The sequence below is a fragment of the Amblyomma mixtum genome, chromosome 7, assembly GCF_055824585.1.
Source record: "Amblyomma mixtum isolate Tamu chromosome 7, ASM5582458v1, whole genome shotgun sequence".
Lineage (NCBI taxonomy): Eukaryota > Metazoa > Arthropoda > Arachnida > Ixodida > Ixodidae > Amblyomma > Amblyomma mixtum.
In genome coordinates this window covers 129,064,195-129,347,106 of record NC_143018.1, presented here as the reverse complement: position 1 = coordinate 129,347,106, position 282,912 = coordinate 129,064,195, and the positions used below count along the sequence as shown (strand labels likewise).

Here is a 282,912-nt window from a genome sequence, read left to right as displayed (position 1 = left end):
GCTAAGAACCTGCGGTGAGGTGTTGTCCAATCGGCTGTGAGCAGCAGTTTTGAAAATTATTTGTAAATTATGGGGCCTACAGAGCTCTTAAGTTTGACTTAAATACTCACATAGAGCACCTATGCAGATCTGTTGTATTAGAATCTATCCATTAAAATCATTTTAGGGTCCCTTTGAGGAAGAAGAACAGCGGTTAAATACCTGCCTGTGGGAAAGTTATAACCTGTAGTGACGTCCTCGGGAAGAAGAAACGGATCTGTTGATCGCTGCTGCCACTGTCATGGCAAGAATGGTTTAGATGTGCATAGAGGACCTTGCAAAAAGCAGATCTCGGTTCTCTCTCGGAAAAGCAGATGATTGACTACCGAAACTAGAAAAGTGAATGCATTGAGTAAATTCCTTTATCTCTTCAAATAGTACCATCTGTTCAAGAATGCTTGCATTGAGGTATGGTATTTGACGTTTATTTTATGCTTTTGCAAGCATGAAAATCACTGAAGATCTAGAGAAATGCTTTTTCTCCAAAGAGCGTCCAGTTTCTGCTACCAAATTTCAGAAGAAAAAGGTGCCCTACCTAATATATACACGCACACACACACACTTTAATGAAGCTTAATGTTTGTCTTCTAGTTTGCACCCTTCTTTACCTGCTGTTATATTTATTATGATTATCATCATTATTAGCCTTATTTTTTTTCTGCTCACTACGCTGGCCAAGTGATTTTGCACAGGTTTGCTGGGTGCGTCTGTACAGTTGTCGAAAGATCGTTATCACACATGCCCACTGTGCGTCATTCGAGACTGCGTTTGATAGTTTAATTTGAAATGCTGCGAGTTCGCTCCTGAGTGTGAGACCGGGAACCGAGCTGTCTGATACCGATGACTTTCAGATGTGAGTGTCAATATTGTCGCCATCTTTTGTTGGCACAATAAACAGTTTGTTGCTTAATTTTTTGTTGGCCTGTTCACTCCGTTACCCTTAAGGACCAGCGGTTATTTCGCCTTTGCATCACATACCCGGCCCAAGCCCAGAAAGTTAGGTGGGCGGATGGGATTAAGAAGTTTGCGGGGATACAGTGGCTGCAGCTGGCAAAGGACGGGGTTAGTTGGAGAGACATGGAGAGGCCTTTGCCCTGCAGTCTGCGTAGGCAGGCTGATGATGATGATTCAGTCACATTCTTACTGATGATTGCCTGCCTGCATCTCCACTGCATAACACTGATGGAGGTGCAAGGTATGCAAAGGACTCCTCCTGCAAGCTGCCACAAGAGGACCACCTATTAGGAAAGCGTTGAAACTAAAAAGCTAATGTCGCAAGAAAAGGATGTACAAGACCTCTTTCAGTTTACAAACAATTTGACATAGAGGAGGTGCCTGGTGGGCAAAAATAACCATTCAGCCTCCTCGAATGTCTTCTCATGTTTCCCCATTGTTCCTTGTGGGATAACAGCTGTCTCTGCATTTGTTACGCCACACTGTTGGCAGCCAAGCATTTTGCTCACTAGATTAACCATACTTGTACCGGTGACACAGACCATGACAGGTGTGCTGACATTAGAGATCTCTGACGCCTGAAAGTACATTGTTTTTTGAAGCTAGGGCTGACTGTTGAAAGATAAAATGCTACAGGCGAAAATTCGACAGTAGTTGTTGATACAAGGCAACCATGAATTGCGTGGTGTTGTGCATTTTTGGATGTCCAGCCATCACTACCACAGGTAGCACTGAAACATTATAGTGCTAGTATTTTTACCAGTAAATTAAGCACTCTCACATTGTGCTTATTTTCCCTAACCATTGCATACCCATGCAATATTAATCTTGCTACCCGTTACTGGGCAACCACAAAACATTTAGGTGTTTGTAGCTGCAGCAGTGTTACAATGGGTGCAAGCTTTCCGCTGGTCTGGTGCTCGGCTCATCTAGGGTGAATAACTTGGGAAATGGGTCGTTGACCCCACCGTGAGTACAAAAAAGTACCTTGTGTTGGACTCCTTTGCGCCATAAAAATACATCATTTAATTATTTATGGAACTTTTGATAGAATGGGGAAGTACCATGCAGGTCCAGAACCCCAAAGTATATGAGCATAAGCATCAATAAACATGCTGCAAAAAGAAGGCAAGCTAACAAACACCCTCTAATTGGTACTATGAGTTAATACACCGTCTAATTGGTACTATGAGTTAGTGTTTTTATGTACACCTAAGAAGGGTTTCCTATGTCAGTAGTCATTTAGTGACAAACAGCTTTCTCGTGTAATTTTGGCATTCTATGTGCAATCTGTTGCAGGTACAATTCAAAAAAGTTTCGGTATTGTGCCACTTGAAACATACTTGGTATTTTGCAATTAGGATATGAACATTATATTGACAATGAGAACATGGCTTTAAATTTCCTGGTATTGTACAGATGTGGAGGGGCTCGGAAAGGTCCGTTGTAGCAACCACAGAATGGTAAGGTCCTCGCATTAGCTTAGATTTGAAGAGGGGACGGAGGAAGCTAGTGATGCGGAAGCCCCAATAAAGAGTTAGCATTAAGAGGGAAAGTACAGAAATTCAGGATTTCGCTGCAGATCAGACATTCATCTTTAACTGAGGAAGACTATCTTAATGTTCCAACAGTGGACGATATCTCTGCCATCATTTCGGAGTGCACATTACAAAACAGGAGGAAAAACCTCGTTAAAGAGAAGGGGAGTTGGGCGAGCTTATGGGTGGGGTCCTCATTCCAGGGCCCCACTGGCTGAGCTGCCCTGCAGACTGTTGTATGAGGGCCTGTTGGTCCTCCAGGTTACCGTTGGTCAGCAGCACCTCCCACCACTTAAAAAGGCCTGTTTTCCCTTTGTAGACTGTTTGGTTTGGAACCATGAAGTGTGGAAGAGAAGTAGGTGGTAGGATGGCTCGACAGGATACTGGCAGGCTATCTCGGGAGACAAAAGATCTGATTAAGAAACGTCAAAGCATGAAAGCATCAAACCCTACAGGCAGAACTAGCAGAGCTATCAAAGTTGATGCACAAGCGGAAGGTAGCTGGCAAAGAAGTTTAATATTGAGAGAATCGAGCATGCTCTAAAGAATGGAGGTAGCCTGAAAGCTGTGAAGAGGAATATAGGCATAGATGAAAACGAGGTGCATGCGTTGGGAGATAATAAGGGCAGCATCGTGAGCAATATGCAGAAGATAGCTAAAGCAGCCAAGGTGTTCTACACAAAATCTATAAAACAGTCAATGTAATCAGAACAATAATGAGAGAGGCAGTAGTGGACAGCAATGGGACATCCCACCAGCAATGAAAGAGAAAGTAAAGAAAGCCTTAGGAACAATGCAAAGGGGGAAAGCAGCTGGTGAGGATCGGGTAAAAGCAGATTTGTTGAAGGATGCAGGAGAGATTGTGCTAAAAAAACTAGCCACCCTCTAAATGCAATGCCTTATAACCTTGAGCGTACCAGAAGCTTGGAAGAATGCTAACATTATCTTAGTTCATGAGAAGGGAGACGTCAAGAACTTGAAAAATTACAGACCAATCAGCTTACTGTTCGTTGCCTACAAGGTATTTACCAAGGTAATCGCTAATGGAGTCAGGAGAACCTTAGACTTCAATCAACCAAATGATCAGGCAGGCTTTCCTTAAGGATGCGTCGCCGCCCAAGTAATTCTCATGAGGAAAACTAAATGTCGCAGTTCCTGAGGCAACAACTGCGTCCTTGTCGAACTACCAAAGACAGCTGTCCCCTGCGAACCTTTTTGACGTTTCGGTCGAGGGAATTTCTGTCATGGCCCTTGTAGACACTGGCGCCACAATTTCAGTAATAGACGCAAACCTTTGTCGCCGCTTGAAGAAAGTTAAGACGCCAATTGCCGGTCTCTCGCTGCGCACGGCCAGCGCTCAGCACATCAAGCCGTCGGCAGCTTGCACCGCTCGAGTTTTAATTCAGGCTGTCCTCTACACGATCGAGTTCGTCGTACTGCCGTGTTGTTCTTACTCTGTTATTTTGGGCTGGGATTTCCTTTCTCGTCATGCCGCTGTCATCGATTGCGCTCGCGCTGAAGTCGGGTTCTGTGCTCTGCCCCAATCCCTGCCGGACGCTCCTCCTTCACCGCCATGTATTAAAGCCCTCGTCACCGAAGACATCGACCTGCCTCCATGCTCTTCCGTCCTTGTGATGACACTTCTCGTGATGACACTGTTCTTTTCACGCCAGCCCATACTTTTCTCCGGCGCAAGTGCCTTCCTCTGCCTTACGCCGTATTGACTATTTCTGCTGGCCTTTCCGTACTGTGGGTCTGTAACCCGTTTCCCTACCCTAGTGCTCTGCGCCGTGGCGAATGTGTCGGCAGTGTCCAACCTTTCGCGTCTATTTTAACCCATGAGGAGATTGCCGGTTCATCGCACATCAGTCTCGCTGCACTCAGCCCACCATCTTCTACACCCACTCCTTCATTTACCGAACTATTTCTCCGCTCCATCGACGCGGATCTTCCACCGCCGCAGCGCACGCAGCTTCTCGACTTGCTCAACCAGTTCCGCGCCTCCTTCGACTGTGATCACAGCTCATGGAGGAGGCGGCCGGGTTTGAGGGTTTGTGGGTAGCCCCAGAGTGTGTGAGGGGCACTAAAGTCACCACCAAAGAGGAGATGGGAGGTAGAAGGAAGAGAGTGAAGGAATTTGCCCAGAGCAGAGAATAAAGAGGAAGTGACAGGGGGGTTGTAAAAAAAGACAAAAGGACGAGTGAGATGCGGGAAGAAGGGTGGTAATAAACCACACCAACTAAATATTTAAGGAGGGTGGAGGGGATGTCAATTTGCTCTACGAGCACGTCACTGCGTACATAAATAGACGCAAGTGGTGTGGCCGTAGTGGCATGGTAGGCGCGGTAGCCTGGGACATTGCGGGCCGTCCGGGTCTCCTGGAGAAGGAGAAAATGAGGTAGGGAGGGGCGGGTGAGTAGATACTGGTGGAGGGGGGTCTTATTGTGGCAAAGATTTCGGCAGTTCCACTGCACAATCTCGAGGTCCTCGCCAAACGCCATTATGATAGTGGAGGGGAACGTGATGGTACGCGTTCCTTCTTTTTTGCCGGGGGCAGTGACTCATGGACGGATTGGAGCATAGATGCGAAGGATTCCAATTGCTTTGATTGTGCTTGGAGGGTGGTAAGGATCTGGAGAACCGAAGTCTCCAGCCGAACCAAGCGAGTGTGATGTGCCTGTGTGGTGGTTTCTACAAGGTCAGCCAAAGGGGCGACCTGGGCGCTGGAGGAAGGAGTGGTGACGTGGCAAGGTGCTCATTTAGCTTGCTAAGCTGGGAGGTAAGAGAGGAGGTGGTTGTCAGGAGGGTTTGAGTCAAGGCATGTATCTGCTGTTGTAGATCGTGGGAAATGCGCTGCTGCTCTCGCTGCTGGCGTTCCAGCATTGCGAGCCGGAGGTCGAAGGAGCGGCTCTCGTCTATCAAGGATGGAGAGGGTGGTGTAGTGGAAGAGAGGGACGCTGGCACCGAGGATCCTTTAACTAGATTCATGATTAGAGGAGGAGGAGGGGGTGGTGGGTTGAGTGGCCCGGCACAAAGCTAGGCGTCGGAGGTATGCAGCTTTAGCACACTCACGTTGTTTAGCAAGGAGGAAGGGGCAAGTGGGGTCAAGGGAGGGGTGGATTACATATAGCTTACACATTATTTCATTGCAGAAATTGTTTGTGAAAATGATGAGTGGACCTTATCTTCATGTATCACTTGCATTATTTATTTCCTTGCAGCTATTGTTTGTGGAACACTTGTTTTTCTATGCAGCCCCTGTGCTGTAGGGGTGTGCTGCTGGAATACTGAGTTTTAGTAAAAATAAAAAGCACCATGTGTATTCAGCAGCTTGTTTTGCAAGCTCCAGTAATTTAGACTAGGGGTACGGTGGCCGTTACTGATTGCAACTCTGATTCGGTGTTCTTGGTGCTTTGGTAGGCATGTGAGGGCTATATTACTCAGTGCATTCTAGGTGAACCTTCAGGGCTCAATTCCAGGAGTGCTACATCTATGGGAAGATTGTAATATGTGGTTTAGCCGTGATTGGCATGTCGCATGCAGTATTCAGTTTCAGTAATGATCTTCCTCTCCAAAATTGCTTCAACAGGTAACTAAGGGTTACTGGATAAGTAGGTATTGTGCTTAGTCGAATGTGACAGTGTGAGGGGACGTAGGTAATGTCAGCTTTCTTCACCCCTACTTCTGGCTTTGCAGAAACACCCACAGTTATGTTCTATTTGCTTTCAACTTTGCAGTGTGGTGTATTGTCTTTCATTCGCACCCTTGTCTTTCATTCGCATGAATTGGTTTTAAAACGACACCTGTTATGTAAGGAAAGCTTAAGTTACTAGCCTTTAAAAAGGTAGGGCCATTGTCTTGATAATATTCCTTAGTTTCAGCAAGACATGTATAGTTCCATAGATGTCCGATAGCAAGTGCAAGCAAGCACAGTTGCTCTGCCTCCCTGATTCTCCCTCTGGTTTTTCTTCTGTTTTTGAATGGGTTGCATGTGTGGTTTCATGCTTTGAGGTGACTAATTTTACAAGATCCCAGGAAACAGACATTTGTAGGCTGCTTGGAGTCCACCTAATCAGGGTATAGGGAAATTGCCGCGAAGATTTGTAATGTTTGTTATTAAATTCACCATTGTTAAGCTCAAGGATTAACAGAAGTAAAGTAGCAAAGGTTACGCCATGTAGACATTTGTTGGCGCATGAAACCTGATGCTTTGTCTGTGTAGTGAGAAGAGAGCCGTAAGGGATGTAAAGGCTAGCGATGTCGCATAACATGTGGTTGCCGCGCGAGTACTTTTTACTGACATAACGAAATGAGTGCGTAAAGCCTTGTTTAGTGACACTACCTGCTGCTGCTACATGACAACCAAACACGGCAAAACACGTATGCCTATCTGCAGGCGTAGCACTGGTCAGACCGCAAATTTTTATTATCTGTAGAGGTAATTTGCTGATATACTGAAAGCCAAATTTCTTTCCTGATTAGTGCTAGCTATGTATCGCCGCCACCACAAAATAGTGCAGGAAGCCAGGAAAGAAGCGGCATCTCAGGAAATCCCTAAATTGCAACAATTTTAGGATATTTCAATGAATTATGAGATGAACAAAATGGAAAATTGGATCCGCATATATCATGATACATTGGTAAACTTGTGTTGAGGAAAAATAAATGGTAGCAATGTGCTGCACACCCGATTTTTTCAGGAACGTTTTTTCGCGGTGACCTGTTTTGCACCATGATGCAAATTTTAAGAGGTACCAAACCAGTGAAAATATTACTACCCTAACAGCAGTTTCATGCACATTGTATATCAAACAGTGGGATTTTTGTTTTCAAACTAATGATGGTGTTCGAGCACCACACCTGGAAAGGGACTTGCATGAAGACTTCTGTGAGGAGTTCAGATAAATAAGTTTATTGTGACATGTAAAGATGTAAGAGTTCAAGGTTAATGTATTTTTGCATCTTATTGTGTGTCAGCAGTGAATGTAAAATCTATCTGTAATCAAACATACTGATAGGTCTGCGCTGTGTGGTGCATCATCCGCTATGCCCTCATTAAGCATTTTTATTTTTGATTTGTGAGTGTGTCATTTTTGTATTTCCTTGGAAAAAATAAGCATGCAATTCAATTGAATTCAATTTCAAAATATGTTGTCATGCTGCTTGTGAAAATGTTGGCTTTTCTTTTTCAGGATGTTGCTTTGGATCCGATACTTGCAAGCTTCCCACTCTACATTGCATGAAAAACTGGACTCTTGCTAATTTGAACTTGTTCGGCTCAGACTTGTGGCTTACTTGAAGAGAAGCTTAGGTCGTGTCTAAATTGAGTGCATTTTGTGACACAAATGCCCCGTAATTCGATTACTTGAGTGTGTTAACTCAGACAGTCCGCGTAGCTGGTTTAACTTCATGTGGGAAACAAAACAGCACAGCAGTACGTCTCCCTCGAGCAGCAAGCTGTTGTTTTTCATTGGCAACTGATCACTTGACTGCCCTGGGTGCATGGGTTTTCTTTTAAGCATGAAATGCTTTTAGCTCTCGTTGTCGGCAGTGGGGTGACGTCACGCCGAGACCGAGAGCCAACATCCGGGCACTGAATTCCACTCATCCGGGCACTGAAACGAGAACATCCGGGCAACGTACGAGATTTAACGAGACACTCTAAGCCCTCCTACAGGACCGGCATGCAAGCGCCGGTAGCTTCGCGCCGAACGGGTGGTGGCGTTCCTCCCTTCCTGTACGGTGCGGTTCGGGTGTCCACCGAGATGACAGAGAATTACTGCGTCGTTTCCTTTCCTCAAAAAGCGTCGCGTTCGATAGGCATCACGCCGAACGGGTGGTGGCGTTCCGTGGACTGCCTGGCAGCGCTACAACATGCTGTCGCATTCCACTCCTAAAGGCGAAGCTTAAGCGTCATTAATTAGCAGTTAATTAGTATTTTGTCATTACTCAGAAATTAGTCACCAATTAGTAATTTGTCAATACTTCGTCATCAATTATGTGTGACGTAATCCAGTGGTGACGTCACCAGTGTCACATAGGCAAAGTGGTGCGGAAAATGCTTTCCCCTCTATGCACTTTAGACAGTTTCGAACGCGCTGCATATACATTCTTGTCAGGCCTGCGTCTCGTCGTGTCCGCGTGCGCTTCTGCATCGTTCTGCATTTCATGCTTACCCTACTCTCGGTTACGGGGGAGGCACAGGTTTTTTTATTTTTCCGTTTCTTTCTTTTATTGCTCTTTGTTGTGTACAGGATTTACGCAAACACTGCTGAGACCCAAGCCAGTGGCTAGTAATGATCCCCAATGGAACATGAATTCTAGGCAACCATTTGTCAAAATTAGAGATGTCAGTACGCAGAAATTTGCAGGAGACATGAAAAAGTTTATTATCACTCTAAACACTTGTAAGAGTACCAATAAACAGACGTCAGTGATAACACAAACTAAGAACTTACAAACAAAATGAGTGCTACAGCCTATACAAGGATTAGAGCAGTGTAAATTGAATGTATAATAATGCTACGTTTCGGATGTTGCAATATTAGCGAGAGGCACAGGTATCGAAACCCCGCACCTCCACCAAACTGTAACATCCGAAACGTTGCAATTAGAGACACAGGCACACAGACACAGGCAGCTGCTACAGGCACAGGCAGAAAAAGACACTAGCTGACCAAAACCAATGTGCGCTTCTATGACCTTGTCTTCATCCCAGCTCCTGGAGTCGTCGTCGTCACGTCTGTAACACTTTCACATCACACTGATCACAAAGAACGCATGTGACATTGCAACAAGATATCGCATCACCAATAAATACAGGTCTAGGTATGCGGTTACATGCTGATATCAGAGAAATGACGTAAAGCTGCTGTAATTAAGTGCAAGTGTGAAGTCAAAGTGTCATTCGTCTTAAGGTAGTAGTGATTTTTTATTGTGATGCAAAAGTTGTTTGCAAGTTTTAGGTCATCAGTACCCTGTAGCAGACTTTTGCGCCAGTAGACTCTAGCGTAAGCTTGTGATAAACATTTCTTCTTACGGGCAAGTCAAAATTGCCATTGCTGTATCTCTATGTTGCAAGCGTACAGATGTTAAATAACGACGCATCAAACGGGTATTGTGGTAATGCTGTAGTGTGCTCATCAGTGCTCCCCATAATGGCATCCTTTATGGCGTTCCCCCAGGGGATAGACGCAGAAGTCATGCAGCAGCCGACGTTAGCCAGCCAAGCTCTCTTGAAGTGCTGTTCCCTTTCATCTCTCTGCAGTCGTGCCGCGGCCAATAAAATAGCCCATGGGTCGTCGCGTAGGGCCAACTATCTCCAGTTTACTTCTATGATTAGGTTTCAAAACTCGTGTCGTGCTTTCTTCTGAGGAAGCCCTCTCGTTAGGATAGAGGAACCCTCCGTGTTAGGATGGAAAGCTGGGCAAGTTGGTAGACTTTCAAACTTTAATTTTTTTCTTCTCCTGTGCGCCTGTAGCTGCTGGTGACAGATTAAGTATCCATCGTCGCGATTGTTGCATATGCACAAAAAGGCTTAGCGTACCCCGATGTGTCTCCATGGCTATGCACTAACACTGTGCACAAGCTCCTCGTTGAAGGCATGAGCAGAAACATCGGTGGCTGTTACAGGGAGCTTGTCGAGGTGCGCAGTTATGCTTCCACAACACATTTCTGAGACTTTCTTGGTCCGAAAAAAAAATGGCTTTTCATGATTTTTTCGCTGAGGGGGGGGAGGTAGCTTCCATCCTTTAATTTGTTGCTGGTTGAAGGGCAGATACAAAAAAAATAGAGAGGGGCAACCATCTATAAATCTTTATGGGGAAAAACAACCTTGTTCGCGTTTTGTTTGTTGCTGAAGAAAATTAAAGGATTGTATTGTGCAGTAGGTTCACCCCTTGTTCCAACTAGTCCCATAAATCCATCCCTGTTGCTCGGCCGTGCACCTGCCAGTTGTTTTTCCACATAATGCAAACAAAATTTTTGAACCCTACGAGTTATAATGACTGACATCAGCTGTGCATTGATTTGGTTATCTGTACGAATGTTTGCTGTAGAGCACACATATTTTCATTTAAGTTTAGTTCAAATTTCAGCTTATCGATTTGGGTTCAACAATACGTGGCCTGATGTTCAGATCTAAACATCCGGTTAGCTGTGTGTAGCTGAGTGAAAACAATGTATGCATCTGCTCATACATACATATACATACACAGATACATGCATACAGTTGCATAGAAGAGGCTGATGACATATTCACACAGCTGAAACATGTGCAGTATCGTGCATACAAATTTTCATGGCCACATTTTGTTATCACACAAAAGGCCACACTCACGGGGGAATCGTAGGAAATGCTCACTGTACAGTCTTCGTCAAAAGTTTAGAGCCCAGGGGGTTTACTTAGCCTTGCAGTGGGACTTCTGAAGCATTCTGGGAAGTCCTACTCATTGAAGAAGGCAGAACCAGAAATATTCTTGCCCAGAGGAAATTTGGAGCGCTGGAGATGCATCACAAACCACACAATAAGGCTCAGAAGCAAATCCTCTGGGCTCCAAACTTTTGACAAAGGCTGTACATGTGTCCTACATGGTTCTGGGCTACCCACTTCCAGAGTGATTCACAAACCTTTGTCATGAATGTGCGTTGATGCGTGTTTAGCTTTTTCATGCGACTCCTAATTAGGTTCTGTGGTGTTTTCATTAACTGTGCATAAATTGTCAAGACTTTATTACCTTATGTGTCCATATATGCCTGAACAATTTGGGTTACTTTTGCATTACATTGTTCTTTTGAAATTAGCTTCTGTTCTGTAGTTCCCTTTTTGAAGACCGTAAAGCTGCATTGCTAGCTTTGTTTTTGAGTGCTTTTCTGAACTTTTTTGCGACATGTCTTAGACCTTTTGTTGAATTTGGTTCTGTGTGTCTTATTGGAATTTTGATCCTTTACATTTCGATCCTTTTCAAGCTGTATATGGCATGCTTGCTTGAGGAAGCGAGATAGAGGTGTTGCTGCACTCTTGTCTGTTATTACCATATGAAAGTGTAAGCCTTTTGCACATGTTTTTCAGCTCTTTGTAGATGTGCATCCAGTGTTGGAGAAATCTAACATTTCTGTCCTGATAATCACTTCTGTGTAATTATTGTTACATATACAAGTAGATTTTTTTCAAAATGAGCAGCAGCCAGTCAACAAATCAGTTAACCTTTTCAGGCGCTTTGTACACAATTGTGTATACAGCAAACTCACAGCTTTTTCTGAGAGGCTGCAGCACGTAGCAGTGATTTCGTTGTTTCAGTTGAATTGAGCACCCCTCTCATCACAAATAAGTTGATTTTTTGTGCCATGTAGCGAATGCAGTAAATAATATTTCACTCAACAGTGAGCTAGGTAGCACTTCATTCGCCATTTTTGTGCGGACGGATTTTGTTGCAAGCGAAACCATTGATTGTTTTTGCTCAATTTCTGGCGTAATGTGCATCTTTGAATCGCAAAATGATTCCACGATTACTAGGGTGCTTACCTGGCTCATGAGAACATTTCGATGTTACTGTTTCTAACAAATCTGACACTTTGTACGGGATTCTCCATAAACCTATCCACTGGTCTCTCACGCATAGAAACTAACAAACTCCCTTTCTTGAGGCCTGAACATACTGCTTAGGTGAAAAAAAAAATAACTGATTTCAGTAAAACAAAAAATGGCACCTGAAAGGGTTAAGAATCAAGCGTTGAGCCCTTGTTGGCAGGCAAGAACTTTGTTTTGGAAAACGCTTGCATAAACTACAATACTGGCAAGTTATTTTTTGCTTCTCGTGGCAGTTCTGCAGTTTTTACTACGAATATTGAAGACAAATGTGGAGGATCAGAGAAAGCATTCTAGTACTTTGGGAAACATATCTGGTGGCCTTCACTCTGTATTGATACTTCTTTTTTCTATTGCAATCGCAGAAGCAGTATGCTGGCCTGATGACCACTCGACAAGTTTGCCTTCAAGCTCAAGTGGGGTTGATGGCGAGCGTTGTGAAACACTGACAGGCACAGCCATTGAAAACGTCCATTCCTTGTCTCCCGGAAGAGAGGGCACCACTTACAAGCACTACTGCACTCGTGACCAGAAGCAACTATGCTGCATTCTCTGCCCATACACCACAAGTGTATCAACGAACATGAAAACACACTACTTGCGGAATCACGCTCGCAGCAAGCCATTCACGTGTCTTCAGTGCTCAGCAGCGTACGCAACAGCGTGGGACCTTCAGGTGCACATGCGCCGCCATGCTGGTGAACGACCGTACAAGTGCAACCTTTGTCCCTTCACTAGTTCCACAAAGTTTCATTTAATGCGTCACACGCGGAAGCACACAGGAGTGAAACGTTTTGCATGCAGCGAATGTTCGTTCATATGCTCGAGGAGTGACAACCTCAGAGCACACATGGCCTGCCACAGGCGTGACAGACCGTATAAATGTAGTGTTTGCAATTATTGCACGGCTGCCGAAAGAAATTTGGCAAGCCACAAGAAGAAGTACGCACATTGACAACCGATTGTGTGCAGCATTTTCTTGTCTATTTATGGAAAGGAGAAAAGGTGGCAAGGTAAACCAGTTTTTTAACTAGGTTTTGAATTCGGTAGTTTGTACTAGATGAAGGGAACAGGTCATGTAAAGGGGAAAGAGGGGAATAAAGGAAATGAAGGATGACGGAGTTAAGGAGGTACATGCAGCAAAGTCGTGACCCATTGCGGAAGCACGACACCCTCAAGGTTTAATTGCCGTGTCCACCGTGATAAGAAATCAGCTTTTGTTTTGAATGCAGAGATTTGCAGAAAACACATTTCTTCACCGAAGTTTGAAAATAAATTGAGTGTATTGATATCAAAGCATTTTGTGTCTTCAGATATTATAAACTCATGTATGATTCCACTGACCTTCCTTGTTTTACTTTTCACCCAATGTTGCCCATATAGCACAAGTGTGCATACTGGTGTTCACTGAAGTTATCCTCTGCACCTTCCTTAGCTGTAACTGGTGGTTGCTAGGTTTGCTACCAGCATTGCGCAGTGAAGGTGAGTGTGGCTTCAATGAAAAAAGAAAACCTTGGCCCCAAAGAGCCAACTTCCAACCGTTGAAAAATTTTTTTTTTGAGGAAAAAAAATTCGCTGTGGCTTAGCTTGGTTAAGCCCGGTAATTGCGAAAGCAATATCCGTACCTACGCCATGGTACAGCTGGTAGTGTAGCTGGTGGTGGTGCTTGTGGTTAGACTTGTGGTGATGCATCGGTTATGCAATCCAATCAAATCCAAACCAATCCACTCCAATGTAATCTAATCCAATCCAATGTGATCTAATGCAATCAAGGTCAATGGTGGTCACTGCCGCGGCACGGTAAAGGCGTGAAAGTGCAAGTAGTATTGCTTTCGCAAATGAAGGCCAATGGTGGTCGCCGGCGCGGCACGATGGTGGTCACCGCCGCGGCACGGCAAAGGCGTGAAAGCGCAAGTAGTATTGCTTTCGCAAATGAAGGTCAATGGTGGTCACCGCCGCGGCACGATGGTGGTCACCGCCGCGGCACGGCAAAGGCGTGAAAGTGCAAGTAGTATTGCTTTCGCAAATGAAGGTCAATGGTGGTCGCCGGCGCGGCACGATGGTGGTCACCGCCGCGGCACGGCAAAGGCGTGAAAGTGCTGTGGCTTAGCTTGGTTAAGCCCGGTAATTGCGAAAGCAATATCCGTACCTACACCATGGTACAGCTGGTAGTGTAGCTGGTGGTGGTTCTTGTGGTTAGACTTGTGGTGATGCATCTGTTATACAATCCATTCCAGACCAATCCCATCCAATCCATTCCACTCCAATCCAATGTAATATAATCCAATCTAATGCAATCAAGTTCAAATGAAGGTCAATGGTGGTCACCGCCGCGGCACGGCAAAGGCGTGAAAGTGCAAGTAGTATTGCTTTCGCAAATGAAGGTCAATGGTGGTCGCCGGCGCGGCACGTCACCGCCGCGGCACGGCAAAGGCGTGAAAGTGCTGTGGCTTAGCTTGGTTAAGCCCGGTAATTGCGAAAGCAATATCCGTACCTACACCATGGTACAGCTGGTAGCGTAGCTGGTGGTGGTTCTTGTGGTTAGACTTGTGGTGATGCATCTGTTATACAATCCATTCCAGACCAATCCCATCCAATCCATTCCACTCCAATCCAATGTAATATAATCCAATCTAATGCAATCAAGTTCAAATGAAGGTCAATGGTGGTCACCGCCGCGGCACGATGGTGGTCACCGCCGCGGCACGGCAAAGGCGTGAAAGTGCAAGTAGTATTGCTTTCGCAAATGAAGGTCAATGGTGGTCGCCGGCGCGGCACGATGGTGGTCACCGGCACGGCAAAGGTGTGAAAGTGCAAGTAGTATTGCTTTCGCAAATGAAGGTCAATGGTGGTCGCCGGCGCGGCACGATGGTGGTCACCGCCGCGGCACGGCAAAGGCGTGAAAGTGCAAGTAGTATTGCTTTCGCAAATGAAGGTCAATGGTGGTCGCCGGCGCGGCACGATGGTGGTCACCGCTGCGGCACGGCAAAGGCGTGAAAGTGCAAGTAGTATTGCTTTCGCATATGAAGGTCAATGGTGGTCGCCGGCGCGGCACGATGGTGGTCACCGCCGCGGCACGGCAAAGGCGTGAAAGTGCTGTTGCTTAGCTTGGTTAAGCCCGGTAATTGCGAAAGCAATATCCGTACCCATGGTACAGCTGGTAGTGTAGCTGGTGGTGGTTCTTGTGGTTAGACTTGTGGTGATGCATCTGTTATACAATCCATTCCAAACCAATCCCATCCATTCCACTCCAATCCATTGTAATCTAATCCAATCTAATGCAATCAAGTTCAAATGAAGGTCAATGGTGGTCACCGCCGCGGCACGATGGTGGTCACCGGCCGCAGCACAGTAACTGTCTCACATCTTGGTGGACACATGAATTGCCCCATGAGGGAAGGGATAAGAGAGGGAGTGGGAGTAGAAAGGAAGAAAGAGGTGCCGTAGTGGAGAGCTCTGGAATAATTTCAACCACTTGGGGGTCTTTAACGTGGACTGACATCGCATATAGTACACAGCGCCTTTTGGGTTTCGCCTCCATCGAAATGCGGCTGCCATGGCGTGGTTTGAACCCAGGACCTGGCATTAGCCATTGCCACTCCAGCATTCCTCAGCTTGAACAGTGTGCGTCGAGCTCGGCAACATGTGCGAATCTAGACTGGATGGAGGAATAAAATTGGCCGCGGTAGTATGTGCCACGTTTTTTTTTGTGTCACCTGAAAAAAAAAAATTCGCTGTGGCTTAGCTTGGTTAAGCCCGGTAATTGCGAAAGCAATATCCGTACCTACGCCATGGTTCAGCTGGTAGTGCAGCTGGTGGTTGTGCTTGTGGTTAGACTTGTGGCGATGCATCTGTTATACAATCCAATGCAATCCAATCCAATGTAATCTAATCTATTCTAATCCAATCCAGTCCAGTCAGGCCGCCGTTCATGTGCACCGCCGTCGCACACGGACGGCGCGAGATCGCGAAGCAATGTTAAGCCGCTGGTGGTTGGCACAGCTACTGCTATCTAGCGACGTGAGTCGAGCCTAATCTCTTCAGCGTAACGCCACAATCGCGCTCCTAGCGGAGAGCGCAGGAGTTAGGCGCCGGTGGTGGCACCGCCGCGGCTTGCGACGGCGCGAGTCGGTCGCCCTTCTCTTCGGCGTGATGTCGCACATGACGTCACACAGAGGTCAACTAAAGGTCAATGGTGGCACCGCCGCGCCATTGCAAAGGCTGAAAGTGCAAGTAGTAAAGCTTTCGCTTTAAAAAGCACGGGGTATGGAATGCCGTCGGTTTGGGTAACGTCATTTATGCGAGTTGCGCAACATGATCACTGCTGCCACAAGAAAGCGCTGCTGATGCTGCTGCTGAATTTTTGTGATGCAAGAGAGTGCCATGTCACAGTGCGTTCTTGTCCACTCAAGGAGGGGTCAAAGGCCCATTTCCCAAGCATTTCACCCGATAAAGCCGGGCACCAGGCCAGGGGAAAACTTGTACCCATTGTACCACCAGTGGTAACCTGGCGGCAACCCGCACCTCCCCCACGCGGGGCGGGTGCTGAAACCACTAGGCCACCGCTTTCGTAGCACACACATATATGAACTCGCTGTTGTGGCCGGATGTCATTATGCATGCTCTGTAATACAAATACCCCTTTGAGCAATCTGGTTCGATAAATGCGATAACGACGTCCGCCCATAGCTGTGCCCGAAGAAGTAAATTTTGTTGGCGCCGTCCAGTTCTTGTCTGCTGGGAACAAGAGTAGTGAATGGGAATAAAGTTGAACCCCCCGCCAATGCCTATTAAGGAGGACTGAGTGGCCCCTCTTGCAATTACTGTATAGGCTTCCTACGGAAGCCAGAAGTGCACATAGATTCGCCATATTGTTCTAACAAGCATTGAAGTCGTGAGGAAAAGCCGCAGCTTTTGCATGCAGGGGATATGCTTAGTGGAGCGGGTAGAGCAGGTGCCAGCTTGGATGACTGCTTGTTAGTAATGCGTCGGCTGCACTAAGATTTACAGCTATTAGTTATGAAAATGCTCTCGATGTGGATGGGTGAACTGTCTATATTGAAAACAATTAGAGAAAACTTCTTTTAAAATTGTGTTTTGGCACGAAATCAACTTTTTAATGAACATGTGCACTCGGACAGAATGAATTACCGGAAAGCAAGAGAAGAGTATATATATGTGGAGCAATGGACTTTCAGCAGCAGTCCGATGCTAAACAATGCAGAGATGTGTGCTTCTCTGTAATGCATGGATGCTTTTGAACCATGTGATCGTGGTTGGCCAATTGAGGTGGGGCAGTGCGGGGAAAACAAATGCGAAACTGCGGCTCCCGTAGGGAGCGTACACTAACTCTACCCCTCCCTTTATGCAGCGCTTATATTTGACTGCCAGCAACCCCCAGTTTGTGCTTTGAGTTTTGGTCCTCCCAATAAACCACCTGGCAATAATACGGCATATGGTGGGGTGCAGGGTTACCACGCAAATGTGTCCTGCCGTCCGCCAAATCAGAATAAAAATTACGGAGGGCATTTAAGACTCTTTACGTGCTTTGAATGCGAAAAGAAGCTCGCATCATGTTCTCATGGTAAGGAAACTCATGTATCCTACTAGGCAGCTCACCTTTATTCGCCAAGAAGCAACGCACTTTTGTAACCTATGTGTTCCATGCTTGTTTTGCAACCTTAGGGTCTTTGGTTCAGCTTCCCGAACCTTTGGAAGAAATTTTAATTTTCTTCCAAAACTTCCAAGTAGCTTGTGAGGATCAGGTAACAGAAGATCTCTTTAAGGATGGAGGGGAGATTGCACTAGAAAAACGAGCCACCCTGTATACGCAATTCCTTATGACCTCAAACGTACGAGATGCTTGGAGGAACGCTAACATTATCTTAACTTATAAAAAAGGAGATGTCAAGGATTTAAGAAATTACAGACCGATCAGCTTACTGTTTGCTGCGAACACGGTATTTACCAAGGTAATCGCAAATGGAATCAGGACAACTTTAGAGTTCAATCAGCCAAATGATCAGGCAGGCTTTCGGAAAGAATACTCCACAATAGACCATATTCACACTATCAGGTGATAGAGAAATACTATTAATATAGCCAACCCCTATATATAGCGTTCATTCATTACGAGAAAGCATTTGACGCAGTTGAAGCTACAACAGTCATGCAGGCGTTGTGGAATCGGGGTGTAGAAGAGTGTATGTACAAATATTGGAAGATATCTGTAACAACTGCACAATTACCATAGTCCTCCATAAAGTCAGCAATAAAATTTAGATAAGGAAGGGGGTTTGGTATGGAGACATGACCTCACCAATGCTATTCTCCGCCTGTTCACAGGAGGTATTCCAAGGCCTGGATTGGGAACAGTTCGGGATAATAGTTAATGGAGAGTACCTAAGTAATTTGCGACTCACTGATGACACTGCCTCGCTATGTCACTCAGGAGATGACTGCAAAGCATGATCAGTCAGTTAAAAAGGCGAAGCAGAACGGTGGGTCTTAAAATTAACGTGCAGGAGACGAAATTAATGTTCCACAGTCTTGCAAGAGAACAGTAGTTCACAATTGGTAGCGAGGTGCTGGAAGCAGTAAGGGAATGCGTATACTTAGGGCAGGTAGTGGCTGCTGATCCGGATCATGAGAGTGAAATAACTAGAATAAGACTGGGGTACGTGGAGCACATATGGCAGGCTATCTCAGATCATGAATGGCAGTTTGCCAATATCTCTCAAAGTATACAACAGCAGTACCTTACCGGTACTTACCTAGGGAGCAGAAACGTGGAAGCTAACGAGAAGAGCTCAGCTTAAGTTAGGAATAACGCAGCGAGCTATGGAAAGGAAAATGATAGGTGTAACATGAAGTGACCAAAACGGGCATAGTGGGTGAGGAAACAAACGCAGGTTGATCACATTCTAGTCGAAATCAAGAGGAAGAAATAGGCTTGGGCAGGGCATGTAGGGTGAAGCCAATTAAGATAATCGCGAGTCCTTGAGGGTAACGGAGTGGATTTCAATAGAAGGCAATTGCGTATAGGGGGCGGCAGAAAGTTAGGTGGGCGGATGAGATTAAGAAGTTTACAGGGATACGACGGCTCCAACTGGCAAAGGACATGGTTAATGGGAGAGGCATTTGCCCTGCAGTGGGCGTAATTAGGCTGATGATGATGATGATGAAGGCGCATGGCGTGGGCTCTCATCTTTCTGTCCAGCCTAGCACGTTGCTTTACAGCATTTCTTTTTGTGTGCAAATGTTATTAATACATGCTCGAATACATGGTCGAATGTTTTGTTAAGATATAGATGGAGAGGCGTTTTTTAATACGTGGCCAATCGCATCGTTTCGCTGCAACATCAGTACCTCCGCTTACGGCAGCTACTGTACTTGAGGTCGCCGTCAGCCTCCACCTTCGCCTTCCTGTTATAGTCTCCGATAGTCACTCCGACATCACCGCCCGCCGACAGTGAACACAAGTTCTTGAGTTCAAATAATGTCCAAGTTGTCAGGAAACTCTTTCCTTCTGCAAGTGGCAAGCAACCGCAGTCACTTTTCGATAGAACGGCAACAGCCTCGCGTTGGAACTCTCAAAGGTCGTCCCGAGCGGAAGTCTGAGTAACCCCTCGAATTCAAAGTTTGTTGCCTCTTCAAAGTACCCGTTGAATCAGTGACGGTCGACCAGCCTGCGCTACTTTGCGCAATGTAATGGAAAGGACGGTGTCAAATTGTCCACCGCTTTTGGAATTAAAAAAAATTCATAGCTGCTCAACGAGATGCGCCACTTCTGGTGTTCAATACAGCTAGCACAATCCTGCGCATATGTCAAACCGTACGTGACAGACACCAACACACGGCTGCAGCAGACGAACGTTTCGGCACTTTTGCACTCGTTTTGGCCACTGCATCAAAAGCACTAGTGTCAGCTCAAAATTTCCAAGCGCATGAGAATGAAACGAGGTCTGATAGAAAGGACACACACCACAAAGCGCTTGGAAATTTTGAGATGTGTAATCAACTAGCCCGCCAGTTCGTCCTGAGAAAATTCATTACTAGTGTCAGGCTACACTCGCGCCGCAGGAACTGGCGCTGGGTGCAGAAATTGCAGCCAAATCTAGGAGACCTACCGACTGGATTCGGCAGCGCGGGCTGCTTAGAGAGACGGCACGTTGTGGCGCTTGGTAAGCGAGACGGCCATAATAAGCTATATTATTAATATATTGAATCGACTAACGGGAAGGTTGTTAGATCGAGTTTTCTCGATAATAAATGCCTCTGTTGCTAGGTGACAGATGTCCACGTAGCTAGAAAAAGGAGCAGAAATTTTTGTAGCGAAAGCTGGCATTTGGCCACGAACTTGCGATTTCGCTGCGGCAGTGCTCCGAGGAGGCACAGAGACCGACCTTGAGTCGTTGCCTAGCAACCACCGCAGCTGGCGGTTCTGAGCTGGCGGGCGCCGCGCACACGCCCCGCCATCTGGCATGATGTCACATCGCGCGCCTCGCCGCGGAGCCGCCGCCGCCGTTTGGTATGACGTCACACCGCTTGCCTCGCTTTGCGCTGACCTCCGCTCGCTTCGCCAACTGTGCCGCATGCCTGCTTTCGCCACGTTTACCCTGGCATTGCCGAGCTAAGCCACTCCCAATTTTTCTGGGAACGAAATTCACAGCCGATCAATACGACTGAAGAGTAGAGGATGCGCTAGCGTGTGTGCTCAGATTTTGTGAGCGCTTTGCGCTAACGAGGTGAATTCATTCACAGCAAGGTGCGCACCATTCATTCCCGCCGTTCTATGTGACTAGCTCCATGTACATCAGATGGCGCTTGTGGTTCAAATTTCGGAGAGCAGCTGACAGAGTAGAATGAATTTGACGTACCAAACGGAAAGGAAATAGGGCCAATGTAAAATCCGTCAGATCGATTACGATAACTTCTGTTACATACAGGATAGCAATGCTGGCAGTGAAATTGAAAATACAGACCTGGATAGAAAGTAATAATTAAGATACTGGAAGAACTTCGAGTTCAGAAGCGGTAGGCGATTAGATGATAGCGTGTTCGTTTAGAAATTGTAGGGCAGGAAACATACTTCTGTATATAGCCTTCCGGGACATAAGCGGGGCGTACAACAACGTGACTAGGGAGCTCCTGTGGTGCATAATGAAAGAAGGTACAGGCCATAAGAATAGAATTGCAAAAGTGTATATAACGAGATAATAAGGTTGGAATTGCAGGAAAGAAAAGAAGTACGGCAACAGTCTAGGTATAATAAAGAACTATAAGGCAAGGTTATCACCGTCGCCCTTCATGATTTCTGTGAGAAACATGGAAAGAAGGTGACAACGTAATTTAGGTTTTAATCTCTCGCAAAAAATAGGCGGAGTGGTCGTATAGAAGAGGTTGCCGGTTTTAATGTATACGGACGATGTTGTACTATTTATTAGGTGTTAGCCAGGAAGATTTGCAAACTCTGGCTAATAATTGTGGAGAACGATTCTTAGCGCTAAGTCATGTTTTATGGCTGTCAACGATTGTACGGATAAGAAGCAATGAAGCACCTGAGATGTGCATAATACGCCACTAAGTGCCGTTTTTGACGAAAGTAACTGGACAATCGTGACCGCGGCGGGAAGGGGCTTGCGGCGGGCTAATGGTTTCTCCAAGAAATAAAATCAGGGTGAGCGGTTTAAAAAGTTTGATTTGTGGTGTTGACATGTCGCGTAGGGCTAGCAACACTTATTACGCACATGACAAAGATTGCAAACATTCTCCGTAGCGTGTAAAAAACAATTGGTTTCGCATAAAGGGGTACCTTCAGAAAAACAAAGGGTCGTGTGCAATATCCCACAGGGGAAGGGGCTGAGGGAGAGAGCGAAAAAACTTCATTTGTCAGTAAGAAGATGGGGATACTCGTGGGTTTCCTCAGCCGCCCCATGTGGCCGGCAGTTAAGTCTGTCGGCGGCCTCTTGCGCTCCAGGCTGGCGAGAACAGCTTCCCATTGTTCAAGCGAGGAAGACGTGACTGCATTTGCCGGAGGCGGATCCTCCGCATAGTCCCAGATTATGTGGTCTAACATGGGTGGGAAATCGCTGGACAGGGTTGTGATGCCGCGGTTACCAGCCTTCGACAGCTGCGAGTATAATTGCACGCAAGGTGAGCCTGTGCCAGCGCTATTCTCCGGATGGTGTAACTGAGAGCACGAGAAATGGTAAGGGCAGTTTTGGAGAAGATAACCTCACGACTGAGCAAAGTCTGAGGCGAGGGAGGAAGCCTGAATCCAGGTCTCGCTATCGATTACGACCCGCGAAACACCAAATGTCTTAAATACGTCCTGAAACTGCTCAAAGTGGCTTCACATATCGCGCTAAAGTAAAACATCTCATATACGTCGGCAGCAAGAAGTTTTGCAGAAACATCTCTTAGACGTTTGCCGTAAGACATTTCCTCACGAAGGTTTCTAAAACGTCTTACTTAAGCCCAGGTCAAGAAGACGCGCTTCCAGGTTCAGGCAATTGGCAGAAAGCTGCTGCCGTGGATTGGAGATGATTTATATCACAGCAAGCGTTTTCAACCTACACATGTTTTATTCCTGCCATTGATAAAACATATGCAAATAGAGGACATATACTATCAGATGGCTTTGCGTTACTGTGATGTTCGCACTGGATTTATTCAAAAGCAGGCGCACTATAGTAGGATACAACTTAAAATAACATCAGTTGCTAACACTGGGCCGCGGTCCGCGGCGTCTTGTATTACTCCGCTGGCCAACCGCAACTGTAAACGAAATCATCTTTTAAAGCTTGACTATATCAAACAAACCACGTCTCAAAATCCTAGAGCTTATAATTTTTTTCTTGTGATAAGCTTCTTGTTTACGTAACAAGAAACGTTTAAGCAGCGGACTACTTTTTTGTCGCGTAGGAATTCTGTGCGCGGAGGCTGAATGTGGGCGGAGCTCCACTGCAGACTTAAGTTGTATCCGACTATAGTGCGAAGACCGCGCTTTGAGCTCGAACTCTGAAAGCGCGTTTTGTCCACGCCGCCCGAAATAAATTAATCGTGTGCAGCTAACTCACCACTCTTCCGAGTGATTCTAGCAACATGCGGATCCTGAAAGCTGACGGTAGTTCCGCGAGTGATGAAATTTGTTTCACGTTTGCGAACCTCTTCGTTCCGATTTGGCTGGCCCATGGAGGAAAAAAAAACTGAGGAGGGAGCGGCCGGCGACAACCTTGAAGCCTAGTCTTAACAAGTAAAGATATAGGAATATATCTGTAAACGTTGCCCCCGTGATCACACCACGTGATAGCGTGCGGTAAAAGGTCTGTTCGATTCAGAACTGGTTCTCTGCACTAATTCTGAAAAAGTTCCGTTGGTGCCCGCGCGGTGCAATTCCAGTTTTTTGGTGCAGGTGCAGCGCGTCAGCAGCGGCACAAATCACTGGTGCGGAGATTTTCAATCGAGCGCGTGCACGCACAGACCTTGTCGTCTGCTATCCGGTTCTCGTGCAGGCGTGATCACGGCAGCGGTGCGTCGCGTCTGTTTTTCGTTCCTCGTGGAGTCATGGACGACGACATCACCGAATCCATTTTTATGGAATTTTCGGAGTCGTCCGACAGCGAAGATGAGGAAGCTGACGCGGTGCTTTCTTTTGCAGCAGCACAGTTAGCAACAGCAACAGAATCCCCAACCGGTATACGAAATACGAAACCGTGGTAGCTAGGTATTTCGGCTTGGAATTCAGGAGGCTGGTCAGGCTGTCGCGAGAAACGTCTGAAGAACTGCCGGCACGCTTCGAAGCATCAGTGTACTTTCCGACAGCTCGAGGAGGGCGCCCACAAATCCCCGCCGAGAAGACGTGCCTTATTGCCCTCAGCCACCTGGGCACGCAGACAGGATCGCCGACATATTCGATGTGTCCGAGTCTTCGGTTTCTCTATGTTTAAAAATAATTCTGGACTTCCTCTTTGACATCACTGGACATCGGATCCGTCGACCACGGGGAAAATTTCCTTTAGTTGTCCATTGATGTATACAAACATTTCGTCGGCTGCGCGCGTCGTCTGCTTACGCCGTCAAACACGTGCACCACTATCCTGCACCTCCGTCTCTGACGGTGCCGCGGTTCTTTGCACCGAAGCGGCACCACGACTCCACCAAAATCAATCGCGGACGGTGGTGCAGGGGTCGCTGTGAATCGAGCGCATTGGTGCAGCGCACCGTGAACCGGTTCCGGCGGTGCAGAGAACCACGGCTGAATCGAATGCAGCTATACGCGCGCACTAAAACCTACCAGAATCAAAACATACAGGACAGATTCGGAGAGCGAAAAACTGAGGGAGAAAACGGCTTCGTAAACACTCGGCTTGCGAACGCTGGCCGCGTGACGTCACGCTCCCTCCTTAGTTTTAGGAGGGAGCGGCCGGCGACAACCTTGAAGCCTAGTCTTAACAAGTAAAGATATAGTAAAAAAAAGAGAGTGTGTCCCCCCGTGATCACACCACGTGATAGCGTGCGGTAAAATCTAGCCCCGCTGCGCGCGCGCATGCGCAAATTAGCGCGGTAGATTGATTGTAGACCAACCTCCTTGCTGTAGACGCCCACGCCGCGGGTCGCACATACGCGCGCACTAAAACCTACCAGAATCAAAACATAAAGGATAGACTCAGAGAGCGAGAAACTGAGGGAGAAAACGGCTTCGTAAACACTCGGCTTGCGAACGCTGGCCGCGTGACGTCACGCTCCCTCCTTAGTTTTTTTTCCTCCATGGGCTAGACGCAGCGAATTCTACTGTCACCGCCTTCGCCCCGCAGCTTACTGCTTAGTCTCGCCCCACTTGGCGGCAGTGCAGTCCTTGTCAACATGGTTTCAACCGTTTCAAGCGGCAATAAATCTTTGCGTGTTCTGTAGGTGCTTATCATTTTTATATATAAGAATGAAATGCAATTTACTGATTGCTTTTACGGAGCAACTTTGTTTATTTTTAATTTAAAAAATTTGGTACCTCTTCTAGCCATGTGTTGCAGTTGCTATAGCAGGATGCAATTAAAAAAAAACAGCAGTTGCTAACACTGGACCACGGCCCACGGCGTACTGTATTACTCCGCAGGCAAATCACAATATTAAATGAAATGAACTTTTTATTGTTTGATTGTTTCAAACGGCCCAGGTATCAAAGTTCTTGAGCTTATAATTTTTTTCATTGTGATTGGCTTCTTGTTTAAATAACAAGACAAGTTTTAAGAACGGACTACTTTTTTGTACGAAGTTCTGTGCGGCTGTCCTGAATGTAGGCGGAGCTTCACTGCAGTCTCAAGTTGCATCGTACTGTAGCGGTTGCTTGCTACGCGCAAAAACTGAACGCGCTGGACGTTTCTGTGTGCCTCTTGTTTCTTGATCGTTGGCGCTTCTCGCTGCTATTCGCAGTTTTCCCACGATATTTCTTACTACCAGCGCTGCGCCGAATAGTGAACCTCGCTTTCCGCAGAAGTAAGGAGGAGATGGAAAGGCAGGGGCCTTTGAAGCTGATCTGTTCGCGCCGCAAAAGCAAGTCACCTTCCATTGCTCTTGTGTGGCGAAAGGATCAGCCTTAACGCGGCAAAGCGGCTAATGCGACTGATTGAACCTCCGGCTAGTGTGTCACTCCTTTGTCCCGTAAACGAAAAAGCAGTATCAGCCATTGGTCTACATGTTAAAGTCTAACGTTGGATGTATTAAAACAGAGCGTTTGCATGTGTTCGAGCTTTCGTTAAGGTTCAGGTAGGTCTCATATTTAGCGTCCTCTGTGACTTGCCTTTTTTTTAGAAGTGAACCCTAGCAGATCAAGTGTCATATTTTGCGCTAGCAACGTGACATAGCTTCAAACCGACCAGCTTTGTTTAAACAAAGGCACAAAACGCGCGAATTTTATCTACAGATTGTTTGAAGTCTGATCGATTGGATTTTGGCAAGATTTTATTCTTGCCCACCACTCTTTTCTGGCCACGTGAGTTTTCCAGTTCGCCTAGCTGTGATTCCTGTCAGTGACACTCGTGTTAAGAAGGGTTTGCTTACGCTTGTAGATGTTTGGTTTGGTTTATTGGGGTTTAACGTCCCAAAGCTACTCAGGTTATGAGGGACGCCTTAGTGAAGAGCTCTGGAAATTTCGACCACCTGGGGTTCTTTAACGTGCACTGACATCGCACAGTACACGGGCCTGTAGAATTTCGCCTCCAAAGAAATTCAGTTGCCACGGCCGCGGGATGGAACCCGGGTCTTTCGTGTCAGCAGCCGAGAGCCGTAACCACTGAGCCACCGCGGCGGGTTCTTGTAAATGTGGAATGAAATGTGCGGTATCCATTATCATGAAGTGATCATGAAACCCGTTGTGGTGGCTGTGTGACTTCGTGGCTTTGCGTTCGGCTGCCGATCCCAATGTGGCAGGTTATTCGATTGTCTGCCGCGGCGGCCGTGCAGAGTGAAAAACTAGGCTCCTATGTGGACCTGCATGAATGAATTGCTGCATGAGAACAGGTATGCACGCCAACAGATTACAAACATTGGAAACTTTACATCACATTGTTCGAGGTGGTGATGCATACCTGGCTTTGAGAACAGTAATAACTGGAAAACTCAAGGGGAAATAGCAATGCTTTTACAATGACTCAACAAAGGGAAGGCAAATGTGTAAGCCTTTCAGAAATCGAAGAGGTTTATAAAGGGAGAGAAACTGGACTAATCTCATCCAAGTTTCAAAACTGAAGTAAGATTTCCGTTATTTTATTCTTTCACTCTGCTTACAGCTGCATGCATAAGAATCATGAATGGAACATGACAAACAGTAATAAGTTGCGGGCTGTCTTGTGTATTTCGTATCTGTTTACGCGCACGCGGTCAGACACAAATACTGAGTGCTGAAAATTTATATTAATTTTTCTGTTCGCCCTGTGACCATGCTCGCTGTGGAGTGCGGCTGCAATGTGAGAGACACATATGGGCCTGGTGCCTACCATGTATAGTAGACGGCTGTCAGCTGTTGCTTCAAAGTTACGTTGTTCGTCATCTCGAGGTTATTTGTCATGTGTTTTGAATCAGGGTGTCGAACCGGAACCTAACCTGAACCCGGAACCGAACCCGTATTGTAGCCCGGAACCGGAAGAGAACCGAACCCATATTTTTTTTTCTGTCTTGGAAGTGAACCCGAACCGGAACGATTCAAAGGAGCCGTTCCGAACCGGTTCGGGACTCGGTTCAGCCCGATTTTTTTTTGCACCCCGGCATACTTTTCTTTCATTTTCTGGCAAAATGAGATGTGCCAGCGCGTCGATTTACCCACCGAAAGCTGTCAGTGCAAGCCAGTCCGAAAATGGCACCCAGTCTATGTGACCACAAAACTGAAGGAAATCTGTTGTCTAGGAAGAAAGTTAGTTGGCGCTTCTGTAATTTGCTTTCGGTAATTCTAAAGCATTGTACACGATCATCATCATCATCAGCCTTATAGACCAACTGCAGGGCAAACGGCTCTCCCATGTGTCTCCAATTAACCCGGTCCTTTGCCAATTGTATCCTAGACTGATGTGAAATCATGCGTTTATTACATCCTGCCCTTTCGCATGTTTGCGTACGCATTTGACGCAACAGCGTTAAGGAGCTCGCGTCGCACAAAATCCGGCGTCGGCGTCCTTCACCATTAGCGAAAAATCCACTTGAAATGCCCAGACAAGCAACCTCAGAGGCAGGTGGGTGGCTTAGGTCACGCCACCTTGTCGTGTCGTCGTAACCTGCCCGTGGAATTGTGAAAACTGCGCACCGTTGCAGCTGGCAATTAAATAATAACTGGTCGCTACAAGTTGCTCGGCAAGAGCAAGCTGGGTTGCACAAGCCCCACAGGTGGCAGCGCCCGTTATCGCAGGGCAGTCGTCGCGCATTACTTAACCGCGGCATCGCTGTGCCAAGAGGGATAAGAGGTCAACCAGGGATCTGTGAATGTGTATTAGAGAATAACGAGTTTTGCACATATGGACATTAACACGATATGCTATCGCATCATTCCCTTAAGGAGAGGCTTAATAGTAAAATTGGTAAATTGGTTTTTGAGGAAAGGAAATGGCGCAGTACCTGTCTCACATATCTCGGCGGACACCTGAACCGCCCCGTAAGGGAAGGGAGCAAGGTAGGAGTGAAAGAAGAAAGAGGTGCTGTAGTGAAGGTCTCCGGAATAATTTCGACCACCTGGGGATCTTTAACGTGCACTGACATCGCACAGCACACGGCCGCCTCTTGCGTTTCGCCTCCCTCGAAACGCGGCCGCTGCGGTCGGGTTCGAACCCGGGTACTCCGGCTCGGTAGACGGGCGCCTTACCACTGAGCCACCCGCGGCGGGTGCTTAAGAGACCCCTACAACTTTTTTACCGAATTGTTGGAACTGCTCTGACTCATAAAGCGCCGAGCCAGAATGGCTTCCCTTGCTTTGTGTCATGTATCTTAATTATGTGAAACAGGCGCAACGACCCAACCAGGCTGTGCGGGGCCGCCGCGGTGGCTCAGTGGTTATGGCACTCGGCTACCGACCCGAAAGACGCAGATCCCGGCCGCGGCGGTCGGATTTCGAAGGAGGCGAAATTCTAGAGGCCCGTGTACTGTGCTATGTCAGTGCATGTTAAAGAACCCCAGGTGGTCGAAATTTTCGGAGCCCTCTGCTACGGTGTCCCTCATAGCCTGAGTCGCTTTGAGGCGTTAAACCCCAATAGACCAAACCAACCATGCTGTGCAACATTTACCTTCGGAGGCACTCGTTGTCTCAGGCAGCAGATATGAAATACGACCCCTCACGATGGCTAAGTGGCTGTGGGGCTCGGCTGCTGATCCCAAGGTCACGCGTTCGATCCCGGCCGCGGGGGCAGCATTTCGATAGCGGCGAAATGCGAAAATGCGCGTGTGCTGTACTATGTGAGCGAACTTTGAGGAACCTCAGCTGGTCTACGTTAATCTGGAGTCCTCCATTATACAGCATTCTTGATAGCCCCCGTGTCGCTTCGACATGTTAAAAGTAAGACATTACTACTATTATTACGAAATAAAAGAAGTAAAATTGGTGCAGTTTATTTTTTCTTTCAGAATTCTGACATACTTTCTTGCGCGGGATGGAAATAATTAGGAAAAGGCGGGCTTGCAGCAGCGGCAGAGATAGTTAAGGCAAAAAAAAATAAATGGCGGTTACACAAAGGGGCAAAGCGGAAATGCATGCGCTCGCTTGCATGCGATAATGGCTCAGTTCAGTTCAGTTTATTTCCCACAACAAGTGTAGGGCATGTACGAGGTGTGGCGAGGGTGACGGGATAAAAGCTGCCTCAAGGGCAGCTTGACTGGCCCCGTCTTCCCGAACAACATGGCAGCAAGCACGACAGTTCGGAAGTACATAAAATATATATGATTGGAAGAGTAAGAAGGAACAATAATTTCATATTGGAAAAGAATATACGGAACAAATAAGTGCAAAACGGTGAATCAGTGCAATTAGTTAAAAAATACAATAAATCTTACAGTACGGGTTAGTTAATAATGTTGAATATTTTTTTCTTGGTTAGAACCCGCAGCTGTTCTTCCGTTAGCTTATATTTGTTTAGTGCACTAGGCAGCCTGTTTCGAAGCATCTGGAGACCGTAGTTAGTACGTGGTCGCAGGACGTGCCAATGTTCATGGTGGCGGGTGGAGCGAGATGACATGTTAATCTGCAAGTTTGCAACGGCTCGTAATGTTGTTGGCTTTTTATGTATTTCTGATTTCAAGGATGCCAGCAAATGGCTCTCTTAAAGCGTAGAAAGTTTAGTAATCTTGTATTTAAGGAATAGGTCGGAAGTGTGGGCATTATATGGAGAGTTTGAAATGGCTCGAACTGCATTTTTTTTTGTAATATAACCAATCTATTTAGTGATTTCTTGGTGCCATTACCCCAAACCAGATGACAATATAAGAGATGAGGTGCAAAAAGCTTGTTATAGAGCATCAGTTTTTGGGGGACGGGTAAAAAATGTACTTTTCTCAATATACCTAATGCTTTGCACAGTTTAGTTTGCATGTCTTCGGCGTGAAAACCCCATAGCACATTTTCATCAAAAACGACACCCAGTGATTTTGCTGATAAAGAAAATTCTATTTCAGTATTATCAAACTTCAGTGGATTATTGCGAACATTTGTTTCTTTAGCTTGAAAGAGAACTGCTTTTGATTTGGAACAGTTTATTTTTTGGTTATTAGCGCTTGACCATTTACATAGTTTGTCCAAGAATAGGTTGGCGGATTTGACAAGGTCATTTGCATTGCTTCCTGTAAAAAATGTACTGGTGTCGTCGGCGTATATAACATAATTTATGGTGTTATCTAGAGATGCAAGGTCATTGATGTAAGCATTGGAAAACAGTGGGCCGAGAATGCTCCCCTGAGGTACACCAGGCTTACTTTTTTTTTGTAATGAGAACATTTCATTTCTTATATATATTGCTTGATGTCGATTTGTCAAGTAGCTTTGAACCAAATTAAAAGAAATAGCACGAACACCGTAGCAAGACAGTTTCTCTAGTAGGATATTATGATTGATTCTGTCAAACGCCTTGGAGAAATCCACAAAGAGTCCTAGTGTTAGTTGCCTCTTTTCAATATTGCAACGGATAATATCCGTGAAGACGACGTAGAGGAAGTGCCCGGTGTGCGCGCTTGCCGCTCGGGGCTAGCTGTGATCTGTACCCTGTGCTCCGGTCGTCCTTGTGCCGGCATAGACTTCGGGCCACGTAACATCTTTGGTGGACGTGCCGGGTAAACGATCTCCACGCCACGCAGCTCCGAAGCGGTCGTCAGGCCGGGGCTACTACCATCATGGCTCCACCCGGCGAGTCACGAACCACTCCTGCTGCTCCCTTCGTGGTCATGGCTCCTCCCCGTGACCCCGGTACCTTTTCTGGGAACGACAGCACCGATGTCGACGACTGGCTCAACCTATATGAACGAGTGTGCACCTATAACCGGTGGGATCCCACCGTGATGCTCGCGAATGCCATCTTCTATCTTAGTGGCACGGCCCGGGTCTGGTACGAAACCCATGAAGAACTGACGAGCTGGGAAACTTTTAAAGAAAAGCTCCGTACTTTGTTTGACAGACCCGGTGACCGGAAGCTCTCCGCGAAGAAGCAGCTCGCGTCGCGCGCCCAGTCGTTAACCGAAAGCTATGTGGCATATATCCAAGATGTCTTGGCGCTTTGCCACAAGGTCGACGCCGCCATGGCCGAGTCCGACAAAGTGAGCCATATTCTGAAAGGGATTGCGGATGATGCTTTTAACTTACTGGTTTGCAAAGACTGCACCACCGTGGACGCGATCATAAAAGAGTGCCGCCATTTCGAACAGGTTAAAAGCCGCCGAATTCCACAGCAGTTCTCTCGGCTCCCTAATACTGCCGCCACTTCTTCCTGCGAGGAACAACGATTACCGCCCGCGCCTCTTCCGATGATGACCCCGTTGCCGGCACTGTGACCCGCATCGTTTGCCGCGAACTGGAAGCCCTTGCGCCTGTTCTGCCGCGTCCGACCGCACCTGATAACTCTCTACCCGCCGTGTCGCTGATTCAGGCCGTCGTGCGTCAGGAACTCGCGAACCTGAACCTTCCTCCGGCTGTGTGCACCATCAGAAGCCCGGACACCCCCCAGCCACCTCTCTCTGTTTATCGTCGCACCTATTATTCTCCGCAGCGTTATCGCAATCCCAATGAGTGGCGTACGGCAGACGACCGCCCCATCTGCTTCCGGTGTTCTCGCATTGGCCACATCGCCCGACATTGCCGCAGTCCATGGTCTTCACCAGCCCGCAACGTCTGCCCCTCCTTCTACAGTTCCACCTCGACCCGCACCTTCTCGCCCCGAGCCCCGTCCGAACCATCTGAAGCAGCCGTTCCCCCCTCCACGCCGATTCTCCCGCTCTCCGTCGCCGCAGGGCCGCCGCTCTCGCTCCCCACAGTCGCCTTCTACCAGCTGCTCCCATTTGGAAAACTAAATGATGCAGCTCCCGGAGGTGACGCTGCATCAACGACCCGGACCACAAATCCTCTCTCGACCTCTCGACCAAATCTCCTGGACGTCTTTATCGACCGTGTTCCTGTGCGCGCCCTGATTGACACCGGTGCTCAGATATCAGTGATGAGTGCTGCCCTCCGCCGTCGCCTCCGCAAAGTCCTCACGCCTGCAATGTCCCGTGTGCGTGTCGCGGATGGTGGCACGCCTGCTGTCGACGGTACGTATACCGCTCGCGTTACTATTGCCGGCCACAGTATACCGGTTCTATTCACCGTGCTGACCACCTGTGCCCATGACCTCATTCTTGGCTTGGATTTTCTGACTGACCATTCCGCCCTCATTGACTGCTCGGATGGCGTCCTACACCTCGAACTTCCACTGCTGGATTCAGAACCCGTCGATATATCCCTGCGACTGTACAGTACCGATTATGCTCGCCTGTCATCCCGAACCGCCTCTTTCGTTCCACTGACTCCATCTCGCCCAGTTCCTGATGGCGACTATCTCGTTACCTTGACCTCCTGCTGACCCGTAACGTTGCCCTACCTCATACCATCGCCACCATCCAAGCCAACGCCCTCTCTCTGTCTTTCCTCAACTTCGGCGTCTCTTCTCAAGTGCTCCCGTCCGGCATCTGCGTGGCTACACTATCTCCTCTCACTCCTTGCCACGTCGCTCAGTTGGCCAACACCCCTATTCAAGACACTGCCACCCCGCGCCGGCAGTATCCACAGTCTCCCGACGCCTTCACGACCATGATGGCCACCGACCTCAGTCCCGACAAAACTGCCCAGCTTCGTGCCCTTCTCGAATCTTTTTCGGATATTTTTGATGTCAACAACACGACGCTGGGCCAAACTCTCGTCGTCAGGCACCGCATTGAAACCGGCGCTGCCCCTCCCATCCGCCGCCGCCCCTATCGAGTCTCTCACGCCGAGCGTCAAGTTATCAATGCGGAAGTTACTAAAATGCTCGCGAAAAACATTATCGAACCCTCACATAGTCCCTGGGCCTCACCCGTCGTACTTGTGAAGAAAAAGGATGGCTCCTGGCGTTTCTGCATTGATTATCGGCACTTGAATAAGATCACTGAAAAGGACGTGTACCCCTTAACGCGTATCGATGACGCCCTTGACTGCCTTCATGGTGCCAAATTTTTCTCATCCATAGATCTTCGCTCCGGCTACTGGCAAATTGCTGTAGACGACCGGGACCGTGAAAAGACCGCCTTTGTGACACCTGATGGGCTTTACCAATTCAAAGTTATGCCTTTCGGATTATGCAACGCGCCAGCCACATTCGAGCGCATGATGGATGCCCTTTTGCACGGCTTTAAGTGGTCCACCTGCCTGTGCTACCTCGATGACGTCATTGTCTTTTCGACCACGTTTTCCACTCATATCACTGACCTTTCCCAGATTCTTTCCCTCTTTCGTCATGCCGGCTTGCAGCTCAACTCGTCTAAGTGCCGTTTCGCGCGCCGCCAGCTCACCATCTTGGGTCATGTCGTCGACAATACGGGGGTCCACCCTGACCCTGAGAAGATCCGAGCCGTCAAAGTCTTTCCCCAGCCACGTTCTTCTAACGACGTCCGAAGCTTCTTGGGGCTCTGCTCCTACTTTCGTCGATTCGTTCAAGGCTTCGCCGACATCGCCCGCCCCCTAACCAACCTTCTGAAGAAAGACACCGCCTTCATCTGGGGACCCGACCAGGCACAAGCGTTTTCCAACCTGATATCGAAGCTTACTACCGCGCCAGTTCTCGCCCACTTCGATGTGACCGCTCCCACTGAAGTTCGCACTGACGCCAGTGGCTACGGCATGGGCGCTATCCTCTCACAGAGACAATCCGGAGAGCACCGTGTGATCGCGTACGCCAGCCGTCTCCTCTCTGCCCCGGAGCGGAATTACTCAATTACCGAATGCGAGTGCTTAGCTCTTGTCTGGGCTGTTGGAAAATTCCGCCCATATTTATACGGCCGCCCCTTTACAGTTGTCACTGACCACCATGCGTTGTGCTGGCTCTCTTCCTATTAAAGACCCTACAGGACGGCTTGGTCGTTGGGCACTGAGCCTGCAGCAGTACCATTACTTTGTACTCTACAAGTCTGGCCGCTTGCACGCCGATGCCGACTGCCTTTCCCGTTACCCCGTTGGCCCGTGTGACAATCTTGGCACTGACAGCGTGGATGCTCTGTGCTCTCTCTCTGTCCTCGCTAACATGGCCGAAGAACAGCGCCGCGATGCCGAGCTGCGCTCAATTATCGACCGCCTCAACACCGCCCCATTCGACCCTCCGATGCACCGCTTTGTGCTCCGTGATGGAGTTTTATACTGCAGAAGCCTTAGCCAAGATGGCCCAGACCTCCTTCTCGTTGTCCCCGAGCACATTCGCACTGCCGTCCTCCAAGAGCTGCATGATCTTCCCACTGCTGGTCACTTGGGTGTCTCCCGTACTTACGACCGCGTGCGTCGTCGATTCTTTTGGCCGCGCCTCTACCGCTGTGTACGCCGCTATGTTGCTGCCTGCGACGAGTGCCAGCGCCGGACGCCCCACCACTCTGTCAGCCGGTCTGCTTCAGCCCATTGACGTCCCACCCGAACCTTTCCATCGCGCCGGCTTAGACCTTTTGGGACCATTTCCGGAATCTGCCTCGGGCAACAAATGGATAGCTGTTGCCACAGACTACGCTACCCGTTACGCGATCACACGGGCACTGCCCACCAGTACGGTTACTGATGTTGCCGACTTTCTTTTGACCGACCTTATCCTACATCATGGAGCTCCCCGTCAACTTCTTACCGACCGAGGCCGATGCTTTCTGTCCAAAGTTGTCGCTGACATTCTTCGGTCGTGTTCTACGATACATAAGCTCACCACCGCCTACCACCCGCAGACGAACGGCCTCACAGAACGCTTCAACCGCACTCTCACCGATATGCTGGCTATGTACGTTTCTCCGGAACATCGCGACTGGGATACCGCTCTCCCCTATGTGACCTTCGCCTACAACTCCTCCCGCCGTGACACTGCCGGTTACTCCCCTTTTTATCTTTTGTACGGCCGCGAGCCCCTGCTGCCTCTGGACACGCTGCTTCCCACTTCTACTGCTCCGCCGTCTGCATACGCCCACGACGCCATTACTCGCGCTGACCACGCTCGCCAACTCGCACGCTCCCGGCTCCTCGCTTCCCAGATCTCTCAGCAGGAATTCTACAACCGCCGTCACCGTATGGTCTCCTTCACCCCTGGCTCCCTCGTCTTGCTTTGGTCGCCATCTCGCCGCGTGGGGCTCTCCGGAAAACCTCTCTCCCGCTACATCGGCCCGTACCGTGTTCTGCGCCAAGTCACCGCAGTCACCTAAGAGATCGCTCCGGCCTTCCCCGGTGCCACGTCCTCTCACCATCAGACCGATGTTGTGCACGTTTCTCGCCTCAAACCCTAGGTCTTGCAGTCCCCCTCACTACCCTGATGAACACCGAGACGGTGCCTTTCCGACCGGGGGGCTATGCAACGGATAATCTCCGTGAAGACGACGTAGAGGAAGTGTCCGATGTGCGCGCTTGCCGCTCGGGGCTAGCTGTGATCTGTACCCTGTGCTCCGGTCGTCCTTGTGCCGACATAGACTTCGGGCCACGTAACAATATTATCTAAAATTAACTCTTTTTGATGAAGTAGAGCCAGTAGATCTACCTGTCCGGAAGCCATATTGCGATGATACAATAACAGAGTTAGCATCAAAGAAACCAGTGAGTCTTATAAAGATAATTTTCTCGAGTGGTTTTGAAAATATTGGTAATATTGATATTGGCCTATAATTTCCTAAGTTATATATTTCTCCACTTTTGTACACTACTGTCACTTTAGCAGTCTTTAGGTTCTCTGGAAATACACCGGTATACAAAACTAGGTTGTAAATATGGGTTAGGTATGGGGAAATAAGGTTAATGACAAAGCTAACCGGCTGCATTTTTATTCCATCTATATCCTCGCATTTGCTTCTCTTCAAAGCATGGAATAAATTCAGGACTTCATACTCGTCAGTAGGATTAAAAAAAACGGAATGTTCTAATGGGGCAGATAGATACCGCTGGGCGTCGGTGTTGTAAGGACTCTAGACTAATGAGAGAAAATAATCATTGAATTTTTCTGCAAGAGCTTTTCCCTCGTACTGTTGGCCATCTATTTTCAATTCCAAAGTTCTTGCCTGATGCCTGGAAGGTAGAATTGAAATCAGTTTCTTCCGTGCTTGTCTAGAATCCGTAATTCCGTCAAAGAGATGTGCATAATAGTCGCGTCTTGCATGCTTCAAACACTTCAAGTTCCAGAAAGATGCGTTCCCAGCCAACCACTTAACATCCACTGGACATTTATTAAATATCTGACATAAGATATTTGATGTCCACATGATGTCTATAAAAGTTAATATTATGTTGACATAAGATCCATACAATGTCAACTTTGTCCCGAGTGGACATCTATAGAAAACCCGCAGCATGTCCACATGCAATATTGATGCAATATTCAATGACATTCTGTAGACTTTTAGGCAACATTTTTTTTGGCACAGGGAGCTACATTATAGCACTACATAACCTTATAATAATGCAGTAATTACTCATTAATGTCCACCTAAGTGCAACCATATGAACTACAAAGGACAGCTAAACAGCTTTCATGGCAACTTTTTTTTCACCTATGATGCTGCTGTCAACTGGAATGTAGCCTCGATGCTGCACTTGGGTGGACATTAAGGAGAAACTGCTACCTTATTGCAAACATACCTAATTTTCGGGGATCTCCCCTAAACATATATATAGAATACTATATCAGTTTTATATGGCCGCAATACTTTGTAGCCGCCAAAAAAACCAACATTGTTTCTGTGTGTACTCAAATTTATTTACAAATTTACAAGTTTGAAAAGGTGTTAATGTGCCCAGGTAGCACCGAACATTAGAATAGTGTTATAAAAATGTTATGTAAGTTGGAGTAATGTTACATGTTGCATAATAACTTTACATTAACATTAAAAATTAACATATAACGTTATAAGTTACATAGGAAACGTTACTTTCACATCCTAAACAAACGTTGTTTTAATGTAATCTTCTAAATTTTATTATAATGTTAGAGTCGCAACTATAAAACAACATTGCAAATATACTTCGAGCACGGATTTCCAGACATTTTCTCACTGTTCTTAGAGTAAAGATGTTTTTTAACTAACAGTACCTTGTAACCACATCTTTTAGATAGTACTCGCCATAGATTACATGAAGAGCCCCATTATTTTGTCACAAAACTTTAATTATTACCCATTCCCCACTGTCACTCATGGGGCATCCCGCAGTAGCGAGTATATAAGCTCGGCGGCATGATATCCGTTTGGAGGTGAGTGAATACGAGTTGGTGTGCTGTAGTGTGTCGCTCTTGTTGTTGGTTCTTGCAAAGTGTTGTAAGTTGTGTGCCGTCACCACTGGCAGGCCTGAATGCTTGTGCGGGGCTGCTTCACCATTTTCGAGAATGTTGCATTTATGTTGTTTACGTGTTTCATGAATGTTTGGGGAAGGTTATTCGAACGTTCATATGTAACATTACAAAAACATTAGAAAAAAAGGACACTGAAATAACATTTGAGCGTAACAAAAATGTAACATTATCGCAATGTTTCAGTGCTACCTGGGTGGAGGCTTTGGCAACATGGTACATCATATTTAAGGGAAAACGGCGCAGAAGACTGGACAACAGATAACATGACAACACAACGCGCTGACTAGCAACTCGATTTTATTCCGCCAGAAGCGAAACATATACAGCTGGGAAAGGTATGGAAAACAACAAAACACAAAACATTTTATACAACCCAGATAGAGAAAGTGCAATTATTTTAGGTGCTTTGCACAGGTCGGAACAAGAAATAGCGTAATTCTTTTTCAAGCAGTTTTACAGATGGCTTGCTGACACGGCCATGGGTTCTGGTGATTGATAGCGCTTCAAATATTTCCATTGTTTTTTTTGCTTAGTATCTCTTGAATGACGCTCGTGCAATCCAGGAAAGGTACACAGTTGTCTGAGGGACAGTTCTTGCAGAGTATGATTATATTGCTGCCTATTTTATGCAATACAGCGTGCTCGCTTAGTGTGGTGTTCAGCGGCCCATTTGCCTGACGTACATTTCACCACACGATAGTGGCGTATCCTTCACCACACCACACTAACAGTCAGTATAACGTTCTTGATCGTTTGTGTCACATAGGGGGCATAATTGTTCGTCATTGTTGACATGTCAGCGCATAGCACTTAACTTGGCGCGCGGGTGTGTCAACAATGACGAACCATTAAGCACCATCAAGAACTGACTGTCGGTGAGGTGTGGTGTATGATATGGCAGTATCTTGTGGTGAATGTATGTGAGGCAAACAAGCCACTGTCTGAACACCACACTAAGCGAGCATGCCATGTTGCATAAAACAGGCAGCAATATAATCATACACTGCAAGAACTGCCCCTTAAAAAAACTGCGTACCTTTCCTGGACCACACAAGTCTCATTAATAAATACAAAACAAAGAAAGCAACGAAAATCTTTGAGGCGCTACCATTCAACCGAGAGGCCAGAGCTGCGTCAGCAAGCCATCCACAAAACCGCGAGAAAAAGAAATATGCTATTTCTCATTTCGACCTGCGCAAAGCACCTACAATAACTGCACTTTCTTTATCTAGGTTGTCTAAAATGCCTAGTGTTTTGTTGTTTTTCATACCTTTCCCAGCTGTATATGTTTCGCTTCTGGCGGAATAAAATCGAGTTGCTAGTCAGTCCGTTGTGTCGCCGTGCCCTTTCTCATCACATGTTCTATGGCGTTTTTCTGTCTGAAATTCTTGAAATGGTGGTTAGGCGTCATCCAGCGGGGCCTGTGCACTGGAGGCCTGTAAATACAGCAATGCATATACATATAGTGTCAAACAGTAGTGATGTCACAATTAACACGAATGTCACAAATATAGAAAATGTTAAAATGGGTGCCTATGAAGGAAACCATGTTCATCAATGTAATCACGGCTTCGAAAAAGTAACTCAGCAGCAGCAATGCAGGCAAGCACCTTGCAGTTGAAATAATGACTGTCGGTATAGCTCAAGATATTCATATCCAAACATGGCAACTTGTGAAAACTGATAGCTGGTGCATGCTACACGTGTGCACACACTGTGCTTAAAGTGGCCATCTTCCAAACAAAGTGGGCAGCACAATGCACAGGGATATAAGCTTTGGCAATACGAGATCAAATGCAAATGTGTGTCCTGTTAGTTTTTACAGTGTACATAAAACTTATCCTTGAAATATGCAGCTTACCTCCTCCTGCTTCTTGACACGCCTCTCCTCCTTAAGCTTCAAACGGCATGAAGCGTGCTGAAGCTACTTTTTAATGTTAGCTTCAATTTCGCACACTGTAGTTGTGAACAGCTTGTTGGACTTCACGGCATCTGTAATGAATGAACAGTCGAAATATTGCAGCTCATCTGTTTCCTCTTGTTTCATCAACACTATTCAGAAGGGTAGCGGATCGGGCTAGTTGGTGCAGTTTTGACATTTTTCAAAGCGCTAAAACAACAAGGACGCAGAGGGAACAGACAGGGACGAGCGCTACTTCCAACTGTTTATTTCGTAAAACCGCAAGTGCTTCAAACAGTTCTCGAACGCTTTTATGACACGGCAGTAAACTGCATGTGTGAGATTACACAGTATAGCTGCCGAGACTAACAGGACCAAGAAGATAAGTGCACGATTACGTTGATACCCTGAGCAAGGCGAGTTCTTTTTTCGACAATGAAATAGACGGTGAGCTTACACAAGTGCTACCCAGTAAGCTCACCGTCTATTTCATTGTCAACAAAAGAACTCGCCTTGCTCAGGGTATTCATGGTTGGCTGGGTAAGAATGAAGCACGAAAAACAGTTTCATACCAGCTCTTTGTCTTGATGGAGCAAATGCAGCTAGTGAGTGACAACATACAGACAGCCTCTTTTCTGAACATGCTCTCCAAAATACCTGAAAAGGAACAGGAGAGAAGAATGGTCACACCCAGTTGCATTACAGGTTTACAATTTGCAACTCTCATTTTATATAATGTAACCCCGTAATGGGGCACACGAACAGTAGCAAGAATTTTCACAGCACTACTTGCATTGACACACTGCAATAACAAGAAATTTTCAGCAAAAGTTATAGAAACCACAAGCTGAAAGACAAAAATAGTCAAGAACCAAATATCATGAAGTGAGCAACAACTGAAATAGGAGAAAATTACAAGTAAGAAAGAACCCACAAAGGTTTTTTAAAAGCACACAGATGAAAAAGCAATGTCAGACCGCAAAAGGCAAATTTAAACAGAAGAGCTTGACTTAAAACAAAGCCCATTTAGTTTTGAAGAGAAGAGCAGCAACGAAAGGGGACCTGTTAGCAAATTTTACACCAACACAAGATCTGCCAAAACTGTCTTCTTGAGCCGCCGGAGACTGGAAACTGTCTACCTTTGTAGTGAGGGTCATAGCATGCCAGGCGGCCGCCACAGGCATTCCCGCGCCACTACTGTACCATGTCTCCACTTCGGGGACAAATCCAGTTAACTAAACGCCACGCATTTTTAAGCTATCTATGCACTCCACGAACCGATAAACCGGCTGGTGAAATCGCCAGCACGAAAACTGCACAATGGCACAAACGAACACTAACACTTGTTTGAAAGAAAAGTGTGCAAAAACTCACCATTATTGCCGTCCTTCACGTAGTCCCCAGTACACTGCACAATGCTGGCACAGGACGGTGTACGCCGCGCACAAGCTTGCCGCCACAACGAAGAAAATGTGAACACGCGAAAAAATAAAATGTGCAAAGGAACGCTGAAAGGAACCAAGAAAACATCGCTTCGCGGCCGCCGCGGCTAATGATGATGCCCATGGCCGTTGGGCTGCCTAATGTCAATAGAGTTCTAGTTACGGTTCTGGTTTGAAATTCGCGGCGTTTGTGGCTTTCAGTCTAACTTGAGAAGTTTCTTCAAATAATCGTACTGCACATGCATTTGCTTGCATAAAATAAAATCAAAGCATGTAATTGCTGACTGCTTAAATAATTCATTCCTGAAAACTTGAGATTGCGAAAGCAAGAAAAATTAAAATCTAAAGGCAACATAATTTTAATGTGTTTCCTGGTAAGCTGTTTGCACATTTCCAAATCTTCCACTGTGCTGAAAGAAAAACATGTATGAATGTCATCTGAATATCCACTAACTGATATCTGAATCCGATAGTCCTCTCAATATGCAGAGGATATCATACATAGACATTGGACGTTAGGACCATTAGTGGACATCCTCTGCATATTCATGGTTTGCTGGGTTACGTCCAGAAAGATGCCACTTCATTAACATGTAGCTGCGATGGAATAATTTTGTGTTATTTCGATGCTCTGAAATTGTTCAGCTTATAAAATGAAATGGATGTGAACCTCTAGCGAGCGGCTTGTGATATGCTGCTCTCAGACTGCTGGATCTTGAGTTCTCTGTCGGGCGGCTTATGCAGGGTGTCCACGCTAACTTTAGCCAATGGTTATAAAATAAAATATTTGATGTAGGCCAGGGAAACCACTTACATACGGGCTTGCGCATCATAGGCAATTTTTTGTTTTGCAATTAATTAATTAGCAATTAAGATAATTTTCCTAGACGCTTAAATATTGTCTTACGCAAATGTGAATAGCAATGTTGGAGAGCACCAGGTCCTTCAGAAACCCCCATTCCATTTTTTTGCGATAAAGAAAACCTCACGTGTATCTTTTTTCCGAGCTCCAAAGAAAGACCGTGCAATACAAAAGAAGTCACGTGAGTAGCGCACTCGCGCGCCACAATTGTGCTGCTCTCAACCGTGGCTTGAGTGAACGAAATCAGCTGCTGGCAAGGCACGACGACCTCAATGCGCCGGCAGGCTGATATGTCAACGGTGGTTGCGGTGCCCGCGTGAGCCAGTCTGCAAGTGTGAGTCAGTCTGCAAGAGTTTAAAAAATTATCTTAATTGCTAATTAATTGATTGGAAAACAAGAAATTGCCTCTGATGCGCAAGCTTTTTGGTAGGTGTATGTAGGTGGTTTCCCTGGCCTACCTTGAATATTTTATTTTTTAACGCTTGGCTAAAGTTAGCGTGGACACCCTGTATATATCAGCCTCTTGCTGTAGCACTTCAGGATGTTGGTTGTGGTTCGGTTCAGGGGTTAACGTCCCAGAGCAACTCGGGCTATGAGGGACGCCGTAGAGGCAGGCTGTGGATAATTTCGACCACATGGGGTTCTTTAACGTGCACTGACATGGCACTGTACACAAGCTTGTCGCCTCCATCGAAATGCGACGTCCACAGCCGCGATCGAACCCGCGTCTTTCGCGACAGCAGCCGAGCATCGTAACCATAGAGCCACCGCGGCGGCCTGGTTGTTGGTCTCTGAGGCGAGAGGCTTATGCTTTTTGGTGTTATTTAGTAGAACTTTTCCAAAGGCATACGTGGAGCATTCACAGCAGTCAGCCTCGGATATATCGGCTGCAGGAGGTGAGGGAAGGTGCAGGTGGGTGAAGATGAATTTTAACCAATCAGTGCCTGGGTGGGCGCCCACCGGAGTGTGTATCAACGGTGGAGGCTGCACACGCATGCACAGGCGCGCGCGCAAGCAATAGAGACCAAAACAAGCAGTACAGAACACAACAAAGACGTAGACGGTTTGTAGCCTATAGCCGCAGCCGACCACGCTTCGTTTGAAACTACAACACACTCTCGCGCTGTGCACTGCACATCGTCTTCTTCATGAGCTAATACTACTATGGAACTAATATCGTCGCCAGACGTGCCAACGACCCAGAAAAGCAAAACAATATTCTCACAGCCTTAGACACCGACAGAGCTTGGCCCAACTTTCGCATTAAAAAGAAGCGTAATAGTATCTTTTATTGTTGTCGCATGGAATATCAAGAATCTCCCTGACCCTCTGTCACAAAATTCGGCGCATTTTTGAAACAAAGAAAGAAAAACACCGCCGCGCGCACGGCGTCTCGCCGGCGCGAGCCGAGCGGGGGAGAACGAAAAACCCCGCTAAGCGCGTGGCTCCCTCTCCCCTCCACCACCGCTCACCGACGCGGCGTGCGCCGAGGGAATGAGTCACCCACGCCGATTTCTCTAGAACGTGCGAGTCGTTTCTACTGTTCACCGGGGGAAGAGGGGGAAGCCTTGCGTGCGCTAAGACATGTCCCCCTCCTCTGCACTCGGACGTCGGCGACGGCGCCACGCTAGAACACGCTGGAACCTTCGCGAAACGACTCCTGACTTTAACCAATGAGGACGCGCGGCCGGCGAGAGAAAGGAAGGGAGACTACACGGGAGATACTGCGTGTATGTGCGCGCCTACTTTGGCGCGTAGAACAAACAAACGTGGAAGGGAGCCTATAAAAGAAGGCTTTGACCGCTATCAGATTAGTCCGGACCGCCGTTTAAACTTCATCGAAGCGCGCCCGTTCGACTCCCGGGAAAACACCACTCGGCCAGCATCGGACCAACGAGGCAACGTGCGCCAGTCTGCGGGACGGCATCGTCGTGGAACTCTGGTCGTCGGACTGCCGCAGTGCCCGGTGAACAAATTGTGTTTTGTTTGTTTATCTCTCTCTCTTGTGTTAGTGCACTTTAGGTGCAATATTGCCTCTGTATTGTATTCTCTCTCGAATTTAACTTTGCACGAGTTGCATCGTTTGATAATCACTTTGTATATGTTTGTACTAGTGATTGTGAAATCCTCTGTATCGTCTCTTAGCTGTATAAACTTTGTTTTGTTTGTGAACCTTTGGCTCCGACCCATTCTCTGGCTTGCGACCAGCGAAAGCTAGGCACCGAACGCCCAAAAACCTCTTGTCACTCGGGAGCTGGTCTCCGCTGAGTATGCCACGCTGAGTCGAGGGCATCTCCTTCGAGTCCGAGACCGCTACCCCCACACGCTCTAAGGGTGTCTGGGAGCTTCCCACGTAAAAGTGCGCGAAATGTGGGTGACACCCTCCTCGGGCCTTTGTTGGTCGGGCCGAATTGAACGATTTCGGCATACGTCCTCACGCCGCCATCCCTCCCTTACTCCGCATGCACATGATAATTCCGGTGGGTGCACACGTCAAGAAAGGGCTACTAGTCAGGATGTTGAACTTGGGCAGCGTATACCTCCAGCACTAAAATGCTCTTTTCTCTGAACAATGACCTCGTTGAACACGAAGGTTGGCATCTTTATCCGTCATGCGGCTTTTCCACACACTAAGCAGTCCTATTAATACCAACAGTTCGCATGGAAATCCGGAGTTTTCATCACGAGCAGAATTCCTTAGCGGAAGGCGGGATCTCCATGCTCTTTTTTTAAGAGTATACGCTGAAATATGTCCCAAACGAACATGGCATCACAGCGCAACAAAAATAATTTCATTGTTTGTGAGTTTCTTGTTCCTCGCAAAGGCAGCAGTTTAATTACTGACCGCGGCACAAACGACCACATGGCGCGAAGGCACGTCCTAACGCGTACGGTCCATGTTTGACGTCTGAAAAAGGTTTTTGGGGCCTATTGCCGGTGTCAAGGAAGGATAGGTAAGGCTAGAGGAAGTAATGACTCAAGGCAACCTTTGTCATCTGCCTTCTGGAGAGGCCGTGCAGGTATTCCAAGGAAAAGTGAAGAGTCATGAATCCGAATCTGTGAGCACAAAATTTTCTTGCGACCATTTCCAAAAAAGACAGATGATGGTAGCCCCCTAATCAGCAGAGCTGCCAGGGAGGAATTGTTTGTGGTTTGAAAAATAAAAACGGTGAAACAAGTTGGTCGCAAAACTTACGCTACAAGGAAGCAAATAATTAGGTCGACGTATAGGTTCCCTTTGACAGCGCCCCAGAAAAGTAAAAAAAAAAAATTAAGTTGAGCACTTGCATCACAAAAGCGATGTAAATGCGTTGTGCAAAAGTGCCACTATGCAACGTCACAACGACGATATTGGAAATTACTGTCGCTGATGATACGAAGGGCACCGAACCTCCCCAAGCACGCTTTTTTATCATACTCTTTTTTGTAGACCAAATAAATGGTGACGACATCAGCATAGACAAAAGTGTCAGTTTTACTTTGTACCAGCGAGAAGCCCCTATTTGCTGCGCTTTTGAAGATACTGAGCTGCGGGGGAGGAATGCGGGGGAGTTAGAGATATATAACGCCAGTTACGAAGGCGATTTGAACAGGTGACTTAAATAAAAATGGACAGAGAAGTACGACAGTCCGTAATGCGAAATTTGAGTGCAACTCTTTACACGTCGCCTGCCGCCGCTGTCAGGTGGCATGTTGCGGAGCTAGCCACACTCAGGTATATTCCCATGGCGGCCACTTTCCAGGTGGCGCTGCGCTCTTCTATTAGGACAACAGGCGACTACGTTGAAGACAACGACGTAGAACGCAGGAAGGGTGCCTAAGAGCAGGGCTCTGAAATGTTTCGTAAGTTCTTGGTTGTTAGGAAGAGATACGTTCCCACAAGGTTACCGTGTATTGAGGGGGTCATGTAGATGGGAGAGGAAGGTGACTGGCGAATAATTCGGTTTTGGGGCGACATGGAAGTGTCTTATATGTATACACATTTCGATACAGGACAGATTCCTCTCTCAATAGTGCGCGGTAACGTGGAGGGCGCATGCAGTGGTCCTGACGGTGCCCGCGTAAGTGCTCTGCTTAGGAGAAATTGCCGCCTCATACGAGATTCAGGGGCGGCCTATTACTCGCGCGATGGAGTCTACGAAACTGCTGAAGCTGGAGGGTATTGGAGATGAAAAATTCACCAGCTTTCGTGCTTTGCAGGGCCACTCAAATGTTCCAAGGCCACAGGGTCTTCTTTAGGGCGCTTTAGTCAGGCAGTTACGACACCTCTGAAGCCAAAATTCTCTATTGAGAATAGCAGAAGTACCATTGTCACCTCTGAGAACCCTGATGTCTTTGTTGCTACCATAGGTGGCAGGATATGCTGCTGAACAGCAGACCCTGTGGCCTGGCTAACCCTGTACCTCATCAGATAGATTTTAACGAACACACAGCTGATTTACACTAATTTTGAGTTCATTTCATTTTGCGCCTCTAACCAGAAATTGCTTTCTTTTTTTCTGCAGGACAGTAAAGTGGTTGAAGTCAAAACATTTGGCATTGAGCAATTTTTGCATTCCGTATGTTATCTACAGATGTCACTCAGTAAAGCAAACAGCATCCTATCTACGTTCCGAATTTTTTTCGTCTGTATCCTTATGAACCAATTTGAACCGCCTGAACCGGTTCGGTGCGGTCTGAACCAGTTCGAACCGGAACGGACGAAATGTTGCTCCGGAGCCGAACTCGGAACTGAGCCAGAAAGGCGGAACTCGAACCGAACCCTCCAAAATTCCGGTTCCATGCCCTGGTTTTGGTTAACGTTAAACTTTTTTCAATCTTAATTAGCAGGAATGTTTTATTGAGGAAATAAAATGATTAATTTTTTAATTGAAGCCATTTCTTGCTTTTATTTTGCACTGAGAACAGTGCCTGCATTGAGAACCAACCACATTGATTATTTTTACTTCTTTAGTGCAATCTTTACTTGAATTTCGACTTTTATTGCATTTAATTAACTCAGTTTGCCTTCCTAATGCTTTCTTCTCACAGCAGGAGCTGTAGGAATATGTCGTATCTGCACAATTCACTTATAGTTACGCAGCAGGCAAAGTGAAAGGCATTTTGCGAAGAATTCATCGTTATGTCTTTCAGTTTGGAGAAAATACAGATGTCTTGCACGCTTTGGAGACAGAATGTGTGTACTGAGGGTGTGGTAGTAAACTTGTTGCTATGCTATCTCTCGGCCGTTTTGTCTGACATATGACTTGTCTACAAATTATAGGTGCGTTTGCGCTTCGCAGAGGTCTAGGTACCAGGCATTAGTTCCATGAGATAACACAGCAGTTTCTTCTGCACTTTTGATGTGCACAATTTTGTTGCAAAAGAAACTGCTGTGTTATCTCTTGCACCAATTACTTGGTACCTAGACCTCTGCTGAGAGCATTTCATTTCATTTCATTTATTGATCCCTTAAAGGCCCGAAGACATTACATAAGGGGGGGGGGCATATTGGTTTACAACGGCGATGATGGGAACATGCATAACAATAAAAAGAACAAACATACAAACAAACATAAAAGGGGTTGCAGTCATATCAGGGTTTCCCAGCAGGTGATACATCATTTAATAAAGATATGTCAAGCAATACTCGCTACGAAGAGCGCAGAAGTGATCAAGATTTATGTGAGGTGAATTTTTATTTTCTCGCGGAATGTTTTGTGATCAGTGCATGCAGCGATGTCGTTAGGCAGTGAATTCCATAGGGCTATTGCGTTGGGGAAAAATGAGTTGTTGTAAGCTGACGTGTGGCCACTGATGCGTGCTATCGGGTTACCGTGACTAAGCCGGGAGGACGTTCGTAGTGGGGCGGTTAATAGAGCGTGCCGTGATCTTGTGTTATGATAAAATGTATGAAGTAAACATAGGCGGGAAACGACGCGGCGTGATTCCAGTGTTGAGAGACGGAGGGACTGCTTGAGGGTGGTGACACTGGCTTCTCTTGAGTAACATGAAGTGATGAACCGAGCTGCACGATTTTGGATTGATTCCAATTCGATGGTGAGATACGATTGCCATGGGTGCCAGATGGATGATGCATACTCTAATTTTGGCCGCACAAATGTTTCATACGCGAGTTGTTTTATGTTAGGGGATGCAGATTTCAGATTCCTTCTCAGGTAGCCAAGTGTGCGTGAAGTGTCGGAGCAAATGGTTCTAATGTGGGTGACCCAAGAAAGTGTTGATGTGAGATGTACACCTAGATATTTGTAAGATTTTGCAACGGTTATAGGGACTGATGAAATGCTGTAAGTGTGATTCGTCAAGGTGTGTTTGTGAGTGAAGGACAACGATTTGCACTTAGTAAGATTTAAAGGCATCTGCCACTTTTCACACCATGATGCAATAACGTCAAGGTCCTGTTGCAAAGTGAGGTTATCGGTTGGGCTACTTATTGCATTATAGATGACACAATCGTCCGCAAAGAGCCGCAATTTGCATTGAATATTAGAGGGCAGGTCGTTGATGTATATTAAGAAGAGTAATGGTGATAACCCGGCCCCTTGAGGGACACCAGATGTTACATCTGTTAAGGGTGACTGGATGTTATTGGCGGATGTGAACTGCGAGCGTCCTTTTAGAAAATGTTCGAGCCAGCATATCAGATTAGCAGGAATTCCCAGGAACGAAAGTTTCGCAAGCAGATGGTTGTGAGGTACGCGATCAAATGCCTCCGAGAAGTCTAAGAAGATTGCATCTATTTGGAGGTTATCGTCTATGGCCTTAAGGATGTCTTGGGTGAACTCTGCCAGCTGGGTTTCGCATGAAAATGATTTCCTGAAGCCATGTTGATGAGAATAAAAGAAATTAATTGAATTAAGGTGGGACATTAAGCGTGATGATATAATGTGCTCTAGAAGTTTAGAAGATATGCTAGTAAGGGATATTGGACGATAGTTAGCTGGGCATGCGCGATCACCTGTTTTGAAAATGGGAACAATTTGGGCTATCTTCCAATCGTCAGGAATGATTCCGGTGTCTAAAGATTGGGTAAATATTAGGTGTAGTATCTGGCTTGATAATGATAGAGTGTTTTTAAGTAGTTTACTGTTTATTTGGTCACATCCTGCAGATGATGAGAGCTTGAGTGAACTGATTAATTTGGAGATTCCTTCGGGGCTAATTTGAATTTCCGGCATTTCTTTTTGACTATTGGTTTGCAAAACTGTGGGTGTAGAATTGCTGACAGGCGAAAACACAGATGAGAAGTAGTCATTTAAAAGTTTTGCGCATTGATTAGTATCAGCTGGTTCGCCATCAGGTCCTACAAGATCGAACCGATTAGATTTATGTTTAGGGGAGAGGATACGCCAGAATTTGGTGGGATTTGTTCTGAGAATGGATAGCAAGTCAACAGAGAAAAATTTATCTTTCGCAGCACTCAATTCATTTAAATATTCACTCGCACAGGCGTGGTATCTTTCCCATGCTTCTTGTTTTTGGCTTAGTTTAGCGGAACGATAAAGCCGTTTTTTCCTACTAAGAAGGTGCTTCAAGTTTTTGTTAAACCAAATATTGTTGGAATCCGATTTGACGACAATGGTTGGGATGTACTTATTTTTTAGTCGCAGCATTGTTGACTTGTAACTTTCCCAGTTTTCGTGAACTGTGTTGGTTAGATAAGAACCTAGGAAGTCGGTGAAAAAGAATGAAAGTTCCTTATTTATGGAATCGAAGTTACCTCGCTTATAGTCAGTGATTAATTTTTTCGTAGGTGATCGCCTGTTGGAATGTAATGACGTGCAATTGTGCAGAAACATGTGATCGCTGAGACCCGGAAGCAGAGTTACACTGTGAATGTTGTCTGGGCAAGATGTCAGTAACAGGTCAAGAGTGTGAGTACCTCTTGTGGGGTGTGTGATGGCTTGATGCAGGTTGAAGTCCAGTGTTAAGTCAAGAAATTGTTTCGATTCTTTGGAAGGTGAATGACTAGATACAGAGAGGGAAGCCCAGTTTATATGTGGATAGTTAAAATCACCGAACAGAAAGATGTTCGAATTCAAATATGTGTTTTTAATCACCGTTAATGCGTCATGAAGGGAGTCACAGAAGGATGAATCGCTGTCTGGTGGTCTGTAGCAAATGCCCAATATTTCTTTCAATCCGAAGTTGTGCACGCATACCCAGGTTAGTTCTAGTTTGGTGTCGTGACAGATGAGTGATGATGATAGGGTGTTTCGGATGGCGATAAGCACTCCTCCGCCCCTCCGTCCGGGCCGATCACGACGATAAAGAACGTAGTTCCCGTTTGAAGGGAGGATTTCAGTATCTTTCACGCCTTCGTGTAGCCACGTTTCTGTTAGTAGGACAATGTCAGCACCAGTGTCGTCGATAAGGCTATGCAGTTTATCTCGTTTTGGTAAAATGCTCCGTATGTTAGTGAAGACGATATTGAGATGCTTGGAACGTGAAGGGTGGGGGCGATTTAGTGGCGTAGCATGTTTTGCGGGGTGTCAATCGGTGCTTTGTGATGGTTTGTCGGAGAGCTGCTCGGATTGAGCACGACCAGCTGGCTGTTTTGCAGACTCAATTACGCTATCAGACACAGGGTCGTACACATAGCATTTATGCCCTACATGAAGCTTGTCAACGTTTAGCTTGAATGCGCATTTTTTAGGCCGAATAAACTGTATCAATTTAGAGCGAGCGAGACGTGTGGCAAAAGCAAAATCTTCTCTGATGGCGTAACTTGTATCTTTCAGTTTGGGACCGCAGGCTAGGATGGTGTCTTTGGTTTTAAAGTGTGCTAATTTAACAATGATAGGACGTTTTTTCTCAGCATTAAATTTACCTAAACGGTGGGCACGCTCGATGCTGGTGGGGTCTATCTCGATGTCAAGTTCATTCGAACAGAATTACAAGACTTTTTTTTCAGATTCTGCCCAGGATTCATTTTCAGTGTCTTCAAGGCCTAGGAAGAGCAAATTGTTTCGTCGCATTCGATTACTGGTATCAATACTTGCGGCCTTTAAGACTGCTATTTCATGTTTAAGTTCGCCTGTTTCGTTCAGGTTCGTGTGTGTGCTCAAGTTCTGTTGGGATGTTTCCAGCGCAAGCACGCGGTTTGTTAGTGAGGATATTAACTTTTAATGGGTTATTTGGGTACTACGTAGCTGTTTTAGCTCAGTACTGAAGGCTGCGTGTTGTTCCTCAAGGCGCTGCAGAGCGTCCAGGATAGCTTTATCATCCTTCTTGGGAGGGCCTGGGTTAAGTTCCACATCGCCTGACAGCAAGAGCAATAATCGCGACAACATTCCAAGCGCCAGCATATCACAACTAAGACGCATAACACCACGCCAGTCGACAAAATTCGGGCACGACACCGCGACAAGGCAGCGGTTGCTACTTCGGTATTCTTTACAAGGTAAGTAACCAACCTGGAACAGGAGGATGGCCGTAAACATGGTGCGGCGAACGGTGTCGGGCACCAAGTGGCTGGCGCAGCTGCTTTGCTTAAGTAGTGCCCGATCCGGTCTTGTGACTGGTGACGTTGGCGATGCGGTACGTTGCCAGGCGAAGTGCTGTATTCGGGCTGGATTCGAGTTCGCGGCGACTGGAGGGGGTTCTAGCCAAGGCGGGTTCCACTTTTTAGCTCCACTCAGGGTGAAGGCGGTAGTTGAAGGCTGGTAATCCGAGGATGGACACGCACTGGAAGGCAGCCAGCACGTCAGCATCTGGAACAGGAGGATGGCCGTAAACATGGTGCGGCGAACGGTGTCGGGCACACCTATATGGCTTTAATCTGCAGGCAACAGGCCGAACGTCAGACGGGAGGAGCAAGAGACAGCACAGGAGCAGTTTTTATCACACACCCTCAATAAACACATTCTGTTTCCCAGGCATGCAAGACATGTGTATTTTCACACTTAATGCTTGTGAGGCATCAAGTATTGTCTCTTCGTAAAACGCCTTTCATTGCAAAATGGCTGAAACACATCTATGCAGATATGTAAGACGTACCCACCTCAGCCAACTACTAGCATTAGATACCACAGCTACAAAAGAGCTTATAAACGCTTCTTACAGCTAATCAGGGTATCACCTGGACGTCTTCAAGATGCCAGGATAAAGTCTTATAGTTGACGGATTGCTTTGCATTAGGCTAGGGTACAAGAGGTCTTCGTCACTTCGGACGGCTATATAAAATCTCATCTATACTTCTTTAAGACGTCAAAACCTCTCGGTTTAAATCACTTAGAGATTTCTAGAAGCACTTTTTGTGTTTCGTGGGTAACGGCAAACTACACAGCTCCCGTCTGTCTTCAGCTTCTCTTATCTGAGTGCGAAGATGGAAATCATGGTCATTGTAGGCAAAAAAAATAATGCAAGCAACAGAAAATTTTTATCGCAGTGTCGTGTTCGGCGAAGTCTCTTAGCGTTCAGGTGTGAGATATAAAGGAGAGCAAATGCGTTATGAAATATTGGCTGTTATTTGAATAGAGTCGCCAGTTTGCGGCGCAGCAGCGCACTTTCTTTAATGTGGACGCCCGCTCGCGTCGTCTGCTAGCCAGCAGTGTTTGCGTACGCGCGTACGGCACACATTCCTCGCGACTGTGTGCCTCCCAGTTTCAGAACACTCGGATTTACTTGTCTACCTCTTACGAAATAAATGTGAACAGGCTATCACTATACAATGCAATGAAGACAATCACTGCTGATATCGGGTACGTCATGCTGGATCATGACATCCTCCGTGAGTCTTCGGCACTTAAGGTTCTTTGTAGCGCGGCGTCTTTAACCCAGCGTCGATTGCGCTAGGTGCAGTGTCAAAGTAAACCAAACAGGTCGCTGCCGTCCATACAACTGAATGCAGCCGCCCAGCGATTGAATATTCCCGTCAGTTTTGTTCAGGTTCCGGCTTGTACTGGCTCACTATAGTTGGCTTAAAGTCTGCTGCCGAGCAGTAAACAGTTTGTAAGGGCCATGTATTGCTTCCTAACTGCATGATAAAGTTGTTTGAGTACTTTCTTCTCGCTGTATTATTCGGTTTCGAAAGGCACATGTAAAGCGTTTATTGATTCTTTATTGTTCAGTCAAATTCAGCTCACTCTATTGCCTTAAAGTTCCCCGTGGGGGCATTACATAAGGGTTAGGTTTTATACAAAGAAAAACATCTCGAGACACGTAACAATTTAACAAAATGGTCATTTAAAGGCTGTAGAAACGAAGATGGGCACGTGGTAGCAGCGATGTTTGTGGGAAGGCCGTTCCAGTCTGTGGCGGTTCGAAAGAAAAAGGAAGCAGTGAATTTAGCGGTTCGAGATCGTGGACACGCAACTTGAAACTGATGGCTGGTGCGGTGGGATGTGCGGGACGCTGCTGTGATGTATGATGCTTGATTAAGGGAAGAAAAAGAGGACTTGTGAGGCAAGGACAGGCTGGCCAAGCGGCGTCGACTGGAGAGCGTTGACAAGCCGGATACTGATTTTAAAGATGAAACGCTGACGTCGTAAGAGTATAGGGAGTGAGCTTAGCTTACCTAGGCGACGAAAATTCGTGTAAAATACCGGCGTGATCTTACTACGGGTAAATAGATAGGATAATGGCTGGCGTGGTCTGGCGTTGCAGGATATGTTCGCTCATCACCTGTGGGCACACCTGTCGGACAGTACGCTACCACCGCTGCATTTAATCCGCTTAATTCTTGAACCAAAGAAGCTAACGAACTAAACCGTGTCTCCGCTTTTCAGGCAGTTCAGCGCAGAAAATACGAGTGCCTCTGCGTGTGCTTAGGAAATGCTGGCGCAGTACCTGATGTAACCTGCCGCAGCGCATTGCATCTCTGACGAAAGAAGTTACTTTTGTGGAGGGCAGGCACAGCGGCCTCGCTTTAGAAGAATAGGGGAGCGATAGCGCATGCGTGGCACGTTGATGGAAAAAGTACATTACGAATAACACCTTTATTCCCATTCTGGCAGCGTGTCGACACAGTGACACTGTTACTTCTACGACGACAGGCAGTGGCGTGCACACCTGTGAGAATTCCACGAAAGAACAAAACTGTCGTTGGGAAGTGTGGCGCAATAAACATATCAGGCCCGTGAGCGCGGTACGAGGAAAACGCATGCTAAACCACCTGAGCAGATCACAAAACAGGGGTTACGTGATTGCATGATCGTCTCCTGGTTTCGTACTGTCCGCGCTTCTTTCACCAAGCGTTTGCCGATTGTACGCTCTTTTGCACAATATTTTAACATTTCAGTCAGTCGATAACTCATACATTGCAGAGGGCATGTTTTATTCAGCAGAAAACCCCCCGTAACAATGGAAGCGAACCGCCGCCTCGTATACGTTTCAGCGGGCGCTGCCAGCTGGTGATCCGACGGTACCACCACCTGCACGTCGACCGCGCGGCGAATGATGTCATAACTAGGATAAGACTTTTCGGTTTTTATTTTTGAAAACTTGGCCTACATATTTTGGTGCTTACTTCAGAATGCAACTTGGAAGGTGATTTTTTCACGTTCTTTTTTGACATTTTGTTTGCACGAGCAAACAAAATGAACTGGTGTGAAGCTTTGTAACATTTTTTCATGCTGAGAGACTCCGGTACGCGCGTTTTATGACTTTGTTTGTGATGATAGACGCGACCAGACTTATCTGGAATATTGTAGCCCTGAGGAACTACTTCTATGTTGTTTAAGGTTTTCGTACAGTCACGGGCAAAAGTTTGCGGTATGCAGATTCGCGGGAAAAGTTTTTTGCGGCATGGTTAGTTACAGCAGGTCAGTGAAATTCATGGACGCGTGAGGAGAGATGCGTCCTCTATCCGCGGAAAAATACCATCGGACTAGATAGTGAGGCACCGGAGAAATATTTTTTCCGCTAATCCGCATCCCCAAAACTTTCGTCAATGACTAGATGTTCTTTCAACACCTTATCTCGAAAGTTTTTCGTCAGCTTTAAACTGAGTGCGGCGGAGTGCGGCCGTGACTCTGTTTGACGACTGCCGAGTGGGCTTTTTGCTACCGCCACCGCCGAGTTGTCTATTTCTTTGTGGGCGCAAGACAGTCGAATAAATTGTTTGAATTGCACACCCTCAGCTCGACCATCGTCCACCGCGTTGTCACCACCTCGTGACATTTGGTAGAAATTCTGGATAGCAGTTCATGTACCGGACACCCACTGCAAGTAGTGATGGAAACCCTCTTCTTTTCTCCCAGAAGGACCTGTCATCAGCTCACCGAGCTAGCTGCCGTATGCAAGGGCTGCTACCTGACTTCGGGACGCTACCAGGGCGCACCCTATAGCAAAAAGATGCTTCAACGTCTACCGTGACCCTGCCACTGACGTCGGCTCCGATCATCCAGTAGCAGCCACGGGTGCCGCCAAATTTCAAAGGCTCCCCAGTCGAGGACCGAGAAGAATGCCCCAATTCTACAGCGCGAAAGAATGTGGGACCAGTTTGAGCGCGTGGCATCATTCAACATTTCGGATGACCCGAAAAAAATCAGACAAGTCTTCTTCGTATACCATTGCGCTCCACAAACATACAGAAAACGTAATGAAAACATAAAAAAACATCAATTGTAACCTTTGTGACAAAAGTTACTAACGTCCAAAAGTTACTTTATAGGTTACTGTGTTTAGAGTGTACAGGAAGGGTCAGCACGCGCATGGTATAAAAACCATGACTTTTCCCTAACGACGAGGGATGCATTCAAGACGGAGCTATTCAAGGCGCTCACGGGGGCCGTGACAGACGAAAGAGCCGAACTACTCCTCCAGTCTAGGATCAGCTCCCGAAAGAGTCCGTAAAATTGGTTTTTGAGGAAAGGAAATGGCGCAGTATCTGTCTCGCATATCTCGGCGGACACCTGAACCGCGCCGCAAGGGACGAGAGGGAGGTAGGAGCGAATGAAGAAAGCGATAAAGAGGTGCTGTAGTGGAGGTCTCCGGAATAATTTCGACCACCTGGGGATCTTTAACGCGCACTGACGTCGTACAGCACACGGGCGCCTCTTGCGTCCGTCCCCTTTTGCCTCTTTCGCAGTGTAGACCCTAGCATAACCGAGGTAAACAAACTGAAATTTTTAGTGCGTGGTGTCAAGGACCAACTCTTTGCTGGCCTCGTACGTTAGCCACTCAAAGCCGTCGTGGAATCCACCAAAGAAGCGTTCACGATTGAGAAGACCATCTATGGCCGGACTGAACATTACAATAACCAGGCACAAATCTGCCGAATTCATCCTGACACGACGGATGGATGGATGGATGAATGGATAGGAGCGCCCCCTTTGAAACGGGGTGGTGGCAATTGCCACCATGCTCAGCTTTTCTTTATTATTTTTTTTGTTTACTGTGTTGGAACTTCTCATTAAGAATCGCCATCATCTTTACCTACGGTTTCCTACAATTCTAACCTTATGCCACATCTCTGCTTTTCAGCCATCAATCCTCCAATCGCTTTTTGCTAACTTCCACTGCAGATTTATTTACATGACCATTGTTATCTTTAAACCCTAGGGCCTAGGGAAGAGTGACTGCGCCTGCATCGACATCCGGATGGATACCATCACATTTGATTATGAGGTGTTCAATTGTTTCCACAGATCTGCCACACACTGCACATGTGTCATCTTCTTCGTTAAATTTCTTTTTGTAGCTGCGCGTTCTAAGACACCCTGACCTAGCTTCAAAAAGTAGGGCACTGCCTCTTGAGTTATCATAGAAAATTTCTTTCCTGATCTGCCTTTTCCAGTATCGATATAGTTCTACACTATGTTTCTTTTTCATTGAATTCATCCAATTTTTAACTTCCACGTTTTTAACCTGTCGTTTAATGCTCTTTCTTTCTCCGTCCTCATGACCGGCATACTTACTGGTTAGTTTTCTAGTTCTTTTCCGCCACTTTGAGTCAACGCTCTTTCTGTATAAATATTTAAATACCTTAGCTGCCCACCTGTTATCGTCCAATTTCCTCAGGCGTTCTTCATATAGTATTTTACTCTTAGCTTCCCGTGCTTCGAACGATGCCCAGCCCATATCCCCTTGTACTGCCTCGTTTGTGGTTTTGCCGTGGGCACCAAGTGCTAATCTTCCAACAGCTCTCTGATTTACGTCTGATCTCGACTGAACTTCTGCCCTTAAGCACAGAACCGCATTGCCGAAAGTAAGTCCCGGCATCATTATTCCTTTTCAAATACCTCTTAGGACTTCATATTGGTTGTACCCCCATAATGCCCTATGTTTCATTATTCCGGCGTCTCTTCGTCCCTTTGCCCTAAGAGCCTGTTCGTGCTTTTCCGTGTATATCTGCCCTTCGTTCAGCCATATCCCGAGGTATTTGTATTCGGTCACTTTGGGTATTTCATGGCCTTGTATTATAAGGACCTGATCAGTTGTATCGTTAAAAATCATCACACCTGATTTAGTTGCGCTAAAACTGAATCCTAGAGCGTCTCCTTCTTCTCCACAGCAATTAACCAAAGTTTGTAAATCTTCCTGGCTATCTGCTAACAGTACAATATCGTCCGCATACATTAAACCCGGGTGTCGCTGCTCAACTACATTTCCGCCTAATCTGTACGACAGATTATAACCTAGATTCCTTTCTTCTAGCCTTCTTTCCATATTTATCACGTAAAGCATGAACAGCAGCGGTTATAGAGGACAACCTTGCCTTAATACTTTGTGCATCCCCACAGCTGTGGTACTTTTTTTTCCTTACCCATGTAATTTCAACTTCATTATCTCGGTAGATTTCCTGTAGAAAATCAATTACCTCATGACCGATACCTAAATATTTCAATATGCTCCACAGCAGTTCCCTGTTCACGTTATCGTATGCACCGCTTATGTCCAGAAAGGCTAAAAACAGAGGTCTGTTTTCCGCCTTAGCTATTTCTATGCATTGGGTAAGCACGAACAGGCTATCATCTAAACGCCTACCCATTCTGAACCCATTCTGAAGCTCTCCGAGTATCCGATTACCTTCTACCCATGCCTGCATTTTTAATTTCACCGCCTGCATTGCCAGCCTATACATAACAGACGTTATCGTAATCGCACGGTAGGATTTGATGTTCATCTTATCTCCTTTCCCTTTATAAATCAAATTCATTTTACTCTGGCTCAAGCTGTGCTGAATTTGCTGATTTGTTATGACTGTCTCCAATGCTTTTATCAGCGCTTCCTTGCTTCTTGGGCCAAGTTGGTTGGTTGGTTACTGGGGTTTAACGTCCCAAAGCGACTGAGGCTATGAGAGACGCCGTAGTGAAGGGATCCGGAAATTTCGACCACCTGGGGTTCTTTAACGTGCACTGACATCGCACAGTACACGGGCCTCTAGAATTTCTCCTCCAAAGAAATTCCAGCCGCCGCGGCCGGTATCGAACCCGCGTCTTTCGGGTCAGCAGCCGAGCACCATAACCGCTGAGCCACCGCGGCGGCTCTTGGGCCAAGTTCATTAATCAGCTTAATTGGAATTTCGTCTATCCCTACGGATGTGGTTTTAGGAATATTCGCTTCGGCCTTTTCTCATTTAAGACTAGTCAGTTCTAAACTGTTCTCTATTGTGCTGTCCTGTGTTTCCATCTCACTTGGGGAGATTACCCCATTGTCGTTGCTAAAAGACGCAGCTATAAATGATGTAATGTAGTTCACAGCATCGTCTCCCTCTAAACATTTTCCCTCAGCATCTATAATCTGTTCCTGTGTTCTTTTATTTGTTTTTCCCAACCAGCTTATATGGTTCCAGAATTTTCTTGGCCCCCCTTTATTTGCCTCGCAAACTTCAGCCAGCCATTTATCAGAGGAATGCTTCATTTTAGCCTGGACTAGGACCTGAACTTGCTGTTTCTTTTGTCGATAAGATTCCCATTTTTCGCCTATTTCCTCTTCAGATAACTGCGCCTTTTTTGCTTCTCTGTGTTCCCTTGAAGCCACCCGTCGTTGTTCGATGGCCTCCTTAATTTCCATATTCCACCAGCTTCGTGGCTTCCTTTTTCCTCTCCCGCGGTTTACTCCTTTCACTTGTTTCATTTTTGTAGCGATGAGCAGTTCTAACTGATTATAATCCCACTTTTCCATGGGGCGTTTCTCGATTACTTCTTCTATTTCGGCTGATATTAGCGCTATTTGTTCATCGTTTAATTTTGCGTTGTCTTTTTGACTTCGCTGCATTTCTCTTTTGACTAGGGCTCCCAACTGACTAATACGTTTATGATCACTTCCTAGGCTGTACTTCCACTCTTCGTCTATTTCCATTAGTGCGAGCTTGCTATAGATGCCCTGCGTCATTAGACAGTAGTCAATGGGTGTTTGCCTGTTGCGGGATTCCCACGGGATTTGTCCCCCACATTTAGTTTCTCTGTTGACAATAACTAGGTTGTGCCGCTCACACAAGTCTAGCATTAACTTCCCGTTACAATCTGTGTATCCATCCAGATCCTCCATGTGGCCGTTCATGTCTCGAAGCAAAGTAATATCGACACCGTCTCCAATCTGCTTTATATCATCATTGAGGCACTTAACTAGATCCTTGTTGTCTTGCCTGCATTTGTCTCCGGTCCCTAAATAAACTACCCCTAGCCATGTCCTTTTGCTAGCAATAGACCCTTTAGAAAATTCAGTTTGGCAACTCGGCAGGCATCATCATCAGCAACTTCCGTCGGCGCCGTGCGCCATATTTTGGGCACCTTTGGCTGGAAGACAGCCTTTGCTCTAGTTTCCACCTTGTAGCATGTCTGGTTGCGTTTTGTGAAAGCGATGGCGGAAAATTTGCAGTGGTCGAGGGACCTGACTGTCATCCCGGGCGGATTTTCCGAAATGCTTTTGGACTCCTATTGTCCGGCCGCACCTCTCAGCGAAGCTACAAGCCGGTATTACTGCGATCCGTCGACAGTGGGCGTTGCCGTGTCACCCTGCAGGTCGAATCTATTGTCGATAAAGGAGGGCTAACAACACTTGGACCGGACGCGACTACGAGCAGGCGCACTGCAGGGCGAAATGCGTGTGGATCCGGATATGGGCGCAGTGCCGGTGCGCTAGCCGTCTAGGCCATCTAGGCCTAGCGACGACTAGGGCAGTCGGTGACCAGCGAGCAGTTCGTCGCCCGGCGTTGCCGCAGGCGGTGTCGTTTCCGAAAGCTCCACTCTAGCACAAGCATGCTGTCGTTAATAGAATCTAGGAAGCATCCTTTCTGGTAGCATGGCTGTTTTGTATTTTCTTTTGCGAACGTGAAGTAAGCCGAGCCTGCCGGCCGGCCAGCCTGGATCCCGTCTGCCGGCGTCATAAAAACGAGCTAATGAGTGTTCTCGACGTAAATAATAAACCCTGGAATAGGGAAATGAGAAAATATATCATTTTTCTGGGTCATTCGTCAATACCGAGTTGCTGGTAAAAGTGACAACTGTGGTACGAGCGAATTTGTTGCGAGAACCGCCTCGCAGCTGCCGCTGGCCCGACGCTGGGGTCCGGTTCGACTGGCGCCCGCTAGCTCCGCTGCTGAAGGCGCCGTAGAAATTGACCATACTTTTATTTTATTGTGAGATGATGCTGTCGACAGCAAAGCGGAGTGAAGAATAGGCCTTCAATTATAGCGCAGGCGACTTCCGAAGCGCCGGCCCCTACCGCTTCGATGCGAAGCAGGCTATAGGCCTAGCGACGACCACGGCAGACAGGCAGCCGCAGAGCTCGTCGCCCGGAGCGCCCGCGAGCGGAGCTGTTGCCGAAAGCTCGCAACATCAGCAGGCATGCTTTGTCGCCGCTCGAGTATAGCTGGCAGTCTTTCTGTTAACAAGGCGATGCCGTGTTTTCTTGCAATATTTGTACACCAAACCAAGCAGCGCTCAGGCACTGCTGCGATGCGGCGAAGTGCGACACCGGTTGTGGGCGGAGCTTGGGTAGAGCGGCGCTGCAGTGCTTGCCGATGGCTTGCCGCTCCGTGTGTCCCTGCTTGCTGTGGTGTGGCAGTTCGGAAGCGGTGACCGGAGCGGCGCGCCGGACGTGTTGCCGGACATGTGTCTCCTGCTTTAGCCAGAGTGCTCAGGCACTGACCGAACGAAAACACACAGCTGCTGCTGCTGCACTCCGCCTATGTCGCCGTCGTTTGCTGCATGTTCGCAACGGAGAGAACGACGGCGCTCCTGGCCGCGCCGCATCGTCGTGCTCTTTTTCGCGCACACGGAACTCTCTATGAATGGACGTGGATGCTTGAAAATCCAAAACAAGCGCGTTTGAGCTACGTTTTGATTTTGTGACGCGCCGAAATAGTCGCCAGCATCGGAATGCATGTCCTCGAGTGCGCGGAAGGTGGCACCTTTATTTTTGTGCTCACTATACAGCGGAGCGGCTACACGGTAGAAGGAACTTTCCGCTGCTCTTTCAATACTTCTATCATTTATTTTAATGTGAAAACAAACAGGTCACGGACGAGAAGAAAGAAGCATGCAGCTACTCCATGCGCTCCGTGCTCTGGAAACAGCTTGTTTCCGTGCGCGTCTCATCGCCGCGCTGGCTGCAGAAAGGCACACAGCAGCATGCCGGCATCGCGACTATAGCTTGGAGCAGAGAGCCAATGTCAAGGAACATGGCTAGGACACAGAAACAAGAAAATTGCGCTTGTTATGGCTTCGCCGGGCGCCGTACTTTTCAATCTGGCTGGAGCGCATACCGGCAGGCGTATGCCCAAGTAATGGCGGAAGCACGACGGTTTGCGCACCACACACCAGATGGCGCTGAATTTTCTAAAGGGTCTATTGTACCTGATACCCAGACATGTTCTTTGCAAGTTGATTTTATTCTTTGCCAATTTGTTCCTTGATGTATCAGCATACCTACTCCTCCTCCCTTCTTCTCCGTTGTTGTTCTGTTGCACCCTTCCCAGATATAGCCATCGATTAAAGGTGGATCTTCTAGATCCCTCAGATGTGTCTCGCATAGAGCGTACACACCTACTGCTTCGTCCTTTAACTGCTGTTCTATTTCTAGTCATTTCGCTCTCTTTCTACCCCCTTGCATGTTTATGTAACTGATCCTGGCGTTAAATTTCTTTTTCGTAGTTTTCTTTCTGGGCCTCCTAGTGACCATTTTGTTGGGCTCAGCCGCCATTGTTACATTTACTACATCGCTTCTACCTACCCCTACGCCCTGAGCCACCGTGGACCCCCTAAAAAAGCTACCGCACGGCCTCCCAGGCGCCCGCCTATCTCTTCTCCTACCCTTCCACTGAAATGGATGCCATCTCGTCCAAAGTCTCTGCCCGAACCTGCTCTGTGCACTTCCTTGTTTATGTCTACCACCTCAAAGCCTTTCTCGAGGCCTAACTGCCTTATCTCTCGATTAAGATTCACAACGTCTTTAGCAACCTCTACATTCCTTCCTTGTACCTCCAGCACTGTACACACCACGATCTGCGCTTGCTGTGCTATCGCCCTTATACCGTCAACTTCATCAGCTAATCTTTTCCCTACTTGTGCGGCGTTACCATTCAGGACATCATTTAGCCCCGCCGCTACCACTACCAAGTTACGCCTTGCAGCCTGCTCGGAAAGTTCACTTTTAGTCGCTCTCAGAACATCGTCCATTGTCCTTCCTGGAAACACCCCGACTGCTACCCGCCTATCACCCTTCACTCGGTCCAGAATAGCTCTTTTGCAGGGCCCCATGTTTGAGTCACCAGCGATAAGCACTAGCGTATACTCTGCCCCTCCCTCCTAACTTCCGGATCTTGTTGCCTCTTATCAGCGACTGTGACCTCATTTCCTGGAATTAGCTACCCCTTCTCAGTATCGCCTCTCGACTTCCCAGCTGCCACCTGTGCGTAGCTGTTCCTGCCTGAACATGTCTGACCTACTGGCTTCTCGCTGTCCATGCCAGTGCAAGCCCCATCCACGTGGCTGGCGCTGGAATGCGCGCCATTGTGGCTTCCAATGGCGGTGTCAGCCGTTTTTGACTCCAACTGACAAAGCTGTTCTTGAAGCTTACGCTTCTCTGCCCTCTCTATCTGTAACTCTGTTTCTAGAGCATCCATCCTTAGCACTAGTTCGCTGTTCGCCTGTTCAGCCCTGTCCAGGCGTGCACCTAATACGCAGAATTTGCACATAAAATTTGCGCCTCCTGCCTTCTCCACCGAATCGAACCGCGTTTCTTTTAAATTCACCGACGCCTCACACTCCTTACAACTAACCTTGAGTAGCTTAACCATTTTAGCAACGCTCGATTATTGCTTCCACCAAATGCTAAGATAACTACAGGCTCAAGACAAACACACTTGAAAACACGTGCACAAATAAAATAAAATTCTGCCTACCGCAAATGCCGATCGATCACTTAGAAAAAATAGGTATCTCTCTAAAGGATTATGCACAAAAAAAACACTGAAAAAAAAAACTGCCGGCCAAATAGTCCCTGCCGAATATAGCCTAAAAGAACTAAACACACTTTTGAAACTATTAAAGGAAGTACTCATTTATTTATTTATTTATTTATTTACAGGATACTGCCGGCCTCAGTTTGAGGCCTTAGGCAGGAGTGGGCATATCGATAATACATCAAGAAAACGAACATAACAAACATCGCAAGAATTTAAGTGAGAAGAAGAGACGAAATCCAGCAGTAATAATAGTAACGAAAAGTAAAGCGCGACAAAAACAACAAGGCGTGTACACAGCAGCATGACACAACCACGCATGCTCAGTCACTTGAGCAAGAAACGAAAAGTACAAACAATGAAAACAATCATGCATATGAAGCACTCAAGGCATTTTTACGCAGTCGCTCTAGCAGTCGGTCCGGTCCCAGTCTCCACGCGTGATCCGAAGAGCACCTAAACCTACGTCCGCACAGCACGGCTGTCAATTACAGTACCCACTACAGTACCCACAGTGCAGTACCCGGTACCAACTACAGTACCCACGAACAGCGCGGCACACTCTGCTTCAACTGCGGTCAGCGGAACCACAACTCCGGCTCTACCTTCATAGAAGAATAGGCCACCACCACGAGCGACAACTTGCGGGAAATTATACGCCAATATCACCCGCGAGGAAATGCGGCAACTTCTGCAATCTTCTTCGCAGCCTAAAGCAGCGACTATCATGGATCTTCTACGGGGAGAAGTGCAGCATGCACATTGCACCTCGACACCGATGTCCACAGAACACCAGGCCACGGCCCACTGTTGTGCAAGGACTCCCGGAGACGCTGCGTTTTGTGATCGCACTACTAGGGACGCGGGCCACAGCACGCGGGAGCAGTGAACTGTCAACAAAGCCGTCATCCTCGCGACGAATAGGCGCCTGCTACCTACAAGCCGCGGAGAACAGTGGCGGAGCCTGTCCTTTGTTTCAGGAAAGAAAGATCCGTCCCCTCTTCGCCCGCAAGCCACTTCGACACGGCGCCCACAGTAGCGCAAAAAAAGAGTCAGCCGGAGATACGGACGGCTGCGGGGGAAGCAAAGACCCCAGTCCTCCCTGTACTGAGAACAGCGGTGGCAGGGAGAAGAAATTGTCTTTTACGACGATCGCTACGGATCGAAGTTGATGACCTCCTCAGAAATGGTGACCGTTCTTGGAACGAGGCTTCAGGTTGACGCTTGTCGCCGCCTTGTTCCCGCGGGGCCGGCGTTATCCTTTGGTGAATCACCGTCTTTGTAGGAGGTGATGCGTCACAGCGACATCATCGCCATTCGAGTGCGGGCCCTCGCCACTGGATCCACTGCGAGGGGGAAACGGCACCGCCTCCTGTGCGGCTCCCCAAGTCGGCTTGAAGGACCTTTGGTTTGACATTCATCAAGTGCCGAGATTCCCCAACTAGAGTGCTATGGACATGAGAGGGTATAAAACCCGCAGCATAGCCATGCAATTAGATACCTTCAGAGTCCTGTAAATATATAAAATAAATTTGTACAGTCTTATTCAGTGCTGCCTGGCTCTCTCTAGCAAATCACCGGCCGCCTCGTTCCTGGCTCAGCCACGATACCTGAATCTCAACACCAGGCAAAAGTGCCCTACCAGCCCGCGCTAGGAGAATTATGCACCGCTCCAAAGACCCCACTAGCCCGCCCGCCTGCTGACTTCTTTGCTTATGTTTCAAAAGGCTTTCCCAAGGAAAGCAGACCTCTACAGTACCCACGAACAGCGCGGCCCACTCTGCTTCAACTGCGGTGAGCGTGACCACAACTCCGGCTCTACCTTCATAGAAGAATAGGCCTCCGGTGTTTCTCATCAGACGCATCACGACTACAACCAGGCCACCGATCACGCGAGGTACAAGAGTGCGTACGTCACGACGACTACACGCAGAGCAGCCCCTCGAAGTTTTCGTCGCCATCATCTGCGAGGTTTGCCTCGCCACGACGCAACACACACCCGCCGGGCGAGGAAGGTCGCAAAGCCAGCGTAGGGGAAACTAAAGACTGCAGCCTCTGGAGGCGGGTTGCTTTGCAGTGAAACGCCGAAGCGTCCACCGAAGATGATGCGTTAGGACGTCGGATCAACTACGATAACACGAAGATAAGCCAACAGCGATGAGACGCAAGTATAAGGTGACGACGCCATGAGGAAAAGCATGCCCGAAGTCTGATTCCTGAACCCGCAGTAGCCATAACCCAACTCTGAGGCCAACTTGGAATTCGAAAGTAAGAACTGCCGACATTTAAATGTCATTCGGTGGCCTTAACGTCACCGCCTTGGTTGACACGGAACAGAGTACTCCGTCGTCAGCAGACCCTTCGTCGCCAGATGAGGAAAGTCATGACGACTTGAGTTGGACCGGAAATCAGCACCACTGAAGGTCACCTTGTTACGCCATCGGTACGATGAACCGCCCGAAAGTAAAAAGGACTCACCTACCAATCGACTTGGCAGCAGCGGACAGCTAAGAGCACGCTCACTACAGGCCTTTACGGTCGCCACAGAAAAGGCTCGAGCTCAGAAAAACTGCATCAATGCACGGATCCACGTGGCTTCACTAGACATCGTGACGACAGCCTTCAAAGACATCGCGCCGCAGCAGCGACTTCAGGAGCTCAGGCTAAAATACCGGACGCTTTCGCTGACTAAGCCAATTTGTAGCAGCCGACAGCGAAGACGACGTATGGCAATGCCCCTTCCTATCGCCAGCAGTTGGATATTCAGTTTATTTGCCCACGTTTGATCGATTATATTGCTATTGGTCATATTGCTGTATTGCTGCTGCTATTATCGAGTATTCTGTTTGCGTGTGACCGACAATGAGTACTCGCCTGTATGATTTCAAACAGGACTTATGAAAGAAATGGTTGTTTGGTTTACGGGGTTTAACGTCCCAAAGCAACTCAGGCTATAAGGGACGCCGTAGTGAAGGGTTACAGAAATTTCGTCCATCTGGGGTTCTTTAACGTGCACTGACATCGCACAGCACACGGGCCTTTAGAATTTCGCCTTCATCGAAATTCGGCAGCCGCGGCCGGGATCGAACCCGCGTCTTTCGGGTCAGCCGAATCAACACCGCCGCATCAATCGCCGCATCAACAATAGCAGTGATCAGGAATTATTACAGGATGACCTAAGCCGAATTCAGAAGTGGTGTTCCGACTGGCTAATGCAGCTCGCCGTTTCGAAATGTAAGTTCATGCACATCTCACGTAAACGTTCGATTCTTCATTTTTCGTACTCCCTGAACTCCATAGCGCTGTCCCAAACTAATTCATACTGGTACCTCGGCATCGAGATAACAACCAACCTACCTTGGGCTAATCACATCACGAAAGTATGTGCTAGTGCTTCCAGATCACTCGGATTCATCAGGAGATCACTTTCCATGTCCACCGCAGCCACCAGACAACTAGCATACGAAACGTACATTCGGACTAAACTAGAATACGCCTCAACAATATTGAACCCTCACCAGATCTACTTGATATATTCACTCGAAGCCATCCACAATCGGGCAGCACGCTTCATCACCTCACAATATAAATCTCTGCTCAGCATCACAGCATTGAAATCATCTCTCGGCATCAAGTCATTAGCTTTTCGCAGGAAAATTTCAATTCTTTGTCTTTTTCACAAACTGTACTTTAACTTTCCAGCACTCCGAGAAAACCTTCTACGAGCTCCGGTACGATCATCTCATCGTTTATTTAACTCTTTAAGCATACAGCGTTTGCACGGCTCCACCAATTATTTCAATAAATCTTTCCTTCCCAGTGCGATAGAAAGCTGGAATAACCTCCCCGAACACATTGTCATTGAGACTAATCCTTCCAGATTGAGACAGCTCCTAATCGACCACCTCAACGACAAATAATTTTTCCTGCACCCTATGTCAGCTTCCAAGCCCTACAAACTGACCAGCCTGTTCTACTTCCAAAGTTGAATATGTTTTTGGTTATATTTCTGCCACACTCTGTCATGACTTGATTATTTGAATTTGTTACTTCTGTCTTTTTTTCGTCTTGTTCTACTTTTTTTTCTATTCTATATTTTATATTTTCTATATTTTTCTGTATTTCTATATTACTTCTATATTTATATTCATGTATGACTGCTGAACACCCCTGTGCCACCTCCCCCCCTTATGTAATGTCCCTAACGGGACCTCTAAGGGTTAATAAATGATGATGATGAGCAGCCGAGCGCCGTAACCACTGAGCCACCGCGGCGGGTATATTCATGAATGCATCCAAAGTATACTTCAATTCTAACAAACGGGCAGTGCTTTTAAACGTATAAGCAGCACACTTCTAGCTGCCATAAAACAGTCTATTGCTCGAAATCGCGTTTAGGGAAATGGCATTTGCGTGTTGGCAATGTATTAAAAGTGTACTTTCACAAATACGCAATTCTTCCGTTCAAAGTACACTTAAATTCTAACAAATGGGCAGTCCGCGTAAACGTATTTGTACAACACTTCAAGCTTCCGAGGAACTATCTAGGGCTCGAAATGACGTTTCGTTTATGGTAACTTCTAGCAGGAAGGAAATCAGCACTTATTTACACTACGTGCGGAGAACGTGATAGCATTATACCTGCAGAAGCGCCTTCGGTATTTCCGGGCTCGAACATACCAGCGAAAAGGACCCCGACTGGCAAGACCGACCGGCTCCCTTAGACGCCCGTGTATTTGTTGGTTGGGAGTTCGACTCCTAACCTATGCCTGACGCAAGTTACGACTAGAAACTCGGTTCCAGATCGCCCCGGGATTCGAAAGCGACCAGGACGGCACGTCTGCGCCAATTTGGGGCCACACAGTTTTTGCGCAAACAGCCATTACTTAAGTCCTGCAGCTTTTCCTTGAAGCTCGACCTTTTATCATGAATTGAGCGACTCTGAAATGTTATGATGTTGCTTCGAATGTGGGAAAAAGGTGTAAGCTTATGGTTTATCCGGTCATAGTTGCCTTTATCGTTGAGCTTTATTGTTTTCTTGTGTGTCCTATTTGGTGTTAGTGCAAAAGAGCTGGTAGCGTGAATGACATTGCGGTCACTGATTCTACGAAGCTGTGTAATTGATGTCAGAGTATCACGGTTACTATACAGGATTAGATACAAAAGGTTCGCCAAGTCCGCTTTGATGCGCGTTGGTTCTGAGGTTAACTAAGTTAAATTAATATTCAAGCAGATGTCAATCAAATTCCCTGGTCTCTGCTGGGCCTGCTAATGAAGAAGACGACAAGTTACACCAGTCTATGACGGGAAAGTTGAAATCCCCGAAAAGAAGAATAGCAGCATTTGGGTGAGTTGTTGTAAGGTGTATTAGATTATTAAGCTATTCACAGTATTCTGCGCTTGCATGCGGGGGCCTGTAACAGACGCCTAGTAGCACTGTTGTTGGTGATGCACGACATAATACCCAGAAAGTTTCGAGCTTGGATTTAATGTTCACAAAAGAACACGAAATCTGTCGATTAACTGCTATAACAACACCTCCCCCTATTGAGTCTTTACAATGATTTTGGTGAACGCGCCAATTGGATAAATCTGCTAGAGCTTCGGCATCAGAAACGTCACAGTTTAGCCACGTTTCCTCATAATAAAGGGCTGGCTGTTGATGATATGATGTTAGATTTGAGATAGCGCTTTGGAAGAAATTGAAGATGTTAAACATGAAGGCTACTGCGCATCTGTCAAATCACAGCAGTCAGCAAATTTTGCCTCAGAGAACTGCGAACTCGTTTGACGTTTGAAATTATGCCTATAGGAGGCAAATGTAACCGCAAATACTACCGGTTGAAACTAGATAAAGGTACGCTATTGTCAGCCTCGTAACGTTGCTATTCGTCTAAGTGCAGTGTTTTCCCGTGTGAGCTCGTCGTTTGTAATAAGCAAAAATTTAGAGAAGATTGCGAGTATCATATGTGCTATGTCAGTCTTTCGAGAGGAACATAATGTCACTGAATATCATACGAGCTTAACTATCTCGCTTCCCTCTCTCCGTGGTGGTGTTTACTTGGCGAGGATATCTTAATAGTCGTACGAATACAAAGACAATCCATTACTTTCAGAACAGCTAACTGACACGGAAGATTTTATTTCCGGTACCTGTTTTGCAAATATCTGCCAAATTATGTTTTGCATAATACTGGGTCTATCAGATAATTACAGCGCTAAAGAAATATTCATTCCCTAGAACACCTTGCACACGCCTAGCCCCACTCGCGCGCAGTGATTTGCAGTGTCTTCGCAGCGATTGATTCGTAGCTTGTACTTCAACGTAATAAAAAAAATCCTAGTTTTGGTGAGTGTGCAATACTCCTCATTCCACACGGCTAAAGTACTCTTCACACTGTAGACCTGATCAGTCACCTTTCCCGTGCGACGAAAATTCGTGTAAAATACCGGTGTGATGTTAGTACGGGTGAATAGTTCGGAGAAGCGCTGGCATTGCATGCCCTGACCAGATATGTGTGCTTATCACCCGTGGGGTGCACACCTGCCGGGCAGTACGCTGCCAGCGCTGCATTTATTCCGCTTAATCCTTGCACCAAGAAAGCTAGCGAACCAAACCGTGTCTCCGTGTTTGAGGCAGTTCAACGCGGAAAATACGAGCGCCTCTGTCTGGGCGTAGAAGATGCTAGCGCAGTCCGTGATGCAACCTGCCGCAGCTCGTCGCGTCTCTAACAAAAGAAGTTGTGGAATTCAGGCGCAGCGGCTTCGCCTTAGAAGAATAGAGGAGCGAAAGCGCATGAGTAGCACGTTGCTGGAAAAACTACAGTACGAATGGCACCTTTATTCACATTGTAGCTGCGTGTCGCCGCAGTGACACTTAATGAGGCGAAATGCGCCAGCTGGAAGTGACACTGTCACTTCTACGACGACAGGCAGTGGCGTGCACACCTGTGAGAATTCCAGGAAAGAACAAAACTGCCGTTGGGGAGTGTGGCACAATAAACATATCAGGCCCGTGAGCGAGGTACGAGGGAAACGCATCCAAAACCATCTGAGCAAATCACAAAACAGGGGTTATGTGATTGCATTATCGTCTCCTGGTTTCGTACTGTCCGCGCTTGTTCCACCTAGCTTTTGCCAATTGTACGCTTTTATGCGCAATATCTGAACATTTTAATCAGTAAATCACTCATACATCGCAGAGGGCATGTTTTCTTCGGCAGAAAACCCTCCGTAAAAATGGAAGCGAACCGCCGCATCGTATACGTTTCAGCGGGCGTCGCCAGCTGCCGATCCGACGGTACCACCACCCTCAGGTCGACCTCGCGGCGAATGATGTCATAAGCAGGATAAGACTTTTCGGTTTTTATTTTTGAAAACTCGGCTTACATATTCTGGTGCTTACTTTAGAATGCAACTTGCAACGTTATTTTTTGCAAATATTGTTGCTACCAAGAAAACTGTAGTCTTTTTTCAGTCACTTTCTTTTTTGACTTTTGTTTGCACGAGCAAACAAAATGAACTGGTGTGAAGCTTTGTAACATTTTTTCATGCTGAGACACTCCACTACATGCGGCTTTACAACTTTGTTTGTGATGGTAGATGCGACCAGACCTATCTGGAATATTACAGCCCCGAGGAACTACTTCTGCGTTGTTTAAGGTTTCCGTAGAGTCACGGGCAAAAGCTTGCGGGATGCAGATTCGCGGGAAACATTTATTGCGGCACGGTTACAGCAGGTCAGTGAAATTCATGTACGCGTGAGGAGAAATTCGTCCTCTATCCGCGGAAGATTACCGTCTGACTAGATAGTGAGGTATCGATAAATATTTTTTTTCCGCAGATCTGCATCCGAAAAACCTTTGTCCATGACTAGATGTTCTTTCAACACCTCATCTCGAAAGTTTTCGTCAGCTTTAAACTGAGTGCGGCGGAGAGCGGCCGTGGCTCTGTTCGACGACTGCCGAGTGGTCTTTTTCCTACCGCCACCGCCGAGTTGTCTATTTCTTTGTGGGCGCAAGACAGTCCAATAAATTGTTCGAATTGCACACCCTCAGCTCGACCATCGTCCACGGCGTTGTCACCACCTCGTAACATTTCGTAGAAATGCTGGATAGCAGTTCATGTACCGGACACCCACTGCAAGCAGTAATGGCAACCCTCTTCTTTCCTCCCAGGAGGACCAGTCATCAGCTCACCGAGCTAGCTGCCACATTTAGTAAGGCTGAGATCTGGGCGAGTTCGTATGCATTCATACTGGTGAACAGCGCAAAAAAGGCGGGACAACAACAAGACAAGCGCTGACTATCAGTTGATAGTCAGCGCTTGTCTTGTTGTTGTCCCGCCTTTTTTGCGCTGTTCACCAGTATGAGCTAGCTGCCGTATGCAAGGGCTGCTACCTGACTTCGGGACACTACCAGGGCGCACCCTGTAGCGAAAAGATGCTTCAACGTCTACCGTGACCCTGCCACTGACGTCGGCTCCGATCATCCAGTAGCAGCCACGGGTGCCGCCAACTTCTAAAGGCGGGGACCCAGAAAAATGCCACAATTCTACAGCGCGAAAGAACGGCGGGACCAGTTTGAGCGCATGGCATCATTAAACATTTCGGATGATGCGACAAAAATCAGACATGTCTTCTTCGTACAGGAAGGGCCAGCACGCGCATGGTGTAAAGACCACGACTCTTCCCTAACGACGAGGGATACATTCAAGAAGGAGCTATTGAAGGCCCTCACGGGCGTCGTGACGGACGAAAGGGCCGAACTGCTCCTCCAGTCTAGGATCAGCGCCCGAAAGAGTCCGTCCCCTTTTGCCTCTTTCGCAGTGTAGACCCTGGTATAACCGAGGAAAACAAACTGAAATTTTTAGTGCATGGTGTCAAGGACGAACTCTTTGCCGGCCTCGTACGGTATGCCACTCAGAACCGTCGTGGAATTCACCCAAGGAGAGTTCACGATCGAGAAGACCATCTACGTATGCCCGGCCTGGGCAGTGCAATCACCAGGCACAAATCTGTCCAATTCACCTTGACACGATGACCACCAGCACAAGCGACAACTTGCGGGAAATTATACGCCAATATTACCCGCGAGGAAATGCGGCAACTTCTGCAATCTTCTTCACAGCCTAAAGCAGCGACTATCATGGATCTTCTACGGGGAGAAGTGCAGCATGCACATTGCACCTCGACACCCATGCATGGCCACAGAACACCAGGCCACGGCTCACTGTTGTGCAAAGACTCCCGGAGACGCTGCGTTTTGTGATCGCACTACTAGGAACGCGGGCCAAAGCACGCGGGAGCAGTGAACTGTCAACAAAGCCGTCATCCTCGCGACGAATAGGCGCCTGCTACATACAAGCCGCGGAGAACAGTGGCGGAGCCTGTCCTTTGTTTCAGGAAAGAAAGATCCGTCCCCTCTTCGCCCGCAAGCCACTTCGACACGGCGCCCAGAGTAGCGCAAAAAAGAGTCAGCCGGAGATACGGATGGCGGCAGGGGAAGCAAGGACCCCAGTCCTCCCTGTACTGAGAACAGCGGTGGCAGGGAGAAGAAATTGTCTTTTACGACGATCGCTACGGATCGAAGTTGATGACCTCCTCAGAAATGGTCACCGTTCTTGGAATGAGGCTTCAAGTTGACGCTTGTCAGAGCCTTGTTCCGACGGGGCCGGGTTATCCTCTGGTGAATCGCCGTCACTGTAGGAGATGCTGCGTCACGGTGAAATCGTCGCCATTGGAGTGCCGGCCCTCGCCACTGGATCCGCTGTCTTCTGAGGTGGGCGGTTCCCCAGGTCGGCTTGAGGGACCATTGATTTGACATTCATCAAGTGCTGAGATTCCCAACTAGAGTGCTATGGACATGAGAGGGTATAAAACCCGCAGCATGGCTATGCTATGAGATACTTTCAGAGTTCTGTAAATATGTAAAATAAATTTGTGCAGTCTTATTCAGTGCTGTCCGGCTCTCTCTAGCCCGTCAGCGGCCGCCTCGTTCCTGGCCATACCTAGATACCTGAATCTCATCATCAGCCAAAAGTGTTCTACCAGCCCGCACTAGGAGAACTATGCACCGCCCCAAAGACGCTAGTAGCCCGCCCGCCCGCCCGCCCGCCCGCCCGCCCGCCTGCTAACTTCTTTGCTTATGTTTCTGAACGCTCACCCAAGGAAAGCAGACCTCTACAGTAGCCACGAACAGCGCGGCTCACCCTGCTTCAACTGCGGTGAGCGTGACCACAACTCCGGTTCTACCTTCATAGAAGAATAGGCCTCCGGTGTTTCTCATCAGACACATCACGTCTACAACCCGGCCACCGATCACGCGAGGTACACTTGCGTTACGAGGACTACACGCAGAGCAGCTCCTCGAAGTTTCCGCTGCCATCATCTGCGCGGTTTGCATCGCCACGACGCAACACCCACCCGCTGTGCGAAGTAGGTCGCAAAGCCAGCGTAGGGGAAACTAAAGACTGCCTATGGAGGCGGGTTGCTATGCAGCCAAACGCCGAAGCGCCCACCGAAGACGACACATTAGGACGCCGGATCAACCACGGTAACACGAAGATAAGCCAACAGCGATGAGATGCAAGTATAAGGTGACGATGCCAACCTGAAAAGCAGGCCTGAGGTGTGATTCCTGTACCCGCAGTAGCCATAACCCAATTCTGAGGCCAACTTGGAATTCGAAAGTAAGAACGGCCGACATTGAAGTGGAATTTGATGGCCACACCGTCACCGCCTTGGTCGACACGGAACAGATTACTCCGTCGTCAGTAGACCTTTAGTCGCCGAGATGAAGAAAGTTGTGACGGCTTGAGTTGGACCGGAAATCAGCACCACTGAAGGTCAGCTTGTTACGCCATCGGGACGATGAACCACCCGAGTGAGAGTCAAAGGACACACCTACCAGTCGACTTCGCAGCAGCGGACAGCTAAGAGCACGCCTCACTACAGGCCTCTATGGTTGCCACAGATAAGGCTGGAGCTCAGCAAAACTGCACCGGCGCACAAATCCACGTGGCTTCATCGGACACCGTGACGTCAACCCTTAAAAACGTCGCGCCACAGCAACGACTTCAGGAGCTCAGGGTAAAATACCGGACACTTTCGCGGACCAAGCCAATTGGTAGCAGCCGACAGCGAAGACCACGTATGACAACGCCCCTTCCTGTCGCCAGCAGTTGGATATTCAGTTTATTTGCCAACGTTTTATCGATTATATTGCTATCGGTCATATTGCTTTCTTGCTGTTGCTATTACCGAGTATTCTATCTGCGTGTGACTTGAATAGCAAATTAGTACCAGGTCGGGTGCATTCTGAGAATAACTATTTTCTCTTGTAGGTATAGAAACGAGCTGCGCCAAGCCAAATGTGAAACATTAGTTTTCCAAGTCACCTTTGATGGTTTTGTTGTTGCCATTAGTGTTCAGAGACGACCGTGTAATTGCAGGTAATTTAAAACGACCAGAAATGTGAATAGAAGCCGGGCGGTAACGAGTGAAGCATATAGTAAAAGTGATCACGAAAAGAAAAGTCTACGTCTGGCTGCTGACAGCAAAATCCTATGATATTAAGAGGGCAAGTGATGTCGCATATTACTATCGGGATTTCTTTTAGCGCAACTGATAATAATGATTGTGCTCTGAATGATTTCCTTAGTAGATATTAGTACACTCCGGCAGTGGCTACATAAGCGATTGGGCGGGAAGACACACAAATCAGGAAGAAATTAAAGATCCTCTGAGACATGTGTAATTCAGATTAATGACGCTTCGGTTAGAACAAGAAGCTGGCTTTTAGTTAACCATTGAGGCTGCAATGTGTATCATGTTTCGGTAGCATACTTCAGATGTTGGTGTGCAGAATAAAAGCCGAATTTAGAATTCATGAGGGTGATTCATGAGAATGATAGGTTCTAGCTACCGTTTACGGATGACTGCCTGCTGCAAAGCACGATTACATAAGTATTTGTCGATGAAAAGTTTTGTCATGACAGAGTTTAAATGTTTTCGTTGTGACCTGTCGAACTCAACTGGTTGTTTCTGTGGAGTACGGGCATTGAGTTAGTAGTTCTGAGCTATGCGGTAAACATTATTTCTTATTATATTGGCGTGACAGCGTGGCGGTTGTTTAACCTCGTAATGGGTGAAACAAGGCGTATCAGGTTATTTTCTTTTTGAAAAAAAAAAAACAACCTACATGGACAGGCAAGTTAGTGTACTTCGAAGTTTGCAGAGTAGAGTTTTAATAGGGGGAGAAATGCGTTCTCCCTAATTAACCGCAGTTGACACAATGTAAAACCGCCCGAACCGCACCCCGTGATCGCGCATGCTACAAAGCGCACGTTGACCACAGCGGGCCTTTTGCTCTCCCAAGCGCGCAGCAGTAAGGCCGTCCGTGGCTGTCGTGTCGCTGCGACGTAGGTGCCCTCTTTTGTTACTTAAAGGGACACTGAGGAGAGCACTATTAATATTTTTTTTATAGTAAAATCCGATAGTTCGGCATGTCATGGCTTTGTTGCCACTTGGCCGGCAGCGAAAGATGCATTTATTTCTAAGAAATTTGGATTCGAAGTTGAAAAAGTTTTTCCCGCCGCTCTGATTCAAACTTGGGATTCGTCTATGACGACAGAGGACTAAGAGACGTGAAACATGACGTGCACATGACGTAACGCAGACTCCGTGATTTCTGGCCGCCAGCAGTGCGGCCTAGCAGCAGCCGAAAAGAAAGCTACCGCCGGCCGCACGTTGAAGGCATCTATCGGCTATTGCGGCCGTCGCTACAGTCGCTTCGATTACGTTTGCACTGGCGTTTTGCCAGCGTTACGATGGATCTCGTTCTCGAAGTCGTCAACGAAGTTCTCGCAAATAGACACCTTTAGCATATCGTGTACCTTGTTACCGCTAGCGGAATACCGGGAGCCCGCCTACCGCCGGAAAACAGGCGCTGATTTGTCCCGATGCTTCAGGAGCGCGCGTAGCAGCCGGGCACGTGGCGCCATCTGGCGACGTCAAGGAGATTTGCGCATGCATTGGCTGCGCCTCAGTGATGCATGGTTTCTCGGTTCCTGGTGTTGCTAGAACCATTTGTTCTAGCAACACTGTTTTGTTCTATGATCTCATCACGCTTGTACTTGCGAGTTTGGCCTGTGGCGGCGATACCTGTATTTTGGTTCTTGCTCTTTTCTATGTTACAAGAGCTTTGTTGTCAGTATGAGTGGCGTTTTTGCAATCAGGAGCTGGTATTCTGTCGATACAAGCCAACTTCAATTTCTCCTCAGTGTCCCTTTAAGGTAACTAAGTAGGGAGGGTGCATCGCGGGAAAGCAAACTAAAGGGGAAGAGTAAGGCATGTCCCCACAACAGTGCAGGAACAAACCTTACAAAGAATTGTTAATGCGGTCCGTTTGGGCCGTGCACAGCTTCTAAGGATGATAGCTTAGCGGGATAAAAAATCTCGGTCTCGCGTGATCAACGTAACGTATGGCAATTTTGAGACCGTAATTTACTGTTTCGAGCTCAGTAATGCTCGTAAGCATGCATAATTGATTACATTGCGTCCCAGTGCGCCTACAGCCTAGATAGTGGACGGTTGACGCAGAGTGCTAGACGAGCCCTCATAAGCTACAGAAACGTCCGAGTAAACTAAGTGAACCGACCGCCGTCGGTCACAGACAGCACCCTGAAGTGGGCATCTCTCTTGTATGAGTTCAAGTGCGTAGCACCAAAGCCAGGCAACACCAAGCACTAGGTCTGATCCGTTAAGGTATGGAGGCACAGCACTCTGAGTGTCTTTCCATGGCAGTGCGGTTCCGCTTCGAGTCCCTATACGTAAATTCGCGGGGAGCTGAAATGCTCCCAAGGAACTTGTGTCTGTGTCCCGAGTGAGTGCGAGGCGCTGCGTCAAGAGGAGGACACGAAGATAGAAATTGTGGCACACAGCGGACGAAACAGGCGTAGCCACTGGGAAGGAGAGAAGCAGACGATGCAAAGTGCATGCGTCTGAGCGGAAGTAGTAATGGTTTACACGGAGACCGAAGAAAACCAGAGGGCGTGGACGCGCAGCTCCGGGGAGCGCAAATGCGTGTGAATGCACGGCCGCGAAGATACATGGGCGCAACGCACCCGCGGGTCGAGGTGGTCGGTATGCCACGGCGTCCTCTTCCGTGCGGTCACCCCCAACGGAGACAAGGGGACTCGAGTTTTGACGCCTGTGAAGGAAACACGCTCTGAGGCTGCCTTTCCAGGCCGACGCATCCCGGAAACGATCCGGACCATCGAGACGCTCCTACGGCTACGCACCGCAGGCCCCGGCGAGGTCTCCTCTAGCGACATTCCTCATCCACCTTAAGTACCGATTGGCCTGTTTTCATTATCATTCATTCGATTGCTACATGTACTCAAAAGACTCTAATTAGAACTCTTTGACGTTATTCTTAACACCACTTGCGTGTGGGAGCTCTGCCTGATTTTTGCATGCTTATCTATGTGATGTAAATACCTTTCTTTTAGTTTTGCAGTTGTTGATGGTTGCACTAAGCCTTATTTTGGGAGACGTATACCTCTCTGGTTTTTGACTCGCGTCCTAGACCGATGGCAACAATCTGAGACAGTAACTTTTCAAAAAATTCAGGGGGGCACTTTGTTGACCTAAAGCGCGGAGAGGCGGAAGCCTTAAGCGCGGTGTTGCTGCATGTGTCACTCATCTGTGGTTAAGATGTTAAGCTTCGCCTCTGAGTGGAGCGCGACAGCGTCTTGCAACGCTGCCAGGGAGTCCACAGAACGCCATTGTCCGTTCGTCTCTACGTGTTGCTCGTCGGTAAATTTCTTTTTGAGGAAAGGAAATTTACCTGTCTCGCATATCTCGGTGGACACCTGAACCTCGCCGTAAGGGTAGGGAGGAAGATGGGAGTAAACGAAGACAACATATTCACTACACGCGCCTTTGTTCACTCCAAACCACCGAGCTGGCATGGCGGAGTGGTTGCGTGCTCGTCTCGCACTCCGGCGACCCTGGTTCGATTCCCCAGCTCGACCAATTTCCTACTCTTGTTTTATTCAATTATCTGGTCTGTCTTGAAAGGTTTATTGGATTAATTAGTTAATGAACTATTAACTTACTTATGTGGAGCATCGCTATACCATCCTTTTAATTAGTTGCATGGTTACTAGCCAAAGTGCAATTGGCCCGTTGAAATTCGCGCACTGTGACGTCACGAACATTCCGACCAATTGAAAAGCGTGACATTTCTGTCGACAACTCCTGCTTACAACGATGAGGCATTAAAGGCTTCCGCCTTAATAGTTACCAACATTTTTGTTCAGAGCCGCCCTCATCACATGCCTCTGAAAGCCAGCTCAAGGACCTAGCCAGAATCGCGCACGAACGCACGCACGCACGCGCACGCGCACGCGCACACGCACACACGCACGCACGCACGCACGCACGCGCGCGCACACGCACACGCACACACACACACACACACACACACGCACGCACGCACACACACACACACACACACACACACACACACACACACACACACACACACACACACACACACACACACACACACACACACACACACACACGCACGCACGCACGCACGCACGCACACTGCAACGCCCTTGAACGCCTGCCATGTAGGGCCGAATGACGGAAAAAATTCCGACGATTACGTTACTTCGTAATGGGAAATTTGAGCGCAGCTCATCAGCTGTTAGGAGAGCAGAACCTTTGCTTTGCTTTGCTTTGTACTCGTTTTTTCTGCGCAATTTTTTTAGTAGTCATCAGCTGTTACACCTTTTCTATTGATTGAGGCAAAGAATTCGAGCAAGGCATATTTGTACAATTGCAGCCAACTTGTTATTTTTAAACACATATGCCTTCTTCAAGAAATACTCCGCTAACAGTTCTTGATTGTCACGAAGGAAGTTTTGTGGACGGAGAAATAGATGGATGTATGCTCGACTTGGTGCACCAATGCTGGTTCTCAAAGAAGAGGTCTATGCAAGTTTTTCGCGAGGTTGTCACAGCCGTGGGACGCGTTACGAGCGAGAGGAACGGGTTGTTCTCCCGCATAAGTGTTAAGAAATTGCGGCTTGTCAATATATCAGGGGGCACAGCACCACGACTGCAATGGAGCGCTCACCGATGTTGCTCTTTCAGGTGGCCCTTTTTCTCGGCGCGTATCTGGAGGCACAGTCCCCAAAATCCTGCGCGAGCTCTACCGGGCCTGATGGACGCGAAAATTGGAAGCGGTCGCCACTTCTGGACAGCTGTCACCGCCTCTGCTGGCAACCGGGATGGACCACACGTGTCGACGCTATCACCACAGGATGCACAGTATATCAACCGCCATTTCACCGCGCCCCGCTGGGGCACAGCACCACGACTGCAATGGAGCGCTCACCGATGTTGCTCTTTCAGGTCAGTTACCTTGACTGCTCCTACTGCCGCGTAAAGAGCGACAATCGTTTTCTTATTGTGGTGTTGTGCCCCAGTGAGTGGTCTGTTGGTTTCATGAACTGTGACAATTTTGTAAAAGACCGCCTTTGTAGAATTTTATTGCTTCTGTCAGGGGATGTTGAATCGAATCCTGGCCCGGGAACGGAAGAAGTTCTAGCAACTGTTTTGGAAACTGTGCAAAGAATTGAATTAGGCCAGGATGATATCCGCAACGACCTTCGCGCTTTAAAGAATTGGCAGGCGTCCGTTGATGTCGAGTTGAGACAGCTGTCAGCTCGAATTCGGGTGCTAGAGGTGGACACTGCTGCTCTAAAAAACAGTAGTGCTTCACCAGTTCAGGCGCCTGAGGTTGCTCTCGAAATCTCGGACAAGTTAAAGTCTATCGAATCGCGCTGCGATGATGCCGAAAACCGTCTACGCCGTTCCAATCTCCTTTTCTTCGGCCTACCTGACACCTCTGACGAAACATGATCATCCGCTGAGACAAAAGTTATAAACTTATGCTCGGAAACCCTCGGTATAACAGTCGAGCCGTCTCAAATAGAGCGCGCACATCGCCTCGGGAAGTACCAGGAAGGCAAATGCAGACCTGTCATTGTTAAATTTGCACTTTTCAAAGACAAACAGCTCGTTCTGGAAAAGGGGCCCAAATTCAAGAATACAAATTATGCTGTACGAGAAGATTTTTCGTTAAAAACACGAATATCAAGGAAACACCTACTTGATTTTGCGAAGTCACAAAACGCCACGTATAAGCTTAGCGTAGACAGACTGCACATCGGTGACGCCACCTTCGTATTTGATGCTGCGTCTGGGAGCGTCATTCGATCTACAAGATAGCTCACACGGGCAAAGATAGCTGGTGCAATCGATCATTCAAACTCTACTTCTCGTAATCACACGCCATCACGTTTACACTTATCATGCACTAATATGCGTAGTTTGCTACCCAAACGTGTTGAACTATGTTCTTACCTGGAGAACAGTGAGTGTGACATTTTAGCATTAACTGAAACGTGGCTTAATCCTGATATTTCTGACACTGAGGTACTGCCCGATACCAACGAGTACATAATCTTCCGAAAAGATAGAGAAAACAAAAGAGGAGGAGGTGTCCTAATAGCCGTCAGGAAGCGTATAGCATCTCATCTTTTTAATTTACCCAGTCCCCTTGAGATTATATGGATCTGCATTACGTCATCATTCGTTAATTCAATAATAGGTGCATGTTACAGACCACCAGATAGCTCCGCAGCTTTCATATCTCACTTACGCGATAACCTCAGTGCCATAAGGACCAAGTTTCCTAAAGCAAATATTTTTCTGATGGGGGACTTCAATTTCCCGGACATTGACTGGTCTAACCTCACCTCTGACTCTCGCTGTTCTAAAGACTGCATCGACTTAACTTTAGATTTTTCTTTAACTCAGTTAGTAAACCAACCCACACGCGGAACGAATATTCTTGACCTTGTTTTGACTTCATGCCCCGACAATTCAAGCACCGTCTCTACTAGTGAGGGATTCAGTGACCATCTGATTCTTAATTTTGCAGTTAGCATCCCATCACATACGCGGCATCTCACGTCTAAGCTCATCTTCAACTATAAAAAAGCTGATTGCAATGCTCTTAACGTTGGTCTGCAAGAATTTTGCTCCTCGTACCTTTCCACTTTCTCTTCCCGTACCGTCAATGAAAACTGGACCTTATTTAAAGAAAAGTTGCTGTCATTAATGGTTGCTCACGTACCACAAATTTCATTTCGGGTCAACATTTCTAAGCCATGGTATCATAGGTCACTTCGCACAATTAAGAATAAAAAGAAGCGCTTATTTAAAGCAATGAAAAAATCTGGATCTCCCTCTCTGAAACTGCAACAGAAAGACTGCGAAAAACAATACTGCCGTGCCGTTCGTAAAGCGAGACATCAATTTTATTCTCATGATCTTCAATCCCTTATGCGCAACAACCCTAAAAAATTCTGGCGTACAATATCCCCAGCTAACACTCATGCCCAAATCGCTCTACAGGACAATACCGGAAATTTCATTACTGACGAAGAAAGTGCGACTATCTTTAACAATTATTTTACTTCAGTGTTCACCCATGAAGATCTTTCTAACATTCCTGCCACCGCCGAAGTCGACTACAGATATATGACCCCTATTGAATTAACTGTTGAAGGCATCGCGTCACTAATCAAAAACCTTAAAATGTCCACTAGCTCTGTTGCTGACGGAATCAACGCCAAAATTCTTAAACTCACTATAAACTCGAGCAGCTTAATCTTGTATCACATTTTTCAGCAGTCTTTATCTACAGGTGAACTTCCGTTTGATTGGAAAATAGGCAAAGTCATCCCCGTGTTCAAAACCGGAGACAGAAGTAACATCAGTAACTACCGACCTATATCTTTAACCAGTATTGCATGTAAGCTTCTAGAACATATCATTGCTTCTAATGTTGCGCAGCACCTTGAACAAAACCGCTTTTTTTACCCTCATCAGCACGGTTTCAGAAAAGGACTGTCGTGCGATACACAACTCATGGAATTTACGCACGAAATTCTCACTAACATGAATGATAACCAACAGACTGATTGCATTTTCATCGACTTTTCTAAGGCATTTGATCGGGTAGCACATTGTCGTTTAATTGCCAAATTCTCTGCTTTAAATATCGACTCATTAACGCTATCATGGATTAGAAATTTCCTCTCATTTCGCAAACAATTTACCAGTATAAATAATTGTTCATCCTCTCTCTCTGAAGTATCGTCCGGTGTTCCCCAGGGCAGTGTCCTGGGCCCGTTACTATTTTTAATATATATTAACGATCTGCCAACCGACATTACCTCTAACATCCGTTTGTTTGCTGACGACTGTATTATTTACCGCAGAATTTCTAATCCATCCGATCATATCGCTTTACAGAAAGATCTAGACCATATAACAAACTGGTGTTCCATGTGGCTAATGCCGGTCAACACTGATAAGTGTAAATTAATGACTTTCAGCCGTAAACTTTCAAACTCTTCTTTCACCTACTCGCTCAGCAGTAATCATGTGACAACAGCGTCCTCATATAAATATCTCGGCATTCACTTAAATCAAAACCTTTCCTGGTCGACACACATTAATAAAATTACAGCTAAGGCTTCACGAACCCTTGGATACTTAAAGCGTAATCTTCATGGTGCACCATCTGATACTCGAAAACTAGCCTACCAGACGTTTGTCCGCCCACAACTAGAATTTGCATCACCCATCTGGTCACCTCACCAAGCGTATCTAACACGTAATCTCGAATCTATACAGAACCGTGCTGCACGCTTCATCGCTCGCGATTATAACCGCCATTCCAGCGTCACTAACATCAAGTTATCGCTATCACTTGAGTCTTTAGAATCACGTCGTACCGTAGCTCTTCTTTGTTTATTTCATAAAATGATTTTCAGTCTTCACAGTCACACATTACCTTTGTCACGGCCATGTCGCACATCTCATCGCCTCCATAATCATAGCAGCTTTACGCGTATTTTTGGTCATACAAAAGCATTCAACATGTCTGCTCTCCCACGTGCCATAAACTATTGGAACAGCCTTCCTGACGATGCTACTAATACCAGAAATCCTGCTACATTTCGTGATAAAATAACCGCAATCCTCGCCTAGTGTCTCAGTTCTCTGTATTCTTGCGAAAAATGTTTTATTGCTGCTTAGTGTGAACTAACTTGTGCACTGTTTAGCCTCACTGTCAATTCATGTTCCATTTCCATGTTGCCACATTTTGAAACTTCTAATTATTGTGTGTTGTATTACTTTATTTGTATTCTACTGAGTGCCTCCTGCTAACTATTGTATAACGTTTTTCTTCTGTCGTTTTTTTGTTCTTTTGTGTTTTTTTTGCGCTGTTCTCTAACTTCTATGTACTGCCCCACTCACACAATGCTCCAATGTAAAGGAGCCTGTGAGTAACTTGAATAAATAAATAAATATCTACATTAATATCCCCACCCACCCTGCCACCCTGGCAGGTGGCAGCGTTTCTGACACAACGTTGTCAATGCCAAAGCATCCAGCGCACATCTGTCACTACCGCCACATAGCTTAAAAACAATTCAGGTGCCCACTGTTCCAAGAGGGCAGTTATGCGCCTTCCCTATGGTTCAGGTGTCCACCGAGATGTGTGAGACAGATACTGCGCATTTCCTTTCCTCAAAAGCCAATTTACAAATTTTACCCTCTCTTTTCTAAGCCCCCGCTCTATTGGTTTCGCAGCTGTGGGAAACATATACTGCGCACTTCCTTTCCTCAAAAAATACCAAAGACACTTTGGAAATTTTAAAGTGGGCTTGGCGAAAGCCTTGTGGTCAACCCACTGCCGCTTTCCCGAACCGCTTGGCGCGGAATCACTGGGCCGCTTCGGAGCCGTGCGTCTCACTAACTCGACTGCAACGAGAATTCTGGCGAAGGAGCGGCTGTGTAGCTGCCACCGCGGACGCGCGCGCGCTTCTACCCCTATTGTGTGACGTCACGGATGCTATGCACAGCTGAGCCCGCCACTGGCGCGCCGGTTGCTAAGGAGGGCAGGAGGTTGCGCTTTTACTTTCTCCTTCCCAAGCTCCCACTCCATTGCTTTCGCAGCTTAAGGAGTCTCCACTGTTGGTTACAACGGACAACGGCGACGGCGACTCCGCGAATCGCAGAAACGGGTGCCTAAGAGCTGCGCTCTAAAAGCCTAACTGCGAATAAGAAGACCACTGTCGCACTTTCACTGTAAGAGGTTGAAGGCGCATATCCACGGGCCCATTTGAAGCGAACGAGCGCAGCGCCTACGCGTACGAGCGTACGCCAGAGCCGGTCTGCCCATGCGGGAGGCGCAGACGCGAGCTGGAGCTGACGCTTGGCAAATATTTGTCCATGTCAGGTATTCGCGCCGCGCTCGCACCTGCGCCGGAAGTGGCTCTCTGGCCTTTCGCGCCGTTTTTTCGCTGAGCTGAGCGCGAGTCCCAGTGACAGGAGGCGACAGGCCATCGAGTTGCGTATGTTTTCCGGTTGGTTGGTAAACATTTATTAAAACAGTCAAGGGGCCGAAGGCCCTGATCTAGGGCTCGGCCAAGACTCCTTGGAATCTGGCAGCCTCTAGAGCGAGACCAATGTGCGCTCGTTGGTCGTCTAGGGTAGAGCTGCGTAGACGAGCCTCCCAGGTGTGCTGTGTGGGTGTTGGAATGTGTTGTCGTGGAAAAGGAATATGAAGGAGGTCTGCTGGGATATTGCAGTGTTTACACATCGGCATATACCGTTCAGGAAATATATTATGGAATCTTTTGGGATTGGGGAAAGTGTCCGTCTGGAGTTGGCGCCATATGACGCCTCTGTCTTTGTAAGTTCTTGGTCCGGACCTGGATAGAGTTGATGAGAAAGACGATAGTGCTTGAGCAGGTCGCGTGAAGTGATTATGGTGTCCTTCCTGACTAAGGCGGGCATGTTGGGGGATAAGCTTCTCGGAAAGTGAGCCCTCGAGCTAGCTCATGTGCTCCCTCATTACCCTTCAGAACCATGTGGGCTGGAGCCCATATCAGGCGGGGTCAGGTGTTTAGGAGGATTTGATATGAGTACGCGAAACGCTTCGACTGAAATACGGCCTTGATTAAAATTAAGAACGGCGCGCTGTGAGTCACTTATGACTGCTTTAGCTTGAGAAGTGCAGAGCTCGAGAGCAATAGCTACTTCCTCCACTGTAGTGATATGTGAAGTGCGTACGGAACAGGAGGCATGAAGAGTCATGTTCTCATCTGTGGCAACCGCTGTTGCAGCAGCCCGAGTAGGATGGTCTGCCGCGTCTGTGTAAAGCACGTCAAGTCGGCCAGCATATCGCTGCTGGAGTGATGCGGCCCGAGCTTCTCTGCGATCTTGATGATGTGTTGGATGCATGTTGCGGGAGAGAGGGAGAGTCTTGATGTTGGCCCTGATGGCAGGTGGGAGATTGACCACCAAGGATGGCGGACGAAGGGAGCGATGCGAAGTTGTTCGAGGATAGAGCGGCCTGCGGAAGTTAGTGAGAGGCGTTGGCGGCGCTTGTCGCATCCAGCTTTGTGATAATGATGACGTACTAAAGGCGATCAGCAAGGTATTGTAGTTATGCTAAATCATATGTCGGGTCATGCGTCGTTGCTTCAGAAACACCGCACGGCCGGCTAGATTCCAAAGAATGGCAGTAACGCCCACCCCATGCTACCATCACACATCGGCAAGTCTAGTTTCGAACGGACGTCGTTCCTGCTCCCATCTCCGCAAAATCCTGCACGTTCAGTGCAGGTAAGGTGATCTCCACAGAAAGGGCAGGTAGTTGGCTGGCTGACCTTCTACCCCATATTTTGGGCAATGCCATACAATTCTTTGAACCCCTCCCTGTTCTCTACGGATGATAACTTGAGCGAGTGAGTTAATCTACACTGCTAAAATCTTCGAAACATCTCGATCACTCGTCAGTTTGTGCTTCCAGTCACACGCTAATGGTGGGTTTTCCAGCCAAGCTGACTGCCTTGATTCAGAAGAGAGCGCCCCGTAGTGGAGAGAGCGCGGTATAAAGGCACTTTGCGGCCGGTTTATTTATGTCCATTTAGCTCAGTGCTCAGTCCCATTCTGTCGCTAGCCGGCTTCATCAGCAGCACGGAGCTGAACAATACGTGAGTTGCACGCAATCTTGTATCTACGCGTTGATATCCCGGAAGCCGCACACCTGCGAGTGCAGTGTCGGTATTTTCCTTTACAGCAGATGCTGTTTCTATATGGAAGCGCAGCCAGTTGCTTATTTCGCACAGAAAGCAGCGCTAAAACACGTCACGAAGTAAAGTAGGAAAACGGGACACTGAATTTGAACTTCCGTTCTAGTCCTATGAATATATATATCGGTTAAAGGGTCGCGACAATGTTCCACGTGCTCTTATGGGCGTATGACTAAGAAGGAGAGAAGAGATGGCGGTGGTAGTGAAGCGTCTGCGGAGTGTGCCGTTAGTGGTAGGCTGTGAACTTCTGACTGAAGGCATTCCGACAAGAGATTTGTAGTGTTGGTGAATGGTGAGGGCCTGGGCTTTTTCGGGCATATATCTGCGTGACGCTTGAATACGAAACGAATGCGCATTTCGCGTTGGACACGCAATTCCGGCCTTGAACCACACGGTTCCCGCCTGTCCCTGACCTGAAATCAGCAACGGGCAGCAACATCTGAGTTTACAGCTGAGCTAAGCTGAGAATACCATTAACTTTAACCGGATTAAGGCCGATGTCCGTCCATGCTCACGGTGTCCGTCCGCGCGACCGGCGTCCGTTCATGTTCGCGGTGTCCGTCCTTGCGCTGGTATCGTGCCAACTGTGGCCACTCCTCCGCGCAGCGTCGCAACCTCCTCCGTAATTTCCTTTCCTCAAATTCATTTTCTTCAATAAGGGCCCTTTTTCTGTTCCTCATTTCACTCCTACTTCCTCCCTTCCTCTGCAAAGGGATGTCGGGTGTCCACCGAGAAATGCCAGACAGTTATGGCGCAGTTTCCTTTCCTCAAATAGAATTTTCATTTTCTTCACTACGGTTCCTCTTTCTTCTTTCACTCCCACTGCCTCCCTTCCTGTACGGTGCGGTTCGGGTGTCCACCGCGACAGTTGCTAGGCAACGGCTCTTGCAGCCGCAACAACACAAAAGCGCGATCCAGGCGTCCACTGACCCAGGGAGCCAGTTATGAGCTCTTCCTTTCCTTAAAATGATCGGAGAGTAAAACGTCAACGCCAACCCCAATGAACACAATGAACGCCAAACAGAAGGAAAGGAAAACTTTATTTACACTAATGGTTTTTCCTGCGGTTTGGGGGCATCTTCAGAGATGTCTTGGTTCTGCCCCCAGGAGCCTTCTCTGTCGAAGTCGTCCGCCTCTAATCAGTGGTCGGTTGCCCTCAGTCGAGGGCTCCGCTGGCCACTGCCGCCCGTTGAGCTCGCTGTACCAGACCTTGTTGGTCTTCACAGCGGTCGCTGGACAGCAGAGTCTCCCACTGCTCCGCACTCGGGTTTTGTATTTTGGGGACCACGTGTATGTTTTGGCAGGCCCATGTGATGTGGTATAGAGTAGGTTTTTCGTCGCACCAGGGACATTTGTCCGCGTATATCGTAGGGTGCATTTTGTTTAGTATATGTAGGTTTGGGAAAGAGCCTGTTTGTAATTGTCTCCAAGTGAGACAATTACAAACAGGCTCCCTCCGGTGCACTCGTTTGGCTCTGGGTGCCTTCCTCCACTCCCGACCTCGCCACGAAACTGCTTTCCCGCTATCACGGCCCTTACCGCGTTCTACAACAAACTTCTCCCGTGAATTACATAGTTGACCCCGTTGACCCATCTCCGGATCATCGTCGCCGGGGGCGTGAAACTGTACACGTGGAGCGTCTTAAGCCCTACTATGACCCGACAACTCTTTCGTACCCGTAAGTCGCCAGGATGGCTCCTTTTCGCCGGGGAGGTAACTGTATTGGGAACGACCGGCATCCGTTCACGCGGTGCGACGAAGAGGTGAACGAAGTGCTGTGCTGGTCCCGGTGTGACTCCTGGGTGCGTGCCTGCCGTGACGTGCCTTCGAGCAACGGCCTCCGACCGGCGCTTCGAAGACGCACCTGTACAATTATTTATTTATTCAATACTGCAGGCCTTTACTGCCCAAGCAGGAGGGGCATACAAATGACATCAGTGTACAAAACGAAGATAGCAAATAATAATTTCAAAACACTTGTTCTTTGGGCAATAGAATATGAGCAAAACAAGGACTAAACGAAATGGAAACCGAGCTCTTCATTTGGGAAAGTCATAAACATAAACAAATAGAAGTAAGCCAATTAATAAAATATCCAAAAATGAAATGTCAAACATGCAGCAAGGAAAAAACACGATCAGTTTGGGCAACCAAAAATCATACAAGAAAAACATTTAAGAGCAATTCAAGGTTTCTGTAGAATCAATGTTGGTTAGAAGAGGCAGAGGTAAGTTGTTCCAATCTGTTATCGTGCGAGGAAAAAAAGAATATTTAAAAACATTAGTTCTAGTGCTGTATGGCGTTAGAGTCATCGTGTCGATGTCGTGGTCGGCGTGCCGTAAGTAATGTTATGTACAGGATTAGAAGTTAGAGATAGAAGCTTATTTTTAAGAAGGAAGATGAATTTTAAGCGCTGAATTTTTCTTCTCAGTTCCAGTGTCGGTATTCCATGTTGTTTCATTAGTGCTGTCGGGGACCCAGTTGTACAGTACTTAGAAAAAAATAAACCTTACTGCCTTACGCTGGATTCTTTCGAGAGCGTCAATGTTAATTTTGGTATAAGGGTCCCATGCTACGCATGCGTATTTAAGTTTTGGTCTTATTAATGATGTATAAGCTAAAAGTTTAGTTTCGGCGGGAGCGTGCTTCAATTTATGACGGAGAAGGCAAAGTTTCCGAAAGGCTGTGTCACATGCGTTAGTTATGTGAGTGTTCCAGTTTAGGCTATTTGTGAGTGTGATGGCAAGATATTTATACTCCCTCACTTCGGTTAATGGTTCTGTCCCAAGGGCGTAGGGAAAAGAAAGGTTATTAAGTTTCTTGGTTATTTTCATAAACACTGTTTTGTTAGCGTTCAATTGCATATCCCAACAGTGACACCAGGAAAGAGTATTTTGAAGATTATTATTAAGAGTTATCTGGTCATCCTCGCTTGACACTTCCCTGAACAGCACACAGTCGTCTGCAAACAATCGTATTTGGACGGGTTCGGTAATAACGCTCACAATGTCATTAATATATATTGCCACGCGCCTAACGCGCCGCGCGGCCTCCGCGCTGAGTCGAAGACGACGACGAAGCGGCGGTGGGCTCTCGTGGCGCGCTGTTCTGTTCTGTGTCGTGGAAGCTGGCTCCATAATTAAAAGAAGGCTCCCGGTCTTGGGTTCTTCCCGACGTCTACCTTCACGGCTTCTCTGGTCGTGACACTGGTGGAGGTGCGGGGTAGTTGAAGGCGCGTTGACAATAGGAAGGGCCTCGGGGGACAGGCCGCGGATCCTCCGGCTGGCACGATGGACAGGGGTGGTCACAAGAGGCGGACGCGTCGAGTCGTCCTCAGGAGTAGGGAGCATCGGCCGCTCCACTCATGGCGACGCCACTGCCCGCCCTGCCTACGACTGTCCCTGCAGCCAGCCCCACCTATCTCACCCTTCAGACTCCACGCACGCCTAAGCCCTTTCACGGCGACCTGTTTGAAGATGCCGAAGACTGGTTGGCTCAATACGAACGGGTCGCGACCTTTAACTGCTGGGACGACGCTACAAAGCTGCGTAACGTTTACTTCAGCTTTGAAGACTGCACGAACGTGGTTCGAAAACCATGAGACTACTTTCTCTACGTGGCCGGACTTCCGACGTCAGCTCCCGAGTACGTACGCCAACAGCGACCGCAGGGAGAGCGCAGAGCGTGCACTGTCCTCTCGAATTCAGCTTCCCAATGAGGGTGTTGCCATGTACGTCGAGGATGTGAAGCGTCTTTGCGATCGCGCCGATCCGGCCATGCCTGAAGAAAAAAAGCTGCGACACCTGATGCGCGGCGTAAAAGACCAGCTCTTTTCTGGCCTCGTGCGGAACCCGCCCAACACCGTCGCGGAGTTCCTGGCCGACGCCGTGCACATGGAGAAATTGCTGCGGCAAAGATCCCATCAGTACGACCGGGAACTGCGCCAAACGTCGACTCTATCAACGTTGGACCGGTTCGACCATGATCCCAGGACGAATCCGGACTCCCTTCGCGAACTCATCCGTTCCGTGGTCCGCGAGGAGCTGCAGCACCTTCAAGCCACCTTTGCCCCTCGCGTCGATTCCGTCGCCAGCGTCATCCGCGAGGAAGTCCGACAGGCACTCAGGGCACAAGACGCTGCAGCTGTGCCGGCGCCGCAACCGACCCCATACGATCCCGCGCCGTACGCGACTCCTGTCCAGCCAGTCACGTACGCGGACGTCGTGCGCCGCGCGGCCCCATCCCCTGGGCCTTCGCCTTACACCGCACCATTGGTCGCGGTGCACTCTGCCCAGCCGACTCCTTACTGGGCGGATCGGCGCCAGGCACCGCGGAAGACTGACCTCTGGCGCACTCCGGATCAACGCCCGCTCTGCTACCACTGTGGTGAGGCCGGCCATCTCTACCGGCGGTGCCCCTATCGCGAAATGGGACTACGCGGTTTTTCTGTCGACAGCCCCCGTCCACGCCCTGGAGAGCGCCCTCAAGACATCGCCGAGTATGTCACCCGCCAGCGTAGTTCACCATCTCCTCCGCGCCGCGAGTCGCGATCGCCCTCTCCACGCCGGTCTTCGCCCTCTGGGTCCCGTTTCGCCTCGGGACAACGTGGTTCCTCGAGCCCTCGTCGGGAAAACTAGCTCCGGCGGCCTTTGGAGGCGAGGCCGCCGAACGCCGTTCCGACGCAAAGCTTCAACCGCCGCAGCAACTGAATCGCCCCGACGTCGCACGCTGCATCGCTGCACAGTTTTCCCCGACGCGCCTTTCGTATCGCCGCGATGCCGCAACCCCAATCGCCGACCCGCTTCCGCCGCCGCACCGACCCAATCGCCCCGACGCCGAACGCCGCATCGCCGAAGAGTTTCCCCCAACGCGCCGCTTGAATCGCTCCGACAGCGCAACGCCAGTCGCCGACCAGGTTCCGCCGCCGCACCGACTGAATCCTCCACAACAGCCATCGACGGGCCGTGCTGAAGGCAGGGTCTCCTTGGATATCCCTGTTCTCGTCGACACAAAGGAGGTCAGCGCGTTGGTTGATACGGGCGCAGATTACTCTATCCTTAGCGGACGGCTTGCGACGGCCCTGAAAAAAGTGACGACACCCTGGGACGGTCCCGACATACGCACGGCAGGCGGACATCTTGTCGCACTACTCGGCATGTGTGCGGCCCGGGTTACGGTTCGAGGCTGCACATTCGTTGCCACTTTTCTCGTTCTCCGCGAATGTTCTCGCGATGTCATCCTTGGCATCGACTTTCTTCGCGAGCACGGTGCGATCATAGACCTCCCGAACCGCTTGGTGACGTTTTCTACCGCAATGGCCACAGAAGAGCCTGCGCACCAGGGTTCTCGGTCCGCCCTGCGAGTCGCCGACGATAACGTTACGGTGCCACCACGTGCCAGCATTCTCACGAGAGTTACCTGCGACGAGCCACATAGGGGACTCCGGGTTATCGAGCCTAATGTCTCCCTCGTACTCACTAAGGGGGTTGCGGTGGCACGGGGCCTTGGATCCTTTCATGACGGTTGTACAGAGGTCCTTGTCACCAACTTCTGCAACGAACATCGACATCTGTTCCGTGGCACAGCCGTCGCTTACGTCGACCATGTTCAGGAAGTGGCCGAATGCTTTGCTTGCGAGGAGGGCACACCTGGAGCTGACGCCGAAGCGGTCACCAGCGTAGACATAAATCCTGGCCTTCCACCCACTGAAAAGAGGCAACTCCAGGACCTCTTGCGGGAGTTTGGTGCGCGTTTCACGTCGTCGTCCAAAGTGCGCCAAACGTCGATAGTTAAACACCGCATTATCACGCATGAAGGAGCCCGACCAATCCATCAGCAGCGCTATCGTGTGTCCCCTCGTGAGCGAGATGCTATTCAAACACAGGTCGAAGAGATGCTCACAGACGGCGTCATCCAACCGTCAAGCAGTCCGTGGTCGTCTCCTGTCGTCCTCATGAAAAAGAAAGACGGGACACTACGGTTCTGCGTCGACTACAGGAAGCTGAACAGTGTGACCAAGAAAGACGTGTACCCGCTCCCGCGTATCGACGACTCCCTCGACCGACTTCGTCAAGCCAAGTACTTCTCTTCGGTCGACCTCAGAAGTGGTTATTGGCAGATAGAAGTTGATGAGAGGGACCGTGAGAAAACCGCCTTCATTACACCAGACGGGCTGTATGAATTTCGCGTCCTCCCATTCGGGCTCTGCTGTGCTCCTGCCACGTTCCAAAGAATGATGGACACCGTTCTCACCGGTTTGAAGTGGCAGACCTGTCTTGTTTATCTTGACGATGTCATCATTTTTTCCGCAACGTTCACGGAACATCTGCACCGCCTCAGGACTGTCCTCAAAGCCGTTCGATCCGCCAACCTCTCCCTCAAACCAGAAAAATGCCACTTTGGGTTCACCGAATTGAAGTTCCTCGGGCACGTCATTAGTGCTGACGGAATCCGCGCTGACCCAGAGAAGCTTGCTGCCGTTGCTGCCTTTCCGGTCCCCTCCCACAAAGAAGCAGTCCGTCGTTTTCTAGGCCTGTGCTCCTATTATCGCCGCTTCATTAGAAACTTCGCCCAGCTCGCCAGCCCTCTAACGCTCCTAACCCGTGATGACACGTCATTTTCCTGGGGCAACGAACAACAGACTGCCTTCGACGAGTTACGACGCCTACTCCAATCACCGCCCATCCTGGCACATTTCGATGAAGATGCCGATACGGAGGTGCACACGGATGCGAGCAACGTCGGTCTTGGCGCCGTTCTAGTTCAGCGGCAAAACGGTGTCGACAAAGTAATTGCCTACGCCAGCCGCGCACTGTCGCGTGCTGAGTTGAACTACTCTACCACGGAAAAAGAATGTGTAGCGGTAGTCTGGGCCGCCGCCAAGTTCCGCCCATACCTCTATGGCAGACCGTTTCGTATCGTCACCGACCACCACTCGCTCGGCTGGCTGAAAAATTTAAAGGACCCTTGCGGCCGCCTAGCACGTTGGGCATTACGCCTGCAGGAATTCGATTTCACCGTCACCTACAAGTCAGGCCGGAAACACACCGACGCTGATACCTTGTCACGCGCTCCCGTCGAACCTCCTCCGCAAGACACCACCGACGATGATAGCTTCCTTGGAGCGGTCAGCACATCTGAGCTCGTTTCCAGACAGCGTGCCGACGCCGAGCTCCGTCTGCTCATCGAACATCTCGAAGGTGGGTGCCCTGAAATACCACGAAACCTAGCTCGTGGACTATCGTCGTTCTGCCTGCGGAGAGGGGTGCTTTATAAAAAGAACTCTACTTCAAGTCCGACAACTTACCTGCTCGTCATACCGTCTGATCTGCGGGATGAAGTCCTCCTTGCCTGCCATGATGAACCGACTTCCGGCCACCTTGGAGTTACCCGCACCTTATCCCGAATCCGGCAGAACTACTACTGGCCCAACCTAACTTCAAGTGTCAAGCATTATGTCCGGACATGCCGGCAATGCCAGCGGCGGAAAAAACCCGCGCTCAAGCCTCCTGGACTGCTTCAGTGCATCGAGCCGCCACACATACCATTCGACAAAGTCGGCATGGACCTTCTGGGGCCATTTCCTCTCTCGTCGTCCGGCCACAAGTGGATCGTAGTCGCCACAGACTACTTGACCCGCTACGCTGAAACGAAGGCCCTTGCGCGAGGTACTCCCGCCGAAGTTGCCCACTTCTTTATGCATGACATCGTGCTTAGACACGGCGCCCCATCGGCCATCATTACTGACCGAGGCAATGCGTTTACAGCCCGACTCCTACGTGACATCTTAGCGCTTAGCCATACTGCTCATCGACCAACAACAGCGTATCATCCCCAAACCAATGGTCTAACGGAACGGCTCAACAAAACATTGGCGGACATGATCTCGATGTACGTTGACGTTGAACACAAAACCTGGGATGAGGTCTTGCCTTACGTCACCTTCGCATATAATACTGCGACGCAGGAAACCACCCAGTTCACCCCGTTCCGTCTCGTGTATGGCAGAGAGGTCCGTATGATGCTAGACGCCATGCTGCCGTACGGCGACGCAGAGCTCCCCCCTGAAGCAGGCCACTTCGTGGAACAAGCAGAGCAGACCCGTCAGCTGGCCCGCTTGCACATCAAGGACCAGCAATCCGCCGATGCCCGACACTATAACCTTCGGCACAGGGACGTGCACTACGAGCCGGGCGACCACGTGTGGGTGTGGACACCAGTGCGCCACAAGGGATTGTGCGAAAAGCTTTTAAATAGGTATTTTGGCCCGTACAGAGTCCTGCGCCGTCTGAACAGCGTCAACTACGAGGTTGTCCCCCATGGAACTGTGGTCGCCGGCCCTCAGCGTCAACGGCCTGAAATCGTGCATGTAGTGCGCTTAAAGCCGTAGTTTTCGCGTGACTGAGCGCTGTGTTCACGCTGTTTCGTACCTTTTCCCCTTACCCCACGTGTGAACTTGACTCTCCCTGCATGTCATCTAGCGCGCACTGTATAGTTCACCTCACCCCCAGTCTTTTTTTTTGTTCCTCCTCCCCTCACTGTACATACCCCATTCCACATCGAGACGATGTTTGCTTTCGTGGGGGGGAATAATGGCACGCGCCTAACGCGCCGCGCGGCCTCCGCGCTGAGTCGAAGACGACGACGAAGCGGCGGTGGGCTCTCGTGGCGCGCTGTTCTGTTCTGTGTCGTGGAAGCTGGCTCCATAATTAAAAGAAGGCTCCCGGTCTTGGGTTCTTCCCGACGTCTACCTTCACGGCTTCTCTGGTCGTGACAATATTAATGACATTGTGACATCATTAATGACATATATATTAATGACAACAACGGTCCTAGCACACTGACATAAGGGACGCCGGAAATAACTGGAAGTTCATGAGAATAGTAAGTATCAATATTAACAAACTGTCTACGATCAGTGACGTACACAGCAACCCAGTTAATAATTAAAGGAGGAAGGTCAATCATTTTAAGTTTTTCGATAAGCTTGGAGTGTGAAACAAGGTCAAAGGCTTTCCTGAAGTCTAAAAAAAGTAACGTCCACCTGGCCGGATTTGTCTAAAATGTTAGCAAGGGAATGGATTACAGTTGTTAATTGTGTCACCGTAGAATATCCTTTACGCAAACCATGCTGCGCAGGTGAAAGTATATTGTTATCCTCCAGAAAATCTCTGATGAAGTTGGCTATGACGTGTCAAGCATCTTACAACAAGGTGATGTTAGCGAAATTGGTCGGTAGTTAGTTATCATTGTGGGGTATCCCTTCTTAGGAACTGGCACTACACATGCCGTTCGCAGTCAGGGGGAAGGGCTGCAGTGGACAGTGCACAGAAAATTATTACCAGAAAGTGTGACAGCATTTCTGCGTATTGGCGCGGAAAAACATTCGGTATGTTATTGAAATTGAAATTGAAATTTTATTCCGCAACAGAAAAGGAATGTTGCGAGGAGGGCAGGTAAAAAGCTGACAAAACAGCTTGAGGAGCCCTGACCTCCCAGCATACACAGTAGCCCAGCAGCGTGCGGCGAAGGCATACACGTCAACATCAAAGCAAGGAAAGAGAAAAAAATAAACAGGTTATACAAACAAGGTACGCAATTTCTGTGAGGAAATCGCGGGGGCAGATTCCCGGTCCGGGGGCAGATTTTGTTTTTAGTTTAAGGAGCATGGAAAGCACACCTTGGGCGGATACAAATTCAAGAGATACATTTGATAAAGGTGAAAAGGGAAGTGCAAGTTCTTCTGATTTAATAAACACACTGTGGAAGAATGCATTAAAGTGCTCGGCGGTACTTTGCTTTTCAACAACGGGAATGCCATCTTCTGTTATTTGATCCACTGCCTTGTTCTTTTTACTAAGAAATTTTCAGAATTTTTCTGCAGCCGTACGAATAAAGTGCGGCAAAGTGTTATTAATATAATGTCGTTTGGCATGCCCAATTGACGAGCTCAGCGTAGCTTGTAAGTTCTGTACTGTAGTTCGTGAGGCATTCTGTCGTCTTAAGCGCATTATTTTTCTTTTGAAGTGAATGACTTCACGCGTTACTCAAGGGTTTTCATTTCCTGTTTTCTTTCTTTTCGTCGGAACAAAATTTTCGATGCAATAAGTAGAGGTGTTTTTGAACCTGCCCAAAGTTCTACTACATTGCTTCCGTGAAAGTTGCTTAGGTGTAAATCGAGGTAATGTAACAAGCTTTCGTCTCTGGCACGTGTGAAGTCCTTCACTTGTACAGTTTTTGTCTTCTTAGCGGTACATTTCTTTGAATGACACGAATAGTAGACCATTCTATGATCAGACATTCCATGTTCATTTGATACTGAAAGATGCTCGATTGTTTTGCTCACGAAGACAAGATCAAGCATTGATGATGAAGAACCATACATTTCCAAAGGTAAAAACTTGCGCAAACAGTAGAAGAAGAAGGAGACGGTACAACAGGACAGAGCGCAAACTTCCAACTGGTTTATTTAGGAAACTGTACCTACATATATAGACAGGTGAAATCATATCAGAGTGATCAAGCGTAAACACGTGTGCACACAACCAGCGAAGATCCACTACCAAGCAGGGCAAAACTAATAAAATCTTATCATGTTATCACTGAGGCCAAAAGATGCTAGCTGTAAGAAGGCTGAATGAAGTATGCAGGGTAATACCAGCAACGCAGACAGAGACACACACATACACATGCACGACTGCGCGCGCGCAAACAACTCATGCACATACACACACACACACACACAAATAGACAAGCACACGTAACCTTGTAACAACACATATCTTTGGCAAAGCCAAGTCAGACCTAAAAACAAAGTAAAACAGGCAGTCACAAACTAAAACCGATACAACAGCCAAAAGGCTAAACCTGAGTGAATAAAATCAATTTTCTAGGCAAAAGCCGCGTCACTCATAAAAAACCAACAAAAAAAAAATCAACAACAAATACAAGAAGTATAGATTTCTAAGCAAAAGCCGCGTCAGTTATAAAAATCAACAACAGACAAGAAGGTATGTAACAGCAAGTAGCCCAACAAATCACACATGTCCTAAAAAGGCTAGCTCCTTATCAAGGAGTGTTAAAGAGGTGGAACTAATACATTTTTCACCGTTTTTCGTTATTAAAAAGGCCTCAGTGATCTCTCTCTGCATTTTGGTTTTGCTACGTGCGAGAATTATAGTGCCTTCATACACAGGTTTGCATTTATGGCAGACAATATGGTCATACAGGTTGCCAGTTTTGTAACTTTCCACATTCCTCTTGTGTTCAATGATGCGGTCATTCACGCATCTACCCGTCTGTCCAATATATATGCACCCACAAGTGAGAGGCAGGCTGTACACAACATTGGTGGAACATTCGACGAACCTAGTGCCATGCTTCTTTTCACATCGCTGAGGTTTTTTGGCCAGAACGGTACATACGCTTGACAGCTTAGTAGGCGCGGAAAAAAGTACAGTCACATCATTCCTGTTTCCAATCTTCCTCAGGTTATGGGAAATTCTGTGCAAATAAGGGATGACTTGAATCTGCTGTCTTGGCCGAGGCACTGTCGAGCCTTCCTTACTGTCATTCCTTCGTGCTTTATGTAGTATACCTGCTGTTACACTGTGGATTGCGTTGGCGGGATACCCTGCTTTTTCAAGACGATTGATCTGGATGGTGACGCTGCTTTTCAGGTTGTGTGAACAGCTCCTGGCAAGTGCTGCTTGAAGAAGACCAGCTATTATTCCACGTTTGACGAGCTTCGAGTGGGCGCTTTCATAGGGCAATAAGCTTTTCTTGCTGCGTGGATTGTATTTGTAACAAGGGCCGCATCCGGAATCGTTGAAGGTTATTAGCAAATCAAGGAACTGAATCTCCTGACGATGTGGTAATTCCCAGGTGAACTTGAGGCCTTTTGCTTCGGCGGTGAACAACCCTACAATTCTGGGTTCTGGGTATTTTAATAACGAAAAACGGTGAAAAATGTATTAGTTCCACCTCTTTAACACTCCTTGATAAGGAGCTAGCCTTTTTAGGACATGTGTGATTTGTTGGGCTACTTGCTGTTACATACCTTCTTGTCTGTTGTTGATTTTTATAACTGACGCGGCTTTTGCTTAGAAATCTATACGTCTTGTATTTGTTGTTGATTTTTTTGTTGTTGGTTTTTTATGAGTGACGCGGCTTTTGCCTAGAAAATTGATTTTATTCACTCAGGTTTAGCCTTTTGGCTGTTGTATCGGTTTTAGTTTGTGACTGCCTGTTTTACTTTGTTTTTAGGTCTGACTTGGCTTTGCCAAAGATATGTGTTGTTACAAGGTTACGTGTGCTTGTCTATTTGTGTGTGTGTGTGTGTATGTGCATGAGTTGTTTGCGCGCGCGCAGTCGTGCATGTGTATGTGTGTGTCTCTGTCTGCGTTGCTGGTATTACCCTGCATACTTCATTCAGCCTTCTTACAGCTAGCATCTTTTGGCCTCAGTGATAACATGATAAGATTTTATTAGTTTTGCCCTGCTTGGTAGTGGATCTTCGCTGGTTGTGTGCACACGTGTTTACGCTTGATCACTCTGATATGATTTCACCTGTCTATATATGTAGGTACAGTTTCCTAAATAAACCAGTTGGAAGTTTGCGCTCTGTCCTGTTGTACCGTCTCCTTCTTCTTCTACTGTTTGCGCAAGTTTTTACCTTTGGAAATTATGAACCAACTCGACCAGAAGAAAGTACTTAAAGAACCATACACTCGCGTTAGTAAGTTGATAACTTGCTGCAGATCGTGGCATAAGATTATTTCACGCATATAATTAACATGAGTGCTAAATTCACCACTAGAAGAACAATGTTCCCAGTTAACTCCTGGAAGATTAAAGTCCCCCACTAAAAATTTCTTTTTATGTACGAATGAACTGACATGCTCACGCAAATCACAAAGGAATTGGGGTGGCGAGCCGGGCGCTCTATAAACGGCAAATAGCAAGAATGATTCTCCATAGTAAGAAATCTTTAGGCTAGTGGTTTCTATGCTATCAGCCTGACACAAGAGAGTTGCTGACAAGTTTTGCTTTACCAGCACAGCCACCCCGCCTCCCCTCGTTGATCTGTCACGACGGAATACACTGTAAGATGGCGGAAAAACGTATTCATCATCTATGCCGCTGTGTACCCAAGTTTCGGTCAAAACAACGATGTGTGAGTTGTAACCTAAAATAATAGCCTCTAACTGATCACTTTTATTAACAATGCTGCGTGCATTTATATTTAATATGCGCATATCTTTCGTATCAGGCCGGAGGAGTCAGTCTTGTTTAGCAATGTTATATTTACCAATTTTTTCCCTAGAGTTTTTAGAGTCATCCCAAATGTAAAGGTCGTTGTCGACTCGAAGTTTCTCGTTGATTAGTTGAACTTTTCTTTTGTGCTCACTTTCCTCTGAAGTACTGTCCCACAAAAATGTTCAAATGTTACTAAGAAATTATTTGTCTCAGCGATCTCAAATGGTGGAACTTGGACCTGTGCAAAGCAGAATTATAGACTTATATAGTGGTGTTCCCCAGGGATCCATCGTATCACCCCTCTTATTTAATCTCTATATTAATGACCTCCCCAGCATTATAACTTCATCACAGATTTAGGAATATGCAGATGACACCCTCCTCATCTCATCTAATACAGATTTTTCTTGCGCACTCCGTCAACTTCAACAGGACGCTACTAATCTATATGATTGGTTTCAATGTAACCTGATTGATATAAACCCCCAAAAACTCATCTAGTGTGCTTTAGAAATGCACACAAGCCAATCCCGAAAAACGCTGCGGTTTTTTTGCACAGCTCCAGTTGCACTGCATGTTCTTGCTACCCCATTACATGTATTCCGTCCGTGAAATACCTTGGCATTTACTTTGACAGTGATTTATCCTGGAACACGCACATGGCACACCTCAGTAAGAAGCTTAGAGGCGTCGCATGCTTGCTCTATGCTCTAAGGGCCTACCTGCCATTTGCCATAAGACGTTTAATTGCACAGTCTTTGGGATATTCTCTGCTGAGATATGGCATGTGCTGTTTCTTCAACTGTTCTGCAAGATGGAAAAATAGGATAAACCGTATTCTCAAGAATATGGCTAAGAGTGTCATCTATTCAATACCCCATAAACAGCAAAGTGTATTCCTTTCTTCAGGTCTGCCTTCCTTTGAAATTGTGTTCAAACAAATCACTGTACTCAGATATTTCCGGAACTCTGAATTTCGGTTCCACAACGTTAAACCAATCCCATTAAGAAAAGTTTCTCGATATATTGTCCCTGCAGTGGGAACTCATTTTGGTATGTCTATGACGTCATATTATATCCCATGTATATTCAATGAGATGCCTGATAATGTTTTCAACTTGAACACTCGTAGATAGTTACGGGATGCTATTGTCGAGCTTGAACAGCTCTAGTGCATATGTTTTAATCTACACAAAACAAAGAATTGATTTGGTAACAGAGGTTGTTGCTGCTGCCGGACGGCGCCCTACAAGCCCAATTGAGGCTTTGGCGCGTCCGCATCTTGTATTGTTTCTTTCGAGTAAATAAAGTATTTATTATTATTTATTTATTAAAAAAGTTTACGCTTCCTGAGCGTGTTTCATGAGTAATCGTTTTGAACAGAAGCATTAGAACCTTTAAGTTTGAAAGCATTTTGCATAATGTTTTTCTTTTCTTCGTAATCTTGAAAATATAAAATTTCTGGCCGCGTTTTGTCGCTCTTGCCGATCCGATGTATTCGGGCTACAGACTTGCACGTGATTTGTAACTTGGTAGAAAATATATCAGTTAGAACTTTACGACGCACTACAGCCTCTGTCTGTTCTGGTTCTCTGATACGCCAAAAACGAGTAAATTGGAGCGTCTACTTTTATCCCCCAAATCCGTAATTTTCGCTTCTAAGGCTTTAACCGTGCTTTCAAGTGCTTCCACGCGCGCCGCATGTTTCTCCATTTCTGCCAATCGAGCCTCCCAGCCCGCTAGACGTGTTTGCATGCTAGGTTGTTGTATACGAAGTGCTGCAACATCCTTAATTAATTTATTCTGTCCCAAAAGCAGTTTTTCAAGCAGTTCATGTGTGCTGGAACCCTCCGTGTCAGGTCCGGGATTCAACTCGATATCTTCGCTCAAGAGGAGTAAGCATACGCAGTACACGTCATACACCATTAATACAGCTTGCTGTGGGCGCGGCAAGACCAAGAGACAACGGTTGTCGCTTTTAACAGAGCTGTAGTAAGCACTAACCTGCACAAGGCAGAAGAATGGTCTGTTAGGCCACATGGTCGCTCTCGGTCCGCCGTGCCCACTGCCTATTTGCGTTTTGGTTGCGCACTGTACGACTGCAAACGTTCGGACCCTCTCCTGCACGGCGACGCAAACACACTCGTGCCCTTGACACCACTCGGAACGTGGTACAATGAACGGTTGCCTCATAATTTTGATCCAAAGTCTTGAAAGACATAAACTGAGGGTGCTTAAGTCGTTGCTTCGAATCGCTGTCGCATCTAGCCTGTCGCTTGATCAGCGGGTATGAGCTATATCCAACGAGAGATAATGTGAAACCACCTGGAATGCTTTACAATGATCGATTGCGTCACAATTCTGTGCGAATATTGTCGGGAACACTGGCGCCCCATGGAAGTCGGCCAGTTGCGGTATACATACAGACGAACGACGTGCATGGCATTGTCTGAAGCGGCGGTACTGGGGTTGCTGTGAGCGCCATACGGCTGCTTAATTACGTCACTCTATTTTTTTGTCATCTTTGTGATTTTCGGTACAATCTGCGAGCGAGCTCGCACACGCACACGCACACGCACACGCACACGCACACACACACACGCACGCACGCACGCACACACGCACACACGCACGCACGCACGCACGCACGCACACCGCCTGCTTTTCTCGCAGTGGGACAAGACTTTTGCATAAAAACTGCTCGGATGCCAGCATATGCCGTAAAGTCTACGCGCATCTGTGTACGCAGTGCGCGTACGACGGCGTTAAGAATATTGCATACAGGCCTCATGAGGTTGCAAAGTCTTCTGCTTTGTGAAGCTCGCAAATCACTCACGTGACCGTTATAGTATATAGTGTGCAGTGTGAAAAAATCCATCACCTGTGCTCCCTTTGCTGCTCCTATAAACGCTTTCCTGCCGCGTGGAATTCCGGCCAATTTTGCAATTCCCGTTTACAATCCTTGGACCCAGACCTGAAGCTCCGGCTACCATCAGGCCTACCACGACGAGAAGAAACTTTGCTGTGTCGCCTCTGGCTTGGTGTAGCGTTCACCAATCACTACTCATTCTTAATCGGTATGGCTGATAGTCCTGCATGTTCCATCTGCGGGCAAGACGAGACCATAACCCACATTCTTTGTGACTGCCCTGCCTACACCACCGAAAGGCAGTCTCTCAGCCGTGCGCTGGAGCGCCTAGATACACGCCCTTTCACGGAAATGAAGATTCTCGGCCCCTGGCCGCGGCGGTCGTCGGCGGAGAAGGCCTGCAAGGCACTGCTCCGCTTCTTGAGAACTTCTGGCCTGCACGATAGGCTGTGACTTTAACGAACAGTGACGTTTTATTGTGACTTCAATTTTCTGTTACTCTCCTTTCTCTTTCTTTTTTTTATCCCCTCACCCCCTTCCCCCCGTGTAGGGTAGCAAACCGATTATTATTTCGGTTAACCTCCCTGCCTTTCCTCTTCTATATCCTCCTCCTTGTCTGAAGCCGATCAGGCTAACAGACGGGTAAATTGGTTGGTCATGTTGAAATGTACGCGATACCAAAGATACAAAACACTAATGGGCAGGTTGCCCATTCCGGAAATCTAGCGTCGCATTGTAACCGTGACAAAGAAAGTTGCGAACCGCCGTTAAAAAAAACCGAGATAGTAAGCCTTAATTAATTCATCAAAGAGAGTTGGAGAAACATTTTTAAAGCATTTTTTACTGTAACAGCAGGCGAAGGAACTTGTGTAAGCGATCCATGAATCGCAGTCACTAAAAGCGAGATCGAAATGGTTCTTAAAATATCATCTTGTATTTTATCTAAAGATATGCACCTGACCTCAACCCCCTGATTCTCTCCACCTGATTATTTTACTCTAGCTTATCATTTTTGGAGAGTTAAGCCTTAAATGTCTGCTTTAGCTGCCCCGTAGAGTAATATGTAAAACCAAGTTTCTTTGTGATGCACTGCTCAGTCATTATTCTCTTATTTAATTTCAAATGTCTTCCAGCGTGCACTCGCGAAGCTTTTATTTCTTATTTGAGGTCTTCCCTTATTTTCACTAATTATCTCTTTAGCTCCTTTTACCCACCGCGGTGACTCAGTGGTTACGGCGCTCGGCTGCTGACCCGAAAGACGTGGGTTCGATCCCGGCCGCAGCGGCCGAATTTCGATGGAGGCGAAATTTTAGATGCCCGTGTGCTGTGCGATGTCAGTGCACGTTAAAGAACCCCAGGGGGTCGAAATTTCCGGAGTCCTCCACTGCGGCGTCCCTCATAGCTGAGTCGGTTTGGGAAGTTAAACCCTTATAAACTAAACTAAACTTTGGCTCCTTTTAAAGCTTCGCAGTGCCTTTTGCCAAGTCACGGACAACAGCCTGTTGCGCACAAAAACGTATGAAGCGCATAATTTGGCAGCAGCACGAACGGTACCAGAAGGACAAGCAAATTCCAACCAGTTTTCCCACTAACCTGCAGCGAAGCGCATACACTTTAAGTTGGTCTTAGTCGATCGTCGCTGCTGCCGAGTGGGACCTGTGGCGAGAACGTGTATCGCAGGGTGTCACTGGTAATGCTGCGGCTAGCAAAAACCGTTGACGAGAATGCGCCCCTTGTAGCCGATCAGTGCAAGCCGGTGGTCACCTAGGCACTGTACTCAGTTGGGCTGGTTATGGGCGCATATACAGACGGTGCAGGGGCAAGAGCAACCCTCAGCGACACGCAGACCCAATAAGTTGCTGCTCTCAGTCGATCGTCGCTGCTGCCAAGTTTTGTGTTTTTCTTGTTTGGTCTTTGTCTCCTTTTTCTGTCCTGAGTACATTCAACGCTAGAAACTTCATAGGGCGCCTAGGATGGCAAAGAAATAAACCGAAATTAACGATCGTTTCATGCGGCGTCCTCATCAGGTAAAAAAAGAGACAGACAAAAATAAACGACGCATGCAGCTGCGCATCGTCAGGCGTTAACCCTGCGAAGAGATTGCACGCCGAGTTCAACTGCCTAGGTGCAGAGATATTGGTCACACGTGTTTCCTGTGCGTCAGCAGCAAGCGTAAATTCTGTGAAAGCTGCCAGCACCAGCTGCTTGATGGCATACTTAAGTTATACCTTCACCCGCGCTTCTAAAACATGTGATAGTTTTCGGCTCGTTGTATTGCACGAACCAGAGCGCCGCGCATTTCGTATCTAGAGGTAAGCGCGAACATCTTCCTAAACAGCGCGTTCCCATTCGTGATGTTGATCGAGGCTTTCAGAGAATGCGCTCGTCATATAGCCAATGGGGTCGTTTTTATTACAGCCTCGGCAGGAAGGAAAGCGGATCATATCTTAATAGATTTAATTTTATATTCTCATTCCTGCAAACGTGAAAAAGGGTGGTTAAAGAAAAAAACCTAGGTGCCTGAAAAATAGCCTGTAAAAGGCGCACGAGAAGTCACATTTCGCGAATCAAGCTGTTTTATGGTGCGCAGAATCAAGAGGTAGGGCGGACCTTGTATGCACGTCTGGTGCGCAACGCCTGACACGTATGCCTGAACGACCACATTACCTGAAGGGCTCTGGTGCTCTCGTATTATCGAGAGCGGTATTGATATGTCCAACAGCGCACGTGCTCTACAGTGCTTGTTGTGCACACTGTTACCATGTCTTTTTACATGAAATGTACTGTTTTTCGTCAACTAACATAGACCGTCATACGGGCATCTGCGCGGATATCGTTTCACGCAGAGTTTGCTTTAAGCAGGAAGAGCAAGTCGCGCATGAGGCTGCAGCAGTTAAACAATCGAATTACATTCACGCTTACAGCACAGCCGGTTGCCAAGCCAGAATAACTTTAGATGTGAAACAGACTTTGCTTAGTGCCGCGCCGCTCAACGACCGTAAGGATGCAGACCACTGGACATTGACATTTTCAAGGCCAAACGCACTTCTCACGCCGTCCGCTCATCTAACGGTATGAATTAACCCGCTGTATTCGCGCTGCTTTGGTCGAGGGGGCGGAGAGACCGTGCACATAGCTCTGAAACAGGCAGGATTTTAATACGATACCCTTGAAGCTTTGGCGACAAAAACCGGGGATGTCCGGTGTCATGAAATTCGCTGATTGGTCGATGGAGGTAATGTTACCTTGTGACGGCATCACAACCTGCCCTGATGGCTTTTATGACTGATTGAGAAATGTCACGTGATCTTGCGACGTCATGACAACCTGCCGATTGGGTTCCGAGCAATCTAGTTTCTAGATAGCAGCCTAGACAAAGATTTGAAAGAAAAAACTAGTACAAATGCAATATATGCAAGCGTCGGTACCGTCAAAGCATAGCGGATACCGGCTACTAGCCAGCATATTCGGAATATGACATTTGATAGACCGAGAATTGCAAAGAAACATACGAAAACACACAGAAATTCTAACCGAAGCTGCGACGAATGTGAAATCTAACGTTAATCATAGTTTTTGTACTACCGCTGCCCGGTAATGTTTTATTCATTGCTGAATAAGACGGACTGTTATCGAACATTGAAGGAATATCGCTATTGGCAGCCACCAACTTTCTACATTCTAGCTTCATGAAGTTACCGACTTTTTTCTTTTTTCTCTCCCTTCGTTTTCTTTCAATCAGCTTGGAACGCGCCTGGTTCAGGAAGGGACTTAGATACCACCATAATTACTGCTCCGGATTACGGCACATTACGAAGACAGCGAACGCCAGGCTTGCGCGTTAGCAGTAATCTCCTGCTGTGAACGTGCGGACCGCAGGTGATGGACGCGCTCCAACCGGCCAAGTATGCGGCTTTCCTGCTCAAGTGCACTCCACTGGTGGTTCTGGTGCTGTTCGGAGCAGCGCAGACGGCTCCGAACAACTACCCGGCGGTGCCGAACGGTCCATGCTGGACGCTCCTCGACATCACCCAGATGGTGAGCCCACGCGCGTAGCAGTCTTTATAAGATCATGTGTATAGCTCCGGTAATCACGGCGAAGTTGTTGCTGAACGCTTAGTTAGAGCTGGGGCTCAAAGGAGATCAGACGCATGGAAAAGAACACAAGGAGAACGACACTACCGGCTTCTTGATTTGCGGGTTTGTGATGCACTTACAAAGATAAAAAAGGGACGCACAAGGGCAAGGAACGTACCTGTGAGTGAGGATCAACTACAGTTGAAGTTAGAGGACGCCCCTTGCTCTCAGCACCACGTACAGTCTTTGCCAAAAGTAACCGAGCAACAGGTTCTTGCTTCTCGAACGTATAACGGAGCATTTACAGGAGCCCTAAAGACCGAACGGTGCCCTAATGTAAGGACAAGGTCTCACCTTTCTTTACACAGAATCAGAGCTCAAGGGCTGCCATGAGTGCTTCGCTAAGCGGCTAAGAAACGAACCACCTGTGCCGGGTTACTTTTGGCAAACACTGTACGTACTAGAGGGGACCGTGTTTTGGGCACCTACTGTTCCAAAAATGTTGTCCGCTTTCAACTGCCGTGCTCACACATGAGGGAACGATGGTCGTTTTGGCCGTGTGTGCTCGACACTGTTGTGGCTCTGGTAGTGTGGTCGGACCGGAGAAGGGACAAGGAAGTCGCAAGCGTGGTCGGGATGAGGAGACGAGAAAACGTTACAGAAACTGCTGACACGGTGGTTTGATTACCAGTAATAATGGGAGGAGAGAGGTGAGGGAGGCAAGAAAGCCCCGAGAGGAACCGGTAAGCACACGAACGCCCCTGCGCCCTTAGATGGGGATAACATTTTATTCAAAAGCGTCCACAGCAGCCTGTAACACCTGTGCCCTCTCGCAGCAGTTCCAGTTGCTATGGGGCGCCATTTATGCAGCACTTCTTGCTGAAATTCACTATCATGTCAAGCAGCCTCGCTAGAATCGGGTGATGACATAAGTCAGTTTGGAGCAACCTTTCCAGGAATGTCAAGTGCCCCTGGGGAGGTCGTCGTGCTGTCTGCAACGACGCGTGGGAAAGGATCGCTTCCTCCCTCCTTTCCCAGCCGGTGCCAGTAGAGCGAAGATGAAGACCTTTGTCTTCCCCTAGCTTCGTCTGGCTGTAGCCGTCTCACACGATTGCCGAGCCCTGTCGAAGTGGGTAGCTGGCGAGAAGGAGTATGTACCCCTGCTTCCCTCAACAAAAGAGGAAACGCCGCCATGGTCAGCGTCCTCTGTCTGGAATTGGCTTTGCACCGTCGCATTGATGGACGGCATTGTTATAAGCTCTCGGGTCTCCCACTCTCTAGCCGGCGTTACTCGAAGGACGATCACAAAAGAGCAGTCTTTCCAGGAGCCCAGGCGCAGCAGCACATTGAAGATACACGACGAACATAGAGAACGGTTTTAAGCACGTTTACTGCTTGGTCATCTCCTGTCCTTGAATAGAGATTACGCGCTTAAGTAACATTCGAAGACGATTTTCGCAAATCGAGTACAAGGTTTACGGCCCGAGGCGGCACCGACAGCCCGCTGACAGTGTTCCTCCTTCCCTCGGAGTTGCCTCAGCTCGTATCATTACAGCGCCTACTCTGTCCAGTTATCTCGCACAACGCACACCTTGAAAGATAGGTGGCCGAGTCCGGCGTCGCATGTGCCTCCTGAATATCGGAAGCTCTCTCGCTGCCCCTCTTGGCCGCCGCCGCCGCTGACCCAACGGTTTAAATTACACGATGCCCAAGTGTATTGCGCGCGATTAGTCGTGGCCGCCACCTTTCCCTACCCTGTTATCATTTCGCCATCCCGATGAAGATTTATTACGCAGCGGGCTGAACATCGCCGACGCCGCAGGCGAAACCGCTTTGCGGCCACTGTGTACGCTCACATTCTATGAGGGCGCCACACAAACACTGCTTGTTAAGGCTTTCAATTGCCGTTGAGCGAGAGGGCGAGATGTCACCTCGGGGAGTATTCTTAAGGATCCATTACTCATTTTTCATTTCGGATCCATTTAGTCCTCTGCACCGGCAGTGTTTGAGACAGTCGGTTGCACATTATACGATCGTAAAAACGCCCAGAAGACGAAGGCACAGACAGACAGACACACAGTGCGCACCTCTGGTATTGATCACTGTTGTTCTCGGACGTAGCTGCGGCTTTAAAGCGTGCGTGGGAAGCGACCGAACCATTAGCTCATTGGTTACTGGACCTCGTCATTGGCTTCATATCACAGCCATACCGCAGGCGCCGGCGCTGAGGGGAGGGTGGGGGAGACGCTCCAGCTTGAAAAGAAGGATCGCCTGAATGTACGGAGAAAAAAAAAGGCGGAAAGCTAATAGTTGGGTGACGTGCAAGGCCCAAGACGACACCGCTGGGCAGTCGGTCCTTCGGCGCACCAGGCGCCCAAGCCAATCGGGAGAACAAGGACAACGAATGAACATGCGAATTAACATGTAATGTCCCGAAAGGGACCTTTGAGGAATAATAAATAAATAAATAAACAACTCCGCAGCCCTTCCATGCAACGTGCACGAAGACTCCGGTGCCAACGCTGGTGCATGTATGCTTGGGCGCCGCAGCCTCGCCACCATGTACTCGACAATGCGTAAATCCTGAATATACATATCAGCTTGGTTCCAACTGGACATAGCGGTGTGTCTTTGCCTTTATGCCCCGTGTGGACCCGCGGAGTACGTGGGGTCGTCACAGCGTCTAATACGGAATGCCCCGCCTCTAATCATGCCATATGCCTCATGTTTACTTAATAGTTCCTTTCCCGCTTTCCGCCACCCTTTCTTTGTGGTGTAACCTAGTCCAGTGTTGTCTCCGTCCTGAGAAAATAGCGGTTTTAGGTCCTTTAGTTTGGTGTATTGGGGTCTAACGTCCTAAAGCAACTCAGGCTATGAGAGACGCCTTAGTGGGGGGCTCCGGAAATTTTGACCACCTGGGGTTGTTTAACGTGCACTGACATCGCACAGTATACGGGCCTCTAGATCAAAAGTATCTTCTGGCGGGCTAGTTGGTCTGAATCGTTCATATTTAAAACTGCGCGAACAAAACAAGGACCGAGCAAGAACAGAGCTGCGCTTGTGTGTGTTACTGTGTTCTTGCTCGGTCCTTGTTTTTGTTCGCGCAGTTTTAAATATGAAGGGGCCTCTAGAATTTCTCCTCCATCGATATTCAGCCGCCGCGGCCGGGATCGAACCCGCATTTTTTGGGTCAGCAGCCGACCACCGTAACCACTGAGCCACCGCTGCGGGGTTTTTAGGTCCTTTCGTCAACATGCCTTAGGATTTCCTGGCCCAATTTACTTGCTGCTGCGCTCAGTGTTTACTAGTGTACCAGACAAAAATAAACCTAATACCACATTATTACACGCCAATTCCAAAGCAGCGGTTGAATTGGTGAATATTTGAGTCAACGTCGTCTTTGTTACGGGCGCGTGGTGGTATGGTGTTGATGACACTGGAGGCAAACATACCTACACACCTTCAGATTCGATTGTAAACGACCGTGGTGAAACACTTTTCTTCACGACTAACGAGGCATTCCCGTGATCTTATAAGTAAGCAGGAGAGATAGATATGTTCGGTTTCTTTGCCGTGTTTCTTTTGAAAAACTGTAGCCTTGCGCGTTGCATTCAAATCGTGTGTATTTAAAGAATTGTAACAAAAACAGCTTTAATACGTACACTTTGGAGCTAAGATGATAAGCAGCGAAAGCAGAAAATTTATCTTTAGAGGCAATAAGATTGGCTGGCTCAGGTATTTTTCTCCATATTCACGAGAAATGTGTGCACAGTGTTCGCAGTTGCATTTGCTGCATGACCCTGTTTGTGAGCCCCGCCGCGGTGGCTCAGTGGTTACGGCGCTCTGCTGCTGACCCGAAAGACGCGGGTTCGATCCCGGCCGCGGCGGCTGAATTTCTTGAAGGCGAAATTCTAGAGGCCCGTGTTCTGTGCAATGTCAGTGCACGTTAATGAACCCCAGGTGGTCGAAATTTCCGGAGCCCTTCACTACGGCGTCTCTCATAGCCTCAGTCGCTTTGGGACGTTAAACCCCAATAAACCAAACCTGTTTGTGAGCCGGTTCCTCGTAAATGTTTGTCCGATAAACACAACTAATGATGTCCTGTTCACGGTTATAGCAATGTCAGTACCCAAAAAAAGTGACCGCGACCAGACAGGAAATCACTTCCAGAAATTCTTAGTGCTTTAAATTGGTACTTGACAGCTTCGTAAAGATCAAAATAGGAAAATAGTGCAAAAGATTTCAGAGTTAAGGGGCCCTAGAGTTGATATTTATTTATTATTATGTTATTTACAGATAGTTAAATCCACAAGAGGGATTTTAGCAGGGTGGAAATATAACATATCAAAACATAAACGCAGGCAACAAAACAAAGCGAGAACAATGTACATTTAGCAGGCGCTTCTGTCGGGCTAATTGATAAAATTCTTCACTCGCCTTAATAAGAGTTTTTCAGCAAAAAAGACGACATATAGACAAGACAACAGCAAGAGCGCAGACTAACTGGTCTATTCAGTGGTTTACATCAACAAATGTCAGAGAAAATTGGTCGCATGCGCATAAGGCACTCCCATGGCATGACTGGTAAACATGCATCACCACACCTTACAAAAAAGATTTCAATAAAGCTGTCTCGCTCTTGTGCAAAGTTACAGGCGTGTCACTTACCCAATTATGCGAAGTCGTTATCAGAAGGCTGCCATCAATTGGCGCGCCTCAGCGTTGCTGCTCCGGCCAAAAATCTTTATCTCATCAAGTCGTGACCAGCATCGCATGTTCAGCAGTGTTTAGTCAAATCATGCTTTTGCCACTATCTCCTCCGGATAAAACTATCTCATATGAGGGTACACTAGGAGATAGTGATATCAAGTCGAATTTAACTGTGCATTGCCAAACATACGAATGAAGGCCACGACTTGATGAGATTAGGATTCTTGGCAGAGACAGCTGTGCTGAGGCGCGCGAATTATTGGAAGCCTTTCTGATAACGACTTCGCATAACTTTGTCAGTGACACGTCTGTGGCCTTGTACAATAGCGAGTCAGCTTTATTAAAATGTTTACTGCAGTTTGTGGTGGTTCACATTTGCCAGTCATGCCATGGGAGTGCCTGATGGGCATGCGGAGAATTTGTCGTATATTTGTAGGTGTAAAGCACTCAATAAACCAGTAGTTTGTTTACGCTTCTACTGTCGTCTTATCTATATCTCGTCTTTTGTGGCGCAGAAAACTTGTTATGGCGAATGAATAAAGTATATGCCTTAATGACAACACAATCAACGTCATTATTTTATAAAAACGTCGCATACAAGGAAAATGCATATTTGAGCTTGTAACAAATTTATGAGAGATTAGCAGCAAATGAAGACAAGGAAGGCTGAGTAAGTTCGAGGTTACTAATCGCTGTGCAAAATGTAGCCCTGAGTGAAGAACCATATTCGTATGAAAAAGGCTGGTCCTGCAAAACCTACCAATTCGCTTCTAAGTTATGGGCTTAAAATAAGCTCGTGCCCTCATGAACATCTTCATTATCGGGTTTCTGCCTACTATGTTATCCCCTACTACCATACCCTACCGATATGATGCACCATGACCCACTTTCAGGCTTGTATTCATTCATGTAGGCGTTCACTGACATGCCGCCGCTAATAATAGGATTGGCAACATGGCATAGTGATCGAGTTAGATGCGCTTTTCCTTCCTTGAGATGATTGGGCGCGTTTTAAGCAAAAAAAAAAAGCTTGCTTTTCTTTTCCCTCGGTACGTTTAAAGTTTTTTTTTCTCACTCGAGGTTGCAGGATGTGGCGCTAGGATTGTTGCGCAACGATTTCTTTAAATCATTTCACTAACCTGATTTGACATTTGCTCTACAGGTGTTGCTAGTTTCCTCTACTGCACTGGCAATAATCAAAGCCTGTTTGCTGCTCGGGAACATGGAAAGCTCCAATTACATCAGTACATCTTCACTCCGGGAAGGAGCATCTGACCTCGCCATGGCGCTCTCTCTGGTGAGTTATAATTTTTTGTTAAAGTGTTTGCAGTTCAATGATTGATCGGCAACCCCAGAGAAAACAGGCACATTGGTGATGTTGTTTCCAAGAGCACAACGTCAGCAATGCGCTGATGAGTATTTGCGTCATCCACGCTTGTAAGAACTGCTTTGAACCTTGAACTTACTGACAGACGTCCAAATGATGAGAGAATCCAAATGATTGTACTGTCATAATCTAAGGAGCCGTGTAGGTAGGCGCCGGGGAGAGCCAAAGACTGAGAGCCTTATTTTAATTATAGAGCATTGTCCCAGGTCACAGTACAGAGCCAGCGCGCCTCTAGAGCCAACCGCCGCTTCGTCGTCGTTTTCGACTTGGCGCAGAGGCCGCGCGGCGCGTTAGGCGCGTGGCAATACCGTGGTATATTTCGCCTTTATGTGAGATAAGTACTAAGATGCCGTATAATTTCTCGCGGTAACGTGGCCACGCCAATGTCGTGCTGAGACAAACCGCAGTTTTAGGGTCGTGGATACATGTTAGTGAACACTATATACAGAGGTTGTAGATATTAAAGCAGCACGCGCTCATTGTATTTTTCCTGAAAGCACGTTTAACCTATGCGTTGGGCGTATTTAAATTATAGTGCGCTTTGTATTTATTTACTGCACTGTACGTATCCGGTGGGCATTTACAGAACAGCGGCGCCGTACGGTTCTCGGTCATGCCTGAAGGTCGCTGTGGGAGACCAATATAAAGCGCATGAAAAGTGGTCATGTCCAAGATATCATCCTGGCTATGCCAACTTTTCTTTCACTGCGATAACACTACCATCGGTCCACGAAGAAAATGCAACCGTTCCCCCCTTCCACCCTTCAAAAACACCACCACCACCTGTTAGAAATGCAACGCACTTGCCCAGGAAGCTAGATATCCACCCCCTACTACTCTGAATCTCCTCCTCACCGCACCTCGGCTCATCATCATGCACCATCCACCACTTAAACATACCCTCCTGCTTTTGCCCTCGACAAGGCCCCACCCATTAGAAGCCACCCAGCAGCGTAACGGAAAAGCGCCGGCGAAATCGAATTTAGAGACGCAGTGGGAAGTCAGCTCGCCTCTAGAAGAATCTCCCATAAGCCTCTCAATAATTTCTTCAGACGTTTGGCACCCGATATGGCTGCGACGACGCTTACAGTTGTTGCACTCCTGTTCACCGCTTTCCATTAAGTTCATTCTTCCGTGTAGTTTTTTTTCTCGGGATTTCCGAAAAAATCTCTCACAGTGCAGTCTCTCACATGCTAGACGTTTTTAGCATACCGGATACGTATTAATGGTTACGATACCGGTACCGGGAGCCAGCTGCACACACGCAGTGGTCCCGCCTGGCCGCACCCATTCCACTGCGCGTGCGCAGGACGGGTCCTACAAACCTGTATCCGGTATGCTGAAAACATCTGCTTACAGTGTAACTGCGTATTTGTTTCGTTACAATGTGTTTAGGATCTCTAGTGCTCTCTTTCCAATTTTCCATTACATAAATCGCACGCAATTAATCATTATACGGGCTACGTGTCCTCGGTTGTATGAGCTTTATTTTCTTTTTCACCATGACGCAGGCCCTCCTAGGCATCCTACTGTGGCGCCGTTCACGGCGATGCCTTCCACCTTCGGCCTTTGCTGCTGCTCTTCTAGGCCTGTTGTGTACGGCCTGTGTATTCGACGCCTTCATGCTGTCGACGATGACTCTTCAGGTGGAGGTTAGCACACAATCTCTGTATTTGTATGATGCGCGAAGTTAGAACCCTGAGATGCAGTAATAAGAGAACAACTTTTTTTTTTCATTGCTATTGTTCATGAAGGTTTTACGAAAGTCTGATACAGCTTATTTCTGGCCCTGCAATGTTGATAGAGTAATTGCAGACTGTTTCTCAATATTGCAATTCGTTCTCGGAAAAAGAGAAAAAAAGCTTAAAGGGAGGATTGAGGCGACTCCGGAAGCACATTGTTACAATGGGGTTACGCAATCGTAACTGAAGAGATTTCTTCCAGCCCGGTTTGGCACTATTTGTCACTACTGCGACTGCTATGGGCTCATTGTCGCAGAGCACAAAGACTCCAATTACGTTTGAAGCTGCCTGGGCAATGCTAAAGGCCTCTGGATGAGAAAACTGTGCCTCTGATTTTCCGCCCTTTGCGCCCGTCGCACTATCTAAGGAAGCGGGAAAACGCCCGTCGAAAGGTGGACTCGCTACGCCGCTGCTCGGATGGTGTGACTGAAATTATGTAGCCGACCTGGCCGTAGAGGAAGCGTCTATACGCATACTTCTTGTGCGAGGAAAGAAAAAGCGAGGGGATAATTGAAAGGCAGGGAATATGACTAGGCAGTACCCACTTTGCCACCCCACACGTGGGCAGAAGAATCAAGGGAGCGAAAGAAAGTGATAAGAGGAATTCAGTATGAGAGCGCAGTATGGAATGCATCCGTGAGAACAGAGGGTGCATGCGGAGAGTCTAGTCTGGTGCTCAAGGCAGTGTCCAATAAGTATTTTAAGAGCGCTTTGACGGCTTTCTTTCCAAAAGAAAATTGGGGCCAAAGCCCATGGATTTTGACTTCTTGTAGGGGCGAGAATGCTATCGCCGCAGCGATGCAACCAGGGATACTGATAGTACGTAGTATGCGAACATCTTGCATAAACGTACGCGTCTCGGATCTGCAGCGGCCACTATATATGTAACGGTTTTCACCGTTTCGCGCACTTTTTTGCAAGGAAAAAGTTCGCCAGCATATGGTAGGCCGCCTCGAGGTATGGAAAGGTTTACCTCGAGAATAGAACGCCAGTGTAGTCGATGGTTTGGCGGCGCACCGTCTGGTCAGGAATCATGGCTGATGAAGTTCACTGGTCGCTGACCATGGTGAGATTGTCAGCAAGGGAGCCGTAGCACTTCCGCGGGTCACCTAGACGGGGTGATTCTTCCCCCGTGCTCCTATCATCAGCTGGCGGCATCAAAATTTTCTCACCGCTGAGCGCCATCGCCACCTCGAGACTTCGCTATAAAGGTCATCGACCGTGAGGACTGCGACTCATTGGCAGCAGCGGTAGCACAACTGGCACAATCGCTCACTGTTATCTATCTACGCAGGTTAGTCATACCCTCAACATTTTGGCTGTCTCGTGCATATCGCATTACCTGTTCTACCGCTGCTGCTAAGTGAATTGTCTCTTTCTTTCTGGGGGTACTAAAAGATTGAGGATTTAGAGGCACGACTCGGTGGAATGACTGAGCAGTTATCTAGTGCTGTTTTCGGCAAGTTCTTGCTCAGTATGCAGGCATCTGGAGTGGATGTGAAAGAACTGAAAATACAGGTTGATGGTTTGGTGTCCAGTGCTGAGCATATGAATTCTTTGGTCGAAGAACATAGAATCGAAAATAACGCATTGGTTGAAGAAAACAAGGTGCTGAAAGCTGAGAATCACTCATTCTCTCTGAAATTAGGAGAGCCTGAACAATACTCCCGTTTGAACCATGTAGAGGTCAAAGGTGTCCCATGCTCCCAACGGGAAAACTGTGTTTCCATCCTCGAAGTGATAGGAGAGAAAATAGGTAGTCCCATTTGTCCTACAGATTTTGAAATCGCGACTGCGTACCCACCCACACAAATGACCAGAAAAACGTAATCGCCCGCTTCTACTCTAGAGTGCAGAAAGCTGATTGTGTCAGCAAGGCTCGTAAAGCCAAACTATGTCTTAGAGATGTAGGAATATCAGGTACCGGTTCTGCTTCATCTCTTTTTGTTAACGTCCACCTGACACCAGCTAATAAGAGCCTGTTTTCCAAAGCACTAAAGATAAAGAACGAAAAAAAGACTGGAGGTTCGTATGGACAGATAACTGCCAGATCAAAGCCAGAAAGACATTTACCAGCAATGTTCTACGCATTTGCAGCGAATCTTGGCTAAAATGGAGTAATGCTCTCTTTGCACTTCGCTGACTTTCTCCTCAATAACAAAGCCATGGATTCTCTTTTTGACACAATCAGCTTAAACTCCTTTTTGAATGACCATCGTTCCGCTATTGATTTCAATGCTAGAAGCATCCGCAAGCATTTTGATGACATAGATAACTATCTTTCTGCACTTTCTAGCACATTTTCATTACTTGCTATCACCGAAACATGGTTATCTCCTGACGATAATAATCTGTTTTGTTTTTCTAACTACATACCGGAATATGCCATAGACAAACCAGTAGCCACGGTGGTGCAGCCATATATGTTTCTGCAGAACTAACTCACAGACGAAGGCAAGATCTCACCTTAGCTGTACCTAACTGTGAATCTGTTTGGATTGAATTAGATTACCACTTTCTTGGCATTGACAACAGAAACTTCATATTTGGCTGCATTTACCGCTCACCATCTACATCAGGAGATGATTTCTGCACAGCCTTTGATCATACCTTGCATGCCATCGCAATAGAAAACAAAAATGCCATTATTATGGGTGACATCAATATTAACTTACTGGATAAAACATGAACAATGTTTGTCAACTGCAGCAGTACTTTCCAGAGTTCCTGTTTTGAACACCTCATTGAAATTCGTACTCGTGTCGCCCATGACGCTCTAATTGATTATGCTCTCTCCAGTTTGCTATCTTCACCACTAGCTCGTGTTCTTGACATCGACATTACTGATCACCGACCTATACTTATCCGCTTTGATAACAACACGAAACCCAGCTCTGCCCCTCGCACTAGGATGGTTCTGCAAAAAGATAAATTTATTTATGCCATTAAACATACCGATTGGTCTGTAATTAAATCACTTACCAATCCGCAGGTAGCCTTTTCAAAATTTTTGTGACTAGTCTCAAATTACATAGGAACCTACTCGAAAGAGATGAAATGTAAATAGGCTCTAGCCTTTGCACGTAAACCTTGGCTGTCAGAGAACTCTTATCGGCGCTGCGAAAGCGTGAGAACTTATACAAAAAACAGCCTTTCAACAAGAAATTACACACCAGATACACCTTGAGATAGCTGAAGTCTTTAGCTGTTTCTTCTTCGCTAACGAGCCTCCACCGTCACCTCACCATATCAGAACGGCTAGCCGCATTTCATGCTCATTTTTCCTGTCTCCAATGTCACCCGGCGAAATTTTAACAGCCATAAATAATCAGAAAACAACAAGTCCAGGTACTGACAATATTCACCCCAACCACATAAAAATGGCTGCACCTCTAATCTCAGATGTATTTTCTTTTCTTGTTAATCTAATTTTAAAGACGGGCATTTTTCCAGACGAACTTAAGAAAGGCAAAATAGTTCCCGTCTACGAAAAGGGTGACCGCTTACTACCATCTAACTACCGACCCATGTGCGTACTACCCTTTTTCAGCAAAATTATCGAAAAATTAGCTGAAAAACGTTTCACTAACTACCTCAGTAAGTTTAACATCCTTTCCCCTCATCAGTACGGATTCCGAGAAGATTTTTCAACAGATCTTGCCCCCATTACACTTATTGACCAACTAAAGAATGCAATACGTCAAGGACTTCACGCTGCATCAGTTTTTATTGATTTAACAAAAGCTTTTGACACAATAATCCACAACATTCTCTTTGCTAAATTTGAATCAAGAGGTATAAGTGGACCACCGCTCATCCTGCTAAAAAGCTACTTACGAGATAGAAGCCAAACAGTTTGCATCTCGAGAATTTTTTTCCGAGCCTCAAATTACTAATATAGGTTTACCTCAAGGATCAATTCTAGGTCCACTTTTGGTTCTTATATATATAAATGACTTACCTAATTATCTGTCATACTCAAAATGTATTTTATATGCAGACGGTACTAAAATATCTAGCCCCGATAAAGACATCTCTCGTCACATTTCTAAACTAAACATTGACCTACAAAATATCATTCGGTGGTGTAACGATAATATGCTTCATATTAACACCTCTAAAACAAAATTAATGGTATTCAGCTCCCATCAAAGAAAGTTACCCTCTATTCCGTCTATCAATATCGCTAACCAAACTATATTTTCCTCTAACACTGCTACGTTCCATGCTGTACACCTGGATAACGTTCTGAAGTATCATGACCATATTATGTTAATAAAAAATGGCACCTCGGATACGAATTCTTATCAAAGCACGACCTTACTTTAGCTTTAACACATTGATCGCATTATATCACTCATATATACATAGTCACATCACTTATGGCTTAATATGCAGGGGTAATACTTACAGCTCTCACCTGGCATCAACTCAGGTAATCCAGAGCAAAGCTATAAGAATTATTACATCCAGCCCGTGTATTACTAATGCCAGATTATTACTCCATATGAACAATATCCTAACTGTTTCAGAGCTCATCAAATTTCATTTAGGTATATTGTTCTTCATGATCATCAATAACCAGTTACCAACAGTTGAGTTTCTATCTTACACACTCACCAGTTCCAGCACTACCCGGTTTGCTTCTAACAACAATTTCCTCCTATCAAAATTTCATACTAACTATGGCAAGCAGACTGTTAAGTATTCATCGATTTCACTATGAAACACCTTACCTCTGAATATTAAAAACTCGCCTTCCGTGTTTAATTTTAAACAGACCTTAAAACAATTCTTGACAGCAGACAGTTGACCATTAGTTTCTTTTTGTTTCTTTGTTTGTGTTTTTATTTTCTTCTTTTTCTTTGGAGTTTGTGTTCTTTGTCTACAAATTGTGTCTTGTGTACTGTGTTTCAATACGGTATCATCTTTCATTCTTCAAATGCTGCGCATAGTTTACTTAACTCAATGTTATTATGAACAGGAGGTCCCCTTTCAGTCATTCGACTATGGGACCTCCTTCTGCATGTCAATGTATATTGCTGAAATGATTGACTAATAAATTCTGATTCTGATTCTGAAATGCCATGTGTTTTTTGACCATGGTCCGTTACCATTGAACTTCGTCACAGAAAGCTAGTCTATAACGTAAGAAAATTTCGGCTTGGCATTGCACGGCCTTTGAATACGAATGATTGCAATAAATTTTAGCCACCTGATGTTCTGAATAGTGCAGAGTACGAGATGCTCGCAAGTACTTGAACAGTTGCTGGGAGCTTCTCTATTAATAACAGAAAAGTGTCCGATGGGGATATCGCGGCATGATCACGTTGGCGGTGATGCGCCCATTCAGAGGTGAAGGTGATACGCAGAGAGAAGTCAGGCCAAGCGCTGACTTCATTAAACCTTTATTTGCCAAAAAGCGCTATGCTTGCGTTTCTACACATGCTAAGGTGCCGATAGAAGAACGGATTGGAAATTATATCCTGTTTACAAAATTACTTAACTTGTCGCTCCGTGAAAGACGGGTGACATATCGCGATCAAATTATTTTCTTCGATTCATGACAGGACTGGTTTCGCGGAGCTCACCTGTAGTTTTATTGGGATATTTCAACAACAGTTTGCACTAAGGAAGTCTAGGCATATCAGCCTCTGCAGTTGCCTCGTAGACGTCCCTTATTTACGCCCTAACTTAAGCTGTGCACATTTACTCGCTTGTTAATACGGTAGCCGGTGCGCTTTACTTTGATCTTGCCGCATGCAAGCAGATTCTCCTAAAAAATTCAGAATCTTGGGTTTTATTTTTCTTTTGCGAACCCCGGCCCCTGTTTGTGTTCATGGTTTTTATGGTTGGTAGATTCACCCCCGTCAAAAAGGTCTCCAGTGCTAGCGCTCGCTCTGTTCTCTAAGTAGCTTTTTCTTCGCCTTCCATTCGTCAGTTATCGACCAGGAAGTTGAGAAATCGGCACTGAAGCTAAAATCCTCGTAGGGGCGCGAAGATGCTTCTGGCGATTCTGATCTTGCGTTGTAAGAAAGCGGGCAAGCTGGCGGCATCCTTCAGCATAGGTTGCTGCTTTAGAAAGGGTAAGAGATTCGGACACATCAGGGCGATACGGAAGCACGGTATGCATGGTACAGGTTAGCTCGCGGCCGTAAAGGAGAAAGAAGGGAGAGAGGTCAGTTGTGCTCTGTGTGGAAGTGTTGTAAGCATAGGTTACAAATGGGAGAATGCGGTCCTAATTTGACTGGTCAGAGGCAACATATATGGCGATCATATCCGTCAGTGTGCGATTGAAGCGTTCAGTAATGCCATTCGTTTGAGGATGGTAGGCCGTTGTAGAGCTGTGAACAATGCGTCATTGGCGAAGTGGGGTTCGACGGTGTCTGAGAGGAAGTCGGTCGCGGTCGCTCAGAAGTTCCTTAGGGGAACTATGGCGTAGAACGACATGATGCAGGATGAAAGAGGCAACGTCTTGCGCAGACCCGGATGGCAAGGATGTTTCGACGTAGCAGATGAGGTGATCGACTGCCACTATAGTCCAGCGGTGTATAGCCAGAGTGATGGGAAGGGGCCCGTAGAGATCGATGCCTACGCGGTCGAATGAGCGCGTGGGGCAAGGCACGGGCTGCATCGGAGCAATGAAACAGCGAGGAGGGGTTTTGTGGCATTGGCATTCCGGGCAAGAGCGAACGTACTGTCGGATGAAACGGTACATCCCCCGCCAGTAGAAGCGGAGTCGAAGGCGCGTGTAGGTCTTCACCACACCGGCGTGAGCACACTGGGGGTCGGCGTGGAAAGAGGCGCAGATGTCGGAACGGAGGTGCCGAGGAATGAGAAGGAGCCATTTGCGCCCGTCGGGAAGGTAGTTGCGGCGGTAAAGGAGGCCGTCTCATATTGCGAAGTGGCGGGCTTGACGACGCAGAGTGCGGATCGCAGGTCCCTGAGATGGTGAAGACAGGAGAGCGAGGAGGGAAGCGATCCAGGGGTCCTGATGTTGGTCAAGAGGCATGTCGACAATATCAAGGGAAGATGCATCAGTGGTGGTGAAAGACGGGAAGTTTAAGTCACAAGGTAGAGGGGACCGTGATAGTGCGTCGGCATCAGAATGCTTACGGCCAGATTGATAGATTACTTCAATGTCGCATTCTAGTAAACGCAACGCCCAACGAGCAAGACGGGCTGAGGGGTCTTCGAGGGACGACGGCCAGCAGAGGGCATGGCGACCGGTAACGGCAGAGAATGGGCGACTGTATAGGTAAGGTCGGAACTTTCCAATAGCCCATATTATTGTCAAGCATTCCTTTTCCGTTACGGAATAATTCCACTCGGCCTTTGTCAAAGTGCGGCTGGCATACGCAACAACATGGTCGGCGAAGCCGGGCTTCCGCGGTGCCAGAATGGCGCTGAGGCCCACGCCGCTGCCGTCAGTGTGAATTTCCGTGTGCAGGCTGGGGTGGAAATGGCGGAGGATCGGAGGGGTTGCAAGCAGGCGCCGAAGCGTGGTGAACGCCGCATCTCAGTCTGGTGTCCAAGACGGGAGGCTGGTGTCGCCGGCTAGCAGATGAGTCAGGGGAGACATGATGGAAGCGAAATTGCGCACGAAGCGGCGAAAATAATAGCACAGCCCGATGATGCTACGCAGCTCTTTCAGGGAAGTGGGTCAAAGGAACTCAGCGATTGCATGAAGTTTTGCATGATCGGGATGGACGCCTTGTTTGGAGACGACGTGGCCCAAGATGGTAAGCCGCCGGGCTGCGAAGCAGCACTTCTTCAAATTCAGTTGCAAGCCGGCGTCGGTCAAACACTTCAGGACACGCTCGAGGCGGACTTAGTGGGACGAAAAGTCTCGGGAAAAGACGATATCGTCCAGGTAGCAGAGACATGTGTGCAACTTGAGGCCGCTGAGAACTGTGTCCATCATGTGCTCGAATGTGGCCGGCGCATTGCACAAGCCGAACGGCATGCGTTAAATTCGTAGAGGCCGCCGGGCGTAACAAAAGCCGTTTTTGGTCGGTCAGCAGCAGCCATGGGCCCCTGCCAGTAGCTGGAGCGGAGGTCCAATGAGGAAAAGAATTCCGCGCCTTGCAGGCAGGTGAGGGCATCGTCAATACGGAGAAGTGGATACACATCCTTTCCCGTAATCTTGCAAACCACCGCAAAAGTGGATGGATCCATCCTTCTTCCGCACGAGAACAACCGGAGAGGCCCAGGGGCTTTGAGAAGGCTGGATGACACCGCGTTGAAGCATGTCGTTCACTTCTTTGGTTAATGACGGTGCGTTCAGGGCCCGGCACGCGATAAGGGCGCTGGCGGAAAGGGGCATGCGTGCCGGTGTCAGTGCTGTGTGACGACGGATCTGTGGCCAAGAGAGGTGTGCGGTAAGTCGAAGGACGGACGGAAACTTCGACGTAATGCGACGAGCTGAGCACGTTGGTGTGGCGAAAGGCTGGCATCGATAGATCGGGAAAAAACAGGAAAGGTGTCTTGGTTTGGTGCAACAGGAGCCGAACCAATGGCATCTATCTGGAGATGGGCAGGTTCTTCAGATACAGAGTACGAAAGAGCATGACAGACTGATTCGACATGTCCCAGGCATTCGCCGCGGAGAAGCGTTGATGGGCAAGAAAAAGGGTTCGTGACGTAGATTGCGCTGTGGCCATCGCAGATAGTCGGAAGAGCGAACAGAAGGAAAAAACAGTGGCGACGAGCGGCAGCATCAACTGGAGTAAAGAGTACAGTCGAATCAGGATCGCAGGCGCAAGAGAGCGGAACCAGGGCTGGAGAGAAGGCAGGGATGTGAGTATCTTCAGCGACCAGCATTTTACCGAGTCGGGGAGAGGTGTCGCACGGCAGAGTGGCACAGAGCGGAGACAGTTCAATGCTGGCACGGGCACAGTCGATGATCGCATGATGAAGGGTTAGAAGTCACTGCCCAGAATGACATCGTAAGAACAGCGGGACAGCACGAAAAACTTGGCGATGTACACAGCATACCGGATAACAAGGCGAGCTGTGCATGACGCTAGAGGTTGAATGCGGTGCGAGCTTGCAGTGCGGAGGCAAAAGTTCGAAACAGGCGTCGTCGCTTTACGGAGTCTGCGGCAAAGGGCTGCGCTAATAACGGATACAGCAGCACCCGTGTCTACAAGGGCGATAACGGCGACGCCATCAACAAATACTTCGATAACATTGGCTGGTGAAGACGGAGGACTTGGGCAGTTCGATAGAATCGCAGTTCTTGCCTCCGGAACTGCGGCTGTTAGTTTTCCTCCGGACATGAAGGTGAGCGCCGGCGCATGGGGGAGATAGATCGGCGACGGGGAGAAGGCGACCGGCGTGAAGAGCATGAATAGCGGTCAAGATAGAAGGAGTCCGCAGGGGTGCCGGACGAAACTGGTAGCGAAGGAGGCGCAGGGTCGTATTAGAATGGGCCTGCGCCGTCCCGGAAACTCGGCGTGTGTTGGCGTCAAAGCCATGCGACGTGGCTCGGCAAGCCACAGGCGTGACATATGGGGCGGTTGCCGTGGGTGCGCCATGAGTTCATGACAGCGCAGGCGGCAGACGACGACGAATAGGTGCCGGCGGAGGTGGTAGCGGCTCGACAGATGGGTGGGAAACATAGGCGTCGTGGCGTCGGGGTCTGGTGGGAACCTCAGCGTATGTGAGAGGGGCAGTCATAGGCGGAAGCCGAGGGCTGGAGGGCAAAACTTCGGCGACCTGCTCTTAGATGATGCGTCGAAGTATGGGATCGAGGGATGGCGCAGGGTCGCCAGATACAGGCAGGAGGGACAGTTGGCGGGTCACCTCTTCCCGTATGAAGGCCTTGATCTGAGGAAGCAGTGAGGCCGAGTCAGAGACCAGACTGGAGACCGCCTGCGCAGGAAGGGACTCGTCGAGCACGCCGGAACGGCGAGTAGAAGTCATCTGCTTTCTGAGGACGTCATAGCTTTGGCAAAGCTGGATAGCATCCATCACTGTTTATAGATTCCTGGCTAGCAACCTCTGGAACGCGTCATCGGAGATACCCTTCAAGGTGTTATTAATTTTATCCGCCTCCGGGATGGATGGGTTGGTGCGCTTCCACAGGTCGAGAACATCTTCTATATAACTCGTGAAAGCTTCAGTGGCGTGCTGAACGCGAGCTTGGAGGCGTTGTTCGGCGAGCAGTTTGCGCACAGCTGGGCGGCCGAATACCTCTGAGGAACTAGTCTCGAAAGACGAACAGGTAGGCAAGTCGGCCTCATGATTTCGGAACCACAAGTTTTCCACGTCGCTAAGATAGAAGAGGACGTTACCGAGCTTGGTGGCATGGTCCCACTTGTTGTGGGCGCTGACACGCTCGCAAGACAATCAGTCGTCGACATCGTGGTCGTCGGCACCGCTTTAGACGCTGGGATCGCGCTGCCGTAGCCCGCCAGAACAGAGGATGGTAGGCGAAGGGATGGGGGCTGTCTGGCTGGTGACTTCGGGCATAACGGACGGCAAAGGTAAGGTGCGCCAACAGAGCTCCAGGATGAGGACGAGGTTGGGAACTTACTGCAGCCTCCACCAAATGTAGGAGGGGGTTGGGGCTCAGCAGAACGTAGTTCGCTGTGCAACGTTCAGCGAAGGTTCAGGCCAAGCGTTGTGGCTGCGAGGGAGTTTCACGCATAATTATCGTCGTCATCTTTCCCCTCCACAGTTCGCCACAGTGATCGAGCGCGGCAGCTCACTACATTATTATTATTATTATTATTATTATTATTATTATTATTATTATTACTACAAAGCCTCAATGCTGGCTGTAATATCCCACGCGCGGCAGGCTAGGAGATGCTGGTGGCCGGGCAAGGGATGGGAGAGCTAGTGGTCCCGCGAGGCTCTTGAGGAGTGGCGGATGGGTGGTTGCGGGGCCTTCGCACATTCACACACCACGTGGTACAGAGTTGGTGTGACTGCGCAGTCGCTCTTGTTGGAGGAGTGTCGGTGCGGTGATAGGCATGTCGGTTGTCAGGGGAAGGGACGGTGTCTCTGTGTTGCAGTCGACATAGGACAGCTTCCTGAGAGTGTGCGGTGGTATGGGCGGTACATGCGGAACTCCTCGCGGCAACGCATAATTTTTTTTTTGCATTCGAAGACTTGCCATAAGGCGTAATTTGGGCGTACGGTACATGAAAGAAAGTCGTATAGCCTATTTTCAGGCAGGAACCTAAGTAGGCTCCTGATTTTATACTCTGCACATGAGAAATATCCATTACAAACCTGCCTTGCAATCTGTGCTAAGTCGCGAACCGCTAAGTCTCCCTCAGGCCACCTGGTTCCTTTGTTCACACGCGTGCGCCTGTGCGGGCTAATTCCCTAGGATAGGCGACTACCCCGGCACTCAGACGATGCGCTAGCAGAAAAGGGAAACGGCGAGTGTACAATTCGTTACTCGTGCAGCGGTGTGGATGATCCAACCTTGTTTAAAGTGTCTTCACATCAGGGTTACGACTTACCAGTTTGTGCTATTCGCCCGTGTGCAATGTGCTGAATTGTCTATAGCTGTTGCTATGGCGCGCTTCTGGATGCCCGGGAAAGTGCTAGAAGTAAGTTCAGTAGCGACCAGTACCGGAGAACCGTCTTCTGAGTACTGCAATGATTACAACCCCGTATCATGGCAGCGGTGATATGACTGTGCATTACACGTACTCAGGCAGGCCTCCTCGGCTGCATCGCTTCTGAGTCCAGCTTGCTCGAAGTTGCCTTCTGGCAAACGTAATTAGACACCTTTTTATTTATTTATTTATTTATTTATTTATTTATTTATTTATTTATTGAACCTCACAGGCTCGGGCGGGCATTGTGTGAGGGGGGTTACAGTATCAAAAAAGATTTCAGCAACAAGAGGCAAACACTGGGTATATAAGTATCAAAACAGAACATAATTCACAAGAACTAACAAAACTAAATCGTACCTACACAGCGCAATACTTACAGGTGCCTACATACATATACACAGAAAAATAAGGCTAACATGGTAACACATGTACGTTGTACAAAATAACACATGTACTTAGCACTAGCAGTATAAGTTAAACACATGTTCACGGAATGACGCAGGGTTATGTAACGATGCAACTGCATCAGGAAGATCATTCCAGAGTGAAATGGCACGAGGAAGTGCAGATGAATTGAACGCTTTTGTACGGCCGAAAATGCGAGAAAAACTAAGATGATTATGCAAGCGTCGAGACGTGCGCAGTGGATTGATGAGTGGCAGAGGTGATGGTCTATCTGTGTACACGTACTTGTGTATCAAGCATAGAAGCGCGACTTGGCGGCGTTTTTCTAAGGGCGGGAGATCGTTTTCTTTTTTCATTTCAGACACACTTGATTGGCGGGTATAATTGTTAGAAATAAATCTGGCAGCTCTGTTTTGTATCAATTCTAATTTTAAGTTCAGATAGTTTTGATGCGGGGACCATATCGGAGATGCATATTCAAGCGGGGGGCGAACGTAAGTCACGTAAGCTAACTTGCGAACATGCGCAGGCGCATTTTTTAGGTTGCGGCGGAGATAACCAAGGGAGCGAGATGCTTTAGCACAGAGATGCTTTAGCACAGATGCTCTAGTATACCGTGTACCGTGTTTCTGTTACCGTTACCGAAGTCCCGTGAACCCGCGCGCAGCCAATGCGCATGCACAAATCGCCTCGAGAGCGCCAGATGGCGCCACGTACCGGGCAGCTACGCGCGCGCCTGCAGCATCGGCACCAATCAGCGCATGCTCACCGGCGGTAGACGGGCTCCCTGTACTTCGGTAACGTTAACGGAAACACGGTAGACGGTATGCAAAAGGTGTCTATTATTTGAGCAAGAAATGCATCTTCTCCTGCCTAACAAAACATTAGCATTGGCAGAAAGAGCCATCGATTCAATGTTTGCAGAGAACAAAAATCGGCTGGAGTTGTGCTGAGCGTTTCTTTAAATACTGCTGCCTAACACACCCTGTCCACTTGACAGCCTTTTATCATCTCGGTACGTGTTCGACGCCGTTCTTCGCGCGGACACACATAAGAGGAATGGAGCTGAGATTGCACCTGATGCCGAATTGGCGGGGCTGTGAACGTTGTAGCTGCTGACGGAGAACTTGCTTGCTTAATACTTTTTTTTCCTGGCAAATTTCATGTGACGTCGCTTGCTAAACTCAATGCCAAGGCCGTCAAATGAAAGAGAAGCATTTTTGAGCACATGCTTCCAACACATGCGATGTCTCAAAATGATGATACTCGCTGAAGTATCTACTGAAAACAATAAAAATAAAAACCACTGGTCGGTTTCAAGTTCTCTAACTGGAATGTTCGTCCCTAAGTGGTGCAAAAAAGATGGTGATTGGAAAAACTGAGTTTAGTTTGAAAGGAGGTTTGAGGGGTGAGTAAAAGGGAGACGGCAATGAGGGAAGTGGGGAGTGTTTATGCGTTCCATGTCATTGAATAAATTTCTCTATGCCGACTCTTTCTAAGACTTTACGGCAACGTGGCTACCACAGACTTAAGCAGGGGCTCCGGTATATTTGCTTCTATCTTTGTCGAGGTGCTGTGACCAGCTTGCTTACGATTTGGTTTCTTTCACAAAAGCTTAGCGAGCCGCATTTACGAAGGATGAGCTTGGAAGCTTCAAGAAAGGAAGGGGTCAATCTTCTTTGGCTCATGCCGCCGCGGTGGCTCAGCGGTTATGGTGCTCGACTGCTGACCCAAAAGACGCGGGTTCGATCCCGACCACGGCGGCTAGAATTTCTTTGGAGGAGAAATTCTAGAGGCCCGTGTACTGTGCGATGTCAGTGCACGTTAAAGAACCCCAGGTGGTCGAAATTTCCGGAGCCCTCCACTACGGCGTCTCTCATAGCCTTAGTCGCTTTGGGACGTTAAGCCCCATTAAACCTAAACCTAAACCTTCTTTGGCTCACGGCGAGAAATCAGGGTAACATGTATTAGCAGTTCGGTCTGTGAAATGGGACGCTACGGTTATTGCAGCATAATAGAAGAATCAGAGGTAGCTGCAAGCATCAGAAGCGCCACGTTTGTTCAGCATCGGACCTTATTATTGTCTACTTTCCAGTGACTTGTGCCAGAAGAAGCGCGAGGCATTCGCTGTATTTCTAGATACTCCTGATTCCATGCTTCTTTCGAATGATCTTAGCGACATTGTCGTATCTATCCGCAACCATCAAATATTCCATGATCCGTTGCGCCAGTATTATCTCAGCTGGTGTCATGACCACTTAAATTTCGTTCTTTTGTCTCATAATGTGTTGTTTTTTTTTTTCCGTTTCTACTGCGTTATTAGTTGGGTTGTTTGTGCGTCTTACAATTATTGACATTTCTACTATGAGAACTGCTTCTTCATTAGTTTCATTTCCTAATTTTTTTTTCGCATTAATGCTACTTCAACCGGTCTAACTATAGGTACCTTGCACTTGTGTTTTTACCTTTGAATTCTGCCTTGTATAACATTTCCTCTTGTTCTTTCGTGCTGTATATTACGCTTTATATCTTACTTTTTGATTCTGTTGTACTTACCGTTTTCTGCCACCTACACGGCCCTTCCGGACCATGTAGTCTATTTTAATGAGAAAAAAAAAATGTGGATGTTTGTTTTGTATAAAAAATAATGTGGAACTCGATAGCAAAGCTCTATATTTGTTTGGATGTTAGATTAATAGCCTATTAAATAGTGTCTGCATAGAATTGCAGGCTCTGCCTGGGAGTCAGAAGCTTTGGAACACACTCGTTCAGTGACTAAACTTATGAATCTGTTGGCTTGCTAACCAACGTCGGTGGCCAATCCGATGAAATGCAGTAAAAAAGCGCAAAAGAGAAATTGTACATGGAATGATGAAGGATGGAACGTGTAATGTTCAGGGACGCGATCGTAACGTCACAGAACGTCCTTGCAGAAACCAACTATGAGTAGGGATTACGAGCTTATTAGATAAAGCGTTAAGGTGGCATGGAAATTATACTCCAGAAGTTGTACAACAGCGTTGATGGCACTGTGTTGGTCGTTAGGTTAGTAAAATGGGAAGTCAGTAAGATTCCCCCCCCACTTTTTTTTTGCATAGAAGCAATAGTATTTTCCTATTCTTCTCGGAAGAAAATTCAACGCAACAATGTGGAAACACGGGTCACAAAAGATGAAAATACTGCCGTGTCTTTTATATGCATAGATTTTGTTTGAACTTCGTTTCCGCCAGATCTAGGCGTAAGCGGCAAACAGTGAAAGCATTTTAAGGTATACTCTGGAGGCAACCACGCCTGGCGTGACCGTAAGCTCGAAACAGTTGCTGTGTTCTGAGGCGCAAACACGTGTTGAATCAATGCCTATACGTACGAGCGACTTAAAAGGGAGACAGCAGTGTGATCATCTTGCACACCAAGGGAGCTCGTTTCATTTATACGCTGCCCGCTATGCAAGTTTTAGGTTTCTCATGCTCCACTAGGTTTGTACGAAGGAATATGATTTGGGCTTTTTTAATTTTAATGAGTGAAAAAAAAAATTCTATATCAAGATTGAACTTCACAGAGATCTTGCAGTTTTGCATTTTGTAAATCAAGTTTTGTTTGCACACCGTCCTTTCGCGGGCAAGCTAAGCGAGTGAGATTTTTCATACCAGTTAAACTTCGTTGTCTTGCGATGCACAGTGCTCAGGGCTTTGAATTCCAGAACTGAATCCAGTTATTCAGTTTCCTATTTAGCAGTTAACAACTGCATCAAAGGTTCGAAGTATCCGTGGCAATGTGTGTGTCTGTATAGGGTGCAGCCGGCATCCACCATGCGGGAAGTAAACGGGTCACAGTGGCAGGGAGAGGAGTTTTCTACACTGAAAATAAAAGTCGACGGAAGGCACTGTCATACATTTACGATGAGAGCTGTGATGTTTGCAGAGGAAAAGGTGCAATTTATTACTCTGCAGGCTGCCCCAACAAACTTGAGTGAAGAATTTGAAAAATCGACTAGAGGAGGAAAAAGCAACGTTGTGAGACACCTATTGAGAAAGTGGGTTATTGCTGTTTTAGTTGTTCGAACGCTGTACTAAAATTTACTGCTTAATATTTTATATTTGGTTCACTGCAAAAGGGTAGAAGTGAAACATATTGTGAAACATAAAAGTGAAACATAAAAGTGAAACATAAAAGAACACCCGCGCAGAGACGAAAAACCTGCGGCGGTCCCCTAGTGGTTCGAGCGCGCGCGAGAGAGCCAACTAACTTCTTCCTCTTCTAGCGCATGCGCTACTTCTGTCTCTTCTTCGAATGCATGTATCACTGCCCCCCTCTTCTGCAGCATCGACACGATGCGGCTGGGAGTGAAAAGTCAGCGAAAGGGTAGAACACAGCTGCAGTGGACCGCAGTTCAGTCAGGTAGCCGGTCGTGGTAAGGCTTCATGCGAACAACGTGTACGACTTCAGTTCGGTGCGACCGGCGCGATGAACAAGCTGTCGGGGCGGGAGAAACTGCATAAGTCACATCACTGATGCGGCGCACTACTTCGTAAGGGCCGAAGTATCGGCGCAGCAGCTTTTCAGAGAGCCCGCGGCGACGAACAGGTATCCAAATCCACACAAGGTCGCCGGGAGCATAACTGACGAAACGGCGTCCACAGTTGTACTTAGTGGCGTCAGCCTCCTGTTGACGGTGGATGCGCAGGCGGGCCAGTTGACGCGCTTCCTCAGCACGCTGAACGAAGGTATCTACGTCGATGTCAGCGTCAGAGTCGCAGTAAGGGTCGACGGGCAACATAGCATCCAACGGAGTGGTCACCTGGCGACCGAAGACAAGCTGAAAGGGGGTCAGTCGGGTTGTTTCCTGCAGGGCGGTGTTGTACGCAAACGTTACGTACGGCAGAATGGCGTCCCAAGTTCGATGCTCGACGTCAACGTACATTGATAGCATGTCGGCTAGTGTGCGGTTGAGTCGCTCTACCAACCCGTTTGTCTGCGGGTGATACGCCGTAGCACGTCGGTGGCTCGTGTGCGTCAGAGTCATCACGGACTGGGTTAAGCGGGCCGTGAAAGCAGTTCCCCGGTCAGTAATAACAACGGCGGGTGCTCCATGACGCAAGACAATGTTGTGGACGAAGAACTGCGCCACTTCAGCAGCAGTGCCCTTGGCAAGAGACGTGGTCTCAGCGTACCGTGTGAGGTAGTCAGTCGCAACGACTATCCAACGCTTTCCAGACGAAGACTTCGGAAATGGGCCAAGGAGGTCCATGCCCACTTGATGGAAAGGGGTCTTCGGTGGATCGACGGGTGAAGAAATCCGGCCGGTTTCAATGGAGGAGTCTTCCGACGTTGGCATTCACGGCATGTTTTGACGTAGGCCCGCACCGATGGGAGTAACCTGGGCCAATAATACTTTTGTCTAATCCGCGCGAGTGTACGGCTGACTCCAAGGTGGCCGGCGGATGGTGCATCATGACAGGCACTCAAGATCTCAGACCGCAGCTGTGATGGTACGACGAGTAGGAACACTTCTTCGCTGTTGGCAAAGTTGCGTTTGTAGAGAACACCAGACCGTAAAGTGAAGGTGTGAAGCCCTCGAAGACAAACACGCGGAATGGGAGCTTCACTGCCTTCGAGGTAATCGATGAGCGGCGCCAACTCCGTGTCCGCCCTCTGAAGCTGCGCCATTTGGGTGGTACTAACAGAGCCCAGGAAAGGAAAATCATCGGTGGTTTCTTCGGTATTGATTGGGATAGGCGCGCGCGACAGACAATCCGCATCCTGATGCTTGCGGCCAGACTTGTAAACTACTGTTAAGTCGTGTTCTTGCAAGCGTAAGCTCCATCTAGCCAAGCGTCCTGAGGGGTCTTTGAGGCTCGCCAGCCAGCATAAGGAGTGGTGGTCGCTTACCACACGGAAGGGTCGTCCGTAGAGGTACGGTCGGAACTTGCAGATGGCCCATATCACTGCAAGACATTCTTTCTCCGTCGTTGAATAATTGGTCTCGGAGCGCGTAAGTGTCCGACTAGCATAACTGATGACCCGTTCTGCACCGTCTTGCCACTGGATCAGTACTGCACCAAGGCCAACATTGCTGGCGTCAGTGTGGATGTCCGTGGCAGCATGCTCGTCGAAATGGCCGAGTATCGGAGTGCTTTGCAGACGGCTGCGAAGCTCGACAAATGCAGCCTCTTCGTCGGTCCCCCAGAGGAAGGGCGTGTCGTCACGGGTCAGTGCGTGCAGCGGTTCCGCGATTTTCGAGAAATCTTGAATAAAGCGCCTATAATAGGAGCACAGGCCTAAAAACCGGCGAACGGCCTTCTTGTCAGTTGGGCGTGGAAAACCTGAGACGGCAGCAGTCTTGTCAGGGTCCGGGCGAACACCTTGTGCGCTGACAACGTGACCAAGAAAGCGAAGTTCCTCAAAGCCAAAATGGCATTTCTCGGCTTTGATGGTGAGTTGCGCGGATTTGAGCGCTTGTAGCACAATGCGCAACCGCTCCAAGTGTTGGTCAAAGGTGGGCGAAAATATAACGACATCGTCCAGGTACACCAGGCAGGACTGCCATTTCAAGCCGGAGAGGACAGTGTCCATCATGCGTTGGAAAGTAGCCGGTGCTGAGCACAGACCAAATGGGAGCACTTTAAACTCATAGAGGCCGTCAGGCGTCACGAAAGCCGTCTTCTCCCGGTCTCTCTCGTCCACTTCGATTTGCCAGTACCCGCTTTTAAGATCCAATGACGAGAAGTATCTGGCGTTCCGCAATCGGTCGAGCGCGTCATCTATCCTGGGCAGCGGGTAAACGTCCTTTTTGGTCACGCTGTTAAGTTTCCTGTAGTCCACGCAGAAACGCAGAGTATTGTCCTTCTTTTCGACAAGAACCACAGGCGATGCCCACGGACTGGTGGACGGCTGAATGACATCGTCTGCAAGCATCTCGGCAACCTGATTCTGAATGGCTTCTCTCTCCACCGGGGAAACACAATATGGGCGCTGGCAGACGGGTCGCGTAGTCTCGTCAGTGATGATACGATGCTTGGCGAGTGGAGTTCGGCCGACCTTCGAGCACGTAGCGAAACAGTCCGCAAATTCTGCCAAGAGGGCCGACAGAAGATCCCTCTGAACCGACGGCAAGGCAGGATTTATTCTGACTGACTGAAGAACGTGATGTGGGCCAGCATACTCCGGAGAGGGTCCTCCCACGGTGCACAAACCTGGAACCTCAGCAACGTCGTGGAGGAAGGCAATAGCCATGCCTTTGGCCAGGTGCTGATATTCGTTGGCAAAGTTAGTCAGGAGGACGTGGGTGCGGCCGTCACGTAGTTGGACGAGACCTCTTGCAACGGCAAGTCCCCGCTTAAGCAGCAGTGGACTATGGCTGTCCGCTAGGCCCTCGTAGTCATGAAAGAGGTCGTTCCGCACGAGCACCAGAACACTGCACCGCGGCGGCACCGTGACGTCGTTCTCGACAATGCGCAGAGCGTTGCTGCAGGGATCGCGGGAGTCAAAGCGCGCCACGGCCTGTTTGGTCGAGAACGTGACACGTGCCTCCTGAAAGTCAATCACAGCGCCGTTCGACTGCAGGAAGTCGATCCCCAGAATCAAGTCTCTGGAACACTCGGGGAGTACGACAAATTCACCAACGTACGTAAAACCACTAATCCTAACTCTAGCCGTGCACTTGCCCACAGGGAAATTAGGTGGCCACCAGCGGTGCGAATGGGGGTCCCCGTCCACGGTGTCAGAACCTTTTTAAGTTCTCCAGCGAAGGCACGGCTCATAACAGAGTAATCAGCACCGGTATCGAGCAGCGCGGTAATGTCAGTGCCATCAATTGTCACACGCAAATCGGATGCAGCGTATCTGATACTGTCGCTGCCTCTCTCTGTCCGGGTATCGTCGGCTCGAGGGTTCCGCGATGGAGGATCTTGACACGTCCCGACGTCAGCGGCCTTGCCTCCAGAGGTCGCTGGTGTTAGTTTTCCCGACGCGGACTCGGCGAGCGACGGCCAGCAGAGCTACTCTGGCGGCCAGGGCTGGAAGAGCGATAACGGAGAGGCGAAGGGGAACGGGACTCGCGCCTTCCAGAGTAGGCAGGGTTCTGGCGTGCCCAGAGATGCTGTGCAATCTCATGCGGTCGTTCGCCGTTCTGAGGGCAGGGTGCGTCGGGATGGAAACCGCGAAGGCCCACTTGGCGGTACGGACAGGCGCGGTAGAGGTGACCAGGCTCCCCACAGTGGTAGCAGAGAGGCCTGCGGTCCGGTGTACGCCACAAATCCGACTTGCGAGGGCGTGGCCCAGCTGTAGCAGATGCGGTTGCAGAATACGTGGCGATGTTACTCACGGAGGTCGACGGGGTCACACCGTAGCCAGGCACGCTTGCGTCACATGTGCCGATGTTGCTCACGCCAGGCGTTGGGGTAATGGGACCGTAGCCTGTCGTGCGACGTACAACAGATGCGTACGTGGGTCGGTCATCGAACCGGGATGGCGCTTCGGGGACAGGAGGTGCCTGCGCAGCCTGTCGCACCTCGTCCCTGACAACTTCGGACAGCGCTGCCAGCGGCGCAGGTGCAACCTGAGGCAGATGGATCCGTTGCAGTTCCTCCCGGACAACGGAGCGAATTAGTTCACGCAAGGTGTCTGCACTGCCGCGGAGACACGACGAAAAGCCTTCGGGCACCATGCAGTTGATGTCGCGGTTGTACTGGCGGGCCCGTTGTTGCAGCGTCGTCTCCATCGTGGTCGCCTCGGTTAGAAATTCCGCCACCGTGCGGGGTGGGCTGCGCACGAGGCCCGCGAACAGCTCCTGCTTAACCCCACGCATGAGATGGCGCAGCTTCTTCTCCTCTGTCATGTTGGGGTCGGCGCGCTTGAAAAGACGGGTCATGTCTTCGGTGTACATGCGCACGCTTTCGTTCGTGCGCTGATTTCGGGAGTGCAGCGCAGCTTCGGCCTTCTCCCGGCGGTCAGCGTTGGGGAACGTAGCCAGGAGACTCCGGCAAAACGTCTCCCAGGTGGGAAGTGTAGCCTCGTGGTTTTCAAACCACGTCCGAGCAGACTCTTCCAGGGCAAAGTAGACGTTATTCAGCTTGCGCTCGTCGCACCAGCCGTTGTAGCGTGCGACCCGCTCGAACGTCTCCAGCCAGTCCTCAGCGTCTTCGAACACGTCACCGTGAAAAGATGGCGGTGTTCGCGGTGGGTGGCAAAGGATCGGCGCCAGGGGCCTGGTGTCAGCGGCCATGGCAGTTGGACTCGACGGTAGAGGCTGGATCGGGGGCTGGGTCCTGGTGTCAGTGGCCATGTCAGTTGGACTCGGCGGTCGAGGCTGCGTCGTCCTTGTTGGCGGGGGAAGGGGCCCAAATTCAGGCGACTCTCCGCGGAGACGGCGGCTGGGTCGCTGGTGAACTGGTGTGAGGTCCGTAGTGACGCTCTACGGAGTTTGCAGGTCGGGAAGCGTACCCCGCACCTCCACCAAACTGTAGCGTGCAACGCCAAAAAAAGAACACCCGCGCAGAGACGAAAAACCTGCGGCGGTCCCCTAGTGGTTCGAGCGCGCGCGAGAGAGCCAACTAACTTCTTCCTCTTCTAGCGCATGCGCTACTTCTGTCTCTTCTTCGAATGCATGTATCAATATTTATGTCAGGAGAAAGGGATTATTTTTTCAGAAAAATAGCCTTCAAAGCCACAAAACCGTGGCTTTTTTCTCGCCTGCCTTATCACAGTTTGCCGTACAGCGTTTTTTTCTCGTATGTTTCTATAATGTAAAATTTTGGCTGTGGTAGAAATATAGAAACTCAAACTCAAATTGCAGGTGACATCTGAAGGGAATACCCTGAGGGTGTTGCTCGAACGTTTCTAAGGGAAGAATCATGCCATATAGGTTGAATAGGAAATTTTGCCACATCGTACCAGCGAGGACAGTGTCCATCATAGGCTGGTTGGTCGCTGGGGTTGAACAGAAGCCAAGCGTTACCACTTTAAAAAATTAAACGCCATCCTGGGTTACAAATACAGTCTTCTAGCAACCCCTGACATGCACTCTCTCTCCCAATATGCGCTTGCCAAAACTATGGTTGAAAAATACTTGGCTAGCCACAGTCGACCTCGGGAGCCGTCAGTTCTTGTCAGGGAGTACACGTGCTTTTTCGCACCAATGTACAACTTTCTGTGGTCAACAAAAAAAAAATGTAGTGTGCCGTTCTTGTTCTTGAGATAAAATAATGGTGAAGACCGCAGACTTTTGAAACGCTGAATAGCGCCATCATCTCTTTCTCTTGAGTTTGAATTGCCTCGTGTTCTTGAGCCAAAACACGGTATGGTTGTATAAAATGGCAGTTTGAGCGTGTTGGTTAAGCATCTTGTAATAAAACAGCGCAAGGACACAGGACGAGAACGGAGAGAAGCGATAAACGAAATATTAAGCAGCGCCGTGTGTGTCTTCTCTCCGTTCTCGTCCTGTGTCCTTGCGATGTTTTATTACAAGACGGTATGGTTGTTGCCATATCGGACGTGCATTGTCGTACGTGGCGATGCGATGTTCAGTGATGGGTGCCTGTCTCATTTTCGACAAAGAGGTGAAGGATTCCTTGCATTCAAGCAGCAATTCGGCAAGTCATTGCAGGTGGCGGGCCGGGAGCTCAGAACAGATGTTGATTCTGTCTTGAGGTGTCGCCGAATTCTCCGTCGTTAAAAAAAAAAAAACTGAAGGCGGTCATCTACCGACATACTGTGGAGGCTACGCTGGCGGTAACAGTTCTTCTGATGATGCATTTTTACGGCGTAATGGCATCTGCGGCCAAAGAGCGCCATGGCACCAGGTGCTCTCTCCTACTCAAGGCGGGGATAAACACCCATTTTCACCCATTTCACAGTAAATAAGCCGAGCACCAGACGAGGGGAAAGCTTGTACCCATTGTATCACCGGTTGGTGCCCAGCGGCACAGGGGATCGAACCCCGCACCTCCCGCATGCGAGGCGGATGGTCAGACCACTAGGCCACCACTGCGGTTAGGTGACTGTTCTTCTAAAAGGGAATGAACAGACGAGGCTGCAAGCCACACTTAGTTTGTTGCTGCCTCCGCCTGCAGCAGCTTTGTGTCACCATAGTGCACAAAACAGGGCGCAAAGGCGAAGACACCGACATATTCTCGCGTGCGCCTGTCAACTTTTACACCAACGGCACTGATGGCAGCGGTTTGCTTAGATCCATCAGCTCCACCGGCCTAGCTGCTGAACATTGAGCCGACGCAGATATTACCCATTTTTATTATTTGGAGGGTTGAACCGCATCCATTCCTCGCGGCTTCTTTCGATGCCTGTCCTATTTATGTCTGAGCAGTGGCGCCTTTTGTAAGAACAGCTCAGCTCAAGCTCTAGAGGAAAACCTTGCCTTTTCGTGGTACGAGCGGATTTTCAATAGTAAATGCTCTATTTGTGCCACGACAAACATTCATCGGGCACTTGTGCTATTCGCGAACGCGTGCCAGAATAAGACAAATGTTCTACTAGCCACGACATGCCATTATTGTGGAATAATACTCTAAGTGTTGTCGCCAGTGTCAACGCCTTGTGGCCTCGGTATTGAAGCCTACGGGATTCCTCCAGTCTACTGAATCAGCTAATTCGGCATGGTTCTCCTGGGATCTTTTCTTTATCCTTGGATGGTAACCGGTGGATACTCGCTGCCACTGATTATCGAACTCGCTAAGCCGCGGCGGCCGAGGCCAAAGTGTTAACTCGTGGCATCGCGTCCGAATGCGCCCTATCCTTCATGCAACAGAGCATCCTTTGACTTCCAGCTACATTCTGTAGCATTAATGGTGGAGGGACTGCTCTCACGTGCAGCAGATTTGCTCTCACTCGCAGCAGACTCGAATCAGGGAGCAGTTAACCAGAGTTAACCAGCAGGTACCTCAGGGTTGCCCGTCGCCGCTAGGCCGTTGCACGACGGAAGCATGTGGTTCGCAAGACTTGAATGACTTCTTGACTTCTTCCTGGGCCTACGTTTCGAATTTTCGCTCGACATAGATCTCGTACAACCATAAGTTTTCAACGCGGCGGAGCCGCCGTGGTGGCTCAGTGGTTATGGTGCTCGGCTGCTCACCCGAAAGACGAGGGTTCGATTCCGGCTGCGGTGGTTGAATTTCGATGGAGGCAAAATTCTAGAGGCCCATGTACTTTGCGTTGTCTGCGCACGTTAAGGAACCCCAGGTGGTCGAAATTTCCGGAGCCCTTCACTACGGCGTCCCTCATAACCTGAGTCGCTTTGGGAAGCTAAACGCCTCCCTGCTACAAAACCGCCTTCAGAAAAACACACCGCGGCTAAATGCGGAGAATGGCCACTATAAGGGCCAGCGCACTGGAAATCCCCGGAGAAGCGATCAAGGTGGTCCACATGTCATGTCACCTCGTGGCTTCGTCACAGCCTGCCCAGCAGGTTTTGAGCGAATTGGACACCGTCGCTGGTGGCAGTTAAATTTATGACTGTTCGCGAGAGATTGCCCGAGATGAGCAACCTTTGTCGTACAATGCGCACCAATGGCAGCACCTAGCTTCGCATGGCAATAGCGCATCGCCTAAAAAATGCACCACTGCGCTAGGAAGGAAATGACGAATTCTAATGATATAGAATGTAAATTCGAGATTGAGCAATTCGGCAGCAATGAGCATTGCCTGTCAGTCCGTTGACGCTACGCGTCATACTCTTAACGGGGAGCTTTAGTGTCACCTCCAATTTTTTTATTAATGCTAAAATTTTCTTGTGCATGTGCATGAGCCAAAAGAGAGGGCGAGCATCGTGGCCTGAAATACGGGCATGGGAATGACTTTTCACTTTAGCAGAGTTGAATATGTTGAAACAACGAATAATTCCTTTGCACTGCTTATTTCCAGGAAATAACACTGTCGGTAACTCAGCTTCAAAGCAAGTTCCTGATTGTGACACTTATTCTCGCTGCGACTGTGGCTGGCAACTTCGCTGCGTCGGAAGTGCAAGACTTAGTGATTAAGAAGCCAACTTCGACAACGGTGAGTTGCGGCATCGGTTCAGTGGCGCTGTGCCGCACTGACTTGATATAACTTCCCTGTACGAGTAAGAACTCAGATGTGCTCAATGAATAAAGTAACTTTCATGTGTGTCGCAAGCACAAGTAAAGGTTGCTAGCGGACCCAAGTCAGAAATTGGCTACTGGGGAGTCTGTACGTAGGCCCAGTTCTCCTAGTAGCAGCTTTGTTTTGCTATTCTGATACCTTTAACCTCTAAAATTGAGCCTGAACTCTAAAACGCAGTACTATACATGGTTGCGCGGACGTCACAGCGGCCGCCAAGCTTGAGGCCTGATCCACGGCAGAAAGCAAAGCGCTTTTCTCCACCGTTTATCGACATCAGTACCAGCACTGTAGAAGGAATATCTTGGGCTGTATCTCCGCGTTTCTGACGTCTGACGTCGCGTGCCGCTGATGCACCGAGCAACAGCCTCAAGAAGACACTGCCAATTTTTTATAAGATATGTTGTCTGCGTAGTTGGTGAAGCATACTTAATACTAGAAAGGCACATCTTCGACCTGACAGTGAACTCGAATAAAAACACAGGCGCCTGTGTCTGTCCTATCTTTCAATGTCACGCTTTGTAGCGCCTTCCTTTTATTGTGCTTTTGATCTTGCTGAATACATGTTGTTCGCCATAGGCTTGAAAAACCTTGTAAAAGATTCTTAATATGAATGCAGTCAGAAGGGCGAGGCATCAATGGAGTGGAAGACACTCATATTAACTATTACGGTTGGGAAACCCACGTTCGCCTTGGAATAGTGCTATGTCAAATGCGTAGAGATAAGGCCGGTATTGGGCATTGCGCTAAATATGGCAGGTGGCCAAAATGCGCAGTTACTAAAGGCTGGTACCCAAGGACTACAAGCAAAGCGTAAGGTGGGGAGTTTACCCTTATTATGACTCATATTATGTATTGTGTTGGCGCAATGCGGTAAGCTGTTGACTTCAATGCAACAGGCTTTCTGTGGTTCCGAAAGCCAACGTAATAGCTGTTGAAATTTTTATCTGGCTAACCGGAATTCCTAGGTTTTGCGGGCGGCTTTGCGAGTTAAATTGCGACAGTACTGCTGAGTGCAAGTCTTCAGGTAAAGTTATTTGCCAGGCGCACGTGCTATTCTTTTAATTCACGCACATTTGCTAGCTGCGTGTCAAATGATGTGCTGCGAAGGTACCTGAGAATTTTCATAATAATAATTCTAATAAATTTGCCGTTTAGAAAATAAATGGCAGAGAATGTTTACTACATTTGGATGAGTTATAAAGAACGGATTTGTGCTGCATAGAGGGTGACGACGAGCTGGAAGTGCAGCGGGATGGAGCTCTGGCGCTTCTCAGGAATACAGTTGGCGAGAGACAATTTTTATGCTTTAAACCAATGGATTAGTGCAACTTAGGTGAAAACGATTCGCGGGCAGTGCCGCGGGACGGGTGCTCACGCTTCTCGGACCTACAATCGGCAAGAGGCGATTGTTCTCGGCTCGGAACCACAGGATTAGTGCCACCTAGAAGGAGCCGATTCGTGGGCAGTGCCGCGGGACAGAGTACTCGGGCTTGTCGGGCATACAATCGGCAAGAGGGGATTGTTATCGGGTCGGAACGACCGGATCAATGCCACGTAGAATGAGAAGATGAGCGGGTAGTTCCATGGGGTGGAGTGCTCGCGCTTCTATGACGCACAATCGACGAGAGACGATTTTCGAAGCTCTTAACATTCGTGTCAGTGCCACGCAGGAGACGATGAGCGGACAGTGCCGCGGAGCAGAGTGCTCGCGCTTCTTGGACGTATAGTAGACAAGAGGTGATTTTCTAGGCTCTTAAGCTCTGGATTAGTGTCGCGTTGGAAACGATTCGCGGGCAGTGTCGCGGGATGGAGTGCTCACGTTTCTGAGACATGCAATGGGGAAGAGACGATTTTCTAGGCTCTGAAACCCAGGGTTACTGCTTTCGCGCGTATAAAAACGGTCTATAGAAGACTATAGACTTTTAGCAGGCTTTTTGTTAACCTCCCTGCCTTTCCTCTTATTTCTCCTTCTCCTATTGCCTTCATATAGATATTTCATATTGTATTGACTGCCAATAGCTTTTGTATTGCCTATGGAGAGTTCTCTAGGTTTTGTCTATAGAGTCTATAGACTTTATAAACAGTAGTGTGTGGACAGTCTATAGACTGTGTAATAAATTTTTGCAGGGGCGCACACAGCAAATTCATTGCTTCGGGTCCATCAAAGATTAGATGTTTAAAATCTGAGGTTCTTCTTCCTTCTGTTTGTGCAAGTTACTGAATATATTTAACGATATGTAGCGGGCTTGGACTGCAACGACCATCTTTTCTTATTTCAGATGTTAGTCGACGAGGATACATCGTCATTGCTTTCCCGACAAGCCTGCACAGTTCTCTTCCCGTGGGTACAATGATTACATTTTTCACATTTGAGGAACTAAATGTTGCTTGTTAGAAACTAAGTTTTTACTCGTGCGAGCTACAGACACAGCCGCTCTTTCGGTTGTAATTGCGAGCATCGTTTTCAGCAAAATAATTTTGTTCTGTATTAGTGTACCTATTCGCCAGAATATAGCGGCAGGCAATGGAGTGACAAACGAAGCACGTATTTAGATTTTTTTGTTTGGTTACGTGCACTGGAAAGGTTGCTTTGCCTACGTGCATGTTGAAAGTGCATATATATTGACACGATGTAGCCAAAATTTTTTGGTCCACACCGCAGGGGATAATGGCGTTTTCGTAATCCTAAAAACTGATATGGCTATTGCTAACCGGCAGCTACACCTCTCTAATTGCATCCAGTTGCGTAATAGTGATAGTTAAGAGGGTATTTATTTGTTAGCCAGCTTAGTACCTATGACGATTCACCAATTTTTCCGGTGTCCGCCAACACTGAAAACACTATGCCGCAAAAGCCGTATTTTTACCTAAAAGCCTATTTTTGAAAATTACTTAGTCTTCCCTGAAACGCCTGGCATGTATTTTGGTTGAACGTGACATGGCGTGCTGCAAAAAGCGCGTAAAATTCTCCTCTCGCCGTCTAGGAAAACATCTTTATGATAAGCTACGTAGCCGATATTGGCCTTTAAGACATTGTTAGAAAGAAAGGGCAGTTTTGTGTGCGCAATCAATTGCCGCCTTTGTGATGCTCTAGACACTGTTGAGCAACCATCAATTCCCAAAATGCAATGGACATTTGAGATATCTTGCAACCGACATTGAAAAAAAAAAGACAGTATGACACTGCATTCTGTGTGGTTTCTCACTGCACTGCCATTTGACGGGGAACCTTTAGACGTGTTCGTTCTGACTGCACTACACAGCCTCTGGAAAACGCACATGATAGACCGACGTTGTTAACCTGTTGTTTCTACAAAAGACCACTTCAGCAGAATGAGTGTTACCTAAAGGTTTGTGTGGTTTATTTGGATTTAACCTCCTAAAGGAACTCAGGCTTTGAGGGACGCCCTAGTGAAGGGCTCCGGAAATTTCGACCACCTGGGGTTCTTTAATGTGCACTGACATCGAACAGTACACGGGCCTCTAGAATTTCGCCTCCATCGAAATTTAGCCACCGCGGCCGGGACTGAACCCGCGCCTTTCGGGCCAGCAGCCGAGTGCCGTAACCACTGAGCCACCGCGGCGGGGAATTGTCTGCCTTGCTTTAATTTGAAGCAGAGTACCATCCGCTCTTAGTGCTGTGCTCTTCATTGTTCCTTTTCTGGAGCATCGTTGCTTAGGCGTGTCGTGTTGTGATGTAGTAGTGATGTGCCCCGTGCTGCGTGTTTTCTCATGCTGGGTTGTTTAGGTGGGTCGCGTTAAGCATTGTGTTGATTTGAGATGGTTTCCATCACGGCTTGTGCATAGATCATGTACGTAAAACATTGCTTCAATGTAATAAATACCATGTTTAAAAAAATAGCTCAATGGTTCTGGGCAGTGGGCTCTGAAGCTTATCTGTTCGCGCCGCCGCGGGTTCGATTCCCAGTCGTGGATATTGATGTGATTTCTCATGGCTAGGCTCTGAACCTCCAAACACACATCAGCAAGAGACGATTTTGCTCGGCTGTAAACCTCCGGATTAGTGCTCGCACTAAAAGGCTCCGTGAGGGCGAAAGAAACTATGTGAACTTACTGGGGGCAGCCGCAGACTGCAGAAAAAAACTGTTCTCCTCGCTCATGCGTGTATCCATCGGAGACAACAACGCGACCTTGTTTCCTTCAGTGCGATGTGCGCTGTCGCGAAATGTACACGTAAGCTTCGACAGATGCTGAAAAGTATGCGAACAGCACCCGCGCTCTAATTTACCTAATTCATCGCCTCATCTGAATGAAAAATTGGCTTTGGCTTAGCTCTGGTTAAACCTGAAGGATTGCCAAAGCAACATCTGCGCGTAGCCATGTATTGTTGCGTGAGCTACCCTGCCCACAGTCTCGCCGTTTCGCGCGCTCTTGCACGACCATACTGCGCATGCGCGATGAGCAAGTGACCTCCCTACGCGCAGCTGGCGTGCTCGCGCTCGCCATCCTTTCCTTAAAATGATCGGAGTGTAAAACGTTGACAATGCCAATGAACACGATGAACGCTGATGGCTTATGGCTTCAGCGCCGCGTTTCCGGCACAACGTTGTCAATGCCTGAAGCTCACATATCTCTTTCATAACCCCACGTACCTATAAGGATGATTTGGCACCCACTGACCCAGGGAGCCATTATGCGCACTTCCTTTCCTTAAAATAATCGGAAAGTAAAACTTGGTTTACCCCAATGCCAATGAACACAACGAACGCCGATGGCCTATGGCTTCAGCGCCGCGTTTCTGGCACAACGTTGTCAATGGCAACACATGCAGCGCACACCTGTCACTACCGCCAGTTACTTAAAGCATGGTTGAGGTGTCCACTATTCCAAGAGGGCAGTTATGCACCTTCCTTCTGGTTCAGGTGTCCACCGAGATGTGATCACCTCGCCCTCACCTCACGCTACGCATATCTTTGTATAGCAGATCTAAGCCACCGCCAATTTTATATCCACCACAAACCACGCAGATGGCGATGCGCAATGGCTACTGCGCATCAGAGAGAGAGAGAGAGAGAGAGAGAGACTGTCGGCGAGGCGATGGAGAGCGAACGGCGGCGGCCCCAGCGCGCCAGCTGTGCGCCGTGTGACGGCAACCGCTCCTCTCGCTTGCGCCGCTTGGCCTGTCCAGAGCTCCGCGAAATGGCTCGGCCACTAGCGTAGTGTTGCTTTCACAACGACAATTGTACGCACATTGCTCTTCAAACGGCAGGCTGTGCATGTAGTCGATTATCGCGCGTTTGTTAACTACGCACTAAGTATGATCGGCAGGCTGTGACTATGCATGCAACCAACTCGCCTAAAAGCTCGATTTACTAAAGCGGATCAGTTGTATGAAAACCCATCATCGTCAACGCTTAACGGGGCTGCAAGAAAAAGGCCACGCATAGGACGCTGCCCGTCAGCAAGAGCGCAGATACTATGTAAGGCAAGACCGATAGGTTGCGTCGCGTGATGAGGAATACCTCTTACCGAAATTCTTACACAAGCCAAAAATTTGTGTAAAGGCGAACCGTATCTGGCGCTGCTACATGCACACCCATATAGCTGCGATTGGCGATGTGTTTATGCGCTTTCTCGAGTAACGCTCATCCGCCGTCAGCTGTCGATTATAGTCGAAATACGAGGAAAGCACTTAGGTTAGCCGAGATTGCGAGGAGTCTGATATATGAAACAGCCCAAAGCAGACTGTGAGTAAAACCATAGCCATAGCCATGAATAAGCCATAGACGACGAGGTAAGTTAGAAGACAATTTCGCTTTTCTACTGCGGACCAGGGCTAGCAAAAAGTGGCTGCAAACGGAATTTCAGCGCAGTGCAGCGTAGCTGTGCATTATTTAACGTGAATACGGGGCCACAAGTTACTGCGTTTTCGTTTGCTGCCTCTTTTTGCTACCCCTGGCCCGTAGGAGAAAACCGGAGTTGTCTTCTAACTTGCTTCATCTATGGCTTACTCATAGTTTTGCTGCTAAAGATCAGTTGCAAGCACTTAATCTTAAAGGGGCTCTGAAACACATTTCAAAGAGAGAACATCCACTCGCTCAATCACTGCATTGTGTTGTCATTAACACCTGAGCCAAATCATACACTTCTACACGCAGCAGAGAACCAATCACGTGGCAAAGTTGGCGAGCCCTTTGCGGTGACTTTCTCATGCTCGCACCCTCTTCCGTTGCACCGCTCCTGCGTATATCAGTTCAGTGATGGCTTTTGGTTAGGTTCTTTAAGATGTCAGGACGCTGCGTTGGTTGCTGCCGACAAACAGCGTAGCTCCGGCTGCTCAGGAAGCTTCGCCTCCGGCGGTGAGGCCGGTGGAGGAGCGCCGACCTTTCAGCGGGAAAAAAAGTGACGGGAGTAGAGGGAAAGGCGTAAAGACGCTCGAATCAGAATTTTGAATGCAGATTGCTCAGCTTCTACAAAACGCATACAAATTTTTGCTAGAGGATGTTCATGAAGAGGCATGTCAAAGAAGAAAACCAGCCAAAAAAGACGAACGCCTTTTTGGCTGGTTTTGCTTCTCTGACATGCCATACCAACAGGCCCACCATTCTGCTGTGCTTCATGAAGCGGCGTCCTTTAACAACACAGGCATACATCAATTTTATTAGGTCCCCTTACAAAGCCCCTTTACGTGAAAAGCCGTTCATCGTCCTATTACTTAGCGTTTGGCCGGCACTTGTTCACTGTTTTTTTTTTTGCCGCAGCTTGTGTCTCGGGCATGAGAGCGGCTCTTTAGCACTATTGTTCGTTTTGCTGGTATAAAAATTACTACTTTTTCTTTATTAGTTTGGTTCACAGTTGGTTGGATGAATATCCGGTAAGAATTATAATTTTAGTGTCTATCTATAACTATTATAAAGACCGTATGACGCTCAAGACACACGGTTACACATTGAAAACGGCATGTAAAACACAAGAAATCCGGTCTTCTGAGAAAACACGTGCTATCACGCTGGGAGATAACAAGAATGAGCGAAACGTTGCCGAAGCGCTTCGTAATGGATCCGAAGAAGATTTCTCTGTGAGCACGCGTCGCTAACCCTTTGGTTTGAAAGCAAGTGCAAGTGCAAAGCAAGTGGAAATTTGAATGGTAGTATCTGATTTCTTAATGCCGCTCTCTAAGTATTGTGTCATGTCTCCGAACAAGGAATCTGTTTCATGACAAGCGCATGCTTTATTTCAGAACTGTGCCTAGGTGGGTACATCTCTCTCGAAGAAACAATGCAAAGAAGACTATCACATCTGCGTTCACTAGTTATTAAGGCTTCGGTGGGACAAAAAAGGATTTCACCCTCGTTTCTGATATTGTTTCCAACTAGGAAATTTTGTACAAGGCAGCTTTCCATATACTTCGTTAGTGCATGGCCACCTAGATGAAAGATTCAGACAACAAACAGCTCTTACTTCTCTGGGATGTATACTTCTATTCTTTAAAGATCATCATGGGGCCGTTGCTCTGCAGAACTCATTCTCATGGCGTATTTAGTTGCGGTACTTCTGTAGAAACCAATTTATATTCTTGCCTACGACTATGTGTTCCCATTGACAGCGTTCTTTCTGTTGTTCTTAAACGCTGCTCAATCATTGTGCCAGCACTTTATTAACAAAAACAGTCAATATTGCGTAGTCTCCTATCTGGTTAAAGCCAGAAATGCTCTCCCGAAACAAAGGCGGCAACTGGATGTTGACGTGGCAGTTTGGGTACGCAGGTCAAATGTCCGTAATTATGTTTTGAAATGTCTAAACTATGAACTCCTTGGCATTATTGAATTTATTAGTCAGCACTTATTAATCGGCAGTGCGTTTCAGATTTATATAAACATCTAAATAATTACGATATGATACTGTGGGTTAATGCATGAATGCAGGTTGTTCAAAGAAACGTTGCGTAAAGGCGCATCAGCTGCGGCTCCACTACCAGTACTGCGTAGAGGAATGCATTGCAAGAAACTGGTCACAACTCTAACAGCTCGCCTTTCAGCTAGGTAAGTGCCACCCTCCGATGATTACCCTTGTTCCCAGTAAGCCGTGTCATTAACGTACGCTTTAAACCTGCTTGCCTGAATGGTTGAGCCGCCAGCGCAGTTTTTAATTTCATGAAATCGTGCATTGTGCAAGAGAAGCGCAGCTCGGTTTTTTTTTCCAGGAAAGCTTAAAACATCTCGAGGCCGCTCTACAAGAAGGCGGTCTACTGAGGTGCGATGCATCACAAAACCGTACTGCCCGGCACCTGAAGGCGCAAGTTTGGAGTCACTGTCATGAACGCCTTCACTCGTAAAATCAACCTCTAATTGATTAGCACTAAGCCTTAATCGTACTGACTAACAGGATTGGGCACTCAGCTGGGCCGCTTAGAATGTATCTTATAGCTCTAGCATTGATCACAAATGCGTGCAACCAGTCTCACACGAAACAACATTAGGTTTGAAAACGTACGAACCTCTCAACTTTGTAATCTTTGTGGGTGTTAGCGGCGCTAGTGGGAGCCGACCATCGCAAATTTTGAGCGCTACACAAGCTAAGCAGTCGTAAACTTGGGTGTAAAAGTTATTTTGCAGTGCGCATCGGCCAAATTGGTAGTGAAATGCCGCGCTTAAGGCAAGTGCGTGAGAAAAGACCTACTTGTAAGAAAAGTGGCGAACACAGATATTGCGCTTTGATCTTCTGTGTATCGCTGATTTATGCCATTTCGTTTGGAGAACAAGGAACTGCAAGTGTGGTGGTGTGCGCGGATAGAGAAACGATTGCACCCGATCGTTGCAGCGAGAGGCAACCCTTAAGTAAAGGGTTTACTCGGTATGCCTAATGCACTTCATGATGTTTAGTTTAAATATTACTACATTGAGGGCGATAAGAAGAACCTTTGCTATGCACACTTTATTGTTGTTACCACCTGAGCTTGCACCATGAGAGTCATCCCTTTTGCCAGGTTATGCCGATTCACTTTCTTTGAACTTGGCATTGCTAAAATTCCGGTTCTTCACTTTTTCTGTTCAGCTTGGTTGGGAAGAGAATCAACACAGATAAAAGAAGCCTTTATGTAAATTGATTTCCAGCTGTTAGCTTACTTCAGAACAAGAGACTGGACGCGGTAAACAAAGCGATTAGCATTTTCAACAGCGCAAAAAAATGAGGAATACGCAAGAAACACACACATCCCCATGAAGCGCTGACTATGAACGATATTTTTGTTAGAAAAGACTCATGCTTATAAAGTCTTTCAACTTAGCGCGCGTAGGCGCACAACGCATAAGAAACATACACACAGAAAAAAAATAAAACCACGCGCGTCCATTAACCTCATGAAGCTGCAATACTTTCGCCAAGATAATCCAGCTCGATCGGGTGTAACGCCACCGATGGTTTCGCAGCACACAGGGAGCGCAATGTGGTGATTAGATATGCTCCGGCTATTTCCCGATAAGCTGATTTTTGTTCCTATGGACAGAGTCGGTGGCCCCCTATTCCGGTGAACATACGTTATAATTTTCTTTGCCACAAACGCGGAAGATTGAAAGAAGCGGCCAAGGCCTCCAGCGAACGCTTGTGTTCTTTGAGACGAGCGTTCCCATCTGCCCATAATAAACTTTTTTTTGCACGAGAGCGGTACTTTGCACATAAGCCCTCCGTTGCAAGGAGCATATCTGTTGGCTTGTTTGACAGCGCCCCTTCCAGTATTGGGCTTGGATCCACTCGCCAACTTCTTCTGGCCGCGGCACATCTTCTGCCAACCTTGTCATCATCATTCTCATTAGCAGCACTATCACCAGCCTGACTACGCCCACTGCAGGGAAAAAGCCTCTCCAATGTTTCTCCAATTAACCCTGTCCTTTGCGAACTGCGGCCGCCGTATCACCGTAAACTTCATCCGCCCTCCTAACTTTCTGCCACTACCTGCTACGCTTGCCTTCTCTTGCAATCCGTTCCGTTAACCTTGCGCTGAGCAGTAAAAACCAGTTGTGAGCCGAACCTGGCCGCAACTTTGTTGAGACGATGGGAGACACTGCGTAGATATGGGATGGGTGCAATTTTTTAGCTTTTGTCACCACAACCTTCTCTGGCTTTTGGGCAACTTTGTTTCATCCTCACCAAGAGGCTCCGCTCCAAACTCGTGAGACTGACAAACACAGCCTCCTTAAACCTTGTAGCCTCTGCGCAGAACCTGCCGTCTCGTAGATGTGGGAAATACTTTTGGGTTGACGATCTAAAATATGACACGGCTATGGGTTCCTTAACAAGCCCCGAGTGCCCAAAATTGTGGCTGAAAAGTGATTTTTGCGGTATTGGTGCATATTTACAGCACACGTGATCTTTATTCAGGTACAAACTAACGCCCATAAACTGGATATGCCGATTCCCGGGTATCTAAGTACTGTACTTGAAGCCCTTTCTCTTTTCTTTGAAAAGTTTCAACAGGCCTGCTGAGGTTCTCATGTCTCTCCCTTTTCTAGTGAACAACAAGTGGTCGTAATATAGCGGAATACATTATTTGCCAGAAGCCCGATGTCGATCAGCAGAATGGAATGTTGGGCTTGTTGGAAGCTGTTCATGGCAAAAATGGGGGCTGAAACAAAACAGAGACATAGAAGACTACAGGACGAGAGCCCGATGTCGACTTCCAGTGCCTTGTTCACCATTTCAAGCAATATGTCAAGTGGTGTGTACTGCTGAGCACAAGGTCGGCCAAATATGTGCCGCGGTCAGGAAGAAGCTGGACGTGTCGAGGCCCTATGCGAGAAGGTGCGCTGTCAAGCACGCTAACAGATATGCTTCGAGCAACATAGGGGTCTATGTACAAAGTACGTCTCTCTTATGGAAAAGTTTGTTAAGTTTATTATGGAAAGACGGGCAAGTGCCTCATTGTTCGTCTCAGAGAACACGAGTGGTCGCTGGAGGCTTTGGCTGCTTCTTCTAATCTTGTCATCTGTTTACGCGACTGTGGCAAAGAAAATTCTACTTCTGTTAGAAAATTCTACTGTTGAGAAAATTCTACTTTGCCTCTAGGCAAAACAGCACAACACTAAGAGAAATTGCAAATCTGCATGAAAACGTTCCAGCGTACATCACTCGCTCTCTAGAAATCTATAATGTTCCTCTTTCTCGAACGAACTATGGACATCACATGCTGTGTATACACTTCCGAGGCTACTGAATTCATATCTCGCACAAGGCATAAACATCTGTAATCTCTCACTAACCGACTTTAAGAAACTTATTTAACTCTTGCGCTCAACATACATAATTTCATTGAATTATTATTTTTTTCCCTCCTGAGCAATTTCTGCAAAGGTTTCTGTATGTATGTGTTGTTTGTTACACATGTTTGTGGAACACCCACAAATCATATCTTCAGTTGTGTGTGCGATCAATTGCTGTTTAACTTTATCAAGTTTGTGTTACATTTAGCAGGTTGTTTAAATTAATAAGCTGACTCATTTTATCTGTAAATTGTTGTAAGAAACTGTGCATGTGTTTCCTCTGCTGCTGCCATTGCACTGGGACTGAAGACCTTTCAAGCTGCTTTATGCAGCTTTTGCCTCAGTTTCCACCATTCTCTTCAAAATGGAAAATAAATCAAACCAAATCAAATCATAATAATATCGTATGTTCATCGGAGTTGGGAGGCACCGACGTTGCACAGCTGTGCCGGGAAATAGCACAATAACACTCCGCGTGTGTCGCCAAACCTTGGGTGGCATTACACTCGATAGAGCTGCATTATCCCGCTGGAACTATTGCAACTTCAAGAGGTTAGTGCACGCGTATGGCTTGAGTTGTTTGTTTGCTTTCTCTGTGTGTTTTTCTATGCCTTGCTCGCCTGAGCGCGCTCGATTTCGATGCTTCCTAAGCCTTAGTCTTTCCTAAAAAATATTTATTTCATAGTCTGGGCTTCGTGTTTGTGCGTACGTGTTTCTTGCTTATTCCTCGTCTTTAGCTGTGTTCAAAATGCTATACATTCGCTAACTCGCCCAGTTTTCGGTTTTATTGAAGGATAGGGACACGGCACAATACAGAAATAACTGTAACCTGGACACCGGGTGAAACGACAAGATTCCCAGAGATCTTGGGGAAGTGCTTTTTATGACCACTGTTATGAATGGCGCGTGCATATGCGAACAGTCGGATTTCTTTCTGCGAAGGAAATTAAATTCTGGCCACTGATACAACACTTCCGCGTGGTTTTGATTGCCTTGCTCTGTTCTTGACAAATGATGCGTAGATTTTTAAGCTTTACTTCTTTATTTTTTATTCATTCAGCGAAAAGATACGAAAAAAGTGCGGTAAGAGTTTCCGCGTGGTTATGTTCATCGGATGCAATATCTTGTTTTCGAGTTAGTCACTCCTGCGAACTAATGTGGAGAACCCACTGCTCCCTTTTAAAGTATTACTGACTCAAGTGCAAAACTGGCTAATCAAGGCAGAGGCGTCCTTGCAGTTGATCATAATGTGTGTTTTGTCGATTTTCACTTTGTCCTTTTCAGGCGAAGTGCAGCAAGGAGCCGCGTGGTATTCACGCTTACCCTCTTCAAAGTGCTCTGGGTGGACCTGTTGCGAATAGTTTTATCTATGGTGGGATACTACACTTCCCTCTGCGCAAAGATACCAGCGCTCGAGTAAGTGGCATGTTTTATAACAATGGTCATTGTCACTGTGCAAAGCCTCAGTGTCGCCGAGTTTGAACGGTCTTTATCGCGACGCTTCAAATTTCTCATGGACGATTCATTAGAGGAAGAAGGCACCTGATGGCTCAGTATTACGCGCAAACGTTTGCCTGCCTCTTGTAAAAGATGACAACAACAGTTTAAGGGACGGAAGTCCTTCTCGCTAGAGTTGGCTTGCAGGCACTCACCGTGTGTGCACCTTCGCGAATAGAGAATAGCCAGTTCTTCACTAGCCGTTTTACGCGACAGCGTATAAAGCTCGTACGGTCGAAAAGCCGTCGGCGTAGCAGTAGACGGCACCGCATGTCGGAAATAATCGGGGGCTGCGCAAAAAAAATTGTATCGTAGTACTAACTACCCAAACTACCGGCGAAGAAAAGCTTGATTCTCGCCTGGACCCGACAACAACGCCTTCTGACATAGAGGAACTTTTGGTGGACACAGTAGGTGACAAAGTTGTTACTTGCACAAAACTGAAAACGAAAACGATACATATTGCTCCTGTCGCGTTTCTGTAGATGAGCATTTATTTGAACTTGTGAGCAAACCGGAAGTGTGGCCTGATGGTTGCGTATTTCGCCCTTTTTATGGAAAGCTGCGGTCCTCACGGCGCTTTGATGACCCTAATGGTGCTCTAACCACATCCGAAAATGGCACAGGAAATTAAGCTGTATTACCAAAACACGTGAGGGCTGCAAACTAAAAGGGAAGCTCTCTTCGCGAATGCATACGAATGTGAGTACGACATCATGTGCCTGACGGAAACGTGGCTAAACTCATCATATTCAAGTGCGTCTTATTTCTCTGATGAGTACACTGTTTTCAGGGCCGATAGGGTGTATTCTGGCAAGATTAAATACGGGGGCGAAGTTCTGATAGCCTGCCGATCTGTGCTAAATACATTTAGGAGACCAGACTTAGAGACATACGAAGAACGTGTGCGGTTGGAAATTCCAACGTGTGACAAATCGCACTATCTAGTCGGTTGTTACTATTTTACTCCAAATTCTGCTCCTAACGTTTTTACCGATCATTTTTGGATATTGGGGAAAAATTTTTTCGATATACAAGGTTCGCATCTACGGGGACTTTAATCTTCCTAAGGTCGATTGGCCCACTGGTTTGGTCACTAGTGACTGCACAGCAACTCGAGAAAAAGCCGAATGATTAATTGATTTTAGTAATTTTCATGGTTTATATCAATTTAATACAATGAAGAACTGTGCTGGAAACATTTTAGACCTAATTCTATCTAATGTGCCTCGTTTTGGCGTGCAAGCGGTGCGCGATCATCTTGCTCTGGTAGACAAATATCATTGCCCGTTTACCGGGAAATGAGAAAGTGAATGTTGGTACCAAAGGTATTCATTGTGCAGAAAAATTGTGAAAAAACTGATTGCACGTGATAAAGCCGAGTACCACAAACTTCTTGAACAGAACATTAAAAAGGAACCAAGCAGTTTTTGGGATTTTGTGCGCAAGCAAAGAAATGATAAGGTTAGTGCTGCTGTGATAAAAACGCGCGATGGCATCTGTATTAAACCTCAAGATGTGCGTAAAGCTTTTGCTGATCACTTCAGCTCTTGTTTTGTGCGCCATGATAACACAATTGCTATCATCACTCTTGAAGGCAGCGCTAACTGTTTAGCTTATGATATTGTCACCGAGCATGAGGTTCTTTAGGCGATTCAGAAACTTAAGCCAAAACTTTCAACAGGAATTGATAAAATTCCTAGCTTAATAATCAAAAGATGCGCTGGCATTTTTGGCCCTGTTTTGGCGCATTTGTTCAACTTAGCGTTGCGAACTGGTGTTTTCCTTGTCATTGGAAGGTGTCAGTAGTTGTTCCTGTATTCAAGTCTGGCGATGCTTGTGATGTAAACAATTTCGACCTGTGTCACTAATTTGTTCTTTTGCGAAAGGTTCTGAAATGATTATGTACGAACGCATGGGCTCATACTTCAAACGGAAGATCTCAATTATGCAGCACAGTTTTGTGAAAGGTCGACCTGTGGAAACGAATTTATGCAGCTTTCTTGACTATACTGGGCCACATGTATTTAATCGTGGTGAGGTGGTGGTGGTGTGACACTTTTTTTATTAACAGCCTCTATGTTAGGCGTTCAATAGGTCCTGGGCCAAGGTGACGAGGGCGCGTTGCAGGTTCAGGTCCCAGGAGGAAAGCCAGATGGGCCACGGTGGGGGTGGCGGGAAAGGATAGGACGGGGACTGTAATGCTACGTGGCATTGTGTAAGGCAGTGTTCTATGTCTGCATATATGTGTGGACAGTTTGGGCACTGAGGTGTGGAAGTGTGCCGGTACAGATAAAGTTTGGCTGGTGTACGTAGGAGTTAAAGTTAGACTTAGCTGATTTACCGCCACCGCATCCATCCTTATCGATTCGTGAAGCTCGCATTCTTCGCCGAATATAATACTGGTGAGGTAGATGCAATCTACTTTGACATGACTAAAGCTTTATATATGGTTTCCCATGAGGTACTTCTGATGAAGATGGAAAGATACGGACTTTGCCCCATGTACTGCAGGTGGCTCGAAAGCTACCTTGGCAGCCGCCGTAACATGGTCCGATTTTCCGGCTGTGTGTCCAACGAATTTCTATAATCTTGGGGAGTGCTTCAAGGCTCCAACTTAGGACCGCTGTTGTTTTTAGTGTTTGTTAATGATTTGCCGCTCCATGCCAAGAACTCGAGAGTTTTGCTCTTCGCAGATGATGTCAAATTATTCCGTAATATTGGAGATATTGAGGACTGCCGCCAATTGCAAGCTGACAGTAACAACGTTGAGAATTGGTGTTTGATGTATCGCTTAAAACTGAATATAGAGAAGACTTCCGTCCTGTCTGTAACTAGGAAACGCGAAACAGTTACGTTTGATTACACACTTTGGGCGTGTCAAATTTCTCGTGTGGCCCATGTACGAGACCTTGGTGTTATTGTTGATTCAAGGCTTGATTTTAGGCTGCATGTAAATTCAATTGTGTTACTCGCAGTAAAGTTCACAGGTTCTTCTCCTTCCTTGCACTAGAGGGTGCCCCGCCAGAGACGGTTTAACTCGAAGACTGAAGCTTGATCTTCGCACCAGGGGTGCCCCGTCAGAGACGGTCTCAAGATGAGTTGACACGCAGGGATAAAAAAGGGAATAACTGAAGATTTATATACAAATATTTACAGAATATACAAGTTAGATACAACGGCAAAAAGACAAACAAGCAAAAGGCGGAACCGGCTAATACTAGGGGAGGCCCCTACTCGGCGTAGCCGAAGATGCGTAGCATCTCACCTTAGCGCAGAACCCCGCTTCCGGCTCCGGGGCCCGGTTTTAAAGCCTTAAAGGCCCGGCCCACATTTGGTCGCTTCCAATCATGTTGCACTGCTCACATGATTGGTTTACCGAGAGCATGGCCAGCCCTGCAGCTTCCGTAGGGCACAACGCCCTTTCCACAAACAAGAACGCACGGTCGTGCCAGCACGTGCGGAGTCGGAACATTCTCTCCGCCACAAAATAAAATAAAAACAAACACAAATATACATTCGTGCCAGCACGTGCGCGAATCGGTACCGCGGGACGGTGGACATCCGTAGTTCCCGGCGCGTTCGCGAGCGGTCGCGTTCCAAGAAAGGAGACGCTCCGCTTTGAGCGCCCCTAGCCGCGTTCCAATGACCCCACGTACACTGCCGATCCCTTACACGCCCTTCCCAAGATTCTACAAAGGGCTCAAATGCCACTTTTAGAATTATAACGAGAAGGGATCGGTACGGGTCGCAAAACCACCCTGTGGGTGACATACCGCAGCTACACCAGCAATGGCACCAACAAAAGCAAAAGCAAAATGCACACAGGCACCAACAGAACATAAGCAAATGGCACAAATACACACGGTGGCATGTCTGCCGTGCGCCGTAACACGGCGTCCATGTAACCAGTTCACTTGCATGCACGCCCGCGTCCTACTCGCGAACGAACACACACACACACCGAAACTCGCAACTGGAGCGTTCAGTAGCACTCGCACGACGTCCGTAAGTGGCCACGTGAGCCTCCTTAGTCGCACCGAGCGTCCCTGTGTGCGTTTCGAGCCAACACGTGTCTCGATCGACACGATTAACGCCTAATGTCCGCTACGCTCATTAGACTGATGCCACAGCGGGGCAAGAACTCCACAGCTGGTGTCCTCCAGGATCAAACACGTCATGATCCTCTATAGGTCCAAATCTTTGACCATGCGACGCCCCTAAGGGCACCCTCTCGTCGGCGCGCCCGTACGGACCGCGTGCTGCGTAAGGAACATATCTCTTGCCTAGTTCAACTGTAACAGTGCGGCCGGCCTTGCTGAACATAATTTGGCGTACCGCAGCACGGAACGTACTGTTCCACGCGCCGACATTCACTGTGAAGGCTATGCGCCTGTCCCCTGGTACTTTGGAGCGTTTGGAGCTATTTGCACCGTTCCTGCACGGGCAAACATTTAAATCGCCGCTCCCTGCTTGATAGACGCTGGCCGGCTTCGTGGCATCGTCTGCTGCACGAGCTGACTCGCCGTCGCTTGACCCGAGCTTGCCTTGCGGCAAGTCGCCACTCATTTCCGGGTACTCAAATGGCCTGGCCGGACACACATCGGGTGCGTTCCACAACTGTGCGGCGCTCTGCCCGGTCGGCAAGCAGGCCCACCTCCGCTATCTGCCTCGGAAGAAGGGCTCTTGCCACCAGCAACGCTACGGGGCACTTCATGCCCTATGGCCGACACAGTGTGTGTTCGCAGCAACGCCAGATTTTCACCTGTTACTAGCTCCGTGTCAGAGGTCACAGTCTTATTCATAGAGCCTGCAGGAATTCCACCGCTGTCCTGCTTGTTATCGCACACCTTGGTCTCGATTGGCCCTAGATCATGAGAATTGGGCTGCTCCTGTTCTTTGCTAGCCGCCCGCGGTGGCGGAAAAGCTGTGATATTTCCGCGTCCTTCAGTAATCCTGTTTTCACTTCCTGAACCTTTTGCGGCGTTTCCTAACAAAGATGCGTTCCCGCATGCCGGCTGATTGCTTTCAGCGTCCTCACTGCTGTTTCCCTGACCTGTGCATGACAAGCATACACCTTTGTCTTCCAGCACAGGCGGCCTCACTTCTCTGGACTCGGAGCAGTTCTCCCTGGCTAGCTGACTAGCTCTCCTCGACTCTTTGAGCTCAGCCAGCTCGAGCTCTAGCTGCTGGCGCCTTGGTTCTAACGCCTGCAAATCCGGAGGTTTTTCCTCGCATAGCGGCGCCTTTCCTCCATTCACTTTTGCCAGCTCAGCCTGATAATAAGCTAAGCGCGCCTTCGCCAATTCTACTCGGTGCCTGACATCAAGTGAGGGCCGGCTTGGATAACTCTCCACACCTCCTTCCGTACCCGTCAACTGTCCTACCGGCTCTAACACATGAACAGGGACGTGAACAATACGACCAAGGAAACTCACGGTTTCGATGCGTCGATCCGCATTGCCAGCTTCCTGTTGTCGGCGTCCACCGCCACTTTCACCGCACGCTGCGATGAGCTGTCGCACGCCGCTGGTCCTGTGCCCGCTGTCGTCACTTGCTGCGACCCGCCGGTAACCGTCGAGGTCTCGACGCGCTGCTTTTCTTAACCGGATGCAGTCCCGCGTCGCTGGTCCGCTGCCGTGGCCCTTGCCGCTGTCTCTCCGCAGGTCCTTTCTCGAACGCTGCTGTTACCTGACCGTCGCCTTTCTCCTTGCGTTCAATCTTCTTCCTGCGCCGTCTTCCGATGGCCGCAGGATCCTGTCGACTGCGCCAGTAAAGTTCACAGGTTCTCCTTCCTTGCACCAGAAGTGCCCCGCCAGAGACGGTTTGTTTAACTCGAAGACTGAAGCTTGATCTTCGCACCAGGGGTGCCCCGTCAGAGACGGTCTCAAGATGAGTTGACACGCAGGGATAAAAAAGGGAATAACTGAAGATTTATATACAAATATTTACAGAATATACAAGTTAGATACAACGGCAAAAAGACAAACAACCAAAAGGCGGAACTGGCTAATACTAGGGGAGGCCCCTACTCGGCGTAGCCGAAGATGCGTAGCATCTCACTTTAGCGCAGAACCCCGCTTCCGGCTCCGGGGCCCGGTTTTAAAGCCTTAAAGGCCCGGCCCACATTTGGTCGCTTCCAATCATGTTGCACTGCTCACATGATTGGTTTACCGAGAGCATGGCCAGCCCTCCAGCTTCCGTAGGGCACAACGCCCTTTCCACAAACAAGAACGCACGGTCGTGCCAGCACGTGCGGAGTCGGAACATTCTCTCCGCCACAAAATAAAATAAAAACAAACACAAATATACATTCGTGCCAGCACGTGCGCGAATCGGTACCGCGGGACGGTGGACACCCGTAGTTCCCGGCGCGTTCGCGAGCGGTCGCGTTCCAAGAAAGGAGACGCTCCGCTTTGAGCGCCCCTAGCCGCGTTCCAATGACCCCACGTACACTGCCGATCCCTTACACTCGCATTGAGGCATATTGGTCTTATCTCTATACAAACAAAAAAATTTCGACGGCACGAATGTCTACGCACATTATACCGTGCCCTTGTGAGACCGCACCTTGAGTTCGCGTCAGTATCCTGGAACAGCGTATCTGTCGCCTATTGCACGAAAACTGAAAATGTCCAGCGTAAGGTCATACGCATCTATTATGATAGATATATTGGTCGCCGTCGTTCCTACGACTATGATTCTCTCTTGGCAGACCTCAATATGTGTACCCTTGGCGACAGGCGACGCATACGTGACATGCAGTGTTTGCAAAAACGCCGTGCGCGGTTTCATTAACTGTGGGACCTTACTGATGTCGCTGAATTTTCGTATGCCGCATGCAAATGCCGCAAAATGTTTCGACACATTTTATCCCGATTAGCACGCCATCTACCAATGACTCGTTCTCAAATCCTGTATAACAAAACGTTTATTGACATGGACATATTTGCCTAATTGTTGTTTTCATGCCCGGTTTTAAATGTTTTTAAGTGGTCATTCTGATGTATCTGGCCTAGTGTGCTGTCGTTTAGGCCACTTGGTTGTTGAGGCACAAACATATCTATCTATTCCGTCCGTCCGTCCGTCCGTCCATCCGTCCATCCATCCATCCGTCCATCCGTCCATCCATCCGTCCGTCCGTCCGTCCGTCCGTCCGTCCGTCCGTCCCTCCGTCCATCCATCCATCCATCCATCCATCCATCCATCCATCCATCCATCCATCCATCCATCCATCCATCCATCCATCCATCCATCCATCCATCCATCCATCCATCCATCCATCCATCCATCCATCCATCCATCCATCCATCCATCCATCCATCCATCCATCCATCCATCCATCCATCCATCCATCCATCCATCCATCCATCCATCCATCCATCCATCCATCCATCCATCCATCCATCCATCCATCCATCCATCCATCCATCCATCCATCCATCCATCCATCCATCCATCCATCCATCCATCCATCCATCCATCCATCCATCCATCCATCCATCCATCCATCCATCCATCCATCCATCCATCCATCCATCCATCCATCCATCCATCCATCCATCCATCCATCCATCCATCCATCCATCCATCCATCCATCCATCCATCCATCCATCCATCCATCCATCCATCCATCCATCCATCCATCCATCCATCCATCCATCCATCCATCCATCCATCCATCCATCCATCCATCCATCCATCCATCCATCCATCCATCCATCCATCCATCCATCCATCCATCCATCCATCCATCCATCCATCCATCCATCCATCCATCCATCCATCCATCCATCCATCCATCCATCCATCCATCCATCCATCCATCCATCCATCCATCCATCCATCCATCCATCCATCCATCCATCCATCCATCCATCCATCCATCCATCCATCCATCCATCCATCCATCCATCCATCCATCCATCCATCCATCCATCCATCCATCCATCCATCCATCCATCCATCCATCCATCCATCCATCCATCCATCCATCCATCCATCCATCCATCCATCCATCCATCCATCCATCCATCCATCCATCCATCCATCCATCCATCCATCCATCCATCCATCCATCCATCCATCCATCCATCCATCCATCCATCCATCCATCCATCCATCCATCCATCCATCCATCCATCCATCCATCCATCCGTCCGTCCGTCCGTCCGTCCGTCCGTCCGTCCGTCCGTCCGTAGTAATTTGCGGTTTAGCGATTGATGATTGATTAGTGTTTGACAGGCAATGACAAGTTAATGAAATCATTGTATTTAATTGATGAATTAAGGAATTGAAACATGAAAAAAGGAAGTGCAGAGCTGTCAAAATGCTCAGAATGAGAAGCAATTGCTTGACCATTGTAATTAAGGTAATTTAGTGTAATTAATCAGGTGATCAGTTAATTCATTGAAACAATTGAAAACGCGACAAATGCGTTCATTTATTTATTTAATCACACTCCACAACCACCTGCAACACGCTGTCGTGTTCCATACCTAAAGGTGAAGCTTAAGCGCCCCGCATTTTTTTCGTAACAGGTCATTGAGAAGATGAAGCAAACGAAAACTTCATTATAGAAGCTTATATATGAGATTTTAGGGCTGTACATTGATTCATCATCATCATCAGCCTGACCACGCCCACTGCAGGGCAAAGGCCTCTCCCACGTCTCTCCAATTAACTCTGTCCTTCGCCAGTTGTGGCTACCATATTCCCGCAAATTTCTTACTCTTCCGCCCACCTAACCTTCAGCCGCCTCCTGCTACGCTTGCCTTCTCTTGGAATCCACTCCGTCACCCTTAAGGACCAGCGGTTATTTTGCTTTCGCATTACATGCCCTGCCCAAGCCCACTTCTTCCTCTTGATTTCGACTAGGATGTCATTAACCCGCGCTTGCTCTCTCACTCACTCCGCCTGCTTCTGATCTCTTAGCGTTATATCTATCATTTTTCTTTTGCATAGCTCGCTGCGTTGTCCTTAGCTTAAGCTTAACCCTCTCTGTTAGCCTCCACGTTTCTGCCCCATAGGTGAGCACCCGTAGGATACATCTGTTGTATACTTTTCTCTAGAGGGATATTGGTAAACTGCCATTTATGATCTCAGAGCACCTGCCATATGTGCTCCACCCCATTCTTATTCTTCTAGTTATTTCCCTGTCACGATCCGGATAAGCTGTCACTACCTGCCTTAAATAGACATATTCTCTTACTACTTCCAGCACCTCGCCACCAATAGCGAACTGCTGTTCTCTTGCTAGACTGTTGAATATTACTTTGGTTTTCTGCATGTTAATTTTTAGCCCCACCGTTCTCCTCTGCCGGTCTAACTCATTGATCATGCCCTGCAGTTCATCTCCTGAATGACTTAGCTAGGCAATGTCATCAGCGAATCACAGATTACTTAGGTATTCTCCATTAACTCTTATCCCCAACTGTTCCCATTTCAGGCCTCGGAATACCTCCTGTTAGCAGGCGGTGAATAGCATAGGCGAGATCGTGTCTCCCTGGCTGACACGTTTTCTTATTGGAATTTTATTGATGACTTTATAGAGAACTATGGCAGCTGTTCAATCGTTATAAATATCTTCCAATATTTTCACATAACACTCTTCTACGCCCTGATTCCGCAATGGCTCCGTGACTGCATAGGTTTATACTGAGTCGAATGCATTCTCGTAATCAATGAACGCTATGTACAGGGGCTGGTTATATTCTGCGCATTTCTCTATCACCTAATTGATAGCGTAAATATGGTCTATTGTTGATTATCCTTTACGAATTTACTTTGATTTACTTTGACTGTTACTTTTGCGAAGGTTGCTGAACATGTAATAAATAATCGCCTGTATAATTATCTGGCACGACACAAAATTATTGCAAAAGAGCAATATGGTTTCCAAAAAAATAAAACAACAGAATCTGCTTTGCTTAATATTAAGGAACAGCTAATTGACAATATAGAGAGAAGACTAGTAACAATAGGAATTTTTCTTGATTTAAAGAAAGCTTTCGACTCGGTAAAACACGATATCCTTCTCCAAAAACTGGAACGGTACGGGGTAAGAGGTCTTGCTCTTGAGCTTCTCACCAGTTATTTAAAAAATCGTTTTCAAATAACCCAAATAAACGCAGTATCATCAACACCAGGGGAAATTGTAGTTGGTGTACCACAGGGTTCTATTTTAGGACCGATACTATTCCTTCTGTACATTAACGACATAGTGAACATACCTCAGACTAAGAATATTATTATTTACGCAGATGATACTAATGTGTTCTTTTCAGGAAATAATATGGCTATCTTAGAAAAAGAAGCAAACGTATGGCTACAAGAACTTTCTTCATGGCTGGAATCTAACCAATTGAAACTAAATGTTGAAAAGACTAAATATGTCGTATTTAGAGCCAAAAACAAGATGATTACTGATAGTTTTCAACTGAAATTTCAAAATTCAACTCTACTTCGTGAAAATTCAATAAAATTTTTAGGAGTAATTTTCGAGCAGCACTTACTGTGGAATGACCATTCAGATTATTTACGCAGTAAAGTATCGCGGTCAGTGGGCATAATAAACAGACTACGAATGCTTGTACCTGTCAGATGCAAACTACAGCTATACTACTCTTTAGTTCACTCCTATATACATTACGGCCTACTTGTGTGGGGTACAACAACACTTACTAATATAGCAAAATTATTTGCGCTGCAAAAAAGGGCTATCCGAGCTGTATTCAACCTTACACTCAGCCAAGACACAGGGGAGGTTTTTAGAAAACACAAGTTACTTAAAATACAAACAATGTATGACAAAAAACTGGCTATATACATAAAGAATCAAATAAAATACAGTAAAGAAACATTTCAGAACACATATCTGCACATGCCTGGACTATATAACTTCCGAACAGCTAGTTTCCATGTTTCAAAGTCCCGTACAAATTATGGCCACCAAATGTTGACATTTATGATACCGCGAGTTCTAAATGCTTACGCCCCGCTACTTTCTACGGCAATGGAAAAACGAAGTGACCAAAGCTATAACTGAGCCGTGCATGATATGCTACTTTCGTGACAGTGCTGTATAAGTAAACACCGTTGTATCTTTTTTGGTATCAAATCTGTATACTACTGCCAATTTAATTTTAACCTGCGTTTTTTTTTCTGTTCGAAGTCGGTTGCTGTCAAATGCTTTGACTGTTTGTTATAATTTGTTGTTTGTTTTTTGTATAGGAGGGCAGGCCTTAGTCAGTTGTTGTTTAACGCCTTTTGCCTGCTCGTCCTTGGTTTACGTATGCATTGTAAACCAAAAATAAACCAATAAAAAAAACTTTGATCAGTGGTTCCGTTCTAAGAAAAAAGCTTATCCTACAAGAGGATCTGTTTTTTAGAAATTGAAAATGAAGAAGGCCACCATTGTTTTTTATCATGGAGGAAGGAAAGCTTAGAAGAGGCCGCTGCTATCCCAGCTGCACGCCAAAAAGTACGGCGGAAGTGACATGCTTTCGCAATGACTTCTGGGAGTCTTTGGCCGGGGGCACAGCTAATAATAACGTCTGATGCAGCGGCGTCGTCTGGTGCATTGTCTGCTGCCAACTAGGAGCTGGGAAGCTCTCTCATCCAGCTTCAAAAAAATGTGACGTAACGGCCTCTCCTGCCTTCTTCCCTTCGTCCCTTACTACTAGAGACGTTTCAACGGGGGGTGCAGGGAGCGTGCGTAACAAGGAATTACAGTTTAATTGCTGCGATTTAGTATGCTACTTGTCGATTGAATTGTTAATACTTACAAGTGCAGGCGAGGAAATAATTTCTTGTCAGTAGTGAGCAAGTGCTCCCTCCCTTAGTCGTTGTAGTGGGCAGGTTGATGCTCGTACTTGGCGATAGTTTTGGAGGCCATTTTTTTGTTTTTTAAATCGCTACAATGCTGTTGTTGCAGCGCCATCTCTGGGTGAAAATAGTGTGCGAGGAAGACGGAGAGACACCACAAGCCGCGTGTCTTTTCACCTCTTTGTTTCCTCAATATTCATTCCTATGTTCTCAACATCTCTCAAAATTCGTTATGCGCTTTCCCCGATTACTCAGTTTTTATTTATGAACCGTGTGAATGAATTTCTCCCATGTTTGGTTCAGCACCAAACATTGGCCAATCCCCACAGTGTGTATGAGCCATTGCTTCAGAGGCAACGACAGCAATGACAACATCAAATCTCTCGGGCTCCGGAGCAGCGTTGGAAGATTAGGATGAAAAAGAAACCTGTTTGGAGTCCAGCAGACGACTGTTTCGGGTACTGTTTCCGTTTGCGCTCTACCGCTGGTCACCCAAGGATGCTGTTCCTGTGGCCCTTGCTGGGACGAGGTTGAGCCATGCAGTAGCAGCTGTACCCGCTGCTAAAGCAGAACGCGAAACACAACTCGGTTCTGACTGTATTGCCTCAAGCCCCGGAGCACTTCTCAGCATTTGCTGTCCATTTTGCAAGATATATGTCAACCAACTCGCCCAATATGCAGTACTGTTGAATTTGCTGTCCACCTGCCACACTTGTGGGAAAGCAACCCATTGCTTTGGTTTCACAAGACCGAGTCTCAAGAAGAACCGAAGGACGAAGCCTCTGCTGACGACCACATCGTGCCGTTGCTTGACCTGAAATGAGAGTTGCCGAGCTGCTGCTGGGCAAGGCATCAGGTCGTTGGAGCTGAGAACATTGTATTTTTTATCTTGAGTGGCCTAAGCAGACGGAGTCGTGTTTGAAAATGTGGGTTTTTGCACGAAAAATGGCCACGGTATTCATGCTGCTGTGTTTGCGCAAGCCATAGAAGTGAAAAACGTCACAGTGACAAGTGCTACGATGGTTAAGGCCCGCTTTGTCAAGTCGATGCTACGAGTCCATGCAGAGGGTTTAGTGAAGAGGGCGAGCTCAAAACAGCTAGAAAACGGAGGACGAATACTTGTGGCGGCAAGTGTTCAAGTATAACCCGCTCGATATTAGACAAACAGCATGGACAGATTTTCCACAATTCAAGTATTTGAGAAAACTGCTTCTCATTCAAGTCTCCTAAAGAAAAGAGGAGTGCTAAAGGCCTTTGTCAGGCGTTTTCATACAAGATGAAACTGCAGACAGCGAAACTAAAAAAATCGAACCACTGAATTCTCAAGGCGAAGTCCCAAATGCAAACTTTCAAACGTGAAAATTCACAGATTGATTGTTCAATGTTGCAAGACAGGATTAAGTGATGCCTATGAAGCAGAAGCGACAGGTCTTACCATGCCTCACTGCTTCAAAGCGAAGAAGCTCGAAATGAATGAAGCAGTAGAGCTAGTGGGTTCTTGAATGTGCTATGATGTGCATGAAGAGACCACGCCTTTCGAGCACATCAGAAAAAAAAAAGATTATGACTCTGCCTTTTTGCACTTGTTTGCGTCGCTACCTTAACTGACACGAGTGGATTGGGTTCTAGCGAGAAAGTGTTTGTAGCTGTTCAAGAAAAATAAAACCAATGGAGCCTTTTTATCGTAATGATGGTCTCCTCATCGATGAGATGAAACTGTGGGAGCACATAACATTTACACCTGACGGCAGCGTTGAAGGCTTCGTCGATCTTGGGAAGCTGACCCCAGATAATGAGAACACTTATGTGATCATGACCTGATTGTCATGTTTCAACCTTCCTGTGGGAGGCGGCATCAAATTCTTGGTGTGTTTGCCTTTGATAGCAATGCCAAGTCATATATCCTATGCCAGATAATTCTGGAGAGAGTAATAATGAGCGAGAGTGGAGGATTACACATAGGTTTTGTCTGTTGCGACGGTGGTGGTGGTGGTGAAAACATTTATTAAATCATAGAGAGAGGTGTTGGAGGTCGTGACTTGAAGGGTCACGCCCTTACAACCACTAGGTGGGATGCCTAGTCAGGCACACCATTGGCGTTTGCCGCAGCCCGGGCGCGCTGCGTTAAGGCCCTTTGGGCCTCGAGGGTGCAGCAACCGGACAGGGTCCCCTCCCAGTCCTCTCGGGTGTGGTTTGGGATAGGGGGTAGGGATGGGTTCTGCTGGCAGGCCCACACCATGTGGTACGGAGCATCTTCGAACAGGAGTATGTGGCGTTCATTCGAATTATGTGAAAGAAAAGAAAGAGTGCGAGACGAGCACGCTAAGCACTTGATCATGTCAGCTCGATGTTTTGGAATGAACAAAGGCGCGTCTTGCGAATACGGTGTCTTCGTTCACTCCCATCTTCCTCCCTTCCCGTTACGGCAAGGATCAGGTGTCCACCGAGATATTCGAAACCGATACATTTTTTTTCCTCAAAAACCAATTTACCGACGAGCAAGGCGTAGAGCGGAACGGGCGATGACGTCCAGTGGACTCCCAGGCCGCGTTGCAAGACGCTGTCGCGTTCCGCTCTTAGAGGCGAAGCTTAACGTCGTAACTACACATCAATGACACAAGCAGCAACACCGTGCTTAAGGCTTTCGCCTCACCGCACTTTAGGTCAACAGAGTGCCCCCGGAATTTTTAATTTACCTGGTCATACTACAAAGGTTAATTAGCTAATTGGTTAATTAAGCAATTAACTTTTTATCTCAGTACCACTTAATTAGACCATCACTATACGATCCCTTTAATTGGATGCATGGCTACCAGCCAAAGTAAAATTGGCCCCGTTTGAAATTCGCGCACGGTGACGCCACGACCATTTAGACCACTTGAAACAAGGTCAGCGTAGCTACGGCAGCCGCCTTTGGTTTCGTTTTGGCGGTTGAAATGTTGCTTTCGCAACAAAATAATGGGAACCCGAAGTAAAAGCGGGAGGTTAACCGGGACGAGAAACCGCTCTGTTACCCTGTACTGCGGAGGGTAGGAGATGACATAAGGGTAAAGGAGAAAGGGTAGCTCACGAGAAAATGAACTTAGTGAACAACTAGCACATGGCAAAGTCATTCCCCATCATGCAGTCCAGACGCCGTCAGGAAACGAAGTGTGCCTGGCAAGTTTTCACTGACGACCGCCGCGGCCACTGAAGGCTGAATGGTTGGCGAATGTGCGGGATCGGAAGTTCTTGTCTTTTTATTTTTTCCTTCGTTCGTTCACAGCTATCCAAAACAGGAACAGAAGTTTTCAACTTTCTTTGGTTTAATTGCCATGATCTTTTCATTTGCAGGTTGCTGATAAATAGCACAAACAAAACGGAAATGACGACCGCCGTGCTGCTTTTTTCTGCTACAACTACCTTTGAGTTTCTGGTCACGTGCTACCAGATGGACCTGTTGACAATCTTTGCATGCAGAGTACGCTCCATGCTTCAGGGGCTTCTCTTCACAAAGGTTAGTAACGATCGGTCATCTCTCGTTTTACTGGGCGCAATGGTGAGGGGACATGCCACTTCGGCTTAAGGTTGCCTCTGGCGAAGTTCATCTGTGGGTTCTCTTGGGGTTGACAGCGCCACGATGTGTTGTGGTCCAGGTGACGACGATGTCTGCGCAGAGCAAAGCGCGGTACCCGGCAGGTCACGTGGCTTCGATGATCAGCGTGGATTCCTGGATAATATGCAGCTTTTTCTTCGTGTTTCCCGTGCCACTTTTCGGAGCACTGTTTCTCCCACTGCTCTACTGGATGCTGGCTGCACGCACCGGCGTCGGACCGGCGCTGTGCTGTGCCGCATGGAATCTTTTGGTTCTATTTTTGCCAATCTTCGCCTCCTTGCTTCAGAAGCGTAACTGGGTAAGTGTGGCGGTTCGCGCTGGTAGAGGAGAACTCAGAAGTGGGTCGTCAATTACGAGCACAGAGGGGAAGATGCCTTCAGTTTTGTTTTTCTTCTCTCACCCTCATTCTTACAGCCCTGTGCCTCTCTCACTTTCATTTCGTAAATTTCGTTCGCCCTCTTTACTTCAGCTGTTACTGTCAGTTGCTTCGGCATTCATGTTACTTTTCAAACTGCCGAACTTCTCCAGTATTACCAATTAATATACATATAAAAAGCCTTAAACACCCTTTGTCGTCGTATTTCGAACGGATTATGGGCAGCCTTTATAGAATTTTGGAAGTGTATACAGGCAGGAATCAGGCCAAATGCTACCATTTTACCATGATCGTGCGATGTGTGGTCTTCTAAAACGGCAATTTGAATACATATGCAGTAGAATAATACGTTACGTCCTCTTATACGTCCCCGCACAAAATTGCTCTGAGCGCCAGAGTGCAGCGAAGGCATGGAGGTAGAGCCTCCGCCACGCGTACAAGAGGACCGCGGTTCGAATCCCAGTGCCACGCAATTCTCTACAAAAAAAAATTTTCTTGATTGAATTGCACAGCTCGTGGACAGAGCCGACAACGCACTCCCTCACCAGAAAAGCATTTGGAAGCCCTAGTTTAGTCATTATCATCATCGTTGTCAGCCTGACTACGCCTACTGCACAACAAAGGCCTCTCCCATGTCTCTCCAATTAATCCTGTCCTTCGCAAGCTGCGGCCACCGTATCGCCGCAAACTTCTTAATCTCATCTGCCCACCTAACTTTCTGCCGCCCCCTGCTACGCTTGCCTTCTCTTGGAATCTACTCCGTTACCCTAAAGGACCAGCGGTTATCTTGCCTTCGCATTACATGCCCTGCCCAAGCCCATTTTTCTCGTGATTTCGACTAGGATGTCGTTCACCCGCGTTTGTTCCACAACCTCTTATATGATTACACGATTAACCCTCGGCCCTTAGTTCCCCGCAGCTGCGGGGCAACTGACATAGGCGGTGGTCAGACCTGTGACACAGTCAAGAGAGCTAAAATCTTGCTGCTCCGGACAGGACACCGTAGGGAACTGAACATGACGACGTTTGACGCTAGAACTTAATGCCGTGAATCTGGTCTAGCACGGCTGTTCTAGGGACCAGCGGGCATAAAATAGAAGGTCATAGAGCTTAGTGAGGTCACGACGATAGATGAGACGTATACAGTACTAAGGGGCGGGCACGTACGATGCTATCTTGGATTAGCCGACAGACAAGAACAAGGTGGGGATTCCTCATCGATCAGGATGAAGCTGGAAACATAAAAATTCTTTGGTGTTAACGAAAGAGTGGCAGCTATCCTAACTAAGCTTAATAAGAAGTACAAAATGAAGGTGGTACAAACATACGCGCTTACATCCAGCCATGTCGACCAGGTCGTTAAAAGCTTCTACGAAGACGTGGAATCGACAGTGAGCAAAGTAAAACACTGCACACTGTACTGATGGTAGGTTTTGAATGCCAAGGTAGGCAAGAAGCAATAATGTATGGGTGGGGGCTTGTTGGTGATCAATAGTAAGCGTAAAGCGCGGCAAACCCAGGGACGTAAGAAAGACGGCGGACAAGCGCAACAAGCAGGTTGGGGATCAGGGGATAGGCGATTACGGTAAAGGCTCTATCTAGTGTCCATGCCAGATTATGAGACATTGCTCAGCCCTCCATTACACCGTGTGTAACGACCGACATTGTAGTATGAGGGCATCAAACCTCACATATACCATACCATACCATACCATACCATACCATACCATACCATACCATACCATACCATACCATACCATACCATACCACTCCACACCACACCACACCACACCACACCACACCACACCACACCACACCACACCACACCACACCACACCACACCATACCATACCATACCATACCATACCATACCATACCATACCATACCATACCATACCATACCATACCATACCACACCACACCACACCACACCACACCACACCACACAATACCATACCATACCATACCATACCATGCCATACCATACCATACCATACCATACCATACCATACCATACCATACCATACCATACCATACCATACCATACCATACCATACCATACCATACCATACCATACCATGCCATACCGTGACTAAAAATTCGCGCATACGATCAACTGATGCTAACCTGCGAGGAAGGCGGTGAACAGTAATGTGCTCATATTTGTGGTGTTCGGAGTTCATGCACAATATAACCGGCGGCGTTCACTTGAGAGCTTAGCTGTACTACGAAAAACCCCGGCAGTGCTGCGCACCATACACTAGGTGCGTGTTTATGTCAATCGTTAGCCGACACCGCCTTGATTACCTTGGCTTTACTTATCCACATGCCTTCGTGCCCTACACACATGCGTAGGTATTTGTTCATTAGTGGAAAAATGGGCCTAATTGGTGTTTCGTGATTGGTGAAACGCTATGTGTCGTGTCTTCGTTTGGTTTCTGTCCGTGAAAAGTTAACCTGTTTCACGAATGATGTGCTCACCCTCGCGCATTTTGGTACTGTTTGTCTTCTCAGAAGAGAGTTCCTCCGGAATGGATTTTGTTGCTTTTCTGAAAGGAACCAGGCTCGCTGTAGCGAGTTGTGAGAAGCTTATTTTGCCAAATGATGATCTAGTTTATAAGTGCTATCCTGAGCTGTGTCGAGAATTCATGAAAAGCTTTCTGGATTTAGATCGATGTGGTTCGCTAGCAAATTTGCATCCCAAGGCAGATGCTTTAAGGAAAGGCTCATACAGTACCGGTTGGTAATGTTCTTCAGGACAGTTTTTCAAGCGAACGTTCTGCTGCAGGCAGAAAGACATAGATGTTTACTTGCATTTGTCAACGAATAAATATCCAAAGAACTCAAACAACACATTCGGGAAAAAAGCCCGAATGTTGTAAACAAGAGACTGTTCAAATTCTACAGAAGCACGCAGTACGGGCTCGAGATGAACGTCTGAAAGCCACCACCGATCTCCTGTCAACGATTCGTGTGGTCAAGATGTACGCCTGGGAAGACGCCCTGCGGAAGAATGTCTTGCGCTACAGAGATGAGGAGCTCAAGTGGCTTGTTCGTGCAAACATGCTGGACGCCATCATGGACTGCATCTACTCGTCTACAAGCTCAGTGGTTTGTTTCAACCATGCATGCTCTGTTTTACATCTTTTTTCCTGCACGCTGGAAGAAAAACTGTTCACTTTAATTTTTATTTATTTTATTTATTTATCAATACTGCAATCCCCTCTGGGGATTTTAGCAGGGTGGGATACAATAAATACATAATGAAAACAATAACACAGACAAAGCATATAATACAAATTAGATCCATGGAGCGTATAAACAGTTAAAGACAACACGTTTCTAAACAATACCTAAAACAAATGCCGACAGTGATGATTTTGAAATTTGATCATTGGTTAGTAGATTCCATTCAGTTACTGTTCGGGGAAAGAAAGAATACTTAAAACAGTTATTATGGGTGCTAAAGGCGGTTATTGTGCGACTGTGTCTCTGCCTTGTAGAATACCCAGATGAAAAACTAACTATTCCCGTGAGGTCGGTTTTATAATGACCGTTAATAAGTTGAAAGAGGAATTTTAGTCGTGATACACGGTTTCTTTGCGTTAATGGTGGCAGGTTTGCTTTCATTAGTAGTTCGGTTACTGATGTACGTCCAGAGCTATTATATATGAAGCGAACTGCTTTTCTTTGCACCATTTCCATCTTGGTGATGTTAGTCTTGGTGAAAGGGTCCCAAATTACACATGCATAGTCTAGTATCGGCAGAATTACACTTTTGTATGCGAGCAGACGGACAGAAGGGGTGGAAAGTCTCAAAGCCCTCCTCAAGAAGAATAATTTGCGGTTAGCATTAGCTACTACATATTCAAGGTGCTTAGTCCAAGTGAGATCATTAGTGATCCAGAGTCCTAGATACTTGTAGTGTGTTACTTCGGAGAGAAATATGTCGTTAGTAGCATATGGATATTTAAGCTTGTGCTTTAATATCCATACCATAGGAATAGGAAGGTGACGGGCACGTTAAGCACACATGTGAATGAAGTGAACACTGACTGGAATGTATGAAAAAGATGTAGGATGCTATATCTTGAACGTGGCATTGATAAGAGGAGTCAAAGTGCCGTAAATCACATAGACGATCTAACTAGCTAGGAGAAAAAAACACCAACTATCACTCGCAGCCCCTGGGATTCATATTCACGACCTTCGGTGGTCACGCGCAGGGTTCCTCCAATTCAGCAGAAGCGGTAGCTGTCTCGCCTTCTACTTTGCAAGGCATGTATCTCAGGTGCAGCCCAACAATAAGAGCACTCAATAGTGCCACACTTTTGCTTAGTAGCATATGTGGTGTGCCTTATTGCACTCAAAGTTTCACGCAGAACTAAGTCCAACAGAAAGGCCTGCAGCTATGCGAGAACCATAATGTACTATTTGTGGCAGCGAGTTTTAGATAGAGCAGAGCACTCAAAAGGCGCAGGTCGCTGGTTTAGATCCCAGCAGCGACATTTTTTTTTCCTTTTTTTCAAGATCGGTGAGCTTGTTGTCCGACTGCGGCATTATCTGCCCCTATAAGCAGCACGACCTAAAAAAGGGCATTGGACTGTGCTTTTCTTAGCATTAATAACAGTTAGTTTCAATTGTATATGCAGCCATTAGAAGACAGTTAACGTGTCTTTTTGAGCTACATGTTGTCACTTTTGTCCATATGTTTTTCTCTGTCGAAGACTGGCTGCCAACTGTAAGAACGCTATGAGGCTACCATTTGCGTTTCTATTCTTACTATATTTATCAATCTACTGAAAGCAATAAACATAACATTATATTTAATGTGTGTTTGTGGGGGGGTGGGGGGTGGGGGGAGAACAGTTTTAACATAAAGGTACAAAATAACAGCAGGTAAAAATAATCAACAGTAAAGTGTTCAGCGCGGCTGGAATATCACGAATATGAGGCAGAGATTATCTGCACACTGGGTATACTTCGTAGTTAGGAAACCTTTTTCATTCATTTGGTATTTTGTGAAAAATGTCATTTTCACTGTTGTCTGCCCTGCATTTGGTTTATTTTCCTCTCAGTGAGTGGTTACTTCACGCTGGTCTGTAGTCCGGTTGAAAGAAATATTTCTGACGGTGAGGGAGAGAGAGAGAACTTTATCGTCAGTACGAGGTTGGTGATCATCGTAATTCTTCAGCCGCTCCAAGTGGCCGGCAGTTTAAGTCTGCCGGCGACCTCCTGCGCTCTTGCCGAGGCCCTGGACTGAACATCCGGGTCCGGGCTGGCGAGAACAGCTTCTCATTTTTCAAACGTGGGAGGTGTGACTAGATCTGCCAGAGGCATACCCTCCGTGCAGTCCCAGATTTTGTGGTCTATGGTGTCAGGCTTGCCGCACAGCTGACGGTACGGATTTACCAAATCGGGAAAGATATTGGAATACGTCCACGGGTTTGGCTGCGACAGCGTTTGCAGCCGCCTCCACATGGTAGCCTGTTCGCGGCTTAGCGGAACGTGCGGAGGAGGCAGGCTCGCTGTAAGCTGTATGTAATAGGTGGTTATAGCCTGATATGTAATTAGTGTCTCACCCTTTGGGATATCAGGGTCTGAGACCCCGTCACCGGCTCGGATGACAAAACTTCGAGCAAACTGGTGAGTGGCCTCGTTCCCTGGAACACCCGCGTGGACTGGGGCCCACACCAGATCCAATTACTTCCTGTAATTTAGCATCGTACGAAGAATTTTATATGCAGTGGCGTAGTCGTGCTGGTGCCTTCCTGAAACATCTTTAGTGCTATTGCAGCCTCTTCGGCGTCTTCTACTCGGTCTGTGACCACTGTAGCCGCTACCCTGCGGTAGATGCTCACCGTGCTCACGGCGAAAGCGTCTTTGCCTGTAATGTTGTAATGTACCCCATCAACATACATGGCACTATCAACCACTAGATACTTTTTGCTTAGCGTCTTGGCCCTGGCCGTCCTCCGGTTTTCGTGACGGTCCGCTTGCATGTTCTTCGGGATAGGTTTGACTTAATGTATTCGCGCACCTTTGTCGATAACATTACCTGTTCACGCCCTCTATGCGTAAGCTTTTCAAAATGTAGAGCCCCGTATCTGTCTGCATGAGCCGCTGCTCCGTAAGCTGCTGCTATGTAAGTTGTGCCTCAGTGAGGTCTTCCAGGGCTTTATGAACCCCAAGCGACAGATGTCCCGCGGTGTACGTGTTTCTGGGGAGGCTGAGAGCTGCCTTGTTCGCCTGCCTTATCAGGCAGTTCAGCTTTTCCCTCTCTGCTCTCTTATGATCAAGGTAAGGGGTAGCGTACATGAGCCGACTGACGACCAAAGCCTGGTCGAGCCGACATGTGTCGCGCTCTCTCATGCCTTTTCGCCGAGTCGCCACGCGCTTAATGAGACGCATGGTCTGCTGGCCCGAGGTCTTCAACCTGTCCAGCGTTACTCTGTTTCATCTGTTGGACTATATAAGCATTCCAAGGACCCGTATCGCTTCTAGTTGAGGAATTTAGCTTCCGTTATTTGTCAATTGCATTCAGTTTGGCCTTCGTTTTGCAGGCCCTTCCGTTATTACGGATTACCAGCATTTCCGACTTTTGTAGGGAGCATTCCAGTCCTGCCCAACGGGCGTGGGCGTCTACGACGTCCGCCGCCTCTTGTAGGGCCGTCTCGATGTGCCCGTTCGATTCGTGATTTATCTAAATCGTGACGTCCTCAGCATATACGGTATTTCTAATACCCGCTGTGCCGTCAAGCTTCCTAGGGAGTGTGAGCAGCGTGGTGTTGAATTAAAAAGGGATAACTCCGACCCCTGCGGGGTACCCTTACTTTTCAGTGGAATGTTTTCAGACTTCAGTTCCCCTACAGTTAGCTGCGCTGTCTTGTTAGACAAAAAAATCTCTTATGTACTCTTAGTGTGCCGCCATACGTTGAAATTTGAGAGGTTTGCGAGTATTGCCTCGTGCGAAACGTTATCAAACGCTTTCTTCTAATTCAAACCCAGGATGGCTCGCGTACCATGACCGTTCCCCGTGTCTACGATATACCGAGAGAGTTGTAGGATTACGTCCTGCGTGGACAGGTGAAGCCAAGATCCGATCATCTCGTGCGGCACAAGGTGACAGATCTCTACATAGTCCTGCAAACGCGTGAGAAACACGTGCTCCCTGAGCTTACCCAGGCAAGACGCGAGGGAGATAGGTCTAAGGTTCTCGATGTTCAGCTTCTTGCCGGGTTTCGGTATGAAAGTGACTCTTGCATGTTTCCATGCCGGCAGCAGGCTCTCTCCTTTCCAGCACTCGTTCATGTAGTCTGTTAGGACCTGGACTGAGTCGTCATCCAGATTTCTGATGATTTTGTTAGTTACTCCATCCATAGTCCATCCATAGTTGCATAGTCTCCCCATTGCAGCAATCACTTTTGTGGCCATGATGTCCACGTCTAGTGCCTCATTCTCCTCCCCAGTATACACCGCAACTGCGTTCTCACCCCTGTCTTGTTTAGGTATTCAGTCGTTCAGTAGTTCTTCACTCGTGTCATTGTACTGATGTACTATCTGGTTCGGGCACGTCCGGGCCGCGGACTTAGTCTGAGTCGGTCTAGTAGGTGCCGCAGCGAAACCACGATTTCCTAATTCCTGGTTGCCCGTTTATTCCGTCACATATCTGCCACCATTGTAGCCTGTTGAGCTCATCGGCATGGCCTTCAATCTCTCTTTCCAGCCTGTAAATACGGAGTCTCAGCCTCCTATTGTGCTTTCTCGACTTCCACCTGCCCAATAGGGACGCATGCGCTTCCCACATGTGCATGAGCCGTTTGTCTGCCTCAGCGCACTCAGCGTTTCGCTTGAGATCGCTTACACAGGCTTCCAGATCGGTTATGCCACCACCGGCCCGCGTCTCTCTGAGAGTGCGGAATCTATCCCAATTAGTAACTTTAACCAGGGTCGGTCTGCGTTTGTATTGCATCATGTCGAAGGTAAAAGAGACCACACAGTGGTCGCTGCCTAAAGGCACGCCTGCATTGAGCCACTCAGCCCTCTGAACGTTCCTCGTCAACGTGAGGTCGGGGCTCGTATCTTTACTAGCCCTATTGCCTATACAGGTTTGTTGTTGTGGGCTGTTTAAAATGGTTAAGCACAGGTCTTGATTTCCTACAGCTTTGCGGCCTTCGGGTCGTCTTTATGATGTCCCCACGCCTGATGTCGCTTGTTAAAGTTCCCAGAGATGACAACCGGCGTCCTACCCGCACGTCTGAAGAGGTCCAGGACGCCCGAGTTCCTGTCTTTAGGGGAGCTGGATGCGTTAAGGATGAATACGTTTGGTTGCGTTTTTTTTCTGAGAACCACTTCTACTAGCGTGTAATCCGCTTTGGCGTCTTCTATCTCGTGCTGGATCGCTGTAATATTCCGGTAAACTAGGATGACGGTGAGTAGATCCAGCTCCTCCGCCACGCCAAACTGACGTTATGCCTTATAGTTGAGTAGAGAAACTAGCCCCCTATTTTCTCGCAGTGCAATAATAGGGCTTCACCACGACGCTTTGCACGTGCAGGTGCAGGTGTCTCTTCTTTTTTCCGAACCCCCTGCAGTTCCACTGCCACACCCTAATTTGTTGTGGGCGTTTGTTGTTGCGCGCCATCTTGAATGTCTAGTTTCTGACATATGAGCTGCGGGAGCTCATCGAATCTTTCATTCATGTACACAACTAAGCGCTCGATTTTGTTCTGCAGTCCGATGATCCTAACCTCCAGCCGATTTTCGAGGGTGTTTATCCTAGCGTCTTGAGCATCCATGCTCTCCTTCAGCTGCGTTAAGAGTTCTGACCTAGCCTTCAAAGTGGACCTGCCCTCTTCCGAGAGAGCCTGCCTCCTCTTCGGCTCGTTCTGCCCAATCTCCTCATGTTTATCGGGAGGGGCCTGCCTTTTGAGTGTGTTAACCGTTTCGGTGTCCATCGCGTTTTTATTCTGAGGTCCACCCGCAGAATCACCCTGTGTTCCTATCGCGGGCGTTGCGGTGTTAATCGCGTTTGGAGCCAGTACTGGCGCGTCTGCCACCGCTTTTGTGCCGGATTTTTGTTTTGACTTGTTGCGTTCCTTAATCTCGGACTGCAGATCTAATATGGAATTAGGCAACTCCCTCACCTGCTTACGAAGATTGGTTTGGTTTGGTTTATTGGGACTTAACGTCCCAAAGTGACCCAGGCTATCAGGGACGCCGTAGTGAAGGGCTCCGGAAATTTCGACCACCTGGGGTTCCTTAACGTGCACTGACATCGCACAGTACACGGGCCTCCAGAAGCTTCTGTTTGCTCGTCCGGTTTCCACCCGACCGACTTGCGTCCGACGGATGGGTTTTTCTCCCAGCTGGAACTCCTCAGAGGTTGCGGCCTTTTGACGAGGACCGCCCACGATTATCAGTCAGAACCCAGAAGGAGGATGAACGACTCCTGTAGCCGTTCTCCGGCTGGTGCTTGTCCCGAGGTCTGGACCTGTCTTGCTCTTCCGCTCGACCATCCGTCCCTTGATTCACATCGGTGTCAACGCAACTCCCATACTTGCGCTTGATGAAGCGGTACTTGCAGTTTCTGCTACCGGTGTGGTGGCCCCCGGTGCATACGATGCACTTGGAGTTGCATGTAGGCTGCGCCCCTTCCGGCGGGGATGGATGCTCCCCGCCACAACGGCGACACAGGTTTCTGCGAGGCAACGGTCACACATCTGTCCAATGCGTCACCTTCCGGCAGTTATAACATGAGCAAGGTGTGTTGCTGGGCGAGTTGGTTGGGGTACATCTTGAGAAAAAAAGCGCTTGCAGACAAAGGACCAGCACGAGAAGGAGTTGCGTGTCCTTCTCGTTCTGGTCGATCCTTTGTCTGCAAGTGCTGTTTTTCTCAAGAAGTTATAACATGCCTCGACACGGTCATGAAAAGGAAAGAGTCGGAGGTCACAAACCAGGTATGGAATTCACTTCGGCAGCTACGTCCATGCTGTCGCGACTATCATGTGTCTTGAACCAGCCGGCGTCCGCCGACCACGTTGAGTTTTTGGTTTCGCTTCCGGAACTCGGTGTAAATCTCCTCGTCCGTTTCGTAACTGTAGGCATTGAAGACGATTCCTCGCCTTGAGTCGTCTGGCGGTGGAACATACGCGTTCATCTCGTACTGTTCTTTTCCGACGCTGAGCATCTTCAGCGCTGCACGCGTCTTGTCCGGCGAGCTTACGGTAAAGGTGTTGTTTTCCGGGTGAATCCGCAGGTGCCGTTTTCTGCCGCCACCGGTCCCGGAATCTTTTTTTGCGGTGCCAACTGCGTGCTGCAGTTGAGCCACGCCAAGTCCGTGAGCTTGACTGGGCAGCGGGGACGAAACACGATCTTATACTCACCACCCCGCAGTCGTGGAATGGGTACCTTTCTCGTCTTGGGCAGTGGACGGGGCTTTGTTTTGCTTGCTGTGCAGGTTGTCGTGTCCTTCTTAATTGTTGCGCCAGCACCCTGGTCGCTGGTGGGGAGCAAGGCGGCGGCAATGGCGTCCCTCCCGCGTCTCCTGCGGCGCCTTGATTAATGATCTTCGGCTTGTGTCCGAATTGCTTTTGCAGGGAAAGAGTTTTCCAACTCCCGTCGTGGAGTTCGCCTTCAATTGCGGTGGTTCCTTCGACCGCATATGGGGCTGCGGGCCCGGAGCACCATATGCGGCCGGCCTGGCGATGAATAACGATCTGGGAATGAAAAGATGGTTCAAGGTACCGAGAAAACGGGTTATCGCAGCGGTGATGAGAGCGACCTTTCCTAAATGGTCTGGTATTATTGTTGTTCCAACTTAGAAAACAAGCATTCTTAAATGATTAATGCCACTTTCAAGGATTCAAACTTATCTATCTATGATAAATGACATAGCAATATTGGCCCTACAAGGCCACACAGTTTTAGTAGTGGCGGTTTATTATGCCTTGACATGGGATGAAAGAATAAAAATAAAACTGGCTATGCTGTTATCCACGGGTGCGAAATACAAGTGAAGCATTTTATAGCATTTTTGAAAAAAACTATATCATGCTTCCTGCCCTGCCGCGGTGGCTCAGTGGTTACGGCGCTCGGCTGCTGACCCGAAAGACGCGGGTTCAATCGCGGCTGCGGTGGCTGAATTTCGATGGAGGCGAAATTCTAGAGGCCCATGTACTGTGCGATGTCAGTGCACGCTAAAGAACCCCAGATGGTCGGAATTTCCGGAGCCCTTCACTACGGCGTCCCTCATAGCCTGATTCGCTTTGGGACGTTAAACCCCAATAAACCAAACAATAAACCATATATCATGCTTCCTTTTACTAATAAAGGATGAGAACAAATCAAACCAAGTTGTAAGCTGCAATAATCTAACTGATTGAGTCAGCTGCCTAGTTACATAAATGTTAGTAATTAAAAAAAAAGATTCCTTGTATTTTAGCGTCCAAGGTGAAGCAACTGGTTCGTAACAGTGCCGGTTCAGTGCGAAATACGATGGCGTGGGTATGCACGCCCGTCTGCGACCTCGAGACATTTGTTTATATGCGACGAAAGTATCTGTTGAATGATAACAAACTCAGTGTCATTTAAGCGGACGGCGAACATCACATTAGAATATATGCTTCCTATGGCTGGGATGGTTTGTAAAGACGCTGTCCAAGATTATATAACGTCCAAAATTTTCAATGTCTGTATAGGAACCGCTGTGCTCAATAGGACTGTTTTATTTCTATTTGTGTACCCCAAAGGCTTTTATGGACATTACAGTGGGCGAACGGGGGGGGGGGGGGGGGTGAGGGGGGGGAGAATGGTGACTGGGTAACGCAAGTTCGAGAAGCAAGAGAAGCTAGATGGTTTCGTATATTCACTGGTTCATGTCATAAGAATGAAAATATCAGGAAAAGAAGAACGAAAATTTTCAGGCTAACAGTATTGTTGCACCTTTCGCAGCTCATGATCATCATGTTCTCAACTCTTTCGCTGCTGGAACCCGGCATCATACTGACGCCAGTGCTGTCGTTCTCGTGCGTGTCGCTGCTCTACATGACTGACCTACCCATGAACAGCAGTGCGATTGCGCTCAGGTTATTCAGCCAGGTAAGCTGCATTTCCAGAAAGACGGATCGACAGTAAAGGGGAGCGTTGCTCCATATCACAGCGCCAGTTTTTAATACTTGATGGTGCCAAAATATTGTCACGGCTGCTAAGCTGCCAAACAACAGCATTATGGGGTAACCAATGCACACGAGGGCTACCAATCATTATTTTCATTATGCGGCGGCGTGTGTGTAAGCTGTTTTTGTGCCGAGGGCTCATGGCTGATACACCTTCTGATTGTCGACCACCTGGTTTATTTCGCCGTAATTTTTTTTTGTCGCAGGCACTAGGAAAAGATTGTAGCGATAATATTTTCGTCCCTGTCAAGTGTGACGATAACAGCGCAGAAAATGACCTTGGAAAATTTGGCATTCGGATTTAGTAACTAGAAATGTCTATTGGCAGCAAGCGTAAAAACTTGGGCCCCTACCGGCAACTTATGTGGAACCGCAATTTCATGAAGTAATGAAAATAATGATAAAGCTCTAGAAATAAATATTGACTAGAAGTAGTATCCGAAGGCAATATCAGCCCGTCGCAAGGGGCAAACAAAAAATGACAGACTCAACGGCAATAATTGAATCTTCAATAGCCTTATGCCTTTTACTTTCTGCTCATTACCCTTATTCTTTAGAGCTCATGAAACGAAAGCAGTGCCGTACAAGATGCTATGCTATGCCATTGCAATATACACTGCAGCTCAGCATTCACGGCACTCGAGAGCGGCGCTGTGCAACAACACCAAAAATAGAAAAACGAAGTGGCCACCGCGGTGGCTCAGCGGTTATGGTGCTCGGCTGCTGACCCGAAAGACGCGGGTTCCATTCCGGCCGCGGCGGTGGAATTTCGATGGAGGCGAAATTCTAGAGGCCCGTGTACTGTGCGATGTCAGTGCACGTTAAAGAACCCCAAGTGGTCGAAATTTCCAGAGCTTTTCACTACGGCGTCTCTCATAGCCTGAGTTGCTTTAGGAGGTTAAACCCCATAAATCAACCAATCAGAAAAACGAAGTCTGCCGACTGCTGACAGTTTCCAAAGAAAGTTTTTCCTTGCGAGTGGAACCACATGCACCTAAAAGCACGTGAAAACAATCACTTTCTCTTAAGGTCACCAGTCGAAATTATTTTTCTTTCATTCTCGGAATAACACTCAAGGGCGTCACTCTTGAGTATAGCGCGCTGCGGAGCGAGCCATAGATCGAAAACGACAGGTGTTGGGTTATACATAGGATCATTATGAGCATGCGACTCGACACGTACAAAGAAACATTGCAGTTTCGTCACCCACGGGAATCAGCGATTACGGAGTGTCTGCATCTTCCTCTTGCTGCTTCACGCCTCCGTTATTTCGCTCATTCGTGGGCAGTAGCGAGGATGGCAGCTTCGGCGCGTGGCTATAAGTAGTCTCGATCCCGACTCGGCTTCTTTTGTCGTGCGTTCCCTTGGGGAATACTTCGGCAATTATTAGGCGCTTAATCATTCGCACTGCAGCCCCCTTGTTAAGCATTCCAACCGAATGTTCGAAAGCACCGAAGTTTGGTGCAGTTGGTATTGATCAATCTTGAAAACGTAGCAGCACGAAAAAACGAAGACAAAACAGACACAGGTACAGGTACAGGCAGCATATGTCCTGTCGTACCTGTGTCTATTTTCTCCCCGTTTTTTCGTGTTGCTACGTTTTCAAGATAGATCAACCGAATGTGGCACGTGAATAACGCAGCGCGGGGCGTGGCTTGAAGATTGCGACTGTAACGAGCCTCGCGAGGAAGCTGGAAAGTACAAAAGATGGCTAAAGGGTGGAACACGAAAATGAGGCATCTGAAAGTCTTAGATGCAAGCACACAGAGTTGAGGAGGGAAATATGATGAGCATCATGGCAGTAAAAGCAGGAGGGAGTTACTGCTCATTAGCACCCAGCCGAGCGTAGTCATACGGATACAAGAGAAAGCTATACAGTTTCCACAGAAACTTCATATTTGAAGGTGAGCTCCTACTGCTGGCGCAGGGATTGAATCTAGTTCACCTACCTGGGGCAGTCGCTATACCAACGACGCTAACCAGAACGCCCGACAAGAACGAAATGATCAACCCGAAGTGGGAGCGGTGTTAATGCAACGTTCACGGGAATCCCCTAAGCTTCTTCGAAGGCTGCAAATCTTTACTTCGTAGCAGTGAGGCTACGTTCGTGTGATTGCTAATCAGCATTAACTCCCTTATTTCAAATATACTCCACCTTGAGGGATTCCCCTAAACGCAGCACTAACATGAAAACAATCAGCCGAAACAATCGTGATGATAATAAGCACGACTATGGTGTCGAGCAAATGAACATCCCACAGTTAACGAAATAACCAAGCAAAGCCCCACAGGCTACGTCAAATTGAACCGCGGAGCGGAAGGCGACGGTTAAGTAACTTCGGATTCGTTGAGGGACGTTGTGGCTAGCTCACTGCGTTAACTAGTTCACAAAGCTATGTTCTATGAAATCGTGTTTGTGCACCAGCGTAGCGTCGCTTGCTTTCATTCTGACATTATCTTTTCTGTATGTTATTTCCAGGCTTCTCTGGCACTCAGGAGAACCGCAGATTTCTGTACTGCAAGTGAACAACAAGAAAACAAGAATGATTCGAAGAAGCCTGATCCAACAAAGAAAGGTAATACTGAAGAATTGCACGCTAAATGCATGTTGGTTGTTGGCTGCCTTTAGAATATGAGAGAACATGAGTATTTGAGCAAGAACGGGTCAGAGCAGAACCATCATAGAGCGTACAATTGCGTTACGTTTAATTCCACGATGCAGGCAGCAACAAATTGTCGTTGATGTTCTAAATATTGCTTTTTTTTTAAAGCAACGCAGCCAGTTTTGAGGGCAATGTGGGCGTGGCCACTGTCATCGCACACGCTGGAAAATCCACGTACTAGAGAAAACCAAGCGCATCATCGATGTTTCAAGCTGTGTGGCCTGTATTTTTACGATTGTAGTGGTCACCACGTCGGCAGTTTTTTTGCCTGCGCTGCGTGCTTCTGGGGGCTATCAATCATGGCTGACTGAGTACGTGAATCACGAAATGCTTGTCATCGTGTCAGCAAAGAATCAGCCGAGCAAACGATGGAACAATGCAGATCTCGTCTTTGTGCTATTACTAGGAAAAGGAATGTGCGTACCAGAGGTTAAGCCGAGATTTTGAAGCAATGGCACCTGGATCACTTTGCCAGTGCACTACAGGCTGAGTAACTTGCGCAGTATTTCTATATGCAAGAAACATTGCTTTTTGGTTACAGTGGCGCGCATTTGTAATCGGCACTAGGCATTGGAATAAAGGTTAATGAAAGAAGACACCTCTAATCCCGAAAATACTTTTTTAAAAAATCAAAGGCACTGTACCATGGCTGCATGGCTTTTGGTGTTTTTAGCTGGGGGGCACTAAACAAGACGTGCTTTCTGCACATTCTGCCTTGCTGTTTCTTTTTTTTTTCCTTACGAAGTGCAATGTGTCACCTATCCATACAATGTGCAGCCGCGTCCAGTGTGCTACGCGCCACGTGACCAGGAAGCGCTACACTCAAGGCAGCATCGTTCTTATGACTCTTATGGCATTGCTCTTACGGACAGTGTTCTCTATGGGGAGTTCTCGGTTATGAACATGCTCTGACGGGAGGGCGACGCCATTCTTCTCCACTGAAAGACCCCTATAGAACTAGCTGTGACAAGCGTACTGCTTTTTTTTTGTTCTGCGCTTCGTTTTTTCAGGTGCCGTAATAATAAAAAACGGCTGCTTCTCATGGGCTCTGTCTTCCGGTGAAAAATCAGAGGTCCAGCTTACAGACATTAACTTAGAGGTACAACCCAAGTCCCTAGTTGGCATCGTGGGCTTTGTTGGAAGCGGCAAATCATCACTGCTAGCTGCTATGCTGGGAGACATGGAACTTATTGGAGGCCAGGTTAACATCTCGGTGAGTACAGCTAAGCTATCTATTAAGGGAGCAGTTTTTCGGTTTCCCTGTAAACAGCGAAGGGGAAAACTCGACATCTTATGGTGGTAGTATTTTGCAGATGTTTGCAGGTTGCAGTCAGGATGAAATTTTGAAAATATATGTTTTTAAACTCAACAAATAGAAATTGTGTACACTCGTACAAAGATTCTGAAAGATGATTCTCAATGCACCATAAAAACTAAGATAAACAGCAGTCTCATTATGATGACGCTGCTTAGCTTTTCTCCTCAGAAAATCAGACGATTCCTGCCCGCTGTTTTTCAAACGCATTCGTTTGAGGACTCTTGAAGACACCGGAAAGCACGTCCCGATAAGGGATATGTAAAAAGAACTTTGGACGGAAAGGTAGGGTCGGTTACTAGTTCGCAACGCTGTGATTTGCATGATCGATTAGGTAGTAATCCGTGCTTGTTCTCGAGAGATTTCTGCTTGAATGCTCCTTAATGCGAGATAAGCAATGTTCTAGTAGATTGCAGCAGGCAGAAGTAAGCGAAATGTGTCTGCAGTTGTTTGGATCAGCGTAGCTGTATGCAATTCAACGTAGGGATTATGCATGCTAGTTTCGAATCGTTCGGGAGGAATTCGGTATCCAGAGAATGTTGGAATATGAGTACATGCAAAGCCGATGATTCGTGGTGTACTAATTTGACGCTGATTCTGATGCATCCCGGCGCTTCTTCCAGCGTGTGAATTGCGCGGTCATTACAGTTATTTTTTGTAATAGCAAAAGGGGCGAGCATAGAACTGATGGTCTGTGAGGAAGAGTTATTAAAGATTTAAACGACTTAAAGTAAACACTTATTAAAGTGTTCAGCGTACTCACCTAACGGCAAGGGTGGCACAACATCTTACGATACGTTTTCGATGCCAGCTTGGCGGGCAGAACTAAAGAAAGGAATGCATGGGCAAATTTTCTGCTTCCTCGTCTTTCTACTAATGTTCACCTACCAATATAGAAGTACATCAAGTAGTTCGAATTCAAATCCTTGAGCGCGTGATGGTAATAAGACTTGAAAGTGTACGAAAGAGTTTTCTGTTTTTTTTTTGTTTTTTTTTCAGGGACGTATAGCTTTCGCCCCGCAGCTTCCAATTGTGCACAACATGACGATAAGAGACAACATCCTTTACGGCAAACCGATGGAGCCTGCTTTCTACGAGCTGGTTATTCGTAGTTGCCAACTCGTGGACGATATCAACAAGCTGAAGAGTGGAGATTTGACTGAAGTTGGAGAAAAGGTGGGATTCCTGTTTTTTGAAAACGCATGACAGCTTTTCAGTGCAATTTTGTTAAGCATTTCGAGACAATTTTATCCCTTATAAGTAAGCTACCAAGTCTTTTATAGGCACCGTGCGCCGCCAGGCGCCTCCACCGGGTGGATGGATGGATGGATGGATGGATGGATGGATGGATGGATGGATGGATGGATGGATAGGAGCGCCCCTTTTGAAACGGGGTGGTAGCAGTTGCCACCATGCTCAGCTTTTCTTTTTTATTTTTTTGTTCACTGTGTTGGCAATTCTCATTAAGAATCGCCATCATCTTTACCTACGGTTTCCTACAATTCTAACCTTATGTCACATCTCTGCTTTTCAGCCACCAATACTCCAATCACTTTTTGCTAATTTTCACTGCAGATTTATTTACATGACCATTGTTATCTCTAAACCCTAGGACCTCAGGAAGAGTGACTGCGCCTGCATCGACATCCGGATGGATACCATCACATTTGATTATGAGGTGTTCAATTGTTTCCACAGATCTACCACACACTGCACATGTGTCATCTTCTTCGTTAAATTTCTTTTTGTAGCTTCGCGTTCTAAGACACCCTGACCTAGCTTCAAAAAGTAGGGCACTGCCTCTTGAGTTATCACAGAAAAATTCTTTCCTGATCTGCCTTTTCCAGTATCGATATAGTTCTACACTATGTTTCTTTTCCATTGAATTCATTCAATTTTTAACTTGCGCGTTTTTAACCTGTCGTTTAATGCTCTTTCTTTCTCCGTCCTCATGACCTGCATACTTACTGGTTAGTTTTATAGTTCTTTTCCTCCGCTGTGAGTCAACGCTCTTTCTGTACAAATATTTAAATACCTTAGCTGCCCACCTGTTAACGTCCAATTTCCTCAGGCGTTCTTCATATAGTATTTTACTCTTAGCTTCCAGTGCTTCGAACGATGCCCAGCCCATATCCCCTTGTACTGCCTCGTTTGTGGTTTGGCCGTGGGCGCCTAGAGCTAATCTAATAACCGGCGGCGCTACGTTCAGCGCCGCCAACGGCCAGTTTGGCGTCCCGAGCGACATGGCTTCGTGCCGTAGCAGACGATTTTTCGTGACTACATGGCAACACGTTCGCGCCGCTTCCAGTCTGCCTTGCGGCTGGCAAGTTTTATTTTCGAGGAAAGAACTTGGCTAAAGGCATCAAGCTTTTTGAATCCTGTCAGTGCCCGTTGTGCAAGAAGTTTTGATCAAAGAGAGGCGTGAAGTGCTAGCACTTCACGAAAGATCTTGACGAATATTCGTTTGTTCGATTAGGAAAGTTTTAACGGCTCCACTTTCTTACACAGCTGCCACCGACGAGGCAGGCACCTGGTCGAATCAGTATGCAGCTGCATGTCAGGTTTTACAGCAAGATGAAAAGATGCAAGCTTTTTGGAGCGGAGCTACATGCTGTAAAAAACTAGTCACCCTCAAGCATGGGGAATGCCGAGCTGCAGAAAAGTGTACCCAAAATCTTAAACGTGTCAGATCAGACAAACTAGAAGGTATTAAAAACCCATATGAAATCCCCTTCTCGGGAACAGTGATAATCTTTTACATTTCATGGCCGCCGAGGTGGGTCAGTGGTTATGGTGCTCGGCTGCTGACCCGAAAGACGCGGGTTCGATCCCGGCCGCGGCGGCAGAATTTCTTTGGAGGAGAAATTCTAGAGGCCCGTGTACTGTGCGATGTCAGCGCACGTTAAAGAACCCCAGGTGGTCGAAATTTCCGGAGCCCTTCACTACGGCGTCTCTCATAGCCTGAGTCGCTTTGGGACGTTAAACCCCATAAACCAAACCAAACCTTTTACATTTCATGGGTTTGAGTTTCATTTATGTGATGGCATCCTACATTGCGTGCTAAGACAAAAAGCAAACACCGATTTTTGTAAGATATTGATGCGGGTAGACGACGACGACGAAGAGCGATGGCACGAGTGCGAAGAGTAGAAGACGACAACGAAGTTCGGACTGTGTTCTCGGTGCCGCTCGCAGCTGTTCTTGTCTATTTGTAAATATCTGTAAATATATTCTTTTCCGCAACATATTTGGTGGAGGTGCGGATTTCCCCTACGTCTACCGACGACGGAGCTCCGCAGCGGCCGCCAGTTGCCTTCACTCATCATGACCCACGACGCCGCCCAGCAAACCTCAGCCCCGGCCATGACATCACTCGTTCTTTCTCCCCCTCGTGACCCTCGGACATTTTCTGGTACCGACAACACTGACGTCGACGACTGGATCAACATGTACGAGCGAGTGAGTACCTACAACCGCTGGGATCCGACCCTTATGCTCGCAAATGTAATATTCTATCTAAAAGACACCGCCCGGGTCTGGTATGAGGCACACGAAGACCATCTGACCAGCTGGGACGTGTGCAAAGAGAAACTCCGCGAATTGTTTGGACGGCCGCTCGGCCGAACGCTTGCCGCTAAGAAGGACCTCGCCTCCCGAGCTCAAACATCTACGGAGTCCTATGTGTCGTACATTCAAGATGTGCTGGCCCTCTGTCACAAAGTTGACGCCAACATGCCCGAGTCTGACAAAGTCGGCCACGTGTTGAAGGGAATCGCCGACGATGCCTTCAACTTGCTCGTATACAAGAGCTGCACTACAGTCGACGGAATTATTAAGGAATGTCGACGCTTCGAGGAAGCCAAAAGCAGGCGTATTAACCAGCCGTACACACGCCTCCCCAACACGGCTGCGACTTCTTCATGTGAAGACCTGCGACACCGGGCAACTCCAGCGCCCCCAGAAAATGTGACCCGCATCATCCGACGCGAGCTCGAAGCTATGTCCCCTGCCCCCAGCATCTACATGATGGCGACACCCGCTTACCTACCATCTCTCTGGTACAAGCTGTCGTCCGCCAAGAGCTTGCCAACCTTGGTTTCCAGCCCGTCAGCCCTGTACGGTCTTCACCACCACCCGAAATCACTGCGATTGCTCCTGGACGACCTTCGTACTTCACTCCACGTCGCCGAAACCCTAACGACTGGCGGACAACCAACGACAGGCCCATTTGTTTCCATTGCCACCGCATTGGCCACATCTCCCGCCACTGTCGAAATTATTGGTCCCGTCGCAGCACATACCGTCCTCTCAGCTCCCACCGCGACGACGAACAGCCCAGCCACTACACGCCCCCTACAGCCCAGCACAGTGCTACAGTCGACGGCCAGATTCCCCGCTCCAGCCGCTCCCCGTCCCCCCCGCGTCGCAAGTCTCGTTCGTCCCAACGCCGTCGCTCCTCTCCTGGCCCCTACGGACGCTCGCAAGCGGAAAACTAGACGCTGCAATGTCTGGAGGTGATGCTGGAGTACAGCCCCAGTCCCAAAATCCTCGATTAGCCCTTCGCGCACACCATAATTTGCTCGCTATTCATGTCGATGGAGTGCCTGTGAGAGCTCTGATCGATACAGCGCGCACGTATCCGTCATGAGTTCAGCCCTACGACGCCACCTCCGAAAAGTACTGACCCCTGCACCCAAAGCCGTTCTCCGCGTTGCCGACGGCGGAACTGCTCATGTTGTTGGACTATGCACAGCCCGTGTGACCATATCCGGCCGCCATACATCCGTTCTGTTCTCTGTTCTGGACCAGTGCCCTCATGAAGTCATTCTTGGCCTCGACTTCCTGTCTGAGCATTCAGCCCTCATTGACTGCGCCACTAATGTTGTTCAGCTTGACCTTCCTCTTTCTGCTGAGTCGCCGTCCCCAGTTATACACCTTCTTTGTGCTGTCGACTTTGTCCGTCTACCGCCTCAAGCCGCCACTTACATTTCTTTCTCATCTGTTCCCCCTGTACCTGATGGTCACTACGTAGTCACTCCGGAACTTGACGTCGCCCTGACGCGCAGCATTGCGCTTCCACACATTGTATTTACAATGTCGGCCAACCGAGCGTGCCTTCCGGTCATCCATCCAACCGCTCCCGCAAGGCATCTCTCTCGCCACGCTGTGCCCTGCTGCCGAATGTGTGATATCAGTGGTGGACAGCTGCTTACCTTCCACTCAGCAATGCCGGTTGCCTGCGGCCCCATCAACAGCGCACCCAACGGACGACTACGCCGACATGATCGCTTCTGACCTACCGCCGATGCAAGCTCGCGATCTTAGGTGCCTCTTATCATCTTTCCGCGACATCTTCGACTTTGATAGCCGTGTTTTGGCTCGGACCTCTGTGGTGACGCATCACATAAACACCGGTGATTCCGCTCCTCTCCGCAGACGTCCGTACCGAGTGTCCAGCGCCGAACGCACCGTGATAAATCAAGAGGTGGACAAGATGCTCGAAAAAGACATCATCGAGCCCTCGTCAAGTCCTTGGGCTTCACCAGTCGTCCTGGTGAAAAAGAAGGATGGCAGCTGGCGCTTCTGCGTTGATTATTGGCACCTCAACCGCATCACAAAAAAAGACGTATATCCACTCCCAAGGATCGATGATGCCTTAGATTGCCTCCACGGCGCCAAATATTTCTCTTCAATTGATCTTCGATCGGGGTACTGGCAAATTGCCGTTGATGAAAAGGACCGCGAGAAGACCGCCTTCGTGACGCCTGATGGCTTATACCAGTTTAAAGTCATGCCGTTCGGCCTCTGTAACGCCCCGGCTACCTTCGAACGAATGATGGACTCCCTTCTTCGTGGCTTTAAATGGTCCACCTGCCTCTGTTACCTAGACGATGTTGTGGTTTTCTCGCCTACTTTTGCCACGCACCTCGAGCGCCTCTCTAATATTCTGACAGTGTTTCGTAACGCCGGACTTCAGCTGAACTCATCGAAATGCAAGTTCGGTCGTCGCCAACTCACTATTCTCGGACACCTCGTTGACGCTTCTGGTGTACGCCCAGATCCCATCAAAATTCAAGCTGTGAAGGACTTTCCTCTTCCAAGGTCGTCGAAAGATGTGCGCAGCTTTGTCGGCTTGTGCTCATATTTTCGCCGTTTTATCAAAGATTTCGCCGGCATCGCTCGTCCCCTCACCGATCTTCTGAAGAACGACACCCCCTTTACCTGGGGCCCTGCTCAAGAGAACTCATTTTCATCTCTCGTCCATTTGCTGACCACTCCGCCCATCTTAGCACATTTTGACCCGTCGTCTCCCACAGAGGTTCGCACCGACGCCTCCGGATATGGCATCGGCGCCGTCCTAGCCCAACGTCAACAGGGTCAAGATCGAGTCATCGCTTATACCAGCCGCCTACTTTCAGCCGCAGAGCAAAATTACACCATTACTGAGCGCGAGTGTCTTGCCCTTGTCTGGGCAGTAGCTAAATTCAGACCCTACCTGTTCGCCCGTTCATTCGCTGTTGTCACTGATCACCACGCTCTCTGTTGGTTGTCTTCACTAAAAGATCCCACCGGTCGCCTTGGTCGCTGGGCATTGCGCCTCCAAGAATACTCATACTCCGTCGTGTACAAGTCAGGGCGCCATCACCAGGACGCTGACTGCTTATCCCGATACCCTGTGGAACCACCTGACCTAGAGGACGCTGAGACCCTGCCCTGCCTCTTAGCTATCTCCGATCTTGCTGATATTGCCAACGAACAGCGTCACGACTCATCTTTACGACCTATTTTTGATGGCATCCGTTCTGCAAACCGATCTCCGTCTCTGAACCTTTATGTGCTCCAGAACGGCATTTTGTATCGCCGAAACCTACGCTCCGATGGCCCTCCGCTCCTGCTCGTGATACCCCAATGTCTACGCTCTTCTGTCCTTGCAGAACTGCACGATCTGCCGACAGCCGGTCACCTTGGCGTGTCCCGCACGTACGCTCGGGTGCAGCATCGCTTCTTTTGGCCTGGTCTCTATCGTTCCGTCAAGCGTTACGTGGCCGCTTGCGACCTGTGTCAACGTCGGAAAAGGCCCTCCACTCTGCCTGCCGGTCTTCTGCAACCCATCGACATACCTCCTGAACCTTTTCACCGTGTTGGCCTCGACCTTCTTGGCCCTTTTCCGACGTCCCTCTCCGGCAACAAGTGGATCGCTGTCGCAACTGATTATACGACTCGGTACGCCATCACGCGTGCTTTGCCGTCCAGCTGCGCTACCGATGTTGCCGATTTTCTTCTGCAAGACGTCATCCTTCACCACGGCGCCCCTCGTCAACTGCTCACCGACCGCGGTCGTTATTTTCTATCCAGAGTAGTTCACGACATTCTTCGTTCGTGTGACACGCAGCACCAGCTCGCGACAGCTTACCACCCACAAACCAATGGGCTTACGGAAAGGTTCAACCGCACGCTCACCGACATGTTAGCCATGTACGTATCGCCAGACCACCGAGATTGGGACGCAGCCTTGCCTTATGTGACATTTGCATATAACTCTTCCCTTCATGACAGAACAGGCTATTCTCCTTTCTACCTTTTGTTTGGTAGGCATCCCACCTTGCCTTTGGACACACTCATGCCGCCTTCTTCAGCCCCCACCACTGCTTACGCTCGGGACGCCATCTCCCAGGCCAGGCTGGCGCGCCAAATAGCACGTAGTAGGCTCCAAGCCTCTCAAGTTTCCCAGAAGTCAGCCTACGACCGCCGTCACCAGGCCGTCGAATATACCCCAGGATCACTCGTCCTTCTCTGGACGCCCTCTCGCAGCGTCGGTCTCTCCGAGAAGCTCCTTTCGCACTACCGTGGCCCTTACCGTGTCGTGCGCCGTGTTACCGACGTGAACTATGAAATTGCTCCCCTTGAAACCTCGCCCTCGTCATCTGGCGCCACCACCGACATCGTCCACGTCTGTCGCCTTAAACCTTACCACGACGCTCATACGTCGCCGCCCTAACGCCGAGACGGCGTTTCAGCAGCAGGGGGTCCTGATGCGGGTAGACGACGACGACGAAGAGCGATGGCACGAGTGCGAAGAGTAGAAGACGACAACGAAGTTCGGACTGTGTTCTCGGTGCCGCTCGCAGCTGTTCTTGTCTATTTGTAAATATCTGTAAATATATTCTTTTCCGCAACAATATTTTCGTGTGGTCTGTATATTTTATGTTTGTTCTTGTTGGGGACCGCAATGTCACTAAATGTGGAATATGTGCTCAACCATAGTGGAGGCATTAAATGCGGCCTCAATGGTCTCTTGCGAACTGAAGAATTATAAGAGTGCGAAGGCCTTCCTTCTAGCGAAAGCAATCAAAAAGGCAGAATTAAACTGTTTGAATGGGACAAGCGAGCAGCCCGAATGCCCCAACTATGAGACAGTGCCCAACGGCGCAACTTTGATATTAAAAAAAAACAGCATTTTTCCCGCATGACTTGTGTACTTTGAGTTTACTGAAGGAATTTGGATTCGACCGCTGATGCGCACGAAAAATTCAGGGGGCACTTTGACTGTCTAAAGTGGCTAGAGGCGGAAGCGTTTTCCGCACCACCTTCGCTGTTTCTGTGGCACTGGTGGCGTCACATATATTTGAGTACTAATTACTAAGTGATGGCAAATCACTAATTAATTGTTAATTACTGATTAATGCCTGAATACTAATTAACTGCTAATTAATGACGCTTAAGCTTCGCCTTTAGGAGTGCAACGCGACAGCGTGTGGTAGCGCTGCCAGGGAGGCCACGGAACGCCACCACCCGTTCGGCGCGATGCCTTGCCCTTTGAACGCAACGCTTTTTGAGGAAAGGAAATGGCGCAGTAATTCTCTGTCATCTCGGTGGACACCTGAACCGCACCGTAGAGGAAGGGAGGTGGGAGTGAAAGAAGATAGATAAAGAGGAGCCGTAATGAAGAAAATGAAAATTGTATTTGAGGAAAGGAAATTACGCAGTAACTGTCTCACATATCTCGGTGGACACCCGTCAAAATTCAGGGGGGTACTTTTTTGACCTAAAGTGTGGTCACTGATGTGTGGTTAAGATGTTAAGCTTCGCCCCTAAGAGTGGAACGCGACAGCGTCTTGCAACGCTGCCAAGGAGTCCATAGAACGCCATCGCCCATTCGGTTCTACACCTCGCTCGTCGGTAAATTGGTTTTTTAGGAAAGGAAATGTATCTGTCTCTCATTTGTCGGTGGACACCTAAACCTCGCCGGAAGGGAATGGAGGAGGATGAGAGTGAGTGAAGACACCGTATTCACTAGACGCGCCTTTGCTCATTCCAAACCATCGAGCTGGCATGGCGGAGTGGATAGTGTGCTCGTCTCTCACGCCGAAGACCGGGGTTCGATTCCTGAGCTCGACCAATTTCTTAATCGCTTTTATTTATTTATATGGCCTGACTAGTAAAGCTAATTAGGCTAATTGGTAATTAAGCAATTAACTAAGCTCAGTCCCACTTACTTGGAGCATCACTATACGATCCCTTCAATTGGTTGTATGGTTACTAGCCAAAGTGCAATTGGCCCCGTTTGAAATTCGCGCACTGTGACGTCACGACCGTTTCCACCAATTGAAAAGCGTGACATTTTCTGTCGACAACTGCTGCTTACAACGATGAGGCATTAAAGGCTTCCGCCTTAAAATATAGCTGGCAAACATGTCACAGTCTGTCAGATGCTGAAGGAGAAATATACGAAAAACATGTCTTGAAAAATCTAGCGTGCAGAATTGCATGCCTTGCGACCGCTTTCACATTCACCACAGGTCGCATCACAATTATTTTCTATGCTTGGAAAGGCCCTTTAGGAGAACCTCATTTGTAGTGCATATTTGTTGGGTCGTAGCACATAAATATGAAGTTAAAATGATAGTTAATTTAAACGTTTCGAGGGAATAAGTGACAAAATGCTGCCTTTTGCACTATTTTTTCCTAAACAGAAATACGAGCTATTGTTTCAGCATACACCATTCATGCGCAAACACAAAGAGCAGCGAATGTAGAAGCGTATTACGTAGATGATGGTGGTCTTGAAAGCGTCAGCAAAAGTCTGATATCGTTGGGAAGCCATATATTTGCATATCTAGAAGGCTAGTTTTCAGAAGTGTGAAAATATTAAAGAGAAGGTTGCACATTGAGTCTTATCGCTTTTGTTTCCTTCTTTGCGAAAATAGTGCCAGACATACGCAGGAGTACTACACCGCTGTTGGATGTCAGCGCTGGTGGTATCTCTCTTGTCTTTTCTCCAATTCTTCGCGCTATTGTAAATGCTTTCTCGGCATTGTCTACATGAATTTTCTAATCACTGAAAAGTGTAATCCAATTGGTGGAGCAAAAAATTCAGCTTCCTCGCAGGAAGTGGTGTCAGCGCCACATGGCCACTGCTGCGAACATGTGTGAAGCGCTACGCGTGCGCTTGTAGACATGTGTCCGTCAGGTATCTGATGTTCACGCACCTACAGGGCACGAACCTGAGCGGCGGCCAGAAGCAGCGCATCTCCATCGCCCGCACCGTCTACAGCCGCAGCGACGTGTACCTTCTGGACGACCCCCTGAGCGCCTTGGACCCCGTCGTAGCCAGCCGCGTTTTCAGGGAAGTCTTCGGCAGTCAAGGGCTCTTGCGGAACAAGGTGCGTCATTCGGGACATTCGTTGCTTTGGCTCAGTCACTCAGAGCACTTACTGAATGTGGCACATTCTTGCTTCCTAGCGAATATTCAACTTTGTGGGTTTCACTCGGTTACACAGCAGATTCTTAAATTTTCCTCCGTACTTCAACTCTGACTTTTAACGACACTGTTCTGGAAAGCGTTCGTGACGTGTTTCCTAAAGAGGGTCACCCTTGCAAAATCTTTCTAGTACGTGTGTTGCTATTATTTTTGAAGACCTCTTCACAGGACGATAAGCTTACATTGACTCGACAATTTTTCAGACTCGCATCATGGTCTGCAACCAGGGTCGTTATTTGCAACACATGGACAAGCTTGTCCTTGTGGATGACAAGCGAATTAGGGTGTACGATAAATTGGAGGACCTCCTTATGGACCCAGAATCGCCCAATAACTTTCGCGAAGCTCTTGAACGGCGAAACTCGGACGCTCACAAAAGAAGGTAAGGAACTCTTTTTCATGTTCTCATGTCCTGTTTGCAGAACATAAAAGTTATAAAGATACAGTAGCGGCTGGCACTTCCGTAAAATGTGTGATACCTGGCTGCAAAATGCTAACGTAAAAATTCAGGGGGCACTTTGACTGTCTAAAGTGCGTAGAGGCGAAAGCGTTTTCCGCACCACTTTCAGTGCTTCTGTGGCACTGGTGGCGTCACATGTAATTGAGTACTAATTACTAAGTGATGACAAATGACCAATTAATGGTTGATTACTGATTAATGCCTGAATACTAATTAACTGCTAATTAAGCTTAAGCTTCGCCTTTAGGAGTGGAACGCGACAGCGTGTTGTAGCGCTGCCAGGGAGTCCACGGAACGCCACCACCCGTTCGGCGCGATGCCTTGCCGTTTCAACGCAACCGTATTTGAGGAAAGGAAATGGCGCAGTAAATCTCTGTCATCTCGGTGGACATCTGAACCGCACCGTAGAGGAAGGGAGGAAGTGGGAGTGAAAGAAGAGAGGCCGTAATGAAGAAAATGAAAATTGTATTTGAGGAAAGAAAATTACGCAGTAACTGTCTCACATATCTCGGTGGACACCCGTCAAAATTCAGGGGGGGGGGGTGCACTTTTTTGACCTAAAGTGTGGTCACTGATGTGTGGTTAAGATGTTAAGCTTCGCCTCTAAGAGTGGAACGCGAGAGCGTCTTGCAACGCTGCCAGGGAGTCCATAGAACGCCATCGCCCATTCGGTTCTACGCCTCGCTCGTCGGTAAATTGGTTTTTGAGGAAAGGAAATGTATTTCTCTCTCATATCTCGGTGGAAACCTAAACCTCGCCGGAAGGAAAGGGAGGAGGATGGCAGTGAGCGAAGACACCGTATTCACTAGACGTGCCTTTGTTCATTCCAAACCATCGAGCTGGCCTGGCGGAGTGGATAGCACGCTCGTCTCGCACTCCGAAGACCGGGGTTCGATTCCCGAGCTCGACCAATTTCTTACTAGGTTTTATTTATTTATATGGCCTGACTAGAGAAGTTAATTAGGCTAATTGTGTAATTAAGCAATTAACTAAGCTCAGTCCCACTTACATGGAGCATCACTATATGGTCCCTTCAATTGGTTGCATGGTTACTAGCCAAAGTACAATTGGCCCCGTTTGAAATTGGCGCACTGTGACGTCACGACCGTTTCGACGAACTGAAAAGCGTGACATTCTCTGTCGACAGCTGCTGCTTACAAACGATGAGACATTAAAGGCTTTCGCCTTAAAAGTCGAGCAAAATGCGAGCAGCTCAGTGCTTGCTTTCAGAAGCCTATTCTTTTCCTTTTTTATCTCCCTCTTATTCCCTTGCGCGAAAAAAAAACTCACCCGGGACTTTCTTACACCCTGCATAAGGTGTTCGTTTTCTACTATCCTGGGACAATTTAGCCTCACTCACATGAACTAATACCCCTGTCACACGAGCACTTTAAAGGCATTTGAAGAAAAAGACATCTCACACAAAGGAGTTGAATCTGCAGACACACGCCAAAGTTTAATCTCCTTTTCAAAAGCGGTCTTTTCCGAAACCGGAGATCACCGATCTCTTTTACGGCTGGAAAGGCGTAGCCTCCAACGTAGTGGGCACCAGTAATTATCATGCAATAAAGAAACGAAGCAAAAATGCATTTTTATTTCAAGTGTACACATCACAAAAAAGGGGTTTGTCTTTCGCTGAACCTTAAGTAGGCGCAATTTTGCACTTTTTGCACGGCACTCTCGTAAGCAGTTCGAAAATATCACGTGACGCTAACCAACGATGCAAATTCGCGCCATTTTCTGCGACCATGGCTACGGCTATAATACGTTTGTAATTTCTATATTGAAATACGTTGGTTTATTCTAACTGGTTTTGTTTCAGAATCTAGCGCCATGCTTTCCATAGCGTGTTCGGAAGGAAACGATAAAAGGAGCAGATTCACAACAGCGCTACGGAACAAGGACAGAAGGAACACGAAAAACACAGGACGGGCGCTGTTAGAACGTATTTCTCCTACATTGGGCTCTTTTTTCCCTCTTAGAACGTATTTCTCCTACATTGGGCTCTTTTTTCCCTCTTAGAACGTATTTCTCCTACATTGGGCTCTTTTTTCCAGCGCCCGTCCTGTGTTTTTCGCGTTCCTTCTGTCCTTGTTCCGTAGCGCTGTTGTGAATCTGTTTATTAAGCATGAACCAACTAGCCCACACCAGAATCCTCTTAGGATAAAAGGAGATCGCCCGCGCCGTGTGTCTGCAGCGTAACTCCTTTTAATTAGAGGTCTTTCAACTCGGTAAAAGTCCGCTTAAGTAAAATAGTTTTTGCGTGCTCGTGTGACAGAGGTATAAGAAGCTAGATAGCCTTGAATGTAACGATGTAAAATGAAATGCCGTAGATATGCCTAATGCACAGAAAAAATAGTGTCCAAGGTGAAAAGGAACGAGCAGGAGTATTGGTTAAAAATACAAATTGGCTTGCCTCAGGGAAGCATTCTGGGCCCATTGCTTTTTAACGTCCACATAAATGACATAATTTATATTGAAGATACTGCTAAATTTTATCATATACTCCGACGATAGGAGTATACTTACCTCTGGCCTGGATGTAAACAATTTAACAGAAAAGTGCTAAGCACTATTATCGAGACGGCAGAACTGATTCTATTCCAATTGCCTTCGTGTTGGTCCTAAAAAGACTAAGGTAGTAATTTTGCGCGCAAGAAACAATCCAGCTCCACTACCACACATTCTTAAATGCGTAGGTCATGAAGTTCAAACTGTAGATAAGCACAAAATTCTTGGCGTTATCTTCTTTGTCGACCTGACTTGGTATTCGAATGTAGATAATATATGCAAAAAGCTCTGTTTTAATAGCAGGAGTGCTATCACGATGCTGATGGCTTTTCGCTACTCAGGTGAGAAATGAAATTCATCATGCTGTCTTCGCCTGTGTTTTGAATCAACCAACTCTGTTTGGGTTACCACCAAAAAACAAATAACATAAATACAGGTTCTGCAGAAGAAAATGATTCGCTATATTGCTTACCTTTGTTGTCTATCTCCGACGAAAACTGCTTTTCAAAATTACAAAATATTCCGCTTTCAGCATATGCATGTTTTTCGAATTTTGTCGTTTTACAATGCTTCTGCTGCCTTTACGAATTTCTTATTAAGTACCGCCCGTACATTTAAAGTCCCCATCAAATCAAATCTACGATAAAGCGATCCTTGGTTTGTACCATACTTTCAAAACACTTAGAAACAAACTATTAGGACATAACTTGCCGTCTCTCTAGCTAATGTTACCACAAATGAGCTTAAAATTTACTTCGTTTATAGCTAGGCCCTACGTACCTCTCACAACTGTTAGTATCACACGTGCAGATTGAATGTTCAGTTTTGTTTTCTCGCTGTCTCTTTTCTCTTGCAATGTTGCAATAGATTCTGTTTGTTTGTACTTGCCTTGGCTTGTATAAACTGAGACGAATAGGTATCTGCTAAACATGGTACTAATATCTGTCTACAATTTTACGTTGCTTTAAACAATCTTGTTCAAATAACGGTCATCCAGTTATCTCCGTTTCGTAGTTTACTGCAATTTTTGAGGTTCTTGGATCCAGTCAAGCTGTTTTCTAGCGGCTTTCAGCTCTGGAATCTCTCCAGGGTGCATTATTTTCTTCATAAAAATAAAGTCAATTCGATTAAAATTATTAATTTAGAGTTAAAAAAAGACAATGCGCTCCTTCAAAGCACTGCGCTCCAGCCTCCTATGCGCTCTTAATCTGGTTCCACGCAGCTAGTGCTTGGAACTTAACTGGAACTTGAGAAAAAATTCACCTGAGTATATGGAACCGTGTTGCAGACACAGTGTCACGATATTGTGGGCGGTTAGATGTCTTGGTCGGCGCCGAAATTATAATTAATCGGGCCAACCTGCCCACCACTGCACTTTCCGTAAGTTCGGAGGGGGAGGAGCGACAAACTTCTCCACCCCGCGTGCAAAAGACGAGGTTCAACTGCTGACCGGCGATAGGGGCCACGCCTGATTAGCCGTTGACCTGAGGCATGAGGCGTAGGGAAGTTTCTTAAGAAGCAAGCACCTTTACTAGGACAAAGAACAACACGAAAGTTACAAAACAAAGCCCAACGAAGTAGCGTGCGTACACAGGCGCAACGCAGATTACAAACACAGAATAAGAACACAAACCACTATTAACAGGAAGAGGAAAACATAAAGGCGAGAACTATGCAACAACAAGAACAAAGCAATAGCATTTCAAAAGGTTACGACGAGAAAGAGCGACAGAACAAATAAAAAGAGTAAAGCGAGTGGTGAGAAACGGTGGCTTAGCTGCGGGGTGGCAATGTCCGGTCGCAGGGAGCGTCGGGCTGCGGAGGCGCGCGGGGCTGATGGGGGGTTGCGGATAGGGGCAAACGATAGGGGCGGATAGGGGCGGATAGGGCCACGGGCCACGCGTCATCCACGGGTCTTCGGGGCCGCCGTCGCCGCGCTCTACGCGTCAGACACCGGCCTAGGCTCGCTTGCCGACCACTACCGTGGCTGACCTCACACACGTCCGCACGCACCGAAATCTCCAAGCCAACTGCTCGGCTCGCGATTTCCCCGCCGCTGCGTTCTCGTGACAACAACCCAACAAAGAAAAGCTCAAGGCACTGCGCGAATGATTTACAGATGTTGAAGGGGGAAAAACACGAATAAACTGAGAAGGGACGCGAGGGAAAGCTACGGTCCTAACGAGAAGCAAGGCTAACTCCCGATGGTCGATAGGGGTGCTGGGGCATTCAACCAACACCCTCTCCTTCCCGTCGCTTACCGGCGATAATCCTTGGGTGGGGGCGGAGTAGCCCTGACCCTCCAGCCGTCGCGAGCGGTCAACTGCCCCCACGAGGGCTGCAAAATCGTCGTCACCGCATTGCGAAACGCCTGCGAACCACCGGCGCGGTGGCCAGCTCGCTCGCAAAAGAAAAAAGAAAGAAAAGGCATGCACGCACTTTGTGACACACAGAAGGCATTAAAATATGTTGAACTTTCAAGTTAAATGAGGGCACTGTATGTGGTTGCCTGCTCCACATACGTGTGTCTGAAACGTCGTTGCAGTTCTATTTTGAACTCTATTTTGCGGAACCGCATTCCAGGTAGGGCCTGGTTGCAGGGCTGGACCTTTCGTTTAAGCCCGTAAAAAATAATTTTGCACGAAGGTTCAACGGGCACGCCTAACAACTCTTGCAGCATCCCGTTTTCAAATCATCTTTAGTGAGTTCGGGTCATTAATGCTTCAGGTCCATTGGTTAGGGCTCAGCTGATTTGTAACTGTCCATAAAGCGGCGGTTTCTCATGGTTGATAATACCTTGGCATAATAAGTGTTGGCAAACCCAGCCTTCCACCCCACAGGATCTTCTGAGATGAAACTACATAAAAATATTGTTACGCGGCGGCCAGCCGAAGAATGAGACGTGGTGAACCATGGCTATGAGATGATTTAATGGCCGCTGGCCTAGCGCGGGCGCTCCGTCCCGCGCCACTGCCAGCTTCGTCTTCGTCACACTACCCGGGGCCTCCGAGCGATCGTCCCGATCGGTGACGAACAGACGGTGCAATGGCGATGGTCTTGAGTGGGGGGTTGAACAGTATGTAGAAGATGGTGCAGTGCTGGCCGCCACGATGAGAAAGATGAGAGAATGAGTCCCGGTCCACGAAGCGTCCGGGCCGTAGGGTGCCAGGAGCTGACGGCCGAGGCCCTTGGACGCACCGAACGGCAGAGGCAGGGGGACGGTGTCTTCACGTTTGGGTCAGTGGGGTCTTGGGTCCGTCGGGTCTTGGGTCCGTCGGGTCTTGGGTCCGTCGGGTCTTGGGTCCGTCGGGTCTTGGGTCGTCGTGTAGTGTGGTCCGGGCGGGGGACGGGGCTGGGGTGAGCGGCGAGGTCGGTTCAGGTAGGGCGGGCTGGGGCACGGCCGTGCGGCGCTGACCAGGTACTCACGGCCGACGTCCACGGCAGGCCCAGGACGCCGAAGCTCCGTGACCAGGATGGCGATGAAGGGACCCCAGCACCTCACACCAAATGTTACGCGGCGGCCAGCCGAAGAATGAGACGTGGTGAACCATGGCTATGAGATGATTTAATGGCCGCTGGCCTAGCGCGGGCGCTCCGTCCCGCGCCACTGCCAGCTTCGTCTTCGTCACAATATATATGGTTGCCAATCTATACAATTCATCTTTCAGCCTAATAGCAGTACGAGCTCGACCGCCGCGGTGGCTGAGCAGTTATGGCACTCGGCTGCTGACTAGAAAGACGCGGGTTCGACCCAGGCCGCGGCGGTTGAATTTCGATGCTGGTGAAATGTTAGAGGCCCGTGTACTGTGCGAATTCAGTGCACGTCAAAGAACCCCAGGTGGCCGAAATTTCCGGAGCCCTTCTTTACGGCGTCCCTCATAGCCTGAGTTGCTTTGTGACGTCAAACCCCTACAAACCTAAACAGGTACGAAGCCGCTTTGGTGTCTGGCCTGCTCAGAAATGCGACCGCCACCGGCGCCTTCCTCACCAGCCGAACAACGCGGATATGTAGCAGAGGCTGCGGGTGAGCTAACGCAGTGCAATATTTCCAGTGTCGACTCAGAAGAAATGGAAGAGAACGACACAGTTGGGAGAATCACTCAAGAGGAGGAGGGAAAAGCCACAAAGGTGAGCCTTCGTACTGTGTTCGTTTTGATCAATGGCAATACTCTGGATTGGGATGGTTCTAACCGGAGTGCATGAGTGCATGGGCTCTTCACTTCTACACTATAACTTGCGCGAGCTCATAGGCTAATTTCAAATTTAGAAGAGAGGTTGAAAAGTGTCTTGTTTTTCTTGTATAACTTTACCTCGCGTCACCACCAGAGGCCTTTACCTCACGTCACCACCGGACGCACCTCAGAACTATCGTTACCAACAAACCTGCGAGGGCAAAAGAAACATAAAAGACAGTGACCGAGCTGGAATACAGGCAGGTGGTTTTGTTTGCAAGCATCTCTATACTTACAACCGTCTACTGGCGTTTGCAACTTATCGCTTATGTGATGCTCAAAAGTTGGCTTTCTTTCCTATACAAGTTAATTGAAGGCTTAATCAATCAATAAGTTTTTTTTCTGGGGGGGGGGGGGGGAGGACATAATTTTATAAGCGGGGCTTCGAGTATATGCGGCATAGCAAAAAAAGCAGACTTTTGAGCATTAGCATGAACATGTGAATATAAGCATGTGGTCGTTTCGAAATAAAATCAGTAGCGAGACTGCGCATGAGCCGGTGTCTGAATTTTCTTCCTACGCAGTTTTTTTGGTGACCATGAACTAACCAAGCGCCCATCTACATACCATTCATAACCGTTTCTGTAATAGTGTTCCTAAGAATAAAACACTTGCTAATAAGAGCCATACACTTTCAAAGATTGCATATGAACCACCTTTATGCTGTTATTATCAAAGATAGACCTGATTGTGCAGCAGAACAAGAACGAAAAATAGGGCTCCAGAAACCTGCTGGAGGAAACGAAAGGGGAAGGGGGGGGGGGATTCGCAAAAATGCTTTACAGAGTTTTAATCCTACCGCTATATGTGGAGGTACAACGCATGGTTGTTCCGAACAAACGCATGATAACGCTGATACCCCCTCCGTTTGTTATTCCCAAGCTTTCGTATAGAAATGCATCAGCGCATATTGGCAATGAATAGCAAAGCAAGCGTCTAGAGGCAACCAAGGACAATGTGCTCATTTCGCAAGCATCCTAACACGCCTTGCTCGACGCGCTTCAAGCCGTTGTTGCGTTTCGCCTTCGTGGTTTGGGAAAACCAGCGCTGCCGCAGCGGACTGCCGATGAGCCGCTAGAGGCGACGCGGGGTAAACTCCCGGCTTAGCCACGCAGACGACGACAGTAAGCCTCCCCTGGAAGCAGCCAGCGCAGCCCTGCCAGAGCACCCTAATCTACAGGACGAAGATAGCTGCCAAGGCCAGCAGGAATTGACCTTCCCGAGAGGACCCGGAGGTCAGCTGGGTCCAGTGATCATGTTTGACAGCAGCACCGGTCTTCAAAGCAGAAGCTGACGGCGAGTGTTTTCTCTACCCGTGTGGCCTTGCGCGTAGCTTGGTCCTTGGTTCTTCCAATGATGAGGTGCACGTGCGACCACTTGCAAAGCGTGGGAACGCCGCTCGGGGACTTTCCGCTGTCTGCGCGACTTAGATGGCATCCTCTTCTCATGCTCAACACGTGACGCTGGCGTGTTCCCTAAACAGAGAGAGTGTATGATGAGTGCCACAGTGAACTTTTCAGGACACGCCTTCTTACGCAGGCCAGGCCTCCATCTAGGGATTTTATCGAAGAAAAACCCTATAAAAGTCGGCACCGAGTAGGGCCGGGAAGCTCCCTTTTATCTAGACCCTTTTGCTGAAACACACTCTCAGGTGCTCTGTACCTGTGAAGTTTCCTTGTCTTCTTTTTAAACTCGTCTCCGATCTTCCTCATCCCCTCTTCGGCCCGACCATGCTACCTGAATCAGAACACCGTGTTTGTTTATGTTTTGCCCTGTCAGAACGCATATTAAGATGTGAACGCTGAATTCTGTTTCAATTTTGTGGTGGGCACCGTGCACGAGGTTTCCTGGAACTAGCGTTTTGTTTCGCGGTTCACTACTAGCCGCAGTGGCCGTTGCGCAAGCTTTAGTGGTGGCTAGGGCCCACCCTGTGGGTGGTCGTCAGTGCCTATGTACGTGGTGGCAGTGATGTGTTGGTTGTTGCTGCGGCCCACGTCAAAGCCCAGACGGGCCCAGAAGCCGATTCGACGCACATTATGTGTGTGAAATTCCTCGCATCCAACAGCACATCGGGCTACTAGATTTGCCCCGATTGATTTGCGCTTTTTAACTCTCCCTTAGAGCCTGCTTGCCTAGAACTTACTTTGGCGCCGGGCAATTCCCAGAGCAGATAGGATATTGCTGTCGAGGGGCGGTGTCTCAGCGAAGCATCTTCCGGGCATATCATATACAAATCATGTTATAATATCCAAATGGCAAGGTACATTTAAATGCACCAAAGAAACCGGTACTCTCGGTGAATTCTCTGCTAAGCATTTTCGCCTGGGTGTCCGGAATACCTGACAAAACTTACAAGTCGAAGAAAGCCTCCTAGAAAACAACAATCTACAGCTGCTTATACCCACTGGGTTGAACCCTTTAAGCAGCTACTAAAAGCTGTACTCGTATGGGAGATAATACCAATATTGTCAATGACGGGTCGCACTCGTCCGGCCCGATGTGTGCTACTCCCACCGTCAAGACGAGTTACGGTAGCCGGTTGCGCTGGTTGTAATATTTAACGCTAGAAGGTAGTAGTTGTCCATGAAAAGAGTTTTGAGCCTGACTAAAGTCATTATCCGCAGTAATCACCAAAAATATTTGCCAATTTTGGTGCGATTTTCGTGAAGTGATTCGGCGGTTAAGGGATTAAAAGCCTGGAGGTCATGAGGTCCGCGACCGAAACAATTGAGGCTACTAATGGCGGTTTTGGGCACTACTTCGTCTATGTAGATGACTCCACTTTTCGAAAAACCATTTACATATACACAGTGGGTCTGAATTTCAATAGTAGCGCAGCAGTAATTTCGGCCGGTGATGTTCTGGCTTCCAGCAGTTTGGGTGCGCATGCTGTACAGTGTGGTACAGTCGCGGGTAAAAAAGATTAGCACACGAGACGGAACACCAGAGCGCCGGAATGACAACGCGTGGCGCTGCGGGTGGCGAAGAGGCTGATAACGAGAGTGCCGGTCCGTTCCCATTCTACAGTATTAGGGGGGTTCAGTGGACTGCCACGGACGAGCAAAATTACTGGCTAAAAGCAGCGCTATCAGCTATTGTTCCCGCGAGTTCCTTTTGACAAACCATCGCGGACATAAAAAAACAGTAATAAAAAGAAGCCATCTTTGCTTGATAACCGAGCCAAAATAAATGCCGCATGCGCAGTCACGTAGGGTTGGCACTTCAACGACCGGGGGTGCACGCTTGATAAAGCTTACTTCCTGCCGTCGCCCCCTAGGCTGCAAAACATGGAAACGGCCCGATAAGCAGGTCTGCGTACCGCAGCGCCGCGTGGTGAGATATACGAATTCTAATCGCCAGTGATCTGTGCTAATATTTTTTGCTCGCGACTGTACCACAGAATATGTTGATTTGAAAGACAGGAGATATGCTGGCAACAGCTGTACCAAATATGCAGCTGCATAATTTGCAGCACTTTGGAGTACTCGGTGAAAAATTTCGTGGCCCAACAATATCGAGGGCGAAGTGGTAACTTGAGCAGGCTAACTGCAATTCTTTTCAGCTGACATCCACGATGCGGAGTTTACCGCCACGCAAGTATTTTATCTCCTCGCATGCTCGCTGATCTTTTCCTGAGATAGTCAACCGCTCAGCATCGTGGATGTCCGCTGGGCTGAGCTTAGCGGGTAGTACCGCAAATTATTAAGACGAAATCGTTTAATGCCTCATCGTTGTCGACAGAAGGTTGTCAGCAGAAGGTTGTCAGCAGAGGTGTCACGCTTTTTTTTAGTCAGACCAGAAAAGAAATATTTGTGCACTATGGTATTCAAACCACCACCCTTCCGTTCCGCTGCCGAGCTTGCTAATGGCTACGCTAGTTCTTGCAAACGCATATATAGTTCACCTTGTCTAGGACGCTGGAGAGTGCTTACAGAAGGGCGTCAAATTAGACGGATGCCTCCCAAACGCCCTCCAATGTCTCCAGCATTTAAGATTCACGAACAATTGTGTACTCAATTAACATCTTAACCACATATCTGTGACACAAGCAGCAACACAGCGCTAAAAGGTTTCGCCTCACCGCACTTTAGGTCAACAAATTGTCCCCCCCCCCCCCCCTGAATTTTTCTTCTAGTTATTTTTGCGCGGCGTAGCTAAAATTGCAACGACTAGCTAGTAAAACGGCCACAATGAATTCACGGTTTCTTTTCGATCTCAGTGGTCGCGCATAGCGGCGATACGTTCTTCTACCGAGTACTAGAGCGCCAGTCGTCTTCCCGGCTCCCGAGTAAATATTTTGTGATGCTGGCGAAATGGAGAAAAACCCTGGAGATTTCTGAGTGCATCAAAGAACCAAGGTCGCCAAAATTAACCATGTTGTTTGCACGGCGGGCCTGACATCGCCACAGCGTGGGTTCATTACACTGCTCAAGCAATGTTTGAATGTACGCCTACGTTCTTTGGCAGGCTACTGCAGGCTACTGTCGGCAGGGTCAGGGCATTCGACACTCTCCGCAAACGGTAAATCAGGCATCCCAAAGGCGGCAGTGCCAGCGTTAGACCTGCCTTTCACAATGGAAGAACTATCCACAGCTATCGCGGAGACAAATAGACACACGTCTCCGGGTCATGATGAGGTGACTTATGAAGCCATTGCAAAGCTACCCCACACCTCACGTCTTCGACTCCTGGAGTATTACAATTCTTCCTGGATGACTGGTGAGGTCCCCACGGAATGGAAGCTGGCGAAAATTGTGCCTGTTTTGAAACCCTGTAAGCAGCCAACAAGCTACGCATCATTCCGGCCCATTGCCCTACTGAGCTGCGTAGGTAAGCTCATGGAGCGCATGATCTGCAAACGCATAACTTGGTTCCTAGAAAGCCGAAATGAGTTCCCCCAAGAAATGAACGGGTTCCGTCAAAACAGGTCTGCGACTGACAATATCATCTCCCTCGTCTCATCAATTGAGGAGTACCTTCATGCTGGGTACATCCCGACAGCCGTTTTCCTAGACATCAAGGCCGCCTTTGACTCTGTCTTTCATCATGCAATTCTTGCCGCCTTTGCCAGTCTTGGCCTTGGAGGAAAGCTATACAAATGGATTGGGCATTATTTGAAAGAACGGCAAATTTTATGACCACTCCAAACGGTCCAACACGCTTTCACGCAGTAGAGAGGGGCGTACCACAGGGAGCGGTGCTCAGCCCTCTCCTGTTCAATATTGCCCTTATACACATAAGAAGAAACCTTCCGCGAGGGGTCCGTATAACAATTTATGCTGATGATATCTCCATCTGGACCGCATCACGCTCGCGCTATATCACCCAGCAACGTCTACAGAGAGCGCTATTGCACATTTCGATGTACCTAGCTTCCAGAGGTCTTCGTCTCTCGCCAGAAAAGAGTGTTGCAATGGCGTTTACAAGAAAAACGATGACCCGATATCCGCTGCTCCTAGGCGGACGATCGCTACCATATGTACGATCTCAGCGATTCCTGGGTGTTGTAATCGACTATAATCTGTCATGGACACCTGAGATCAAAAAACTCCGCGAGAGGATCACTGCAGCATCGCAAGTGTTTAGGTTCATGGCGGGAACAAGGTGGGGTAGCAACTGCCGATCAATGCTTCTGCTTGAAAAAGCTTACGTTGAAGGAACCTTGCGCTACTGTCTACCAGTGTTTCAAAGATTATCTACATCAAGCAATAAGTCTCTCGTTGCCGCACGGAACAACTGCCTGCGAATATGCCTTGGCCTCCCAAAGGGTTCCTCTGCGTCAGGAACAGTAGCGGAGGCAGGACGTCTCCCACTAGAGGTGATTGCCGCCCAGGAAACTATGCGTACCCATCTCCGCCATGTTCTTCAAGGGAAGAAGCACTTCCTGCACCGTGTCCACCTAACTCACAGCAACTCTAGCTTTGGCCAGGCAGTGCAGCTCCTGCCCATCCCTACTACTAATCAGCCACAGAAACTACTACCTCTGGCCTTTCCTGCATGGACACTCTCTCCTCTAAAGGTGAAGAAGTTTGTTCCAGGTGTGAATGCAAAGAGCCGCATGCCACAGGCAGCGCTTCTGCAAACTACTCTCGCCTACTTAACGGAGGAATATAGGCAGCACACCCATATCTTCACCGATGGTTCAACTACTAAAGAAACCTCTTCATGTGGCCTTTATGTGCCCTCAACAGGCTATGCCCTTTCTTACCGGCTGCAGCGGAGGACATCCTCTACGACAGCTGAGCTTCACGGCATTAAGGAAGCTGTTTCTTACATCCTGCGCCGAACCGCCGACCGTTGGGTTATCTTCACCGATTCGAAAGCATCTCTCCAGATCCTGGCCAACCTGCTGAAGAAAACGAATCACCAGCCAGTTTCCGTGGACATCGAATATCTACATCATTTAGCTATTGCCGCAGGCCACTGCATAACATTTCAGTGGGTACCTGCTCACTGTGGCATTCAGGCTAATGAAAAAGCAGATGAAGCGGCCCGTACGGGCCATGAACATCGGAGATACATTAGAACTTTTTTTACGAAATCTGATGCGTCCCAGGTGGCCAAAAGTTTTGCTTCCGAAGAAATATATCGGCTTTGGAGTTTGCCGACATATCAGTACCAATTTCTTCACTCAATTGACCCACATCTTAGATCAAGACTCTCACCCAGAATTCCTCGACATCTGGAAACACTTTATCATCGACTTCGTCTTAATGCTGCATATACAAACGGCTTACGATACCGTTTTAGACAAATGGACAGTCCGCACTGTGACAACTGTGCCGCGATAGAAACTGTGGAGCATATCTTGCTTGAGTGCCCTGCATATGCTAACGAGCGTGCGTACTATGAACATTGCATGCAGAAGCTCTGCTCAGTGCCCCTTACAATGGACAAAGTTTTAGGTCCCTTAGCCTGCCTTAGGCAACAGAGACTTGCAATGACTTTTCTATTCACATATTTAAAAGACATTGGACATCTCGATAGGCTTTAAATTCACTTGCACGTCACCTTCATGCATTCTTCATGCAGTGAACTTCGTCAGCCCATTTGACGGACTATGCACTCCATCACTCCATAGGTTACATCAATACTCGCCATTGCATCCTTAGTACCCATTTCATGGTCGCATTTTATCTTCATTTTTTTTTACCTCTTCCAATCTGCTCTCCTTCTGTCTTTATCTCCCAAATTCCTCTCCCTACGCAGAGTAGCATGCCAGCGATTTTTAAACGCCGGCTAAATTCTCTGCTCTTCATTAAAGAGTCTCTCTCTCTCCTACGTTCTTTGGCCCAAATCTGGGAGCGTGTCCGTTGAGGCAGTCCATTTATCTTTTAGAGGTGGTATCGTTAACGATGTCTTGAGATGTCGTGCGGACGCAATGAATGTATGTTGATAACGTGCTCTGAAGGACAACAGGGCCGCGTCCTCGCTGCTCTTCCGCCTATTGACGCAGTCCCGTCAGGTATAGCACGAAGTAGCGCAGAAATGACTTCTTGTTGACAGTATATCAGTCTTTCTATGCATTACGACTTTTAAGCAAGCACAGGCACACGGTACGACACCAAATGATCCCGCAACACCTGCAGTAGAGCCGCCGCAGCTCGGCTAATTGACAAGCCTATATCACGCTGCGCAATCTGTTGGCGTCCAGAAGAAGCACCAGGAGCGCCGAACAAAATCTCGTACTGTCGGGCGGAGTACCAATACCTAAATATATTCTTACGCCATGAGCACAGAGCAAAATTGTCGCGTGTGATGTGTGCAGTGTGTTTCATGTAAATTGAAGCAAGGATAAAAAACGGCCTACGATTATTAAGGCGTAAGCCTTTCTTGGCTCATGAGTGGTATGGACGGAAGCAGTAGACGAAAGTTATCCGCACGAACGGTCAGTCTTAAGTTGTGTGGTAAATAAAATATAATGTAAATGTTGATTAAGTAAAAGTTGATACTCAACATATATGTAATCAAATAAAAATCAAAATAACAAAAATGGATAGAAAAATAAAAATCAAACAAATAACAGCAACAAAATTAACAAGACGGAAATAGAAAATGGAAATAAAGACATAAAATTGAAAGATGGGGAAGAAAAAGAGAAAAAGTAAAGGGTTTCGCATTTCGGCTCTTAAGCAGTCAAGTGCAATATTGTAATTTTTTTCTTCCTGTGGTGTGGCACGTCCTCAGTGTAATTTTGAAATTCCGCCTAATTAGCTGCTTGGATCAACTATGGAAAAGGTTTAATTGCACTAGATGATCACGGGCATTTCGTTAAGTTGTAGAGAGGGTTGAGAAACAAACAATGCAGTTATTTTGTCGAAGCGTATCGTTACGACGTGCATTTTTCCCCCATTTAAATAGAGTGAACGAAATATATAAAAAAAAACGTCATTGCGCTCTTGCGCTATCTGACTATAGCGATGCCAAGCGCGTCCCGAGCGACCGAAACGTGCATGTTCACCGTGTCGAAGTGAGCGGCCGACGCCGCTCTCTGCAGTCTTGAAAACGCGTCGTGAGCAGGTTCTTCTTGAACATAGAATACGCGCGTCGTGATCTGAGATATGTAATAGGCAGGCCTATTACATTAGATAATTAAGATAAGAGAAGATAGAGAATTAAGAGAAGATAATTAAGATGGAGCTTTTATTGAATCATCGCCTAGAAAAATTAAGTACCGTAGGTGTGTCAGGACTCCATCTTTACATGTTTTTGCCTCCGAGTTCAATTTTCTATTTTCTGCTATCAGGTAAATGTTCGTTTTATTTTTGTGATTTTAGGCTGCCTGCCTGTTTCTGCGTTCCCAGATAGCTGCCTTTGTTCACCTTCTCATCCATGTCACCCTTCTTTCCCCTTGAAACTTCGCCTTATATATGGTGGTTCCTGGCTTCAATAAAATTGCAGTTGTGAGTTAGTGCTTGTGTCTCGTCCTCGTTCCTTTCTTGTGGTACGCATGGTTTGGCGCTATTTTTTCTCTAAATCAAGAAAGAATAGGGAATTGAAAAGCAATGAGGTCGCGTTTATGTAGGTAGCCTCTGTGTATTTTATTTCTATTAATTTGCGGGCCTTCGAAACAACGAGTGGAGGCCGCTTACTTGGGCATCGTCAGCGCGCCCATTTCGTTAGCTTTAATATGGGTGGGAGCGCAGGAATACGGTAGTGCATGACTACAGTGACGTGTTTTTGTTCCTTATTTCGCGTGTTTTGTTACGAAACGCATGTGGCGCTAAAGTGACTATTAGAAGATTTGCACAATTAATCTTAGCTAATTTACTAATTAAGCGAAATTTAGAAAACGCTGAGGACCGCCACAAGAGGGACAACAACACGTCGTTGACCTCACGCAGCTCTGATGCGCCACGTTTTTACTTTTTGAGGCTAAAGCATTTAATCGCTCGTACTCGCGGCCGTTACTCTGTCCGTCCGTCATTTACATCTGAAGTGAAAGTCAGGTAAAAAGTCCTATAATCTTGTGCACGGAGAGAATCGCACCAACATACTTCCGTTCCATAGCCGAGCGTGCTGAACACCAGCTACGCCGACTTTCTGCCAACGCATATGCAGTTCTCCTTGTCTAGCGTAAGGACGCTGGGAAGCGTTGCGGGAAAGGCTTTCGCCTCATCGCACTTTGCATCACCAAAGTGTCGCCTCGAAATTTTTGTTAAAATCCTTGGTTCAAGTTACGTGAAACACCCCGTACAATGCCAGTGTATACTCTTGACCCAGTTGTAGTGCGCTGGACGGCAAGCAATGCTGCTTTGGTCTCAGCCATACTCTTCAGGGTGCAAATTCCAGTGTTACGTACAGGTATATGGAACATGCCAGCGTGTGCGGCACACTCAGGAGAACCCCTCTTTCCTTGCCAGACAGGGTGGCAGCTGTTGTGTGGCCTGCTGCGGCTGGCCCAGTGGCCTGCGCCCGTGAGTGTGATCGTGTTCGTGGCGGCTGCATCTGCATTCGCACTCGGCCAACTGTGGATCAAGCGCTGGACGGACGCCACGACTACTGGCGCCGACGGGGGCTCCTCTCAGCAAGAAACGCCGTGGGTGCAAGTCTTGGTGGCACTCTGCGTCCTAGATGGTATGACTTGCTCAAGCGGAGTGCTGCTTGAGATGGGCTTGGGTTGTCGTAGTATTATCCTTTTAGAGTAGATATGGTGCCTTTCGAGGAGTGGAGAAAATTCTCCTGCTCCCCAGAAAATGGAATGGAAACTGATGCAAGTAAATGCCGCAGCGGCGATCCGGTTCCCCTTGGCGCCAAATACGCATGCGAAGCGGCGGGTGTACGCTTTCTGCGGCTGGGTGTGCCTGTCGGCAACACAAATTGTGCATGCCCAGCACAAACTGGCAGCTTGTTTTCAGCAAGAGAAGCGCGCTAGAGAGCAGCGGACCGGCGCTCACAAGCAGAATTACGTTGTGAAAAAGACAGATTCCGTCTATGTTGGCTTGAAGAGGTGCTTACTGCTACACTGTGCGGACGCGGGCATTGCTCACTCAAAGCTATAGAAGTGCTGCATTATGAGCAGATCTCCTTTAGCTACAAATAAAAGAACAGAATTGATGTGGATATCCTTGCTAGGTCAGCCAAAATGGTTAAATCGAACTCTTTCTGAAGGTGCTGTTAGTGGTTTTGAGGGAAGGAAATGTCGCGGCTAGTGTCTCAGTTCCCGGTATGGGCACCTCAACCGCGCCTTATAGTGGTTTATGAGGAACGGAAATAGCACAGTAAGCGCAAAAGGCGCCCGTATGCTGTGTGATGTCAGTGCGCGTTAGCAATCCTCAACTGGGGAGTCCTCCACTACGGCCTCTACTTCTTTCTTATTTCGCTCCTACTTTACTCTTTTGCGAAAGGGGTAAGAATGTCCCACATCGAACGCTTAGCCAGAACCACAACCGACAGTGCCGTTCTAGCCAAACTCCATCAGAGTCGAGACAACAAAACAACCCCCAAGGTAGACGTGCTCGAAGACGTTCGGAACAATATAGCTGTACCACCACTAACCAGGAATATGCATCCTATTCATCAATCAGTGCGCTGGGCTAAACGGGAAGAAGCGCGTGAGAAAAGCTTGCGCTCCTACAAAGAAGAGGACGTGGTCGACGTTTATGGCGCTGAGTTTGGTGAGAACACGATGGCCCTCGCGGTCGTCAATAATAAACAAATCCTAAAAATAAGTGCCTCTATACTGTCGGGTAACTCAGAGACTGCAGAGGAAGCTTCCATACCACTGGCTTGTGCAGGCACAAAACCGAAGTATGTATGATCAGTTACTCAAAGTTGCCAGACTAGATTTCAGCAGAGGTCGGGTCTCTACCCTGATGGATACCGTTCTAAGCTTTCATGTAATAGCCCACAAAATTACGCTAGTCTGGAGACCAGCACACGCATCCCTGCCTGAGAATAACACGTCCCACGAGTTCGCCCGAGACTTTTCCTTCCGGGCGGACCCGAGCGAGGTGGTCTTCGCAGACAGGGCTCGCATGGTGGGATCCAGAGAAATTAGACAGCACTAGCGTTTTCAAAGCACTAGACTTCTTCCAGGGGACAGATCCTTAACCAGAAACCAAGCTATCAGCTGGCGCCAGTTACAAACTTGCACATTTCGAAAACCGGCCCTCTGGAGTCGTATGTACCCAGGGCAGTTTCGAGAAAAATGCACTGACTACGAACTTAGGGCCACCTTGGACCACTTGCTATGGGAGTGTCCTAATGCCTCCCGGTAGGGCCGACGCATAAAGTTGAAAGACCAATGGGCGGCCTTTCTACTAAGCTCCGACCTGGAGACTCAACTACGACTTGTCCGACTGTCCGAACCCGCTTCCGACAGCCAAGACCTTTCGGCCGTCGTCTAGGTGGGTAGCTCTCTAGCTACCCTCTTTCTGTTAGACATTAAAAGTTTTTCTATCCTATCCTGTCCTAACCTATCCTATCCCTCACGGCGTGTTTGAGGTGTCCACCGAGAAGTGCGACAGCTGACAGACTGCGCCATCTCTTTCCCCCCAAAACCAGTCTTATTATTTTTCTTTTTATTTTTATTTGTTGCTTAGCGGTTTCCTAAGAATGGGCTGAGGCTAAAGGCACAATGTTGTCTGACAACGCCTCAGCCCCCTACTACATGACAAAAAAACATACAAATCCATCCATCTCTTTTCCCTCAAAACCACTGTTTCACTTCTCGGTGGGGACCTCAACGCGCCGTGATGGTAGAGACGAAGGTAGCAGTGAAAGAAGAAAGAAACAATCGCCGAGGTGGAGGGATCCCGAAAAATAACTGAGTGGACTTACGAAATAACGGAACTCCGTGGAATAATGGAGTTTCCGAACTGTGTCTGCTCGACAACGCCCGGTTTCGATTCCGCTGAACCATGTAATGTTATGTAACGTTCTCGCATTAGTAATTTCGACGAATGGGGGCATTAAGGTGCACTGACATCGCACAAAAGACGAGTGTGTTTTGCGTTTCGCCTTCAGCGCAACGCAGCGCAACGCAGCAGCGTCTGCCAGTAAAAATTAATAATTGGCTTTTGAGGAAGGAAACGGCGCAGTAACTGTTGCACGTCTCGGTGGACTTCCGAACCACGCCGTAAAGAAAGGGATAAAGGAGTGTGAAACAAGAAGGGAAGAAAGAGGTGCCGCAGTGGAGGTCTCTGGAATAATATCGCCCACATGAGGATCTTTAACGTGCACTGACATCGCACGGCACAGAAGCGCCTCCTTGCGTTTCGCCTCTATAGTCGATGATGCCGCTTGGATGATGCGCCTGACGCAAATCTCACACACAGAGCGGACGTTGACTAATGACCGAGCATCATGACGACGCGTTAGACAGGCCGAATGGGCTGTATCAGGATTAATTCCTTGTTGGGAGAAAAAAAACTGTGCTGTTATTGTTCGACGACGCGGCAGGAGCAGGGAAGCAGCCGAAGCGCCGAGACCAGACGTCCCGTGGCTGTGCCGTTTGCATCTTAACCTTTTTATCCCCTCCTCAAGTTTGCTGTGGCGACGAAATGAAATGGAAACAAATTGAATAGTTACATATTACGGCCCTGCTTTGAAACCTTCCGGGTATTAAAGGAATTTTTAAAGATATCTGGTTGAGCATCATTGCGTCTTGCTTTTTTCAGTTGGCTTGCGCATCGTGGGAAGCATGCTTCTCACCGTGAGTGCAAAACGGATATCATGGTCGCTGCACAACGAGATGCTGAGCCACGTTCTGCACAGTCCCGTGTCCTTCTTTGACGCATCACCTCGTGGCCGCATCATCAATCGCTTGTCGGCAGATATGGATTCTGTCGACACGCGTTCCTTCATAAGCGGCAAGCAGAGCGTTCAGAACACGCTCATCACGATCGCCAAAGTGGCCGTTGTGGGCACCCAGTCACCCGTCGTGGTGGGCGTCACTGCGTTCGTGGTCTTGCTTGCTGTATATGGAATGGTGAGCATATCGTGCACTCTTCAAACGAAAGGGAACGGAATTGCCGAGGGAGAGAGAATACACTTTACTAGGGAGCAAGGATTAATAACGGCATTGCTGCATGAGGGTCAGCTGGTATGAACCAGCACGCGGGTAGGGTCAATATGGTGACTGCACGGCTGATGGGCATTCATAAAGACAGTGGGAGAGGTTGGCGTAATGTTATGGGCAGTTAGAACATTAAGGCTTGGCCAGGGGACGGTACAGGTATGCCCTAACCCGTACTAAAGGAGGTTAAGCTGGTGTTTGTCGAGGAGACGATTGGATGAGGTGTATAGGATGGGGTGGAGGGCGAAATGGTGTGTTTATTTTCTAGAAAATTGTCGTACTGTATATTGATTTGCTTTCAATACTGGAAAGCGTCCGTCCAGACGATGGGTACTGCCAGTGGGTCATGGGGTCTGGTTTAACGTTACACGGGCGAGCTGACCTGCCAACTCGTTACCCGTCACCCGGCATCACTAGGAGCACATCCTATCGAAATTTGGGTTAGGGAGAAATCAGTCACGGAATCTATCGGCTCTTCGCAAAGATGCGATGGAAGGTTCCCTGCTTGAATGATGCTGACAGCTACTTGAGAATAGGAAAGCACGGGTCATCCGTCTTGTATGAGGGAAGCCTTTGCGTCATCCTACCGACCAGCTACTGTAGGCAGTATTTCTAGAGGGAAAGTTGACGGGGTGACAATAGAACGGGCCCGAACGGGTCTTTGTTGATATGATTTGGGAGAGGGTGACGATTGTATATGCTGTTACACTGAACGGAGTGCGTGCAGCCGCAATGCAAATAAGAGTACGATGCGAAGGGCGTGGTTGATGGAAAGTTTGCTATCTACATTGAAGCTCACGTCTGATATGGTGAACGCTACATCATAAGCTGGCTATGCAAGGATTTGTTTTCGAAAGGGGATTGCTTGTGATAGATGGGAGGTTTATAGGAGCGATTCCGGCTTGCTGGACTGTCATTGCGCCCTGCTTTGAGCTAGACAGTCACACTATTTGCCGATGTCTGTGTGCCGTAAGTGAAAAACGCCCGTGCCACGTGGAGGTGGCAGGTGGTGATTTGGATAGGGTGGTGTAGGGGAGCTTTGTACAAGGAATTGAGTGCAGCTTGGATTTGAGATTTTTGCCGTTCAATGACTGGGACTAATGGAAGGATGTAAACAATTCTGCATACCGCTAGCGCATTGATTGGCCGCCGCGCCTGGCCCTCAGGCAGTCGTGCATGCCTTCTGACGATTCGTCAGATCATGTGCACTGGGTCTGGCGTATGTACAGAACGGTGATGGATAGATTATGTTTGTTGGATTTTTCACGCGATTGAATGCCTAGTACATGACATAACGGCACTCGGTGAATGTCCTCCCCGGCTATGTACACGTGTGTTGCTGAGGTGTGTTGTTGATATTAGCTATGTTCCAGAAATAAAAGTTCAGATTTATCTAGCGCTTCGTGCTAGTACTGTGTTGGAACTGTAGCTTTCCAACGCGTCTATGCCGGACCGTAGTGATCGTGCAACATTCTCGGGTGCCCCTTTCATGCAGCCGCGTAGGGCGTTTGATGTAGGTTGAAAATAGAGGCCCATTGCTTGGACAGGAGTGCCAGTCCTATGATGAATAGGGATTGGGCTGCTATAGACCTTTGTCGCGGACAGAGTCGTGATGTATACCAAGAAAAGCCATGACACGTGTGCATTTGGTGGAATTTATAATTTTAAGGTGGAGTTCATGCGCCATAATGACGTGTTATTTTTTTACGGCGGTAATGAAAAGAATGGTAATTTTGGCCTTGGTATGTCTGGCATGTGGGATCGAAAATGAGGAACTGATCTTGTGTGGACATGCCTGTTTTGAAGATAATTACTTGGGGTGCCTAGAAATCAAGTCGGCTTAGTGTCCACTTTAGCTAGGAGCATTCGTTCCAAGTTTTTTTCATTGCTGGTGTTAATACCGCCGTGGTAGCCCAGTGCTTTTGGTGCTAAGCTGCTTACCCGAAAGACGCTGGTGTGATCCACAGACTGCGACATATTCCTAGCGTTAAAATACACAAAGTACACAGAGCAGAAACACACAGCACAGACGCTACCGTCTGTCCTGTGTGTGTGCACCCGCAATGCTCTTTCGCTCATATTTGTGGTCTTATCGTGGTAGACAGCTTAAGAAGCAGTATATTTTGGCGTTTAAATAGGTACAAAAGCCAGTGTATTATTGTTTATAGAGCGGTCGTGATCAAAACAAAAGCTCCGGCATGCATGTCGAAGCCGTAGTCGCGCATAACGCATACATTAAAAATGAAAAATTTGCGTCAGTTAAAATGTAGCAAAAGTGCTAGTTCAATGGGTCGACTTATGTTGGTCGACTTATATTGGACTAATTTTTTATTTCTCAGCAAGCCCAATGAATAGGAGTCGACCTATATTCGTGGTCGACCTATATGCCAGTAAATACGGTAGGATAATTTATGCTAGCGGGAAGATTTCATAAGAGTGTGTATGTGAGAGCAGTTTTTGGTATAGCGTATGAAGGGCATGTTCCAGTTTAGCTACGTTAAAGTTGTCCGCTATTCCTGGGCTAGGTGCATCTGTGCAAGATGGATACGACGAGTTTAGGGCAGGGGACATATGTTGGTTGGGGCTTGTGTAAGTTGGCTCTCGCCTAGGGTATCCAAATATTTGGTGAGTGTGGGGACCTTTGGTCGCTTGGCCCGAGTAAAGCGTGGCGCAGGCGGTTCGTAGGTTTCTGCCATAACGCTCTGCTGATTTGATTGCGTACTTTGGCCCCATGTGAGTCAGCCAGTGGTTCACCTTATGCGTGTATCTAGATAGTGAGATCATTCGCTATTTTATGTGTGTGTGACTCGCTTGCAAGGTGGGAGAAAAGCACTGCCTGCCTTTGAGCGGTTTGGTAAGGTGAGGGTCGGGATATTGAATCGGATCGTGCGCCACAGTTTTTTTCATGGCCTGTTCTTCAGTGTCGTATATGCTGTTCACGCACTGCGTTAGTGACTAGGGATTGGTTGCTGTGGCTCGAAATTTGCCTCAGCCCGTGTGGGATATTTCAGTTTCCGACCGCTCTTTTCGGACATGTACCTTGTATTGTATGACTTTGTGTTCGCTAAGGAGGCAGTCAGACAGGGCGTGCCTTTTCGTTACTAGGATGCCGTGGCCTAACCTCAGGTCAGCGGAAGTGAGTCGCTGCTCCATGGTACCTAGCTTTGTCGTTTGAGCCTGTGTATTATATGTCGTCTAGCGGTATCATTGAATCTGTGCGCACAAAATCCTGTCTGGTCATATGAGCTGTTTTAACCCCAATCGCTGTGCGGAGCAACCATGATTCCTCAACGAGAATTGCCACTTATTGTGCATTCCGTGACAGGCCTGTAATAATGGTGTAAAAAGGGGAGGTTCCGTGCGAGCATTGCAAAAATTTAATTTTACTGTAGGTTTTCGTGCAAGTGTGAGATATACGCCGATGCACGTTAGATTGTATTGCAGTTCGGTAGGAGCATCTAGTAGTTCGCTGTGCAAATCGCGGCGGATGTATTGCTGACGTGGCGTGAATGTTGGGCACAAGGGGTGGAGTGTAGAGTGCGTTATCTAGTACGTTGAGCATGATGCAGATTTCCTGGAGGAAGAGGATGTGCGGTAACGGGGGCCGGGCGAGAAGGCACTGAGGTAAAATTATTTTCTTGGTGTGCAAACTGCGACTGCTCCATTGGAATATTTCTTCCTTTTTCACTGCGACCATGTTTACTCTACTTAAGGTCAGTGGGGCGGAAGGGAACTGTGTAGTGAGCGGTTTCTTTACACTTTGGCTTAGGGCTTCCGATTGGGCACTGTGCTGCATGCGGGTCGGCGCAATTTAAGCCAAGTTTAAGACAACATTTTTAAGAGTTGTGAATTGATAAATATAAGAATGAACAGGACTGCGAAGGTGCCTAACTTTTATTTTGATGAATGTGTGCGTTGATTGTACAAAGTTGAAGTGGCAGATGGCTTTGTCGAATCATTTATGAGAAGTGAATGGAGAAATAAGTGTTTAGCCCGAATGGTGGTTGGAGAGAGGCTGGCTTCAGAACGGCAGCTAATGGCTTTTGAGCGGTATTTTCTGTGCCGTTTTCTCATGGTGTTTGTGCCGGCTGCCGTCTCCACGAGTTGGGAGCTGCGAGTGTTGGCGTGTCGAAATTTGAGCAAAGGTGGAGTTCTATCGCCTGGTTCTGTCGGTGTTTCCAAGGACGCCATTGTGGTGCGAGACACCCGGGTTGGTGGTCTGGCTTCGGTGGTGTGCTTGGGGTTGTGCATCTTTCTTTATGTGATTGATGGAGCTACTGTGGCGATTCCTCGTTGTCGCTGCGAGGTTCTGCGGCCTGTCCTCCAATCTTAGGAATCCCTTTCTTCTTGAAGTAGGCATTCTTGATGCTCGTTCGGTCTCTACGCCGTTGTACTTGTCGAAGGTTCTAAGTGGTAATTTCAACTGGATGCCCTGTGGCCGCATTGTGCATCGGTAGCATTTGAGCGATACAAGCCGCTCCTGTTCGCAGCTCTCTATAGCTCTTCTGCGTAAAACAGCCGGAAGGGCTTGGGTGCCTCCGGATGTAAGCACGGAGGTGGCTGCTCCCATCATACCAGCTGCTATTTCGGTTGCATGCAATGATTGCAGGTTGCACATGTGCTGGCCCGGCGATAATACTGGTTCTACTCCGTGTATCATCCCACGGCAGGAAACATCGGGTGCCGTAATGTACAGGGCTCAGCTGTATGCTCATTTGGACGAAGTGTCAGATTGTTAACCTCCGCCACTTTGTTGGCTGTCCCCTCGAACGGCATTTCCACAATGAACAAGTTATGAGAGAAGTGAATCGGTCTGGTGAGCGATTTTGCTTGACCGGAGATCAGCCTCGCTGCTGCGACCTCTGCGTCTGCGATCTCGTACGAATGCGCTGTGTCAAGGGGCCGGCGTCGGTGGTCATCGCAAAATAACCGTTTGTTGCGACAATGAGATTATTCTGGGAGCTCGGGCTTTCGGTTCATAATGCTCAGTGATCTAGTCACCAGAGTACGCGTCCGTAAATATTTCATCTCTGTTGTCTTCATGGGGTTCAGGGAGTGGGCGTTCGTATGTTGCGGCACTTTTTTGGCGTTTCCGGCAGCGTAGCGAGTCCCATGTTTGGCGTACTAACTGCCGAGGCTCAGCGTGCCTATAGGCGTCAGTCTGGGTCGTTCACGACCGGAAATGGTGCCCTCGATGGGCCCAGATGGCTCAAAATATTCAGTGTCACTTGACTAACATATCGGTGTGTTCAGCTAAACGGTGCAATGTTTGGAAGAGGCTCGCAAGGCAGAAAACCGCTACCTCGCCTAGATTGAATGAATGAAAATTTTGATTGAGAGATTTGGGACGGCGATGCGTGGGGTCCCTGGGTCCGGTACACCAGCGTCTTCCGCTTCTGTCCGTGCTCGTGCTACGAAGTTCATTTCCGAAGTTCCGTTTCCGAAGTTCTTACGAAGTTCATTTGCCGTTCCTGAGGTGTGAGTGATGGCAAACGCTATGGGTGCCCCTTCGGCCTCTCCCGGACTGTCGGGCTCGATGAAAGAGGCTGTAAGGGGTCTGCCGCTCTGAATGACGATAGCTAGAGTGTTAGCTTTGTTTCTGGGTTGTCCATTGAATCCACGTGGGGCGCTTCCTCCCTGTGAGCGAAGCTTTTGCGCAAGGCTTTGGCTCGAGCCTCACAACGGGTTACGTAATGTTCAGGGTGAATGTTCTTTAGAAGGAGGTTGATAATTTGGTGGATTTCTCTAGGGAGGCAGCGGAGCGGGAGAGTTGAAAGGAGACAGCCAATCCCTAGTTCTAGTAGGATGTGTCAATCTATGAGGGTTTGAGTGAGGCATTCATAGCAGGGGCGTAGCCAGAGGGGGTGCTTATGGGGCTTCAGCCCCCTCCCCCCCCCCCCTCCCCGCCCCCGGAATTTTTTCTAACTATCATGCACCGCTGGCCAAAACAACTACCAGCGCCGGAAGGCATTCTGGATTTTGTCACCTACAATGTCTTTTTCAGACTATAAAAGTCATTTTGGCGCGAACATTGCTAAATCGGGCTGGTTTTCGTGGCAACGCCCATGCACCGGAGTCACGAAACGCAAGGAGCCCCATCCTAGCTCAAGCTTCCAAGGGCCTATTGATGGAAAGTGTGCTCGCCTCGGCAACTTGCGGCGGTCGCGGAATCTACGGAGCCACGCATTTCAATTCCGAAACTTCGAGGGTATAAAGTTCCCATATAAACTTTTGAGGCGAAAGCTGCACTGAGATTCAAAAGTCGTGCTCTAGATTTTCACATCTGTAACTTCAATTATTTATTATTCTTATAATCTACATATTTTCGCATATTTTGCAGAACTCCTTGTTTATACATGTGCTCGCTGTTGCGTCTAAAATTTCAGTGCAATTACCCGCAATACATGACCGGTGACAGCTGCTGCTGCGCAGTACAAAGGAACGAAGGACAGCGTCATTGAGATTTTTCGCTAGCTGTTGCACATATACAAAAATGTAACGGTTCTTGAACAACAAAGATTCATTAAAATATTTGTGCTCTACTTGCTCATTTCATGGCCTTTACGTTTTTCATATCAGCGGTATGCACCGTTTTGTTCGTTTCGGACTGATACAGCTCTAGACTTCGTATGATATTTTCTTTACTTATTAAATACGCAAAAAGATGGAAGCCCTGGTATCAGTTATGTCTGCCCGGATTTTAAACATACGATACATTCTTTTATTTAAAAATACCTATTTCACTTGTCTAGACAGTGCGTAGCGTTAACTAATACATAATGGCATGGTCAATGGCGTCATTTATTACTATTGCGTTTGATCTCTCCACAAATTTTATGAGGAGGCCGCGCAATGCATGGTGGCCATGCGCTATAGCGTTAACCACGATGACGCGGCATCGAAATAAAATTCAGCGCAGCGCCAAAAGATCTTCCGACATCCTACGAATTTCGTATCATAGGCGGCAAACGGCGACTGAGTTTTGCGCTAATGGGACACATAATGCTTTCTCAATAATAAACTTTGCGTTGCTATTTTGAGAACGATAACATGGCCTATTTTGTGTACCATAGATTAAAGCGCTCTTTTAAGCGTTTCTGTTTGTTCTCCCAAGCGTACCCTTAGTTTGTAAGCTGCCTTTGAGACTGAGCGTTTTTTGAGAAACATGGTTGAATTGTTCCAGTCTTCAGCGCTCTCTCTCGGTACGAGAGAGATAGATGATAGCCATATCGATTGGTCCACCCACTCTTGATACCATAAGGAGGAGCACCCAACTTCAGTAATCCCTTTTCTCTCGCAGAGCGTTGCAGTCAAGGCTTCCCACAGCGCTCGCTACTACGAGAGCCTGGCCACGTCGAAAGTGCTGCAGCACACAACAGAGACTCTGGACGCGCTGAGCAGCGTGAGGACGTACGGAGTGGCCGAGCGGTTCAGGCAACACTTCTTCTCCCTTACGGACAAGGCCGTTCGCGGGTTCCTGTGCTTCGGCTCCGTGTACCGGTTTATGCGCATGGTGACGGCCACCTCTGGATTTGTGGTGGTGATGTCAACCCTTCTGGCCAGCACCGTTTTCGCTGGTCCCGAAGGACCAGACCCCAGCAGCCTCGGCCTGGCCCTCAGCACCGCCGGAGCGGTGAGGACGTCGTCGACTTTGCCACGCAGCATTCATTTTGTCCGTTTTCCGGAAAGAAAGAAATGCAGGTGGTTCCGGCATGAAATCGAACAGTCATTTTGCATACAGATACAATATATGTTGTTACTTCGGCAATTGTTAGTGCCTGCGATGCTTTAATGCCTGTGCATATCGGGACCTGAGCCCGAAGACCCGGGATTGCATCCAAGCCGTGGGAGCCATATTCTGATGGTGGCGAAATACAAGCATTCTAGTGTCCCGTACGATGTCAGTACAAAGTAATGATCCCCAGGTGGTCGAAATTAACCCGCAGTCCTCTACTTCGATGTTTCTCATAGCCTATGTGCAGTTTTGGTACATAAACTCCATATAAAATGCTTCTGCGTCGGAGGTGGAAGATTTTCATGGCAGTTATTTTTTCGGAGGAAAACATTTTAGGAGAAAAAGTTCCGACTTTTCACTCCTGATTCTAAAGTAATCATTGTATGACGCAGATATTATGTTCGCGTTCACACCGGAGCTTCGTAGATAGTTTTTTGAGAGATAAGACTCAAGTGGCACCTTGAGGTAGTTGATGTGGCATCGGAAAGTGACACCGCATGGGAGCGACGGGACACAGTGAGAGAGACTACCGCGTCTCTCACCCTTGGCTGCCTCTGCCGAGCTGTTTCACTTCGCTAGACAGGAATGCTTAATTTGTCTCCTTAATTTGTCTCTATGGCTCGCATTAGACTGCGGCAACTGTATTTTGGTGCTGAATGAAGAAAGTCGTTGGAGTAAGTCATTTAAAGCCCAAGAGATCGTGTCTTCTACGAGCTGAGTTGACAAGAGAAGATGGCAAAGTAACGAATTTAGAATAATTTTGTTGTGGCAGCGAGTCAAAGGTGTTAACTAGGTTACCTCACCACTGTCTGGTTCTCGGAAAAATTCACCTTTAAGGCTGCGCGAAGGCTTTGTGAACGGCCTACAGTGACCATGCCCGTAATATATGAGCACAACTGAATAGTTGAGTTTAGTTTGATGATTCGGCATTGCCGCCATCGCTCCCACCGCCAGAACTCCGCAAACAGACAGCGCAAGTGTTCTGGGCTGCGACTAATTCTCAGTAGTGTACGGCGCCCGGCCATCGGTGTGCAAGCGGAGCGCATGAATTTGTTTTAGTTTCCTGCTCGGTTTGCATTCGCTGATCGAACCCTTGCTTTACAGACGAGTTGTATTCTTACTCAACCTGCTGTAGATAATGTTAGGTATGCCCGCTAAGGCTTCCGGCAGGTTATCTCCTGGAACTACCGGCTTTATGTTCGAAGCTGTCCCTGGGCAGTCAGGGTGACATCTGTGTCTCTATCTCCGGCGTTCCACTGAATGTATACAGCTTCATGACAATACTCGGCTTAGAAACGGCATAGGGGAACACTTTGGCCTGAACGCACAATTGCACGAAAATACGCTACACTGAGTCAGAACAACACACATGCGCCTTCAGGTCTATAAAACGAAATAAAATAGAAACCGCGTTGCCTGCATAAGGCGAACGGAGCGCTTCGCTCAGAGGCGAAAGAACATGAGGAATTCCGCCGGTAGTGTAAAAGGCGCTGCTGTAGACCAGTTCTGCAGCTTCATTTGACATGTGGTTATGGCGCTGTGCAGAGTGCAATTTTCAGTTTAAGTCGCCGTAATATTGCATGCTTGGTATATTCCGCCTGTTCCTTCAATAGAATCACCGAACCACATTTTTGCGCTACATTACTTTGCAGAGTTCAGAGAACGCTGAGGGAATTCACCAAAATAATTCGAATAAAAACTCACAGCATAGTTACCGCTTCGTGATGCGAAATACCGACATAGATTTTGAGCCATTTACGTTTCACAACGTAGTGTGCTAAAAACCTTCGGAGCGAAATGCATGTACTGTTGGGACTGTGCCTCCGAGCCTAGTCACCACGGTTGGGACTAGAGCATCTCAGCCTGCTGCCTCTGTTGCGCAGAGCTGAGCCAAGAAATCGTTCTGCATCTTGCCATGAACCGACCGACAACAGGCAACACACAACACGAGCAAGTGTCTTCTGTCACCCGTCAAAACACCAGACTTCAAGGTCACCAAACTCTGCTGGCTATATTTCTGAGCCCTTTTTGTTCCCTCCTCAACAAAAGACACATGTGCGATACAATAACTCTAAAGTAATTAACTCAAACAAAGTGTTAAACACATGTAACATACGAAAGGAAATGAATTTAAAATAAATTTGGTCCTTCGAGATCACTCGGGCAGGAAAACACTCAGCTGAGGCCACAAGCGAGGATATAATTTTTGCCCCCATCTACGAGTGAACTTGATAACTCTTCGCTAAGTGAGAACATGTAAGTCACGAGGAGGTCGAAGGCAGCCTTGCTTAGAACACGCTGCTTAGTGCGTCTACGTCAGCGTTTAAGTCGCTTCTAATGGACGTTAAATGACACCCATTACTGCGGAAGCTAAGGTCTCTCGCCTCTTTCACTGTAGCTGCGCTTTTCTTTCTCTCTCTCTCTCTCGCTGTACTTGTCCTTCCAGTTTCTACAGGAGGTACAGTACGAGAAGGATTTTCGTTCTCTTACTGACGACTTATCCCGTTCTTTGCGCTTCGCGCGCCAGCCGCGACTTTCCAGTGAGAGTGCGCTACTTGTCCGGTGGGACCGTTCTTTCTTTCTCTTTGTTCGTGGTGGCAAGGAAGACCCACGAGTCCTCGATTTCTCGCGCACCCTTTCTTTCTGCTCGATGTGATGTTCGCATATAAACGGCCTTTTGATTTTACGGTTACCAAAAGGCGTTATCGCGACTAGCGGCTTTCCATCCCGATTCCTAAGCTTGGTAGAGCGCTTAGGCGGTTTCTTCTTGCAAGTTTTCTTGCCCCTGGCACTACGGCCTCGTACAATCTTGCACTCTTTGAGCCGTACATGTGTTTTCTCTGCGCGCGTCCCGCTTTCTGTGGGACCGTGGTTTCTTCCGTGACTACAGCGGAAAGTCAGAGCCTGCATGAGAGTGCGTGCCTTTGCGTGTCATGCTCTCTGTGTACTGGCAGCAAGATTCACCCTTGTCCGGCTCCTTTATTTTTCGCCTCCCGGGCAGCGCTTTCTTGTATCTCGGTTTCCTCCCGTGATACTCTTTCCCGCGCGAACGCTTGTACGATTTCTTTTTGCAGTTTATCCTACTACCCAGATCCATGTGCCTCGGCACACTTAGGCGCTTCGCTTTGCAGGATAGTGATGCCTCGCATATTTCTTTACATACGATTCTGAGGCTAGCATCACGGCTACCAACGTCACTGATGTTGCTGATGTCCACCTGCAGGTGCAGCGAATGCTTCCGATGGCCTATACTCCTTGTCATGCGCTTGCCGTTTCTCTCTTCTCGGCGGCCCCACTCTTTCTTTTGCCTGCCTTTCATCGCCTTTCGCTGACAGCTCTCTTTCTTGTGCTTGTCTTTCCTCTCCTTTCGACAGCAGCACTGTTTCTCCTGTTTGTCTATCACCTTGTGGTGATAGCTCACTTTCCGGAACTGACTTTTACTTTCCTTTTTTGTGCTTTCCTTTCAGTTTCTCCAGTAGAATCACATGCTGCTTCCGTCGCCTAGGTTTCTGCTCTCTGATAATATCATACCGATTGTCAGCTGATTCATATGTGCTACCTGGCTCAGGTCTGTCCTTGATGCCTCTCCTATCGTTTTCCAAACAGCGCTTCTCGTCCTCAGCGTCTCTGAGTCTTTACCTCACATTCGTCTTTACCTTTCACGGATGGAGTAAAGTATACAGCCCTCATATCGTCTGAAAGGTCCTGTACTCCACTGTCGTCCAGCACCTTAGTTTCTTCAGGCGCAGAAGAACCGGTGTTTTCTCCTGACATTAGTGCTGACACGCAGCTCTCGTCGTGCTCCTGACGCGTTTCAGCCGATTGCGGATGATGGTAAGCTCTGCACTCAGTCGCGATGTTCCCGCTACTGCAGCTGGTGTCTGGAATGTGAATATGCTCAGAGCAGTGGGAAAGCACGAGACTCGTTTTGCATCGCTCGCCGCAAACACTAGCGCACAACTCAGTGTCTGCAAACTCTATATGCGTACGCATCCGTTGCCCGAAAGTGTCAGGTTTCCGAATTTCTTCGGAATGCGATGGGCAACCGGGTGTGTCGTCCTCTTTGACTTCGTTTGCGTTGGCACTGGCTTTTTCATTAATGTCAAGCCGAACATACGCTCTGCCGTGCCCTGCAACTACTCCTGCTTTTGTCGCGCTAGGAGGTCCACTTTCCCCTAACTCCGCTCCAATCTCAATAGGCGAGACCTCTGTAAGTGCATCGTCCGATGCTGCGGATACCTTATCCGAAAATTCAGAGGTTTTCTCAGTTCGCCAGTGCACGGCATCTTCCACTGTTACAGCAGCCACGTACGGACTACCTTCCTCTGTGCCGTACTGGAAGGACTGCTTCACAGCTACGCACTCTACATCTCTGTCACGATCGTCCAAACCTTCAGAATTTTCCAGCCACTCTAAAATGTCGGCTTTAAGCTGGTAGGAAGATCGTAAAACGATTTGGTGCTATTCTGCTCGCGCTGGTACCTTTGGCGAAGGTCCGCCGGTGACAAGTCATATCTCGTCAGTAGAAAGCCTTTCAGCTCATCATAGTCTACCAAGCCGCCGTCCAGCAGGCGCTTGGCAACGTCATACGCTTCGCTGAAAAGAATGCCTACCAACTTCTGTGCCCAACCATTCCGCTCAGCGCGCTTTCTCTCACAGGCGCGCTAGAACTCTGCCAAATACTTCGCAATATCCACGGCGATCACGAAGGGCCGCAGCCTGTCTCTCGACTGCCGATTGTTAGTCTCAAGCAGAACGGATAATGTTCCATTTCTCTAGAAACTCATCCGATGCGCTTCAAGCTCTACATCCATCACTTTCCTAACACGAGCACGCTGTTTTGTCTCAGGCTGCTTCCGTTTTTCTGCCTCTTCGCGCTCACGGCGTTCTGTGATCTCCGCCCAGGCCTCATTGGCTTCCTCAGCCGTTACATTCTCCTTCCGCATGATCTCAAGAATCGCATGCTTTCGTTTTGCGGGGCCCAAATCAATGCCCAACTCTTCACATATTTCTTTCAGTTCCTTCAGTTTGATGTTCTCCATCGCTCACAATAGCCTCTTGCAGTTTGCCCTTTTCTTAGAATTCCCTTGCCGTTCACTACTATAGCGCTAATAGTATGACACGCGCAAGTAATTGTTTCCATAAACGCCTCGTTTACTCCCTCTGCACCAGCTTTCGTTTCAAAGCACTCCTACTAGGCTTGAAACAGCAAAGCTCTCTCCAGTGCTACATGCAGCCCTACTCTGAACTACAATCACGTGTGCTAGAGCAGTCTGGTGAATTGAGGGGAAAACATCAGGCACTCACCGCGCCGAGGTAGCTGACGCCGGTCGATCCCGCAGCTGCCATCCACTGTTGGGACTGGGAGTCCGAGCCTAGTCACCACAGTTGGGACTGGAGCATCTCAGCCTGCTGCCTCTGTTGCGCAGAGCTCAGCCAAGAAAGGTCGAGGCGACGGTGAGTCAAAGGACGTTTATGTAAAATATGTACAAGAGCTTTACATGATTGGTACAGGGGCCGAGAGCACAACGGGCTAGCACAAAGACGTAGGGCGGCCCCGGGAGGGCGTAGCTCCGGCGGGATGGCTCGTCTGCTGCCCGTCTGCTGCTCGGGCTCAGCTCGGCTCTGTTTTTATATCCGCCGGTGACCGTTGCGGCAGCCAGCCGTTCAAATCCCCCAATCAGATCACGGCACTGACCGCCGTTCAAATTGGACGAATGGTCAAGTGGGCTCGAGCATTGAAGGCTTGAAGCGTCGTAGGAGTCTCGAGCCGACAGTGAGGAGCAGGAGGAAGGGTCTGCGCCGGCGAGCCAGGATGATTCATGCTGCAAGCCGCGACATGCCCGATGAGAGTCTGGGCTTGCTTTGCGCGACGGCGGGCGCACGGCGCTGGTTTCCAGAGAGGCCAGCGGAATGTGGGCTCGAGCACAACAGTATGCATAATTATATAGCACCATTTATTTTTCAACACGTACATGTTATTCGACGAGCGCTCCTCTCCAGTTCATGGTTCCAGGTGTGTGTCGCGTTTCTGAGCAGCCTGCGCAGACCCAAAGTGCTACATTCCACGTTTCTCGCCAGTCTCTCTTTCTTTTTTTCGCAGTAATCACTCTGTGGATTATTCCCGTGACATCCATCTTCCGTTGGTGCATTCCTATGTCTTGCCATGCTTTGCTCATGTACCAGTAACAAACCTCCGGTTGCGCATTATGACGCGCTTGCCATATACTCCTCCTTCCAAGGTTATCACCCTGGGAGTGGCTCCCCTGCAGGCACCCTGCAGTGGTGCACTCCTCGCACTTGCCATACACTATTCCTTCCATGGTAACCGCCCTACGTGCAGACCCCGCGGGAGCAACCACCCGGTTGAACCTCCCGTTGCCGTTGAACCTCCCTTCGGTTTAGCCACCTTAGCCACCTAGTACTGCTACTACTACATCAACGCGAAACGCAGAACGGGCCTTCAACATCTGTCGCTGTAGAGAAACACGAAAATATTCAACGCAGCTTGCTTCAGTGAAACATGGTTTGTTCTGAATGCAGCTGCCCGACGCATAAAGCCGGTCGCTTCATATATGGTTTTCTAATTGTTTTGCCATATTAACGCGATAGTGTTAAAGAATCTGTTTCCCAGAAAATCGGGTGTCGACCATGTCGGCGTTGGCGTTTTGAGGGAAAAATCATGAGCATGGCTCTGGCAGGTGGTCCCCACAGAGCGACCTAGAAAGCAGATGGGGCACCTAGGTCATGTTACCTTCTGGCGTCATCACATCCTCAACTTAGCAGGTGGCAGTTAAATTGAAGTTTGGCTCCTCGGAAAGAGCAACCAGGGCCATTGCAGGGCATTGACGCATCGCTTAACCGCTACACCACTGCGCCAGGAGGGGTATGAACCCTCCCAGAGGTTTATGAGTACAAAGTAGAGAATGACCTTCTCAGAATTTTGAGAATGAAGAATGATCCATTAAGTTTTCGTGTCAAACTCTTAATGCGGAGCTTGAATGTTCCTTCCAACTGTTTTCCAGGTACCACTTTCCCTGATGTCACTGGGCGTGACGCTATTCACCGTGCTGCAAATGATAGTCTCCTTGGAGCGTTGCATCGAATACTCAGAACTTCCCCCAGAGGTAAGGTTGCTGGCATTCTGCTGGGATTGTAAGGACTGTACAAGCGCTATAGCAGGAAGACAGATAAAGACGGAAACACAGTGAGCTTTTTGGTGCTTGTACTGTCCCGTAATGGTCAACCAAATGAACCAAACACTGCCGCTGGTTAACTTTGCCTTGGCTCTCACCAAACCACTGTGCCCTTTGTAATATGCACTGTATGCACTTTTATCAGCTCAATGTACTTCACCCCGGGAAGTGAAATGGTTCCAGAACACTAGTGGTCGTTTCTGCATCTGGAAATATCAACTGTTCTGAAAGTCACCAACATGAATATTTCTGTGATAATAAGGGGGACTGTTGTATCGTCTAAGTTTCGGTTTCGCTTTCACTTTGTCCTTACCGTGTTTCAGTTTCGCTTTCACTTTTACCGTACCGTGGCGCCATTGTCTTGTGTATAAAATGCTTTTGTAGATGTTATTAAAGACAGTTCGTCTGAGACCCCAGGAGCCTCCTGACTCTCTTCGGCGCTCTCCTGGGCCCACCATACAAAGAAGCCCGAACACTACAATGGCGTCGAGGATGGGATGTTTGGCAGTGCTGCGCCGTGGCATGCTTGTTCCTGCGTAGTAGGCAATGGTGGATTAGCCAAGGTAGGTGGCAGTTTAACACTGTCATAAGTGGACGATGACGAGGGCACCTTGGTGAGTCTTGATGCGTTCCAGATCTTCCCGTCGTCGAGGAGAAACGACGATGGTCCCTTCCTCGCGATCACTTTAAGCGGCTGACTGTAGGAGGGGTCACCTTTGAATGGCACTGTAGGCTTCTTTACACGGACGAAGTCATCTACTGTCACCGTTGTCTGTCTTGCCGCCCGGCGAGCATCAGCGTATTTCTTGCTGTTTTGTTGCATCCCCACCACGCGTTGGCGCATCCGACGAAGTTCTGTTGTCGGATCAGTAAAGAAGGACGGTGATGGATGTCCAACAATGTCAAGCCGTGTTCTAGGCAATCTTCCGTGCAGTAGCAGAGCGGGAGCTATCCCTGTAGTAGCATGAGGCGTGCACCGGTAGATGCCGAGGTAGTCAACGGCTGCTTGACGAATGGGACGATGTTCGAGCAAAGCTAGCTGAACGAAATTCTTAAAGACGCGGTTAAACCGCTCGACTAGCCCATTTGCTTGTGGATAATAGAGAGACGAGTGCGTGAGACGAATGGCGCGCTCGTTCAAGAACTGTGTGAATTCTTGCGACGAAAACTGAGGTCCATTGTCGCTAACAATTTCGTCGGGGTAACCTTCGCGGGCGAAAATGGACACTAAGAAATTAGTCACTGTACGTGTTGAAACTTCACTACAGAAGTGTACTTCCGGCCATTTTGAGAAGTAGTCCACTAATGTAATAGCGAACCTACAGTCTTGCGGGGCTCTTTCCATGGGGCCGACGATGTCGATGGCCAGCTTTTGCCATGGGCGCTCAGGCAGCGGTACCGGCTGAAGAGGAGAAACCGCAGTCTTGGCGCTTTTGTCGGCTGCCTGACAGACGCTGCAGTTATGGACGGCAAACTCGACTTGCTTGTGAGAGAGAGAGAGAGAGAGAGAGACTCTTTAATGAAGAGCAGAGAATTTAGCCGGCGCTTAAAAATCGCTGGCATGCTACTCTGCGTAGGGAGGGGAATTTGGGAGATAAAGACAGAAGGAGAGCAGAGTGGAAGAGGTAAAAAAAACGAAGATAAAATGCGGCCATGAAATGGGTACTAAGGATGCAATGGCGAGAATTGATGTAACCTATGGAGTGATGGAGTGCATAGTCCGTCAAATGGGCTGACGAAGTTCACTGCATGAAGAATGCATGAAGGTGACGTGCAAGTGAGTTTAAAGCTTATCAAGATGTCCAATGTCTTTTAAATATGTGAATAGAAAAGTCATTGCAAGTCTATGTTGCCTAAGGCAGGCTAAGGGACCTAAAACTTTGTCCATTGTAAGGGGCACTGAGCAGAGCTTCTGCATGCAATGTTCATAGTACGCACGCTCGTTGGCATATGCAGGGCACTCAAGCAAGATATGCTCCACAGTTTCTATCGCGGCACAGTTGTCACAGTGCGGACTGTCCATTTGTCTAAAACGGTATCGTAAGCCGTTTGTATATGCAGCATTAAGACGAAGTCGATGATAAAGTGTTTCCAGATGTCGAGGAATTCTGGGTGAGAGTCTTGATCTAAGATGTGGGTCGATTGAGTGAAGAAATTGGTACTGATATGTCGGCAAACTCCAAAGCTTGTCCATGCCTGGCCACCAGAAGCGTTGCCGTAATCGCGCCTTGGTACGAACTATTCCTGGGTGCGCTTCATGAGCCGTAGCTATTAGCTGCGGTGTCAGCGAGAGGGGAACAACCACTCGTTCTCCACGCATTATCAAGTCGCTGACCACGGAAAGTTCTTCGCGCGCAGTGAAGTAGGGCTGCAGTTCGCTTGAAATGAACTTACGGAAAGGCCAAGTCGACTCAACATAGGCCTTGACGTCTTTCAAAATAGGGTCCTCGCTAAGAGCCTTCTTGAACTGCTCTTTTGTGAGGCAAAGGGGTGTAATGAGATTTAATATAATCTCCTCCTCAACGGAAACGTCTTCATGTGAAACAGAGGCAGGAAGACGAGAAAGGGCATCCGCAACGGCGTTCTCTGATCCCTTACGGTACTCTACTGTGTAATTGTAGCGGAGAAGGCGTCCGGACCACCGTGCAATGCGAAGAGGCCGCCTGCCCGTTCCCTGAGAGGACAGGAGGGAAACTAAGGCTTGATTGTCCGTGCGGAGTGTGAAAGGACGACCCCACAAGTACGTATGCCAGTGCTCGCAGGCCCAAATGCATGCAAGTGCCTCGCGCTCTCCAACCGCATACTTCCTTTCCGCCGGAGATAGCGTACGAGATGCAAATGTAATTGTACGTAGCTTGTGCCCGTCCAGCTGCTGGAGAACAGCGCCAAGTCCGCAGTCAGATGCGTCCGTGGAAACAATGACAGGAAGAGTCTCGTCAAACATTTGAAGTACCCGGCCGGATTGAAGCAAGGACTTGATACTTCGGAAACTAGCGTCTGCAGCGGCAGTCCAACTGAAAGGTTGGTTCTTTCGAAGGAGGACTCGCATTGGTTCAACAATGTCAGCGAGACTCGGGAGAAACTTCGCGTAGTATTCGACTAAGCCAAGGAAAGAGCGGAGTGCAGTTTCATCAGTGGGGGCAGGAGTATTAATTATCGAATTCACTTTTTCCGGCATTGGCGAGATACCCTGGGCGGTGACCTTGTGACCCAAGAAGGACAGCTCTTGTACGCAAAAAGTGCATTTGTCATTTAGTTTGAGTCCTGCATTCTTGATGCGCTGAAGAACAGCCGTCAGGTTGGTCAGGTGCTCCCGCTCATTCCTGCCGAACACGATGATGTCATCGATATAGAAAAGAACACCTGAACATCCCTGAAGAATTCGCGACATCATTTGCTGAAAAACGGCAGGGGCCGACGCCAATCCAAAGCAGACTCGTTTGAAGCGGAAAAGCCCTTCATGGGTTATGAAGGCGGTTAAGTCACGGCTGTCGGGGTGAAGCGGTACCTGATGGTAGGCTGATGCCAAGTCCAACTTCGAGAAGTGGGTTGCTCCTACGAGACTGTGCAGGAGCTCTTCTGTGTGGGGAAGGGGAAAGCTGTCCGTGACGACGGCTTTGTTGGGTTCTCTCAGATCCACACATAATCGGATGCTACCGTCTTTTTTTCGTACCACGACAATGGGAGATACCCACTCAGAAGCGTTGATACGCTCGATAACGTCAAGTTGTTCCAAACGGTGCAGTTCTTCCGTTACCTGAGGTCTAAGTGTCAACGGAAGTCGACGGAGCTTCGATGTTACAGGTGGAATGTTGGATCTAACTTTGACGCGATGAATGAACCCTTTGGCCATTGCAAGGCCTTTGTCAAAAATGGTTCCGAACTCGGCAGACAGACATTCCGGAAGGTGTCTATTCTGCTCATTTCCTCCGATGGCAGAAGTTGTTGAAGTCTGAAGACAACTCAGAGAGAAACCGTCAATGTGCAGGTTCAAAGATTTTATGGCGTCAACACCAAGGAGAGACGTGCCTTGTAATACAACATAGAAAAGAATAGAGGCGGAGCGGTCCTTGTAATTTGACTTCTGAGTAAAAGCAACCACGTACTGGAATGGGCTGTTGCGAAAAATCGAGCAACTTCACCTTAGGAGAGTAAAGCGTTGACGTTATCACCACCCTGGCTCCTTCCACCATGAAGATCAAGATCATTGCTCCCCCCGAGAGGAAGTACTCCGTCTGGATCGGCGGTTCCATCCTGGCCTCCCTGTCCACCTTCCAGCAGATGTGGGTTACTCCTACGAGACTATTGACTCAGTTATGCGATAAATAAACTCTACTATTCAGGCGGCAGTTTTCAGAGATTATAAATTAGCACAGATTAGCATAGATGAAGATGAACATTCGATTCACAAACACTGCTATCGCTGCTTGTCTGTCCTCCATCGGACTAATCTTAGACTGCGTTTACCGGTGCTCCCGCTCTCCCGGTTACTTTCAATTTAACCTCGGCTTCGCAATTGGTGAAGGCACCGGATAACACATCCGCCCTGGAACACGCCAGCCGTACGCTTCGACACTCGCGGTGCTTGAGGACGTTGAGCGCTAAGCAGTGCAAGTAGACCTGGCTGCCATATGTGCCGCCCACCGTCGACAACGGGACGAAGCCATTTTCAGCGGGACCAATGACGTGATGTGGAAGACTGGCTCTTACCTAATGATCGGTCATTCCTCTTCAACAAAGGGGATAATAAGACAAAACTGAGTCACCTTAACATTGCAGGAATGCATTTAACGGCCACATTCTCATCGTCTTTGTCCGCGAATTTGGGTTCGTTCTTGCGGCATCAGTCCTTTGTCTTTCTGTGTACAGCGCTGAAAATCTCACTAAAATAATATACGTGTAAGAAAAACAGTTTTCAATGGAATTCCCACCCGCACCTCTTCCCTCCTGGACGAATGTCTTAGCTACTTGACGACGGCTTCAAGGTTGCTGTAGCTGTTTGCCTCTGGTATTTCTGTTCACCTGATAACGACCTGCTTACTCTTAATTCAAGAATACAAAAAAAGGTGGAGAAAGGAGGTGGCGGAAAAGCTACTCTAAAATACCGAGCAAACGCCCCCTTCCATGCAAGTTGAAATTACAGGCAAAGTTGAAGGGGGTGCTATCGCCGAACGGCACTGAAATTCATGATGGCGGCAGCGAAATTTTCCCGCCAGAAAAAAGCGTAGTTATGCGCATGCATTCAGAATTGTATCTTTGGAAACATGATTTGTTCGGCCGAACAGTACTTACCTCTATGTTAATCACTTTCATAGTCAGCGAAAGAATGCTCCGAGGCGGAGGAACGCATCGTCCACGCCTTCACTGAACATCGGCGGGCCGTACATAGCTTTCGTCGAAGTTTGACTTCAACGTAATTTTGCTGTAGTAAACTCAAAATTCTTGCCCCATTCCCAGATCCGTTTTCGGTCGAGCTTGAAGTGTCGGGACGTCTGATGAACGTTTTTCTCGTTTTCTCGATGCCTCTATATCAGCTCGGTTTTTTTTTTGCCACTGAGTAGGAATGCATCCAGACCTAACACCGCCAAACCAAAACGACAAATGGCGCGTGGCGACCGGGCTACAGTGAACTAAAATCCGTCTGTAGCACAGGGATGGGCTGAATTAGATTCATGAACTGGATATGAAGGGCAGTGTTGTCTAGGCGTGGTGTGCGATAAGGACGCAGAGCGGGGAAGTGGGGGTGGGGAATACTTAAGTATCGTTTTGAAACACGGAGAGTACTGTTTTGTGTTCTATTTAGGGTTCCATCACGCGTTTTTAGGGCACGTGCTTGTACTGTGGTCGTTTTATTTTTGTTGAGCTTTTCTTTGTATCTCACACTAAGCAGGCATGATGTAAGACATACGTCACCAGTTTTCTCACCTCAGTGCTGACTACTGATGCAGCTAAATGAGTGCATGAAGTTTTGTTTACTGGAAAAATACGCTATGTACACTGGGCAAGACAGGGCAGAACACACGTGCAATCCTGCACTGGTTAAGTCAGGAGTAACACGAATTATGACGCAATATTTTTTTACCTCAATGGTGTGGCTAACTTCTGGTATTTAAACCATGAGGTGGGCATACGATATTGGTACCCCTTGAGGACGAACTTCTGAGAAGCCTCTGGTCGCGCGGCTGTCAGGAAACTCCCAGCTGAACACTCGCGTTGATGATCGCAGCAGGTCCGCGAGAGCTACTCACGTTGCAGTGACCATATTGTCTTGTGAAAATGTTTGAACGTTGACAGGTCGGAAGCTGAAAAAATCCAACACATCTTCAAGGACATCAACGATAACACCTGTAAAAAACGTTAGCCAGATGTGCACCTTTGTAGAAGTCGTCAAATTTTGCCGCAGCTTCAACGAGTGGGGCAAGCCGAGTCATGACTCTCCAGCACCCGACTCATGTTTATGGCTGACGCCCACAGCTGACAACTTCTCGATGCTGCCGCAGATTAATGCATTTGCTCGCGAAGAAGCAGCGCGTCCGCTTCCCCCTCTGCTGTGCCCTGAAGAGCTACCACCATATTTGGCTCCGGCTCTCCGGCATGTCATTCAAGAGGAGATTAGCTTAGGCTCTTCAGTCCATCTAGTGGCCACTGTGCCGCACAACCGACGATCGTTGTATCTGCTACGGTGGAAGAATCTGTGGTCGTGTGGAACGGTACTGTTGCAGTCTCTAAGTCGCAGCACCAAGCTGCCTAAACACCCGGGTACTGGCCTCCACCGAGTCAGTACTCCGCTCCTACTGAGCCGCCATGAAGTGTCTCTTCTCCCCTGATCGTTGAACACTCCACAGTATGATTCAAATAACGCCGCGACGCGGCTACTTCTCTCAGATGCGATGTTATATCAATGCTGCCCAAGAGGAAAGCTAGGTAACACAGTTCTTCAGGCAAGAACTGCGCTCCTTGTACATAAAAGGACTAAGATATCAGCAGCTCATCTTGTTGAAATTTTGGTCGCGGTGCTTGTCCACAAAGGTGCTGGGGTTCCTTTCATAGGCGCAAAGCTGTATCGCTCGATAAAGAAAGTAGGGATGTCAATTTCTGGACTCTCGCGACATTTGGAAAGCGCTCAGCTCATCAGGCCGTTCACACCTTGTACCGTTGAACCCGTCATCCAGGACTTTCTCTATACAACAGACTTCGTCGCTCTGCCTTCTTGTTTCATGCGATGTCTTGGGCTCGGGTATCTTGTCGCACCAAGATGCTATAATCGATTGTGCTCGGGCTGAAGTCGGGTTATCTGCGCTATCCGATCCTTTGCCGAACGCTGCTTCTTCCGTTCTCTATTTTAAAGCCATCGTCTCCCAAGCCAATGACCTTTCTGAGTGTATCTCTCTACTGTGACTCTCTTATCCAAACACTCTCGTCTTCACGCCTGCCGTATGGTTCTGCGTCAGAAATGTCTTCCACTGTACGCACTGTATCCTCTTTCCTCTCCGTACTTGAGCTAGTTGACGGGCTTGTTGGTTCTGCATGGCGAATATACACCGCAAGGTAAAATATAAGGGCCAAGAACAGTGAAAGTGCCCGCGTGTGTCCTTCACAGTTTTTGTTCCTTGTCTTGTGCCTCACGAAGTATATCACCCTCTGCGTAGTCTTGATCTATAACCCGTTTTCGTGCTCTACTGCCTTTCGCCACGGCGAATGCCTCACATCGTATCCCTTCTCATCCGTGTGTGCGGTGACAAAACGCCGCACTCTGTGCTCGATCCGGCTGCTACAGAAGTGTTCTTTCCCTTCATAGGCGCCCATCTTCAACCGCCGCAGCGGACAGATCTCAACCTAATTCCGCCAGTTCCGCTCCTCTTTTTGCTGTAACCTAGCTTGTTTGGGCCGGACCTCCACTCTCACCCATCAGCAATGCCCACGCACTGCTGCGGTAGCGCCTCGTTTGTGGCTCTGCATAAGAGCGCCAAAATGCTGCAGTCCAAGTAGACCAAACGCTTTAGAACGTCGTCATTGAGCCCTCAAGCAGAAAATGGGCTCCGCCTATTGCAGATCAATAAAAGATAGGTCCACTGGTTTGCCAGTGGGTTACCGCCGCTTTAATATAGGGACGTCTACATGACAATGACATCTAGGCACATGACTAAGTACGTCTGCGTGAATATGACATCCACAATGTGGCACCTGCCTTAAGCATTAAGACGCAGAAGCTCCTTCCCGCTGCCGACTTGCAGCTGGGATTGCCAGCTTTTCCACGTACGGCGCTTCATCTGCGTCGCTCTACAGTTTCGATATAGCATTAGCGCTACGTACAAACCCCAGGATCGCTTTTCGTCTCGACGTTGTCGCCAACCCGAACGGATGCTACCCCTCCACGTGCTTTCCGCCGCCATGCTTACCATTTCGCGATTCTTGCTAGTCTACTTCATCGGCGCAGCTATAACTCAGAGGTGCGCATGTGGTTGCAAGTTTTTTGTGGTCACTTACGTTCGCATATGTGTGCATAATTACACTCTGACCCCCCAATACGAATAGGCAGGAGTGTTCAAGGCATAAACGTGAATTTGGCTGCTCTATTGCTTTCACTAGATGTGAACTTCGTGCTGAAGTACATGCGCTCGTACCACGTCTGTAAACGTCGCAAGACACCACCTAATGGTTCAGCTGGAATAGCAAGCGTTACCTTGCTGCCACCATGGCGCTCTTTCCCGCTCTCTTCTCTTGTGTATGCGTGTGGTCTCTGGGGCCTTTAAATTACAATAATTAATTACCGACAAGCCCAAGAAGAAATTCTCTTGCCAATTACGCCTCTCCGAATACAACGACATTGATTTATAGGGCCAGCTTCCTGACACTGGAGACGATTACTGAGAAGCTGTCGTGGGTATTGATCTTACGAAGATCATTGTAAGAATCATTGTCCTTCCGTATTTCGGAGCTGGAGACATCGGCTGCTTTATTTTGCAGCGATTCGCCTTTTTCCACGGCGTTTCTCTTTGGCCGCTCAGTGACAGCGGAGGTGTCTTTTTGAAATTTTAAAAATCCTTCTCATGGAGCGAATAATTCATAGAACTTTTCAGCGTATAATCCTGATACCACAGACCTGACCGATCGGTTAGATCTAACCCGCGGGGACATGCCGTCTGTGTGCACCGCTTCCAGCCACTGAAAAAGAGAGCTCGTGCTTTCTATGTCACTTATGCTCAGTGATACCGCTACACAGCGTACTACCGGCTGCTGTCCTTTTTATTAAGGCGAAAGCCTTTAATGACCCATGCTCGCGGTGTCCGTCCGTGCAATAGAATCGTGCCAACTGGGGCCTCTCCTCCGCGCAGCGGCGCAACCTCCTCCCCTCCTTAGCAACTGGCGCGCCGGCGGGGGCGCAGATGTGCATAGCAACCGTGACGTCACACAGTAGCGGTAGAACGAGCGCGCGCTCGTTGGCGATGACAGCTGCACCGCCGCTCCTTCGCCAGACGTCTCATTGCAGTCGAGTGAGCGAGACGCATGGCTCCGAAGCGGTCTATTGATTCCGCGCCAAGCGGTTCGGGGAAGCGGCATTGGGTTGACCACAAGGCTTTCGCGAATGCTCACTTTAGAATTTCCAAACTGTCTCCAAACTCCTGGTCTCTGTCTCTGGAGGCGAGACTGTTCATGTCCAGCGCCTCAGGCCATACTGCGACCCATCCGTCTTGCCTGAGCTGCCAGTCGCCAGAATGGTTTTCCGTCTCCCCAGGGGATGATTGTAAGACGAATATGAACATTCCCTTCAGTGGCGCTGCTATCACGGCGTGTGTCTCTGCACGAGCTGGCTGACTTCGAAACGCTTTAACCGCTGCCACCGTTGTCCAAGGTTCTTTCAATTAAAGCGTGCCTTTCAGGTGCAACATTTAGTTTTTCATAGTGTCCTTCGCTCTGTCCTTGGTACTGCTGTGATGCATTCATTAGCTGACATTTGTAAAGTTCGCACTACGACTGAGCAAGAGGACTCTGGTTCGCGTGTTACTTTTAAAGGTGAATATCGACATTGGAAACAGGGTTGAAGTGATTCTTTGATTTGTCATGCGATGGAAAGGAATTCAATCAGTATGTTGGAGGAATCTGCTGTGCAACCAGCAAGCCTTAGCAATAGCAGCCGTGTGCAGCTATGCATTGCAGCGCTATCTCCCTTTGCCTCTCAGAGCGATGTTCCGGCCACCAAGGGCGGGAGGAAAACTTCCACGGAGTCTTTGTCCAGCTGGCCGAGCGAAGGGAAGATTGAGTTCCAGAACTACTCAGCCTCTTACCGGCCCGGCGTGTTGCCCAATGTACTCAACGACATAACATTCGTTGTAAATCCAATGGAAAAGGTTGGTACATACCACAAATGACTTTTCAAATCTGAGCCGAGAATTACTCTCTGTGAAGAATATTGAACTGGCTAGTCTGGATGACAAATCTTGTTTTCTGGTTCAGACTGATTGCGTGTGTTGTTTGTGAATTTTTATGCAGGGTTGAGCTGCTGCACAACGCCATCATCTCCGCTCACCTTTTTTACAACTACTTTGCTGTGCAGTAATTTACCTTACTCTACTGATTATATGTTTTGGTAAATTAAACCGTTTGGTTCACCCCTTCTGTAGGATAGGTTAATACGACTTCTGTTCGCCCTTGTATGTTTGCTGCCACTCTTCTACTTAGGTTCCCAGCCATAAACTTAAAATCACTTATGTGAATAGAACGCTAAGAAAAGTGTGGCTGATTGTGTGCTTGCTACTGCATTTAGCGCTGGTTGCATTTGTGGAAGTAATATTTACAACACCTCTTCAACATACGGTAGAACAGATGATATCAGATTTCAGTTCTTTTTTGCCCGCCTATAAAAATGGGGTGAAGGTGCGACATTTGTTTTCCATTTATGCGACTCACAGAGTACTCAAGCGGACACTGTTTAGGCTTCTTTTTCATTTTTTATGTGCTGCTTTCTTGCTATGTACAATCACTTTAGAGAGGTGCACAGTATAGCAAAAAATGTGTAGAGGCGCGAGTCTCAAGAAAAAAATTATCTCGCGAAGGTCCTGCACAACGAACCACCTGCACATCGGCATAACTAGTGCCCTTAACATAAAGAAATTGCGCCCGTCTTCAACATGGCTGCAACCATTCGTCTCCGTAAACGAAAGATCTTAAAGATGGAAGTTAAAATCTAGTCCACATCTTAGCCGTATTTTTTAAGCTGGCTGGTCTGATTGGTACTCAAATAAAATAGGTAAAGGTACTCGATGGCTGGCGAACGCGCCCAGTGAACAGTTTGGACCTTACGCCACTGCAGAATTAATATAACGTGGCACATTTATAGATTGGCTGCAGTAAAGCCCTTAAAGCAATCATTCGGAAGCGCTGATTCACGCTGTCATATTTTCGCACTCTTCTGTTTATGAAGCTGTAGGCCGTAGACTGTCCTGCTTCCACGCACAGCCCAAAACGCTACACTCTAAACATGAATAAGGTTACGTGGGAATAAAATGGGGTACGGTGTCCTTTATTATACTTCCTTTTAAGGGCAGGGTATGCTGCCGAAGTCCCGGGGCCGATTTCGATCATTAAGCATACACAATGCTTACTCGTAGCAACGCAGGCATATTTTTCCAGGAAAGCACAGTACCCTGATCCAGCTAGGAAAGGAAGGAGGTATTTAACGCTGAACTGGAGGTCTTCAGAGGACAGCTTACTCCCTAGTTGTTTCCATATAGGCAATTTTTTTTATCGTTTAGGTCAGGCATTGTGCTCAGAGTTCGCGACATGCTCGCGCACCGGCACCCATTTGCAGAGATGTCGAGGTTGTATTCCCGCTTTCAGGTCGGAGTGGTGGGCCGCACTGGAGCGGGCAAGTCATCGCTGGTGCTGGCACTGCTGCGCATGCTCAGGCCATCCGAAGGCCGCATCGTCATCGACGGCATGGACATCGCCCAGGTGCCCCTCCGCAAACTCCGCAGGAGCATCACCGTCATTCCTCAGGTTAGAGGGCGCGCAGTGTTTCAGCCTGGTTTGCTGTATGTTGTATTGCTGCCTTCTTGAGCAGTGAAGTGCTACCTCTTTAGCTAAAGCGTTAATCCTAGTTTCGAGCTGGCACGTTGCATTTTATATGCAAAACGCACTGAATACTTTCTCTTGGTTTTGTATTGCATTAAGACCAGCGCTGGAGCTTTCTATACTAACTATAACTGAGGCGCTGCGTCCTCCTCCCTGTCGTCCAAATTTGGACTGATACCATCGGGACTGAAAGCGGAATGAGAGAATGTGCACAGCGATTCTGTCATTTCTCATATTCTCATATGAGAATATTCTCTCATATCAAGCCCGCCCTGACCTCGACTCACTTATCTGCATAATTACCTACGGATCATTATGGCCATATGGGGCCGTATTATGTACCGATTTATTTAGTTTGCTATTTTATTTGGCCGTGGCGTCATTGTGAAGAAAGCAAACATGAACGGAAGCAAACCGCTAAGCAGCAATGCAGCTGGTATGGCCGCGCTGCCGCCGCACCCCGTCCGACGGAGTAACACAGTCCTAGGTTCTCCGCCGCGACTGAAGTTTCGGCAATAAAGCACGTCAGACGCATTGAACGCGCCTTCGTTAATTGTCACTTGTGGGCGTTGGCACCGGTTGGCGAGTGCAACATGGACTTGAGACCTGTTTATGTAAATAGTGGCATCACGGGCATGTTTCTGTCACCACCAGAGTGCCGTTGAGTTAACGCCCTACGGTAAAGGGATCAGGTAAAGGATATAGTTTTTTACAGCTTACAGCCCATGGGTGTTGTTTTCTTGGTTAAGCTGAACGCTTGTCGCGGCCCTCAGATTAATTTTATAATGTTTTATTGCCTATTTTATTATTAAATTCTAGTGCGCGAAGCTTTTGTAATTTTCACCGGAACAGCGCGCACTAAGACACGGACACGAAGGGAGACACGCCACGCAGGAGCGCTGACTTTCAACTGGTGTTTATTGTTTGGAACGAGGCATATATACAGTTCTAACAACACAAGGAAAACAAACCATCCATTCATAGATTCATAGTCAATTCATGCATGTCGCACTGAACAAGGACGATAACAACATTATCATTTTCCCTTCGCTAAAAATGCCAATTATTTAGAACCGATCGATAAAGAGGGGCTACTGACGCATGCGTCTTTAGACCAGGCGATGTGCGCTGCTTCGATTATTTCGCGTGTTAATTGGTCACTGTGTTTACTTAAAATCTGTGTTCGAGTGAAGTCAGGGTGGCAAGTTTTGCTTTCACAGTCTCTACAGTGGATCCCGAGATGCCCTTTTACTGTGTTATGCACGTTATTATTGTGCTCCTTCAGGCGTTCATTGAGGCATCTCCCCGTCTGACCCACATACAGCTTGCCGCATGACAAGGGAATGACATACACTACACCTTCTTCACATGACACGAATAGATTTTCATGCTTGATGTCGCATTCTCTGGGAACGAAATCTGTGTTAACCATTTTGCACATCTTCTGAAGCTTATCCGGAGCCGAAAACATAACCTTAACACGTGCTCTATTCGCTATCTTTTTTAGTCTGTGGGAGAAATGATGAATGTAAGGCACAACAGTAGTTTTTTCTCTTTCCTTCCGCGTAACTGAATCTGCCTGCTCCCCTTTTCCATTTTTGCTCAAGCTACTGAGAATAGATTCGGACACTGATACTAGTAGCTGCTTGGGATAACCAGCCTCAACGAGCCGATCAGTTTGGAGAAGGAAACTATCTGTGTAATGTTTTATGTGACAGTTGTACGGTCTGTGCTTAACCACTCTTTGCTGCGGCACCCCCATCCCCTCGCACTGTAATGCATGCAGTAGGTCTTTCGTTTCAATGAATAAATGAATAAATGATTAAAATGAGAGGACCTCAGGAGAAAAGGGGGATGCCACAATTTCAGCGTAAGTACGATATGCCTCGCTGGTAATTTAATGTAATGCGCTAGCTCCCTGAGTAAGAGCTGTTTAACAAGGGTCGGATCAACGAGGTTTCATTGTACACCTACGAAAAAAAGGAAACAGTGTTAAAGGATTTCAGAGTCACGTTTATAAGCCGGCAAAATTTCTGTTCAACCGGCTGTGGGCAGGCAACGCGGGTAGTCTATTGCAACGGTGATTTCCTCGAATCAACCAAGCACTGTAGAAAGCAGGTAACCTATATGACAAACTCATCCCATCGCGAAAATTTGCGGAACGATGACGCTGCGCAAGGTGTGCAATAGCAACAGCTCTGCTGTTTTCTTGCGGATCGACGCTGCGCAACTCTTTGTCGAGCAGAAACTGCTGAAGAAAGGCGTTTAAATAAATTTAAACGTTTTTTTGTTAATAACGCAGTCGTCAGCAAACATTCGAATATGGCAATCTAAGTTCCCAGCCAGGCTGTTAATTTAACCTAAAAACTAAAGCGGCCCAACGATAGGTCCCGGGGCACGCTATGAAGACTGGTAAGAATTTATTTTTTTTTTGATGACTGATTGGAAAGGGATAATTAAGAATTTGGTTTATCGATGCTCGTATGTGAGGTTGCAAGTTTAATCGGAAAAGTTTCAGAAATTAGCGCTTATGAGGTACCCTGTCAAATGCATTAGCAAATCGAGAAAAACTGCGTCGGTTTGGAGGTTACCATCAAGGTTGGCATGCGGGTTATGAAAGAAAATGGTCAGTTGACTTTCACAGGAGTATCCTTTGCGGAATGCATGCTGCGATGATTAAAAGAAATTCTTTAAATCCAGAAAGTGCATCATTGTAGAGTGAATGACGTGTTCCAGGAGTTTACTAGTTATGCTGGCGAGTGATATGGGGCGATAATTAAGTGGTGAATGTTTGTCACTCAACCTGTGGACCGAAAAACCTTCCCTTTCCAGTCGTTAGATAAGGCACCTGTAGAAAGAGACTGCGAGAACAGCAAGATTCTAAGGAGTATGATTACCTTAATAACTTAGTATGATGTCGTCAACGGCGGCAGATGAAGAGAACTCTGGTCTATCTATTACGCATCATATGCTGGTTGCAAAGAATGTATTGAATGATGGCTGGAATTACAGTTATTTGCTGAGTCGCTGTTATGAGGGGGGGGGGGGGCGGTTCCTGTTCGTCAGTGAATACAGACATGAAGGCAGAATTAAATATGTTAGCACCCTCACCATCGGAAATAGCATTCCCGAAACCATCAGCTAGGGCAACTGTGCGCAATTTGAAAGCTGTGAAATTTTAGTCAGGTTATCTGTAAATAGTTGGGCAGGTCGATGGGATAAAATGAACTTTCATTGTTTTTTCTGCGACCAGGTTTTTTCTGCGTCTTTTCCGCGGCGCAATATTTCCATCATGCGCACTCATTTTCATTCTGTTGGGCACAATGGAACAAACATTTCTCTTTATTTTCTAATCTTCCCATAGACTCGGTGAAGTGTGTTTTTTTCTGGTTTGTGCGAAAGTTGTTTTTGGGAACATATGTGTTTGGGAGTTCTTTATTTTATGTGCAAATCACAATCAGTTATTTTGGATGCTTTTTACTGAAATGAATGTTGAAACAATGAGAACAAGGACTCTGGCTCCATGTTGATTTCCTTATTGCTTGCTTTCTTGCAAACAATCATTTGTTTGGTAGTTTCTCTTATTATTGGGGTGAAGATAGAAGACACATGGATGATTTCGTGATCGCTAGTTTTCCGGAGATAAGCAATGGGCTTGAGTCTGTCGGGGTGGCTGATAGTATGAGGTCAAAAATGTTAGAAGGTTAAAATCTAACCACACATCCACAAAGGCACGGAATTCATCCCGTCTAGAAATAAGCTCATGGGGGACATTTCAACCTATGCGAGCATATTTACCATCTCCGCAAAGGACGACAGGTGCACTAGTTTGTTTTGTTGCAAATTTGTCCAAAAGGCTTGCAGTTTTGGAAAGAATTCAGTATTATTCTGAGGGGTTCTGTAACAAACTCAAATCAATATGGATACAGGTGTGGCGCGAAAAAGGAGCCATAATATTTCGAGATCTGATTAGATGCTAATATGGGAGCAGTGTAGATGATTGCTTGTAGTGATAAGGGCGTCGCCCACTCGGGAGCCGTTGCGACCAGCGCGGAAAGAAAAAAATTTTGTAAGTTGGACAGAACTTCTGTGTCGCTCACATCATCGGTCAGCCAAACCTCTGTCAGCGTAAGCAGTTGCTGCCCTTTGAAGACAAGAGGCTGCACACTATCGCACTTTGAAAGAAAACTGTAAAAGTTACTATATTGATAACCGAAAAGAAAACATTCTGCCGAGGGGAGGAATCGCGCGGATTAGATAAGTGATTGTGGTGAGGGTCTTGTGCCACAAGGAAAACTGCCCGGTTTCTGCTTTCGCTAACGCAACACGATGTTTTCGGGCTTTTTGGATAGTGCGGGCACAGTCTTCTCCAATGCTATATTCCGTACCCATTAACTTTCCTTTCTCCATTTGAAAGAACAGTTTCTTTTGTTTTGAAACACAAAAATTTCGCCATAATTGGACTTTGACTGTCTTCGTAAGAACAGGTCACGCCGTAACAACATCCCAAGCGATATGCTTGGGATGCTTACGTACCCATGTAAACAAAAGTTTCCAAAGCAGCTTTATCACTTCGTAGTGCATGCATTATTCATACTGCACAACGCGAAAGACAGAGACAAAGAGCGAGGCAATGCAAACACGACACCTCGTTCTATGGCTCCGTATTCTCCGCTGCTGCAGCATGAATTACAACAGTTCTTCAAGCTTTTTGTCCTCCAGAAGCGCCTACGATGTCGTCCCTTCGTGAAGAATAAACATGTTCATGCTCAGCGATATCTACGCACTGTCTGTCTGGGCTCTCAGGTTATCTGATCCTTGTCCTGACAATGCCTAATTCGTATTTTTTTCGGATTCGATCAATGATTCACGGGAATTAGAGTCTGGAAGGCCATGAAATATCAAATTGTTACGGCGTTACCTGTCCAAGGTTAGTAACGGATCAAGGCTAGTAACAAGACAGCAAGTTTCAGTGGCGAGAGACTTGGCGGATTCTATGTGAGATTTCAGAGAAGGAATGTACTGAAAAAGACTTTCTAGGTCTGCTAGGCACTTGCTCATATCAGTAATGGTTTGCTCGACAGAACACATCTGACCCTTAAGGTTCTCTACTGGAGTGATTATTTGATATTTACTGATTGACAACTTCCTGAGTTGAGCGAGCACAATATCAAGTTTGTGCGAACCAGGGTTCGTCTCAATAACGCTGGACAGAAGAAGGGATTTTACAACAAAATAATCACCAACCAGTAATAGAAATGCAAAACTGCATGATCGGCAGCTGTACCAGGCAATGGTGACCACATTTGTTTAGAAAAAAAAGGAAGCACAATCTAATAGCCTGCGTTGCGGAATCAGCGGATGACGAGATTGTCATAGCACAGCTACCGAGCGCAGAGAACACGGGCGGAAGGCGGTGCTGTCTATACGTTGGCAGGCTGATGGTCGTCGCTGTCGCTTGCGCTAGCCACCTGGTGTCTAGGATCGAGGGAAGAAGCGCTGTTTTCACCGAGTCCTCGGCGGCGCTCAACACGAAGAGTCCTCTGGTACCGCCGTAGAACGGCTGTCCCGGGCCCTCTGCAACGAGGAACTAAGTGTTGAATATTGCTGGAAAGACACAGGCGTGTCTTGCGCGAGCAGCCGTGTTGCAAAAATTAGTGGATGAGGCTGCGTCACGGCCCAGCTGCCGAGCACACAATTGGGCGAGTGAGCAACCCTTATAAACACACCTAAACAAAACTTTCCGAAAAATTCCAAACAATTTTTCTCGTCTCGCGGAGTACCTATGGAGGCAGTCATTCGTTAAGACTTGATGAGTGCTTTTAACAAGAATTCTAGAAAGTATGCTGCTTAAATTCGAAGCCATCTTTTTTAAATTTCATGACAATTGGCATTGTGAAGCGGGAGATAACACTAAAAAGCACTTTATTCGCTGGGTGTTTCTTCCAAGCGGGCCAGCTGCTCGTGCAGTCCGACAGGCTGCCGCGTCTTATTTGAAATACCGTTCAAATTAGTCAGCCCATACAGCGTCATATGGAAAAGCTATTCTCAACCGCAAGGGAAAGGGGACGAAAGAAAAACAGGCACTCGAGCACACTACGGCGCAGGCGATACCCGGCCGCCTACGGGTTTGGCGTCTACGAATGCCACCTGTGTGGTAAACACTGTGTTCGTTCGACGCCTGTTGCTGCGCTGTCTTCGTTTAGGGTGCTGTTTGTGGAAGGTTGCCAAGGTAATTCTATATAGGATGTCTTGCTTGAACGACTTTATTAGTGAGTAAACGCAGCGATCGGGGCAGCATGTGGGTCTATACAGGAGCCTTGCGCGATTTTGAGAAACACCCATCGCTTAAAAGCGCCTTTCTGTGTATGCGCGGTTTCACAGCACCATTTGTCATGGAATTTCAAAACGATAGCTCAAAAATGCCATAGCATATTTTGCCAGGCTTTCATTCACAGCACTTGCCAGCCGTTAAGGAATAACCGCTTCCTTGGGTGATCTTCTGGAAGCGATAAATAGTGCGGGAAGTTTTTCTTTCATGCGTTTCTATGGGTCGCGTTCCCCCAAATTTGTGGTTGAGCCCCAAGCGGCGCATGTAGTGGTGTAATAAACATAGACCGCCTTTCTAGTATTAACTTGGTTATTCTTGACGAAGGGAAAACATTGTAGGCGCCTCTGGAGGACAAAAAGCTTGACGAGTTCTTATAATTCATGCTGCAACAACGGAAAAGATGGGGACAAGGAAAGAGGCGTCTTGTTTGTCTTGCCGCGTTCCCTGTAGACGTTGGTTGGGCAGCGTTTGCACGCAAACTAGGCAAGCGTAATTATGTGGGCCACTTTACCAAATAAGAGTCTGCAAAATGAGCAATGAGTTATCACCCTAGAAACAATATTTATTGTTACGCCTAGTTTTAAACTAGGGGTCGTTCTTAAGCACAATCTTGAGAAGAAAAATGCGATATCATCTGGTGGCCTGCTATTGCGTCTGGAAGGAATGTTTAATATTCTTGGGATTTTCCTACCAAAACAGTTTAGGTTTATAGGTTTATTGGGGTTTAAAGGGACTATGAAACAAATTAATTGAGATTACGTAAAGATAGGCAATCCATCACTCGTCACCCCAGTGAAAGAATTTTCGAGCTAGCATGAATAACAACGAAGTTATAGACGATTAAAAATCACGCTCCTCCTCTCCCCCCTCAACTCATACACGCGGAGCACCAAGAAAAAATAAAGAAAACAGCTCCGGGACTGGGCTCCGCCCATGAATACGTCATTCGCTGACGTTCGTTTTACGACTTCCGGTTGTCGCACTCCCGAGGAGCACGTGCGTCGGCAGCGTCTCTCCGGTCTCGGCGCTTTCTTTGCTCCCGAACTCCCGGCAGAAAGAGGCGGCAGAGGTAAATTGAAAACATATGCGTGAAGGCAATGCCCTGGCCCGCGCTTGGCCGAGGGGGTCGCGCGGCGCCTCGAGCAGACGATTTTCACCGCTACCGGAAGTGTGCCCGTGACGTCGTAGCTGCCGCGGCTCAAGCGAATGACAGCGTGTGGTGGCCTACCGATGTCATGGGACTAGTGACGTCTTTTTTCCCGGTTTTGGTTTCAAAATCGCTCCCTACGAAGACACCAAACGGCCCGCGAATTTTAAAAAACGCGATTTTTAAAAAGCCATAATAAATTGCCGGCTCAGTTCCGAAGACTCATACTTGGTGTCAGTGCTTCTGAGCATAACTTCTAACATTTACAAGCGGCTTTTAATTCTTTTCATGGTCCCTTTAACGTCCCGAAGCAACTCAGGCTATAAGGGACGCCGTAGTGAAGGGCTCCAGAAATTTCGACCACCTGGAGTTCTTTAACGTGCACTGACATCGCACAGTACACGGGCCTCTAGAATTTCTCCTCCAAAGAAATTATAGCCGCCGCGGCCGGTATCGAACCCGCGTCTTTCGGGTCAGCAGCCGAGCACCGAATCCACTGGGCCACCGCGGCGGGGCACCAAAATAGTTTGGTTTGGTTTTATGGGGTTTTACGTCCCAAAGCGACTAAGGCTATGAGAGTGGTTGGAACCAGTTTCATTGCCCTTATATAGCTTGCATGTGTTACTACCTTCTGGAATGTTCCATTACCTTCGATCGTGAGTAATTATACTAATCTGACCCACTAATCGGCAAGAATCAAAACGCTAATATCCACTACTGCATCTTAGTAAATTTTATAGGGTGGGCCTGCTTGCAAAAATTTGGAGGTACTTTGGAATTTTGGGGGTGGACCAACTTTGAAGTTTTGAGGGTCGTGACTTTTCCACCAGGTTGCACCCTACCACTGTGGGCACTTTGTGATGACGTCACAGTGCCACGTGACCTTTCTCCACTAATAAGTTTAATCACTACCTGCCACGGAGGACAGCTTGCTCACAATTCGGGGAGTTGTGCACCTGCCACGGAGGGCATGTTTGATGACGTGCGAAGGTAACGGGGCATCTAAATCCGGTAGGCCGGTTGCCACCTGCCATATTCTGCAGGCTATGCTATGTCGTTAAGCTCACGTAACCTCTCCTTCAACCAGTCATGGAATTGCACGACAGCGCAACCGGAAACTTTTTGTGTAGACAATTTATGCGCTATCACACTCCTACAGAATCAAATCGAGACACTCCCTATATGTCACAGCCTTTATTTTCTGTCTGATCAAAGCTTTAGGCAGCCCCGAAAGCCAGAAAGATGCGCCGGTGTTCGTATCCCGAGCGGTGCTGATTTATTGAACGCTCATTTTATCTGCAGTTACTGAAAAGGTGGGCTAGACGCGTTTAGTCGACAGACTGGGCTTTAAATATTTTTGTCATGATCTTGAAATAAAAATTGTGCCGTATTCTAGGACCCAAGCCTGGTGAGAGGAACACTGCGAATGAACCTGGACCCGACGAATTCCCATTCCGATCGAGAGATCTGGCAGGCCTTGGAGCAATCCTACCTCGCGAAAGTGGTCTCCACTGACGCCAAAGGCCTGCTACTAGAAACAACAGATAGCGGTGGCAATCTCAGGTATTGTCAGTTCTTACAATGACGTGATTAATGTTGGGTATGCATGACCCTTTCTATTGTACGAAATGGGCGAGCGGCGATGGTAGTGAATGTCATCGCCGCTTGCACATAGGGAAAATGGGGGCGCAAACAATACAGAGACACAGAAAGAAGACAACAGGACGAGCGCCTTTCTTTCTGTGTCTCCGTTTTGTTTGCAACCCCATTTTAACCACTAACAGCTTTCAAGTAGCCCAACTTTCCATTATGCTGAGCCCTTTTGCACCTTCCTCTTTTTCGGTGATATTTAAAGTCAGATGGCGACTACCCATCACTACGATTTTGTAGCCTTCCGTCGCAGCGTTGGCGGCCAACATATTTATTTATTTATTTATTTATTTATTTATACAGAATACCCCTAAAGGCCCTCGAGAGGGTATTACATAGGAGGGGCACAGGCAATTGAACAGAATAAAAACAAAAACAAAAAAACCACAAATATAAAACAAACATCAAAAGCACAAATAAGACACTTTGGATGACAAAAGTAAGCAAAAGAATCAATCAAAAGCACAAATGAGACACTTTGCATGACATATAAGTAAGCAAGAGAATCAAAAGAATGGCAGCGCGGCAAAGAACGAAGATTACTGCAGTATTAAAATTATACAAACAGAACACTAATACAATGAATCTTTTTAGTAACAAACCCTGCAAAAAAGGAAGCCATGAACAAATAAAATAACAATGTATGCGAAGAGTTAAGCAGTAGTTATTGAAGATATAAGTTTAAAATATTTATCAGGATCAGTGGTGGTTGCGATATGTGAAGGCAGAGTGTTCCAGTCAGATATTGTGCGTGGTAAGAACGAATGCGCATAGATAAATGTTCTGCACGTGAAACGTCTAACTTTAAAGGGATGATCGCGGCGGTCAAAAATCGAAGGAGGCAAAGAAAAAAAGCCGTTATCAAGTGATGGATGATGATAAAGTTTATGAAAAAGTGATAGTCGTGCAATTTTACGGCGGAGACATAAATCCTGGAGACCTGCGCGTTTCTTTAAGGCTGTGACGCTGGTGTTACGTGAATAATCGGAGTAAATAAAACGAACGCCGCGGTTCTGCAATGATTCAATGTTATTTATTAGGTAAGATTGGTAAGGGTCCCATATAAATGTAGAATAGAATCTATAGAAATGTTCTGTTCATATCTTCCCTTCACCGTTTTTCCCTCCCGCGAATTCGTAGCTTTTTGCGGTCAAGTTTATTACCCTAACTGTTTCTCTTATGAGTCCATTATTTCTTCTAGGCATCATCATATCACTGACTAATATTTAAGAGATATTTTAGCATTGAATTGATCCGAGTTGAAGTTTATTCGCATCAACTACGCAGTACATGATCCAGGCCACTGGCTTTGCATTTATTGAACACAAACAACGACTTGGTGTCTATGAACCACAGGCTTACGCTATATCAGCGTTTGCATGCATCATTAATGGTATAGAAAAAATTCAAGAGAGCAACTTAATCAGTTACATATACCAGGATAAAATAACGGCAACCAGACTTCACTAGAGATTGTAGTGCATAAATATTGCAAGTGGGATCAGAATCCCACAACTATCGTATTCATTGAATAAGTAGTACAGAATTAAAACAAAGGAGTTCATACAGATTTCTGAAGCATCAGACGGAGGAATTTACACCCAGCCAGAAATTTCCCTTAATCAGAAAGTTATATATAATTGCACTGAAACTAGCTAAGCAGCGCTTTGAAGGCAGTTGCGGAAACAAAGACAAACATTGGTAAATTATATTTTGAAGAGAAAGCTTCTCTACGGGAGCTTGGCCTTCAATCTCGGACCATGTAAATTTGACCTTCAGCTGAGTTAGAGGTCAAACCATGAAAAAAAAGAAAAAGAATTTGAATCAATATCTATGATTGGGGTTGAACCCGTGGCTATGCGAATAAATCTCCTTTAAGGGTCGATCAGAGAGACCATTAGGCTATCGCCTCATTTTTTTCTTTATTGCATGGAAATAGAGCCGAAAAAAATATCTAAGCATGCTTACGCCACAAAACACCAGACCATCGTACCCCTGCATTACTCCACCTTCCAGTACATCAAAATTCTGCGATGCACACACATGCATCCAGATAGGGGAGCCAGCTAGGCGGCTCTTGCAGGGCAGCACATACCGCCCGCACCAAAGCACATTGTTCACGAAACACAAATTTCGACAACCATGGTGATTCGGCGTGGCGGCCCATCATGCGGCTCTTCCAGAGACTAAAAAGCCCAGCAACATAAATAGATCTTATAGCTCAACGCAGTTTGCCTCAACAGGCAAGAAACGGATGCTGCAGGGTGTGATGTCAATGTCCTTCTTAATTGTTCATTTTAATATGTCCCACAAGAACAAAGCATCAATGCACAGAATAAAACAATGGTCGGTCCTCTGGTGTACTGCACAGGCGGCAATTCACCGTCGAAAGCGCAAGCATCTACTTAGAATGAAGCCATGCCTTCATAGGCACCGTACATGTGTGCAGTTTAAAGAAGAATGTTCTTGCAGCAGAAGAAATGCACATTCGCCTAACACGTTTTAAAACTACTTGTCTGCTCTCATCTGATATTGTCTCAAGTTCTGAACGTGCAATATGAATATTGGTTTGGATGCTGCGGCCTGTATTACAGCAGAGAAGATGCGTGCCAATTAAGTGAGCGTCAACTAACTTCAGATGATTGCAAATAACTTTTGCAAAAAGTTTGTAATCTATATTAGAGAGGGAAATTGGACGATATCCCTCAGCTTTTTTCAACCGATTTGTGTCTATGCTTTCTTGAATTATGCCAAGAATAGAAAGTCGGGGAGAAAAAACCAACACCGTAAGGAGCCTGGGAAATTTCCATCAAGACAGGCCCTAGGCAAGTGGAAAATATTTTATAGAACTCTCTAGTAAGGTCATCTGGTCCACTAGGTTTCTGTGCCGTCAGACCAGAAATGGCAGATTTAATTTCGTCCAAAGTGCTAGGCCGCTCCACTACAGCACGCTGCTCATCGTCAAGTCGGAGAAAGGCTTCGAATAAGCGACTGTAACCTGACCTCACATTAATGCCCGCACATCCCCCGATCAGCTTCCAATAATAGTCAAAGAAAAGCATCAATTATAGCAGGACCATCGCTGTATGTGCAACCAGAATACTGAATTTGCAATATTTCTTTAGCAAGAGCAGTCTGCCTTTCATCGCTCAGGGCCAGTCGAGGTGGTTGCTCATCCAAAAACCTACGGGATCAAGGCCGCTTTGTGTCTTTCGGTTTCAAACTGCTGAAGCTTTCACAGCAGTGATATCTTCTACATAGGCACGTAGGCTACTCATTTCTAACTCATGGAACTCAACCAATTGTACGGCGAGCTGTCCAAAGTGATGTCTCTTCAAAAACGCGATTCTTGCTGAAGCTTTAATAGCAATGTTTTAAATAAGTCAAATTTTTTCAGAACTGAGAGATGACTGCATGACCACGTGTCCGTCAAGCAAGTCGATACAACACGTTTGAAGATTTCATCTGAGAGTCGCCCGCTATTCAGCTTCTACAGCTCCCATCGAGGATAGAGTAGGCGCCCACTGCACCTCCATATATGGAAAGACACCATGCAGCGATCACTGAAGAATATGGGTCGCACTCAGTATCTAAAAACACTGGCTGACTTGTCTGCAGAAACGTCAATCCTGTCAAGGATGAAGCGAAAAAAAGACGCAAGACTGGAGGAAACGCATACACAGAGACAGTCGCCAAACATACAACTGATTTACTATTGGCACAACCAAGTACTTAAAACCACCTTCCTGCGCAAACCCACATGAAAAAAAAAAAATCATAGTGAGGTCATAATTCAAACACCCGATAAAATACGGCACTGTTTCAAATGACCTCACTTTGTTTTTGTTTTTTTTTGTTTTTTTTTGCATTTGCGGTTGCGCAAGAAGGTGGTTTTAAGTACTTGGTTGTGCCAGTAGAAATCAGATGCCGTTCCGGCGACTGTGTGTGTGGATGTTTTTTCGCTAGTCCTGCGTCTTTCTTTCGCTGCTCCCTTTTCCTAGTAGACATTTATAGATCACCAGGAGTCCTCATACGCCTCCTGGCACAGTGGTGTAGCAGTTAAGTGATGCACCGCTGCCCTGCAATGGCAGGTGCTCCCAGCGGTGGGCCTTGTGCGACGCAATTGCTCTTCCCGAGCGAAAAAATTCCTAACACCTGCCATAGGGCGCAGTTAGCTCACTACTCGGTGGGCGGGTTGCGATGACGCCACAAGGTCATGTGACATAGGTGGCCCGTCTGCAGCCTAGGTTGCTCTCCGGAAACCACCTGCCAGATGCATGCTCGGGATTTTTCGGTCATAACGCCGACGCCGACAACGGCGACAACGTTTACGCGGACAAAGCCGACAAGATTTTCTGGTCCTGTCGTCTTCTTGTCTCTTTTTCCTTTTGCTACCCTCTTTTCTTCAAGAATGCACCAATATTCCGCTTTTTAACGACACAAAGGTTTTGTACAATCAAAAAGATAGATTAACTAGGGAAATAAGCGAAGCATTTCATGTTCACAAAAACCGCGACACATGCGTAAGCACCCCATTCGTCCTCGTTCATGATTGTTTAATATCGTATCTTGACCAGCATGACTGATTTTCACACCTTATCAGTGTTGTTGGGGTAGATCATGCATGCTCCTGGTTGTTGGGAGAGTATAGGTTTGTGTTCCTTGCAATAAACCTTCAGTTGCTAGTCAGCGCCTGTCCCGTCGTCTTCTTCTCTCTTGTGCCTCTTGAAGCGCTGTTTTCTTCAAGAATGTACCAACCCGCTCAACTCGCCGTTTTACTGAGGATTTTCTGGTGTACGCGATTCTTAGCGCGATGTCATTAAAATGCGAGCCAAACTGCCATATCGCCGCTTTCTTTTTATTACACAAGAAGATCACAGAAAAAAGTTGACACATTTGTTTGCTCCTCCCCATTGGTATCATGTTCACTCGATATGAAGCCAGCTAAAGTGGAGCAAAGCAAAAATTTTCGATGTTTCACATTTCCAAACATCGCAATTGGCCCCGGCCTCTGGCACAGATAGAGACAATAAATATGGAAAACTGCGACGTCCTTCCATAACTAATACATTGCACAGCCATCCAGTGAATTCATATGGTATTGGCTCTATGCGAGTCAGGAACGCTAGTTAGAAAGGGCCGAGGAATAATTATTCCGAAGACACGCCAAAGAATACGGTGTTATGCAGCCAGAGTTAGCGCGCAGCATCTCTCTGGAAACCTCGCAGCTGTCTGTTTCGTTACGATGCTTTTCTGCTTCAGTGTAAATGTACTTTCTCTTCGGGTTCGTTCGTATTGTATGGACAACCAAATGTGTTCATTCCCCGTACGCGAACACGTGCTCTTGGACGCGATTGTAGGTCACTCAGAGCTGAGCTTGTTCCATTGTCGGAATATGTTGCACAAGTGTCCGTCCATGTTCGCATTAAAGACTGTGCCGCTTAGATTTAAAATAAAAATAGTGCGAGTCAAGCTCTTCACATTACCTAATTTTTGCGCACCGTTATGTGGCGTGCGTCTCAAGGAAGATGAAAACGCTTGGTGGCACCGGGGCGGCTTGGAGTTGCAAAAAATTTTTTATGTCATTTTCACATTAGGCGGTAGTCAGTGCTTTCTTTATGTTTCGCTGAAATATCCCACGGAGCGAAGAAACAAGACAAAAGCTTTAAAGGAAGCAATCATGTTGTTATCGTTAGTTTATGACGTGCAAAATGCCAACGCCTATGTACAGCTTGATGCTAAAATAACTATATCTGATCAAAGCAAGGCACTAAATTCCTGAACTTTGGGTAGGAAAAGACCAGCTGCCAATGGTATTAACGCAGTAGCGTTAAAGAGCTTGTGTTGCAGAAAATCCGGTGTTGGCGTCGGCGTCTGACCGTGAGCGAACAAATGGAGGGCACGTTTAAGCTCGTACTTAAGGGTATGATGCGACAGGGTTATGAGTTAATTCACACATATGCAAAAGGTAATTCTCTACTTTACATTCATTTAGATGTTTGGGAGTAGTCATAGCCCTCCAGGCGCAGTGGTTAAGCGATGCTCCACTGCGCTGCGATTGCAGATTCTCCCAGCGGTGGGCCTTGTCCGACCCAGGTGGCTGTTCCCTGGCGACCAGTCATTAATCTAACTACCACCTGCCATGGTGGTAGTTAGATACTCGCAATAGACGATATTCACGCTATCAGTCAGATGATAGAGAAGTGCGCAGAAAAAATTCAGGGGGACACTTTGTTGACCTAAAGTACGGTGAGGCAAAAGCCTTAAGCGCGGTGTTGCTGCTTGTGTCACTGATGCGTTGTTAAGATGTTAGGCTTCGCCTCTAAGAGTGAAATGCGACAGCGCCTTGCAACGCTCCCAGGGAGTCCATAGAACGCCATCGCCCGTTCGGCCTTACTCCTCGGCAAATTGGTTTTTGAGGGAAGGAAATGTACCTGTCTCGCATATCTAGGTGGACACCTAAACCTCGCCGAAACGGGAAGGGAGGAAGGTGGGAGCGAACGAAGACACCGCATTCACTAGACGCGCCTTTGATCATTCCAAATCATCGAGCTTGCGTGGCGGAGTGGTTAGCACTCCGGAGACCCTGGTTCGATGCCCCAACTCGACCAATTTCCGACTCGGTTTTATTTATTTATCTGGCCTGACTAGAAGGGTTAATTAGGCTAATTGGGTAATTATGCGATTGAATAAACTCCGTCCCACTTACTTGGAGTATCACTGTACGATCCCTTTAATTGGTTGCATGGTTATTAGCGAAAGTACAATTAACCACGTTTGAAATTCGCGCACTGTGACGTCACGACCGTTTCGACCAATTGAAAAGCGTGACATTTCTGTCGAGAACCCCTGCTTACAACGATGAGGCATTAAAGGCTTCCGCCTTAATATAACCAACCCCTATATACAGCCTTCATTGATTGCGAGAATGCATTTTGCTCAGTAGAAACCTCAGCTCTCATTCAGGAATTGCGGAATCAGGGAGTATAAAAGGGTTATGTGAAAACAGTTGATGATATCAAAAACGACTGCACAGTTACCATAGACCCCCATAACGTCAAGAATAATATTTCAATAAGAAAATGTGTCAGGCAGTGAGGCAAGATCTCGCCAATGCTATTTACCGTCTGTTTACAGGAGGTATTCCGGGGCCTCAAATGGGAACAGTGGGGGGTACGAGTTAATAGAGAATACCTAAGTAATTCCCAATTCGTTGATGACATTGTCTTGCTAAGTCATTCAGTGCATGAACTGCAAAGCATGATCAGTGAGTTAGAGAGGAAGAGCAGAACGCTGGTGCAAAAAATTAATATGCAGATAACCAAAGTAATGTTCAAAAGTCTTTCAAGGAAACAGCAGTCCGCAATTGGTAGCGAGTGACTGGAAGTAGTAAGAGACTATGTCTACTTAGGGCAGGTAGTGACCGCTGATCCAGATCATGAGAGGGAAATAACTAGAAGAATAAGAATGGAGTGGAGCCCATATGACAGGTTCTCGGAGATCATGAATGGCAGTTTACCAATATCCCTGAAGAGAAAAGCATGCAACAGCTCTACCTTAACGGTACTCACCTAAGTGGCAGAGACATGGAGGCTAACCAAATGGCTTCAGCTTGAGGAAAACGCAGCGAGCTATGAAAAAAAATTATAGGTGTAATGTTAAGAGATTAGAAGCTGGCGGAGTGGGTGAGGGAACAAACGCAGGTTAATGACATCCTAGTCGAAATAAAGAGGGAGAAATTGGCATGGGCAGGGCATGTAATGCGTAGGGAAGTTACCCGCTGGTCCTTAAGGGTAATGGAGGGAATCCCAACAGAAGGCGAACGTAGCAGGGCGCAGCAGAAAGTTAGGTGGGCGGATGAGATTAAGAAGTTCAGTCTTATTCAGGCTTATGAAGATGATGCCATGGTGGGCAGTTTGCTCAATATCCGGTTTGCAGGCTGTGTGTGTTGCACACACGGGATACCCAGCTTTACCCACCAGAGTGAAGCTATCACTTCAAAATCCAAGAAATACCCCCGAGGTGCAACCTAGGAGGCAGGTGGGCACGTAGGGGACGTGACCTTGCGCCATCATCACAACCTGCCGCCCCATTATCAGCAAACTGCCCACCGTGGCAGCTGGCACTTAGATTAATGATTTGTCGCTCGGGAAGAGCAACTTGTATCTACTAGGCCCACCAAATGTAGCACCTTCCATCACACTGCAGTGGCGCATCGCTTAACCGCTGTACCACTGCGCCAGTAGTGGTTTGAGGACGACGAGGAATTTGTAAATGTAAAGTATAGAATGACCAATTCTATATATGTGGGAATTAAGCATTTACGCTATCCCGTCATACATTTAAGGCGTAGCTTACATGTCAACTCCATTTTTTAAAAATAATACATGTTTGGCTAGTCCAATATGCTTCTTGTTCGAGCTGCACACTTCTAACAAATGTGGCATGCAGAAACCCGAAGGTTTTCGACCATTTTGTAGTTCACGAGGTCCACTTCGCAATTAGATTCTTTGTTCTTCAAACACCCATCATGCTAGCCATAAATGAATTTGTAGAGGGCGCATCGTTGGTAATGGCAGTTTAATATGTAATTAATTTGATTTCGCGCTCGAAATTTGTGTGCCCCCAATTAGCAAACTGTGTCGTTTTGCCTCATGTAGTTATTTTGTCTCTCTGATGGGTACCTGAAGTCGGGAACACATTTTTCGGCTAATGGTTTGTTCGACTATGCGAGCAGCAGTGATCCTCTTGAGCTCTCGAACCACTCGTGCACTTGATGGAGCTTCTGCGCTGCATTTCTATCTAGGCAAGGTGTATTTTTCTGGGATTCTGCTTTCTACTTGTCGTATTACTGCTCGTAAAGGTCTGGTTCAGCTGCCTGCTCCTCCTGAACGTCCGTCGTGTTCCGGAGAATCATTGCGAAATCGGAAACGGCGGCCCAATGGACTGTACAGGAGGAACCTGCCTCCATTGTTCTATGTACGGTATGTCGTTGGGGCTAGCTCGGTGCGGTTTCTGAAATCGTGTACTGTGTATAACCTCCGTACTCGTACGGCTGCCTCTCCGTGCCCTATGCGTATTGGACACATCGTAGGGTGCCTGCGACCCACTGGAGACGTTCCACCAAACCCTGAGCCCGCCTTCCGTATCCGCGTATGCTGCAGCAAACGCGAAAGCAACCGTAATGCGTGGGATGGCTTCACCCTTGCAGCATTAATCTGGCAGTGCCTGAATACTACCGCTTGGGTGGCTCCGGCTCCAGGGCTTCGCGGCTGCGCCTGGTTTGTTCTTTTCCACAATTTTCGGACGATTGCTTCGCAACAGCAGCATCCCCTTACGATGTCGTCGACTGCGGATCTCCTGGAGAGTGCAGCGCCTACAGTTTTGTGTGATGGTCTGCCCTCAGTATTACGTCTATGTGCTTTCGTACACTCTGTTCAGAGTCTCTGACAGACAGTTCCATCCTCCTGCTCAAAGCGACATGGTTCGATTCTTGCGAGCTCATTCTACGACATTTACCGCCTAGTCCTGGAAGGCAGATGAGGGGGCATACTCGTCGCCGCTCCGGCTGACCTTTCGATCTTAAAGCAGGGGGTCGAGAACGCCGACTTGGAAAGGATATTCTTAGGTCCTCCTACATGACGCACCTGTCCTCCTCGGATGCGCATGTTGCCTACCGTAGAGACGCGCCATGGCAAAACAGCTGCCGGGCGCCTGGCTTAAACGCGCCCTCTTTAAATCGTACCACGACGTCTAGCTCACCAGTGACTTCAATGGTCCCATTGACTGGGGAACCTTCGTGAACATTTACCTGACACTTACCTACACCTCTTAAGAAGGACACGAAGCAGACGAAGATTGTGTCCTACGACGTCTTCTTTGATCGGATAGGTAGCGATCACAATAACTGGGACAAAGCAAAAATGGCGACAACAGAAAAGAATGCGTCAGCCCGCGGCAACCTTGAGTCATTTATACCAAGACAACGGCTAACACACGAAACAAGAACGATGGCACCCTGCATCCTTTCTATGAGAACTGACTGAAAAGACTTCTAAATGCTCAAAAACCGGTGGCATCCAGCCTGTAGCCTCATTGTGAGCAAGGAACTCGTTACGGAGAGCGGTCGTGCTAGGCATGACAGCTGTACAGGCAGCGTGAAATTTACTCTTCCGATCCAGAACTCTTCGCATGGTACAAGGCCGGCCAACAGCATGAAAACGAGGCGAGAAAGACTAAGCGGGCGGCTCAGATGCCTAAAGGACGAGAGGGACGTCTGGCGAAGAGACGCCGCCAAGCTTCTGAACGACACCGACGGCGTGTCGCTGCCGAAATGTCAGTAGAAGAAACAACTTTCGCTACTTAGTTTTTGACATGCCTGAGCTAAACCGCTGGCAATTTTTAATGCAAATGGAAAGGAAGACAAAGAAAAGTGGTTATTTTCATCGCCTCTGTGGCGTAATGCACTGGCGCACCGCCATATGGAACACGCAAGACAGCGGTTTGGATCCATATTCTGAGACCTTTATCACTGAACAAAACAAAGCAAAACAATTTGCTAGTCCTCTAAGAGTGTGCTACGTTTCAGGTTGCATTTTGAGACCCTTTAAGATCGTAATGGCTTTTGAAACTTCTCGCCGGAAATCTGTTGCGTTTTCTATTTTCCAGCAACCAGCAATTATATGCCCCTATATAAGTTACTGATTCGCTTGGGTTTTGTGTTAACTTTTAGGCAGCATTCTAACACTCTTTAAAACCAATGTATTGTCATGTGGTCATGCTTCTAGTCGACGTGTGCTTGAATGCGCCTAGGGGCTATGTTTTCTCAGTTCGCAACCCGGGCAGAATTGGCAGAGCTCAGTTGCATGCTTTATAGCGATGGCCCTTGCTTACAAACATATACTACACGTACTTTTGTTCGCAATAAAAACACGGTAGAATAAGTACGTCCACTTCGTGCACGCTTTATACCGCTGTTTTGATGACGCTGGAAAATTGGCATGTGCAGAAATTCAAGTCCAGCGCTGCGATGTTGTGTATCTTGCAATAATACGCAGCAGCCTGACTATGGCCACTGCAAGACAAAGACACACCCTCTAGTTAAACTTATCCGGTGTCAGCTGCCGCCCCTATCCCTACTAACATCCTAATGCCACCCTTTCACCTGACCCTGGCAGCATTTTATAATCATATTCATTTCAACATTGCTACAAAGAACGACAGTATGACGACAGTGCAGCATGCACTGAACGACACGCCACAGTATTATTGGGGTTCTGTAATAGTCACTTTACAAACCAGCTCTCCGTGTTCAGCTATGTCGTTATTAATCTGCTGCGCTTCGTAAACAAAGATAAGTCTGAAATATCTACCCGGCTGCTTAAGAGGAAACTGCTCGGGCTATATTCGTGGGAACCAAGCGTGTTTCGGTGGTACAGTGCCGCGTGAGGGATGAAATTTGGGCAAAATATAGCGCTACGTCAAAGGCACAGGCAGAGTATCTAACGAGCACTGGTCACTTCGGGCTTTTCTGCATACACCGCTACTGAGAAGAGTTGGTACGTTGAATGCGTTCATTTCTCACATGGTCATTCATACCTGTACTATGAATGAATTCACCGTCATTACTGCTGGAACCTTCGTGATGCAATATTTCTTTTCCTGAGTAATTTTCAGGCGCTTGTTGCAAAAACGCATGTCAGTGAGGTATGCCACCTAGGTGCAAGATCTTTTTCAGCGATTCTCATTCGCTAGGACAGACCTTTAAACTCGATTCACCTTTTCGCTTTATAACTCTAACCTCGGTCTCACTTGACTCCAAAACAGTTGTTTTGGGTACTTTTAACTTTATTTTGTGCACTGCATGCATGGGTCTTGAATTCATGCATGCGCTACGTTCGATGAAGCTGCTGAGGTGTGAAAATATTTTTATGGACGAGATAGATTGAAATCTAGAGAGATGGTAGGAAAAGAAACCTAAACATTTTGAAGCTGAGCATTTAAAGTGAGATACACTCAGGCAGCCTACTCTGACGCACTTTTCCGACGGCACTAAATCATTGAGTGTAAGCGTGTGCTTCTCCATCTTGTGTTGACACCTTCGACAGTTACTGGCTGAAATTCGAGACCGTGCCTCGTAAGCTCGCATACCTCATCTTCATATTCAACATGCATGTCTTTAATGGTTCCGTTCGCAGAAGGTGAGGGAGGGGTTATGAATGGTTGCAAAAGAAGGGAAACAATAAGCAGAACAAAAAATACGGAAGGAATGCCATGGCAGATACCAATGTCAAATGTACAGGGCAGAAAAAAGTGTCACAAGATGTGTAGCGGTAAAGAAAAATTTAAAATTATCCAGTAATGCAGGATAATCCGATTGCAGTATGTCACCTAACTTCACGCGCTTTTGCGTGAAAGTTCCGAGAAACCCTTAGAGTGTGGGGGGGTAGCGGTCTCGGACTCGAAGGAGATTACCTCGACACAGCGTGGCAAGCTCAGCGGAGGCCAGCTTACCAAGTGACAAGAGGTTTTTGGTTGTTTGGTGCCTAGCTTTCGCCGGTCGCAAGCCAGAGAATGGGTCGGAGCCAGAGGTTCACAAACAAAACAATGTTTATACAGCAATGAGACAATACAGGGGATTTCACAATCACTAGTACAAACACATACAAAATGATTAACAAAACAATGCAACTGATGCAATGTTAAACTCGAGAGAGAATACGATACTCAAAGGCAATATTGCACCTAAAGTGCACTAACACAAGAGAGAGGCAAAAAAACGAAATACAATTTGTTCACCGGGCACTGCGACAGTCCGACGACCAGAGGTCGACGACGATGCCGTCCCGCAGACTGGCGCACGTTGCCTCGTTGGTCCGTGGCTGGCCGAGTGGTGTTTTCCCGCGAGTCGAACGGGCGCGCTTCTCAGAAGCTTAAACAGCTGTTCGTAATAGACTGACAGCGGTCAAAGTCATTATTATATAGGCTTGGTCAGCGCCTGTTTGTTCTACGCGCCATAGTAGGTGCGCACATACACGTAGTGTCGGCCGTGCAGTCTCCCTTTCCTTCTCGCGCCGGCCAAGCGTGCTCATTGGTCGAAAGCCGGGAGTCTCTTCGTGGAGCTTCTCGTAATTTCTGGCATGGCGCTGCCAGGGATGGTACACGGCCGCAGTCGTCCACCAATCCAAAACAGTGAACGGCCTTACTTTCCGAGCCCGTGACATAAACCACGCGGAGGAGGTCGCCATTGCGTTGGCTGCATCTGATTCCAATTCAAAAACAATTATTTCCGACTCGCGAGGGGCATGTCGGAACGTCGAGCAGGGCTGGGTACCATATCTAGCCTACCGCATTCTCCAAAACAGCGTCCACACCTGGGACCCCGCGCACCGCCGTATCGTTTGGGCTCCTGCTCACATGGGCCTTGAGGGAAATGAGGCAGCTGACGCCGCCGCCCGTGCGCTCTCTCACCGGACATTCCCCTCCGACCCCGACGACCAGGAACTCGAATTCACTCCCGCTTACTCCTTTAAAGACATTGTTTTACATTATCAATCTGGCCGTGGTCTTTATCCCCGCCCGTGTAAAGGTCTCTCAAAGGCGGAGGAGCGGCTTTTGCTTCGCCTGTATACCAATACTTTGCTGTGCCCGGCAGCTCTCAAACACTTCGACCCTTCTTTCTCGGGCAGCTGTCCGCACTGTGCGGAGAAGTCTTCGGACATTTACCACATGGTGTGGGCCTGCCCCTCCAACCCTGCTATCCCCCCTCACCCCAACCCAACCCGGGAGGACTGGGAGGCGACCCTGCTCGGCTGCTCTGACCAGCAGGCCCAACGGGCCTTGGTCGCGCGAGCCCGGGCGGCGGCCTACGCCACTGGGGTCCCGAACTAGGGACCTCCACCTAGTACTTGTAAGGGCTGGCCCCCTCTGGGTCAGCTCATACAATACCTCCAGTAGTGCATGTGTAAATAAATGTTTTCCACCACCACCACCGACGGTTTGCAGTAGAAGCGACTACGACGTTCTAGAGAAATCGGTGTCGCGGCTGACTCATTCCTTCCGGCGAGCGGTAGTGGAGGGGGCACTCACACGCAGGGGTTTCCTTCTCCCCCGTTTTACGACCGCGCCGGCGAGATGCGTCCGCGCGGCGCTGTTTTTCATTCTTGGTTTCAAAAATGCACCGAATTTTGTGACACAGTACCGGCTGACTGTGGAAGCAGTGCAAGTGAAAATTTCCGATCTATGTTTTGATGATCCTTGTGTAGCTGTCTGATCTATTTAGGATTTGTTGCAACGTTCAAGCAGGCTACTCCTTTCTTCTGTAGACTAGGAACAAAAAAATTGGTGAAGGCAACGTTTGAAGAACGCAAACGACATATATGCACAAGGAGTTAAATAATCAATGGGTTAAGCATAGGAGCCCGTAAACGTTTGTCACCAAGAGTGGGAAAATTCAACAATAATTTTTGCAGTAGACAAAGGACTTAATGAAGTACAGTTGATGAGGGTTCCAGACTGCTCTGATATTTCGTAATTTCTAACGCTTGTGTGTGTTAAGCTCGTGGTCGGATGGTATGAATCGATATTTTAGATAGCCTGTGAAGTGGAAAAGCCAAGTGATCTGGAAGCACTGCACCAAAGTTCCGTGATGTGAACTGCCCAAGTTTATTTTTACGTTGTCTCAATACCCAGGAATGCGAGTAAGTTTGAGACAGCGCTAGGAAAACTTAAAGCAACGACCTATTTTCGCTTCTAAGCGATTGTGCGTACTGTTCTGGCTGATCGATCACAGCGTGGGCCAGCGGCAGTTGGTCTGCCTCGCCCGGGCTCTGCTGCGGGGAACGCGGATCCTGCTATTGGACGAGGCCACGTCGCAGATGGATGGCGATACGGACCGCCTCATCCAGGTGGCGCTGAGGTCTGCCTTCGCGCAGTGCACGCTGTTCACCATCGCCCACCGCATTCACACGATACTCGACTACGACCGGTAAGCTGGGGACAAGAACCGCCAGCCTCTCAGAGGGAACAGAGGTCGATCGAAACGTTTTCCCAGCTTTTGGATGGGGGCGTAAGAATGAGAAGCGGGCGATGGCATTTCATAATGGCATTTCACGGGAAAGAAAACCGTGGAAGCGGCTGTGAGAAGCGGTAGAGTGCTCTGGGCTCGGAAATAAAGTTTTATTATTGCGGGCTTTGCGTAATTGCGTGCTTAGCGGAATAGCGGGTCCAGAGTGCGCACGCGCAGAACGCTATCGGGGAAATAGTGTTATCGTTCGCACGCAGTTTCCATAAGTTAACGTTTGCGGCAGTTGCAGATTTTACGCCCTTAGCGTGAAAACATGGCGGCGTCCTTCCAAGCGAAAGCCGCCCGCTTCAGCCGAATAGGCAGTCTATGCGATTCCAGCCGGCATGTTTACCGGCAACTACTGGTGTTGTTGCTTTTTGCTATGGGTTACCTGGCTTCGACGATAAAGTTTAACCTTCCATTGAGCCCGGTTTTGGAGGTACGCTCTGGATTCTGGAGCTCTGAAGCCTAATGGAACCTCTAGCTGCAGTCCAGCAGTCTGCAACTACCTGGAATTAGCAAAAATAGATTTCGAGCTTTTTCATGGAGTTTTATATACTTAAACTATGTAACACAGCAGTTTAATTAAATTTACCAAATCTTATTTGAAGATTACATGTCATCGATGAAAAATATTCTAACTCGAGCGTTTTGTACTTAACATCACCTTGACTAGATGGCGCCACTGTATCAGGCGTCTTATTTCACTTTATTTCAGTTTCTGCGCCATTTTGCTGGCGAAAATAACCGCTGCAGTAATAATTGGCTTAAAAACTGAATTATTATACCTTGGCAAGTTAGCTGCAGTGGCGACAATTTTAGAAAAACCTTTAACTTCTGTGGCCAGGAGATCGCGTTTAGCACTTTCATAACGCTATACCGTAACTGTCTCTGGGGGTAAGTTGCTTACGGCGCGCTGACGTAATTTGTCTTAAGTCCGCTTTAGCGCTAAGGCTGTACTGAAGCTCTCTAATACATTATAGCACCGAGGTATGTACCAGAGCCTCATTATATCAATGCTTTTGCTTTTCTTCAAGTTCGAAACTGGGTAGATCGCTGCTAAAATAAAACCCGTGATTTAGCGCGGAAAGCCAGAGCGCCTCCGTGACAGCGAGCGAGGCCAGTGAAGTATGTTATTGTCGGGCCTTAATTTCCTACTCGTCGCAGTAGCCAGCTTATTCTCAAAAACAAACTCATTGGAAAACAGAACAATGTTTAGAGATATTCAGTCTCTGAAAAGGACGTGTTAAATTTACAATAGGAGGTGACTATCAACTCACTATAGGTGGTACACATAGCTTAATGTGCAGCGCACTACACGTGGCACTGCTTTAAGAAAATGCGAAAGCACTGTTAACATGCTGCATTCTCACAGAAGCTGTATACGGCCGATGGAATTCGTTTGTCAGTTTTTAAATGCGCATACCTTACATATTGCTTTTTTCATTAGTAGTTTCAATTATTGATTGTGTATCCGTCCCATTGAATTGCAGGATACTCGTGATGGAAGACGGCAAGGTCCGAGAATTCGACACGGTACAGAAGCTACTCTCTGACTCGTCATCTTTGTTCTACAGCATGGCCACTGAAGCGGGAATTCACGGCAGAAGAAACAGCTTTGAATCCCTCGTCACTACTTTGTAGCTGAACGCTTCCCACGTCGCACTGTGGCTATGTGCGTTACGAATTACTTGCCTAGTAGGCAACCTAGCGCCGACACTAGAATAACTTAGACGCGCACAATACATATTATACATTAAGGTTGCCCGTCGGCCGTGTGGCGAGGCAGGCGTAATTTCGCATATGCGAGATCCGTTGTTCAGGCTACCACATTCCATATCCATTAAAGGATCTCTCCTCCTCCAGGCTACCACATTCTTATTTATTCTCAAACTGCCTTCAAAGCGCTGATTAATCGTTTCTTGCCTTCTGCTTTCTTTTTTGGTTCACTATTTCCCAGCAATGGTGCTATCGTGTGTTTGGAGGAAAATATTTATTCCTGCTATTGACTACTCTCATCAGCAGGCTTTCGGAAGCTTGCAGTCAGAATGAAATTTTCGGAATCAAAGGAATAAAATATTTTAGCCGTGTTATTACTGATTCTCTTGCTCTTACTGTTACATACTGGCGTTTTTGTTTTACCCAACAAAAATAGCCTCGTGAGGAGCGCCCGTCAATTACACTTCCTGACATGCTTGCTCACGGGCAGCTCAGCCAGCGATGGTGTTTACCAATGATATTAAACAATTGAAGTAGCCTTGACATGTCATCCACCTGTTGCCAAAAGGGGTGGCCATTACTGAGGTGCACTTTATGGCCGCCATCGGAGGAGCTCCATGCTTCCTCTTTTCGTTTCTTTGGTATTAATTAATTATACCCATCCATTAGACAGTGTACTGTGAAGGATGAGGGACTTGGAGAATAGTGATCTACCGCTTCATTTATTACCAATCATACGCTTGTGCGCTTACGATTGCGTCCTTTATTGTACAACTAAACCACCTCTGGTTATGAACTTTTTGTCAAGTCTCTTTATCTTTGTATATGGTGCACTACATGGCAGCATTGCATTGATGTCTACAAAACTGTTTCTATATTATATTATAGGCGCACAACTTAATACTTGCGGGCATATTCTTTTAAAGAACGTGTTTATAAAAAGTTTTCCGGAATGCAGAAAACATAGGCCTCAAATCCAGGTAGGTATGTCACCCTCTAATTCCATGTATCCAACCTCCAGCAAACATTCCAAAGGCTGATACTTTGCGTGTAAACGACAGTCGTTACTGGCTTACAAACCCCTTAACCTGCCTATCCTTGTATACGGGCACATTGTGTGGAATATCCGCAAGCTCCTTGGTAAAACAAATGGTGATTTGAAAAAAAAAAAGAACGTTTTATCATCATCTTCAGCAGCATAACTGTGTTCACTGTAGGACTATAGCCTCTGCTATATTCCTCCAACTGGCTCTGTCTTGTGCGAGCTACGGTCACCTTTTCAGCGCAAACTTATTGAGCTCATCCGCACACCTGACATGCTGCAGCTTCTTGGTACGCTTGCCTGTTCTTCGAATCCACTTCGTTGCTGTTGTCCACCATCGTTTGTTTAGCCTTCGCATTTCATTGTAAATGTAAAGCTCGCAAACGCACCGACATGAGAAAGACGACTGACAAATACTACTTCCATCCAAATTTTATTAGAAAGGTAAATCAAAATATACTGGCACATGACGGGGAAGAAAATCAAAAATCTCTGCCTCTCCCGTAAACGAGAGTAGAGTAAGCATGAAATGTTTACGGGCCTAATGTCATCTCGGTGGACACCCGAACCGCACCGTACAGGAAGGGAGGAACGCCACCACCCGTTCAGCGCGATGCCTTGCCATTTGAACGCAAGGTTTTTTGAGGAAAGGAAATGGCGCAGTAATTCTCTGCCATCTCGGTGGACACCCGAACCGCACCGTAAAGGAAGGGAGGAACGACACCACCCGTTCGGCGCGATGCCTTGCCCTTTGAACGCAGCGCTTCTCCCCCGGATCACGTACGACAACGAAGTGCAACATGGCATTTATGTGCTTTTTGCACGCGTTATTAGAAATCGGAAATTATAATTCCGTGCATTATCAAACCCACAGCTCCACTGATATCTTGATAAACATTGAGAAGGCACTGGCAGCAGTTATTTTTTGTCTCGTTTGGAGACCAACCGGCGCTTGCATGCCGGTCGCGTAGGAGGGCTTAGAGAGTCTCGTTAAATCTCGTTAAGTCTCGTACGGTGCCCGGATGTTCTCGTTTTAGAGCCCGGATGACTGGAATTCAGTGCCCGGATGACTGGAATTCAGTGCCCGGATGAGTGGATTTCAGTGCCCGGATGACTGGAATTCAGTGCCCGGATGAGTGGATTTCAGTGCCCGGATGAGTGGAATTCAGTGCCCGGATGAGTGGATTTCAGTGCCCGGATGTTGGCTCTCGGTCTCGGCGTGACGTCACCACACTGCCGACAACGGGAGCTAAAAGCATTTCATGCTTAAAACAACACAAAGAGCATACAATTCGAAACCAAAGTCACGTCCTTTCGTCTATGCTGAGATATATAACCTCCTTTTTCAAAATTGGGACTCAAGGCATACTTACGCAACACTTCCTGTCTTGTCTATCGCTATGGCGTCTAATATGTCCTTTGTAATCTGCGCTGAATAGCTTTCGTCAATTACAGAATACACAAAATCGGAAGCACAGTGGCCGCCATCCTCGAATTCACAGTCGCGACAATGAATTTCAAGAATTTCACGCATGTGACGTGCGTTGTTGGCATGCTCTCCCCGTCGTTCAGTCAGAAATCGTCCGCTCCGATGCACGTAGAAACGGCTGCATGACAACGGTGTCTCATGGACGATATTATCAGCGCAATCATTATTGGTTAACAAGCTTGCTAGTTAGCACGTCTTAGCTGAATTATGATGTACTACACCACTGAAAATGCTATGCCCGCAAAAGCGGGCATCTAATTCAAATAGCTTATTTTTAAAAATTGCAGAAAATCTTAGGTGAAACACCCTGTATATAGGGGTTGGTTATTGTGAACGGCCGGGAGGCAGGGAACAAAGTGTCTTTATTATCAGACAAGCGGCTGCTTATATAAGGACAGGTACAAGCATGAGCATGCGCACTTGGTACCGTAAGGGCACGTGTTAACATGACAGTGCGCATACTTACATCTTCCTACTTTTCGAAGAGAAAGAAAAAGAAACAAGAAAAAAAAAGAGAAACAGTTTCTAAATTCACATGTCAGGGACCTAAGGCTGCGGTCTCTCTGGCAGGGGGTAACGTTGTGGCGGTCTACGCTGACGGTCACTTCTACGAAGGATGCTCTCAGGTTGTAGCTCCGCCATCTGGTCAGGCTGGGATACCGACTCCGGAGAAATGGTCGCTTCAGGGTCCGACGTTGGTTGCAGTTCTTTGGAACTGAGATGCTCCCTGGTGCGCCGCAGCTCTTGTCCGCTGTCTGTAAGTAGGGTGTATGACCTAGGTGTTCCTGCAGGGCCTACAACCACAGCTGGCGACCATGTTCTGCGTATGGTGTCGTACACCGATACTTGAGACCCGCTGCGAAGATGTGGTAAACGCTTAGCTGTTCGGTTGTAGAAGACGCGCTGCTTTTCTCTTATTTCCTGGAGGCGATTGCGAACGGATTGTGATGGCACAGTTTGTGGTTCGAGGTGCTGGGGAAGAACCGGCAACTGGGTCCTTGTTTGGCGGCCCATCAACCTTTTAACGGGCGACTTCAGTTGCTCGTCCCTTGGCATGTTTCGCCACTCCAGCAGGGCGCTGTAAAATTCCAGGGCTGCGAAAGGACACTTCGTGAGCAGTTTTTTCGCCTCCTGCACCGCACGCTCCGCCATGCCGTTACCACGAGGATAGTACGGGCTTGACGTTACGTGGGCAATTCCTAGCTGCGCAGCAAAAGAGCGGAAACAGGCGCTGTTGAAAGGTGGGCCGTTATCACTGCACAGCTTTGCCGGGATTCCATGAGTCGCGAAGACGAGCATGCACGCATTGTTTACCGCTGTCGCTGTTGTCCGACGTAGCTTTTGAACCTCGAAAAAGAACGAGTAGAAATCCACGAGGATTAGGTAGGACTGGTCATCGTGGTGGAAAATATCAAGCCCTACTACTTGCCATGGCAGGCCTGGTATCTCGTGGCTAAGCACAGGCAGTCTAGTGTTCCTGCGCTTGTACTTTTCGCACGCTGCACATGACTTAGCTAGAGATGAGATGTCTGCGTTCATGCCGGGCCAAAACATTACTTCTCTAGCTCTCATCTTCATTTTTTCTTCGCCTCCATGTGCGGTGTGCAGCAAGCGCAGAATTTCCGGTCGCTTGGCAGGAGGAATGACTATTTTGTTGCTTCTGAGTAGCAGGCCTTCCTCAACGTGCAGCTCGTTGCGGTAGCACCAGTATGGACGCAGGGCATGCGGCACATGGGCCTTCATTTCCGGCCATTCTGTGCTCGAGTAACGGCGCAGTTCAGCCATACTAGCGTCTTTGTTAGTTTCATGCCGAATACTTTCGAGCTGCTGGTCGGACACAGGAAGCGAAGAAACAACGCTGACTTGAAATTGTTCTGTCTCGTCGGTTAGTTCCTTAGTGCTCGGGAAGCGAGAAAGCGCATCGGCTAGAAACAACTCCTTTCCTGGTTTGAAGGTCACCTTGATTGGGAATCTTTGCAAAACAAGCCTCATGCGTTGCAATCGTAGAGGGCATTCACAAAGTGGCTTTTTGAATATAGATTCCAGAGGCCTGTGATCAGACTCGACGATAACCTCTGATTGCCCGAAGATATAATCTTGAAATTTTGTGCAACCATGAACAATTGCCAATGTTTCCTTCTCGATCTGCGCGTAGCGCTGCTGTGCTTCTGTTAGCGAACGGGATGAGTACGCAACTGGCTGCCCATTCTGTAGAAGAACGGCTCCTACTCCATGCTGACTGGCGTCTACTGACAAGGTCACTGGTTCTTCTTGGTTAAAATAGGCAAGGACTGGCGCCTTCGTGAGAGTTGGTCGAAGCTGAAGAAAACTGCTATCTTGCTGGTCTGTCCAGACCCACGCGACGTCCTTTCTCAACAGCTCGCGAAGCGGCGGTGACAACGTGGATATGTTAGGAACAAACCGCGCCACGAAGTTGATCATGCCGAGGAAAACTTGCAGTTCCTTACGGTTTTGTGGTTGCGGAACTTGCATGATGTCTTCGACTCTGCTCGGGTCCAGGCACAGCCCCTCTGGAGTCAGAATGTGGCCCATGTAGCGGACTCTGGGCTGGAGGAAATTGCACTTGTTCTTATTGAGCTTCAAGTTGTGTTCGCGACATCGGGACAGCAAAGCTACTAAATTGCTGTCGTGTTGCTCTCGCGACTTTCCCCAAACCAATATGTCGTCCATAACGACAGCAACGCCCTTCACGCCCTCTAGTACCCGGTGCATCACCCGCTGAAAAATTTCCGGCGCTGAAGCGATGCCGAACGGCATGCGCAGGAATCTGTATCGCCCGTAGGGCGTGCTCATTGTGCATAGGCGGGAGCTCGGCTCGTCCAACTTAATCTGCCAGAATCCTGATGATGCATCAAGAGTAGAAAAGAATTTCGCTCCATGCAGCTGCGGTAGGATATCTTCTAACGTCGGCATGTGGTAGTGCTCCGTCAGAAGTGCTTTATGTAAGTCAGAAGGGTCCAAGCATATGCGTACTTTTTCTTTCTTTACCACTACAACCATGTGACTAGACCAGGAAGTCGGTTCTGTTACCTTAGCAACGACGCCGTCGTGCTCCATCCGGTCCAGCTCAGCTCGGACGCGCTCCTGAAGTGCGATGGCGACTCGTCGCGCTGGCTTGACGACGCCTCGAGCTTCAGGTTTCAGCTCCATGTGGTAGGCTACGTCCTTGATTTCTCCCAAACCCTGAAAAACATCTTCAAATCTTTCTACTATTTCCTTACTTTCTGAGGCGTCCACGGTATTTATCCAGCCAATCAGCCCTAAGCGTTCAGCCACCTTGCCGCTCAATGTAACAGGAACTGCTTGTTTAACGATAAAGAATAGCGCAGTGGTAGCCTGCGTTGTACTGGCGACCGGAAGCTCAATCTTCTTCGTCGCCTTTTCTATGCGCCCGAAAAACGACCGTAGCGTAGAGCAGCAGTCTTGTGCTGGCTTCGTAGTTATGTTACTGAGCGTCGCTTCGGGCATGACGCAACAGTTGGCTCCAGTATCAATTTTGCAGCGTATGGCGGAACCTGCGATGTCGACAGTCGCTGACCAGCGGTCTTGGTTATCAATTGCATTGACTTCCAAGGTTTGAAGGAAGTAACCCTCGTCCTCTGCCATTTCGACCTGTTTTATCTTGCATCCTTGGCCCGTCGGTCTTGCTTGTTGACGGCATCCACGCGCGAAGTGATTTCGGCCTCCACACTTGTTGCAGCGCTTTCCTTGCGCAGGGCACTTTCCTTTTCCGTGCTCCGTGAAACAGCAGTTCGGGCAAATTCCGAGGCTAGCTTTCGATTTCACTGCATGTATGGTGGCCTCATCTGTTCCGTTCACTTCTGCCTCCCTGATCTCGTTGAAATGCTCCTTCGCTTGTTCCCTTGCTCGGCATATTTCCACTGTTTTGGCATACGACGGATTTTCAGACAGAAGTTTCTGCTGCAGGTCCTTGTCTTTAACTCCTAGAATTATTCGACTGCGCAGTAGTCTGTCCTCCAGCTCTCCGAATTCGCACAAGCGAGCAAGACTTCGGATATCGATTAGCCATTTGTTAAAAGATTCGCCCTCACGTTGATCTCGGGAGCCGAAACGAAACTCGTTGAATGTTAAATTCTTCGCTGGTTTGTAGTGGGCCTCAAATTTTTCAATCAGCTTATCGAGGTCTTTCTTTTCGTCTTCATTTGCGAAATCGAAGGTATAGAACACCCGCCTTGCTTCTTCTCCAATCGTCACAAGAAGGGTTGCTGCCTGAACGTCTTTAGGCTGCTTCCTTAGTCCGATCGCCGTAGAAAACAGAGTAAACTCACTTTTCCAGATGATCCAATTCTGGTAAGCGTCACCCGTACTTTCCAGTGGCTTTGGCGGTGGAAGAACCGTCGAGGCCATGCTTCTTTCTCTGGAGGGTACTAGGGGTGCAGCTGGACGAGGGGGCGGCGAAGAACAGCGGTGAACGCGGCTTGCGAAACGCGTCGCCGCCCCACTTCTGACACCATGTGAACGGCCGGGAGGCAGGGAACAAAGTGTCTTTATTATCAGACAAGCGGCTGCTTATATAAGGACAGGTACAAGCATGAGCATGCGCACTTGGTACCGTAAAGGCACGTGTTAACATGACAGTGCGCATACTTACAGTTATATTCTGCGCATTTCTCTATTACCTGATTGATAGTGTGAATGTGGTCTATTGTCGAGTATCCTTTACGAAAGCCTGCCTGAACATTTGGTTGACTAAAGTCCAAGGTTGTCCTGACTCTATTAGCGATTACCTTAGTAAATACCTTGTAGGCAACGGACAATAAACTGATTGGTCTGTAATTCTTCAACTCCTTGACGTCTCCTTTCTTATGAATTAAGATAATGTTAGTGTTCTTCCAAGCTTCTGGTACTCTCGAGGTCGCAAGGCATTGCGTATACAGGGTGGCTAGTTTTTGTAGCACAATCCCTCCTCCGTCCTTCAACAAATCAGCTGTTACCTGATCGTCACCAGCTGCTTTCCCTCTTTGCATTGCTCCTAAGACTTTCTTTACTTCCTCCTTCGTTACTGGCAGGATGTCCCATTGCTGTGCTCGACTGCCTCCCTCAGTAACTTGATGATTACATTCGCTACTGTATAGATTTGTGTAGAACTCTTCGGCTAATTCAACTATCTCATCCATATTTCAAGAAAAGCTTCGGCGCGACATACGAGGACAAAACGTAGAAAAACACCACAGAGCGCCAACTAACAACCGATTTTATTGAAACCCGAGTCAACGAATATATGCTTTGCGCTCATCAACGACAAAAAAGAAAAAAGATAACATGCAGTGAAGAGAGCATTAGGCACAAACTGATCAGCAGCCATGGCACGTGTGACACTATCCAACATCGTCGTGCCCCAAATCTAATCATTCTGATAGGAATTCTAAATCTCTGTTGAGAAGCGTCACAGATGGATTGCTCACGCATGTGTTTGTCCCTGAACGAAGGATGACTGCTGCTTCAAAAATTTCTCTTTGAAGCTTGTCTTTTCTGCGGCCTAAAAAAACTGTACCGCTGAAGAGCGGGAAGATATCCCAAGCAGACGTTCTTGAAGATATAGCCGGAGACATTCTGTCTGTTTTTTCTAGCGTGTCTAATTCCGTCCGTTTCACCTCTGAGTTGCCATCTTCGCAGTGCATTCAATTTTTGGATTTAAGGTTATCTTTTGATAACAAAGATCACATTTGTTGGCAGTATCTCCCGCGGTGTAAGAAGGCTCCATTGCCCTTCAATTCCTGCCATTCAAAACTTGTAAAACGCGGTCTTGTGGGTTCCCTATTTAAGTCCGCCCTTCTAAAGTCTTGCGAACACAAGGTTACCGACAGTTTTACGACTCAAACAGCGCGTCTTCGCATGGCCGGCTACAAGTCATCCCTGATGGTGGGAGCCTCGGAATCATTATTCAAAAAGTTGAAGAACCCAGGCAGAGAGGCCACATCACAGGAATCTTTAAGAGAAAAGAAATTTGAGGTTGTTCCATACATACACAAGGTTTCACACAACCTTAAAAAGGTGTCTACAAAGCATGGTGTCAGCATGGTTTTTACGGCACCTTGTAAACTGTCAACACTATGCCCAATGGTTGGCAGGGTGCAATCAGAAAGAATAGTCTGCGGCAAAAAAACCAAAATCCTTTCATCCCATGTGCAGTAGGCGTGATCTACAAAATCAAGTTCACCTGTGGTCAGTTTTATGTTGGACAAACCGGCAGGTGCATAAATGACAGACTAAGAGAACACTCAAACTCTCTCAAGAACAGCACTGGGGAGCACCTGCCGGTGCACTGCAAAGAATGCGGCTGTTTCCCGCTCTTCAGCGGTACACTTATTTTAGGCCGCAGAAAAAACAAGCTTCAAAGAGAAATTTTTGAAGCAGCAGTCATCCTTCGTTCGGGGACAAACACATGCGTGAGCAATCCATCTGTGACGCTTCTGAAGACAGAATTAGAATTCCTAACAGAATGATTAGGTTTGGGACATGACGATGTTCGATAGTGTCACAGGTGCTATGGCTGCTGATTATTTTGTGCCTAATGCTCTCTTCACTGCATGTTATCTTTTTTCTTTTTTGTCGTTGATGAGCGCAAAGCATATATTCGTTGACGCGGGTTTCAATAAAATCAGTTGTTAGTTGGCGCTCTGTGGTGTTTTTCTACGTTTTGTGCTCGTCTGCCGCGCCGAAGCTTTTCTTGAAATATGTATGACTAACTGGCCTACAAAACAACCCTTCTCAGTTATCTTATCCATATTGCTGATGACATTGCCCTGTTTGTCTTTTAGCGCATACATCTGGTTTTTACCTATGCCCAGTTTTCTCCTCACTGATTTTAGGCTACCTCCCTTCCTTAGAGCATGCTCGATTTTCTCCATGTTAAACTTTCTTATGTCGGCTACCTTGCGCTTATTTACTAACTTCGATAGCTTTGCTAGTTCTATCCTGTCTGTGGAGTTAGACGTCCTCATGCTTTGGCGTTTCTTAATGAGATCTTTAGTCTCCTGAGATAGCTTGCTGGTATTCTGTCGAACCATCCTACCACCTACTTCTGCGGCGCACTCTGTAACGATAGCTGTAAGATTATCATTCATTGTTTCAACACTATGGTCGTCTTCTTCAGTTAAAGGGGAAAATCTGTTTTGCAGCGACATTCTGAATTCCTCTACCTTCCCTCTTAATGTTAACTCATTAATAGCTTTTCGCTTCACCAGTTTCCTCCGTTCCCTCTTCAAATCTAAGCTAACAAGAGACCTTATCATTCTGTGGTCGCTACAACGGACCTTGCCGAGGACCTCCACATCCTCTACGATGCCAGTGTGTGCACACAGTATGAAGTCTGTTTCATTTTTAGTCTCACCATTGGGGCTCTTCCCCGTCCACTTCCTGTTTGCTCGTTTGCGGAGGAAGGTATTCATAATCCGTAAATTATTTCCATCTGCGAAGTCTACTAATAACTCTCCCCTACTGTTCCTAGAACCTATGCCACAGTCCCCTACCGCCTTGCCTCCAGCCTGCTTTTTACCCACCTTTGCGTTAAAGTCGCCCATCAGTACAGTGTACTGTGATTTTACTTTGGTCATTGCCGATTCCACATCCTCATAGAAGCTTTCAACTATCTGGTCATCATGGCTTGATGTAGGCGCGTAGGCCTGCACCACTTTCAGCTTGTGCCTCTTATTAATCCTAATTACGATAGCTGTCACTCTCTCGTTAATACTGTGGAGAATTGCGTGGAGAATTGCGTGGAGAATTGCGTGGCCGGTGGAGAATAGCGTGGCACCGGGATTCGAACCCCGGTACTCTTGCACGCGAGGCGGATGCTCTACCTCTACGCCATCGCTGCATAACCGTTTCCGTTACTTTTTTACTACTCAAGTAGACTCCCTGTCTTAGGCAGCGCGCTGTAAAGGGCACCTAACTTGTAGGTCAGTGACCTGCCGTCTCACGTATTGGCAACATAAGCTTGTAATTTCAATTCAATTTTTCAATTCAATTTATTCTCCAGTTATACACTGGAACGTTCTCCTGGCTAAAAGGACCGACTGGGCCTTGACTGAGTCTCGGAGACGTTTACAGAGCAGCGACAGGCAGTACATACGGAGAAATACTATACAGTACAAAAATTAAACAGAGCATACACATATAAAAAGCACATACATATATACAAAGCACACAAAAGAGGACACTTATACAGAGTTATATAACTACAAAATGCGAGGAAGAAGGCAATTACAATTTACTAAAATATTCGTGTAACTTTTTGCGTGCAAAGTTATTGATATCTTTATGGCGATTTAATATAACAGGTAGATTGTGTTTTATGGACTGCAATTTATAATTGGTGCGAAAATGAGGAACGAGCCAAGGGTCGGTGTTACGGGTAGCAACATTGTGTTCGTGGCGCGTCAATGAAGATACACGTTTAAAAAAAGATTGGAACTCTTTTGTGGAAAAGAGAAATGACTTCAAGATGCGATACTCAAAAAAGTGATGAATTCGGATAATATTGTATTCAGCAAAACTATAGGCGGTGGTCAAGCCAGGATCAATATTTGCTATGTGGCGCATAATTTTCTTTTGAAGGACACTGATTTTTGTTTATGTTGGTTTGTGTTGTGGTAGCCCAAACTAGGTTGCAATAGTTTATTTGAGAGAAAAATAAGCCATAATATACTTGAAGCCTAGCTTTTACAGGAAGTAACATTCGACAGCGGGATAGCGCGCCAGCAACGGCAGAAAGTTTCTTACAGATGTAACCGATATGATTGTTCCAGCTCAAATCGCTGTGAAACGTTACGCCTAGAATTTTATGATGTTCGACAAGTTCGATACGTTGGCCTTGATATTGTAGTGCGCTGTTCATCTTAAAAATATTATTTCGGGCGCGAAATAATATTGCTTTGGTTTTGGTAGCTTTAAGTTTAAGAAAATTATACTGTGACCACATGCATAGTTTACCGAGTATTTCATTACATTTTACAACTAGTGTGTTTGGGTCACTACCGGTAATTAGAAAGCTACTGTCGTCGGCATAAATGAAAAATTTAACTGTTTTGTCAATTTCCACTAAATCGTTAACGTACATGTGAAAAAGAACGGGGCCCAATATACTTCCCTGCGGCACGCCGCAGACAATAGGTAACAAGGAAGATTGTTGGCTGTCTAGGGATACGCATTGTCTTCTGTTACTCAGGTAGGACTCAAGCAGCATTAGCGGTTCTCCACGAATGCCGTATCAATGTAACTTGCCAAGAAGAATTTTATGGTTTAGGCAGTCGAAGGCCTTACTAAAATCAATGAAAACGCCTAGTGTTAATTGGTTGCTGTCAATGTTTTGTACAATTTCTTCTTTTATTTCCAATAACGCTGATTCTGTTGATCTACCCTTTCGAAATCCAAATTGCGCATCGCTAAGAATATGAAATTTTTCTATGAATTTGTTATGCGGAAAAGAATGATCGTTTCAAGTCCTTTTGAAAAGACGGGAAGCACTGAAATTGGCCGATAGTTAGACATTAGGTTTTTGTCGCCGCTTTTGTAAATTACCGATACTCTGGCTACTTTCATAGCGTCTGGAAATGTATGTGTTGCAATTGCCAAATTAAATATGTGGACAAGCACAGGAGTAATATATTCAAGGACATATTTGATTGGCTTGATTTGCAAGTTATCAAAGTCGAGGGCTCTACTGTTTCTAAGGTTCAGAAATGAACTGAAAACTTCAGATACATTTGTTGGTTCGAAGAAAATACTTCCCAAAGGAACGTTACTGATATTGACTGTGTTTTGGCGCACGTATGTGGCATTACTGATTGGCCATGCTATATTTACAAAGTGATGATTAAAATGGTCAGCAAGCTTTTTCCAGATAAGTTTTCGTTGGCGTGTAATATGAATTTCGGGGCTTGATCAATGTTCCCACGATTTAAGACCCTATTTACCATTTTCCAGATAGCAGTGGGGTGCTTTCTAGAAACATCTGCGAGCAGTTGCTGGTAGTAGGTCATTTTCGCTTGTCGTAGTGTAAAATTTAACTTAATCCTAGTAGTCTTAAAGTCTATCAAGGCCATTTCTGACCTTGAGAGCACAAATCTGTGGTAAAAACGGTTTTTGTTTCTGATCATGCAGATATGCTCGTGTGAAATCCAGGGTTTTCTAGGCTTTTTAGATCGCTTACTAGTTTTTAGAGGGAAATGCTTAGCGTAAATACGTGCGAAGGCTTCAATAAATTTGGAATACGCTTTGTTGACATCATTCTCGCCGAGAACAGTAGACCAGTCATATAAGCTTATCTCATATTTGAACGCTTCGAGTGCCGTATCAGAGACAGTCAGGAAACAGAAGGCCTCATTATGAAATGCATTTTTCCCGGTGTTACTGGAGTAGAACATGAAGATCGGACAGTGGTCGCTAATATCGGAAGTGATAGTGCCGGCGTCAGAAATACTGGTTTCCATATTTGTAATGAGAAGATCAAGGGCAGATGAGCAACTGGCAGTAATTCTTGTGGGACTCGTAATGACGTTTAAAAAACCAGATGACTGCAGCGTAGTTACAAGATCATATGTTCTGTTAATGTCTTCAAGGATATTGATGTTAAAGTCACCAGCACAAATAACATGGAAGCTGTTTAGTGAAACATATTGCAGAAAAACATCGAAAGACTTCAAGAACTCGTTAATATTCCCATCAGGGGGCCGGTATAAAACAGATATCACTTCACCTCTGCTCTTCAAAGTCAGTGTCGCATATTAATTCGTGATAAGGCTAAATTCTGGTATCACAGTGTACTGCGCACATTTTTTAGCATAAATTGCCACACCACCGCCTCTCCTATTTTCTTTATTAAGCTTAAGATTGCGTGCTTTATAAGTCAACTAAATCCCCACGGGAGTAGAATCTTCTCAACAAGTCTCAATGTCTTGAAACTTGTGTGCTACATGGCAAGAGAGCAATAATGTCTTCAAAAATCTTTTCGTATTATTTTCTAAGCGCATATCTAGTCTTTGCTCACTTATTCTTTTAAAGACAGTTTCTTAGACAGAGTTCTGAGATGGACATCTTTCTACTTATGTCGCTTAAGCTGTCACGCCTGCTTATCTAAACCGCTTTCGGGTCAACAGCCGCTCAACATATCTCTCAGAACTGCTGGATTGGGCCTCGTGCGCAGGTACGAACGCACCACTGCTCCAGAACCTGCTGCCAAGTGCCTAATGTCAGGAGGGTCTCGGGGGTCTCAGAAGCCGCACCGGTATAGAAAGGGGTCTGAGACCACCCGTGCTAGAATGTAGAGGCAGCATGAATCCGAATCAGGCAATAAGCCTGAGCCACCGCGGCGGGGTGGAGTTCTCTTCTACCCAACTACAAATTCGTGTTCTGTTCTTCAGACACCGTAGCCTGTGTACGTGCACAAAAGTATAGAAGAATAAACAGAAAAAGTAAAACAAAATTCGATTTCCGAGAACAGAACCTCTCTGTTTTCGCAAACAACCCGGAGGAGAATGTCAACTGGAGAGGACGCTGAAGAAACAAAACAGGAATAAAAAAAAACAGATGGAATTCCCTAAAGAGAGAACCCGGAAATGTTCACGAGACATGCACGATCTGAAGCGAGCTTCCGTGAGCTTTATGTTCTGCCGACTTCAATATGGAGTTCGAATTTCGTTCTCTTCAGATTCAACGAGGCTGTGGTAGGTTTAAAGGCGTTA

General features: G+C 47.6%; 2 protein-coding genes and 1 long non-coding RNA gene across 3 annotated transcripts; 1 reads left to right on the top strand and 2 right to left on the bottom strand.

The window, feature by feature from the left end:
- Window positions 1-39,559: 39,559 nt before the first annotated feature.
- On the bottom strand, window positions 39,560-40,957 carry LOC149337568 (uncharacterized). Its single transcript, XR_016284639.1, has 3 exons — window positions 40,930-40,957; window positions 40,128-40,212; window positions 39,560-39,647 (listed from the first exon to the last, which is right to left on the bottom strand). It is a non-coding gene; the product is annotated as an uncharacterized LOC149337568 (long non-coding RNA).
- A 65,522-nt stretch (window positions 40,958-106,479) lies between these two features.
- On the top strand, window positions 106,480-268,671 carry LOC149337567 (ATP-binding cassette sub-family C member 3-like). Its single transcript, XM_089553465.1, has 27 exons — window positions 106,480-106,635; window positions 112,547-112,681; window positions 114,283-114,423; window positions 139,374-139,508; window positions 141,872-141,933; window positions 147,479-147,595; window positions 152,093-152,224; window positions 167,466-167,628; window positions 167,768-168,025; window positions 171,011-171,214; window positions 180,056-180,202; window positions 182,759-182,855; window positions 183,953-184,155; window positions 185,257-185,433; window positions 194,754-194,921; window positions 195,223-195,401; window positions 202,043-202,118; window positions 212,086-212,299; window positions 215,344-215,654; window positions 223,042-223,374; window positions 230,502-230,603; window positions 238,676-238,713; window positions 240,883-241,021; window positions 242,511-242,669; window positions 251,619-251,785; window positions 266,664-266,858; window positions 268,430-268,671. The coding sequence occupies exons 1-27, from the start codon at window positions 106,480-106,482 to the stop codon at window positions 268,578-268,580; spliced, it is 4,359 nt and encodes a 1,452-aa protein (XP_089409591.1). The 3' UTR covers window positions 268,581-268,671.
- A 3,061-nt stretch (window positions 268,672-271,732) lies between these two features.
- On the bottom strand, window positions 271,733-274,357 carry LOC149337566 (uncharacterized). The gene is made up of 3 exons (XM_089554458.1): window positions 274,238-274,357; window positions 273,655-273,749; window positions 271,733-272,264 (listed from the first exon to the last, which is right to left on the bottom strand). The coding sequence occupies exons 1-3, from the start codon at window positions 274,355-274,357 to the stop codon at window positions 271,733-271,735; spliced, it is 747 nt and encodes a 248-aa protein (XP_089410584.1).
- Between the last annotated feature and the right edge of the window lie 8,555 nt (window positions 274,358-282,912).

Bases quoted from the DNA above. Each gene is read 5' to 3' on its own strand.
- LOC149337566 (XM_089554458.1), bottom strand. From the start codon at position 274,357: ATGGAGCTGAAACCTGAAGCTCGAGGCGTCGTCAAGCCAGCGCGACGA. The intron at 273,750-274,237 runs GTAACAGAACCG...CCTCCAGCCCAG, and splicing joins ACGACGGCGTCGTTGCTAAG to AGTCCGCTACATGGGCCACA. The intron at 272,265-273,654 runs GTAAGGAACTGC...GGAATTTTACAG, and splicing joins AGTTCCGCAACCACAAAACC to CGCCCTGCTGGAGTGGCGAA.
- LOC149337567 (XM_089553465.1), top strand. From the start codon at position 106,480: ATGGACGCGCTCCAACCGGCCAAGTATGCGGCTTTCCTGCTCAAGTGC. The intron at 171,215-180,055 runs GTTTGTTTCAAC...CACCTTTCGCAG, and splicing joins ACTCGTCTACAAGCTCAGTG to CTCATGATCATCATGTTCTC. The intron at 182,856-183,952 runs GTAATACTGAAG...TCGTTTTTTCAG, and splicing joins GCCTGATCCAACAAAGAAAG to GTGCCGTAATAATAAAAAAC.